The sequence below is a fragment of the Lissotriton helveticus genome, chromosome 1_2 (genome assembly GCF_964261635.1).
Source record: "Lissotriton helveticus chromosome 1_2, aLisHel1.1, whole genome shotgun sequence".
In the NCBI taxonomy this organism is placed as follows: Eukaryota; Metazoa; Chordata; class Amphibia; order Caudata; family Salamandridae; genus Lissotriton; species Lissotriton helveticus.
In genome coordinates, this window is record NC_136058.1 from 389,777,615 (window position 1) to 390,065,972 (window position 288,358).

The 288,358-nt window shown below is 46.0% G+C and overlaps 2 protein-coding genes across 2 annotated transcripts; one reads left to right on the forward strand and one right to left on the reverse strand.

Annotated features, from left to right (window-relative positions):
* Positions 1-33,320: 33,320 nt before the first annotated feature.
* On the reverse strand, positions 33,321-133,128 carry LOC144806190 (uncharacterized). The gene is made up of 2 exons (XM_078672608.1): positions 133,004-133,128; positions 33,321-36,913 (listed from the first exon to the last, which is right to left on the reverse strand). The coding sequence occupies exon 2, from the start codon at positions 36,107-36,109 to the stop codon at positions 33,974-33,976; it is 2,136 nt and encodes a 711-aa protein (XP_078528734.1). The 5' UTR covers positions 36,110-36,913; positions 133,004-133,128; the 3' UTR covers positions 33,321-33,973.
* LOC144806201 (uncharacterized) lies at positions 132,754-157,589 on the forward strand. The gene is made up of 2 exons (XM_078672616.1): positions 132,754-132,948; positions 151,264-157,589. The coding sequence occupies exon 2, from the start codon at positions 152,379-152,381 to the stop codon at positions 153,324-153,326; it is 948 nt and encodes a 315-aa protein (XP_078528742.1). The 5' UTR covers positions 132,754-132,948; positions 151,264-152,378; the 3' UTR covers positions 153,327-157,589.
* The last annotated feature ends 130,769 nt before the right edge of the window (positions 157,590-288,358 follow it).

Sequence of the window (288,358 nt, forward strand, 5' to 3'; positions counted from 1 at the left end):
AAGGCACACCATCAATCACGAACACTAGCCTCCTCCAAAAGCTGCCTGCTAATCCAAAACATTGCAAAAGTTTTTTGGTGTGCACTACCATGTGAAACAACTATAATGCAGACACATAAGTGTTACATACACATATGAACACATTCAAAACATGAACAACTCTTAACAAGTATTGGGAGTGCCAAGATACAAACCTCAGTGTGCGACAACTGCTAATGTGTCAGTCCACACAGGGGCATCTATCACCATATCATACAGTTGCTAGCACATAAGACCCACTGGATGTCATGTGAAGTGGCCCACATGTCCCAAATCAGGTCAATAAGTAAGCTAATGTGCCTGCAATTGTGTAGTCCAAAACCATTGCTGCATCGTGTACACACCCTTATCCACATGCTAAATGTCAACACCTTAGTGTGCACACCAAGAGAAAACAGCGTTGCACCAGAAAAACATACATGTGGCTAAAAATATTGAGGCACAATCATCTCTGGAAGCAAATGACATAGCCTGTAAAGCCCCTAATGAGAGCCCTGTCCACCATCACAGGGGAAGTGCCTAGTCAAAAATTCAAACCCACAATTTACATCCACAGGTCAAAACTGCCAAGGGCCAAACAGGCAGGCCCATTACACCACTCCTGCACAACACCCACATCACTCAGTCAATGTGATTGATACAGCCCAATAAGTGAGAACTCAGAATCAGGGTAACATAAACAGTGCAGCAACTTCACAAAAAGTACACCAAGGTCACCTCGTGGGGCTGGCAAAACATATTAGTCACAACCAACCAACAACAGATTGTTCCGAATAGGAACACAGGCACTGGCCAGTGTGAGCATGCACAAGCCAAATCTTATATCCATGGCCAGTGTGCACATGTAGCAGACACATGATAAATACAAACTATGCAAGGCACCAATCCCACAGACGCTGACCCATCCTAAAGACACATAGAATGGGCACAGTGTTGCATGGCACACATGATTTGGATACCATGGTGTCTCAGGGGACTGTTGTGGGCACACAGATCCATGGGTCTAGAAAATGCAGACTGTCTCTGGATTACCCGTCATGACAATATGCATATCTCACAAATTATGTCTGAGAATGCAACATGGGTCATGCATGCTGCAAGTGTGTGCATTTTAAACTGCACACTCCTATGTTGAGACTCATCATCAGTGCAAACACATTTGAAGGCCAAACACAGTGCACAGGTCAGGGCACAGGCAAGGTACCAACACATGCCACAAACGTCCCTCACACATGATGCGCTAATCAATGTGCAGTCTAATTACCTTGCACCCTAGAGGAACATGTGCAAATGGGAAAACACACAGACCAGGGGACACATGTGGAGGAGGGAAAGGGGTGAAAAAGAGCACCAGCTGAATATGTGGAATTGAAAATACAATACACAATTGCCTGTCTGACCAGACAGCCCAACTGTGGGAGTGTTTCCAGGATTTAGAGCACCTCAAGTAGCAGCTGACACACAACACTACAAACAGCCATTTACCTACCCCCTCCTTGCTGCTGTCCCTCCTGTAACTGCCTATGGAGGTCTGGAAAGACCACTGCCAGGACCCGGAGCATCTGGGGGGTGAGGTGGCGGCATCCACCATGCCGGCGTGGGGCCTTCATTTTCAGCTGGACCCGGGCCATACGCCTGGTCCAGCACCGGATGTCTTGCCACCTCTTCCTGATGTTCCTCAGCCGCCGGTGATAGACCCCCACACTCCTGACAGCCCTGACAAAGTCCATCCATATCTCTCCCTTCTCATAGGCAGATACCTGTCAGGAAGAACAAGTGAATCAACATGAGTACACCTTCTCCATGTCCCAGAGATACACACTTGCACACCATTGATAATGTGAATAGGGCATAGGATGCTGACAGGACTTGCATTATTGTCCATGTGAATTAGGCATATGGGCAAACCCCAACACACCACATGCCTTTGAAAGTCAACATATGGCATAAGGGGTGCAACACCCTCACTGATCATGGCACACACTGTACAACACATGCAAAAGCAGGTTGTGGGACAGCACGTGACAACCTGTCACATATCCTACTCCACTTAAGAACCCTCAGCAGACCAGACAGACACACCCTGGCACAGATCACTCGCCTGTCAGTGTCAACAGTGGATAAAACCTTCATTTTGCACATGTCCCACTTGACAAAGAGGTGGCACATGTGTTGTGCCAACTGTGCAAGTCAGGCACACAACATAGCATACTAGTCCCATCAGATGGCTACAGCTGCTGCATACGCCATGCAGATGTGGTGCAAAACATCACATACACACTCAGCCAGGTGACAAGGAACATTCACACTCTTCAATGTCCATGAGTTCAAACACAGCATTTGTACAACATCACCACAGGTCCACAAAAGTCATAAACATCAGTGAGTACATTCAGCTGTCACTCTGGGGTGAACACTAATACAGCTCAGTAAATTATGGGGGAAAAACCTGCAAGGTGTGGCACAGCAGAATGTGTAAATCAGTATGCATTGAATGTCACAGTTAGCATAATGAAAGTAAGGAGGAAACACACTTTAACTACAACATGCTCTGCATGGGAGACAGCTCAATGTACACACCCGGCACTCACTGCCAAACCACATTGCATGTCTGTTCCACAAATACACAATGGCCATAGTGCCACTCACACAACAGGTGCACAGACAAAGCAAGTGCAGTCATCACTCACCTGCTCCCCTGGTCTCCCATACAGCTTGCTGTAGTTTGGTAGGAGGGCATCCAGCAGGGCCTGGTTCTCCTCCTCACTGAATGCAGGTACCCTCTCCATGGCCAGCAAATTCAGAGTCCAGGGAATGCAGAGACAGCAGCAGTGTGGTCCACTCCAATGTTGTGCAGGCAAGTGCTCACTCACAGACACATGCAGCCTTAAATCCGTGCTGCTGAGGGGCTTTCTGTTTCTGGAGTACAGTGTGATAGGCCAGAATACTTTGCATCCTATGTTTCATCCAATCCCTTCAAACATAAGGCCCTGACTCGCATGTGCATGCTTTGAAATTTGTGCTTCAGCTCCAAATACTAATTGCAATTTTGTATATTTCTGCCCAACAGACTTTTGCAGGACACCTGTAGAACACACTCAAATCTCAGTATCCATGACAACCAGACTGCATTCAGGGCCCATTATTCACCCCATAGGTGTACCCTAGCTAGTTTCTGAGATCAACACACGTCTACGGTACTTTCCACGTCGCATATGGCACCATTGTAGTAGTGAAGCGAGGCCCACACACGCACGTCAGGTCGGGGTACGGTTCGCTCGCGTATGGATGACAATAGTGAAACGAGGCGCACACAGGCACGTCAGGTCGGGGTACGGTTCGCTCGCGTATGTCACCATTATAGTAGTGAAACGAGGCGCACACACACACGTCAGGTCGGGGTACGGTTCACTCGCGTATGGCACGATGACAATAGTGAAACGAGGCACACACACTCACGTCAGGTCGGGGTACGGTTCGTTCGCGTATGACACCATTGTAGTAGTGAAACGAGGCGCACACACGCACGTCAGGTCGGGGTATGGTTCACTCGCGTATGGCACCATTGTAGTAGTGAAACGAGGCGCACACATGCACGTCAGGTCGGGGTACGGTTCACTCGCGTATGGCATGATGACAATAGTGAAATGAGGCGCACACACGCATGTCAGGTCGGGGTATGGTTTGCTCACGTATGGCACCATTGTAGTAGTGAAACGAGGCGTACACACTCATGTCAGGTCGGGGTACGGTTCGCTCTCGTATGGCACCATTGTAGTAGTGAAACGAGGCACACACATGCACGTCAGGTCGGGGTACGGTTTGCTCACATATGTCACCATTGTAGTAGTGAAACAAGGCACACACATGCATGTCAGTTCGGGGTACGGTTCGCTCGCATATGGCACGATGACAATAGTGAAATGAGGTGCACACATGCACGTCAGGTCCGGGTATGGTTCACTCGCGTATGGCACCTTTGTAGTAGTGAAACAAGGCGCACACACGCACGTCAGGTCGGGGTATGGTGCGTTACACCCGCTGTGGTGAAGGCAGGGGTACGGTGCGTTGCACACTTTCACGTACTGCAACATTACAATAGTGTAACAATGCGCACACATGGCACCAATGTTTGGGTACAGTTCAAACCAGGATGTATATCAGGTTTTTGTCATTGCATACTTACATGAGCAGTGCCTAGGTGTAGCAGGCTGTGACATAGCACAGGGCTTCTGACACTTTCCTCAATCATTGTGACGACCTGTTGACACCTGTCATGTGTGATGGGGCAGTAAGTGTAACACATCACCTTAACACTTGTCCCCTATGTATCATCATGCTCATTTACTCATGCACATCAACACTGGGATGGCACAGTCATCACTATGTACAGCTGTCTCATTATGCAAGTGACCGGGGCCCCTTCTCACTTGACATTTTGACGCTCAGCCTGAGACTATCTGACAATGTCATGTGTGTGTCATGGTAAGAGTTGCAATAGCTGTTTGGGTTGCATTAACTGCATATGCTGTTGGTGCATCTCTCATGCGTCTGTGTTGGGATTGTCATGGTTGTCCATGTACGCACGCCATGCCACATGTGCTTTTCAAAGGATTTTCTGTCTGAAGGCATCATACATCATTTATCCCCAGGCATACATGTCTGAATCGTGACAATGGCTGTGGTGTTGCTTTCACACCTGTACACCTCATTTGAAATTTGTCCAATATGAAATGTTGGAGTGCCAGCAAGATGCCATATGTGTCCTGGATGTCTTGCACACGCCAGACCCCATAGTGACTTGATGTGCAGTTGCAGTGTTGCATGTGCTGTGTACATTGGTATCGTTGTTGGCTGACAGTTGTGCTCAATTCTTACCAAATATGTCCTGCAGGGCTCCGCATCTACCAAGGCCTTTTCCTGACTTGGAGACCATGAGGGAATGTGATTGCATCCGACGTTACCGATTCACTCAAGAGTTCATTCAGAACATGACGATCAGGCTGAAACCACATCTCCAACCGTGACACAGGTATCCGACTGCGCTGACACCCAAGCTAAAGGTGATGGCAGCACTACATTTCTTTGCTACAGGTACGTTTCAATTTACCATAGCTGATGTTGGAGGGATGTCACAAACCAAGTTCAGCCATGTTCTACGTGATGTGTTAGCTGATATGTTGCAGCACATTGATGAGTTCATTAAATTTCCAACTGCACAAGAGTTGACTGATGTCAAGGGTGTCTTCTGGGAGGGATGCCACATGTCATTGGGTCCATTCATGGAACACATGCGGCTTTGGTGCCACCACAGGCTCAGGAGCAGGCCTTTCCGCAACAGGAAACATTACCACTCAATAAATGCCCTGGTTGTGCGTCTTGCTAACATGCTGATTTGCCATATTTGTGCACGTTTTCCAGGATCGTGCCATGATGCATTCATCATGAGGCGTAGAAGAGTACCACTGACGATGATGCAGCTGCACAACGAGCGGGCATGTCTTGTTGGTGGGTAAACTATGTTTGTCCTGTATGTCTCATTTATGTTTTATGCATTTTGCCATTGTTCAGGGGCTATAACTTTGACCAAGTTAGGCCGGCTTTGGCCTACTTGCAATCGCTTGGGTCCTCAGTGGTGTGTTTTGGGGTAGCTAGTTATATCTCAGGGGCCATCAGGTGAAGGAACAAAGAAAAGCTATAGCGACGACTGTCCTCTACCCTAATTATGGTGTGAAATAATGATTTTTTAAATAGAAAATTTGTGGTGTGGCAATTCAGTTTATGAATTATTGATTTTTTAAATGGAAAACTCATTGTGTGTCAAACTTTTCAATTTATTTATTTGAACGCCAAGTGTTCTCTTTTGATGGTGCTATGTGATATATTTGGCTCATGTATTATTTATAGTGTTTGTTCATCTGTAATGTGTTATTGAACCCATGAAATGTTGTCCTGTGCTTTGATTGTTTTACATTTTAACCGAATAAAGCAAATCTTTGACTTGTTTTATGTATGATGGCATCTCATTACACACTTGTTTGCATGATGTTTACTTGTAGGAGACGCGGGATATCCCAACATGGCGTGGCTCATAACACCGCTCCGCAATCCCAGAACAGCTGCAGACCAGCGGTACAACAATGTACACGGGCAGACCAGGCGAGTGATAGAGCGGACTTTTGGACTCCTGGAGAGTTGATTCCGGTGCCTTGATAAGACCGGTGAATCCCTCCCATACGCCCACAAAAGGTGTGTAACATCTTTATCGTGTGCTGCATGCTACACAACACGGCAGTTGAGGAGGCTGTGCCACTCATTCTGGATCCTGACGAGATGGAACATCCACCCGTTGAGGATGCCGTGCTTGGCCATGATGAAAGTGATGAGGAAGAGGAGGATGATATCCGGAGTCAGCTCATTCGCAATTTCTTCTCTTAATGGTGAGTCACTGTGAATTATTGTTTAAGCTAGCAGCATAGAGTGGCATGTGTTGCAAACTGTGTGTCCAGCCGACTCTATGGAAAGTCACTTTGATGTATGTTGTGATGTGTCACACAAGTGCTGATGTTCTGCCACACACATATGCACAATGAGTGATTGTGAAATCTACATGTGTACTACATTTTTGGTGTATTTTACATGACCATGCCTGTAGGATATTGATTCTCAATGTAAAGCCTTAGGTGCCTGTTATTTGCATGTTGCTCTGCCTGTTGTCTGTTCATGTCATCTTAGTCCTCCTGCTATTCCCCATGATGATTGCAACATGTGCCGAATCAGCGTGCCATGCACAGACATGTGGAAATGTCAGTTCTGGTAAGAAATACAAACAGGCTGTATTGTGTTGGTATGGTTTTCGAATGTGTGTGAAGTATTTCTGTGCATGTTGTTGAACCATACCTACATGTCCCATTCCCAGGGATCAAATTTCATGTTGCACCACTCTAATGACAGAACAGTCACCCTTCTTGACAGTCATCTGTTGTGGACTTTTGACTCTGGTGAATGTATCAATGTGTGTATAACTTGCCCCAGATACATTGCAGCTAACACCGGTTGACATAGCGTAGGACATCTCAACAACAGGCTGTGTGTGGAATTGCAGCCTCACTGTGTGCAGCAGGATGTGTCTGGCTCATCCCCTTTATCCTGTGTGCTAGTACAGTTTGATCTGCAAACAAACATGTTGTGAAGTTGTGGGACAGTGTATGTCCCACATGGTCTGTCAACTGTCCTGTGAGTCTGTTCGTAGGGATGCATTTCCCCTTGTGCCCGTATGTCATGTCACAGTCATGTCGCTACCCCTGTGCCGGTGGAGAACACTGCTTTGCAAGCGTTCTCTGTAAGTTGATGTTAACTTTCTATTCCCATGATGGCAGGTATGTAGCACTGATGATGTCACAACGTTGTGCTGTGGCTAATGTTTACACTTCCGTGGCATCAGTCGGGTGACATCAATCCCAGGATTCTTTTGTGCTGTGCTGCATATCCTGGTCACGGTAGGGGTGGTTTATTGGATTTCTTAATCATTTCTCTCTTTGTAGTTTGTTGCGACCTGCTTGTCATGTGAGGCATCGTAAGGCACAGTTGGACGAGCCAATGACAGGCTCTTGCGGGGCTACCTTGTGTTTACATAATTCCCTTCCTCGTTGGTTGAGCTTCTTAGGGCTCTTGCGGATGATGTGTCATTTGCCTTCATGACCGTCACTGATTCCCCGTAATGACTACAGATTGTGGGCTTTGTGTGAGTAGCACTGCCACACATTATATTTACTGTAAGTTTGAGCCTCATTCATACACTGTGAATCAATAGATGAGCGCATGGATCTCATTGCATTGATGCTGTCCTGGTGAGCGTTACACCCCCTTCATTTAGGTCACAAACTCTGCTACCTTTTATGTGTCCGTGTTTAATGTTCTGATCTTGTATCATTTCCAAGTAAGTGATCCCAATTAGGATACAGTGGCTGTGATCATACTTCACATGTGTAAATGTTACAGTATAGGTCCTGAGGTATTCTGTAAATCTGTGACAAGAAGTGTGGAATGCTTATGGTTCTTTACCTTTGTTTCAGATCTCACTCCCTGCTGTTACCATCCTCCCCTTCCCTCGCCTGATCACCCTTTTGTGTCTGTCATTTATGCTCAGACCAAGGGGCTATTGGGAGATGGACCCCTTTCAGCATCACACAACTCTGAGGCCCAAAGGTACCGTCAGTCCCTGGCAGTCGTGTGGCTATTGGTTTAACAGTATTACAGGTAAAATCATTGCATGTCTGTTAACTTCATCAGAGCAATACCACTGACCATGTACATTGTGCAAAGCAGCATGGCCTCATAGCAAACGTGATAATTTTGTGTAGTGAATGTTTTACCCACAGTACGTTGTGCATCATTACTGTCACCGCAGCTCTTCAGCCAGTTTTCATGCGTCATCTATGTTTTTCTTTACAATGTTTGTATGTATGTGGTTATGTGTAACATGCATGCTGTTTTTAAATCGCTAATGGTCCATATAGTGCAGGACGTACACGGTTGGGTAGGTCTTGTTTGCCTGGCTACCCACAACGGGAAGGCAACACCAGATGACGCTGTGTGTCCTTTGACCCCCTTGTCCTTTTGGTGCCTGATCCTGTGTCCATCATATTTTGTGAGTGTTCAACAAGTTTCGTGCAGTGACCCATGAGTAACCACACACTCCTTCCTTTGCATACACATGTTACAGGGTGCCTTTCAATAATCCTTCTCTTTGTGTACTAGTTTTTCATGGTATGTCAACCCTTTTGCCGTCATGTGTTTACTCATTCATGCTGCTGCCTCACCACCAACACCACAACACGGAGTGCCCTGATTCGGCAACACACATGCCTCCAAGATGTCCCTCCAGCCATCCATTCTTGAGGCATTCCACAACGTGTCTATGCCACTGTTGCACCAACTACGTGCAAAAGGCAGGACCTTCAGCGCATGCAACGTGCACAATGCAGGACCCTCTAGGCCTTCCATGACGCAGGTAACACAACAGACTCATGCTCCAGCCACCCTCCACACAGTGTAGGCCACACATTCATCCACCTGTGATCAGGCAACCCCTAGGTGCACATATGACACCTTTGCAGGCTGTGCGTGCGACTCATACTGCCAACACCACGCTGCACCACATAACAGTGCATGTCCGTACAATGAGGTCCTGTGCCCATACTGCACACACGCTAATTCCACCACCAGCACATTGTTATCTATCAACTCCCCAACACAACAGCCCCACACATCGCCTTCATTCGTGTGACCTGTTTGTACACAACCTCAGCACACTACTTTAACATTGCCATCATAGCCAGATAGTGGAACCCCCGCAGGGAACAGAACAAGATTCCAGGAGTATGCTTTGTCAGACTCTACGAGGTACACCCTCTGAGTCACATACAAAACCAAGGACACACTCCGCATTGTCAAACTTCTGCAATTCACCTTTAATAACCAACACCCGGCCCACCCTCAGTGTAACTATCATCAACAGCTCTCCAAGCCTACACCCACATATCTGCTAAGCCATCTAGTATCATATTAATAGTCATTAATTGGGCGCACATGTAACCCGACGGGCTGTTCTAGCCTTTACTCAAGACTTGCAGGAGTAACGGGTGTCTGCAGGCATCTGGATTAGTGCCCAATCTGAGGTACAGATTACAAATGGTGTACAAATGGTGTTTGGGAATCTTAGCAAGGATGTTGTATTGCTTTGCGGGCATGGGGTCCATAGGGGAACTGGATTGACACATCTGCTAATCGAGCAGAGAGGTTTCACCATTAATTGTGTCAAAATCTGAGACTACTGAGCTTGGAATCGGACATTGGAGTACTATATCAGCACACAGGTCCGCACCTCCACAGACTACATGGGTCAGAGGTAGAACAAGTCCTGGCTGGATGAGATGCACACCAACATCCAGCATTGGTACGTCAATGTTTGCATTCAATTCCCCAAGGCAACACCATCACTACCTCATGCTGCAATTCCCTCCACATGCAGGATATGATCTTCAGATAGATCCACTCCTAGTCAAGACAAGTTCAAGTTCAAGTTCAAGTTCAAGAATTTGTATAGCGCACTACTCACCCAGAGGGTCTCAAGGCGCTTTAGGGCGGGAGGTGATTTACTTATCGAGTATCCAGGTTTTTAGTTGTTTTCTGAAGGAGAGGTGGTTCTGGGTGAGGCGGAGGTGGGTGGGGAGAGAATTCCAGGTCTTTGCCGCTAAGTAGGAGAAGGATCTTCCACCTATGGTGGATCTGTGGATGCGCGGAATTGCGGTGAGGGCTTGATTGGACGATCGTAGTTGGCGGGAGGGGGTGTAGAAGGATAGACGCGTGTTGAGGCATTCGGGTCCTAGGTCGTAGAGGGCTTTGTGTGCGTGGGTGAGAAGACGGAACGTTATTCTCTTGTTGACAGGGAGCCAGTGAAGGTCTTTCAGGTGGTTGGAAATGTGAGCTTGCCGAGGGATGTCTAAAATGAGTCTGGCTGAGGCGTTTTGTATGCGTTGGAGTTTTTTCTGAAGTTGCTGTAATCCAGTCGGCTTGTGACCAGTGCGTGGGTGACTGTCTTTCTTGTATCGGTGGGGATCCAACTGAAGATTTTTTTGAGCATTCGTAAGATGTTGAAGCAGGATGATGATACGGCGTTGACTTGTCTGGTCATCGAGAGGGAGGAGTCAAGGATGAAGCCAAGGTTACGTGCATGGTCCGTAGGTGTGGGTGCGGTTCCGAGGGCCGGTGGCCACCAGGAGTCGTCCCAGGCAGAGGGGGAAGATCCTAAGATGAGGACTTCTGTTTTGTCCGAGTTTAGTTTTAGACAACTGTTCTTCATCCATTCGGCTACTTCTTTCATTCCTTCGTGTAAGTTGGTTTTGGCGGTGTTTGGGTCTTTGGTGAGGGAGAGGATCAGCTGGGTGTCGTCCGCGTAGGAGATGATGTTGAGGTTATGCTGGCGCACGATGGATGCGAGGGGGCTCATGTATACGTTGAAGAGGGTGGGGCTGAGAGATGATCCTTGTGGTACGCCGCAGATGACTTTGGTGGCCTCTGATTTGAAAGGGGGGAGGCGGACTCTCTGGGTTCTTCCGGAGAGGAACGATATGATCCAGTCCAATGCCTTTCCTTGTACTCCGATGTTGCTGAGGCGTTGTATGAGGGTGCTATGACAGACTGTGTCGAAGGCTGCGGAGAGGTCAAGTAAGATGAGAGCAACTGTTTCTCCGTTGTCCAATAGTGTTCGGATGTCATCTGTTGCTGCGATGAGGGCGGTTTCCGTGCTGTGTTTGGCTCGGAATCCTGATTGAGAGGAGTCGAGGGATTTGTTGTATTCGAGGAAGGTGGCGAGCTGACTGTTGACGGCTTTTTCGATGACTTTGGCGGGGAATGGGAGGAGCGAGATGGGGCGGTAGTTCTTAAGTTCATTTGGGTCAGCCGTGGGTTTCTTCAGAAGGGCGCTAAATTCGGCGTGTTTCCAGATTTCCGGGAAGGTGGCGGAATTGAGGGAGCAGTTGATGACATCTCGGAGATGGGGTGCGATGATGGAATCTGCTTTGTTGAAGATGTGGTGGGGACAAGGGTCGGTTGGCGATCCTGAGTGGACGGAGTTCATCAGGCGGATGGTGTCTTCGGTGGTGATTGGGTTCCAGGCGTAAAGGTTATTGGAGGGTGTTGTTGGTTCGGAGGTGGGTGGAGTGGGCTGGCCTTTGGATTGGTTTTGAAAGCTGTTGTGTATTTCGGAGATTTTGTTGTGGAAAAATGAAGATAAAGAGTCGCAGAGATCTTGGGAGGGGGTGATGTCGTTATTGCCTGCGGATGGGTTAGTGAATTCTTTGACGATGTTGAATAGTTCCTTGCTGTTTTGGGTATTGTTGTCAAGTCGATCCTTGAATGCTGATTTCTTGGTGGATCGGATGAGTTGGTCGTGCTTGCGGGTGGCGTTCTTGAAGGAGGCCAGGTTGTCAGAGGTAGGGTTTTTTCTACAGGTTTTCTCGAGGGTACGACAGAGCTTCTTGGATTTCTTAAGGTCATCGTTGAACCAGGGGGCTTTTTTGCTACCTTGCTTGATTTGATGATTTTTCCAGGGTGCCAGTTCGTTGGCGCTGTGGGTGATCCATTGAGTGAGGTCAGGGCAGCTTGGTTTGGGTCCGATGAATTGGTAGGGGGGTTTTGTTGAAGCGACGAGAAAAGCTGGTCGGAGGTGATTTTGTTCCAGTTTCTTCGGGGAATTGGTTGTGGGGTGTTGTGGGTCTTGGTCTTTTTGTAGGTGAAGTGGACGCAGCTGTGGTCAGTCCAATGGAGGGCTGTGGTGTGATCGAAGGAGATGTGTTTGCTGGAGGTGAAGATAGCGTCAAGCGTGTGTCCGGCAGAGTGGGTGGGGGTGTTAACGAGTTGTTTGAGTCCGAGATTGGCCAGGTTGTCCAGGAGGGTGGTGGTCTTGTTGTCGTTTTTCTTGTCCAGGTGGAAGTTGAGGTCTCCTAGTGGAATGTAGTCCTCGGAGGTAGGGCATGTGGGCTGATGAAGTCAGCGATGTCTTCACTGAATTGTGAGCGGGGTCCTGGGGGTCTGTAGATGAGGGTGCCTCTGAGTGTCGTTTTGGGGTCGGTGTGAATTTGGAAGAGAAGGTGCTCGGCGGTAGCGAGGTTATCGTCCGGACTGGTCGTGATGCGAATGGTGTTCTTATGGACGATGGCGATACCTCCTCCTGTTTGGTTGATGCGATCCTTTCGGATGATTTTGTAGGTCTCCGGGATGGCTATGGAGATGTCGGGGGCTGATGAGGCGTTCATCCAGGTTTCTGTGAGGAAGGCGACGTCCGGTGAAGTAGAGTCGAGTAGGTTCCAGAGTTCGATGGAGTGTCTGTGGACTGAGCGGGTGTTGATCAGGATGCAATTTAGGTGGTTATTGTTCGTGCTTTGTTTGGGGTTAGTGGTTGTGATCTGGTTCCTGATGCAGTCGAACTTGCAGGAGTGGCAGGTGAAGGATCCATGGGTCTTTCCTGGGGCGGCTTGGAAGTAGTTTGGGAGTCGGCCGGGGTTAAGTGCTGAGAGGGTAGCTGCGTCGTATGTTATGCGGGTGGAGTGGGTCTTGCGGGGGCCAGGGGGTCTGGCACTGGGCGCGGTCCAGGCGCGGACGGGCGTAGATGGGCTTACCTTTGGCGCACCTTCGGCGCGCATGGGGCGCTCTCGCTGCGCGTGAACGCTGCGCGAAAATGCATCTGTCATATGCGGATAGTGGAGGGGGAGGGGCGAGGGAGGGTCAGCTGGGAGGCGGGTGCGAGGTGAAGGGGAGGGTCTGCAAGGCAAAACAACAACAAAATGGCCGTAGCAGCCATAGAAACGAAACTACAGAGAGGCTGGGCTACAATCAAGCAGCTTCTGCGATAATTCAATAAAGCGCTGCAAATCTCCAAAGCACAATTCTGTAAAGCGCTACAAATATTAAAATCACACACTTATAGCTACGAGCAACACAGCGAGCGCAGATAATATGAATAACAATGCAAATTGGCAGGGCTAGTCGCACAATAGCGCGATTGTACACGGCAGTCAGCCAAGCTATACTTATCAAATGAGGGCAATGTGCGCAGCTTAGCGATCTCAGGAGTGAATCAGGGAGCCAAAAAGATGCCAGGATCAGAGCAGGGAGCCTGGGGAGCGACCGCTGCTGAGAGCGTCAGGACGGTCACAGCGATGCCGAGGTCGGGAGCAGGGCTGTGTGCTCAGTGGGAGGGAGGGTCAGCTGGGAGGCGGGTGCGAGGTGAAGGGGAGGGTCTGCAAGGCAAAACAACAACAAAATGGCTGTAGCAGCCACAGAAACGAAACTACAGAGAGGCTGGGTTACAATCAAGCAGCTTCTGCGATAATTCAATAAAGCGCTGCAAATCTCCAAAGCACAATTCTGTAAAGCGCTACAAATATTAAAATCACACACTTATAGCTACGAGCAACACAGCGAGCGCAGATAATATGAATAACAATGCAAATTGGCAGGGCTAGTCGCACAATAGCGCGATTGTACACGGCAGTCAGCCAAGCTATACTTATCAAATGAGGGCAATGTGCACAGCTTAGCGATCTCAGGAGTGAATCAGGGAGCCAAAAATATGCCAGGATCGGAGCAGGGAGCCTGGGGAGCGACCGCTGCTGAGAGCGTCAGGACGGTCATCCAGGTCCACGACACCAGACAGCTGTACTACGGCAACAACATCTATGCAGGAAAAAGAGCCATACTCCAGCAGTACTTGTGCACATACAGGGTGCATGCGCGAACATCATGCTCAACTTCCCCTGCCACAGCCAAATGACCGTCCACCTTAGATATGTACAATATTCCCACAGTCAACTGAAGTAACACCTTCATACTCCTCTGCCACACTCAGTAGGCACTCCACAACCCAAAACAATAGTAGCTGAAATATGTGCGTCTGCCAACCTACACCCCGTTGCCCAAAGTCCGTCCAGCCACCGTTGCCCTGGGGACCATTCATCACATCCACAATACAACTGCATGTGAGTGATAGTTCTCCCACCTAAACAAACAGACCTGGTACTCCCTCCCTGGACACCTACACATTACTTATGACCTCTACACATTCATGGGACTGTTCCGTAACTGTCTATCTTAGCAGTATGGCAAGCCACCCCCCCTCAGCAGATATTAACCATCACAGGTGAGTATTGCCCTCCATGTATGTAGCTGATAATACATTTTGACCTATGTGTGTCCTCAACCAGACTCAGACTCCACTGTATGGATGGCTTTAGTTTATTCTACACTCTGACATACTTTGACATATCCCCACACGTGGGTTGTTGAGTCTGGGGAAAATAATTAGTACAGCAATACGTGTAGTGGTTGTCAAATTTATTTGACCATCTTGTGCGTGAAATGTGAGTAGGTGGTAGGTGCTGTACAAAAATGTTGGGAATCCAAAGTTCACAAAGGGAGATGTGATGCCTTGCAATTTGAGTCAACAGAGTCCAGCACACGGTGCTTGGCATCAATGGTCACAGTGCGACCAGCAAAGCCATGTGGGAGAGTTGGAAGGTCAATAAGGTGATGCTGTTGCACAGAACGGCAAGATGCCAGACCAGGTAACCTGGGAGATGCGCATGGCCCACTGCCTCTTAACTTCTTCTCCGTGGATGACTCACCTTCCTTGGGGGACCCTCATATGCAGGCCTTGACGATGCCTGGGACGCTCCATCGGAGAATTTCACCTCCTCCTCCCTCCCTGTACCTGTTGTCAGTCTTTGCCTTGATGTTTCTGGCCTGGTGACACAGGGAGGCTGCTGCATGTTGTCAGCAATCCGACGGAGTGAGTGGCTTATGTCGCTCTGCACCGCCAAGAGCTCAGCCAGTTTTGCCTCCATCCGTCCTTGGTGTCGTCGTTGACTGGCATATTGCTCGGCCTGCAGGTTTTTTAATTCGATGAGGGCCCCCACTCCCTGGCTGAACTCCCTGGTGTCCCGCCGGTATACCTCCATGATGTTTCTCAGTTCAGATATACCGGAACCTTGCCGGTCAGGTTCTCGCCTCCGCCTTGTGCCACTCCCACCACCCCTGCCCACACGAGCCTGGCCTGCTGTAGTGGGTACATCGGGTTGCCGGGACCCCTGAGGGTTGACGATGGTGGTGTTGTCTGCCACCTCCTGGGTGTCCGGCGAACCTTGGCCCTCATTGTCAGACTGGCTCAGTTGTGGATCGTGGGCAGGGCTCCGAGCTGTCTGCTGGGATGTGGCAGGAATGGGTGTGGTGGTTGGCACAGATGGCCTTGATTCAGCTGCTGCACAGGTATGGGGACCAGAGGTGTCAGGTTGGTCTGTGTCATCCGTCGAGTGGTGAGAGGCGTCGCTGTTGGTGGGATCAGGATCCTGCGGAGCCTGGGACTGTGATCCATCTCCCCCCTGGTTGGAGGTAGATACCGCACGTTGCCCTGTGGGTGTGAGAGACAGCAGATGTTAATGCCATGTAATGCAACATCAAATTTACATATACATTGTCGTTGTCACTGTTTCACCTGCTTTGTTTTTTTCTTATTGATCACTTGTGGATGTTTATTTTGTGGGGTCAGATTGATCTGTGCTCAGGAATCATTGACATGTGAGGGTCTATTTACAATGACTGGCAGAGCCAGGCATATCAGCTGTGATTTGGCATTCATCATGCACCACAGCTATGCCAGCATGGATGCAATACATTAACACTGCGGATCACCATGTTGGAAAAACAGAACAGCTGCATCACGCATCTGTGCCATGGAAGTGGCACATTGCTGTAGTTGTGTGGCTGGCACAAGGCAGATCCTGTAATGCTCTGTGTGGACCTATCTGCACAATGCTGTGTCAATCCTTATGTCTGCTTCAAGCATGCACAGGATTTTGAGGCATCATGTGCATAGAATCTTTAAGATTACAGTCTGCCACTTTTAGGAGGTGTTGCTGTGCCATGACAGGCAAACACCGCACACCACAACACAACCAGTACACCGACTTCTGGCACTGGGCTTTAGTACGTGGCACATCTCCAAGATGCATCACCTTGACATTACCCAGCAACATGGCACAATTTTTTGCATCCACTGCCTCACTGAGGTGAATCTACGGTGTTGTGGTATCGGCGCAAGGGACTTGTGCATCAGCACCGTGCATGTTTAGCTTGGATGCTTCATCAGATCTGTATTTGTTCTGTTACATGATGATTGTGACAGTGGGGCACTCCATTGCCTGTCCTTGGTGGCTATGTATATGTAAGGGGTGTGAGTGACAGGCTGTGCTGGTAGTTTGAGTCAGGTTTGCAACTGGGCATCTGTTCCCCCATAGGGCATGCTGCCGTGACAGTGGTTGAGAGTTCCTGTTCAAGATATCTGTCCTTGTTCTACATTTGTCTTGGGAGTGCCCTACTGTTAGGGATTATTGGACGCAAGTACAGGGTGCCCTGGAGGCCATGGTGGGAGAGCTTTTGGATGCCAGTCCCCTGTTCATGTTGGTGAGATATACATTGCCGGTGCCTAAGTCTTACAGAAAATTCCTTTATATTACTCTTTTACTAGCTTAGAGGAGAGTGGCCTGTCGCTGGGGACGGGGACGGGCTCCGAAATTCAAGGAATGGCTCAATGACGTAATTTATTGTCAGGAACAAACTGACATTTTTGCTGAAACATTGCCTGTATCGAGTAGGCCTAAAGACATATGGGGGCCGTTGACCACCTATCTTATTTCGCAAGGTGCGACAGATTGGGTTTCAATGTGCGTTGTGCTACCTGGCACTAGCGGTGAGGTTTTAGACAATCGAATACTCTGCTAAAATGTTATATCTGCTATTTGACACCCTGTTACAGTTCGATTTTTGACTAGCATGCTCCAATGTTTCCTTCCCTGAAGCATATCTATCTATGATACTTGACCATTTCAAATTTTCTCTGGATGTAACTGTATGTTTTTCTGCACTGACCTACGTTTTTTGTAATCAGGACTGCCTTGATGTGACTTACTGCTATTATACACTTTTTCTCTCTGCTGTATGTTACCCGATGTGCCTCTAGCTATTGAACTGCATTATGTTATGCTTACTCATGCTCTTGATGAAACATAGGCCGCAATGTCCCTGTATGATTGTTTTTCTTACTGAAATACTGAACAAATAAAGTTAAAAAAAAAATATCTGTCCTTGTTGTCCAGGTGTTGGTATTTGCAGTGGTCACAGGAGGGTCCTGTGCTGCCTACACCAGGGCTCAGTGTCAGCTATGTAAATGTAAATGTAAATGTAAATGTGTGTGTCTTGTAAAGCGCACTGCTACCCGGAGGCATCCTGGTGCTATAGACCGCTGGGGAACCTGTCCTGGCTTTCCCTGTGAGATGTTCCCCTTCTGTGTATCTCCAAGGTGAAACCAGGCATCCCCGGCGTTTGTGGGGGGCCGTTGTGGAGATGAGGCAAGCTAATGCCCAGAGTTGCCGAGTGTGATCCCTGGTTAGAGTAGGCACCGAGGCGAGAATTATCGAGTCCGTTGACCCTGGTTTACGACCCTGCCGCGTCGGGTATTGAACCCTGGTCCCGGGCTATCTTCTGCTTACGGGTCTGCCGCCTCTAACCAGTGAGCCACACCACTCCCCTATGTTGTCAGTACTTTCACTCACCCTGTACATTGAACATGAGGCATTGGTGTGTACCTGGGCCATATGGGATAAATGCAATTGTGCATGAATGTACACAGTATTGTTGATAGGGCTGAGCAACTTTTTAGATTATTCACAATCCCGCTTGCACACTCCTACAATCCTACTTGCACCCTTATCAGTCTCCCCCTTGCAGCCTTCAGGCCCTGCCCCTTGCACCCACCCCTATACTGTTGGCCACTGCTGGGTGTCATATCCACCCACCCCTCCTATGTGTGGGCACTACTGGCAGTCATATCAACCCCGCCCCAAACTGTTGGCCACTGCTGGGAGACATATCCAGCCACCCCTCCTATGTCTGGGCACTTCTGGAAGTCATATCCACATACCCCTCCTATGTCTGGGCACTGCTGAGAGTCATATCCACCCACCCCCATACTGTTAGGTACTGCTGGGTATCATATCCACCCACTCCCATACTGTTGGCCACTGCTGGGAGTCATATCCACCCACCCCATACTGTTAGGCACTGCTGGGTGTCATATCCACCCACCCCCATACTGTTGGCCACTGCTGGGTGTCATATCCACCCACCCCTCCTATGTCTGGGCACTGCTGGGAGTCATATCCAGCCACCCCTCCTATGTCTGGGCACTGTTGGGAGTCATATCCAGCCACCCCTCCTATGTCTGGGCACTGCTGGGAGTCATATCCACCCACCCCCATACTGCTGTTAGGCACTGCTGGGTATCACATCCACCCACCCCCATACTGTTGGCCACTGCTGGGTGTCATATCCACCCACCCCTCCAATGTCTGGGCCTTGCTGGGAGTCATATCCACCCACCCCTCTCATGTCTGGGCACTGCTGGGAGTCATATCCACCCACCCCCATACGGTTAGGCACTGCTGGTTGTCATATCCACCCACCCCTCCTATGTCTGGGCACTGCTGGGTGTCATATCCATCCACCCCATACTGTTTGCCACTGCTGGGTGTCATATCCACCCACCCCTCCTATGTCTGGGCACTGCTGGGAGTCATATTCAGCCACCCCTCCTATGTCTGTGCACTGCTTGGAGTCATATGCACCCACCCCTCCTATGTCTGGGCACTGCTGGGTGTCATATCCACCCACCCCCATACTGTTGGCCACTGCTGGGTGTCATATCCACCCACCCCTCCTATGTCTGGGCACTGCTGGGAGTCATATCCACCCACCCCTCCTATGTCTGGGCACTGCTGGGAATCATATCCACCTACCGCTCTCATGTCTGGGCACTGCTGGGAGTCATATCCACCCACCGCCATACTGTTAGGCACTGCTGGGTGTCATATCCACCCACCCTCCTGTCTGGGCACTGCTGGGTATCATATCCACCTACCCCCATAATGTTAGGCACTGCTGGGTGTCATATCCACCCCCCTCCTGTCTGGGCACTGCTGGGTGTCATATCCACCCACACCCATGCTGTTGGGCACTGCTGGGAATCATATCCACCCACCCCCATACTGTTGGCCACAGCTGGGTGTCATATCCACCCACCCCTCCAATGTCTGGGCCTTGCTGGGAGTCATATCCACCCACCCCTCTCATGTCTGGGCACTGCTGGGAGTCATATCCACCCACCCCCATACGGTTAGGCACTGCTGGTTGTCATATCCACCCACCCCTCCTATGTCTGGGCACTGCTGGGAGTCATATCCACACACCCCTCCTATGTCTGGGCACTGTTGGGAGTCATATCCAGCCACCCCTCCTATGTCTGGGTACTGTTGGCCACTGCTGTAAGTCATATCCACCCAACTCCATACTGTTAGGCACAGCTGGGTATCATATACACCCACCCCCATACTGTTGGCCACTGCTGGGTATCATATCCACCCACCCCCATACTGTTGGCCACTGCTGGGTGCCATATCCACCCACCCCTCCAATGTCTGGGCCTTGCTGGGAGTCATATCCACCCACCCCTCTCATGTCTGGGCACTGCTGGGAGTCATATCCACCCACCTCCATATGGTTAGGCACTGCTGGTTGTCATATCCACCCACCCCTCCTATGTCTGGGCACTGCTGGGTGTCATATCCACCCACCCCCATACTGTTAGGCACAGCTGGGTATCATATACACCCACACCCATACTGTTGGCCACTGCTGAGTGTCATATCAACCCACCCCTCCTATGTCTGGGCACTGCTGGGAGTCACACCCAGCCACCCCTCCTAGGTCTGGGCACTGCTGGGAGTCATATCCACCCACCCCTCCTATGTCTGGGCACTGCTGGGAGTCATATCCACACACCCCCTCCTATGTCTGGGCACTGCTGGATGTCATATGCACCCATCCCTCCTATGTCTGGGCACTGCTGGGAGTCATATGCACCCATCCCTCCAGTGTCTGGGCACTGCTGGGAGTCATATCCACACACCCCTCATATGTGTAGCTACTGCGGGAGTCCCCCATGTTACATGAGTAGTTGGTATACTCACCAGGCTCCACGACTCCTTCAATTCCTTGTACTCCCACCGGTGGTAGCAGGGCCATGACCTTTTCCTCCCAGGGAAGGTACTGTAGTGGTCTGCGGGGACCACCACCTCCAGTGTACTGGCTCTGGGCGTAGTCCTCGTCCATCTTGCGCTTCACCATCCTCCGCATATCGTACCACCTGGCCTGGCAAACCGACCTGGTGCGCCTGATTGATGCAACAGCAATGACCCTATTGACGATCCTCTCCCACAGCCGTGTTTTATCAGCTATGCTGGTCTGTCTGCCCAATGCGCCAAACAGCTGTGGCTCGACTCTGATGACCTAATCTACAAGGATCTCCATCTCCTGGTTTGTGAACTTTGGATTCTTTGGTGCAGACATGTTGTGGGGTGATTGTGATTTGGGGGTGATGCTGTGTATGGATGGGGGTGTGTGGGTCTGAGTGTGAAGGGGGTGTGTGGGTCTCAATATGATTGGTGGTATGTGTGAAGGTGGATATGTGCAGTTGTTGGCTTGTTGTCAGTCTGTTGTAAAATGGGTATGTTGCACAGGATGCTGGTTTGTGTGTGTGTGTGGGCTCTTTTTATTGGTCCATTTGTGGGTGTGGCTTATTTTTACTTTTTAGTGGGTGTCTGAGTTGGGCTCTCTGTTTGGAAGTTTTGATCTGAACAGGACATTGTTTTGCAATGGTTAGTACATATGAGACATGTTTTGGAGTGTTGTGTGACTACTTTGCACCTTCCTTGTGCTGTTTTAGGGGTACGCGTGCGCTTTGTTGGGGGGGTCATTTCGTGATTTAGTGTGCAGCTCTCTCGAACGCAACGTTTTTGTGGGGTACGCGTGCGCTTGGTGGGTGGGGTGGTTCGCTTTGTGATTTACTGTGTAGCTCTCTGAAACGCGCCGTTTTTGCGGGGTACGCATGCGCTTGGTTGGGTGGGTTCGTTTCGGGATTTACTGTGTAGCTCTCTCAAACGTGATGTTTTTGCAGGGTACGCGTGCGCTTGGTTGGGGTGGTTTGTTTCGTGATTTACTGTGTAGCTCTCTCTAACGCAACGTTTTTGCGTGGTACGCGTGCGCTTGGTTGGGGGGGGTTCGTTTCATGATTTACTGTATAGCTCTCTCTAACGCAACGTTTTTACTGGGTACGCGTGTGCTTCGTTGTGGGGGGGGTTCGTTTTGTATTTGATAGTGTGGTTCGCTCATACGCGATGTTTTCCGTACAAATCACAGTTCTTACGCGACGTTGTTTTACCGTACGTATGGCGTTCTGGGTCCCCGGTCCGGATCGTACTTTGCGGGTCATACGGCATGTTTACAAATCGTACGGTTCAATTCCCGAGTCAGTATCGTACGGAGCTTTGCTCATTTTTCGTACGGTTCGGAGACATTTGGACGTATATTTTCGAAACGGATCGTACTACGCGATTCGGACAGATTTGTACGATTCGTACGGAAACGGCTACGAATACGATTCGTCGGATTTTTTTTCCCGAATCGGAATCGAGCCCTTAGTGTGACAGGAGTAGTCTTAGATAGGAATTAATTGACCTTGAATCTATGAGATATATATTTGAAGAAACTAGGTGAACCAGTTTAGGGCAGAACCTGATAAGCCCATTCTATGCTTCAAGAGTTCTAATAAATCATCGTGTTTTACCATCGAATGCTGATGACCAATCACTGAGGATTAGCAGGCAAGATTAATTTATAAACTTTTTAGTGCACCGTCCACAATGTGAGTCAGAACTGATTTGGTGCTGTGCCCCGTGCCGAAGCCAGATTTGAAATGGTCTAAAAGGCAGGATTGTTCAATTATCAGGTCAATCGTCATGTTTCGGTCTTCTCAAGGAAGGAGGCACATTCCTCACAACTAGGTAACTAACTAGATCCAAATAGGAGGGGGGGAGAGTTGGGTAGGTCAATTGATTGTAATTTAATAAGTTCAAATAGTTTTTTAGGTCAGTTTCTAGCATGGTCTAGTTGGTTTCTAAAGAAGTTAGCTTTTGACCTTCTGATACTTTTGCAGTATGAATTTTTCATTGTTCTCAAAAGCTTGAGGTGAACAAGGGATGGAGAAGATTTTCACCACCGTTCAACTAGTCTTAGGTAATGTCTTTCAGTATTGAAATTGCCATTGTACCATGGTTTGAAGTCTTTGGTGGACAGTCTTTTTAGTTGTAGCAGTGAAATGGAGTCTGTACGTCTGATAGGTCTTTTGGAGAAGGCATGATGTTGCCGCTAAGATTTGTCAATTCATCGATGTTAATATTTCTTAAGCTCCTTTTCCAGATTTTAGGTTTCATTGGTTGAGCTATATTTGTTCTCACTATTTCATTGATGAGCAATGTGATGTACTGGTGGTTAGACCAGTCACAAGAGAGGATCAATTCAAGATTAATGGAGTTGGCCTTGGCAATGAAGAGATCCAAGTAAGATCCCTTGTAATGTGTGGGGATATCACAGATTTGGATCAAATCAAGGTCCTAAAAGGAATGTGTTGAGGCTGTTCACAGCAGCGTCATTTAGATCATTCCAGTCAAAAATACGGACACATCCATTTGGTTTGTCATCGTGCCCCCCCGGTGTAGTGGCATTATCCGCTCACAGTTCTTTCACTGTATTTTCTGGACGGCGTTTTTATTTGAAAAGCGTTTGTGCAATATTCAAAGGTAACTGGATATCCAGAATCTACATATGTGGAAAGTGTCATTTTCCATTGATATAAAATCGACATCAGGCATCATTTACATCCATTGTTGCAGAATATAGGGTATCAAGTTTCCAAAGTGGTGACCTTTCCAGACGAAAGCACTTTGTGTGCCAAAACATGCGTAGAAACCATTGAAGTTAACCGAGTTTGTGCCACATCGTGTGTTCTAATGAAAATCTTTGTTACTCTTTAAGTTTGTTTTGAATTTGTATCAAATTATTCAATAATTGTTGGAGTAAAATAGATTGACTCCTGTCACAAAAAATATGAACCATCCGAGTATGGTTTTTGTACATTGTGTTTTTAAATGAAAGGTTGGAAGTGATGAGTGTATGCAGACATGAGTGAGCCAGCACGAGTGAGTTTTCTTAGTAATGTGCATCCATTTGCAATAATAATCATGTTTCTGTATTTTTGAGAAAAAAATAATTCTTTGGTTATTTCAAATTATGTTGCAAATATTGTGCTGATGTATAAATAGTCAGTTGCCTTGTCACAAGGATTCTGCTCCTATACGAAACTGTGCACAGAGACCCAGGACCTCAGTGGATTGTGGTGTACCAAAAAACCTACCTTAGTGCTTAGAAACCCTAACCAGCTAGCATCAGTGTCACATTAGCTCTTCATCCTATAGCAAAGGAACCAATGATTAGACAACCCAGAACATGCGACTTAGATTATACTCAGGAATGGTGGGAAGCGAGAACACTCTTCTGTTATACTCTCATACCAGTCGACAACAGGAGTAAAAAAGAGACACGGAAAGTTTAAAAAGTTTATTTTAATGACGTGCCCTTAGATGTAGTATCTTTGCTAACATAAGCAGCCATATGTTTAGAAATAATATGATCAGCATTGTTACAATTCCATAAAACACAAAAGAAGAAATCATATTACAATGATGGTGAAAATAGGTACTAAAGTGCCTAGTAAATCACCCTCCCTAGCTAGGAATTATGTTTTATAAACTAAAGAAGGTCTCTTAGGCTTGTTTTGGGGACCCCCTTACCTCTAAGATCAGCAAGGATGAATCACATCAGATTCTTCAAAAGCACTTTCTCTCTGGACAGGAAAATCTTCCAAGTGCTCGAAATCATGACTACATTGTGATATTATAGGCACCAGGATAGCGTCGGCTTGCAGCTGCATATATGTTATGGTTAGAACGTTAGTCGATCAGCGCAGACAACAGCTACCTTGTTATGATAACCTTGGAGGCTTTAGTACTCAGTGTGCAGACTAGAGTCACGATGTAAGTCTAGGGATGCTAAAAACAAGCCAGTCTCATGTGAAGCATTTCAAGCAGCCTAACTTACAACAAGTTATATGCAGTGTCGTGTGCAAAAGCAGCAAAAAGGAAAAATGGCATTTAAACTTCTAATAGGCCTATTAACAGTGTGAATAACAAGGTCCAGCCCACACTACAGCCTTAAGTCTTCGCACTTTTTTATTGATGCCTGTCTTAAGGAACGTGCATTCTATTGCAGGGGGCCTGTCTCTTCACACTGGGTGGTAGAACGTGTGCAGTTTGTAAACTGGTCTGTTATTGCACGTGATATCAATACATTGGTATTCGCATGAGGATAACATGGGGGAATGAGATTGTTTCATAGAAAGGCTATTGTGGTAAATGCAGGCAATGCCTCTCCCAGGTCTGTCAGATCTGGCTATGGTAAGAAGGGAGCAGTATGCCAAGGATGGGTGTAGGTGATTCATTTAACCAAGTTTCAGTCAAGATTAGGCGGTCAAGATCATGTGAGAGGATTAGGTCAGCACTATCCACCACATGTTTTCTGACCAATCTACAGTTCAGTAGAATGCATTTGAGATGGGATTTGGAAGTAACGTGGGTGGTCTGTGTGAGGGTAACTCGCTTAAGATTGTGCTAATTTAACTACTCTGTGGTTGGGTCTTGTTACCTTAAGTGGATTCGGAGGGATGGATTGGAGTATGGGCACGATTGGACATGTTATTAGGGAGTGATGAATCGTTATTGGGTTGTGATAGGTCATATGAGCAGAGGAGCAAGTGGATATCTTTGTCCGATAGGGGGGTCTGTCCATCTGTATGTCTGCATTGGGTAAGGTAAAGTTGTCCTTCTCTGGTGTGTGAGCTTCGGAGAAGGGGAGATCCCATTGGTTGGGAGGTGTGTGGAATTTAAGGTGAGGGAGCTGGAAGAATGGTCACAAATAAGACTGTTCATATTCAGATCTATGGTGACTGTAAGATAAAGCAAATAAGGCTTTTTAGGTCAGCTTTGAGTTATTGTAGAGAAAGTGTGATCTCTTCAAGTCTGGAGTCTACTGAGGAGTGTGTACAGGTTATCGGGGATGGGGCAGGGGGGCAAGTGGGAGGGTGGTGATGGGGTTTAAGGAGCTTGAATACCCTAGACCTAGGGGATCCAGCAGAGGGGAACAATGGTTTGAGGGGAGGCAAGATCAGAGATAGAGGGAGAAGGCGAGGTGCTTAAAATATGAGGGGGGAGCTGGAGATGGGTCGCTAGGTGTAGTTAGAGGTTCAAACTTCAGGTACGGCATAAGTTGCAGGAGTGTTGGGGGGTGACGGCAGTGTAGTGCGGGTGGGGTAATGAATTTTAAGGCCAGGAGATTTTGAAGGAGCTGAATTGGGTGTGAGGTGCGGTTGTGGACTAGTATATAGATGAATGACAGGGGGCTCAGGTGATGTTAAAACATTAGAGTTGCATACAGAGATTGGAGGGCTAAGGGCAGGGATTCAGTCCTCGTTGCCGCTTTCTTGATCAGAGGAAAGATGTCCTCAAATAATTCAAGGTTGTGGTCCAATTTTACGTGAGGATGATCCCATTCCCAGAATGCTGGCCCGGCATATCTGAGAGACTTGGTCACCAGGTATGTTCCAAGAAGGTCTCTTAGATCCAGCAGGACTGGTCAGTTGGTAATCCCTAAGGTAAAGAAGGCTAAAATGGGAGGTCGTTCTTTTCGGGTCCTGGCTGCTCAGAACTGGAATAAACTCCCTCTAACACTAAGGCTAGAAAGCTCGGAAGCTGAATTCTAAAAGCTGCTCAAAACATACCTGTTTACTGCTTAGCAACGTGTGGCGCACTGCTGTGGTAATTGCCAACCCCCTCTCACTTAGCGCGAGGACACGCCGAGATTGCATGGTTACGCTTTTTATAAATTTCTTTATTATTAATATTATGTACATGGTGATTATTGTTTCTGCTCTGTAACCAATCTCTTAGACCATGCAGAGTTTTCCTGCAAGTGGAGATCGAGAGAAATGAGAACAGGGTTTTCCTCCGTTGAGCTATTCTCTTTGTGCAAAGGATAAGGTCACTTGTTATGGTTCCTTTGTTCATGGAGAAGTAAGGGTCAGAGAACAGGGTCTCTGGGTGAGATTTTAGAAGCCTATGTTTAAAACTCATGGCTGCTTTGTTTGTTAGATTTTGGGGGGGTACCAAATTGTATAGGCATATCGGCTTGATGGCTCCAGTTTGGTGTCAGTACTTGTTGGATGATCAATATCAGGGACATGCTGCAAGAGGCTAAAGGGAGAGTGGGGGGTGAAGAGAGGAGGGGAAAAGATTCAGTGTTAGATCGAGAGGCAGCGAGTCAGGACTCTGCCAGATGCACCTAATGCGGGTTGAATCAAGATACAGACAGGTCGCTGTAAAAGTTAGCAAATGATTAAATAGAGGTCAATGGGGCGAAGGTCGGGGGTCTGGAGAGTGTGAGGGAGATAGGATTCACCAGAGCAAGCCAAGGTGGAATGCAGCTTAATAGAAGCTCAGTGTGGAAGGGGTATAAGAACTTATCATAAGTCATCTAGATGAACAACATAGTTAAAAATGTCTAAGTGTGAATATATCCGGGAACAGATAAGTGCTGAATAGACAGTAAGATGAATTAAGGCAGACGTGCCATCGGGGAGGAGTGAGGGTGGGAGTCAGATGAGACTAAGATTGTAATGCATGGATGTACAAAGAAAAGGGTCAGACTTATTAGGGATGGGGGATGTTTCTGTGAGGTACTGTGGGAGAAATAGTACTCTTCCAAGATGGTTTCCCCATTTACTTCATAGTGCATCTGAGTCATTCTTCAATTTCAGTAGGCTTGCTATCCTAAAGTTATGCTACTGAATCTTTCATTTGTGTTCATGATGCTATAGGGGTCCTATATTGGTTTCTACAGTGTTGATGTGTCCATCATTTGAGTTAGGTAAGAGGTCCTTGCATGGGAAAAGAGAGGAAGGGGATCTACAAATTGGTGGACTGGTCTAAACCAGCAGGAATCCTAATACGAGGAAGCCAAGAGATATTTGATATTAATTTGTTTATAAAGCATCCAAATCAACCCCTCACGGGGTATCTCTGCGCTATAGACATTCTGCAGCCGGCCAGGTTACAGGTTAAAACAGTACAGTATTGAGGAGCCTTCTGAACTGTAGGTGATCTGGGCATTGCCGTAGATGGCTAGGGAGTTGGTTCCAGTAGAGGGGGGCTAGGTGGAAAAAGCTTTTCCACCTAAACGCAATTTTTTACAGCATGGAACAAGGAGTAGAGACTTACTCCGTGAACGTAGAGGCCTGGATGGCAGATATTTAGTGAATTTTTCTGCCAGGTAACTTAGCCCTTTGCACAAAGCAGCAAATCTTGAATCTGATCCACTTACGCACTGGAAGCCAGTGCAGTTGGTGGAGGAGAGGAAGGGAGGCAGTTCGGGGAGGAGTATTAGAGACCGGGCGAGCCACGGTATTTTGGACTACTTGTAATCTGTTCAGTGAAGATTTGTTAGCTGAAATCTCACACACACCAGCATATGCAGGAAAAAGCGTTTTGCATCATCATCTTTGCACAACTAGTGGGCCAACACGAAGAAATCAGAAGATCAGAAGTCATGCCACTCAACATCCCAAATCCTTCATCAATCACAGTGGATGTGCAGCTGTCCATGAAGAGATCACCTACTTAGGCAGGTGTTTACCACAGATTTGGCATTTTTCAAAGAGGTAGCCCACTTTCCCTAATTTTTGTTCTTTAACCATGCTTCCAGTTTGTGGCAGAAACCGGTGTGAAATCCATGGGTGATCCTAGAAGCTATACATTTTTTAAAGGAGCCCAGAGCAAACAACTGAATTGTACCTCATAATTGTGTTTCTGAAAAGTACACCAGATACTGAATTCAGAAGTAGTGCTTATTTGCACATCTCTGAATTTGTGGGTACCATTACTAGCATGTGATTCAGAGGGCATTTATAATAAAAAATACTACCATACAGTGGCCTATCTGCCCATGGGGGGCAGCAAGACTGGCTTGTCCCTTCCGGGGAGGAGGTTTGGCAATGCCAGAGTGCAACACCTCCACCCCTTTCTATTGACCCCAATGCAAAATCCTTGGCATCTAATGGGTTTCTACCCCCAGCAACACCCCCTTTGGGCCTGATTTGTGGCAACCTTCCCAACTGGGACAAACATCTTATCTGCCCCCCTCGCATTCCCACCCAGGGCAGCAGAAAGACACTATTGTTCCTTCTTGAGCAGGGGTATGGCTTTGTGCCGGGTAGACAACACCCTCCTTTTGTTTGTTTTGGTAGCATTTTGAATTCCCTGGTGTCTGGTGGGCTTTCTGCCCACCACAGGGAAAAACTGTGGGCAAACTCCCTGGCTGCTGCTGGGGAGCCAGAAAGACTTGTTTGTCCCTTTTGGGGTGGGTGTGTGGCCAATGCCAGAGTGCAAAGCCTGCATCAAGTTCTTTTGCCCCAAATGCAAAATCCCCGGTGTCTTGTGGGTTTTCTAACCTCCCACTCTCCTGGAGGCCTGTTTTGGGTCTCGAGAAGCCTGTCCTATACATACCTCGGCAGCTGGCTACAGGATCTCTTGTCATATCGATTACATTTTAACTGCCAAGCCAAACATTTCCTCCCTGATCCAATCATTACATTGCAAATTGCAAAGCCAGACTTTCCTGCCGCTTCTAATAAAAATAAAAGTCAAGTTCATCCCAACAATTAATTTTGATACAGAAGCCTTCCCAGGACAGTTCTGGACATGTCTTCATTCTTCACAAAGCAAGGTATTCTGCCTCTTTTTCCACCATCCAAGATGTGGCTAAAATTTGGCCTGAGCAGGCAAGAATTAGCACTAAAAGACTCCATACTCAAGTACATGTTGCTGTTAAGACTCTTAGATCAAGTCACATTAAAGTGCCTGATATGGGAAGACATTTAAGCTGGCTCAAGGACAAACACAAACAGCTCAGGTCACACGGAACAATTGGAATGCAAAAGAGCTACGGGTCCTGTCACTACCCCACAACTGTTTTAAAGCCACCCTAAACAAGCAAATAAAGAGGCTATCATAGAACAGGGACAAAAAGTGTTCAGCAAAAGAAGACATGCACGGTCAATCATTGGCTCCTACAAGCATCCCCGCCAACAGCTAGATCTAACAATGTAATTGATATCTTTTTACAAAAACAAGCAACTCCATTTGTGCCTTGACCTGTGCCAAACAACTGATTATATCCCTATATGGCTTCCGAAATCTCTCAACACCAAGTGCAGACTTTGCAACCTACATGAAGAAAGCTAGACTCCTAATCTATCCATTGCTCCATGCTGTTAACCGAATGCAAGGTTATGCTGCAAATAGTCTTTAACCAGCATGGTATCAGATCATGTCGACATGCGCTACTTTTTTGCATGACGAGTGAATCGCCCCATATTAATAGCAGCCTTCATAAAATTCATCATAAAAGCTGAGAAGTTACAGGCAGCAAAAGGCCCGATTACTTTTTTGCAGATAAACAACTTGAACTGCTGTTAATGTGGCTGTAACACGGTCCCCGCTACTATGAATGCATGGATGTGGCGAACTCTGTATAAGCTTACAATCCCACTGACTGCCCTTCATGCATCATCATTCACTGACCAAGGAATTCAGAATGTATGGACGTGGAGATACTATTTGTACCATGTTCAATTCTACTGCATTGCACTTTTAGCGAGATTTGCATTAACACTTTTCCACTTTTAGCAAGCTTTGCACTCACACCTTTGGATTTTGACTTGGAACCATGGCTGAATAACACAAGACACTGTGAGAGAGAGATGACACTACCTCAATCAGCCAACAAATTTACCATTTCTGCCCTTCCTCGTGGTATTTGCACTCATATTTTTATTGTTGCCAAGTAAACAAAACATACGGATGTGCAGGGACTATTTGCACTAGCTTGCAACTTTTGTATTTGTAATTTCAGTTGGAAACACGGCTGGAATAAATTAATATACTGTGCGAGACAATGATATTACCTCCACTAGCCGAGCATTTCAATGTTTCTGTACTTTCTTACGAAATTTGCAATATTTCTATTTTATCTGCTACTGACTAAGGCAATAAGAAAATCTGAATGCGGTAGCGCTCTTTTGCATCATTTTAAAATTGTACTGCTAAGGAAATTAAATTTGGATGTGGTGATACTGTAGACTTGTTTATAATTTTGCTGCATTGCACTTTCAGCAAAATTTACATTAATAGCTCACACTTTAATCTGGAAATATGGCTATATTATGAGACACTGCGAGAAATTATGATCTTTTTTATTATCATCTGTATTAATGATTTCATCGGAGTACGGAAACTCATACACGGCTACACAGATATCCCCAACGCTTCCCCTAGGTGTCCTTACCTCTTGTTTGTTTGTGGACCACACTATTGTGGTTCTGCTGCCACCCCAGGACCCCCAGATTTTTTATGTATGTTCTAAGTTGTTAATTGTTTATATTGTTTTATCTATTTCTTTACCTATAGCATCACCCTGGGGACTGTATTGACTTCGCCTACCTCACTTGTTATGGGGCTGTAATAATTGGTCTGCATACATGCCACGTTTTTCTCCATATTGATTTATGATCTTTTGTTACATTATTGTACTCGCTGTTATCCTGTGTCAATATAAGTACTGTTGCATACTAGTGCATTGACTTCTAACTACATGAAAATACTAAGAAAGAAATAATGATTTTAGCATATTATTCCCTTCCGTGCTAACCGCCGCGGTAAACGGGTTAATTGTGCTTCCTTGTAGAAAATGTTATCGTTTTTATTAACTGAAATGAACATACTTTGACACCCTCATTTTGTTTGTTTTGGTAGCATTTTGATTTCCCTGGTGTAGTGGGCTTTCTGCCCATTACAGAGGCAAACTCCCGGTCTGTCGCTGGGGGAACGAGGAGCAGAAAGACTTCTTTGTCCCTTTTGGAGGGGAGCAATCAATGCCAGAGTGCAAAGCCTGCATCCATTTCTTTTGCCTCAATTGAAAAATCACTGGTGTCTAGTTGGCTTTCTAACCCCAACCTACAAAATCCCGGTGGGCCTGATTTGCGGCAACCGCCGCAATTGGGACAACCTTCTTATCTGCTCCCCGAAGACAGAAATACACTATTGCTCCTTATGCGGCAGGGGTATGGCTTGGTGCCAGGGTAGACTACAGGATCCTTTTGTTTTGGCAGCAATTTAAATTCCTTGGTGTATTGTGGGATTTCAGCCCAACACAGGGGCAAATTAGGGGCAAACTCCATGTCTGCCACTGTGGGGTGGGGGCCAGAATGACTTATTTGTCCCTTTTGGCCTGGGGTTGTGGCCAAAGCGAGAGTGCAAAGCCTGTATCCCTTTCTTTTGTCCCAAATGCAAAATCCCTAGTGTCTAGTGGCCTTCTATACCCCAGGTGCAGATTTGGGGCAACTTCTCCAATAGGGACAACCTTTCTAGCTGCCCTCAAAGGAACAGGAAGACACTATTGTCCCTTCTGGGGTGGGGGTATGGCTCGATGACACGGTAGGCTGCTCACTCCTTGTTTGTTTGGGGCTACCTTGAATTAAAGGTTGTTTAGTGGGCAAGCCTCCAATCTGTCCGGAAAGACTGTTTGCCCCATTCTGCCCCTGGGGGATAGATTGGGGGTATTCACCCCCAAGGGGTTGAATGTTGTGACTTTTTGGAGTGGGTGCATGACCAAGCCCATGGTGGGTACCCCTTTGTTTTTTTTTCACTGGTGTCTAGTGGGATTTTTCAATGCCCCCACCCGCCAACCGGAGGTAGAGTGAGACAAAACTCCAATCTGCCACCCCTGTGAGGGATTGTTTGCACCTTTTTGGGATGGGGCGTAGCCAAACTCCACCCATACCTTTTTTTACATTATTTGTGTTTCCCTGATGTCTAGTGGACATTCTGCCACCCCAGAGAGGGGCAGATCGGGTCTCACCCCAATCTACTCCTCAGGGGAGCAGGAAGCCTGCATTCTGTTGGAGTTTCAAAGGGAGCATAAGCCTTGCCTAAGGGGCTTTTACTCCATAGTCCTGGTATTTATTGTGTGGATTACTACTTGGTGATCGCTCTCATGTGGTGATTCCCAAGCAGGGATCCACTGGACAGAGATACAATTCAACAGGGGATATTCATCCCTTTCGAATGGTACCTCTCCCAAGACAGTCAGTGTTTGGGGGCTAAGATATGTCCCCAGAGCATGGATGCTGAAATGAGCCCATCGCCTTATATTACTTTCACTTTACATAATATGTCATAATCGCCCTGTACATCGATTGTCATTACAAAGAGATCAAAAAAGATCAGGCTTCTCTAGATGCTCTTCCCAAGCCGCCCAAACTAAAAATGAAATAAAGGAATATCTCAGGTGCGAAGCACAAGACGGTCCTTTATACCCCTGCCCAGTGTCGGCCAATGGCTGTCAGACACACTGAGGAGGGAGTCATATATTCAGCTTCTGTACTTAAAAGAGCAACAGAGTTGGGACACAGTGAGCAACATCTCAATCAGGCCACAAATCTTATTGAATCTGCCCCAGCGGTACTGTTTCACAAGATTAAAATTAGGTATAGAAACATGACATTATAAAAAAAAAACACAAAACTGTTAACCATGGCAATTGCAAATGACTTTAATTGCTAACTTAGCAGAAATTTGATGTATTGTCAAACTGACATTTCTGTAGAGCTTTTATGTTAGCAACAATCTTTGCAGCGTTTCTGGAATATGTTACAAGCTTTTCTTAATTAATCCTGCTGCACAAACTACAATACATTTTGTCTTGTGAAAAGCAAGTTTGAGTGAGCGTTAGAAACTTTTCTGCCACTCATGAAACTTAAACATTTTGCCAGGTGTGTGTTCCTTCCTCAAGGTGGTTGGGAAGATACTTCTGACCAAAGCTTTTCTGACTTTCAGAACAGTGATAAGGCTTTTCGCCTGTGTGCATTTGCTCATGTTTAGTGAGACTGGATTTGTAAGTTGAAGCTTTTCTTGCATTCAGGGCATAGATACATTTTTTCCAGTATGTATTCTCTCATGGTGAATAGGACGGGATTTGTCACTGAAGCTTTTTTGGACATTCCGAGCATGGATAAAGCTTTTTTCCGGTGTGCGTTCTTTGATGTTGAATGAGATGGAACTTGATATTGAAGCTTTTTTGGCACTCGGAGCTCGGATAAGGTTTTTGGCCAGTGTGTGTTTTCTCATGTTTAGTGAGACTGAATTTATAATTGAAGCTTTTCTGGCATTTAGAGCACTGATAAGGATTTTTGTCCAGTGTGGGTTCACACATGAGAAGTAAGATTGGCTTTGAGATTGAAGCTTTTCTGGCATTCAGAGCACTGATAAGGTTTTTCTCCGGTGTAGGTTCGCACATTGGAAGTAAGATTGCATTTGAGATTGAAGCTTTTCTGGCATTCAGAGCACCGATAAGGCTTTTCTCCAGTGTGTGTTCTGTCATGTTGAAGGAGAGTGTATTTGGAACTGAACCTTTTCTGGCTTTGGAAGCACCGAAAAGGCTTTCCCCCAGTGTGCATTCTCTCGTGTTTAGTGAGGCTGGATTTGTAACTAAAGTTTTTCTTCCATTCTGAGCACTGATAAGGTTTTTGCCCAGTGTGTGTTTTCTCATGTTCAGTGAGACTGAATTTACGATTGAAACTTTTCTGGCATTTAAAGCACTGATAAGGCTTTTCTCCAGTGTGTGTTCTGTCACGTTGAAGGAGAGCGCATTTGGAACTAAACCTTTTCTGGCATTGGAAGCACTGAAAAGGCTTTTCCCCAGTGTGCATTCTCTCGTGCTTAGTGAGGCTGGATTTGTAACTAAAGCGTTTCTGGCATTCAGAGCACTGATAAGGTTTTTCTCCAGAGTGGGTTCGCACATGGGAAGTAAGAATGGCTTTGAGATTGAAGCTTTTCTGGCATTCAGAGCACTGATATGGTTTTTCTCCAGTGTGTGTTCTGTCATGTTGAAGGAGAGTGCATTTGGAACTAAACCTTTTCTGGCATTGGAAGCACTGAAAAGGCTTTTCCCCAGTGTGCATTTTCTCGTGTTTAGTGAAGCTGGATTTGTAACTAAAGCGTTTCTGGCATTCAGAGCACTGATAAGGTTTTTGTCCAGTGTGTGTTTTCTCATGTTCAGTGAGACAGAATTTACGATTGAAACTTTTATGGCATTCAGAGCACTGATACATCTTTTGTCCAGTGTACATTATTTCAGGTAAAGTCAGGAGGGTGTTCTTACTGAAGCTTTGCTGGCATTTAGAGAACTGATAAAGTGTTTCTCCAAAGTGCGTCCTCTCATGTTGAATGAGACTGGAATTGTAAACAAAGGTTTTCTGGCATTTAGAACACTGATAAAGTTTTTCTCCAGAGTGTATTCTCTCATGTTGAGTGAGACTGAATTTATAACTAAAGCTTTTCTGGCATTTAGAGCACTGATAAGGTTTTTCTCCTGTGTGGGTTCGCATATGGGAATTGAGATTGGCTTTGTGATTGAAGCTCTTCTGGCATTCAGAGCACTGATAAGGTTTTTCTCCGGTGTGGGTTCGCACATGGGAAGTAAGATTGGCTTTGTGATTGAAGCTCTTCTGGCATTCAGAGCACTGATAAGGTTTTTCTCCAGTGTGTGTTCTGTCATGTTGAAGGAGAGTGTATTTGGAACTAAACCTTTTCTGGCATTGGAAGCACTGAAAAGGCTTTTCCCCAGTGTGTATTCTCTCATGTTTAGTGAGGCAGGATTTGTAACTAAAGTTTTTCTGGCATTTAGAGCACTGATACGGTTTTTGCCCAGTGTGTGTTTTTTCATGGTCAGTGAGACAAAATTTATAATTGAAGCTTTTCTGGCATTTGGAGCACTGATAAGGCTTTTCTCCAGTGTGCGTTCTTTCATGTTGAACAAGAGTGGATTTATAACTGAACCTTTTCTGGCATTCGGAGCACTGATAAGGCTTTTCTACAGTGTGCGTTCTTTCATGTTGAACAAGAGAGGATTTATAACTGAACCTTTTCTGGCATTTGGAGCACTGATAAGGCTTTTCTCCAGTGTGTGCTCTCTCATGTTGAACAAGAGTGGATTTGTAACTGAAAGTTTTCTGGCACTCAGAGCACTGATAAGGTTTTTGCGTAGTGTGCGTATTCTCATTGTGAGTGAAATTGATTCCATAGTTGACACTTTTCTGGCCTTCAGAAAACTGATTAAGTTCATGTCCAGTGTGGGTGCCCTCATGGTAAATAAGATTTATGCTATTACTGGCACTTTTCTGGTATGCAGAGCACTGATCAGAATTTTCCACAGTGTGGGTTCTTCCATGTTGAGGGATACTGGCTTCACAACTAAAGATTTTCCCACAATCAGTGTACATATAATATTTCTTTCTTGAGTTAATGTCCCCAAGTTGGGTTTTGTCTTGCATGCATGCCATTGTAAGACTGATGCTGATTCCAGTGTCATGGGATGTTTAGATAATGTACAGCATTAACCTCTCAAATAGACTGTTCATAATTGTCTTAAAACATTAATATAGTATGTTGCGTTCTGATATCCAGAATCAAAGAAGAACAGGCGGATGTTGTAGCACTAAAAGAGGATGCTTTAAATCTCAGTGCCTATGGTTTGCTGAAATACACAAAATACCTTTTTACAATAACTTCTTTAATAAGAGTGTGTATTTTTTGTTATTGTATTAATCATAAGAGTCTTCAGCCAGATGCGTATTCTCTCACATGGAGGTTACTGTGTTTTCTGACAATATTTCTGACGCTCTTTTGCATGGATTTGTTTTTGCTCAGTTAGGTCCTACAAGACAGGTCATCAGACTGAATTTGCAATAGATATTAATTTATTTTTAAAATTATTTTGCATGGATATTACTTTTCTCTGATTTACATCGTCATCTTGTAAAAAACAACACATCCAACGGAGTGAAAATATTATTGCAATTAGTGTTCGTGTTAATTGGAATCTGATTTGCATTTAAGAAGCTTTTCAGTTAAATGTTCCATATCTTTGTACTTTACAGCTCTGTGTAGCAAAATAAAATGTGTAGAATTAGAGAAATAAGTTGCACTCCTAGTAGTTTTTTTTCAGTTCCCAGTTCCCACACCTGCTTTTACAAATTGCTGCAAACTCAGAGCTCAGGGCCGTCCTTACTTTCTCAAAATTCGCATCCTTATGCTTTGAGGTTTTGCTGCACTGTCTTGCTTTGTCTGTCCATACTTCAAGTCACCTGCAGGATTAAAATTAAATAGTTATTAAGCACAAATATTAAAAAACAAATATTAAAAAGCTGAATCAAGAATGAAGTCATCATTTTCAGAAGTGTAAAGTAGTAGAAGTAAGGGAATGCTAATTCGATTTGCTTTTCTAATGGATTGTAATAACGGCATCTAGGTGTGTAACCTCTAGGACTAAGGCCACTAAGGACCCAGGCAGAAGAGTAACACCACAATGACCAGGATATTACTCCTCCAGAAGGTGGAGGAAAAGCCACGGACAAGTGGCACCCAGTTGGTGTCTCCTATGCTGATAGAGCACGGACTGACAGTATAGAGAGAGGTAAGATTCATGAGGCCAATGGAAGGGTTGGAAGGGAGAGCACAGAGGTGGAGACTGGTGGAGTGCGATGATGGGGAGATAAGTCAAGTTTGAGCAGAGGGCCAAAAGGGGGGAGGAAGAGAATGGAATTCATGAAGGGATGAGGTAGCTGGAGGAAGAAAGGAGCACCAGAAGAACTAGGAGCAGGGGAGCAGGTAAAGGAGTAGAAGGGAGGAGAGTGAAAGGAGTGAATGAAGAGACAAAAGGAATGGGATAGAGGAGAGAGCATAAAAGAGAGTGATAAATAAGAAGTGTGCTAGGAGAGAAAGAGTGGAGCGTTTTATGGGAAGCCTTGAGAAATGTGAAAGAGGGTAAAGAAAGAAGAAAGCATGTAGGGTGTAGGACAGAAGGAAACAAGATGGGGTAGAAGAAATCTAGGGGAGAGATAGGTAGGGGTAAGGTCAGGAAAGGGAGGGTGAAAGAAGAAGTGTGCTAGGAGAGAAGAGAGGAGGGTTTTGCGAGAAGCCTTGAGAAGGGGTAAGGTCAGGAAAGGGAGGGTTAGGGAAGAGGGACACTACAGAAATAACAGGGTGGCAGAGAACAGGGCAGAAGGAAAGGGAGTTGGGGAAGGATATGTTTGAGGGGAAGAAGTGGGAACAGATAGGCAGTATCAAGAAAAAAAAGTGTGAAAGTATAAAAGGGTTAGAGGGGAAGGGAAAGAAGGAGACTGCAGAGGGTGGAGGAAAGAAAAGTGGGGCAGAAGTAGGATTGTGGATGGTGGGAGTAAGTTAGAACAAAGAACTGATGGGAGTCTTGCTGGAGGGAACTGGTTTCCTGGGTGGGGTTGTAGCAATTTGAACTGGTAGAGAGGGCTGTGTGCTTTCTAAGGAGCTAATCGTGGTGCCATCATTGGCAGTGCTGGAAATTCAGCATGGAGCCTACCCTGTAGCTGTGTTAGTGCACCATAAAACATGTCCTGCAGCACACCCTCCTACTCGGGGATAGAGAATCAGAGCTGGGCCTGTGCACCCTAATCCTGCTCCGCAGCACCTCCTGCTGCTCCTTGAGTGAATCTCACCCACAGATTTGCCATGCACAGAAACGTATAGCTGTGCCAGTGCACCTCAATCCTACCCTGCAGCTCTTCCTGCTAATCATGCCCAAACAGCTGCGCCAATGAACCTCAATCCCGCCCTGCAGTCCTTCCTGCTAATCATGCAGAGAGATTTATACACAGCTGGCCGGTGCATGTGAATCTTGCTCGGCAGCACTTCATGCACTACAACCAGCACATAGCTCTGTCAACATCATTCTCTGCTATTCCTGCACTGATACACAAATACCGATGCCAATGCAACTCAGTCATTGCGTGATGTAATCCCTGCTCTCCAAAATACACACCTCTGCCAATGCACCCCAATCATGCCCTGCAGCACAACCTTTTTTCACACACACACACACACACACACACACACACACACACACACACACACACACACACACACACACACACACACACACATTCAGACCTCGGGTATCCAACACTATTTCAGCACTGAGGCTAACACAGCTCTGCCAGGTCACCTCAACCCAATCCTGATGTACCACCTGCCATGCCAGCACGCCAACACGCACAGCAGTCAGTACATCCCAGCTTTGCACTATATCACCCCATGCTATTCATGCACTAATAATGAAAGCTCCAACATAGCAGCACAATTCTGGAGAACCCCTTCCTATTCCTACACCGAGACTCACACACAGCTCAATCCCTTCCAATAGCTCACCTTGGAGATTAATCACTCTGATGTATGCCATGAGCTTCTCACTATGCAGTCCTAGAGAACAGCCTGATGTTCACAAACTGATAAAGACACACAGCCCCGGCAGTGTATCCCACTAATGACTTGCAATACAACAATCCCTCCAGTATTAAAACCGCTTGACAGCTCAGCAAGTCCGCCTCAAACCCGGCACTCCCATATCTCCCAACACACTCTAATCCTGACCACCATGAATTCAATATGTCAGCGCTGAGCCACAGCTCTTCAAGTGCTCTCAACTCCAACCTACAGCTCACCACGAGCGCAATCATTGAGTATCTAAGACTCAAGCACAGCTCTGCTAAAGACCTTCAGCTTCACACATTCAGCCACTGTTGTTACTTCAGCAGCATCATTCACACAACGCATGGCCAGTGTGCCTCATCTGTGGGCCTTTTACTATTCCACCAATGATGCCCAGACTTAACCAATGCAGCCCACTCTATGTGTCTGTCTTCTGCTGTTACACCAATGACATTCACAAGCAACCAAGGCAGTGTAGTATGACTCAATTCATATTCAGCTGCAAGTGAATCCACATATCCAGATCTTCTGTCAGAACGTCTTTCAAAGTCTAACTTAAGAGATGCTAAGGCCATTATCTGAATCTGTATTTTGTGGGAATCTGGTGATGACCCTCTGAGACTGACAACCCCAAAAAATCTCTAACTAGCCAGTCCCACACACCCACCCCAGGACAGAGGACTATACTGAAAGAGCTACTCATATGATGGGATTATGTTCTCACAGCAGGCTGTGCCTGGCATATGAGAGCTGCACATTAGTCATCTGTGCTTGCCCCTAGACAAATGTGCACCTCCCTCCACCTCCCTCCACCACCCTCCACCACCCTCCACCACCCTCACCCCCAGCTGAGCCCCAACTCTAATTTCAACACAAGGAGTCCAACACAGCATAGTTGATGGAGTACTTTCTCCTTGTGATGTAGAAAAAGCTACAAAGGTCTAGGGCTGGTGAGTCGTTTTAGTGATGGCGGGATTGCCCTGAAAAAAGAAAAGGTGCAAAACGTAATTAGGAGCACTGCCAGAAAGTTGAGGCAGAGAAACAGGGCACTGAGATAAAAAAAAGGGCAGTGAGAGAAAGATGCAACAAATAGAGAAAGAACGGGCACTGAGTGAAATAAGGGGCACAAACAATTTTAATGGGTACAACGAGAAAGAAGAGGCACAGAGCAAAAGAAGGGACAGAGAAAAAGGGCTCTAAGAGAAAGAAGAGACGCAGAAAGTAATAACATACTGAGAGAAAGATGAGACATATGTTGAAGGAAAGGAAACCAAGAAACTTGAAAAATTCAGAGAAAACGGGGCTCTGTGAGAAATCAGGGTTTTGTTTGGGCTGGGTGACTGCCTACTTCAAGAAATAATAACAGTCCCCATCAGGGTAAACCTTTCAAGTCATTAAATTAACCTGAACTCAACCCCTTATTAGCTATGGCAGAGCTATAGTATCTATGGTACTTAGGACAATGTGAAAAGTATTTATGCAGTAGCAACAAAGTAATATAGCCAAATTGTAAAAATATTTGCCTATCAAACTGTTAGAAACGGAGGTCACAAGTTGGCAGAGGAAGGTACCTTTGTCCAAATAGGGACCCTTCTTCCTAGTCACGGTAAGGGAGTTACACTCCTAAAATCTCTTTTTATTAGATGTTTAATGCACTTTGGGTTGATAGAGAGCAGTGCTCGACGTGCATGAAAAAAGTGTGGAGCTGTGATCCTGAGTCCAATGGGGGCGGTATCAGGGATTTTCGGGAGGAGATGGGGGCACATTTCGGTCAGGTAGCCGACTTCTTGGAGGCGGCGCTTGTGGGAAGCCAACACTTCACCTTGTGGTGAAAGCTTTTAAATAACTTTTATTTAACGAGACAGCCACATTTGACCAACAAACATTTTATCAAAAATTGAAGTAGAAATCCCAGTAAACTTTAACCATTTTCAAGAGGAAAGTCTCATCAGTTTCAACGAATACTTTTATTTGAGGCTGTTTCACAGCAACCTTTACACTGACGGCGCCTAAAATACTGTGAGAGCAGTTGTCTCAGTGGGATTGATTTGTAAGAATAAGCATCAAAGTTAAAAGAAACGTGCGGGCGCAAAAGTGAACACAACCGCCATCTGTTTCCAATTAACGCGACTGCGAGACAAGCAAATGTAAACAAGCGCGGGTACGATAATTGGAAACACATGGCGCCACTGCCACGCTCCCGCAAGGTGGATGCCGTACATGCACGAGTGCTCATTGGAAACAGTGCAGTACATGCACGAGTTTTCGAAAAAGTACAGCCCGATTCCAAGAGGTCATCTCCTAGCAGCACTTGTGCGCTGCTCTAGGCTAGACCTAAAAATGGCAATATGTCTGCCCACCTTGATTGGGAGGGCAGATATACAGCCATTTCTCTGATGATCCTTACTCTGTCAGGCCTTTGAAGAGGTTTGGCTATGGTGTGACAGGGTATTCATGGCCGTAGCTAAACCTATGGTCAGGCGGGGGGACATTATGTTGGCAGTAAGGATATTCCGTGGCTGTTGCAACAGGGTATTCTTACTGACAACATATAAATCAGGCCCTTTGTTTTTTTTCAATCCCAATCAACCACAGGAGTACACTTCTAAAGCCCGTAGCACCTCACAGGAGGCACTTAGAGACAAACAGTTTGTCAGGAAGAGGCACAGAGCAGGATTAAGTTTGAGTCCAGATGCCACTGTTCAGTTGGGAACTTCCAGGAAAAATTCTTTGGCAGCTTGATGTCTTTCTGTAGCCATACAGGAGTTCAGCCAATTGACCCTGGGAATCCACTTCTTTGTCCTGGGTACAGAAGGGAGTAGGTGCTGGTCTCGGGTTCCAGACAGCAGGTCCAGTCCTCTTCTGATCTTCAGCAGGTCCCAAAAGTGTTTTGAAGTGTGAGCCTTGACATGCCACATTTAAGCCAGGCATGAGCCTGTCCTGGGGGGTGACTCCTGGCCCCTCTCTAATCAATTGGGTAAATGTTCCCAGGCTACTTTAGATCTGCAAACGCGGCCAAAAAAATACAGAATACACACATGATTAAATATTTTATTTACTTCACTAACAAATAAAAAGGAAAACTCAAACTGTGGGAGGAATGGAGCTTTTCTTTATTCAATTTAGACCACTCATCATCCATACTATAATCTGTTTGATGTAAATGCTTTGATTGATTGATGCATTTGCACTGTTCCCATGATTCAATCGTAGGATACCAACTTAATTTTTAAATTCCAATTTCAAATTCCTTCACATTTACAGAACGATTTTAAATGTTCAATATTACATTTTGATTCTTAATCTATACACTATTGATCTGTTAATATTATTTCATATTCTGAGCAGTCACAGACCCCCTGATTAGGCTCCGCAGACCACCATGGGTTGCCGGACTACAGGAAAAGGACCACTTTCCTACGGGAAATATTTCAAACCTTTATCAAACTTTAAAAAAAAAATAGTACAAATATTTTAATGTTAAATGTAAAATTGTATTTTAAATGTAGGCCATTTTTTCAAATACATTTATTAATTGGTTTCATGTTTCAAGAACAGTACAACAATACTGAGGCAAAGCACACAAATATCGGCACCTTATTGGGCTGTATCAACAGAGTCCAACCCTCCACTCCATGTAGCGGTGAGCAGTAAAATTATCACAACTCAGGTATTTCCGTGTGAAATGTAGACCCAATGTTGAAAATGCTACATAATTAACTTAAGTTTTAATTAAATTTGGATTATTTATATATGTTAAATGACATTAAAACTATTTTTGTTAAAGGCTTAAAGAAAATCCCTTCTAAAGTTAAAAATGTCTATTATGTAGTAAAAATGATTTAAATTTACGTATGAAATGAATTTAAATTGAGGGCATTATTTTTGTATAAATTAAAGTCATAATGTACAAAAAAATGTAAACGTTAACATTTTATAATAAACTAATAATTATGTTTTAATCATATGTATAATTGCATAATTGTAACGTTAAAGTCATTTATATTTTTAAAAAGATAAAATATGTTAATTCAATTCAGCATTAGTACTGACAGACTTTTATTTTTAGCCCCTATATCCCTGGTACTCATAGTACGGCGTGCGGACTACCAGCGGCCCTGCAGGCCTTCAATGGCGGCCCACGGACCTTGTCTTGCAGTCTCCACATCCAGCATTAAACAAAGAAGATTACCGCAGGAGCATACATAGTGAATACGTATTCACTACCTCTGCTCCTGCGGCCATCTTCTGTGTTTACTGCTGGCCTCCGTGACCTCAGGGCACCTTCGGAAAGGTTTTCAAAAGGCCCTTTAAAAGTAAACTGTAGGGGCAGGCCGGGCAAGATGGCCGACCAGACAGAATTTGTCTCGGCTCCTGGTCCACGCTCGGATCCTGAACAACTACTTGCAGTTCTTTGGCGTCTTTTTGGTTGAAATTCAGGCAGCCGGCATGCTGATCATACGGGGCACACATTGAGCGTAGCAGATTACCAAAACCATGGTCTGGTACCCGGCGCGCAGCTCGCTTCCTGTGTCCAGCATTCACCACAAAATGGCATTCACCACCCCACGATAGAGGGGAGTGCCGGACATCCATTGAGAGCCGAGTGGCACTGCTACAGCAACCGGAAGAGACGATTGAGACAGAGGGACCGGATTCTCGCCCCTGTTCCCACCTAGATGCCGCACTAGTGGACTAAGCTGCACAAGTACTGGCGGGAGCGAAGATCCCCTAGTGGTGCGGGTGACTCCACGGCACCTGTCCGGTGCGTGGGGCAAGGCAGGGCAGCCAGGGATATACTGGTGACGTGGTTCAAGGTGTCCGCCAGAGAGTCGAGAGTGGCCGGCTCTTCCACCCACAGCCGCTAAGATCTCGTAGGGAGGCAGATCGCCGCGCTGCTCTCCATGCCAGCCACTGGGCTCACATCGGCTGAGAGGCCGCACTGACGCGGGAGTGATCAGGAGGGTATTGCCGTTCCTTTGGCAGCTCCAGCACCCGATACAAGTCCGGGTCAGCATATCATCGCGGATGGCAGATACCGGCCACATGCCGGACCTTAACATGGTGACCTCCCTCTGAGCAGGACCACAGATGCAGACCTCCTTGGCAGAGAGTGGCGTACAGACTCCTACTGGTGACCCCACAATGGCAACTACTGGATCCCAAGTGGCAACGCTGCCATAGGATTCCCCCTGTGGGCAGAGGGGCTGAGATCTGCATCTCTGCGAGACCCACGGTGAGGCAGCCTTTTTGGGAGTTCACAGGACTTTCCTCACCAGGGGCAAACCCTTCCTGTGGATACCACCCTGGTCCCTCCACAGCTTGTGCCACACTCGATAAGGTACGACCGGGGGGAAAATACACACGGTTCTATGCTGGATGCCTGGGCAAGCTAACATCTGAGTAGCTACGCCGGAGCATTGGGGGTGACTGCTCCTGGTCTCACTTTACGTACTCTGACCCTCAGCTGTCTCCCTACTTGTGAACAGAGTCTCTTCATCATCCGGCCCCTTCCCCCATGGTCACTGCTCACTGCCAGCTCCTACTTGCCCTTATGCCGTCAAAGAAGGGGACAACTAAAGCAACGCCTACAGTGTCTAATAACTTCACCCTGCCTGACAAGCGCCTGCCACCAGAATGAGAAGCGAACGTAGGCGCCATGGTTCTCAAAGACGATCTTCTAGCCACGCCACGTGACATTAAGGCAGAACTGTGTGATGAACTAAGTCAAGACCTCAGGGCCTCGCTTGATCAACTACGATCGGATCTCACTGGGCGACTCACTTCCCTACAACAGGATGTTCACTCCGTGGGCATGAGAGTAATGGACCTTGAAGCTCACATCCAAGACCTGGATAAACACTCTGAGGCTATGCGTGACGACATATGCTCTCTCCGAGACCAACTACACCAGACGCAACTCAAAGCTGAGGATCTTGAAAATAGGGCACGGAGGGAGAATCTGCACATCCGGGACCTGGAGGAGGGAGCGGAGGGACCGGACCTTGAAGCATTTTTGGAGGGTCTTTTCGCCGAGGTCCTTAGCCCAGAGACCACAAAAATAAAGCTAGACAGAGTGCATAGAGTCGCTGGCTTGGCGACCGGAGAGAAGATGCGACCACGAGACGTTCTTGCCAAATTCCACTCCTACTTTGCTAAGGAAGCCATGCTACTTGCCGCCAGGTAAAAGGGAGCGATCTCCTTCCAAGGCCACTCTTGTACCATCTTTCAGGACTTGGCTCCGGCTACACTCGCTAGGCGGCAGCTCTTTTGTCCCAGAACATCCACTATCATTGGACATACCCGTTTGGTCTCTTTCGAATTCAAGGATAAACAATGACACGTCTCAGATCTGCAAGAAGGGCTTGATCTCCTAGGCCTGCCCTCCGACTCTCTTGAACCCAGCCAGAATAAATCGCAAGCTCCATCGAAATCCAGGCCTCTGGCATATCAATGGTCCGTCGGCTCCCGGAGAGGCTGCAGATGAAGGCCTCGTACTCCCAGCAGCGATGATATCCAACTTCTGGTATACAACCTGGCGGCAGTGGCCGACTCTCTTGAGCCACTTCAGGACTGTGGCCCAGTGTAAAGTGCGTGCGTGGTGACTGGTGGAGAACGGCCACTTTTAGAAATTAGCATTTCTATGTACTGTGTGTCTGCCTGCCTGATGTGAGCTGCATGTCTGGCTTGTGATTGACAGGAGCTGAGGGGTGTGGGTGGTTCCAGGAGTCAAGGGGAGCAGGGGAATCAGTGAATAGAGAGATCTGCCAATTGGATTGGAGGGAAAAGTTGCACCTGGGGCCGGAATAGGAGCGAGCCTTCCCTCCACAATGCTGGCGCCGCCCCTGTGGTGTATCTGATCACTGAGCCCCCACCTGACAAAGGAGTGAGGAGCTGAGCAAAACAAAGTGCTCCAAAGCTCCCGCGAGCCAGTTCTGATTGGTATCGCCAAGCCCTGTGCTGTGACACAAAGGAAAAGGGCATATAAATACAGGGGCTGTGACCCCATAAAGTTGTTCAGTGTTCCTGTTCTGTTCCTGATCCTGAAGGAGGGGTGCTTACTGCTGCTGGGGCCCATGAGGAACCGCCATGGGGGCTGCCTCCCTGCTGGAGGGCCCTGTGTGCTGGTCCCTGGGCCATGCATTGCCCCCTGGACCTGGAAGACCAGTTTTGCTTGGATCCTTGGGCGGCCCTCTGAGCTCTTTTGCTTTTATTATAAAGACGGCTTTATATTTTGACTTGAGAGGGAGCCTAACCCTCATTTGCCGCGTTTCACCGCCACAGCTCCGAGCTGCATATGGTCTCCGAGTGAATCCCCAGCGTAGGGATTCCCCCACCATAGCTAGGATTGGGTGGGTGCCCACCACGCTTTTATTCCGCAAATTATATTGATAGCAATTGCAGGTGCCCTCCCCGCATCTTGGAGGAAATCGCCGCCACTGGCCCGAGTCACTGAGGACGCCGAAAACGGGATGTTAGGCACCGTGTTGTCTGATGTGGGGTGGGACTTTCACTTTCACGAGAGAAGCCAGGGCCCACAGAATTGCGGAGTCCAGGGTCCCAGGTGGGGGCCCGGGTGAAGAAACCAAAGACGCAGCAGGGAGGAGTCATGTCCGGTGAGTGGAGCTGGTGGGAAGGTGGTTCCTATCGAGGCACGCTATCGGTGCCTGCCCCATGGTGTGCACCCAAGGCACCGGGTTGGTACCTGAGCGGCCCCGACAGAGAACAGGCCACTCCCATGTTGCTGGGCATGTCTTGTTTCCAGAGCCTGTGTGCCTCCAACGTGGGGCAAGATATTTTAAAGGTCCCGTTGGGGCCAGAGGGCCCCGTAGTGCCAGGCCCTAATGTTGATTTCCAGCAGCCCCGCTTGCTAGAGGGCAGCTGCTACGTTCGTGGAGCATGGTTGGTTGGAGAGCCCCAAAAGAGGCCCCGAGGGCACCGTTGTGCCAGGGCCTAATTGAGTATTCCCAGCTGCCCTGCGAGCTCGCAGGTAGCTGCAATGTTTTTGCGCAGTTTTATTTTAGAGAGATCCTGAAGGGAAACAGAAGAGTTGCAATGGTGCCAAGTCTACAGTTATTTACAGATGCGCAGAACTTAGTGCCAGCTGCTACGTTTAGGTTTGCGCAGTGGCACACCCTTGACTTCCGCTGCATAGGCAGCCACCTTGACTTTTGGACATATGGCATTTGAGCCCCTTAGAGATGGACAGGGGGACTATTAGGTTTGTAGGGCGCCAGGCCATAATGTGATTTGTGTGGTGCTAGGAAATGTAATATATGTACTATGTTTTATGCACCATGTTTTATGCACCATGTTTTATACCTCTAAATGTGTTTTTATGATTATGAGGTTTTACATACTGTGTTATGTTTTAGTTTATTTCCTACTGTGGTTTAGGTATGAGTTATTCCCTACTGCGGTATGTTAGTACGTTTATTTCCTAATGCGAGTTATGCTTAGGAGATTACGGTTTACTATGTTTAGGCTTATGAGGTTGGCGCTAAGATATTTCTCACCTGATATTTTTATTTGAAGAGTTGTATATAGCGCTGGCTCGACCCGAAGGTATCAGAGCACTTTACATGAGGAATCGAAGTATTACAAGTTACAAATTACATCTGTTACCAGAGCATAGTAAAACATAGGCAAAACAACAGTGTTACAGTAATTCGTCGAAGGGAGGGGAAGAAAGGAGACAGGGCAGGGAGACGGGTAGAATAGTGTCCAATGTCCGGCTGGGTAGGTGACGGCTGGGGTGGTAAGCCAGGGCAGATCTCCTCTATAGCTGTCTAGCAGCTCCACCAGGCATCGGCCATGTTGCTCAGGTCTCAGCGGTCAGGGAAAACAAGGTTACATTAGTTACGGCGGCATCAACGAGACGGGGAGAACAGTGCCCAATGTCAGTCTGGGTAGGTGACAGCCGAGGTGGTAAGCCAGGGCAGATCTCCTCCATAGCTGTCTAGAAGCTCCACCAGGCACCAGCCATGTTGCTCCGGTCTCAGCGGTCAGGGAAAAATAAGGTTACCATAGTTACAGTTGCATAGTCAAACACAGAAGAAACAAGTCCCCAATAGATGAATAGAGGGAATGGAGGGGTGAGGGGAGGGGCGGCAGTGACAGGGGACTAAGAAGCAGTACAGTTCTGGCAGATCGGCAGTGGTAGAGAAATACCTTGTGGGGGCCCAGGAAGTAAGAGTAAATGGGTCCATAGCTCAGATGGGGCCACACTGTCATTTAGTCCAGTGCCAAGATTAAGCCTTAGGTCATCTCGGTCCAGGTTTCTGCACTATCGGGTCAGAAGTGCGTGGATACTGAGTGGAATATCAGGTTTCCACTAGGCGGGCGCAATCTTATATGCAGGGAGATCAGAGTCAATGAAGATGCTCGTTATTGTACCCAGATAACATATGAGCAGCTGGCAAGTGAAGAGTTAAGGATGTGGGATAATGGGATGGTGGCGGCTTTTTAATGTTTTATCATGGTGAGTCATTGGGCCCTGGTTCTATCTTAGACTGTACACACACATGGGCTCTACTCCATCTGCACAGGTCCAGACTACGATCCGCGATGTAAAGTATAGCTATGTTAGGAGGGGCGGGGTGGTCACTTCACTTAGATGGCAGTCCTATCGGATCGTGGAATGTGAAGGGCCTTAACTTCCCCCAGATGCGCCAAAAGGTCTGTAACTATCTCATTGATCATCACATAGACATAGTGGCTCTTCAGGAGACTCATCTCGCTACGGCCGAGGACACCCACTTCCAAGACATACAATACCCTTAAATATACAGAGCCTCCGCTCTTACTAAACACAGAGGAGTGGAGCTCCTCTTTCATACCTCCACCAAGTTCCAGCTCCTTGACGTCCAGACTGACAGTTAGAGACGCTTAGTCATGGTTAAAGGCTCTCTAAAAGGCACATTATGCACTTTTGTGGCAATATATGTCCCAAATACAGGTCAGACAGCTTTCTTACACACATTAGTTGAGAAGGTACAGGACTTTGCAGAGGGACCAATGTTCCTAATGAGTGATTTTAATCTCACTTGGCAACCACACTTTGATAGCACTCATCCAACCAGGGCGGACACAGGCTCCTTCTCCACAGACTCTCAGCAGAAGCTGCAAGATTTAGGCCTCGTGGACGCCTGGTGTGCTCTCCACACTCAGACACGTGACTTTACATTCTACTCACACATACACCACACATATTCTAGACTGGACTACATCTTTATCAGTCAGAACCTTCTGGGAGCACTCTAGACAGCCAAGATATTCCCCATCTCCGTCTTGGACAACAGCCTCGTGGCGATCCACTTTCTATGGAGCAATATTGCCTCCACTAGTCCCAAGTGGTATTTTCCTGCTTCCTTTACCAGAGATAGGGTGGACTGCACATAACTGAGAGAATCAATTACACATTTTTTAAGTTGAATCACCCCTACGATACATCTACATACAATAATTGGGACATGTTTAAAGCAGTGTTCCGGGGGAAATGCATTGTCCTTAATTCTACCCTGAACAAACAACGGATCAAGGAGAGGGAGGCCCAGGAAACAGAACTAGCCACTGCTGAGTCCTCTCATAAAGCTAACCCTACTAGAGGTACACTTTGAACTCTCACTGCACTAAGGGCAAACTCCGAGCCATCTATAACAATAGGGCTGAATTCACTCTCCTTAAACTACGACAATTTTGGTACTCACAGGGGAATAAGATTGGTAAACATCTCGCTCTGCAGCTCAAGGAAAAGGGGGAAAGGGAATACATAGGAGGTATACGAAGGGCCGATGAGGTCGTGACATACAAAGATGAGGACAAAGCCGCCCTCTTTAGTTCCTTCTATGAGACCTTATACACTAAGGACCAGCTAGATCCATGCACACAACTCGACTATCTCCAGACATTACAGTTCCCGCAAGTATCGCCAGAGTGGAATGACAAGCTTACTGCCACTATCATGCCCGGGCAAATAGCCGCCGCCATAAAGGCTCTCAAACCACATAAGGCCCGGGCCCAGGTGGATATACAGCCCGCTTTTATAAAACGTTTGCCCTAGACCTCATTCCCCGCCTCACTCAGCTCTTTAATAAGATGGCAGAGGGGGGGGCGTCCCCTAGCTCAATGGCTGAGGAGGTGATCACAATCATACCTCAGCAAGGAAAGGACCCGCAACTGTGCCCATCCTACCGCCCTATTGCCCTTTTAAACTTGAATGCGAAGCTCTACTCCTCTATTCTGGTGACCTGACTGAACAACCTCATGCCCCAGCTTATCCACCCCAACCAATCGGGATTCATTAAAGGTCGAAAGACACATGACAACACTCGGCGCATAGTGCATCTTATTGAGAAAGCTAACAGAAAACACATCACTGCAGTACTAGTTGGGTTAGACGCCGAGAAGGCTTTTGATCGAGTGGACTGGAGGTTCTTTTTTACCACACTAACAAGATTTGGGTTTGATGCTAAATTCCTTACTATGCTTCGGACCAACTACATTCAACCTTCTTCTAGGGTACAGGTGAACGGAATTCACTCAGAACTCTTTTCCCACACCGAGGCACCCGCCAGGGCTGCCCTCTCTTGCCCCTATTATTTGGCATCAGCATATAGCCCCTAGCGATGTTCATTAGGGCAAACCCAGAGATTAATGGAATCCCCTTTAGCGGCATCCAACATAAAATATCACTCTTTGCAGTTGACGTGCTACTTTCCATCACTGAACCGCCCTGGTCCCTGCCCCCACTGCGTCTGGAATTGGCCCACTTCGAGGTGGTTGCGGGGTTCGAAATCAACATGGGCAAGTCCTATATACTCAATCTTACCCTACCGGAATCTGAGGCCCTAGAATCACAACCCCCCCCCCCCTCCAGTAGACTTCCACTTCACTCCTACACTTGGGGGTCCAGTTGACGCCTCACGTGGAAGGGCACTTTCGGGCTAACTTCTCACCCGTACACAATCAGACTTAGCAAATAGGAAGCCCCTCTTCAAATCTTGGCTGGGATGCATCCACGCTGTTAAAAGGACACTCCTCCCCAAACTTTTATACTTATTCCAGGCCCTACCAATAGAACTGGAAAGAGACTTCCTCCAGTGAAGAGTCAGGCACAGAGGAGAAAGACAGACAGTGAAGAGTCAGGCACAGAGATGAGGCAGGCAGTGAAGAGTCAGGCACCGAGAGGAGGCAGGCAGTGTAGAGTCGGGCACAGAGAGGACAAGACAGTGAAGAGTAAGGCACAGAGAGGAGGCAGACGGTGAAGAGTCAGGAAGAGAGGAGACAGACAGCGAAGAGTCAGGCACAGAGAGGAGACAGGCAGTGAAAAGTTAGGTACAGAGATGAGGCAGACAGTGAAGAGTAAGGCACAGAGAGGGGGCAGACAGTGAAGAGTCAGGTAGAGTTGAGGCAGACAGTGAAGACTGAGGCATAGAGGAGGCAGACAGACAGTAAAGAGTCTGGCACAGAGGAGGCAGACAGATAGTGAAGAGTCTGGCACAGAGAGGAGGCAGACAGACAGTGAAGGGTCAGGCACAGAGAGGAGACAGACAGCAAAGAGTCAGGCACAGAGAGGAGACAGACAGTGAAGAGTCAGACACAGATGAGGCAGGCAGTGAAGAGTCAGGCACGGAGATGAGGCAGACAGTGTAGAGTCAGGCACAGAGAGGAGGCAGGCAGTGAAGAGTCAGGCACAGAGAGGAGACAGACAGTGAAGAGGCAGGCACAGAGAGGAGGCAGACGGTGAAGAGTCAGGAAGAGAGGAGACAGACAGCGAAGAGTCAGGCACAGAGAGGAGACAGGCAGTGAAAAGTTAGGTACAGAGATGAGGCAGACAGTGAAGAGGCAGGCACAGAGAGGAGACAGAGAGTGAAGAGGCAGGCACAGAGAGGAGGCAGGCAGTGGAGAGTCAGGCAGAGATGACGCAGGCAGTGAAGAGTCAGGCACAGAGAGGAGACAGACAGCGAAGAGTCAGGCACAGAGGAGGCAGACAGAGAGCGAAGAGTCAGGCACAGAGAGGAGACAGGCAGTGAAGAGTCAGGCACAGAGAGGGGGCAGACAGACAGTGAAGAGTCAGGCACAGAGAGGAGACAGACAGTGAAGAGTCAGGCACAGAGAGGAGACAGACAGTGAAGAGTCAGGCACGGAGATGGGGCAGACAGTGAAGAGTCAGGCACAGAGAGGAGACAGAGAGTGAATAGGCAGGCACAGAGAGGAGACACAGAGTGAAGAGGCAGGCACAAAGAGGAGACAGACAGTGAAGAGTCAGGCACAGAGAGGAGACAGACAGTGAAGAGTCAGGCACAGAGATGACGCACGCAGTAAGGAGTCCGGCACAAAGAGGAGACAGACAGTGAAGAGTCAGGAAGAGAGGAGACAGACAGCGAAGAGTCAGGCACAGAGAGGAGACAGACAGCAAAGATTCAGGCACAGAGGAGGCAGACAGACAGTGAAGAGTCTGGCACAGAGGAGGCAGACAGACAGTGAAGAGTCTGGCACAGAGAGGGGGCAGACAGACAGTGAAGAGTCAGGCACAGAGAGGAGACAGACAGTGAAGAGTCAGGCACAGAGATGAGGCAGACAGTGAAGAGTCAGGGAGAGAGAGGAGAAAGACAGTGAAGAGTCAGGCACAGGGAGGAGACAAGACAGTGAAGAGTGAGACACAGAGTTGAGACAGACAGTGAAGAGTCAGGCACAGAGAGGAGACAGTGAAGAGTCAGGCACAGAGAGGAGGCAGACAGTGAAGAGTCAGGCACAGAGATGAGGCAGACAGTGAAGAGTCAGGCACAGAGATGAGGCAGACAGTGAAGAGGCAGGGAGAGAGAGGAGAAAGACAGTGAAGAGTCAGGCACAGAGAGGAGACAGTGAAGAGTCAGGCACAGAGAGGAGGCAGACAGTGAAGAGTCAGGGAGAGAGAGGAGACAGACAGTGAAGAGTCAGGGAGAGAGAGGAGACAGACAGTGAAGAGTCAGGCACAGAGATGAGGCAGACAGTGAAGAGGCAGGGAGAGAGAGGAGAAAGACAGTGAAGAGTCAGGAAGAGAGGAGACAAACAGTGAAGAGTCAGGCACAGAGAGGAGACAGACAGTGAAGAGTCAGGAACAGAGAGGAGACAGACAGTGAAGAGTCAGGAACAGAGAGGAGACAGACAGTGAAGAGTCAGGCACAGATAGGAAACAGGCAGTGAAGGGCCGCTCCCCATAGTGGTGACATTTATTTCTTGGGCTCACGAGGCCCCAAGGGGGGGCATTTTGTCTACAGAGCCTGCCAGGCTCCCTGCTACAGCTGCCCAGCACTTAGTGGGCAGCTGCTCTGTTTAGGCCCCCCCTGACATTGGGACACAGGGCGTTTCAACCCCAGAGAGGCCAGTTGGCCTGGGGACAGTCACAGGTTGTGGCCTATGTGATTTCTGCGCAATTGCTCTTTGCTGCACCTCTGAATGTGTTGTTAATGCATCATGTGCTTTTCCCTACACCGCTGAATGTATGTTTATGCATCATGTGTTTTTCCTACACCTCTGAATATTGTGATGCATCATGTGTAAAGTTCTTATGCCCATACCCCTAAACGTATGGTTGTTCTTCCTAGTACAGGTGTTGCTAGTGAGGTTCTGGTTCCCTGCGTGACATTCTCCTAAGGTGGTTAGGGTTGTGTAGGTGGTACTTACCTGTTACCAGTAATTACTGGTTGTGTGCTCTATTTTTTTTTTTTTCCTACAGTGATTATTATTCTATGTTCTACAAAGTGCTATTTCTAACAAGTATTCTAAGACTAAAAGTGCATATTCCTGACAGTGGTCCATGTGGCCCTGTCCTGTACATACATCCCCTGTAAATTCTGCCCGTGCCTGTTGGCACATTGTAAAGTGTGTGTTTTTATCTAATGTGTTCATTGTAATACAAAGGCTTTTTTTATACATAACCTTGTGTGGAGTTTCCTTTGTGGTGGGCCTTGGGTGTTGTTGCTGGGTGCGTGCGCAACAACTTTACTTACATAGCCTCCGGAATAAGCCTTACTGCTCGCGCCACGTTGCCTAGAGGGTAAGCAGGGGTTATCTTTGGCGTGTAACTCCCTTGCCCTGACGTAGGAATGGTGGTTTCTGCCTGACTTTGGCGCAAGCCTTAGCCAACCGGAAATCCCATTTCTAACATTGGTAGGCAGCGGAAGGGATCCGGATTTGTGTTTGCGTTGTCCCGCAGTGGCAGCTGGCTGCACCACAAAACTCTGCATTTTAGATAAATCACATTTTGGGGATTATTGTTTCTGAATTGTTCTGAATGTCATTTCTTGAGAAATGTGTTTCTTGTGCACTGTGAGTTAGGTGTCACTAGCTCAGGGTGGTTTCTATCTCCTAGTGCAGTTTAAATTTTCTGGAGTCACCAGAGGGTGGGATCCAGTGGTAGCAGCGTATTGTGTCCAGTACATTTGTTCACCGCCCTGCTCCCAGAGTTTGGTACCTGTGTCACTTGTGGTCAGGTTGAGAAATCAGGGGTGGTAGAAACTGCCTTACCAGTCCGAGGGGGGGTTGTGTGTGGATGAATGGTGTGTGGCACTAGGCAAGTGAATGTGAGTTCTCTGGGATAGGGAGCTTGCTGAATATTTTTGTGAATTGTGTACTCCTGTTTTAGCGCACACACGTAGGTTCCTTGTGTTAAACTTTTCTCAAGAACGTCCGCCAAAATGGAGCCTGCTTTTGATGTCTGTGTTCTTTTTAGATACAGTATGTTGGAGTTGGTAAGGTTCTGTGAGGAGAGAGGCATAGAGGTGGGTGAGTCAGACACCCCGCCCGAACTGAGGAACAGCCGGATCCTATGGCAAAAGGGTCAATGGGATCTTGAGCGCAGTGAGGAGGGAGAAGATGACACTGCATGGGCACCAGCAGATAGTGAAGACCCCATAGAAAGGGAGTCCCTTGCTGGGTCCAGTGTAGGAGGCAGCACCTCATCCCTTTCCCTGTCCCCAGAGGAGACTAGGAAGTTAGCCTTAGAGGAGAAAATGGCATTCTGGGCTCATAAGTTGAGTCTTAAGACGTTGGCCCTTGAGCAACAAAAGCTAGAGACTGAGAGGGTCTTAGCGCAGGAGAGGATAGAGGAGGCTAAGAGGGCCTTCACCAGAGAGAAATTAGCCCTGGAACTCAGATTATTCCCTGCGCGCAGTTTGAATTTTCTAGACTCCCCAGGGAGGGTTGAGTCCAGTGGTGGCAGCTATGTAGACTTCAGTGCAGGAAGTCCCATTCCCAGTTCCCCAAGTATGGTACCTGTTTCCCCAGAAGAGGAGTCTAGGTTGAAATTCAGGGGCAGTAGGAAACTGTCTCACCAGTCTTGGGGGGAGTTTGTGGATGAATGTCAAGGTGCACTGTCTGATTGGTTCGAGGTTCACACGGAACCTGATTTTGCCAAACTGTTTGATCTGGTTCTCAGAGAGCAGGTTCTCAGTAGTTGTTTGCCAGGGTTGCGCCAACACCTGTTGACTGATCCTGACACCCTTGCAGAAGAAGCAGAGCGCTGGGAGAGTGCCAGAGGTTCTTTAGAGTCGTTAGTGAGTGATTCCAAAAGTAGTGGTTCAGGTATCTTCCAGCCCAGTGTGGTGGAAGAGGCTCAGAGTAGCCCAGCTAGGTCCCAGTATTGTGAGGGGGGTGTAGAGGCTTACTACCCATCTCTGTGGAGCGGGAGTGAGTGGGTGGCTGAGAGTCCCCAGATGCCCGAAGCCCTGACTCAGAACCTTGGTGGTTTCTTTAGGGAACAGCAGGTTGGGGACCTAGGCTGTCCTGTTAGACCATTTGAGGAGAATCTCCTAGTGTCTAGAGAACCTGGAGCGTCTGTAAATAGAGCTCCAGTGGTTCTAGTGTCCGGCAGTGCTACTCCAGTTGGGAGGGCACAGGAGTTTGAAGTAAGGAGTGATTGGGAGATGAGTTCCCCAGTGGAAGAACCAGTGGGTCAGGGACTACCCAGTTGGGCTAAGTTCCCGTGTAGTGACCAGGGTGACACCACTTCTGGTCTGGGGGATCTTCGTGCATTGTCAGGTGGACAGGGGACAGGAGATCTGCGCCAGACAGACAGTCACACAACATATGAGTCATGTGTCAGGGGGATGGTGTGTCAGTCCCCAGAAGTCCTGGAGTGCCAGGCAGTTATTCCTCCAAAGGTTCTAGACCAGAGGTTGGAAGGCCAGGTTCAGGATCCGCCTGACCTGAAGGGTAGGACGTCTGTAACCAGCGTCCTGACCGGTTCATCTTCTAGGGGTACCACTCCAGTTTGGGGGGTGCAGAACTCTGGAAAGGGGTGCAGAGGGTGGGAGAGCCCGCCTCCGACCCCGGTGCAACCTGAGGGGTTAAACCCTAGGTTGGGAGAATGGCGTTCTTAGGGTACCATTTGCAGGAGGAGGAGGAACCTTAGACGGAGAGGTAGGGGGAGGAGAGCCTCCCCTGAGACTCCTGGTCCACCTGAGGGTGTAAACCCTAGGCTGGAGAACCAGTGGCAGTCTAGCCCAGTCCAACAGACAGGAAGAGTGGAGAAGGGCTACTATGTACCAGGGGTTACTACCCCCCACTCTGTGAATAGGCAAGGACCAGTGGCACCTGGGTGGCCTAGGGCCTGGTCCTGGCAGCGGACAGCTTGGGAGTACCAGTGGAGTAGCCCAGTTGGTCCAGACACTGGTTTTAGAAGGAACCCGATGGGTTCACCGTGGCGTAGAACAGTAGGGTGCCCCTGCAGTTGCGGGCCCGCGTCCGTGTTCTATCGCCCCAAGCAGGGAAGCCCATCACGGTAGTGATTGGTCTGCCCTGCATTTTGGCTGGAAGGGGGTTGTGTTGGACTTGGCCCTTCTGGCAGGTTCACCCCTGAACTTTTTGCTTTTTAATGGTGACCTGGTGATAGTGGTAAAGTGCGCAGAAACCAAAAATCACTGTGTCCCAGGGTAAAGTGCTTGCGTGTGGTGAGGTTGGCCTGCCCTCCCATAGGAATGCATGGGGAATGTATGTGTCCCTGGTAGTTCCTGATGTGTGGGGAGTACAGGGGTGAGTTTGGTATGTGCGGACTCGTGTGAGTGAATGCTGCGCGATGATGTGTGCGGCATGATTGTGTCTAGTGTGGAAGTGCCACTTCTAGAAGTTGGTATGTCTGTGTAATTTATGTCTGGCGTGTGATTGGCTGGAGCTGGCTGGTGAGCCAGGCTCCAGGAGTCAGGATAGGTTTGCCCCGGTGGTTAATGGGAGATCTGCATGTGTGATAGCTGGGGAGGAGTGCACCTGGGACCTGAATAGGGCTGTGCTTTCTCCACACAATGCTGGCTCCGCCCCCTGTGGTGCGTCTAATGTCCCTAGCCTGGCCAGTGAATAGGAAGGGTGGCTGAGCACATCACAGTGCTCCAAAACCAGCTGCAACTGGTTTTTCCCCCACCCTGCCCACAGACAAAGAGGTTTTACTGTATAAAAAGGGGCTGTGTCCCCTTACAAAACGTTCTTCCTGATCCAAGCTGAGGGGGGCCTGCTGCTGCTGCTGGGCGCCAGGAGGACTGCCACTGGGGACTGCCTCCCTGCCTAGTAGGACCCTGTGAGCTGGATCCTGGGCCCAGCCTTGCCACCCACCCCCTGAAGGACTTGGTGCTGGACTTTGGGGGCATTAGCACATGAGAAGCGCTTTACTTTTACTTTCTTGAGCCCTACAGCTCCTGGGAGCGCTGGATTTGCCCCTGGCGCTCAGAGCACTTTATTTTCCCTGTGGCGGCTGCCCGCGCCGCATATTGCCGTGTTTATAGGCCCCTGGCAGGTGCCCACCACGCCAGGAACCTTGTGCTAATTACAGAGGGAGCCTACCCCTCAAAATCAACGCCGCCGGACCGGGATCCTATTTGAGGCGCTATTCCCGCCACCAAACCCCAGGCCCATTGGCTGCAGCCGCGACCCGGAAGTACTTTGCCCCGACCGGAAGCCGACGGGAGCCCACCCCGTGCTCCAGGGTGAAGAAGAGAAGTGGCCGGTGAGAGGGAGCACAGGAGCCTACCCCGCCTCCCAGGACGCCCGCGGCATCAGTGAAGCTGCCCAAAGCTCCGGCAGCCGGAAGAGGCTACCCGCGTCCCCCACCGCCTCCCGCGAACAGACCAGTGAGTGCAGGGGCCCGAGGAGAAGCAGAGTACAGCCGCGGCACCGAGGAGTCAGCAGGACTCCTCAGATCCGATGAGTGGGGCCCGGTGCTGTGTAGATGAGAGGGGGCGTCGGGGCACATTGCCGGTACCGGCCCCTCCCCTCCAGCGAGAGGGCTTGGCGTTTGGAGCCCAAGAGTCCCGAGGGGCCTTCCTTGGCATTCGAGTCCCCCAGCGAGGGACTCCAACGACAGGCATTGTTGTTTTAGAGCCCTGAGAGGGCTCCGGGGGTCATTGTCTTTCGAGTCCCACATGAGAGACTCCAACGTTAGTGCCGCCATTTGTTTCAGAGCCCCGAGGCTTCCAGCCCACATTGTTGTTTGAGACCACGAGGCTCCATCAGGGGCATCCTTTCTTCAGAGCCCACGAGGCTCCTACGTCCCAGGGGCATTTAGGGTGGTAGAGCGGCCCCGGTTGGCAGCGGGCCGCTCCCCCCCCAGTGGTGACATTTATTTCTTGGGCCCACGAGGCCCCAAGTGGGGCATTTTGTCTACAGAGCCTGCCAGGCTCTCTGCTGAACCTGCCTAGCACTTAGTGGGCAGCTGCTCCGTTTAGGCCCCCCCTGACATTGGGACACAGGGCGTTTCAGCCCCAGAGAGGCCAGTTAGCCTAGGGACAGTCACAGGTTGTGGCCTATGTGATTTCTGCGCATTTGTTCTTTGCTGCACCCCTGAATGTGTTGTTAATGCCTCATGTGCTTTTCCCTACACCGCTGAATGTATGTTTATGCATCATGTGTTTTTCCCTACACCTCTGAATGTTGTGATGCATCATGTGTAATGTTCTTCTGCCTATACCCCTAAACGTATAGTGATACTAAAGTGGTTGTTCTTCCTAGTACAGGTGTTGCTAGTGAGGTCCTGGTTCCCTGAGTGACATTCTCCTAAGGTGGTTAGGGTTGCGTAGGTGGTACTTACCTGTTACCAGTAGTTACTGGTTGTGTGCTCTATTTTCTATTTTTGTCCTACAGTGATTATTATTCTATGTTCTACAAAGTGCTATTTCTAACAAGTATTCTAAGACTAAAAGTGCATATTCCTGACAGTGGTCTATGTGGCCCTGTCCTGTACATACATCCCCTGTAAATTCTGCCCGTGCCTGTTGGCACATTGTAAAGTGTGTGTTTTTATCTAATGTGTTGGTTGTAATACAAAGGCTATTCTTATACATAACCTTGTGTGGAGTTTCCTTTGTGGTGGGCCTTGGGTGTTGTTCCAGGGTGCGTGCGCGAATACTTAACTTACATAGCCTCCGGAATAAGCCTTACTGCTCGTGCCACGTTGCCTCGAGAGTGAGCAGGGGTCATCTTTGGCCTGTAATTCCCTTGCCCTGACGTAGGATTGTGGTTTCTGACCGACTTTGGCGCAAGCCTTAGCCAACCGGAAATCCCATTACTAACAATCACAAAGAGAGGAGACATACAGTGAAGAGTCAGGCACAGACAGGAGACAGACAGTGAAGAGTCAGGCACAGAGAGGAGACAAACAGTGAAGAGTCAGGCACATAGAGGAGACAGACAGTGAAGAGTCAGGCACAGAGATGAGGCAGATAGTGAAGAGTCAGGCAGAGAGAGGAGAAAGACAGTGAAGAGTGAGGCACAGAGAGGAGACACGACAGTGAAGAGTCAGGCACAGAGATGAGGCAGGCAGTGAGGAGTCAGGCACAGAGAGGAGACAGACAGTGAAGAGTCAGGCACAGAGAGGAGGCAGGCAGTGAAGAGTCAGGCACATAGAGGAGACAGACAGTGAAGAGTCAGGCACAGAGATGAGGCAGATAGTGAAGAGTCAGGCAGAGAGAGGAGAAAGACAGTGAAGAGTGAGGCACAGAGAGGAGACACGACAGTGAAGAGTCAGGCACAGAGATGAGGCAGGCAGTGAGGAGTCAGGCACAGAGAGGAGACAGACAGTGAAGAGTCAGGCACAGAGAGGAGGCAGGCAGTGTAGAGTCAGGCACGGAGAGGAGGCAGACAGTGAAGAGTCAGGCACAGAGATGAGGCAGACAGTGAAGAGTCAGGCACAGAGAGGAGACACGACAGTGAAGAGTCAGGCACAGAGAGGAGACACAACAGTGAAGAGTCAGGCACAGAGATGAGGCAGGCAGTGAGGAGTCAGGCACAGAGAGGAGGCAGGCAGTGAAGAGTCAGGCACAGAGATGAGGCAGGCAGTGTAGAGTCAGGCACTGAGATGAGGCAGGCAGTGTAGAGTCAGGCACTGAGATGAGGCAGGCAGTGAGGAGTCAGGCACAGAGAGGAGACACGACAGTGAAGAGTCAGGCACAGAGATGAGGCAGGCAGTGAGGAGTCAGGCACAGAGAGGAGACAGACAGTGAAGAGTCAGGCACAGAGATGAGGCAGGCAGTGTAGAGTCAGGCACAGAGATGAGGCAGGCAGTGTAGAGTCAGGCACAGAGATGAGGCAGGCAGTGAGGAGTCAGGCACAGAGAGGAGACAGACACTGAAGAGTCAGGCACAGAGATGAGGCAGGCAGTGTAGAGTCAGGCACGGAGATGAGGCAGACAGTGAAGAGTCAGGCACAGAGAGGAGACACGACAGTGAAGAGTCAGGCACAGAGAGGAGACACGACAGTGAAGAGTCAGGCACAGAGAGGAGACACGACAGTGAAGAGTCAGGCACAGAGAGGAGACAGACAGTGAAGAGTCAGGCACAGAGATGAGGCAGGCAGTGTAGAGTCAGGCACAGAGATGAGGCAGGCAGTGTAGAGTCAGGCACTGAGATGAGGCAGACAGTGAAGAGGCAGGCACAGAGAGGAGACAGACAGTGAAGAGTCAGGCACAGAGAGGGGACAGACAGTGAAGAGTCAGGCACAGAGAGAGGACAGAGAGTGAAGAGGCAGGCACAGAGAGGAGACAGAGAGTGAAGAGACAGGCACAGAGAGGAGACAGAGAGTGAAGAGGCAGGCACAGAGAGGGGACAGGCAGTGTAGAGTCAGGCACAGAGATGAGGCAGGCAGTGTAGAGTCAGGCACTGAGATGAGGCAGGCAGTGAGGAGTCAGGCACAGAGAGGAGACAGACACTGAAGAGTCAGGCACAGAGATGAGGCAGACAGTGAAGAGTCAGGCACAGAGAGGAGACACGACAGTGAAGAGTCAGGCACAGAGAGGAGACACGACAGTGAAGAGTCAGGCACAGAGAGGAGACACGACAGTGAAGAGTCAGGCACAGAGAGGAGACACGACAGTGAAGAGTCAGGCACAGAGAGGAGACACGACAGTGAAGAGTCAGGCACAGAGAGGAGACACGACAGTGAAGAGTCAGGCACAGAGAGGAGACACGACAGTGAAGAGTCAGGCACAGAGAGGAGACAGACAGTGAAGAGTCAGGCACAGAGATGACGCAGGCAGTGAAGAGTCAGGCACAGAGAAGAGACAGACAGTGAAGAGTCAGGAAGAGAAGAGACAGACAGCGAAGAGTGAGGCACAGAGAGGAGACAGACAGCAAAGATTCAGGCACAGAGAGGAGACAGACAGTGAGGAGTCAGGCACAGAGATGAGGCAGAGATTGAAATGTCAGGCACATAGAGTAGACAGACAGTGAAAAGTCAGGCACAGACACACCATGGCATACATTATGTTAGATCTCAGTGCAGCGTTTGACACTGTAGCACCCTACACCTTGCTACAGTGTCTGAACAAAGGTGGTGTCTCGGGTGTGGCCATGAAGTGGCTAAAATCCTTTTTAATCGGGCGCAGTTTCCAGGTCAGGCAGGGTGCACACTACACCGAAGATATTAAATTTTAACAGGGAGTTCCTCAGGGCTCTGCCCTTAGTCCTTCCCTGTTCAATTTATACATTTCTCCTTTGGCGGAGATTGTGCAGGGCTTTAGACTATATGTAGTTTCTTATGCTGATGACACCCAGCTATTGATCTACCTATTCCAGGCGCCTCAGGTTGCGTCTTACAATTTCAGAGCCTGTATGCAGGAGCTTGCCTCCTGATTGGATAAGGACTGCCTGAAATTGAACTGCAGCAAGACGGAGGTGCTGGTGGTTGGAGGTAACTACTCCAGCTGGACCTCGGAGTGGTGGCATCCGAGCCTGGGTCCTATCCCTACCCCATGTACCGAGGCGCAAAATCTGGAGATTTGGGTTGATCCCACTCTCTCCTAGGATGGTCACATCCGACGAGTAATGGGGAAATGTTTTGGAGTATTAAAAACACTACGGAAAACGCTGGATCTTCTCCCATTAGGGGCCAGGAAGACGATGATACATGCATTGATTACATCTCATCTTGACTATGGGAACATACTCTATCTGGGAGCCACTACTAAGGGCCTCGGGAGACTACAGGTTCTACAGAATGCCGCCGCTCGTTTGGCGCTTATGCAGCCTAGGAGAGCGGCATCAAAAAAGTCACTTGACTCATTGCATTGGCTCCCAGTCAAGAAAAGAGTGTTGTTCAAAACGCTTCTCATATGTCACCGTATTGCCCATAATGTGGGTCCGGCCTATCTAAGAGACTTAGTTACCAAGTATGTTCCTAGCAGGTCTCTTAGATCCAGCGGGACAGGGCAGCTGGTAATTCCCAAGGTGAAGAAGGCCAAAATGGGAGGGCGTTCCTTCCAGGTTTTGGCTGCTCAAAATTGAACAGACTGCCTATCCAACTGAGGCTTGAATGCTCTGAAACTAAATTCAGAAAGCTGCTGAAAACCCACCTGTTTTCTGCTTAGTGTAAGGCTGCACTCTGCTGTGGTAATCTGTCTCCTCCCTCTCACCCAGCGCGGGGACACGCCGAGATGGCGTAACCATGCACTTTATAATTTTGTTTTATTATTATTATAGAGATGAAGCAGACAGTGAAGAGTCAGGCACAGAGAGGAGGCAGACAGTGAAGAGTCAGGCACAGAGAGGAGGCAGACAGTGAAGAGTCAGGCACAGAGATGATGCAGAGAGTGAAACGTCAGGCACATAGAGTAGACAGACTGAAAAGTCAGGCAACGAGGAGGCAGACAGTGAAGAGTCAGGCACAGAGATGATGCAGAGAGTGAAACGACAGGCACATAGAGTAGACAGACTGAAAAGTCAGGCACAGAGATGAGGGTGACAGTGAAGAGTCAGGCACAGATTTGAGGCAGACAGTGAAGAGTCAGGCATAGATGAGGGAGACAAACAGTGAAGAGTCAGGCACAGTGATGAGGCAGACAGTGAAGAGTCAGGCACCGAGAGGAGGCAGACAGTGAAGAGTCAGGCACAGAGAGGAGGCAGACAGTGAAGAGTCAGGCACAGAGAGGAGGCACACAGTGAAGAGTCAGGCACAGAGATGAGGCAGGCAGTGAAGCGGCAGGCACAGAGAGGAGACAGATAGTGAAGCGGCAGGCACAGAGAGGAGACAGAGTGAAGAGGCAGGCACAAAGAGGAGACAGACAGTGATGAGTCAGGAAGAGAGGAGACAGACAGCGAAGAGTCAGGAAGAGAGGAGACAGACAGCAAAGATTCAGGCACAGAGAGGAGACAGAGAGCAAAGATTCAGGCACAGAGAGGAGACAGACAGCAAAGATTCAGGCACAGAGAGGAGGCAGACAGTGAAGAGTCAGGCACAGAGATGAGGCAGAGAGTAAAATAAGGCACAGAGATGAGGCAGACAGTGAAGAGTCAGGCACGGAGATGAGGCAGACAGTGAAGAGTCAGGCACAGAGAGGAGACAGACAGTGAAGAGTCAGGCACAGAGAGGGGACAGACAGTGAAGAGTCAGGCACAGAGAGGGGACAGAGAGTGAAGAGTCAGGCACAGAGAGGGGACAGAGAGTGAAGAGTCAGGCACAGAGAGGAGACAGAGAGTGAAGAGGCAGGCACAGAGAGGATCAGAGAGTGAAGAGGCAGACACAGAGAGGAGACAGAGAGTGAAGAGGCAGGCAGAGAGGAGACAGGCAGTGAAGAGTCAGGCACAGAGATGACGCAGGCAGTGAAGAGTCAGGCACAGAGAGGAGACAGACAGTGAAGAGTCAGGAAGAGAGGAGACAGACAGCGAAGAGTCAGGCACAGAGAGGAGACAGACAGTAAATATTCAGGCGCAGAGATGAGGCAGGGAGTAAAATGTCAGGCACAGAGATGAGGCAGGCAGTGAAGAGTCAGGCACAGAGAGGAGGCAGACAGTGAAGAGTCAGGCACAGAGAGGAGGCAGACAGTGAAGAGACAGGCACATAGAGGAGACAGACAGTGAAGAGTCAGGCACAGAGATGAGGCAGGCAGTGAGGAGTCAGGCACAGAGAGGAGACAGACAGTGAAGAGTCAGGCACAGAGAGGAGACAGGCAGCAAAGATTCAGGCACAGAGAGGAGGCAGACAGTGAGGAGTAAGGCACAGAGAGGAGACAGACAGTGAAGAGCCTGGCACAGAGAAGAGACAGACAGTGAAGAGCCTGGCACAGAGAGGAGACAGACAGTGACGAGTCAGGCACAGAGATGAGGCAGAGAGTAAAATAAGGCACAGAGATGAGGCAGACAGTGAAGAGTCAGGCACGGAGATGAAGCAGACAGTGAAGAGTCAGGCACAGAGAGGAGACAGACAGTGAAGAGTCAGGCACAGAGAGGGGACAGACAGTGAAGAGTCAGGCACAGAGAGGGGACAGACAGTGAAGAGTCAGGCACAGAGAGGGGACAGAGAGTGAAGAGTCAGGCACAGAGAGGGGACAGAGAGTGAAGAGTCAGGCACAGAGAGGGGACAGAGAGTGAAGAGTCAGGCACAGAGAGGGGACAGAGAGTGAAGAGTCAGGCACAGAGAGGATCAGAGAGTGAAGAGGCAGGCACAGAGAGGAGACAGAGAGTGAAGAGGCAGGCAGAGAGGAGACAAACAGTGAAGAGTCAGGCACAGAGATGATGCAGGCAGTGAAGAGTCAGGCACAGAGAGGAGACAGACAGTGAAGAGTCAGGAAGAGAGGAGACAGACAGCGAAGAGTCAGGCACAGAGAGGAGACAGACAGCAAATATTCAGGCGCAGAGATGAGGCAGGGAGTAAAATGTCAGGCACAGAGATGAGGCAGGCAGTGAAGAGTCAGGCACAGAGAGGAGGCAGACAGTGAAGAGTCAGGCACAGAGAGGAGGCAGACAGTGAGGAGTAAGGCACAGAGAGGAGACAGACAGTGAAGAGCCTGGCACAGAGAAGAGACAGACAGTGAAGAGCCTGGCACAGAGAGGAGACAGACAGTGACGAGTCAGGCACAGAGATGAGGCAGAGAGTAAAATAAGGCACAGAGATGAGGCAGACAGTGAAGAGTCAGGCACGGAGATGAGGCAGACAGTGAAGAGTCAGGCACAGAGAGGAGACAGACAGTGAAGAGTCAGGCACAGAGAGGAGACAGACAGTGAAGAGTCAGGCACAGAGAGGGGACAGACAGTGAAGAGTCAGGCACAGAGAGGGGACAGAGAGTGAAGAGTCAGGCACAGAGAGGAGACAGAGAGTGAAGAGGCAGGCACAGAGAGGATCAGAGAGTGAAGAGGCAGGCACAGAGAGGAGACAGAGAGTGAAGAGGCAGGCAGAGAGGAGACAGGCAGTGAAGAGTCAGGCACATAGAGGAGACAGACATTGAAGTGCCAGGCACAGAGATGAGGCAGATACTGAAGAGCCAGGCACAGAGATGAGGCAGACACTGAAGAATCAGGCATAGATGAGGGAGACAAACAGTGAAGACTCAGGCACATAGAGGAGACAGACAGTTAAGAGTCATGCACAGATATTACGCAGACAGTGAAGAGTCAGGAAAAGAGGAGACAGACAGTGAAGAGTCAGGCACATAGAGTAGACAGACAGCGAAGAGTCAGGCACATAGAGGAGACAGACAGCAAAGATTCAGGCACAGAGAGGGGGCAGACAGTGAAGAGCCAGGCACAGAGATGAGGCAGACAGTGAAGAGCCAGGCACAGAGATGAGGCAGAGAGTGAAGAGCAAGGCACAGAGATGAGGCAGAGAGGGAAATGTCAGGCACATAGAGTAGACAGACAGTGAAAAGTCAGGCACAGAGATGAGGCAGACAGTGAAGAGTCAGGCAAAGAGATGAGGCAGACAGTGAAGAGTCAGGCACATAGAGGAGGCAGACAGTGAAGAGTCAGGCACAGAAATGAGACAGACAGACAGTGAAGAGTCAGGAAGAGAGGAGACCGACAGTGAAGAGTCAGGCACAGAGAGGGCACAGAGAGGAGACAGACAGTGAAGAGGCAGGCACAGTGAGGAAACAAGACAGTGAAGAGTCAAGCACAGAGATGAGACAGACAGTGAAGAGTCAGGCCATAGAGGAGACAGACACTGAAGAGTCAGGAAGAGAGGAGACAGGCACTGAAGAGTCAGGAAGAGAGGAGACAGGCACTGAAGAGTCAGGAAGAGAGGAGACAGGCACTGAAGAGTCAGGAAGAGAGGAGACAGGCACTGAAGAGTCAGGCACATAGAGGAGACAGACACTGAAGAGTCAGGCACAGAGAGGAAGCAGACAGTGAAGAGTCAGGCAGAGAGAGGAGACAGACAGTGAAGAGTCAGGCACAGAGAGTAGACAGACAGCGAAGAGTCAGGCACATAGAGGAGACAGACAGCAAAGATTCAGGCACAGAGAGGGGGCAGACAGTGAAGAGCCAGGCACAGAGATGAGGCAGACAGTGAAGAGCCAGGCACAGAGATGAGGCAGAGAGTGAAGGGCCACTCCCCCCAGTGGTGACATTCATTTCTTGGGCCCACGAGGCCCCAAGGGGGGCATTTTGTCTACAGAGCCTGCCCGGCTCCCTGCTACAGCTGCCCAGCACTTAGTGGGCAGCAGCTCCGTTTAGGCACCCCCTGACATTGGGACACAGGGCGTTTCAGCCCCGGAGAGGCCAGTTGGCCTGGGGACAGTCACAGGTTGTGGCCTATGTGATTTCTGCGCAATTGTTCTTTGCTGCACCTCTGAATGTGTTGTTAATGCGTCATGTGCTTTTCCCTACACCTCTGAATGTTGTGATGCATCATGTGTAATGTTCTTATGCCTATACCCCTAAACATATGGTTGTTCTTCCTAGTACAGGTGTTGCTAGTGAGGTCCTCATTCCCTGCGTGACATTCTCCTAAGGTGGTTAGGGTTGCGTAGGTGGTACTTACCTGTTACCAGTAGTTACTGGTTATGTGCTCTATTTTCTATTTTTGTCCTACAGTGATTATTATTCTATGTTCTACAAAGTGCTATTTCTAACAAGTATTCTAAGACTAAAAGTGCATATTCCTGACAGTGGTCCATGTGGCCCTGTCCTGTACATACATCCCCTGTAAATTCTGCCCGTGCCTGTTGGCACATTGTAAAGTGTGTGTTTTTATCTAATGTGTTGGTTGCAATACAAAGGCTATTTTTATACATAACCTTGTGTGGAGTTTCCTTTGTGGTAGGCCTTGGGTGTTGTTGCTGGGTGCGTGCGCAAAAACTTTACTTACATAGCCTCCGGAATAAGCCTTACTGCTTGCGCCACGTTGCCTAGAGAGTGAGCAGGGGTTATCTTTGGAGTGTAACTCCCTTGCCCTGACGTAGGAATGGTGATTTCTGCCTGACTTTGGCGCAAGCCTTAGCCAACCGGAAATCCCATTTCTAACATTGGTAGGCAGCGGAAGGGATCCGGATTTGTGTTTGCGTTGTACCGCAGTGGCAGCTGGCTGCACCACAAAACTCTGCATTTTAGATAAAGCACATTTTGTTTCTGAATTGTTCTGAATGTCATTTCTTGAGAAATGTGTTTCTTGTGCACTGTGAGTTAGGTGTCACTAGCTCAGGGTGGTTTCTATCCCCTAGTGCAGTTTAAATTTTCTGGAGTCACCAGAGGGTGGGATCCAGTGGTAGCAGCGTAATTGTGTCCAGTACATTTGTTCACCGCCCTGCTCCCAGAGTTTGGTACCTGTGTCACGTGTGGTCAGGTTGAGAAATCAGGGGTGGTAGAAACTGCCTTACCAGTCCGAGGGGGGGGTTGTGTGTGGATGAATGGTGTGTGGCACTAGGCAAGTGAGTGCGAGTTCTCTGGGATAGGGAGCTTGCTGAATATTTTTGTGAATTGTGTACTCCTGTTTTAGCTCAGACACCTAGGTTCCTTGTGTTAAACTTTTCTCAAGAACGTCCGCTAAAATGGAGCCTGCTTTTGATGTCTGTGTTCTTTTTAGATACAGTATGTTGGAGTTGGTACGGTTCTGTGAGGAGAGAGGCATAGAGGTGGGTGAGTCAGACACCCCGCCCGAACTGAGGAACAGCCTGATCCTATGGCAAAAGGGTCAATGGGAACTTGAGCGTAGTGAGGAGGGAGAAGATGACACTGCATGGGCGCCAGCAGATAGTGAAGACCCCATAGATAGGGAGTCCCTTGCTGGGTCCAGTGTAGGAGGCAGCACCTCATCCCTTTCCCTGTCCCCAGAGGAGACTAGGAAGTTAGCCTTGGAGGAGAAAATGGCATTCTGGGCTCATGAGTTGAGTCTTAAGACGTTGGCCCTTGAGCAACAAAAGCTAGAGACTGAGAGGGTCTTAGCGCAGGAGAGGATAGAGGAGGCTGAGAGGGCCTTCACCAGAGAGAAATTTGCCCTGGAAGGTAGATTATCCCCTGCGCGCAGTTTGAATTTAGACTCACCAGGGAGAGTTGAGTCCAGTGGTGGCAGCCATGTAGACTTCAGTGCAAGAAGTCCCATTCTCAGTTCCCCAAGTATGGTACCTGTTTCCCCAGAAGAGGAGTCTAGGTTGAAATTCAGGGGCAGTAGGAAACTGTCTCACCAGTCTTGGGGTCAGTTTGTGGATGAATGTCAAGGTGCACTGTTTGATTGGTTCGAGGTTCACACGGAACCTGATTTTGCCAAACTGTTTGATCTGGTTCTCAGAGAGCAGGTTCTCAGTAGTTGTTTGCCAGGGTTCCGCCAACACCTGTTGGAGTATGGGTTGACTAATCCTGACACCCTTGCAGAAGAAGCAGAGCGCTGGGAGAGTGCCAGAGGTTTTTTAGAGTCATTAGTGAGTGATTCCAAAAGTAGTGGTTCAGGTATCTTCCAGCCCAGTGTGGTGGAAGAGGCTCAGAGTAGCCCAGCTAGGTCCCAGTATAGTGAGGGGGTGTAGAGGCTTACTACCTGTCTCTGTGGAGCGGGAGTGAGTGGGTGGCTGAGAGTCCCCAGATGCCCGAAGCCCTGACTCAGAACCTGGGTGGTTTCTTTAGGGAACACCAGGTTGGGGACCTAGGCTGTCCTGTTAGACCATTTGAGGAGAATCTCCTAGTGTCTAGAGAACCTGGAGCGTCTGTAAATAGAGCTCCAGTGGTTCTAGTGTCCGGCAGTACTACTCCAGTTGGGAGGGCACAGGAGTCCGAAGTGAGGAGTGATTGGGAGAGGAGTTCCCCAGTGGAAGAACCAGTGGGTAAGGGACTACCCAGTTGGGCTAATTTCCCGTGTAGTGACCAGGGTGACACCACTTCTGGTCTGGGGGATCTTCGCGCACTGTCAGGTGGACAGGGGACGGGAGATCTGCGCCAGACAGACAGTCACACAACATATGAGTCATGTGTCAGCCTCAGGGGGATGGTGTGTCAGTCCCCAGAAGTCCTGGAGGGCCAGGCAGTTATTCCTCCAAAGGTTCTAGACCAGAGGTTGGAAGGCCAGGTTCAGGATCCGCCTGACCTGAAGGGTAGGACGTCTGTAACCAGCATCCTGACCGGTTCATCTTCTAGGGGTACCACTCCAGTTTGGAGGGTGCAGAACTCTGGAAGGGGTGCAGAGGGTGGGAGAGCCCACCGCCGACCCCGGTGCAACCTGAGGGGTTAAACCCTAGGTTGGGAGAATGGCGTTCTTAGGGTACCACACGCAGGAGGAGGAGGAACCTTAGACGGAGAGGTAGGGGGAGGAGAGCCTCCACTGAGACTCCTGGTCCACCTGAGGGTCTAGACCCTAGGCTGGAGAACCAGTGGCAGTCTAGCCCAGTCCAACAGACAGGAAGAGTGGAAAGGGCTACTATGTACCAGGGGTTACTACCCCCCCCCCCCACTCTGTGAATAGGCAAGGACCAGTGGCACCTGGGTGGCCTAGGGCCTGGTCCTGGCGGCGGACAGCTTGGGAGTACCAGTGGAGTAGCCCAGTTGGTCCAGACACTGGTTTTAGTAGGAACCCGATGGGTTCACCGTGGCGTAGAACAGGAGGGTGACCCTGCATTTGCGGGCCCGCATCTGTGTTCTATCTCCCCAAGCAGGGAAGCCCATCACGGTGGTGATTGGTCTGCCCTGCATTTTGGCTGGAAGGGGGTTGTGTTGGACTTGGCCCTTCTGGAAGGTTCACCCCTGAACTTTTTGCTTTTTAATGGTGACCTGGTGGTAGTGATTTTTGGTTTCTGCGCACTTCACCACTGTGTCTCAGGGTAAAGTGCTTGCGTGTGGTGAGGTTGGCCTGCCCTCCCATAGGAATGCATGGGGAATGTACGTGTCCCTGGTAGTTCCTGATGCGTGGGGAGTACAGGGGCGAGTTGGGTATGTGCGGACTCGTGTGAGTGAATGCTGCGCGATGATGTGTGCGGCATGATTGTGTCTAGTGTGGAAGTGCCACTTCTAGAAGTTGGCATGTCTGTGTAATTTATGTCTGGCGTGTGATTGGCTGGAACTGGCTGGGGTGCCAGGCTCCTGGAGTCAGGATGGGTTTGCCCAGTGGTGAATGGGAAATCTGCATGTGTAATGGCTAGGGAGGAGTGCACCTGGGACCTGAATAGGGCTGGGCTTTCTCCACACATTGCTGGCTCCGCCCCCTGTGGTGCGTCTAATGTCCCTAACCTGGCCAGTGAATAGGAGAGGTGGCTGAGCTCATCACAGTGCTCCAAACCCAGCTGCAACTGGTTTTTCCCCCACCCTGCCCACAGGCAAAGAGGTTTTACTGTATAAAAAGGGACTGTGTCCCCTTACAAAACGTTCTTCCTGATTCAAGTTGAGGGGGGCCTGCTGCTGCTGCTGGGCGCAAGGAGGACCGCCACTGGGGACTGCCTCCCTTCCTAAGAGGACCCTGTGAGCTGGATCCTGGGCCCAGCCTTGCCCCCCACCCCCTGAAGGACTTGGTGCTGGACTTTGGGGGCATTAGCGCATGAGAAGCACTTTACTTTTACTTTCTTGAGCCCTACAGCGCCTGGGAGCGCTGGATTTGCCCCTAGCGCTCAGAGCACTTTATTTTCCCTGTGGCGGCTGCCCGCGCCGCATATTGCCGTGTTTATAGGCCCCTGGCAGGTGCCCACCCCGCCAGGAACCTTGTGCTAATTACCGAGGGAGCCTACCCCTCAAAATCAATGCCGCCGGCCCGGGGATCCTCTTTGAGGCGCTGTTCCCGCCTCCACACCCCAGGGCTGCGCTGCCATTGGCTGCAGCCGTGACCCGGAAGTACTTTGACCCGACCCAGAAGCCGACGGGAGCCCACCCCGCGCTCCAGGGTGAAGAAGAGAAGTGGCCGGTGAGAGGGAGCACAGGAGCCTACCCCGCCTCCCAGGACGCCCGCAGCACCAGTGAAGCTGCCCAGAGCTCCGGCAGCTGGAAGAGGCTGCACGTGTCCCCCGCCGCCTCCCGCAAACAGACCAGTGAGTGCAGGGGCCCGAGGAGAAGCAGAGTCCAGCCGCGGCACCGAGGAGTCAGCAGGACTCGTCAGATCCGGTGAGTGGGGCCCGGTGCTGTGTAGAGGAGAGGGGGGGGCATCGGGGCACAATGCCGGTACCCGCCCCTCCCCTCCAGCGAGAGGGCCTTGGCGTTTGGAGCCCAAGAGGCCCCGAGGGGCCTTCCTTGGCATTCGAGTCCCCCAGGGAGGGACTCCAACGACAGGCATTGTTGTTTTAGAACCCTGAGAGGGCTCCGGGGGCCATTGTCTTTCGAGTCCCACATGAGGGACTCAAACGTTAGTACCGCCATTTGTTTCAGAGCCCTGAGGCTTCCAGCCCACATTGTTGTTTGAGCCCACAAGGCTCCGTCGGGGGCATCCTTTCTTCAGAGCCCACGAGGCTCCTACGTCCCGGGGGCATTTAGGGTGGTAGAGCGGCCCCGGTTGGCAGTGGGCCGCTCCCCATAGTGGTGACATTTATTTCTTGGGCCCACGAGGCCCCAAGGGGGGCATTTTGTCTACAGAGCCTGCCAGGCTCCCTGCTAAAGCTGCCCTGCACTTAGTGAGCAGCTCCTCTGTTTAGGCCCTCCCTGACATTGGGACACAGGGCGTTTCAGCCCCAGAGAGGACAGTTAGCCTAGGGACAGTCACAGGTTGTGGCCTATGTTATTTCTGCGCATTGTGATTTCTGCGCTATTGTTCTTTACTTCACCTCTGAATGTGTTGTTAATGCCTCATGTGCTTTTCCCTACACCGCTGAATGTATGTTTATGCATCATGTGTTTTTCCCTACACCTCTGAATGTTGTGATGCATCATGTGTAATGTTCTTATGCCTATACCCCTAAACGTATAGTGATACTAAGGTGGTTGTTTTCCTAGTACAGGTGTTGCTAGTGAGGTCCTGGTTCCCTGAGTGACATTCTCCTAAGGTGGTTAGGGTTGCATAGGTGGTACTTACCTGTTACCAGTAGTTACTGGTTGTGTGCTCTATTTTCTATTTTTGTCCTACAGTGATTATTATTCTATGTTCTACAAAGTGCTATTTCTAACTAGTATTCTAAGACTAAAAGTTCATATTCCTGACAGTGGTCTATGTGGCCCTGTCCTGTACATACATCCCCTGTAAATTCTGCCCGTGCCTGTTGGCACATTGTAAAGTGTGTGTTTTTATCTAATGTGTTGGTTGTAATACAAAGGCTATTTTTATACATAACCTTGTGTGGAGTTTCCTTTGTGGTGGGCCTTGGGTGTTGTTCCAGGGTGCGTGCGCGAATACTTAACTTACATAGCCTCCGGAATAAGCCTTACTGCTCGTGCCACGTTGCCTCGATAGTGAGCAGGGGCTATCTTTGGCCTGTAACTCCCTTGCCCTGACGTAGGATTGGTGGTTTCTGACCGACTTTGGCGCAAGCCTTAGCCAACCGGAAATTCCATTACTAACAGTCACAAAGAGAGGAGACATACAGTGAAGAGTCAGGCACAGACAGGAGACAGACAGTGAAGAGTCAGGCACAGAGAGGAGACAGACAGTGAAGAGTCAGGCACAGAGAGGGGACAGAGAGTGAAGAGGCAGGCACAGAGAGGAGACAGAGAGTGAAGAGGCAGGCACATAGAGGAGACAGACAGTGAAGAGTCAGGCACAGAGAGGGGACAGAGAGTGAAGAGGCAGGCACAGAGAGGAGACAGAGAGTGAAGAGGCAGGCACAGAGAGGAGACAGACAGTGAAGAGTCAGGCACAGAGAGGGGACAGAGAGTGAAGAGGCAGGCACAGAGAGGAGACAGAGAGTGAAGAGGCAGGCACAGAGAGGAGACAGAGAGTGAAGAGTCAGGCACAGAGAGGAGACAGAGTGAAGAGTCAGGCACAGAGATGAGGCAGGCAGTGTAGAGTCAGGCATGGAGATGAGGCAGACAGTGAAGAGTCAGGCACGGAGAGGAGACAGACAGTGAAGAGTCAGGCACAGAGAGGAGACAGACAGTGAAGAGTCAGGCACAGAGAGGGGACAGAGAGTGAAGAGGCAGGCACAGAGAGGAGAAAGGCAGTGAAGAGTCAGGCACAGAGATGACGCAGGCAGTGAAGAGTCAGGCACAGAGAGGAGACAGACAGTGAAGAGTCAGGAAGAGAGGAGACAGACAGCGAAGAGTCGGGAAGAGAGAGGAGACAGACAGCAAAGATTCAGGCACAGAGAGGAGACAGACAGTGAGGAGTCAGGCACAGAGATGAGGCAGAGATTGAAATGTCAGGCACATAGAGTAGACAGACAGTGAAAAGTCAGGCACAGACACACCATGGCACTCATTATGTTAGATCTCAGTGCAGCGTTTGACACTGTGGCACACAGCACCTTTGTTCAGACACTGTAGCAAGGTGTAGTCTCGGGTGTGGCCCTGAAGTGGCTAAAATCCTTTTTAAATCGGGCGCAGTTTCCAGGTCAGGCAGGGTGCACACTAGACTGAAGATATTAAATTGGAACAGGGAGTTCCTCAGGGCTCTGCCCTTAGTCCTTCCATGTTCAATTTATACATGTCTCCTTTGGCGGAGATTGGGCAGGGCTTTAGACTAGATGTAGTTTCTTACGCTGATGATACCCAGCTATTGATCTCCCTATTCCAGGCGCCTCAGGTTGCGTCTTCCAATTTCAGAGCCTGTATGCATGAGCTTGCCTCCTGGATGGATAAGAACTGCCTGAAATAGAACGGCAGCAAGACGGAGGTGCTGGTGGTTGGAGGTAACTACTCCAGCTGGACCTCGGAGTGGTGGCCTCCGAGCCTGGGTCCTATCCCTACCCCATGTACCGAGGCGAAAAATCTGGGGATTTGGGTTGATCCCACTCTCTCCTAGGATGGTCACATCCGACGAGTAATGGGGAAATGTTTTGGAGTATTAAAAAAAACTACGGAAATCGCTGGATCTTCTCCCATTAGGGGCCAGGAAGACGATGATACATGCATTGATTACATCTCATCTTGACTATGGGAACATACTCTATCTGGGAGCCACTACTAAGGGCCTCGGGAGACTACAGGTTCTACAGAATGCCGCCGCTCGTTTGGCGCTTATGCAGCCTAGGAGAGCGGCATCAAAAAAGTCACTTGACTCATTGCATTGGCTCCCAGTCAAGAAAAGAGTGTTGTTCAAAACGCTTCTCATATGTCACAGTATTGCCCATAATGTGGGTCCGGCCTATCTAAGAGACTTAGTTACCAAGTATGTTCCTAGCAGGTCTCTTAGATCCAGCGGGACAGGGCAGCTGGTAATTCCCAAGGTGAAGAAGGCCAAAATGGGAGGGCGTTCCTTCCAGGTTTTGGCTGCTCAAAATTTAACAGACTGCCTATCCAACTGAGGCTTGAATGCTCTGAAACTAAATTCAGAAAGCTGCTGAAAACCCACCTGTTTTCTGCTTAGTGTAAGGCTGCACTCTGCTGTGGTAATCTGTCTCCTCCCTCTCACCCAGCGCGGGGACACGCCGAGATGGCGTAACCATGCACTTTATAATTTTGTTTTATTATTATTATAGAGATGAAGCAGACAGTGAAGAGTCAGGCACAGAGATGAGGCAGACAGTGAAGAGTCAGGCACAGAGAGGAGGCAGACAGTGAAGAGTCAGGCACCAAGAGGAGGCAGACATTGAAGAGTCAGGCATAGATGAGGCAGACAGACAGTGAAGAGTCAGGCACAGAGGAGGCACACAGACAGTGAAGAGTCAGGCACAGAGATGAGGCCGACAGTAAATAGTCAGGCACAGAGAGGAGACAGACAGTGTAGAGTGTGGCACAAAGAGGACGCAGACAGTGAAGAGTCAGGAAGAGAGGAGACAGACAGTGAAGAGTCAGGCACAGAGAGGAGGCAGACAGTGAAGAGTCAGGCACATAGAGTAGACAGACAGTGAAGAGTTAGGCACAGAGAGGAGACATACATTGAAGAGTTAGGAAGAGAGGAGACAGACAGAGAAGAGTCAGGCGCAGAGAGGAGATAAGCAGTGAAGAGTCAGGCACAAAGAGGAGACAGACAGTGAAGAGTCAGGAAGAGAGGAGATAAGCTGTGAAGAGTCAGGCACAAAGAGGAGACAGACAGTAAAGAACAGGTCAGCATGCCCAGAGACTGTACTCTACTATCGAGTCAATACACTGAGCATACACAGTAGTACGTCGAAAACTAGTAGACAAAAAAGATGCATGAGCAGAGACAAGACACCACTCCTACACCTGATCATAATTAGAGGAAAGGTGTTTTCTTAAAGCAACACATGAGCAGTAAAAAAACAGAGTTCTTCCTACAGGAGTATGAACAAAGACTCTGCTTCCAGCAATTTAGCGCAACCAGTGTAGAAGTATGTTTTCACTGGTGAGCATGCGCCCAAGGCTCTGGTCACACTTCCTAAAGCTGCACACTCACTAGCCAGACACTGCTTTGTACAACTAAGTATCCACAAAAAAAAGTGGTTTCCTAAAATTACATGGGCATAGTAACACTTCATATTTAGGATGGGTAACTAGTGGGACAGTGTTGCAGGGAGAAACCTCATTCGGGATGATTTTCACATGAAGTTTTATTTAGCATGAGGTTGAGCATGGATTCCACTCCGCTCCAGCTCAAATCAACCGCTGCAGTCCGTACGTCAGGCTCATACCGTTACCAGGGAGACACCAGAAACAATCAGGATCAGTAATAAAATGTGTCAAACACATGCTGTCATATAACTTGTGTGATATGCCCACACAGATCCAAAACTGTCTTTTCTACACTCAAGCCATTAGCCAACACTAACTTATTGGTCCCTTTGACCATTCTGTTTGCCCTCTCGACTATACCATTGGCCTAGTGAAATGTACAGAGCAGTGCGAGAATGTTGCACTTCGCATGCTCACAGGACTCTCATTTCCCAAGAGACTAACTGCGTCCCATTCTCAGTGATAAGGCACATCGGATACCCTTCTTCCTTACAAATTTTTGAAAGCACAGAAATGCTTGAGAATGTGTGTGTAAAAGTTTATTTGTTGATTAATTAAAATCATTACAAACAACAAAAGTACATATCCAGAGCAACATCAGACTAAACATATACATACACAGATACAGTGTGATTTTAAAACCAAGGTGAGATCCACCGACCATGAATTGAACAAAAGAAATATTGGCAATTTGGCAATAACCTTTAGCAGCAAAAGAAAAAGTGTGTTGTACTGTAGCACCAAAACTAAAGTGCCTTATGCTAGCAGCAAATATTAACAATTTTAGCAATTTGCCAATAACAGTTAGCAGCAGAAGATAAAGTGCATTGTGCTTTCAGTACCAAAACTAAAGTGCCTTATGCTAGCAGCAAAAATTACAAATAGACTCTTTGCGTTAGTAATGCTACATGATATATATATACGACGCAACTACAGTAATTAAAGTGCCATGTGCTAATTACAGGGGGTAAACTCTAATATTCAATACAAAATGATTATAAACCACTTTAAAAATAGCCCACATACTCCCTAAAAACATTTAAGATCATTATATCATTACCATTTTTTAATTAATTTTCATAACAAATATTTCATTTGCTTAAAATGTCTACTTTACGGAATTTCTTTTCTTTTTTTTTGTCCTCATTGTGCAATAGTATTAGTATGGAGTTGTCGGGGCCCCTTCTCTCTTTGTTCTATTTCTTTACTGCCTCCAATTCGCACCTAGGCAGTTCCCCTGCGAGGTTTGAGAGTCTGGGATCCCTTTATTTCCATTACTTTTACGATAGATTTTTCCAAGGGGGTTGAGCTAGCCATCCTGGCTACTCTGGCAGGCTTTCACCTGATCTGGAATTGCCATCGCATAATCATTGGACATTAAATATTGAGCTAATCATGACCTTTGGAGTTACAAATATCTAAAGTGCATTTGCTAGCTTGGTATTCTTCCCATATCTCCCAAAAGTTGTACTTTTTACTAGGTGGTCTTTTTTTTATCTAGTTTATATATTTTTAATATCGAGGCCAGCCATTCTCCATGAAGAGGTGGAACTGGACTTACTCACTTCACACAAATCTCTCTTCTGGCCAATAGGAATAACAAAATCTCTTGCTTTCTTGATAACCTTTCTGCGATATTGGAACCCAGGACCCCAAAAATAACTAAATCCATACTTACAGTCAGGTGTCTTCCTAGCACCTCATTTAGAGTCTTACCCACTTCATTCCAGAAACCATTGAGCTGGGGGCACTGCCGAAACATGTGTAGATCATCGGCTTTTTCCCGTCCACACTTTGGGCAGTTCTTCACTGTGGCCCCGTTGAATTTGGAAAGCCTCTTCGGGGTCCAATAGGTCTATGAGTTATTTATATCCAGTGTCGGAAGTTCTTTCCCCCAGGTTCTCTCTGGAATCTGGAATTTCTCCTCCCCCGCTGAAATGAGGGCCCAATACCAGTGGGAAATTTCTTTATGGAAGGGTTCCTTTTTCCTCATCTCGGTCTCTAGGGTTAGATTACCCCTTCTGGTTTCTTTCAATGATTTTGCCCAGCTAGAAAGCTGGTAAAATGTAAACTTGCTAAAGAAGCATGTGTTGTTACTGATAACATCTCACAGTCAATTATTTTGTTTTGCAACATTAGTTGGCCCCACTCTTCTATCCCAGCTACTTTCAAGGGGAGCGCGAGTCTGTCTTTAAGGCAATCTGGTGTGCCTGGTGACTCCCATATTGGGGCAAGGTCGCTAAAATACGGTATGTCCTCAGTGCACCGTATGTGATACCATAATTTTGCTGCAGTAATATTTCGGGTGACCGAATTTATAAAGAAAATGACTGGTTCCTTTAGTCATTGCTTGAAGATATGGTGGGTAGTTATTGGACGCGTTTCAAGGTGGCCTAGTGAATTTAAATTGAAAGGCTCTACAATACTCCAGGAGATCAGGACTAGCAATTCCCCCCTGCTCTTTTCTCCTTCTTAGTTTGCTCCATGCAATTCTGGAACCTTTCGAAGACCATATAAAACTTGTAAGTTCCCCCTGAATTTTCTTTATTGTGTCTCTCTTAAATTCTAGTGAGAAGGCACTGAAGGCAAAGGTAAATGTTGGTATAATTGACATTTTAACTATATTATAGACTTTCCCAGCAGTGTCAGTGGTAAGCCCCCCCATACTTTTAGCAACTTTCTTTCCTCCCCTTCAATCCTGTGGATGTTGATTTGCGCCCTTTATCTAGATCTTTTACAAGATCAATGCCCAGATATCTGATTTTTTCCTTATTGTAAGGGCTCATTGTGTGCTCATTCCAGCTCATGGTTTCTGTTTTGGATTGCTTGATTTGGTAGCCGGAGATTTTTCCGAAGTTGTGTAGAGTGTCTTCCATTGCACTGAGGGACCCATTCAGGTCTCTAGTGAAGATCATTAGGTCGTCTGTGTATCCACACATGGCTGGGATAACAATTTGTACCTGGAACGTTAGAGGCATGCACACACCATCCCGTAGATATCAAATATATTCCTATCTAAAACGTCATCGGCTACAGATTGCACTCTTACAAGAGACGCACCTAAATAAAGCCGAAGTACGTACATTACACCGCAGGTAGCGCGGGCAACTGTACGCCACAGAGTACTCCTCATTTGCGCACTCCTGTGGGTTCGACCTGGGACTCCTCTGACGGTGACACAAACACAGATTGACCCTGATAGCAGGTTTGTGGTGATCCAGGGCAGACTGGATGGCCAACCAGTGGTGCTGGGCTCCTTGTATTCTCCGAATACTGAGCAAGGCGATTTCCTGACGCGGCTCTCATTAACACTAGCGCCCTGGCATGGTATCCCATGGATTTTGGGGGGGTGATTACAACTGCGTCCTAGATGCACACCTGGACCGATCCTCCCCACCCCCACATGGCACGCCTACGCACGGGGCCATGAAAGCGCTGACTGCCTGGGCCACGCAATGGGACCTACATGAGGCATGGCGCACACGCAACCCCACTGCTAAGGTGTACTCATACTACTCGGGGGCGCATAACCTACATGTGCGGCTAGACAGGTACATGGTATCCACAGAACTGCTGCCCTTAGTTGTCGAAGCGAGATATATGGGACGCTCTCACTCTGACCACAACCCACACATTTTAGATATAACATGGGAGCGTCCACATCCCCCCATCCCCACATGGAGGCTCCAACCAACCCTACTGCACAATGCCACATTCCGAGACTCTCTCCTTACACAAACAGCGCAATATTTTGAGGACAACGCGGGCACAGCGTCCTCCCCCCCAGATAGAGTGGGACGCCTTCAAAGTCGTGATTAGAGTGCATTGTTTGGGCACACAAGGACACATGCAGAAAAAGATAGAAAGTGACTTGACGCAAGTGGAATCCGCGCTGCTTCAGCGAGAGCAGGATGCAATTGGTGGCGCAGATGACACATTGCAACAGACGCGCGAGGAACATGCGCGACTCCTGGAGCGGCTTCGTGCCCTTAACTATGCAGCTCACTCAGCACGCACGCACCACCTCGGCGATAAACCAGGCAAACTACTCGCACGGTTAATCAAGCGGGAGGATAGGGTGCGGCTGGTGTCAGCGATCAACACTAACGAGGGTGGGATGGTATACACGCAAAAGAAAATACACAAAGCCTTCACACGACACTACGAATTACTATACAAATCCCGTCTGCGGGTCTCCCGGGAAAGTATAGTGAACTACCTCTCGGACGTACAGCTACCACAACTGACTACTACCCAACAGGACGACCTTGGTGCTCCGTTAACGGGTGAGGAGCTTCGCACGGCCATTTTCAATTTGTCTAATGGCAAATCCCCCGGCCCAGACGGGCTACCCGCCGAATATTATAAGGCCTGCGCAGAAGTTGTTATACCTGCGCTGCTGAAAGTATACGCAGCAGCCACGGAAGACTCCTCCCTCCCCCGCACACAAAACAAAGCTAACCTTATCTCTATCCTCAAGCCTGGCAAAGACGCCACACAAATGGGCTCCTATCGCCCGTTGGCGCTCCTAAACACGGACTACAAAATACTCGCCTCCACCTTAGCCCAGAGGCTGGCCCCCTTGGTACCAACATTAGTGCAGCAAGACCAAAACGTCTTTGTCCCCACGCGCAGCACCTCGCAAAACATTCGCAGACTGTTTCGCGTGCAGAAATACGCTATCAGTCAGTGGCCGCGGTCGGGGTGCCTAGTACTGGACCTCGAGAAGGCCTTTGACTCGGTAGAGTGGCCCTACCTAGCAGCCGTCATGGAAAGGTACGACCTGGGAGTTGAATACACAGATATGGTTAAATTGTTGTACCAAAAAACCGACTGTCCGCGTACGCACGGGCAGACTCCTCTCAGATGCCATACGGGTGCGAAGGGGCACCAGGCAGGATTGCCCCCTGTCCCCATTGTTATTCTCCATGGCTATGGAGCCTCTGGCTAAGATCTTGAGAACGAGCGGGGAGGAGTGGGGGATCCCAATGGCAGACGGCATACATGCAGTCTCGCTTTATGCAGACGACCTGCTTCTATACATTAAGGATCTGACCGACATCCCGAGATCACTGGCCACAATCTTCCAGACCTTTGAGGACATGTCGGGCTTACGAGTCAATTGGACTAAGACGGGCGCATATTCATTCAGCCCGGAGACACCCGAATGCCTCCTGGGTATCGTAGCGCTATATCACTGCTGTTTGTGCTTTAAAATTGCTCAGAACGCTCTAACGCTCTATCACTCGCATTGCACTGCTCGACTGCTGGGTTTTGTTATTTAAAATTATTCATAGCGTTGTATCATTGCTCGACTGCTGCTGGGTATCGTAGCGCTATATCACTGCTGTTTGTGCTTTAAATTTACTCATTGCGCTCTATTGCTCGCACTGCTGTTACACATTGGGCCCCAATCTCACCCTGCTTCGCTTTGTTATTATTGCTGCCATTTTGTTGTTGTGCCGTCACAGCCCGTCCCTCCACCCCGCTCCCACCTGACCCTCCCTCGCTCCGCCCCCCCACTATCCATTTATGTCAGTACAACCTACGCGCAGCGTTCTCGCGCAGCGGGCGCGCCCTATGCGCGCCGAAGGTGCGCCAAAGGTAAGTCCGTCTACGCCCGTCCGCGCCTGCACCGCGCCCAGCCCCAGACCCCCTGGTTCCCGCAATATACTCCCTGCCCGCATAACGTACGACGCCGCAACCCTCTCAGCCCTTAACCCTGGTCGCCCACCTATCTGCTACCAAGCAGCCCCAGGACACACCCATGGACCCTTCGGCTGCCATTCCTGCAAGTTCGACAGCACCAGGACCCACACCAAATCCACAATCTCCAAACAGAGCTCCGACACTAACCACCTGAAGTGCATCCTACTCTACACCCGCTCCGTCCACAGACACTCCTTGGAACCCTGGAACCTACTCGACACTACATCGCCGGACGTCGCCTTCCTTACAGAAACCTGGATGAACGCCTCATCAGCTCCCGACATCGCCATAGCCATCCCGGACGGCTACAAAATCATCCGAAAGGACCGCACCAACCAAACAGGAGGAGGAATCGCCATTGTCCATAAGAACACCATCCGCGTCACGACCAGTTCCGACGATAACCTCACTACCGCCGAACACCTTCACTTCCAGATCCACACCGACCCCAAGACCACACTCAGAGGCACCCTCATCTACAGACCACCAGGACCCCGCACACAATTCAGCGAAGACATCGCAGACTTCATCAGCCCACATGCCCTCCCCTCAGAGAACTACATTCTACTGGGAGACCTCAACTTCCACCTGGAAAAGAAAAACGACAGCAACACCACCACCCTTCTGGACAACCTGGCCAACCTCGGACTCGAACAACTTGTCAATACCCCCACCCATTATGCCGAACACACGCTCGACCCAATCTTCACCTCCAGCAAGCACATCTCCTTCGATCAATACCACAGCTCTCCATTGGACAGACCACAGCTGCATTCACTTCAACTACAAAAAAAACACGACCCACAACCGATTCCCCGAAGAAACTGGAACAAAATTACCACCGACCACCTCTTCACATCGCTTCACCAAAACCCTCCTGCCAAATCATCGGACCCAAACCAAGCAGCCACCAACCTCACACAATGGATCACCCACAGCGCCGACGAACTAGCACCCTTGAAAAACCATCAAATCAAGCAAGGTAGCAAAACAGCCCCCTGGTTCAACGATGACCTTAAGAAATCCAAGAAGTTCTGTCGTACCCTCGAGAAAGCCTGGAGAAAAAACCCAACCACGGACAACCTGGTCACTTTCAAGAACGCCACCCGCAAACATCACCAACTGATCCGATCCACCAAGAAATTAGCATTCAAGGATCGACTTGATAACAACGCCCAAAACAGCAAGGAACTATTCAACATCGTCAAAGAATTTACCAACCCCACCGCCGGCACCAACGACATCACTCCCTCCCAACACCTCTGTGACTCTCTGTCCTCATTCTTCCACAACAAAATCGTCGACATACATAACAGCTTTGAAAACCAGTCCGAAGACCAGCCCACTCCACCCACCTCCGAACCAAAACCGCACTCTAACAACCTTAGCGCCTGGAACCCAATCACCACTGAAGACACCATCCGCCTGATGAACTCCATCCATTCAGGATCGCCAACCGACCCATGTCCCCACCACATTTTCAACAAAGCAGATTCCATTATCGCACCCCATCTCCGCGACGTCATCAACTGCACCACCTTCCCAGAAAGCTGGAAACATGCCGAACTCAGCGCCCTTCTGAAGAAACCCACAGCAGACCCCACTGAACTTAAGAACTACCGCCCCATCTCGCTCCTCCCATTTCCTGCCAAAGTCATTGAGAAAGCCGTCAACAATCAGCTCGCCGCCTTCATTGAATCCAACAAATCCCTCGACCCCTCACAGTCCGGCTTCCGAGCCAAACACAGCACTGAGACCGCCCTCATCGCAGCAACAGACGACATTCGAACTCTACTGGACAACGGAGAAACTGCCGCCCTCATCCTACTTGACCTCTCCGCAGCCTTTGACACAGTCTGTCATAGCACCCTCATACAACGCCTCAACAGTGTCGGAATACAAGGAAAAGCATTAAACTGGATCATCTCGTTCCTCGCCGGAAGAACACAAAGAGTCCGCCTCCCCCCTTTCAAATCAGAGGCCACCGAAGTCATCTGCGGCGTACCACAAAGATCATCACTCAGTCCCACCCTCTTCAACGTATACATGAGTCCCCTCGCATCCATCGCGCGCCAACACAACCTCAACATCATCTCCTACGCAGACGACACCCAGCTGATCCTCTCACTCACCAAAGACCCAAACACCGCCAAAACCAACTTACACAAAGGAATGAAAGAAGTAGCCGAGTGGATGAAAAACAGCCGTTTAAAACTAAACTCGGACAAAACGGAAGTCCTCATCCTAGGTTCATCCCCCACTGCCTGGGACGACTCATGATGGCCACCGGCCCTGGGAACCGCACCCATACCTACGGATCACGCACGCAACCTGGGCTTCATCCTGGACTCCTCCCTCTCGATGACCAGACAAGTCAATGCCGTTTCATCATCATGTTTCAACATCCTACGCATGCTCAAAAAAATCTTCCGCTGGATCCCCACTGAAACAAGAAAGACGGTCACCCACGCACTAGTCACAAGCCACCTGGATTACGGAAATACCCTTTACGCCGGAACCACAGCCAAACTACAGAAAAAACTCCAACGCATCCAAAACGCCTCAGCCAGACTCATACTGGACATACCCCATCAGGCTCACATTTCCGGTCACCTGAAAGACCTCCACTGGCTCCCCGTCAACAAGAGAATAACGTTCCCTCTCCTTACCCACGCACACAAAGCCCTCTACGACCTAGGACCCGAATGCCTCAACACGCGACTATCCTTTTACACACCCACCCGCCATCTACGATCGTTCAATCAAGCCCTCGCCGATATTCCGCGCATCCATAAATCAACCATGGGGGGTAGATCCTTCTCCTACTTAGCGGCCAAAACATGGAATTCTCTCCCCACCCACCTCCGCCTTACACAAAACCACCTCTCCTTCAGAAAGCAACTAAAAACTTGGATATTCGATAAGTAAATCACCCACCCTCCCTCAAGCGCCTTGAGACCCTCTGGGTGAGTAGTGCGCTATACAAATTTCAGAACTTGAACTTGAATGCAACATCAGACTAGGGGGCGAGAGACTCAATTGGTATCTCACAATGTTCCGGTATCTAGGAATCCACATATATAGGAATCCAACGGATATACTGGATGGGAATTTGATTAGGGAGATATCCTCATTACGCGCGCAGGTAACCTTCTGGAAGACCCTTCCCCTGAATGTGCCAAGCAGAGTGGCACTAACGAAAATGATAGTCCTACCACGACTATTATATTACTACGCTAATATCCCAAACTACGTCCCCACCAAGGTGTTCCGAGACTTAGAAACCCTGCTTCGCGACTTCATCTGGAATACGGGCAGGCCCCGCGTGGCGTTGACGAAGCTGTACATGACAACTGAGGCAGGGGGACTGGCGGTCCCCAACCTGGAATTGTACTATCTGGCAGCACAGCTACAATGGGTAACGGGATGGCTCAGTGGCAGGAACCTGGACGATACAGCCACAGACTCCACTCGCTGGACCCACACACAGATATGTACGTTGTTCCACCCACTGGCGAAAGTCCCACGCCCCATGCAGCTACACATCATGGTAGCGCACAAATGCTTCCTACGCTGCTTGAAACTGACCCGAGCAGTGAAACCCTATGCCCCAGCGCTCCCCTTACTGGGCACCCCCAGAGGAGATGGGGTAATGACGGAGGCTTTGCTGGAGAGATGGACACAGGCAGATGTGGAGACCTTGGGGGACCTCTATGCCGATGGCAATTTGCTAACCTTTGCCACGCTCACAACAGACACCGGCTTACCAGCTGGTCAATTTCTGACCCACGCCTCCATGGTACGGACGCTAACGAACGCCTGGGTCGATATTACCGAGGAGCTGCCAATGCATCAATTCATGCAATACCTGCATGTCATGGGCAATGGCACTCACGTGGTACACTGGCTGGCACGCGCCCTACAGGAACACGCACAACACTCCATCCGACAACTAGGAGACAAATGGGAGACGGACAGGGGGCGGGCCTGGACGGATAAAGAATGGGCAATGGTACTGCTAAGCCCAGTCAATGTCCCGCGCAACTCCTGTTTCAAAATTATACAGTTCTAGATCTTGCACCGCGCGTACCTGACACCTGACAGGATCAACAGATACTTCTCAGTCAGTGACGCTGCGTGCCAGCGTTGTTCCCTAATTGGAGCAGCCCTGTTACATATGCTCTGTCTTTGTCCCAACATCCAGGCATACTGGGACATGATCACATCACTTCTGACACAGTGCACAGAGGTTGACATACCACACACCAGGGAGGCTTGTATTTTGGGACTTTACAAAAGGACCAAACTGAACAAGGTGTCGGCACGATTCTGGGACCTGGGCCTTGTCACAGCCAAACGTCTACTCACGAAGCGCTGGAAACACAGCGAACTCCCGCATGTCCGACACTGGTACACCTCATTCACTAACTGGGCGGTGGCGGAGGGAACGGTGTTGCGCCGAGAGGAAACAATGGGACTGAGAAAATTCACAATTGCGCACCTCTGGGAGGCCGCGCTGAAATCCTTCCAACAGGCTAGTCAAGCACAAGGGATCACTTAAATTAGACACATTGCTGGAATAGTCCGCAGCCATGGGAATAAACAGACACCCTGCGCGCTCGGCGCCTCCCTCTCACCTTGTGCCTATTGGCGCGGAGAGACATGCACACCTAACTGACGACAGTGACGGAAGGGAATGCAGCGACTCCTGATGAAGGACCCAACACGCACAGACGTGGATGCTTCCCAGGGGCGCGAGGCTGGCTGCGCTGTCTATCTCTCCCCTCCCTCCTTCCCCCGACCTCTTGCCCCCTCCTCCCCCCTCCGGGTGGCCGCCCTGTCCCACGGGCTGGACGTGGGCGGCGTCTCTGCCGCTGACTGCTGGCCCCCTCTGCGCCCACATACGAGCACCCCCTACGCACACCTACAACCGGCACTAGCAAACGCATCTCACTTTAACTGTTTTTTGGACCCCCTCTTTAGTTCACGTTTCCCTTTTCCCCGCCTCCTCTGCCCATAGAACGATATATCTCAACCTTCCCCCCCACCTTCTCCACGGAATCATCTCACCCTAATGTTTGCATGATGGTACCGTAGTTGCAACCAGAGCGCTATCACTGTTGATAGAGCTCCTTTTCTTACATATGAGATATTGGTCACTGCGCATCTACGGACGCTCAGTACCCTCACAACTGCTATAGGACAGGTATAACACGGTGTATGGGCAGCAGTACATACCCGGGAGGCACAACACACTGAAGCACAAAAACAGACCCACTCTTCAGTTCTTTATCATGCCCTTCGGAATGCTACTATCGACCACGGATATCGTCACATACATACAAGGGTGGGAGACAGGCCATACACGGCCTCATCCGTCAATCTGTGGCACCCATGTGACATGCATTCCCTCTCCGGAAAGTTATGGGCAATTCATTGCTAGATGACATACTCATAAAGCCAGTGCGAAGTGATCAGAACTATAGACTAATATCTACTTGACGGTTTTCAACTGCTTTATATCACTTTGTATACTGTATACAATTGCCATTGCTTAAGAAATGTTAATAAAAAATATTCAAACAAAAAAAAAAAATTAGGTCGTCTGTGTATAAAGCAACCTTTTTGTGTCAACCTAGGTATGTAAAAGGGGATATAGAGGAGTGGTTTCTAAGTCTGTCTGTGACCGGTTCAATATATAAATTAAAAAGTAGGGGGGAAAGGGGGCACCCCTGCCTTGTTCCTCTTTATCTGTATATTTTGCTTAAGGTTACCATTGATTAAAATTTTGGCCCAGGGAGAGTTATAAATCCTTTTAACACCTTGCGTGCGGCGCCAATTTCCCCCTGGTGCTGGACATTCCAGAACAGGGTGTGGCCGTGACGGACCTCATTCCGTCATCAGCACAGCTCAACCGTGACTGATGACAGAATGGTTCCGTCACAAGCATCGAAGGGGTTAACCATACCCTGGAAATTTGCTCCCAGATTGAATTTTTACAACACTTCGTTTAAATATGCCCAATTGACCCTATCGAAAGCTTTAGCTGCGTTTATAGTGATTATGAATAGGGGAAGATTTTCATTTGTAGCCAGGTCTATTGCCCCGATAAGTTCATGCGTTAGATCTTGTAAGTGTCTTCCTGCCACGAAACACTTTTGATCGATGTTAATCAATGAACCCGCTATTTTCCCCAATCTTTTTGCCATAATTTACGTGTAGATCTTATAATCGCAATTCAATATAGAGATTGGGCGGTAGGATTCACATTATCTAGGATTTTTGCCTGGTTTTAGGAGGATAGAGATTGTGGCATCGTTCCACGAATCTGAAAGTTGACATTTTTCTAAGAATATTTATTAAAAAGATCTGGTAATGATGGAACCAGCGATTCTCTCAGTTTTCTAAAGAATTCATTCGGGAGAGAGTCTGGGCCTGCTGCTTTGCCTCTCTTGAGATTTCTTATGGCTTCTTCAACTTCTTTATTTGTTATTTCTGTATTAAATTCTTCTCTCCCCTCAATGGGTAGGGTTGGGAGGTTCTGAGCATCTAGGAACAGCCTTATTTCTTCATTTGTAGGATTACAATCTTCCATATAGAGATCTGTGAAAAAAGCTGGAAACTCTTGTCTTATTACAGCCTCCTCTGAGCTGGGACTTAAGGCGTTACGTGCGTCGATGCTAGCTATTTTGTTTCTAGACTGATCAGTCTTGGTTTTCCATGCTAGCATCTTTCCACATCCTTCCCCATATTCATAATGGGCCAGCTTGCTAGCTTCCCAATTTTCTCTTACTCTATCTTCCAGCATTTCTGTTAGAGATTCTTTTTGTTTTAGTCTGTCTGCCTCCAAAAGCCCTTTACTAGAAGGTGTTGTTTCTGCTGATATCTGTAAATCGAGAGCTTTGATGTTACTTTCTAATTTGTAGAGCTTCTGTTTAATCCTCTTATACGCTGCCAGGCTTAGGATTTTTCCCCTAATCACAGCTTTATACGCATACCATGCGATTTGCACTGATACGCCCTCTTTATTGCTTTCGAAGTAGAAATCCGTCTCTTGCTTGAGCTGTTTGATAATCTGACGGTCTGAGAGGATGGTGAGATCCATTGTCCACCTTGAGCCGGAGGTGTTATCCTTAAATTGTACTGTAATCTGGACAGCAGAATGATCTGAGAGGTGTGCTGGAATATGCTCTACCTTCAGTGTTCTTTCTACTAGACATTGGTCTACCAGGAAATAGTCAATTCTTGATTGTACACCAAGTTTTTTATTCTGAAATGTGAAATTATATTGTTTGTCACCTTTCTCCTTCCAGATATCCGCTAGACTTAGATCTCTTATACATAGCCCCAACCAATCTCTCATTTTTGGCAAGCTTGTTTGTCTCCTTCGAGGGAGCCGATCCACCTTTGGGTCGAGGATAATATTAAAATCCCCTCCTACAATTGTTGGGGAAGAAACCGAGAGCAATTGTGTATATAAGGTTTGTAGGGGAGATGGGTCGTCCATTTTTGGACCATAGTAGCCTGCTACCGTGAAAACATCACTATGTATCCTTACTTTGGCCATTACCCATCTGCCTTTTGGGTCCATTTCCGCTGATTCCACACTTGCTTCAGAGATTTTTTAAATAGGATGGCAACCCCCTTAATAACACAGTCTTGGTCTGTAAATATATATGTGTCAACCCAATGTATTTTTTTTATGATTTCCTCCCATTCTTTTTTTAAAAGGTGAGTTTCTTGGAGAATTATAATTTCGCTGTCTATTGTTTTCAGATACTTTAGTATTCTCTTTCTTCTACTCTTAGTTCGTAGGCCATTGACATTCCATGAAGTTATTTTCACGTGCTTCGGATCTTTCTTCATTTCCTTTTACCTTTTGTCTGACCTTCCCAACTCCATCTGCCAGCCATCGATTCCCCTCTCTTTCTTGTATCATGTTGAGGACATATTTTTTGGTTTTTCCCCCTAATTTGCTCCCATCTCCCGTGCATATTTTTATTATACTTTTTCTTTTTTATTTTGTGCAAGTTTTAGAAATGTCCCTCCCTGCAGAAGCCTCCCTTTTTATCTTCTTTGGGCTTTGTTGATAGCCCACTTTGAGCTCCCTGTTTGCAATAATTGAACATACAATCTACCTATTTCATTCCAGTATAGATTATTCCTGCGTTTGGTCTCGCGTTTGATCACACATTTGTTCCTGGAACAGTTCGGCTTCCTTCGGGTCCCTGATGTTGTGCATCTTATTCTGTCGCAGGGATTCCGTTCTCATACTGAACTGTGCATAGAGACTTGGAACCTCAGTGAATTAGGGTGTACCAAAACTCACCTTAGTACACAAAATCCCTTACCAGACTAGCTACAGTGTCTCATTGGTTATTACAAACTCCAAATGTTTAGACAAACCAGAACATGGACTTAGTACACCTCAGGTAACGTGGAACAATTGAACACTCTTTCGTTATACAATCATTTCAATCCAGAACAAGGAGTAAATGAGGACGCGTGCACATTTGAAATGTTTATTTTCTAATGCAGTGTTCTCAAGCGCAGTATCTTAGCTAATACAAGCAAACATATTATAAGAAACAAAGTAATCAGCATAGTTAATAGTCCATAGAATACAAAAGGTGAAGGCATGTTAAAATGCTAGAGCGAAGAAGGCTAAACAACACCAAATTCTCACCCTCCCTTGCTAGTATATTATATTATATTATATCTAAGAAGGTCTCTTTGGGTTTCAGCAGGGCGGCCCCATAACGCAAGATCCTAGTGGTAAGGGATCACATCATCTTCCACCAGCTCTCTGCATGCGAAGCACCATCAAGTGTGTGTGTATGCTCTGTGCAAAGCAATTTAAAACGCGCCTAAAGCCAGAATTTGGCCGCAGCTGCATATATGTTATGTCTATGAACGTGCGAAGATCAGACCTCACAACAACCACTGTGTCGAGATATCCTTGAAGGCTTCAGCACTCAAAGTACAGACACAGCTCACTAAGCAAAGCTGATATCAGAGTAACAACATATTATTCTCGTGTGAATCAAAACACTCTACTAGGCTCAAAGCTAATGTAACAGTTTTGCGTCGTGTGCAGAAGCAGCAGAAAGGTAAAATGGCGTTTAAACTCCTAATAAGCTCATGCTAACTTAACACAGCATGTAGGCAAAGCATATCTATATGACACCCTCCCATGAGCCGAGCACGGATAGGATAAGATAAGATAAGGGGCCCATTTTTGAAATGCAGAGTTCAAGAACGATAGTCAGTTCAAATTTGAGTAAGTGAAGAAAAAAAAAAATTGTCACCCAAAAAACCAAAATCTCACCATCATGACAATTTAGTGTTCGCCTTAATCCAAGTCAATAGGTCTGGGGCTTAAAAAGATTTCCATAGCTCCAAAAAAAAAAAAAAAATGTTCAATGTCAATAAAGGCATCGATAGATCTCAGCCTAGCACTGAATATGCTAAATAAACAGCAACAGCTTCCAAAAGACAGTCACTGTTATCATCTGAAAATAATTCAGCCATCCAATTTAATAGCGAGAAAGAACATACATGCTCTTCAATTACCTGAGCCTCTAGCATCATCAGAGCACAACTCGGTGGGTTCTCGATGAAGCTGTGTGTGAAGAAATCTTGCGCCGCTGCGAATATATTCCAACGACCCAGTATTCCATGCATCGCTGCAAAGGCAATAATCCCTCCGTCAGAACAAAGCAACTAAGGGGCTCATGAGTCGATTAAAATCCACTTCAGGAGACACCACATTGCAGAGACACAAATCCAGGGCCCAGTCGAAATCGCAACTCAGGCAATGAAAGACAGGCTGGACACATGTAAAATAGGAAAATCGAAATGATAATCCATAAGCTGCACTTAAGGTAGCGTGCAGCAGCGTTCCAAAGTATTCAAGCATCCTGTTGCGAAACAGTGCCAGCCGCGACAGCTCGTCTTGGAACATAGGATGTGCATCCATTTTGAATGAAACAAAACAGCAAAAGTACACCTGCAGCCAGAGCCAATAAAACGGGAAATCCACCAAACAGGCTGGAAAAGATTGAATGGAAGAAAGCAGGAATGACCCCAAACATCTTCTGAAATGAAGTCACAAGCCCACTGCTAACTACTTGCTAAAAGTGCGCCAGCCCCGTTGTGGAGGATGCGTTAAAGATTGTATGAATCAGCTCACCGAAATGCAATGGTAGGTCAGTATTTAATAAAGCATGCACCTCTGTGCGGGTGTTAGCTACGTGAAGGACAAATGTTTCACGAGCAGATGTCAGGGCAACTTCTTTTTGTGACAATAGAGCTCTTATGTGACTCATCTTATTGAACTCTGCTTTCAAGGTCGGAATCCTCGGCCAGATGGAAACATCCAAGTTCCCATGCGTGGGTGGATACAACACATTTTTACAGCAAACCACACGTTCACTGACTGTAACGACATAAGCAATGCCTTTTATTAACCCACAGCAATCCTCATTATTTAAAAATAAATAACTCCTGTTTGCCAGTAATGTGAATGTGGGGACGATGGCGGGCACAGGGGTACCTTTCAAAACACAGGCTAAATTAAAAAGAGAAGAGGTATTCATGTAATTCCAAGGCACTTTCCCGGTCTTAAGCGTCTGCAGGGTCCATGCAAACTGCATAACAGAACGCAGTTGATTTTGACCATGGTATAATACAGACACTTCATCTTGCACAATATCTACAACAGATGACACAATATTATCCAACGTGTAAATGCGGGAAGAAAGCGTCTTAATGCTATTATCCACAACTGCAAGCACTTTTTCTAAATTAGCCTGATCAATAGCCCTAAGGCGGGTAGCCGCCTCAATCTGAGATGTTTTCCAGATTTCATTATAAACTGCATATATCCATCTTTTAGATCTACCTCTAGCCGGGCCTTTTATGAAATCATTCAGATCAACATCGTCAGTCAGTTTAGATAAATGCAGTTTAACTGACGCCAAGGTAGAATGTTTGAGCCAATTCTGGCATAATTTGCCTACTGAATAGGTAGTTACAGAATGGTCACTCTCAAAACGGGGATCAAGCCTGACCTGTGTGAAGCCTTCAGCTAAACCAAGAAAACAAAGCTGGCACGAGTCAGCACTTCTGTGCCAAAGCAACCAACCATTGGGATCCAAACTGGATATGTCAAAGGACGAATTTAGCAACAGAGTTTGCAAGTCTCTGATCGAAAATTTTGTAGTATTACCCCAACCTGAATATTCCTCCAAATCAGGGAAGGAAGGAGCATTTAATATTTTAAAAGTAGCAAATCCAAAGCATGTTGTCTGTGAAATGGTAGAATTAAAAAACAACATATGATTCGGGATGAGACATGCACGGTGCAAAGCCTCAGGGCCCTGTACCTGCCAACTTTTAGAACCCCAAACAGATTTAAGGTTAATTGTTTCCTTATTTATTTTATTTATTTATTTCTTTCGATTTATATAGCGCTATATAACCCCGGGGTCTCTAAGCGCTTGTCCAGTAAAACACCACAGGAACCAAAAGAAACACTGCAGGAAATTTATATCCCTCCCCAGGCTTTCTGGAAAAGAACAGTCTTCAGCCTCTTCCGAAAGGTCAACAGATTGGGTTCTTTGCGCAAGTCCACCGATAGACTGTTCCAGGCCCCTGGGAGGGTGTTAGAAATGGCACGACCGCCCACTGTCCTTCCACAACTCGTAGCCACCAACAGCTAGCTGGTCTAGAAAGGACTTCGAATACAATAATTTAGTATCGGTAAGTCTAACCTTGGACATGGACTTTTCTGTCATCTTAAAATAAAATGATGTGGGATTGGACTGATTAAAATCAGTAAAATAAGTGTACTTTTTCAAAAAGGTACTCAAACTGCCTTGCATAGGAGCTGGACAATGTTCCCATTGTGTATAATTTACTGTGCCCCTCCTGGCATTAGATTTATGTAGGTAGTGGTTACCAAATTGTTGGTAACAGAATAAATCACCATAATTAGCAGATTCTAAATACAAATCTTCAGCATCAAAGGCAGCATAATATTTCAAATCTGAAAACAACGCTTCAACGGCCTGAACATCCCAATCATCAGAACGTATGTTTTGTTTAACTACATCCCCCATGTTAACTCTAAGCACATTAGGGACATTGATAACCTCAGTGGGGCCATGGATTTGAAATTTAACAGCATCCCATACAATCCCATCTAGGACAGGCCAAGCAGTGATGTTAACAAACGCCAAGTCTCTCTTCAATCTGTGTGCAGTATGCGAGGAGAAATGGGGTGCCAATGTTCCATTGAGATGTCGAATGCATGTTCCCTCTTCGACATAGTGTCCATTGACGATTCGGAAAAAATAAAACACAAAACCAATTGACATAAAAAGGTACATCGAAAAAAGCACCAGCCAAATATATGTCCAAGGGGAAATCAAAAAATGTTTTTTAAATAATCTTGCATAGACTTTAATCCGTGAAGGCTTTCCTGATGTGTGTGAAACAGTGTCAAATGAAAATCTGGATTCTGTGGCCAAACGAGTTTGTAAATCAGGCATCGATAAGTCAGTTGGGTTTGTGTAGTCAGTTTCATCAAGTTGAGTACCAGGCAATGTACTCAATAAAGGACTAGAAATTGCAGGCATCTCGAGGGCCACCTCAGGCTCAGGATTCGAAGAAGTGGCCAATACAGAATTTCTCACAATCGAAGGACATGAGACAGCCGGTGTCATACTAAGAAGAATCGGCCACTCTGTGTAACTTGACATTTTCAATTGAGATATACCTGTTTTCTTTACGACCTGGAAGTGGTGGTAATATGACTGTTCTTGTGCCCTTCACACCATGCACTGGAACTGGAGCTCGATAAGATGGACCAAATTCTTTCTCGTTTTCGATCTTCTCCCGAACCAGTTCTCCAACTTGGGGTAGCCAGCCAACTACCGGGATCTGCAACGCATCATCCAAAGTGGAGGGCAAATGTTCCTTTGCAAGACTGTCTCTTGTCTCTTGTAGAGTCTGTAAAACATTGCAATGTTCATCTACGTCAAAGGAGGCAGCAACAGCCACCGAGTCTAGACCGCCAAGGTCCGGTACATAAATCTTGATACCAAAGAGCATTTCGTATGTGGTCCGCCCACCCAGAGATCTTCTAGGGAGATTATTAAGAGCACGCTGCACGCCATTGAGATGGGCCAGCCAGTTCCTGCCAGTGCCTATAACTCGAGCTGTCAAAGATTGCTTTAAGTCACGGTTCATTCGTTCCGCAACACTATTACCCTCAGGTCTGTATGGAGACGAAAACTTGACGTGGACCCCCAACGAAGCCATGGCATTCTTATACGCCTTAGAGGCGAAAGCAGGACCCTGATCCGAATGGAAGGTACCACAGGCAAAAATCCCTACAAAGACACGCAAATCCCTTATGACAGTCCGTGAATCAGCGCTGCAGTGAGGCGAGACCAATACAAAGCGTGTGCATAAATCAACTGCTACTAAGATGTACTTATATGCAGTATCAGAAGAAAAAGGACCGCAGTGATCTAAATAAACACAACCAAGTGGTTTATTAGAAATGAACAACCGTGTTTGGGGCGGACGCGCAGCAGTTGAAGGCTTATTCTGCTGGCAAATGTCACATTGAAGGGCATAATCACGCATCTGTTTGTACAGTCCCCGCCACCAAAAACGCTGTTGCAATGGAGCCACAGTGGCTGAAACGCCTGCATGCGCAGACGCAACTCCTTCATGGGCCGCTGTGATCAATGTATTTCTGCGATCCGAATTGGGAATCAATCTCTCCCCAACTTCAGGTATTTTCACATAAGGAACCTTATCGGGACTTAAGTGGTATGAGCACTTCGAAGGGAACCCCTTAGGATATTTACCTCCCTTCTCAGTGGCAGCAACTGCCACCAAGATATCATCATCAATCCTACTTCTGGACCTTGTAATGGCTGCAACTAAATATGTTGATACTGCTGATTTTGCTGCCTCATCGGCAAGCGAATTGCCAAGAGCGTGGACTCCAACGCGCTGATGACCAAGAGTATGAACTCGGACCCAGATCATTTTATGTTTTATTGTGCTACCCTTGGAATCACGAAAATCATTCTGAATCCAAAAGAACAAGTTCTCATTGTAAGACTGTACACAGTAGTAAGAATCACTTACAATAAGAGTCGTCACACTAGGATCAGCTTACTCCAATGCAAGCATCAGAGCACAAAGCTCTGCCATTTGAGCGGTGCAGTCCTCTAGAGTCTGCGTGTGCACGACCCTGCACTTGAACTCATCATTCACCCTGGCACCTACCACAATGGCGCAAGCGGAAACGTATGCATGTTTAGACCCATGTGCAACCTGCGCCGAACCATCAGTGTATATGATGCAATGGAAATCCTCCAAAGGCCGCATAGCCAAAGGTGCAGGATGAACGAATTCATATTGCAAAAACTCCTGCGACTGTAAGGAGGCATCAAAAGTAAACGTGACATCCGGGGATGTCAACGAAACAGCCCATTGTTATCCGCCGAGGGTGCAAAGCTTTAGAATTAGGTACACTGGCTTTCGTAACTGCCTCCAAAGCAGGACACGGGGTAACAACCAACATGTGTTTTCCCTGTGACAGAGCACGTTCCTTAACCCCTTCTATGCCTATGACAAGGTCAGCTCGTCATGCAGTACACTGGACATGTGCTTATGACGAGCTGACCTTGTCATAAACAATGGGAAAAAAAAAAAGATTCAGTGTGGGAGAAAAATCTCCATGGCATTGAAGGTGTTAAGAATCGCCATCTGTACAGCCGTCAAAACTTTCTCCATAGTGGAAAATCGCATTTCAGCCGAAGTGTACAAGTGTGACTTGTAGGCAATAGGTACTGTGTCTCCTTCGTTAAAAGTAAGGTAAGTGAAACCCACCGCCCCAGGGACGATTCTTATCACCAGGTTGGTGTGGTTATCACGAGTCAGTAAGTATTTAGATTCGAGCAGATCAGCTTGCAAAGATTGCAGAATAGCTGAGTGCTCTGGCAGCCAGCAGGATTTGCTAAAAGTAGGTTTTATCAAAGCATACAAAGGCTTGATACGCTGAGCATATTCCGGAATGTATGTCCTTCCGAAATTCAAAAATCCCAGCAAAGACGGTAATTTTTTCAGAGTTGTCGGAGCGCCCAGTTTTGCAAATTTCTCCAAATAGTGAGGAGCCAATCCCCGTCCTTCATTGTTGAGCTCGTAGCCCAGGAACAACACTGTGTACTCAGCAATGTGCGATTTTGCAAAGTTGAATTTGTAACCGAAGTCTGCAAAGCTACAAATTATGCGGTAAACTCGACACAGATGCTCCCAAAGTTCGTCGTCTGTGAGATAAATGTCATCCACATAATAATTTTTGTCTTTAATGTTTATATAGAGTCTATTTAGCCTTGTACATATTTCAATTTATTGTGTTCTTTTTTGTTATGAGTTTTTGCAAATATGAAAAAGAAATAAAATAATGGACACAAAGTATTGTTGTCTAGGGAAGCGACAATAAATTGGTTTCTTACCCTTTGAAAACACGTATTGAGTAACTGTGGTGTGGGCACTGTGTGTTGATTGTGATCCACATACGAACAAGCATCTGGGTCGACTCTCTCCAAGAGAGAGACTATGCAGGCAGCAAATACCCCAGGACTATTCTTATAGCCCATTGGTAAACGTCAAAATTGTTTTTGGACTCCGCCGCATGTAAAGCTGGTCCATTGGGAACTTAGTGTATGTAAAGTAACATACCCAGGCAAGTAAACATATAAACTGGCACAAATCAATTAATAGACAAAGTCAGAATTAAATAGTAACAGACTAGATTAGCATGAAAAAGTACATTTTAATAAATTTTGATAAAAAGTGTCATGAATTAAACCATTGACATATTGATAAAAGATGATAAAACAAATGACATTAATACATTGTTATATACAGTAAAATAAATGGGGAGATGGTTTCCTGTCTACGCGTTTCGACACGTTGAAGGTGTCTTCTTCAGGACACTACCATCATGATACTGGAAATAAAACGAACAATGTTTTAATAATTTGTCTTTATGCTAAATAGTCTAGATACAGTTTGTTGACTTTAAATCGGCCAATTATTTGATAAAGTTTTAATGATATACCGCATCGTTTAAATTCATCTCTTTAACATACAACACAAAGCAAAAAGAATCATAAATTCAGTTCCAATGATATAATTCTAATGGAGCAAAATCGAACATTCTATGTTGACTCAAAGTGAGGATTTTTATACCAATGTGGCTATAAAGAAAGAGGTACATAGCTCCTAATAGATGAGTATAGGTGATGAAGACAGAAAAAAATAGAAGAGGGGAGAAATGAAGTTGAGGGTAAATAATTTGAGAGAACTGGTGTTTACTTGTGATCTAAATAAGTTAGGGTGGATAAAAAATGAAATTATAAACTTGGTGGCTGTGGCGTTATTCTGTTACCTGTATAGAGATCTTCCTGATGAATTGAAGCCGCGTGGTTTTTAATGTCTGTATGCACGTAAGTAATTTAAGTTCACTGTATGAAAAGAGAGCAATGATAAACTGTATGATAGCTGTTGTTAATGATGAAATCTAGTTAGAGATAAGGTCACGGGTGGATACAGTATCTTTCAGTTTTTACCTGATGGTCTGAAATAATGACAGGAGTCTAAAGAAGTGGGCCTCCGTGCATCTGTGTATCATGGAAATTCGATCAAGTTCGATGAGCTGACTAAATGAAATATGAAGAATGCCTTATTTAACTATCTGCCATAATACTAGCTTTCACTGATTGATAAGCAGAAAGATATACAGCCAGATTCATCATTGTCCCGTTTTGCGAGTCCTTAATAGCGATTATTAAGGAATCGCTATTAAGGACTTGCAAAACGGGATTCATGTAGGAATTGCTAAATAAATTGCGATTCCTACACATTCCTTATTTGCGAGTAGCAAATTGCTAATCGCAAATAAGGAATAACTCCCCATTCATTCCTATGGGCCTAAAGGCCCATAGGAATGAATGGGGAGTTATTCCTTATTTGCGATTAGCAATTTGCTACTCGCAAATAAGGATGCCATTTCAAGGGTGCCAGGGGTGTCCAAAGGACACCCTGTAGCACCCTTGAAATGTAAACTACATTGGTGTTGCGCACACACATGTCCAAAGGACATGTGTGTGTGTGTAACATGCAACTTAAATGCATTTGTCTAAGTTTTAGTTATTTACCACGAGGTTTGACCTCGCGGTAAATAGCGGTCCTAAATTGCAAATTCGCAATTTTTTAATGTGTCATGAAATAGCATTTAAGGAATTTCTAATAGAGATTCCTTAAATGCTAATCCTCGCATATTTGCGAATTCTTTATTAGCGATTTTTGCATTTGGGATGATGAATCCCAAATGCAAAAATTGCACTCGCAAAGGGCCAGATTCTCAGAATCTGGCCCTTTTGCGAGCGCATTTAGCTTCATGAATCAGGCTGATAATACCTAAAGATTCCTACCTCCATGGATTATGTTGGTTTTATGCCGAAAGTACGAAATTAAAAAGCTGAGTAGGATTTTATCCAGAGCAGGCCGTCGGCAAACTATAATAGAGTGTGGTGTGACAAAAAGAGGGATCTTATGAAGCGTGCAATTGGAGGCATTATTTCAAGTTAACTCCCTAGGCTGGGTTGTCTCTTACCTGTATCTGGTTTAAACCAGTTGATGTAATTTTACGTGGAGCCGCTAGGGGTTTGCTGGGTTACAGTATACTGGATATCTGCAAATAGAAATCATTATATCTGAATGAGAGTGTTACGGACAACATGATGAATCAATTAGCATGGCGCCGGGGTTAAACTGCCTCCTTACCTACTTAAATCGTTTGAAAATGCGCCGGTATCACGGGATGCCCTACCCGCGAAGTTCATTCTGGAGTAGATTGTTGGCTATCTAGAATTAAACACAATGATATCAGAAAGGGAGCTATGATATGTTAAATGTCAGATGAATTATTATCTGGAGCGAAATGCTTTTCTTGATTGTTTACCTGTATTAGGTAGATTACAGGCACGGACGGTGTCACGTAGTACATCGACAATACGAAGAAATGCTGCTGCAGATCACCGTCTATCTATAGGCAAAGTAATCCTGCAAACGCATTAATGGTTTAAGTGGTATAGCAAACTCCTAAATTGGTTAGCGTGGCGCGAGTGTTAAACTGCCTTCTTACCTGTTTGAATAGTTTAAAGACGGGCCGGTGTCACGTGATGCATCACCAGTGTGGTTTACTCAGTTGAGGATTGCTGGCTATCTAAAATTAGACACAGTGATATCCGGTGAGCTATAGTATGTTGCGTGATAACTAATGTATTGTCTATGGTGGAAAGCTATGTTTAAATTCTTACCTATTTTAACAAAGGTTACGGGCGGGCCGGTGTTCTGTGGTACCGCGGCAATGGAGATAAATATGGCTACAGATCTCCAGCTGTTTAGAGATAAAATAATCATGCAAGGGTATTAATATTGTGCTGGAGTTACACGTCCACTTAATATATTTGGTTCTATGCACCTGTAACCTAGGCTACGTGGGAGAGACCTCCCGCACAATAAAAACATGCCTCACTGAACATAGGTCCGCTATCAAGACATGTAAATCAACAGCTCCACTGGTCAGTCATTTTACTGAGTTTAAACATTCTCCTACAGATATCAGATGGCGGATCCTGGAAAAGATCCACACGCCTAACAACAATGGCGGTGCTAAAATCAGAAAGAAAAAAGAGGTATTCTGGATTTTTTCGTTGGGAACTTTTACACACGGCCTAAACAGTGAGTTACCTTGGGAGAATGCCATCCTGTAAAATCAAAATACAACTTTCAATGCCCTATCAACTATCTATTAAAACTGAGTCCCCCATACTAAATTTATGTAGAGTCATCGTCTACCATGCAAATAAAATGATTCTGTAAACACGGTTTCCCCGTTGGATGTACTTCCACCGTTGACAGGAGTAATTAACAATCTTTATTCCTTTCACATACATCTATCCTAAAGTCTTAGAGTGTACATCTTTAAGAGAAGAACAAACTAATACCTTTGAGTGTATACCTTTAAAAGGAGGCTACGCCGATGGCTCTAGCCATTGGTGTGGCTTAGTATATAAACCAATCTGCATCAGCAACTCAAACCCTTCCACCCGAAGCAGGGACGATAGACCGCGCAATATTGCACGCCACTACTTCAATACATACAGGTAAGAACTACTGCAGAAATCCGTGAGAGTAACTAGGAGTCCGCCCCACCGCGCACAATATTAATACCCTTGCATGATTATTTTATCTCTAGACAGCCGATCTGTAGCCGTATTTATCTCCATTGCCGCCGTACCACAGAACACCGGCCCGCCCGTAACCTTTGTTAAAATAGGTAAGAATTTAAACATAGCTTTCCACCATAGACAATACATTAGTTATCACGCAACATACTATAGCTCACCGGATATCACGGTGTCTAATTTTAGATAGCCAGCAATCCTCAACTGAGTAAACCACACTGGCGATGCATCACGTGACACCGGCCCGTCTTTAAACTATTCAAACAGGTAAGAAGGCAGTTTAACACTCGCGCCACGCTAACCAATTTAGGAGTTCGCTATACCACTTAAACCATTAATGCGTTTACAGGATTACTTTGCCTATAGATAGACGGAGATCTGCAGCAGCATTTCTTCGTATTGTCGATGTACTACGTGATACCGTCCGTGCCTGTAATCTACCTAATACAGGTAAATAATCAAGAAAGCATTTCGCTCCAGATAATAATTCATCTGACATTTAACATATCATAGCTCCCTTTCTGATATCATTGTGTTTAATTCTAGATAGCCAACAATCTACTCCAGAGTGAACTTCGCGGGTAGGGCATCACGTGATACCGGCACATTTTCAAACGATTTAAGTAGGTAAGGAGGCAGTTTAACCCCGGCGCCATGCTAATTGATTCATCATGTTGTCCGTAACACTCTCATTCAGATACAATGATTTCTATTTGCAGATATCCAGTATACTGTAACCTAGCAAACCCCTAACGGCTCCACGTAAAATTACATCAACTGGATTAAACCAGATACAGGTAAGAGACAACCCAGCCTAGGTAGTTAACTTGAAAAAATGCCTCCAATTGCACGCTTCATAAGATCCCTCTTTTTGTCACACCATACTCTATTATAGTTTGCCGACGGCCTGCTCAGGATAAAATCCTACTCAGCTTTTTATTTTCGTACGTTCGGCATAAAACCAACATAATCCATGGAGGTAGGAATCTTTAGGTATTATATCTTTCTGCTTATCAATCAGTGAAAGCTAGTATTATGATTGTTAAATAAGGCATTCTTCATATTTCATTTAGTCAGCTCATCGAACTTGATCGAATTTCCATGATACACAGATGCACGGAGGCCCACTTCTTTAGACTCCTGTCATTATTTCAGACCATCAGGTAAAAACTGAAAGATACTGTATCCACCCGTGACCTTATCTCTAACCAGATTTCATCATTAACAACAGCTATCATACAGTTTATCATTGCTCTCTTTTCATACAGTGAACTTAAATTACTTACGTGCATACAGACATTAAAAACCACGCGGCTTCAATTCATCAGGAAGATCTCTATACAGGTAACAGAATAACGCCACAGCCACCAAGTTTATAATTTCATTTTTTATCCACCCTAACTTATTTAGATCACAAGTAAACACCAGTTCTCTCAAATTATTTACCCTCAACTTCATTTCTCCCCTCTTCTATTTTTTCTGTCTTCATCACCTATACTCATCTATTAGGAGCTATGTACCCCTTTCTTTATAGCCACATTGGTAAAAAAATCCTCACTTTGAGTCAACAGAGAATGTTCGATTTTGCTCCATTAGAATTATATCATTGGAACTGAATTTATGCATCTTTTTGCTTTGTGTTGTATGTTAAAGAGATGAATTTAAACGATGCGGTATATCATGAAAACTTTATCAAATAACTGGCCGATATAAAGTCAACAAACTGTATCTAGACTATTTAGCATAAAGACAAATTATTAAAACATTGTTCATTTTATTTCCAGTATCATGATGGTAGTGTCCTGAAGAAGACACCTTCAACGTGTCGAGACGCGTAGACAGGAAACCATCTCCCCATTTATTTTACTGTATATAACAATGTATTAATGTCATTTGTTTTATCATCTTTTATCAATATGTCAATGGTTTAATTCATGACACTTTTTATCAAAATTTATTAAAATGTACTTTTTCATGCTAATCTAGTCTGTTACTATTTAATTCTGACTTTGTCTATTAATTGATTTATGCCAGTTTATATGTTTACTTGCCTGGGTATGCTACTTTACATAAATTATTTGCCCTGACCCAGGAACGTTATCCATATCAGGGGGTCCTTGTTATTTCTCCCATTGGGAACTTAGACCATCCAAATGGTGAGCATAAAAACCTTTGTAAAATGTCAAGCTTGGTTTTAAACTGCTTACGCACAAGACTATCCACTAAGGCAGAGCCATGAGTATTCTGTACTGCACAGGTACGGCAATGCGAGTTTAAATGCCAGTAATCCAATACCAAACGATATGAACCGTCAGGCTTGGTCACAGTAAAAAGAGGGTTATTCATCGGTGACACACTTGTTTCAATCACTCCTTGATATTTCAATTGTTCAAGGATTTCCGCAACGGAAGCCTTAGTTTCGCGTCTAATGGGATATTGAGGCTGAAGCTGTGGCATAGACCGTAAAGGAATCTTGTGGTGTGGGGAAAATGTATCCCAACCACAGTGTGTACGTTACAAAGCCGGCGCAAGGGCTTTAGCCCACTCTTCTGCAAAATTCAGCGCATGCTCCTTGGAGACAGTGTGCGCGAAACTAGGGAGGATTACCTCCCCCATCTTGGAGCTGCGAGAACAAAAGGCAGGGGCCTGTCAGCCTCCGCTAACAAAATACCATAGGTAGTTGTAAGATTCTCCCAAAATACCTCTTTTATGGTACGTTGTATGTCACCTTCAATGAACAGGACTATTTCATGAAGTCTATCAGGGGGAGCTACTCTAGTGTCAGCTGTCTCCACAACAACATAAAGGTCAGTCGATGTCACCTTCAGTAGTGGACGCAGGGTCTCTCGCACTATGGTAATCTCCGCCGCGCTGTCCAGCAAGGTGAGAGCCCATGTCTGATTCCGAAGCTGCGTTCTCACTATCTGTGGCATATCTCGCTGTTAAAGCGGCGACTTTCTTTTTCTGAAACTGGGGTCTCTTCGGTGTAGAATCGTACTGCTTGCCTTTACCGTCTTTTGGGCGGGGCTGGTCACGTCCTTGCTGGCAACCCCGACCCCTGCCGCCTCCTCCACCACCGGTCGATGAGGCCGATGAGTACTGAAAAGAAGGAGGAGAGCGTTGATCAGAAACCTGAAAATGATCAGGTGATTTTATCGTCGTGCGATCGCGCAAGTCATAAACACGTTCTGGGGGCGCAGGCAATGGAGACGCAGGACGAGACTCCTGTCTCTGTTGTTGTTGTTTTCCCTGTTTTTGTTTATTCTGCCAATTTTGTTTTTTGGTCTTGGGCTGCTTGTCAATTTCTGACTTCTGCCCTTGGGGTTGTTTTTTCTCTTTAGTAGAAAACGGCTTGAGACCCACACAATTGCAGCCCACGGTTTTATAGGCCGCCACAATAATTCTTGCTAACTGTCGGGGTTCTCTCGACATCAGGAATCGCCTGTAATGCATTCGACACCCGAAAGTTTACCGCATCCCCCTTGACATTCGCAATTAAGAGATCGGAAACTACATCAAAGGAGCCACATAGGCGGATACCCAATTCAACACCAGCCTCAGGTCCGTGCTCATCCTGAACACGCTTAAGGACAGTTGGCAGGACAGTCATAGACTGAGTGCCATAACACCTCGCATAGACCGCCGCAAATGTTTTACCCCCTAGCCAACGTGGCACGCCAAGTTAAGTCGGGCTCTCCATGTGATCCTGCTCCTCCAGAAGTCCTGATGCAGGCAAGCAAAGCCACCCTGCCTGTAATGCTGGAACTTCTAAACTCGTCCATTTCCGCATGCTCAGTCCCCATGGCTTGGAAGCAAGCCATGGTGCGGGCGCTGTTGAAGAAACCCAGCCTAAACCCCGATGATCACTCCAGCTACCGCCCCATCTCACTTCTCCCTTGGGCTAGCAAGGTCCTAGAGAAGTATATAAATGCCCAGCTGGTTCAGTTCCTAGAGAACCACTCTCTGCTACACACATCCCAGACAGGCTTCAGACCGAAGCATGGCACTGAAACCGCCTTGTTAGCGGTCACCGAAGAGTCTCGAAGGGTACTGGATCGGGGAGGATCAGTGGCAGTGATCCTCCTTGATCTAAGTGCCGCCTTCGATACGGTCAAAAGGGACTGGGAAGGCTTGGGTCCTGTCACCATCCGGCCTGGACCACTCTCAATTAAGTAAACAAACAAAATGGCCGGACAGCTTGTGTTGGGATATTAATACAATGCCTAGTACCATGAATTACCAGGTTGGACAGACGTGTGTCTGAAATTACTTTTTTTATTTTATAAAAAGTTTTTTAGAAAAAAGTTTTTTGAAGCGTCAAAAGACACAACAAGACATTCAACAAATTAAACCAACAATACATTCCATAAATGAACACAATAATACAAATAAATGGAATTTTCAATCAATGAAATCCAAAACAAAAAACATTTCCTGGACAACTGTGATATGCCTACAATTAAGTAGTCTATGAGGCACCAATCCTAGATATAAAACAAACAAGTGGTCTAACAGTATGAAACACTGGCCTACTTGTTTAGCGTCTGCAAGAAAATACCAAGTGCATTTCTACATCTAGTGCTACAACAATAGGAATTACATGGAGGCCAATTTGCGATTTACACATGCATAAATTACATTCCTATTGCGCCTTCAGACATTGGTATCTTGCAGGGAAGAACGTCAGCCATACCACCTTGCTGGACCGTCTCTATGACATCGGAGTTTCAGGCGACGCATTAAGGTGGTGTGAGAAGTTGGCCTGATGTGCAGTGTTCACTATTCTAGTGATCACTATATATCAGTCCAAACAACCCTTATTGATGATTGGTTGTAAGTCAACCTTATAGACCAGCTATCCTAGTAGCATGGATACGAGCAGTCTAAGGCTAAGACTCTAGAGGGCGTGTTAAGCCAGCTGTTTTACCATCACATTACCCCTTGAACACCCAGTGAAAGGACACCACACAAGTGTTATGAAAATAAACAGTGTATTTATTAGAATCACAACAACCCTGTACTCTTTATGAGGACAGGGTGCTAGGCACACAACAAAACTCTTACGAAAATACTTTTAAGTTAGCACGTTACACAAATGCCCGAGGGGCACGAAAAACCATATACACTAAAAGTGGAATGCGAATTACTAGCAGGTAAGTAACAGTTCTAATAGGCTTTGGAATCGCTAGGACTGGACTAGGGAATCGTTAGATTACTACTAGGAGGCCCAGGGGACTCGGGTGCAGAGTGTGCACTCTCACGCGGGATGCGGGACAAAGTCTATGGAGGCTAGTAAAGGCAAAGTTAGTGTTCACGGGCGAACCCGACCTGGTAGGAAGAAAACGACAGTGGATCCTGACCCTAGGATAGTGAGGCTATGCTGGGACACCGAAGTGCCGAAGTTACCTAGCCCAGGGGCTGCAGCTGCATAGGTCTGTAAAGACGTCGGGAATCTCGTTGCCGGACCAGGAGCCTGGAAGGAAGAAGTTGCTGGCAGGCGACCAGTGAAGGAAAGTTCGATGGATCCAAGCCTGGATCAAGGAAGAAGAAAACCTGAAAGCAGAGGGGACCAAGTTCTTGAATCACTAGCCAGTGATTAAGTGGGCACCAGGATGGCACCGGGCGAAGTCACCGCAGTCAGGTGAGTGGGCGCTGCTGGGCTCTGCAGTCTCTCGGACCTGGAGGCGTTGTCGGCGACCAGGATGGAGGTGCGAGCTGTCCCACGAAGGATGAAGTCGTTGGCGTCGAAGTTACCCCGGATTGGGCAACAAGCCTTGGCTAATTCAAGCCCACGCGGTGGACTCAAAATGGCGTCTTGAGTGGACCAGGAGGGTCCAGGGTGCTCCTCTTCTGGGAGGGAGCAAGGGCCAGTCTGGAGCAACCAGACCAGCAGCAGAAATGTCGTCGGGCGTCGTCAGGAAGGCCACAAGCCAACGGGCTAGTAGCCAAACAACGCGGTGAGCAGCAGAAGGCAGAAGGGCCCCACGCCGATCGTGGAGATGCTGGGGGGCTGCTCTTCGGTGCTGGAGCTGCTCAGGGTGGGGGCTTCTCGGACCCCAAAGCACTCACCAGGAAATTACTTGGTGGGCTCGCTGTGCAGAAGTCGTGCAGTCTTGGCGATGGCCGGTCCCTCGAGGTCTCGTCGCACCCACGGTTCTCAGCTGTGCTGTAGAGGTGGGTAGAGGTCAGAGGTGCCAGGGAAGCCGGGTCTCGTCGAGCTGGGCAGTCGGATTCCGGAGGAAGGACGTGCAGCAGACCGCAGTGTTCTTAGATGGTGCCTGCGGATGCAGGGTGACTACTCCTTAGCCACAAGGGAGAATCTTGAGGAAGAAATCATGAAGTCCTTTCGTGGAAAGCGGTATCTTGATTCCAAAGATGATCTGATTTGGAAGGGGGCCAGTCTCTCTCTTTATCCTGTAAAAAGGGGCTGGCACGCGACTAAGTCCTGCCCTATGGGTGGGACTAGGAGGGGGGTGGTTACACCCACTTCCTTGGCGGGCTTTTCCCCAGCACAGGGTCTGGAGTGACCCTGGAACTGGTTTCAGCCAGCCTATGCACAGTGAGCACCGGGGTGCCACGTGCAGTCACCTTCCTCTAAAGCCCTGCCTACCTACAATACACAAAACCCTGTCTGGGACGGTGCTGGCACCGCCCCTGGCAGGAAACCCTTTGTCCTTATCTCCTGCTCTGGGAGGACTCCCAGCAGCAGGAGGGCAGACTTGTGTCTCGGTGGCAGCATCCATTTTGTGGATGCTAAGGCTCTGTCTGACTTTTAACCGGGTTATAGGTTACAGGCATGTCGTGTCCCTCTAGAAGGGTGGAATGCTAACCCCGTCGCCAGAATTGGCGAGGGGTTAGTATTCCAATTCGTATGACACCTTACTCGACATGTTTTGATAAAGCGATACCAGAGTTGGCACATAACCGCGAGGATTATAATGCACTTAAGAGTATATGGTATGCGATATCATGGAAACGGCTAAGGGATGGATCCCGAAAGCCGCAGACAGGCTCAGCTCATGCTAGAGCACCATCTCACACGATTCCAAGCACTCTGCCTTCAGGATTGTTAAGGCCTGCTATAGGAGTGACTGATAGGAGATCTGTGTGTCCATTTTAGGGTTAGATATAGGTATACTATATCTAAAGCAAAGGGTGAGTACACCACCTTGCCCCAGCTGTCGTGCAGCCAGTTGTGTCAGTTTTAGTTAGTCAATCCAGGGGTGGCACAATACATGCTTCAGCCCCTGGGAGACTTCTGGGTGCACCTCAGCCCTGGTTACAGGGACTTGGAGAGGGCCCAGTGCCAATTCAGTACCTGGGTACAATTTGGATAGAGAGAACAGCTAGGCTGTGGGTCTGATTAGCAGGCCCACAGCCAGGGAAAGTCGTAAACCAGTGCAGCAAAAAGCAAAAATCTGGGTGATCATAGGATTGCAGACCCTACTCTCCTACATGACCCCCCCCCAAACTTTGGGACAATAAGCTAACCTTGACCAGGTGAGTCTTCTTGCTCTAAGTGGAAATACCTGGAGAGCCCATCAGCATTGCTGTGATCAGTCCCAGGTCTATGCTCCACTGTAAAATCCATCCCCTGTAGGGAAATGGACCACCTAAGCAGTTTGGGGTTTTCACCCTTCATCTGATTTAGCCACAAGAGGGGCTTATGGTCTGTCTGAATGGTGAAGTGAGTGCCAAACAAGTAGGCCCTCAGCTTCTTCAGGGCCCAGACCACAGCAAAGGCCTCCCTCTCAATAGCTGACCAATTTTTCTCTCTGGGTGTCAACCTCCTACTAATGAAAGCAATAGGCTGATCATTACCATCAAAATTCAGTTGAGACAGAACAGCTCCCACACCCAACTCAGAAGCATCTGTTTGGACAATGAATGGCTTGGAGTAATCTGGACTCTTGAGGATAGGTGCTGTGCACATGGCCTGCTTTAGGTCATTGAATGCTTTCTGACAGCTTGCTGTCCACTGAACTTTCTTTGGCATCTTTTTGCTTGTCAGGTCATTAAGGGGGGTCACTATGGACCCATAATTTCTGACAAACTTCCTATAGTACCCAGTCAGGCCCAAGAAAGCTCGAACCTGAGTCTGGGTGATTGGAGGAGTCCAGTCCTTGATGGCCTGTATCTTACTCTCCAGTGGCTGAACCTGGCCTCCACCTACAAGGTGGCCCAGGTATACAACCTGTGACTGCCCTATCTGGCACTTGGTGGCCTTGATAGTGAGGCCTGCCTTTTGCAGGGCCTCTAACACTTTCCTCAGGTGGACCAGGTGATCCTCCCAGGTGGAGCTAAAGACAGCAATATCGTCAAGATAAGCTGCACAGAAGTCATCCAGCCCAGTGAGGACTTGATTCACCAACCTTTGGAAGGTGGCAGGTGCATTTTTCAGTCCAAAGGGCATTACCACAAATTGATAATGCCCTCCAGGGGTAGAAAATGCTGTCTTAGGTTTGGCTTCCTCAGCTAACCTGATTTGCCAATACCCAGCTGTCAAATCAAATGTGCTTAAGAAGTTGGCAGAAGCCAATCTATCTATAAGCTCATCTGCTCTTGGTATTGGGTGGGCATCAGTCTTAGTGACTGCATTGAGGCCTCTGTAGTCTACGCAAAACCTCATCTCTCTCTTACCACCCTGGGTGTGAGGCTTTGGCACTAGAACTACTGGGCTAGCCCAAGGGCTATCTGAGGGCTCAATGACTCCCAACTCCAACATTTTCTGCACTTCAGTTTTGATGCAGTCTCTAACATGATCAGGCTGCCTGTAGATTTTACTCTTGACAGGCAGACTGTCTCCAGTGTCAACATCATGGGTACACCAATCAGTTTGGCTGGGTGTCAGAGAGAACATATGTCGAAAGGATTGCAGAACTTGCCTGCAATCCTGTTGCTGATGTTCAGTGAGGCTGCCACAAAAGACAACACCATCAACTGACCCATCATCAGGATTCTGAGTGAGCAGGTCTGGGAGAGGGTCACTCTCTTCCTCCTGTCCCTCATCTGTGGCCATGAGCAAGCTCATGTCCTTCCTGTCAACATATGCCTTGAGCCTGTTAACATGGAGCACTCTGAGAGGGCTCCTGGGAGTTCCAAGGTCCACCAAGTAGGTAACCTCTCCCTTTTGCTCAATGATGGTGTGGGGCCCAGACCATTTGTCTTTCAGAGCTGCTGGGGCCACTGGCTCCAGCACCCACACCTTCTGTCCTGGCTGGTACACAGTCAGTACAGCCTTTTGGTCATGCCAAGCTTTTTGAAGTTCCTGGCTGGCCTCAAGGTTTTTAGATGCCTTTTCCATATACTCAGCCATCCTGGAGCGGAGACCAAGTACATAGTCCACTATGTTGGTTGCAGGCTTTTTGAGAGGTCTCTCCCATCCTTCCTTCACCAAACACAGGGGTCCTCTTACAGGATGCCCATACAGAAGCTCAAAAGGGCTGTAGCCAACCCCCTTCTGTGGGACCTCTCTGTAAGCAAACAAGAGGCAGGGGATCAGGACATCCCATCTTCTCCTAAGAGTTTCAGGTAGTCCATGAATCATCCCTTTCAGGGTCCTGTTGAATCTCTCAACAAGCCCATTGCATTGTGGATGATAGGGTGTGGTGAACTTGTAGTTCACACCACACTCTTTCCACATGGCAGTCAGATATCCTGACATGAAGTTTGTACCTCTGTCAGAAACGACCTCCTTAGGGAAACCCACTCTGGAGAATACTCCAACTAGGGCTCTTGCCACTACAGGGGCTGTAGTGGTCCTAAGGGGAATAGCCTCAGGATACCTGGTGGCATGGTCCACCACCACCAGTATAAACTTGTGTCCTGATGCTGTCTGGGGTTCCATTGGTCCAACAATGTCAATCCCCACTCTTTCAAAGGGGACCCCCACCACAGGTAGTGGTATGAGGGGGGCCTTTGTTGTGCCACCTGACTTACCACTGGCTTGGCAAGTGACACATGAGCGACAAAACTCCTTGGTATTCTCATTCATATGGGGCCAGTGAAAGTGTGAGACAAGCCTGTCCCAAGTCTTTGTCTGACCTAAATGACCTGCAAGGGGAATCTCATGGGCCAAGGTGAGAAGGAAACCTCTCAGAGACAAGGGGATGACCAGCCTCCTGGTTGCACCAGGCTTGGGGTCTCTTGACTCAGAGTACAGGAGTCCATCTTCCCAGTATACCCTGTGGGCACCTGTGGCATTCCCTGCAGCCTCAGCAGCAGCCTGCTGTCTGAGGGGTTCAAGGGAAGGGCAGCTCAACTGTTCCTTCCCCAGGTCTGCTCTGGAGGGTCCCCCTGAGCCCAGAAACTCAACTTGATCAAGTTCAAGCTCTTTAGGCTCAGTTTCCCTCAGCTCTTCTAGATCAGCCTCCTCAGAGACTTGATCCTCAACCTGGGGCAAGGGGGAAGGCAAAGCCTTACCCTTACTGCTCTTCTTCTTGGGAGGTGTCTGGTCCATAATTTCAGGATCCAGCACCTGTTCAGTGGGGCATCTTCTGGCCTGTGACCTAGTCACAGCAAGCACATGTGCTGGCAAGCCTAACATCTCCATGTGAGTTCTCTGCTCCACTTCTGACCATTGTGATGACTCCAAATCATTGCCCAACAAACAATCAACTGGGAGGTCTGAACTGACTACAACTTTCTTTTGTCCCTTCACTCCCCCCCAGGAGAAAGCCACAATTGCCACACTATGACTAGTAGTGACATTGCTGGCATTGGTCACCAGGAAATCAGTACCTGGCATGATCTGTCCAGGGTCCACAAAGTTAGGTGTCACCATGGTGACACTGGCACAAGTGTCCCTATAGGCCTGAGCCATTTTGCCATTAATCAAAGGTGTCTGCCTGTATTTGCCCAAGGTATTGGGACTTATTTCAGGGGACATATCCATATCCCCTGTACAGACAAGGACAGCCTGAGTGAGTGTGCCAACTAAGTTGTCAGACCCCTCAGTACCCAAGGTTAACCCAACTAATGCCTTGGGAGTGACACTACCACTACTGACTGTACTAGGGGGTGCAGTTGCTTTAGGAGCTGTAGTGGCAGGAGTTTGTCCTCCTCCTCTTTTGGTGCACTCACTAAACCAGTGAGATTTACTTTTGCAGTACTGGCACCACCTTTTTGACTGGCCTTCTTGAGTCTTCTTCTTCTGGGAAGCCTGACCCCCACCCTCTTTGGTTTGTTGGGGACCTGGTGAAGACTTCTGGTCATTTTGCTCATTCTTAACATTACCCTTCTGGTCTGCTTTCTTCTGACCACCCTGGTTCTGGTTCTGGTTCTGCTTGATCCTTGTCCTGACCCATTTGTCTGCCTTCTTTCCCAATTCTTGGGGAGAGGTCAGATCTGAATCAACAAGGTGCTGGTGCAGCAACTGGTTCTGACAATTGTTCAAAATTTGTTCTCTCATCATTAGATTATACAATCCTGTGTAATCTGTAACCTTGCTACCCAGCAACCAGCCCTCCAAAGCCTTAGTGGCACAATCCACAAAATCAGACCAGTCCTGAGACTGAGTTTTCTGGGTGTCTCTGAACAGCAACCTGTACTGCTCAGTGGTTAAACCAAACCCATCAACCAGTGTATTCTTCAGGACCTGGTAATTGTTAGCATCCTCCACTCTTGTAGTGAGGAGCTTATCTCTACCTTTACCATCAAAGGAGAGCCACAGTATAGCTGCCCACTGACTCTGGGGAATGCCCTGCACAGTGCAGGCCCTCTCCAGAGCAGCCATCCATTTCTGGATGTCATCCCCTTGCTTAAAGGGGGGCACTATTTTAGTCAGGTGTTTAGTATCTAAACCCTTCTCTCTATCTTTTGGGAGATGGCTGCCACCAGTGGGAGTTAGCCCACTCATCTGCTGCTCTCTTGCCAGGGCAAGCTTCTCTTTGGCCAGGGCAATTTCTTCCCTTTCAATCCTCAGTTCAGCTTGTCTCATCCTAGCCTCATGCTCCCTTCTCTGAGGGGAAGTAAATCTCCTCTGTGGAGGATTCCTTCTCCCCTGAGAAGAGGCATTAGAGTGCAGAGATCTATTGGAGTCCCTAGAAAGAGATCTATCTCTCCTAACTCCAAGGTTAGGCCCACTTCGGGTCAGTACTGGGGGTCCCCCAGATCTTAGCCCAAGTAAGTCTAAGTTGGTCTTAGTTAGCCTTCTGACTACCTCAAGACCTTTGTCTACCTCATCCCCAGAGAGTTCCTCCTGATCCTCCTCCTCCTCAACTGCAGTAGCAGTGTTGGGGAGGTCTGGATCCCCAGAGGTTCCCTCTAAGGCTGGCATGCTCTCATGTAACTGAGAGAGCTTTCTGGCATCATATGTCTCTAAGAGACCTATCAGAAAGGGAATGGTGGGGTTAGACCCCTGCTTCAGTTTCCTGGAGACACAGAGTTGCCTCATCTCCTGAAAATTGAGAGCTGCATATCTTGAAGTGACCTGTGGAGGGTCAACACTGACCAGGGGAGTCTCAGTAGAGTCCCCCTGAGTCGACATGCTTTTCTAGTGAGGTGTAAGTGGTGCACTTACCTACACTATATGTTTGCCTACTGATCCCTTGCTAGAGTTGTAGTTTAGGGTGTGCTAGGCCCTAGGAGCTACAACAGCTGGTTCAGTAGAACTCAGAGTATTCTAAGCTAAGTTATATGTACCTTTAGTACTTATGTGGTCTTTCACAAGATATTCTTAGGGCATGTGTGGTAAAACAACAGCAAGCTCAAATCCCAACCGCTGCTCACCAATGTGAGAAGTTGGCCTGATGTGCAGTGTTCACTATTCTAGTGATCACTATATATCAGTCCAAACAACCCTTATTGATGATTGGTTGTAAGTCAACCTTATAGACCAGCTATCCTAGTAGCATGGATACGAGCAGTCTAAGGCTAAGACTCTAGAGGGCGTGTTAAGCCAGCTGTTTTACCATCACATTACCCCTTGAACACCCAGTGAAAGGACACCACACAAGTGTTATGAAAATAAACAGTGTATTTATTAGAATCACAACAACCCTGTACTCTTTATGAGGACAGGGTGCTAGGCACACAACAAAACTCTTACGAAAATACTTTTAAGTTAGCACGTTACACAAATGCCCGAGGGGCACGAAAAACCATATACACTAAAAGTGGAATGCGAATTACTAGCAGGTAAGTAACAGTTCTAATAGGCTTTGGAATCGCTAGGACTGGACTAGGGAATCGTTAGATTACTACTAGGAGGCCCAGGGGACTCGGGTGCAGAGTGTGCACTCTCACGCGGGATGCGGGACAAAGTCTATGGAGGCTAGTAAAGGCAAAGTTAGTGTTCACGGGCGAACCCGACCTGGTAGGAAGAAAACGACAGTGGATCCTGACCCTAGGATAGTGAGGCTATGCTGGGACACCGAAGTGCCGAAGTTACCTAGCCCAGGGGCTGCAGCTGCATAGGTCTGTAAAGACGTCGGGAATCTCGTTGCCGGACCAGGAGCCTGGAAGGAAGAAGTTGCTGGCAGGCGACCAGTGAAGGAAAGTTCGATGGATCCAAGCCTGGATCAAGGAAGAAGAAAACCTGAAAGCAGAGGGGACCAAGTTCTTGAATCACTAGCCAGTGATTAAGTGGGCACCAGGATGGCACCGGGCGAAGTCACCGCAGTCAGGTGAGTGGGCGCTGCTGGGCTCTGCAGTCTCTCGGACCTGGAGGCGTTGTCGGCGACCAGGATGGAGGTGCGAGCTGTCCCACGAAGGATGAAGTCGTTGGCGTCGAAGTTACCCCGGATTGGGCAACAAGCCTTGGCTAATTCAAGCCCACGCGGTGGACTCAAAATGGCGTCTTGAGTGGACCAGGAGGGTCCAGGGTGCTCCTCTTCTGGGAGGGAGCAAGGGCCAGTCTGGAGCAACCAGACCAGCAGCAGAAATGTCGTCGGGCGTCGTCAGGAAGGCCACAAGCCAACGGGCTAGTAGCCAAACAACGCGGTGAGCAGCAGAAGGCAGAAGGGCCCCACGCCGATCGTGGAGATGCTTGGGGGCTGCTCTTCGGTGCTGGAGCTGCTCAGGGTGGGGGCTTCTCGGACCCCAAAGCACTCACCAGGAAATTACTCGGTGGGCTCGCTGTGCAGAAGTCGTGCAGTCTTGGCGATGGCCGGTCCCTCGAGGTCTCGTCGCACCCACGGTTCTCAGCTGTGCTGTAGAGGTGGGTAGAGGTCAGAGGTGCCAGGGAAGCCGGGTCTCGTCGAGCTGGGCAGTCGGATTCCGGAGGAAGGACGTGCAGCAGACCGCAGTGTTCTTAGATGGTGCCTGCGGATGCAGGGTGACTACTCCTTAGCCACAAGGGAGAATCTTGAGGAAGAAATCGTGAAGTCCTTTCGTGGAAAGTGGTATCTTGATTCCAAAGATGATCTGATTTGGAAGGGGGCCAGTCTCTCTCTTTATCCTGTAAAAAGGGGCTGGCACGCGACTAAGTCCTGCCCTATGGGTGGGACTAGGAGGGGGGTGGTTACACCCACTTCCTTGGCGGGCTTTTCCCCAGCACAGGGTCTGGAGTGACCCTGGAACTGGTTTCAGCCAGCCTATGCACAGTGAGCACCGGGGTGCCACGTGCAGTCACCTTCCTCTAAAGCCCTGCCTACCTACAATACACAAAACCCTGTCTGGGACGGTGCTGGCACCGCCCCTGGCAGGAAACCCTTTGTCCTTATCTCCTGCTCTGGGAGGACTCCCAGCAGCAGGAGGGCAGACTTGTGTCTCGGTGGCAGCATCCATTTTGTGGATGCTAAGGCTCTGTCTGACTTTTAACCGGGTTATAGGTTACAGGCATGTCGTGTCCCTCTAGAAGGGTGGAATGCTAACCCCGTCGCCAGAATTGGCGAGGGGTTAGTATTCCAATTCGTATGACACCTTACTCGACATGTTTTGATAAAGCGATACCAGAGTTGGCACATAACCGCGAGGATTATAATGCACTTAAGAGTATATGGTATGCGATATCATGGAAACGGCTAAGGGATGGATCCCGAAAGCCGCAGACAGGCTCAGCTCATGCTAGAGCACCATCTCACACGATTCCAAGCACTCTGCCTTCAGGATTGTTAAGGCCTGCTATAGGAGTGACTGATAGGAGATCTGTGTGTCCATTTTAGGGTTAGATATAGGTATACTATATCTAAAGCAAAGGGTGAGTACACCACCTTGCCCCAGCTGTCGTGCAGCCAGTTGTGTCAGTTTTAGTTAGTCAATCCAGGGGTGGCACAATACATGCTTCAGCCCCTGGGAGACTTCTGGGTGCACCTCAGCCCTGGGTACAGGGACTTGGAGAGGGCCCAGTGCCAATTCAGTACCTGGGTACAATTTGGATAGAGAGAACAGCTAGGCTGTGGGTCTGATTAGCAGGCCCACAGCCAGGGAAAGTCGTAAACCAGTGCAGCAAAAAGCAAAAATCTGGGTGATCATAGGATTGCAGACCCTACTCTCCTACAGGTGGTTTGATTCCTTTCTGTCTGAGAGATCCTTTCAGATCTTCGACGGCGAGACAGTGTCCTCTAGGAAACCTCTTAGCTGCGGAGTACCGCAGGGCTCTTCCCTGAGCCCTGTGTTGTTTAACGTGTACATGAGGCCGCTGGCGGGTGTCGTCGAACCGTACGGCATTAAAATCGTGTCGTACGCCGACGAGACTCAGCTAGTGGTTTCGCTGGCCACTGGGAACAACAGGCAATCCCCGGTGGATCTACTAAAATGCTTAGAGGACGTCAAGGGGTGGATGACCAACTCTTCCCTAAAGCTGAACGGAGAAAAAACTGAGCTCATGCTCCTAGGCCCAGCCTCACCAGTGCCTTTCACCTCCTTGTGGCCTCGCACACTGGGCCCCCCCGACCCCCAAGGAGAGTGTTAAAAGCCTAGGAGTGTGGCTGGACAACAAACTGTCCTTCTCCACCCAGGCCACTAAGTTGTCCGCCACATGCTTTGGCCTTCTCAGAATCCTGAGGAAGATCCTCCCGCTTCTGCCTTTAGAGGCCAAAAAGGTGGCGGTACAAGGCCTCATCCAGTCCCGTTTGGACTCAAACAATGCCCTATATGTTGGGGCACCCGAGATGACCCTCCGGAAACTGCAGGTTGTACAAAACTGCGCAGCACGTACCCTGCTGCAGATCCCGTGAACCCAGTCAGCCAGACCTGCTCTGAAGTGTCTCCACTGGCTGCCAGTGAGACAGAGGGTGGCATTTAAGGCGCTATGCATGGCGCATCACGCCTTCTGGAAAACGGGCCCAGCCATTAACAACGGCCTTGTTATCCCTTACCACCCAAACCGGAACCTTCGGTTGACGGAAGCTTTCCTTGCTGTTGTTCCCAGAGTGAAGAGAGCCAGGTCTGGCGGAAGGTTGTTCTCTTTGAATACCGCCAAGCTCTGGAATGCCCTCCCCCTCTCACTCCGGTCCAACCCAAACCTGCTTTTATTCCGGAAAAACTTGAAGACACTACTGTTTGCTAAATCCTTTGTGCTCTAAATTCCTCCTCCCCGTCATTTCCGCCTCAACTCAGCGCTTGGACGCCCACGGGCAGCAATCGCGCTCAATAAATATATTTTTATTTTCATTTCATTTCATTTCATGTCTCACAGTCACCAATTTATGGGGTCAAGTATTTTGGCATGCTAATTGTCAGAATCCTGTGTTTTTTACCAGGAGTCGTGTTAGGAAATACTGCTTCCAGCTGGTCAAACTTTTCGGCAAGCCAGAAAGGAAAATCATCCTTATCCTGGGGGCGCTTGCCCATCACAGAGTTGACCATTACAGGACTAAGCTTCATTCCACCCTGCCCGACAGGAAGCGCCGCACCACCTGGGGCCCCGCCCGGGAGATTACGGGTTATGTACTGCACTAACGACCTAATCACGCTAATTGTGACTATATGTAGTCGTCTCAACTCAACAACGGTACACCCCCCGTGTTGAGGATGAGGAGTAAATCCAGCCAAAACAGGCCAAGTCGTGCCTGGAATGGACAAAGGACCTAACCTCGGAGCTGTCAAAGAGTGTGCTCCAACAAGCGGCCAGGAGAGAAGAGCTGCTGATAGTCTGCCAACAGTGAGTGTGGTTGAAGCTGAGAAGAACACTACTGGAGCAGGGCAGGAGAACATACCAGCCCGGCCCAAGCTCTGCGCTGGCCTTCAACTGATGCGCAAGCACTGCTCCTGGAAGTGGCTATGTTGGCCTCCAATGCCTGGGTACAGGAGCGAGGCAGAGAGCGAATGTGAGTTCCGTCACTGGAAGCCGCTATCCTCGCTAGTAACGCTTCGTTTATGGCCTTCTCTCAAAACTTGGCTTGGCACGGGTAGTGAGACCCGAGGCCACTCTGCCGGTTCTGGCCTGCTTGGACCCGCTCCGGTGAATAGTCCAACAGGTTGTTGTACACAGTAGGAAGTCGCCTGTGTGCTTCCATTAGGAGGACTCGCATCACCGTTAGCCCGGGTACAGTCTCTTACTTTCCACTCGCTGAAACAGCAGCTGCTCCTTCTCTTTATGTCTGGGGTCCAAAGGTGACTGGCAGCCGTTCACTCGGGACACCGAAGGGCATGCCACAACCTCTCTTTTGAGCCGGCAACTTCATCGTCGCAAAAAGGATGTTGTAGGGAGGCACAGCATCCGGCAGGATTTTCACATGAAGGTTGCGCGTGACTTCCGCTTCTGCCAGTTCAAAGCAACAGCCGCCGTCCCAATGTCATGCTCATGCCGCTACCAGGGAGACACCAACACAATCAGCCTCAGTCACAGCATGATCCGGCAACACATACCTTAATATAACCAACATTTGGATTACAAAAGACAGCAGCCACGACTGCAGAGTGGATGCCCACCCACGCTGTGAAAACTATTTCCTGGATATGCTGAATTATACTGGATCGGGTACTTGTGAACTTACGCAGACCCTCCAGGATTTTGCGATATCGTGATTTGCAAAAACATTGCAAAATCTGCAGTTTTATAAATAGGTTGCTCTTTTTTACAAAAGTGCCGCCAAATCTGGAGAAATGCGATCTGATAGTTTTTGGGGGCCAGAGAAAACAATTTACAGATATTTTCAGAAAGGACGACGTCTTGTGACCTTCTTGTTACAGTGATCCCTGCCCATTTAATTGAGGTTTTTCTGGGAGTGGGCCATTACAGGCTTGATCGACCCTTATTCCTATCAGAGGAGATGTCAGGCTTCCCTATACTTTGGCCATTCTATGCCGTAAAATGCCAATGTTAAATTCAAAGGAACTCCAACTGGGACTAGGCTCTTTCCTTTTTTATATGAGGATGGTGTCTCTCTCGGCTACGTCAGTACGTGGAACGTAAAGTCGCAATAACATGTTCTACCTTGTCATAAGGAGGTGCTCATGTGTCTCCTTACATGGCTCCTTTGCCAGTGCAGAAGGAATTAAGGGAAAACGGTGTGAGGGTACCCTTTTCTGAGTTTCATTCTCACAATACCTTGAGGACCGACGTTCTTCTTGCGTAAGGGTGGGAAGGACACGTTACTGTAGCGATAATAGTAACAGGACTGGGGGCTTGGGTACCTTAATTGTACAGTTCCTCACCTATTTCCAGCATCACCTTTCCAAATAAAAACAATGTCCAGGTTCGCTGCACATGTACATCCGTGAAGAAAGGCCATTTCTCAACCTTCATAAGCATGTGCAATTTCTTTTTGTTTCTTTGAACGTTGAAACGCAGTAGACTATGATGCTGACATGGTCATAAGAGATAGAGGAGGGGTTAAAAGGATCTCTTCAGAGTGCACTCTCAAGGATCGCAATGTATATCTGTCAATGCAGGAAGCTTTGTTAATGAATTAAATTAATTCAGGACATCTTACAAGAGAGGCAGCCAGTAACAAAAACAAAATGTCATACTTTGGAAATCTAAACATAGTTAGGTGTGGCGTTTAGATAGTAAACAGCAGGGTGACAACTGAGTGAGGAACTGTTAGAGTGAACGGTTACCCCAATACAATATTCACAGAAAAGGCTCAAGAGTTTTTTACTTCGTGTGGACTTGAAGAGACTTACCAAGGGTTGCATGAAATAATATCAATTGATGACAGTATCTTGCCATACCTAACAGGGTAGGTATTTTAGATGCTGTGACATAATTTGGCAACTTACAAGTAGTTTAGATGTTTGGGGATGGGTGGGCAGTGGCACGCTGAGTGCAGGCACTCAAAGAGTATTTTTTAAACTGCAGACGCCTGCCAGGATATTTTCAAAACTCTCCCTCTGGACGTCGTTGTACCCTGGTGTTGTGTCGTAGTTAAGGAGTTCCAGTAGGCTTGGTTAGGTTACAGATGATAAGTTAATTGTTCTTAGATGGTTAGATAGGTTTTCCAGTAAAGATGTAATCAGGCCCCACCAGGAGCAGCCTCTCTGCTGCTCAGCCTAGGATCCAATTGACACTCTGGCTCACAGCAATCCACACATTCCAATGACATCATCATTCACACTAACATTCTACTCTCACAGGCTGAACAGCAAAGGCAGAGAAACAGGGAAGATGTAAGGTGGAAACTTATAACACACCTTCCCACTTTATAAAATAAACAAAGAGAAAGCAAATCTTATCTTATCTTATACGGAATTTGTTGAGCGCACGGTCACCCAGGGGTTTCATGGTGCTGAAGGAACCAGATGGTAGATGGTAAGTAAAGGGCAGATGGAATAGTGCTCTAACCGTACGCTTGTATGAATAGCCAGGTCTTCAATGCTCTTCTAAACTCTGTCAGCTTGGTGCAGTTACGGATAGGTAAGGGCAGTGAGTTCCAGGTTTTTGGGGCGAGGTATGCGAAACAGGATCCGCCAAGTCGTTTTTTTTTTAAATGACGGCCCCGTGAGGAGGGATAAGTGGGCAGAGCGAAGATCGCGGGTCGGTTCATGTTTGTTTATAAGTTGGTTGATGAACCTAGGGCTTTTTCCATGGAGAGCCTTGAAAATTATGCAGCCTGTCTTAAAGGTGATCCGATGAGTGATGGGGAGCCAATGCAGGGAGGTCAGCAAAGGTTTGGCTGACTTCCTGCGATTGCTCTTGAATATTAGTCTGGCCGCTTGATTTTGCACAATCTGCAGGCGTTTAGCGATGGTGAGGGGGAGGCCCAGGTAGATAGAGTTGGAAAAATCTAATCGCGAGAGAACCAGTGCGAGTACTACCTGGATAAGAGCAGAATGGGTCAGCAGGTGGGCGATTTTTTTTATCTTTCTTAACTGAAAAAAGCAGGAAGAGATCACTGTACCAGCCTGAGTTTTCAGTGAGAGGTCGGCGCTGAGAGTGACCCCAAGGCTTTTAGCTGACTGGGAGGGAGATGGGGGAGTGCCCATTGAGGATGGCCAGAAGTGGGGGCCCCAAATGAGTGCGCTGTTGCTAGGGAGTACCAACTCAGTTTTTCCTGGATTCAGCTTAAGATGATTCTGATCCATCCAGCTCTGGATGTGCAGCATGGTCTTTTGAAATTCCTCGACAGAGTCCGGGGAGTTGAGGGGGAATACCAGCTGCAGATCGTCTGCATAGTTGTAAATAATGACTTTTCTGTTTTTCAGAGAGTGCAGTAGGGGTTTAAGGTATAAGTTAAAAAGGAGGGGAGACAGTGAGGAGCCCTGTGGGACACCGCAAGTGGTTGGGAGTGTGGGGGCTGTGAAGTTTTCCAATTTGACAGCCTGGAATCTGTCCGTCAAGAAGGACTTAATCCAAGCGAGAGTCGTGCCGCTAAGGCCGGCTTGTTCGACACGGTGTAATAGAATAGTATGGTCCACCGTGTCAAACGCGGCCGATAGGTCAAGAAGTACGAGGGCTTGATGAATTCCCTTGTCGGCGTTGGTCCTTAGAGTGTTCTGCACGGCGAGGATCACCGCTTCGGTGGAGTGTGCCTGGCGGAATCCCGCTTGGTTGGGTTCCAGATAATCTGATGTTTCAATAAAATTAGATAAGCGACTGGTTACATAGGCTTCCAGCAGCTTTGCGTCGTAGGGGAGAAGGGAAATGGGGCGGTAGTTAGACAGGTTAGATGGATCGGCACCTGGTTTCTTGATTAGAGGGACCAGAGTGGCATTTTTAAAGGAGTTGGGTACTATTCCTTGTGATAGAGAGGTGTTCAAAATGGGGAGTATGCCCAGGGGGAGTGCGGCATAGACTTCCTTCAGTATATGCGGGGGGCAAGGATCATTAGGTGAACCCGATTTTACTCGGTTCATTAATTCCAGTAATTTAGGTGGGTCAATGGGAGGGATATCCTGAAGGGTGTTAGAATTCCTACTGATATCCGAGTAGTCTGCTACAGCATGGTTGGTTTGGATGCTGTTTTTTATGGTGTCAATCTTCTCCTTGAAGAAGTCGTTGAGTCGATTGCACATCATTTGTGATGCTGGTTGAGAGGGAGAGGTTCTGGAGTCATTGCAAAGGTCATTTACGACTCTGAAAAATTCCCTTGATTTGTTTTTGGCGTTCGAGATTTTGTCTGAGAAAAAAGTTGCTTTGACTTGGGCTGTCTTGTATGATGCTCTATCTATGGCATGGTAGCCATGTCTCCACCTCCTCTCTAGCTGGCGGAGTTCTAGTTTCTGCTTTTTTAAGTCAGCGGAAAACCATCTGTGGGCGTCCATACGACGGGCGCGGGAGAACGTGGTGAGGGGAGCGTGTTCGTTGCTAGCGGAGCGGAGCCACTCGGCGTGTGCTTTGTCCATCAAATTGATGTCTATTCCCTGGGTAGGGATGGAGATGGTCAGGGTGGAGAGAAAGTCTTGGAGGTTTAGGGATCTCCATTTCCTGGCTGACCCCCCCAAGGGCGCTTGGCTTTTAGGGTGACCCTGGGTGGTGATAGAGAATTGCAATAGGTGGTGGTCTGACCATATACATGGTGAGGCCGTGGGACAAGAGGTAGAGATGTTGTGAGACCAGATGTGGTCTAAGATATGTCCCTTTTCATGGGTGGGGGTCAAAACGTGTTGGTGGAAATTTAAGTTAGAGAGGAGTTCAAAAAGTTCTGTGGCGTGGGGTCCAGCTTCCAGGTTATTGTACCAGTAATTGAAATCCCCTATAACCATGACCTTGTCGTAGTCGACGACTAGACCTGCTATTTGCTCAGTCAGAGAGGCTGGGAAGGAAGGCATAGATGTAGGTGGTCGATAGATCAATGCCTGCGCCATGGTGCCAGTATCGGTGTCAGATTTGATGACTAAGTTTTCCGTATCAGGTAAGTCTAGAGGAGGTAAGGTGGTGAACGTATGGTCTTTATGAATGATAGCGGCAACACCTCCCCCAGCTTTTCCTGATTTTCTATTAGCTGACAGGATATAATAATCTGATGGTAGGGCCGTGAGTAAATCTGGCAGGGAGTCTGTAGTGAGCCAAGTCTCAGTGACGAATAATATGTCAGGGCTATCCGATTTCAAGAGCAGGAATATATCTAGTTGGTGTTTGACCAGGGATCTGGTATTAAGAAAGCAACATCGGAGGGTCCGGAGATTGGGTTTGGGGTGGGGCTTATTAGTTTTGCATCTTTGAGATAAGATGGAGGTTGGTTCTTGTATATGATGGTGAGAAAGGATATTGCTTGCCTTTAGGCGAGCATGTGTGGTCGGGTCGAGGGGTTGAAGAGCGGGATTATGAAGAGAATGCAGATCAAGGGAGGAATACCTGATGAGTTCTTCATTCTGCCTGGTCCCTTGGCCCGTGCAGGCGCGGACGGGCGCAGACGGGCTTGCCTTAGGCGCTCCCGCTGCGCTCGTCCGCTGCGCTTCCTGCCAAGGCACATGATGAAGGGAATGGAGGGGGCGTGGCTAGCGAGCACGCCTGCGATGGCGGCCGCTGAATGACAGCAACAAACAATTACCGCAGCAGCGCTCAATCGGCTGCGTGGTAGGAGGGCGGTAAAAGTGGTCAGGTAAGCTTTTAGGAGTTTTCAGATCAACAAATAAAAAGCAGTTTACACAATTTTACATTTAAAAATAGCGTACCTCCAGAACCCGGCTTTCCGCCTCAGGTCTGGGAATCTGGTAACATAGCAGGAACATCACAGTAATACCAAAAAAACTTGCCAGAAGAATGATTGCAATTGCACATAAGTTATGAAAAACATGCTAGAATAAGAAAGGTGAAAAGTGAAGTTAAAAGGAAGCAATAAAGGGGGCGTGGCTTGGCCGAGCAGCGGAATGGCCGCACCTTAGAGCGGCTCCACCGGCCCGGAAATTAATCCGGTATTAATCCATAACACAAAGCACTGGACCCCGATCCTAGACAAAGAAAACGTGTCACATGGTGCCAGTAGCAAGGCGATTGCCCTGCAGCGCTGGAAAAGTGCAAGAAGGGGCCGGCAGATCCCCAGCGGAGGGCGGCCAGATCTGTGCCCAGCGGGGGCGCGATCGGAGTTCCCGGGAACTAGTGAGTAGAAGAGAGCATGACCGCTATTAGACGACGAAGAGACTGTGGAGCGGTGTGAAACCCGCTGGGAGAGTGAGCGGACACGGGGGCTCACCACCACATTGAGCAGACATCCGGGGTGAGTGTGAAGATATCGGAGGAGTCGGGCAAGCGTGGGGCCTGCCAGCATTTTCGTCACTCGAAGCCGGAACCTCAATTTTGACACCGCCCCGAGCACATGGCGATATACGCTGGGGGCCCGTGGGTCTTGTCGCTGGGGAGTGAGCGTGGTGCGGCCGTTAACCGTGACTGCGCGATTCCTGGTGGCGGATGGCCAGATCCAGGACAGGCAGGGGGGGTGCCGGATACCCCCCTGGCACCATCGGGCTATGGAAGACACGGCTGACATGTGAAGGCAGAGGGGACGAAAACAGGAAAGTACCCTGTTGATTAGACATGTGAAAATGGTGCCCACCATACTATATAAAAAAATTTAAATCAAGCGACTTTAGACCCCTCAGGCCGAGGTTAGCGATCTTGGCTCAGAGAGACGGGCCGGCCGACTCGGGGACGAGGTAACTGCGGAGCCGCCATCTTTGCAGACTGTGCGCGTTGAGAGTCCGGAGGTGGTCATTGGCGTTATAGGAGCGGGCGCTGCATGCCCAGCGCCTTGGAAGAAAAGCGGGCAGAGACACAGGAGGTGAATGAGGATGGTGATGGGAAACGCAGGCCGCGGGAGCATGTTGGCACAGTGAAGGTTGGTGTGCAGTGGCTGGCTGCCTGATAAGGAGGACATAGCTTGCCTGACTGGAGGGTATCGGGGGCCTGCAAGGGGGATGGAAGGTGGCGCCGCGTCGGGCCCCTGAGGTGAGGAGACAGCATACCACCAGGCACAATCACATAAAGAGGGCTCCAGTGAAGAAGGTGTTAATGCTGGGAATGTACCCCACAGAGTGGCGCTTATAGAGCCCTTGGTGGTGGACTCTCGGGTGCGGACCGCAACTCGAGGGGGAAGAAACCAAGGTCGAAATCCGGTGTGTGGACGACTAGCCCAGAAATGGTCGCAATTTAAATCGGCGGTATGCGCCAGTCTGCAAGGCCTCTACAACAGACGGGTACACTGGGATGGCGGAATTCACGACGCCAGCGCTGGGGATACCAAAGGAACAGTGATCCATAGAGCTAGATAGAGAGAAGATACTGCTCCTCACATCGCAAGCCGCCCAAAGGCTTTTTTTTTGTCCGCGAGAGGTCACTGCATTGGTATCGATCTATTGCAGCTCATATACACGAAAGTGCGTGTAACCTATGATGGGGAAGCCGGACACCAGGCAACCGAGACTGAACTTCGACAAGAAAGCTGCCAAGAGCGCTGATGTGGACTCAGGCCACCAAGAACAATCGGAGGAACCTGCGGCATCGCAGCTGCCAGCCGATGATGTACGGGAAATGTTCAAGGACTTAAAAACCAGCCTCCAGGGCATTGACACCAAGATGGACTCTCTAGAGTCACAGAAACAGAAGAGGGCCACACAGAGCTGGACAAGAAAATACGGAAAATGGATAACATCCTCTATGCAATACAGCACAAGAATAAGGATTTGGAAGCTCGGTCAAGACGCAATAACGTTCGTATCACAGGAGTCGCGGAGCCCTCAGACATTACAAACCATATGTTTACAGTTAGGGGGATTGGGGTGGGTGGTTCACAACCTGTTTGGGGGGTTGGTGTGGGTGGAGTGGAGGGTGGGGAAGTGTTATTTGTTGGTCTTGCCTTAATATATGCCATTGCTTGTTGTGAAAACAGAATTGGTGCACACAGGCTCTCTCCTAGAATGTGGACCACAACGCAGAATGGATACGCTGATTGCTCTTCCATGTTGTATATATTGGTAAATGATATGACATATGACCTGCATAGGGCTGTCTACCCATTGGCACACCACATACACTCTACATGACAACGCTCAAATGTGTATCTTGGATTGTTAGAGGCCTGAACGACAGTCGTAAGGCCCGGCTAGTTCACTCTTATTTGCTGCGACATGCTGTAGACATTTGTTTGCTGCAAGAAACCCATTTAACGGCCGCTACTGCCGCCATATTAAAACATACAAGGTGGGGGGTGGTTTTGGATGCCGGATATTCAAACTATTCTAGAGGAGTGGCTGTCGTCATTCGTAAGGGGCTTCAGTGAAAAACACATCAGCAATTTATTGATAAAGAGGGGAGGTTTATACTGGTGCATGGCTCGCTTTATGACACCCCTATGGTGATAGTCCACGCGTATGGCCCGAATGTGGATGATCCCGTCTTCTTTCAGAATATAGGGCAGAAAAATCCAGGCCTTGGGGGATGTGGCGATCATGTGGGGAGGTGATTTTAATGTTGTTCTATTGCCCACATTGGACAGGCAAGGGGTGTCACGGGAACATCATCCACATGCGGATGAAGAACTGTCGGGAGTTATGGAAGATCTCAACCTCAGACTCGTGGAGGGCCATACACCCCACAATGAGGGAAGACACATGAATGACCCACCACCGGAATGCATGGTCCAGATTGGACTATTGGCTGGTCACCAAAGATATACATGCCTGGATGAAAGATGCCACGCACTACCCTCGTACGCTACCTGATCACATGCTTGCCCTGTTGACACTGCATGTTCCGCCCCCATATCGCCAACCCTTTAGTTGGCGTTTCCAATCAGGGGTGTTAAGGGATCAGGTCTTCTGAGAGGAATTAAGAGTAAAAATAACAGATTACTTTGCACTCAATGAGGGGACAGTGGACTCGCCCGGAATACTGTGGGAGGCGTCTAAAGTGGTTACTAGAGGAAATTGCACGGCACTTGAAATGGGGGTACTTCGAGATATACGCACTACGTTTACTAGGCTAAAGCATGAAATAGGTTAGCTGGAGCGCTCGTTTCAACACTCTCCGCAGCCTGCTACTCTGGCCCAGCTATGTTAAAAAATGACAGACTACCAGTCTGAGGCGGAACGGGAAACGGCTTACTTGAATAAATAGGCACAAGCCAGGAAATACGGTGATGGAAAACTTTAGTAGGAATGCTTAGAGCCCCGAAGGGAGCCAATTACATCACGGAACTGCAGGGAGACAGCGGGGAAACGGTCATGACACCGAGTGTCATTCTTCACACAATGACCTCTTTCTATAAACACCTGTACACATCCCAAAGACACCCCGCCCAGATAGTTATAGAAGACTACCTGGATACTGTTGCGCTGGCGTGGTTTAATCGGGGGTGCGCGGGAATATATGGACTTACCAATAACGATGGAGGATGTGCGCCAGGTAATAAGTGGTATGCCAGCAGATAAATCTCCGGGTTCTGACGGGCCGACAGCAGCTTTTTATAAAGAATATGCTGACGTACTTGCGCCGCATCTACTGCAGGTCTTTCTGGAGGCGATGGAGACGGGTATTTTACCTCCAACCCTCAGAGAAGCCACAATAATCACTTTACTTAAACCTGATAAGGACCCGGCTAAGCCAGACTCATATAGGCCGCTGTCATTAATAAACCTGGACGCCAAGATCTATGCAAAGTTACTCGCAAATAGACTACAACCGATCGCGTTGCCAGATCAGTCTGGATTCATTCCGGGCCGCTCAACGGCGCACAATTTACGTACTATGTTTGGAGTGTTGCACTACTTGACCCCCCACGTCCAGACAGCGGCTGCTTTACAAGACGCCACAAAAGCAAGTTGCATATATAACCAGTGTTACCTGAAGTTCAGCATTTAAGGAGAGCTGCAAAGCGTCTCTGATCTGAAAGGTAAGGTTGAAGATCGTAAAATAATGTCCCCAAAATACCCCACTCAAAAGTGGCTCCACAGACGTCAAATAGAAATCAGCAAAAAGAATCCGGAGTGAAGCAGGAAAATATAGTAAAAAGCCTGACAGAGTCATAGTATGCAGCAATACAGGCAATAAAGGCTGTCAAGGCATACATAGAAGAAATAAGTGCACACAAAACACTTAACCGATCATCCAGCTCCACGAAGATATACACCAACTGGGTCAGGGAATCTCCAATCAAGATGGCGGCACGCCAAGAAGGCGCGTGCCGGATGGCTCCAGGCGCATCAGTGTGAAGAACATAAACAAGCAGCTGGGAATCCGCCGTTACCTAGATTGCAGAGACGTCAGGAAGATGAGGCAAGTCTCTCACGAGATCGAGAGCGTGCATGCCAGGCGGAGAATCCTCGCGGATGGCGCACGTTAATAACGTTAAGTGTGCACACGCTGATGCAATAACTTCAATTGCTGCATGTTGACGAAAATTCATTAATAAAGAAGTAAAATAAATCCGCCCTGACGAGAAGATAATGGGAGCACCCTTTTCTCGCTCCCTAAGTAGTGACAGAGTATGAATCCACATCCATGGGAAAAGTGCAGGAGAGAAAAGTTAAAGCTAAAATTAACGTGCTGCACAAAGTTCAAATCAGAGTTCATGTGAGGAACAAGGCGCACAGCACTAAAAAAATTCTCTCATCCCATATATTCGCTGCTGTAGATGCTGAAAACGCGGCTGCACTTACAGTAAAGATTTGCTCCTTGAGCCATAGTTGATGTGGAAGTAGCATGGAAGCATACACCTGACAAGTGGCAGCATGGTGTCAATGGCAGCAGGATTCAGGCAGCAGGAAACATGGAGCAGGAAACATACGCCCAGTCAGAAGCAGGCAGAAAGAAACAGGTAGTATCAATGATACGTATCAGGCAGGAAGAAGCAGGTATCAGGAAACGTGTGCCCAGTCAGAAGCAGGTAGTAGCAATCAGGCAGGAAGTAGCAGGTAGCAGGAAACTTACGCCCTTGTCAATGGCAGCAGGAATCAGGCAGGAAGAAGCAGGTAGCAGGAAACTTACTCCCTGTCAATGGACTGTCCGGAGAATTTGGATACTGCTGGGGCAGCATAGCGCAAAATCCTTCAGACGGTTCTATATAAGTATAATCTTGAGTAAAAGTACCTTTTTGAAACTTGAAGATCCTCACGCGTAGTTTTAATCTTAGATGGTTAGATAGGTTTTCCAGTAAAGATGTAATCAGGCCCCACCAGGCGCAGCCTCTCTGTTGCTCAGCCCAGGATCCAACTGACAGTCCTGCCAAGTATCACGCATCAGACGTGACTCTAACGCATTTCAGTGTGGTGATCCGCATCACCGCACTGAAATGCATTGTCACACATTTGCATAGTGTCTTAAGCTCACCAAAGCGCTGCCTAAAACAGTAATATTATGGAGTGTGGCAGCTAGCACTGCAGCACGGGTTGCTCCTGCCGGCTTGGTGCTATAGCTGAGCTAGGCTGAGTGCTGGTAGGTAGATCACTAACTGCTACAATGTATCAAAACGATGTCCCCTACGCGACTCACCTCTCGCACAGTAGTGCTCACAGGCTACTTTAACATCACAGACAGGGGGGGGTCGTCCCAATGAGATAAAGCCATACCTGGCGCCGCCTGGTGACATCACATCCTGCAGCGCCTGCCAAAGGCAGGGAGTATATTTTGGAACTTGAAGGAACAGCAGCGAGGGGATGGTACTGGTCAGGGCTCCGCAATCATGGCGCTCGCAGAACTGCCTTAAGTTCCGGTTGTCCGGGGCGGTCAAAAATCGCCCACATGGCATTTAATCATTGCCAGGTATAACGTCACAGAGCCAGGGACCGTGTTTGCAGCGGTCCCTCAACAGAGGACAGGCTATGGATCCTGGCATCCGGAGCCTTCTTGACATGTTTTCAGTTCCAGCGATCACGAAGAAGGCCACTCGGAGGCAGGCTGGCAACTCGCTTAGGCCTCCCACTCTCAGCTTCAAATGAACATGTCTCCTAAGGCTAGAGAATGTTTCGGCTGCCCACAATCAACCTCTTGTTTCGGTTTCACCTTCCCATAATGACGAGAGTGGGATTAACCCAGGCTCTTCAGAAGGGGAGTCGCAAAATGTTACGACATGCCTGGAAGAAACCGGAAACATCGGGCCTCACTCATAGAGAGAGACGCCAGTAAGTTTACAGGTCGGGTGAGTTCTCACTCGCAGAAGAAAAAAAGATTACACCTGCTGATAGGGTCGCTACCTTGCTTAGAAAAAAATACCTGACATTTGTGTATGTTTTGTGACTTCCGGGTCAGGAATCCGTGATCCTTGCACGTTTTGTCTCAGTGAAGCTCAGTAGTTGCAGAGATACCCAGCACCTGCTCCAGCTTCAGAAAGGCAAAGATGAGCTCGGAGAAGATGAGCCGCGGGACGCACTGAAAAAAGGAGGCGGTCGCCGTGGTGGCTCGTGGCCTGAGCCTTCCTCATTGTACATTTTCTAGAAATCTCCCAGAGTCCACTGCAGGCTCATGGTCGCGCCATGTCTCCAATATTCTAATCCTCTGCACCTCACAGTGTCATTAACTATCTTTAGCCTCTTGCCATTGCAGAAACTGCTAGCACCGGATTTCTGCACTCTGCATTTCTGGGGCACCTCTGCAGGCACAGTGTCTAGGGTCACGTCTTTTTTTTATTTTTATTGTTTCTCAGGAAAGTTACACTGGTTTGGAAAAATAATCAAGCAACATAAACCAGCAAAAAAAAGAAACAATAGAAACAGAAAATCGTAGTTAAAGCAGAATCAGAAATAGCAAGAAATACATATACCTTCTTTTAACCTTAGAGGCATACATTTTCCTTTTATCCTTGCTACTCCACCAAGGGGCCCCAGATTTGAAACCCTTTTTTCCTGGCTCTACTTCCCTTACATTTATATAATGCCTTATAACTTCACCATGACGTGGCCCTAGAGATCTAGGGCCACCCGATGGTGAAGTTATAAGGCTACGGGAAGACACATCAGAAGCAGATGAGGGAGAGCTTCAACGTCCAGCATAGAGGTATGTTTGCATGGCCCAAACCAAGTTGGCATCTTTTTCATTTAACACTCAAAAGGCTTGGCAGTTCTGAGCAGCTGCAGTGCCTGCATGCCCTCTGTTACTAAGGGCTGCAGTCACGGTTAATGCCTTTCCATTTCTGGTGCTTTGCAGCAGTTTTACGCTATTTGAGTTTCTCGTTGCTCATATGAATGATATAACTTATGATATTTAGAAGTTTCCCGTGTCTTCATTGCTTGATTTTGCTTGCGAGAAAGTGTCACTCGTAGTCGTTGAAATGGCACTCATAATTTCACTGAAATTATGAAAATGTCACTCCTAGCAATCTGAAACCTTGGCAGCTATGAACTGACAGTCCCACTGACAGCACACCACACATTCCAATGACATCACTATTCACACTTACATTCTACTCTCACTGGCTGAACGGCAGAGAAACAGGGAAGATGTAAGGTGGAATCCTTAGATATAACACCTGGATATTGGGTATGCTTCATTTTAAATTGTAAATTTTCTAGAAATCTGCTAGATGCTTGTTTAGGTTTGTAATGTAAGGGATTATGTTATTATATGCGTTAAGTGTTACGTAAATTGCATAGGTTATTTATTTTATGAACAGGTGCACACATTTTATTATCATACGTAAGAACACTTCTGTAGCGTATTAGCAGCATCTGATCTCTAGGCACATGTCATATGATATTGCTGAGGTTTTTAAAAGAAATCCTGTGGGCATGGAGAGGGACCCGCTGGGGTACTGAAATACGTAGATGATGTAGCCGAGGATAGTAGTTAAATAAGTTTAGTGATGAAGTATAAGTCCTCAGTACAGGACTACATAAAGCCCCACCAGGAGCAGCTCCCTTGCTGCTCAGCCCATTCACAGATAATCAGGGAAAATGCATTGCACTTAAACCAAGATACAACAGGTACGTTTCTGTTATTTTTAATTAAAAAAAACCTGCAAAAATGCTGTTAAATTTCAATACTAATGCCGCTAAATTTCAGTTTTTCTGCCCATAAATGTACCAATTTATGCCGCAATTTCCTGAGATGGGGGGGGGGGGGTCTGATTTACAGGTTTAATGGCGTGGGGGGAAATGGTTGTATCTGCGCATGCTCACTGGTAGAAAGGCTGGTTGAGCTAGCGAGCATGCGCAACATCAGGAAGCGCGTGCGCAGCATCAGGAAGCGCTTCCTTTAGCCTCACGCGCAGCAGTAAAATGCCTTATCTGTGCATGTGCTGAGCAGTTGAAAGCTCTGCGCGCGCAGTTCTAGGAAGTGTCTTTACTCTACGCACGCCCATTCGTAGGAAAACATGGTACCTCTGCGCATGCGCAACCGTTATCTCGAGCCCCTACTCAATCTGCAGGCTGCGGACGACCAATCTACCCTCAATACCCCGTTCTGTTTACCACCACTCACTCCGAGCCCGACATTAATGAGAGCAGGTAAGTGATGCCACGGGGTGAGCCACCCGACTGACTGCTTTACCCGCACTCTCACCTCCTGCTGCCTCGCCGTGCTGTCCGACCCCCTGGTTGCGGTGGCTCCTGCGGGCGGTGTTCCGCGCTTAGCGGCAACCGAACTGGGATATTTCGAACCGGGATATTTGAGTCGCGTCGCGCGCTCCTGTAGCCAATCAGCTGCTGGATCCTCGGGTACGCCTCTGCAAATTATTGCGCACGAGGGCGTAGGTGGGAGCCAATCATCTACTGGTGTAATACGCGGCGTCATCGAATCAGAGACCTTGAAGGCGGGACTCGCGCTGGTGGGAGGGTTCCCTCCTCTTCTCAGGCCCCAGGGGTTCCAAGACCCTTCACCTCCCTGTCCCTGGCTGGTCTGTGGCTGGGCTAAGTGTGGGGGTCTTTGGTGGAATAGCAAGAGGCCTAAGGATGAGGTGCACTGGCCACTCCTCTGGGAATGTTGCTGCTGGAGCAGCCATAGTGGCTGATGCCTACCAAGTATCACGCATCAGACTTTAACGCATTTCAGTGTGGTGTTCTGCATCACCGCATTGAAATGCATTGTCACGCATTTTAATGGCACTGACTTGTGTACTAGCGCTGAAGTAATTGGCGGCGCCAGGCTGCTAGCGCGTGCCTATGACCTGCACCGGCTCAGCTGCTCCCACAATACTTGCCGGCCTGGTCGCTGACACCGGCACAGGCTCAGTCAGTAACAGTTAAGTTTATCTTGTGCACTTCTGCTACAACTTTATCTTAATAGCCGCATTGAAATTCCTGCCCCGGGCTGAGACACTCAGACTACAGCCCAGGCTGCCTGACGTCACCGGGCCAAGAGGCCTACTGGGGGCCGGCAGGCAGTCCCTGTGTCCTGTCTGCGTCCCGGCCGGCATCCTCATAATAAGTCAGTCAGCGCACTGTAATACCGTCATCGGCAGCATCAGCATGGTGCCTGAGAGGCCGCGGCGATCCGGAGTGCGACGGTGGTGCGGTTCACCGACAGACAGAACTCACTCAGACACCAGTGGAGGAGTCACTGACACCTGTCCGCCGAGTGCATGCTGCCGAACTAGTGCACAACCGGGACAGTAGGTTACTTGGCCAGGCAACCTGCCTGCCACTTTAGTAGCACTCTGTAATAGCACTGTGTTGTCAAACTCACACTGTACACTACATGATGAAGTCCGTTACGGCGTATTTATTGTTCATGGTGCAGCCGCTCTTTAATTGGAGCACGAGCCAGTAAGTAATATGTTTGCTGGCATCAGTGGAGCCTGTGTGTGCTCTGCTGCACAGCAATGCAAGAAGACCTACTTTATTTGTGGCATAACATCGCTTAACAGAAGTAGAAGTGGGCATTGCTTTAATTTTGGTTAAGGTTGATCGAGCGTTTGGATCTTATTTTAGCTTTGCGTGTTTTGAGTAAATGCATTTAAACTGGGCTTTTATGTAGTTGACTACGGACTGTGCTTTTGCTCAGCGGAACATTATAGGCAGAGAGAGCAACTCTAGGCCAATAAGCAGCAATGGAGGGCCACATTATGAAGTAAAGTTTACTAGATTATGCAGCATGAAACGCAAATTACGTGGCATAATGCTGCACATTTTGGAGCAGTATTATTTTGGTATTTTGACTCGAATTAATACTGCCTGGGTAAAAGATTTACATTGGTAGGACTAATTTAACAAGTACTCTGCGGCAGGAAGAGAAGCTCCGCTGAAGGGTGAACCAGTAAAGCATATGCTGTAAGTGAGTCTGTGTTTTTATAATGACATTTACAGTTTGTTTGATACCGAGTACACGCTGTGCGCGGTTAGTTTAGTAACTTGTGCAAGTAAGTGTTAACTAAACTCGCAGTAGTAGTAGGCAGCGCACCTGACCCCAGGGCCACTCACTTAATTATACTGCTGTGACATTTTAAAAATAATTTTTGAAATAATAGTCAGCCTGCCTGACTGTGACCGCAATGTGTCTCACAGGTTCTCCTGAGGCTTCAACAGCATGGTATCGCAGAAGTGCAGACTGGCGGCCAGAGTCATCTGACTAATTAATTTATGTCAACGGACCTGAGACAGCTTTATGGTCTACTCCCAAATCGCGTGTGGGACAGAGAGAGCGGCATGGAGTTTAGGGAAGCTCCTCGCCTGGTTTATTTATTATTTGGGCTCTCTCTAAACAGCCGCAGTCCATCAGTTCACAGACTCGTATCAGCGTGCATACTGACTGTCACTCGAGACAGACTACATTTGCACTTACTTGTGTGTGCCTGAATCTGAAGGCGAGGTGTTGGATTCAGGGATCTTTTGACACTTGCTGTTCTCCAGGCTTCAAACAGCAATACAGGGCATCACTTGCAGGATCACGCAGACACACTGTGTGACACTAGTGAGATTTATGCCAGAACATCAGGGCAGGCACTGGTGATGCTCAGGTCCACCACACCTCTGAATGCCTCATGTGCACCCATCAATACCCCTTCTACATTGGTGGGGCATGTTCCAGTAAAGAGCTGTGTACTCTACTAAACTGTTGTCTTGTATTGCCAGTGGGACTTATTGCAAAGCTTCGCTCCAGTGGCTCTAAAGCCTAAACGCATGTCCTTGCTCTTTTTGGTGTTCATTCTCAGTGGAGCCATGTGACCTGCTTTCTAGATGTCCATAGCTGCCAAGGTGTTAGATTGCTATGTGTAACATTTTAATTTTAATTATGAGTCAGCTGCCGGAGGCGTTTGCAGTAAGTAGTTCTAAGACCTTAGAGTTTCCCCTTGCTCAATTGGGTCTAATTTCTAATATTTGTATGATTCCCTCGTCTAAATTGCTGAAAGTTTGCACGCAAGACAGTGTCACTTATAGTCATTGAAATGTCACTCATAATTACACAAAAATTCTGAAAATGTAACACATAGTTATCTGGAACCTTGGCAGCTATGGTTGAGATGTGTGGGTCAGGGCTAAGGTGCTTGATCTGGGCAGGGGTCTTGGACACTCAATACTAGAGCTCATGGGGAGCTGTAGGCTGGAGGTGAGAGCACAAGAAGAGCTGTTGCTCAGCCCTGACATAACCAGAGTTTTTCCAGGTCAGACTTGTAGTGTGCGGGCAGATACATGAGGGTCAGGACTGAGGTGCACTCGCAGACCTGTCACAGTTTTAATCCTGGATACATGGATGGATTGCAACACCAATCAGAGCTGTGTGTCAGTAGGAGTGCACAAATAGCAGGTCGTGATCCAGGACAGGATTTGGGTGCACTGGCAGAGCTGTGTGTCAGCATGAGTGCAAGAATAGCCGGTCGTTCTCTAGGGCAGGATTGGGTGCACTGGCAGAGCTGTGTGACAGTAAGTGTGCATGAATAGCCGGTCGTTCTCTAGGGCAGGATTGGGGTGCACTGGCAGAGCTGTGTGTCAGTAGGAGTGCATGAATAGGCTATTGTTCCCTAGGACAGGATTGGGGTGCACTAGCAGAGCTGTGTGTCAGTAGGACAGTATGAATAGCCGGTCATGCTCTAAGACAGGATTGGGGTGCACGGGCAGAGCTGTGTGTCAGCATGAGTGCAAGAATAGTCGTTCTGTAGGACAGGATTGGGGTGCACTGGCAGAGCTGTGTGTCAGTAAGAGTGCATGAATAGGCTATTGTTCCCTAGGACAGGATTGGGGTGCACTAGCAGAGCTGTGTGTCAGTAGGACGGTATGAATAGCCGGTCGTGCTCTAAGACTGGATTGGGGTGCACTGGCAGAGCTGTGTGTCAGCATGAGTGCAAGAATAGCTGGTCATTCTCTAGGGCAGGATTGGGGTGCACTGGCAGAGCTGTGTGACAGTAAGTGTGCATGAATAGCCGGTCGTTCTCTAGGGCAGGATTGGGGTGCACTGGCATAGCTGTGTGTCAGTAGGAGTGCATGAATAGGCTATTGTTCCCTAGGACAGGATTGGGGTGCACTAGCAGAGCTGTATGTCAGTAGGACGATATGAATAGCCGGTCGTGCTCTAAGACAGGATTGGGGTGCACGGGCAGAGCTGTGTGTTAGTATGAGTGGAAGAATAGTCGTTCTGTAGGACAGGATTGGGGTGCACTGGCAGAGCTGTGTGTCAGCATGAGTGCAAGAATAGCCGGTCGTTCTCTAGGGCAGGATTGGGGTGCACTGGCAGAGCTGTGTGACAGTAGTGGGACTTATTGCAAAGCTTTGCTTCAGTGGCTCTAAAGCCTAAACGCATGTCCTTGCTCTTTTTGGTGTTCATTCTTAGTGGAGCCATGTGACCTGCTTTCTAGATGTCCATAGCTGCCAAGGTGTTAGATTGCTATGTGTAACATTTTAATTTTAATTATGAGTCAGCTGCCGGAGGCGTTTGCAGTAAGTAGTTCTAAGACCTTAGAGTTTCCCCTTGCTCAATTGGGTCTAATTTCTAATATTTGTATGATTCCCTCGTCTAAATTGCTGAAAGTTTGCTCGCAAGACAGTGTCACTTATAGTCATTGAAATGTCACTCATAATTACACAAAAATTCTGAAAATGTAACACATAGTTATCTGGAACCTTGGCAGCTATGGTTGAGATGTGTGGGTCAGGGCTAAGGTGCTTGAGCTGGGCAGGGGTCTTGGACACTCAATACTAGAGCTCATGGGGAGCTGTAGGCTGGAGGTGAGAGCACAAGAAGAGCTGTTGCTCAGCCCTGACATAACAAGAGTTTTTCCAAGTCATACTTGTAGTGTGCGGGCAGATACATGAGGGTCAGGACTGAGGTGCACTCGCAGACCTGTCACAGTTTTAATCCTGGATACATGGATGGATTGCAACACCAATCAGAGCTGTGTGTCAGTAGGAGTGCACGAATAGCAGGTCGTGATCCAGGACAGGATTTGGGTGCACTGGCAGAGGTGTGTGTCAGCATGAGTGCAAGAATAGCCGGTCGTTCTCTAGGGCAGGATTGGGGTGCACTGGCAGAGCTGTGTGACAGTAAGTGTGCATGAATAGCCGGTCGTTCTCTAGGGCAGGATTGGGGTGCACTGGCAGAGCTGTGTGTCAGTAGGAGTGCATGAATAGGCTATTGTTCCCTAGGACAGGATTGGGGTGCACTAGCAGAGCTGTGTGTCAGTAGGACGGTATGAATAGCCGGTCGTGCTCTAAGACAGGATTGGGGTGCACTGGCAGAGCTGTGTGTCAGCATGAGTGCAAGAATAGCCGGTCGTTCTCTAGGGCAGGATTGGGGTGCACTGGCAGAGCTGTGTGACAGTAAGTGTGCATGAATAGCCGGTCGTTCTCTAGGGCAGGATTGGGGTGCACTGGCAGAGCTGTGTGTCAGTAGGAGTGCATGAATAGGCTATTGTTCCCTAGGACAGGATTGGGGTGCACTAGCAGAGCTGTGTGTCATTAGGACGGTATGAATAGCCGGTCGTGCTCTAAGACAGGATTGGGGTGCACGGGCAGAGCTGTGTGTCAGTATGAGTGGAAGAATAGTCGTTCTGAAGGACAGGATTGGGGTGTACTGGCAGAGCTGTGTGTCAGTAGGAGTGCATGAATAGCCAGTCGTGCTCTAGGACAGGATTGGGGTGCACTGGCACAGCTGTGTGTATGTAGGAGTGTATGAATAGCCAGTCGTGCTCTAGGACAGGATTGGGGTGCGCTGGCAGAGATGTGTGTCAGTAGGAGTGCAAGAATAGCCGGACGTTTTCTGGGACAGGATTGGGGTGCACTGGCGGAGCTGAGGGCGACTCTTCATGCAGCTTTAGAAGGATGTGTTCCATTGACAGAGCTATGCGTTATTCTCAGTGCAGGAATGGCAGGAGGTTCTTTAGGTTAGGATTGAGGTGGACTAGCAACGCTGCAATTCTCAGTGCAAAATAGCAAGGGGTGCTATGGTGCAGGAATAAGGATCACTGACGGAGCAGTGTGTGTGTTTGCGTAGCAGGTGGTACATCAGTTTGAGGTTAACGTTATCTGGAAGATCGGCTCAAGACTCCGTGCAGAAATAGTGTGGGTTACCCCAGGTGGGGACGGGTGTGGATCGGCAGGGCTGTGTTTGGGGGCCTGCTATGAATAGCATGTTCTGCTGAAGGTCATAATTGGGGTGTGTTGACAGAAGTCTGTGTTGCCACAATAGTGTATGCGTTTCTGTGTCATGTAGGTGTCACCCTACAGTAGGAACAGCACATTTGTGGATAGCATAACTATTTGAATGGTGCCAGACTGATTCCATGCACCCCCTCCGGATATGTCATCTTATAGGCCAACTAGCTCATAGTCCCATCATAAGCCCCACTAACCCTAGGTGGTAGCAAATGGTTCTGGCAACCAATGAACATGACTACCCTGATCTCCCATGAATGATGGTAACATATCCAGGACCCTCTCGCTCAGTCACTCAGGCTCTCTTTCTCTCAGAGGAATATAGAAGGAATATTCAGTGGGGCATTTTCAATTTTTATTGAACCAACGTGAATCTTGAATAAAATATATGTGCTGAAGTGATCAATAGACAGAAGCAAATGATAGTTATGAGAAGTATTAGGACAGCGAACAAAATGAAAAGTTCCACCATCGTACTAAAACAATGTATATATGCAAGCATAGAAAACAATATTGAAATCAGGCGTACTCCTACTATGCGCCCTCTGACCTAAGTGTCTAGAGTGTGTGTATGTTTTCTGACTCGAATCCCCATACTGGATGATCCAACCCGTTACCTGAAGGGAAAGAATGTAGGCCCCCTTCGTGCTCACGAGTAGGACTCCCCTTGTAGCAATAGCAGCAGGCTCCTGGGCCAAAGCATCAGCATGTAGCGACCTCGCAGATAGCAGCAAAGCACTCCTCTGCCAACACTCGGAATCCGAAGCTTATTTATAACAAATGGCATCCGTGCTTTGGGCCTTGGTCAGGCCGCCATTTTTTTTATGTGTTATAGATAGTTCTGTTGCCATATGTACTAATAATCACATTTGCACAATGCAAGTATTAACCATGTACATGATGTGTAAAGGTATCATGATAGTATTCTTGCGAAGTTGGTTTGTAAGCAAGTATAGTTTCCTAGAAACTAATCTGTATTGTCACGGTTGCAAATGTCTGGCAAAAGTCATTGTGTGAGAGTGAAGGCAACTTTACGAAGAAACCTATGTACATGTTAAAAATGGCAGTGTTTCCCTCCTGGCCTAACTGGAACACATGACACCCACTCCAAGGACATAAGTCGACTAAAAAACTATCTTAAAAAGCAAATCCTATTGCAAAACAATGCAGCAGCATATGCAAAAGGATTTATAAAATGTACTCTTAAAAAATAAAGCTTAAACTTGTTTAAAAGCAATCGTGATTTGGAAGCCCAAAGCAGCCGTAAACATTTAAAAGCTTAATAGGTCAATTTAGGATGTTAAAAACATTCCCAATAAAAATCTCCCACCAAACGGAATGGCCGAATGTTTATGTGTTCCGAGTAGTAGACAAAATATTTCTGTTCCCAGTGTCCACAGACGATGATCCCAGGGGCACACTTCTGAACAGGTTTATAGAGCAAATTTGTTCACATTCAAACACCCTCCGCAGCCATTGAGGGAGTGAAAATAGGCGGTCGGGGTTCCGCCGAACCAGAGTCAAGATCCAATCCATCCAGGGCAGAAGCATCCCAGAGAGTCTCAGAGAATGCGGACTGGAGCAATGGAATGCACAGTGGAGAGCTATACATTGTATTGTATTGTAATTGCATTTATATAGCGCTTACTACCCCTGACGGCGGGTAGCACGCTACTCCGGGACCCACAGAGGATTAGTGTTGAATTAGTATAGTGAAACATGCAAGTACATTTTAAGTGGTGGATAGGTTAGTCAGTTATTTGGATTTGGAATGATAGCAGAAGGATAGAGTAGGACAAAGGTTTGTATTTATTTATTTATCGCTCGCTTGTTGACGCATGCTATTCAGGGAGCCTATAAAGGAGTAATGGTGAATTAATATGGTGAAATATGAGGTAATTTCAGTGGTGGATATTAGTCTGTTACTTGGAGTGAGAAGGATAGCGGAGGGATAAAAGGGGAAGAAAGATTTGCATTCATATAGCACTTGTTACCCCTGATGGGTGTTGAAGCGCTTTTCTGGCGAGTAGCACGCCACTCCGGAACCCATAAAGGATTAGTGTTGAAAGTTAGTATAGTATAAATATGAAGTAATTTGAGTAGTAGGTATGTTATTCAGTTATTTGGGCAGTATATTGGTATAGTTGAATATGGAATATGGAATTTGAGAAGTGAAACATGTTAGTCTGTTAATTTTGATTGAAAAAAGATAGTGGAGGGATAAAAGAGTGAAGGATTTTTTTTTAAGTCTTAGCAATAGGAAGAGGCTTTTGGATGAGTAAAAAGGAGTTTTGGAGGGAAGGAGTCAGAGGGGAAAATTTAGAAATGTTTGTTTTAGGGGATCGGTGTAGTAAAAGAGGTGTCAGATGATGCAAGGAGGGGTAGAGCAGGAGAGAGTCTAGAAAAGGTTATTTTGGTGATCATAGTAGTGGTATGGGGTTTGGGATAAATGAGAGAGTGGATGTAGAGGATATATTGATAGATCTATAGGATGAGAGATAAGGTAGTGCATTAGAAGGAGTAGTAGAAAGAAGTTTGAGATGAGTCAGAAGGTTGGGCTTGAAGATATATTGAGCGAAGTATAGGCTGAGAAATAGGCTAGTGCATTGGAAATGCTAAATTAGAAGAAAGTGATACATTTATAGATCCATAAGTACATTGAAAGTATATAGATACATAAAAGAAGTAAGCATATTTAGATTAAATATATTGATAGAGGCACAGGATGAGAAATAGGGTAGTGCATTGGATATGCTTTTTCAGGAGAAAAGTAACAGAGACACAGATCCAAGTACATGGAAGGTACATAGATGTACAATGGAAGTATGTACATGTAGACCAAAAATGATTTTTATTTATTGATGAATATTATTATTAATATTGGTTTTTTTTAAATGTTTTTTTTTCTTCTCTTAACAACATATTTGTTTTACATGTTTTATAAAGTAATACACAAAGATAGGTACATATCTATAGTGAAAACAAATCCTTATATACAGAGGGATATGCTGTAAATTTCTATTTCCGTATGGTGCTTATGTGGGGAAGAGCCAGATCTTGAGTAGTTTTCTGAAGATAAGATGGTTGTCGGTGGATAGTGTTATTATGGTAGAAGGGAGAGGAGGGTGTTTGTTGGACAACTGATGGAAGGATCGTTATATATTTGTTAGTGATAAAAGGTGGACTGTTAGGTGTAATTACAGCAGGGAGAGTGTGTCTGAGTGGGATGTAGTTATTTATGGTGTTGATTGGCCTTGTGTTAGTAATGAGTTTATTGGTTAGTGGTATAGGATAGAGTTGTGTACTGTTTGTGGGTGATGGTGGATATGTGTGGTAGTTGGGATAGTAGGGTGTGTAGATGTGGTTTGGTTGGGTTTGTAGTGCAGGCTGGTACATTAATCTGTGCATAGTGTTGTGCGTGGTGTATATTTGGTGTGGGTGTGTTGCTCTGTTTGTGGTTGTGGATGGTGTGGGCTGGGTATTGTTAAATGAGAAAAAGGGCAGCATTTCTGGCCCTAGTACCGACCAGTCTCGAACAGGCCCAAACAGGCAACTTCCCTTGTCCTCTCCGCCGTTAACAGGCCCAAACAGGCAACTACCCTTGTCCTCTCTGCCGTTAACAGGCCCAAACAGGCAACTACCCTTGTCTTCTCCACCCTTAGCTGAGACACCCGGGCTGAGATGCCATAAGCCTGGCCTTTTTTGTAGCCCTAGTAATCAGATGACCCCTTCAGCCAATGGGAAATCTAGCCCTAACACTATCCAATCACAACACTAGCCCTAACATCTAGACCCAATAGGAGACCAGGACCTTACTGCCAATCTTAGCCCTAGTCCAAGAACCCAATCAGTTCAAAAACCCTGATCTCTACGTCCAATAAAGGCCTTAGCCCTACCACTAGTCCCAACCCAAGTCCAAGCAGCCAATGGTACAGGTAGCCCTAGTCCCTACTTCCAATAGAAAGCCTAACCCTACTCTTAGTCCCACAACTGGTCCAACAACCAATCACACCAGAAGCCCTAAATAGCTACTTCCAATTAAAGGTCTAACCCTAGCCCTAGTCCCACCCTACTCCCAACAACCAATAACATAGGAAGCCCTAGTCCCTACTTCCAATAGAAATTCTAATCCTAGCCCTGGCCCAACCCTGCAATGATTGAATCGCAGACCGAGAAACCAATCAGAACCCTCAAATACCCAACCAATGAGGACATTAACCCTAACCCAATAGAAACACCAGATACAACCACCAATCAGTGTACACATGTGCCAACCACTAGCACACCATATAAGGTCCCAGCAACCTCAGACAAGGTTTGCTGGCCAGGGAGTTGGAAGCTGCTTGCTCCTGTTCAGAATCTCCTAGGACAGTGGTTCCCAATCTGTGCGCCGCGGCACCCCTGTGCGCCGTTAAGAGTAGCCAGGGGCGCCGCGCACGTTGTGGGAATGATATGTGAATGTGCGCAATTAACAAATGATGTGTCTTTCCTGTCAGCGGTCAGCTTGAAGGCAGCAATCCTATTTAAATTACCCAGACGCATGGCAACACACGGGGGTGTTACAAATGCCACCTGTGTAATCCTGAATCTTGGTTTGGCCCAAGAGCGCAGGGCCGCCATGCGAGTTTACAACGTGCATTCACGTCGCCTCTACTTACATACACACAGCAGTCTGTGGAGCCTCGAGCTTTATTGCTGCCTGTGTTGTGCTTCGCCTCTTAGGACCCTCTTCTTCACGATTTACACAGGTTGGTTGAAATACTCCTTGCTTCCTTACTGCAAAGAAAGGGGACATGACAAACTTGTGACCCCCAAGCAGCCCCTGTATTTATGCTGGCTGCTGTTCGTGACATACTCATATTCTACTCCTGTGAAGAAACACCACGCTGGAATTTACAAGCCCTGGCCTAGTGAATGGAAACAGGTTTTGAATAATGTATATTTCCACACTACTAGACCAGGGCTTGTACATTCCGGCGCTGTGTTTCTTCACAGGAGTAGAGTACGAGTACGTCACAAACAAAGTGCAGGAACAGCAGCCAACATAAATACAGGGGCTGCTTGGGGGGGGGTCACTAGTTTGTCATGTCCAAGCACAAACGTACGCAGTTTGACTTGCCTTTGCCACGCCTTCATGCTTCACATGCCAGTTGAACATCCGCGAATTGGCATGCTTTTTTTGATCGATAGGATGCTTAGGAGACAGCACATGGTGGCAACTACTAACTATCCCTGTATAACGGACTAACTTGCACTAGCAAACTAGTTCTGTGCAATTCTTTCTAGTTTAAGTCAGAGATAGCTAGTGAAGCTGTTGTCATAACCAGGAGTCATGGCCACATCTCAGTGCACTTCCAATCTGCAGTTTGTTGCCATATTCCTGCAGTATGCCACAACAATGAAAATACAGCACTTAACTAACCAAGTCTTATTTTCGATTTATTTGAATAGAGCAGCTAGCTAGTAGCCAGAATGGCCGACAGGGAACAGTAACTAGATTAGGAAGCGCTCGTCGAATTGACTTGCCCAGCTCCACCTTCTGGTTTGTAATGGTTTTATATCCCCCTGAGAGAAAACACTCTTACATTCTTCTTTGTCATCTATATGAGTTGATTTGTATATAATTTGTCGTAACAGTGTTTATTTGTATTCTTACACGTTCTGGCTTTGATTCTGCTGTATTTATTATTACTTCTTGCTCAGTCTTGTATGTGAAGTGCTCTGATGCGCCTGGGCTTTGTAAAAGGTACATAGAAATAAATGTAATATCACGTCTCCATGTATTTTGTTTTAAACTTGTTTGCAATTTTAATTTGCATCATTATTTTTCTTTCATGGTTTTCATTCCCCCACTTTCTTATGGGCATGTCTGTGTGGAACAGAGAACCACAGCTAGAAGAAGGGAAAGGGTTGTTGTAGGTGAGAAAAAGACCACTTTTTTAATTTAATCTACTTCATCAGCTTCATCCCAATTAATTCCAGGGAGAAAACAAAGTACTTCAGAGGTCGTGCTTACATTCTCCCACCAGTAAAAAAAAATTGACATGATGGGGAGCCACGGCCAACTGCCAATTAGGTCAGGGGAGCCACAGGTCAAAAAAGTTTGGGAACCACTGACCTAGGAGACAGACAGGCTCAATCCACAACTTTAGACTTCAGCAGGTATCACAGGCCAAAACGATAAGAATCAATGCTCATTCAGTTGACAAAGCAAGGGTGCTCCATACCAATGCACTATATGCTCACGGCACAGTAGCAGACAAGGTAGTGCCAGCTCTATTTGATCTTGAAATGGGACATCCATTGCAGAGCAAAAATATTAAAACACCGTCCCAGCTATCAGGAAGAGGACTAGCGGAATACCTCCACAGATACTGCAGAGGACTGAGTGAATAAAAAATGGAATCACTCAGAAAACTGTCTGAAAGGTTATACCAACCCAGAGCCGATACTTTTTGAAAAAAAAGTGATATTCCCTTTGTACTAGACATGTTAAAAATAAAATACACCAGATCTCCAAAATGTTGGGGTAAGTTAGTTCGGTGTAGTGCCTGTATCTCTGAGGAGGACCATGCCAACTTAAGATCACACGTCTCTTTCGCTGAAGTTAAGGCCACATCTTTTTCAAACAGTAAGGCTGTCAGTTTGCTCAGGGCGCCAAAATGCACTGTGCTCAGAACAATTGAAGGCCAAAGCATCGGCTCCCTCACTGTATGGGTAGGTGGAAACGGTACTTGTGTACAAGTAACAACGGAAGAAACAGTCCCCAAATAGGCAACCCCGGGCTTCATAACGCAGCAATTTTGACCGTTTAGCATCAGGTAACTCCGTTAGACGGCAATCTGAAAGTCAAACGTAACAGCCGCCGGGGGAACCTTTCAGGTAGCAGGACAGGTTCGCACAGAAGAATTACAAGCCCTGTGCAAAGAAATGTCCTTGCAAACCAAGGATCCACTTAAAGTACTCTTGCAGTCTGAAAATGCTGAAAAATACTTCAGTTCCCTTATTTGGACATTGAAATATAAAAGGAAGTTCCCAAGACCCGTGTACAAACCCTTCTCCTAACGCTTCATATCTGCACACTTGGTTATGTTGTGGACAGTACTGATAATGACAAGTCAAGATTGGCAGTGTAATATACCCATGTATTATCCAAGCTGCGGATTCAATTTCAGCAGCTGTGAAATGTAACTTCTCTAGCTTTTCTATGTGTAAAATAGTGTACTTAGCATCATTGTGGGCCAGAAATATCTGTTGTTCTGTAAGATGGGATGGGAAAACAGATTCGGGACATTGATATGTTGCCATGGTACGTGGCTAAAATATAATGTTTGTGATTTCCAGCTCCATAGCATAATATACCTAAATTGTGACCCTCCATATTCTAACACGTAATGTCTTGTTGAACAATGTCTATCGCGGAGGATACTATGTTTTCCAAAGAGTATATGCTAACTGATAAGGTGGTCTTACCGTTTTCAAGAGTCTGTTCTGAATTAGTCAAATCAATTTTGTGCAATCTTTCAGCAGCCTTCATATTTCATTGTATATGGCATACAACAAGTGCTTTTGACTTGATTTTCGAAGTCAGGTGCCTACAGACTTGTATCCGAATGAGACAGTCATCTCGTACAAATAGTCCTGTGAGGGTTTTGGACTGGGTCAGGGCCAATATCTTCAGCATGCTGGTCTCACGGACTTGGCCAGAGCGACATGGCTCACCTATCCTACTGTTCTTCAGACGACTCAAACACTTGACATAATGCTCACCTGCGGGTACAGTCGTCTGTTAATTTCACGATTGTATAGAGATATGAGGGCTGCCTCAACAAAACCATCCCCTAGGGCACGGGTTGCTTGGGATGGGGACCTGATGGCACCCTTGTGCAACAAGACTTGGAAAGCAGCATGTGCACTAACACACACCGTATCCTCCAATGCACATTTTAAGTTAATACATTTTAACTACCTGCACCGTATATACATGACCCCGACAAGACTGTGCCATATTGACCTGGACCGATCTGATGTTTGCCCTAGATGTGGCACTTAAGGGGCTGATTTTATGCTTCTAGCAAGGGGGTGTCCCAAGGTGCACCAATTTTGGACCCAGGTGGTGGAGCGGGTGAAGGGTGGAACGGTCTACGGGTGGAGCTATCCCCACTGCACTGCCTTCTGGGGCAAGTCACGAAACCTAGAAAATGCAAGGTGGCATGCAGACTATTTTCAATTACTCCTAGTCTTAGCGAGACGCGGGATCGCCATAATAGGGATGCGAAAGCGTCATCATTCGATGAATGGTTAAGGGATGTGGGTGAGTGAACGCTTGCATAGGAGGCCAGTAAGAGAGATGAGAAATTAGAGCATGATTTCGGGACATGGAGGGAATTCTGTAGAGATTTCCTAACTCTTGAGGCAACTGTGAGTGATCAACATGCATTGGATGCAAGTGACAGTGCGACTGTTAATGAGTTGATGCCCTTGATGTGACTATTCCTAAGCTCCAAGATATACAGCAAATGGTACTTGAATATGTAAAAATATATTTCTTTACTTGTATCTTGTATTCGGATCCCATCAGACCACATGCTCGTAACTGTACACCTACTGTAACTTTATTGAGAAATAAAAAATAAAGGTTAAAAAAAACAACAGGATGCTTGCAACCCTCTCTGTCCTTCTTGATTACCCACAACCACTTCCAGATCCCTCATCCAGACTCCCAGCGTGCCACTGTTCTGCTTTACTCCTCTCATCCACACTCAACTTCTGCCCCATTGTTCTTCCCTCCTCCCTCTCCATGGCCTCTTCTTTCCCTTCTTCAGTCACCTTGTTAGCCTTTGACTCCTCCCTTCTTTTCAGACCTTGCTCTTCTGAGCCCATTTCTTCCCTCAAACTTAACATTGCTCTACGCCCTTTCCTTCGGCCCTGTCATCTCCCACTCTGTTGCCTCTATATTCCCTTTCTTCCCTCATCCCTCCCATTCCCCTACATCCCTTCTTCCCCATCTTAATTCTTTCTGTACTACTCTCCCTATATTTTACACTTCCTTCTTTCTTTACCCTGTTACATATCTTGCAAGAACTCTCCCATCGGCACCCATTCATCCAATTCTGGCATATGTTCTCTTCCTCACTCCCTTTTCTGCTTTCCGATCTGAAGAGCAGTGCTGGAGGTGAGATGAGGGGACCCTTTCCCCACTCACTTGCTCCTCAGCCTTCTGCCTCAACTTTTTTCACCCGCTCCCCTTCTAGCAATCCATTCTCATAGTTCTTTTTGTCCTCCTGCTCGCAACTTAATTATCTTCTCATAAGCACCCATTTCTTCTCTCACTTCACCAGACTACTTCTTCACTTGGCCTCCTGAACCTTTCCACTTTATACACTGTATCAATCAGTACACTGTCAGCACAGGAGACACACACAGGTAGCCACTCATTCATGGCCTGTCCTTCACTTGGAGGAGTAGCTTGTGACCTGGCTCAAAACAGCCAGCTCTGGGCGGCTGTAGCTGCCCTATACCTGCAGTCTTGGTCCTATTGGTCTCAAGATCCTGATGCACACTTAGCTCCAGGGTCCTTGCAATCTATCAGAAAAGCAGCTTAAACTTCCAGTGCTTTGTAGTGTGAATATGTTGCAGGAGTTCTGCTCGCACTATGAGCATCTCTAAACAAGTAGACTGGAGTCTGACGCAAATATCTGGAGGAAATAGCCATGCCCTGGATTGCGTTGGTGGGGACAAAACTTTTTGCAAGAACTGATAGGTGTGCAAGAATTGCTCCTCACCATTGCAAGTCTGGGGGAGGTAGTATAGGTAAATCCCAGTGTCTACAGCGGCTTATAGATGAAATTTAAAATGCCTTTAAGACTATCTTGGCACCGAGGCTAGTTGAACTATATCAAGACTTTGTTGATAGCGGACATGACCACCCCACAGAAGCACTGGTAACATTTATCTTAAAACCTGGTAAGGCTCCTCTGGACTGCAGATCATACTGTACATTGATCCTTATGTATGTTGACAATAAGTTTCCTAGCTCATGTTATTGCCAATAGACGTAACCCACTGGTACTGTTGGAGCAGTCTGGCTTTGTACTACGCAAAAAGTACCCTAAACAAGTTGCCATTACTGTCTGCAACGGTGCATCAGATACACCCATAGGTCAATGCCGTGGCTGTGTTCTTGGGAAAGGTGTTCAACTCACTGGCGTGGCCCTTCCTATTTGATGTACTGTGAAAACTGGGGATAAGTGCTAATATTCTAGGTCTAATTAGGCTCCTTTACACTGAACCCATGGCTAAAATAATTCTCGATAGCTGTTTGTCACCAGCGTTTCGCATATACCGAGGTACGCCACACGGCTATTCACTATCGCCGCTCCCATTTGCGCTGGCCTTGGAGTTTGTGGCAACCTTGCTGTGTAAACACCACTTGCAAAGGGGAATCACATTCCCATATAAACGGGTATTATTGTCTTTATATGCTGACGTTGTCCCTTTGTTTGTTAAAAATCCTGATGTGAACTTAATGCCATTAATTGGACAAATAATCTGGTTTGGTGCCATGTTTGGTATACATATTAGGCGAAATGGATCGGAGATGTTTCCTCTCAGAGAAGCATCAAAAGAACCCCAGCTGAGTTGCCTACTGCAGTGGTGTGCAGGATCAATGTGATATCTTTGCTTACAGATGGATAAAGACAAACACCTGGTCTTACATGACAAAACTAAAGGATGGGGTGGACAGATAAATAGATCACGTTACTCTTATCCATTGCAGGTATGGCTGCCATTATTAGGGTAATGGTTCTCCCACAATATTTCTATGTGTTTAACAATATTCCCTTCCCACAGAGAAAATCTTCATTTGCAAGCCTACAATCACTACAAATTCAACTGGTGTGGTGGAAGGGCCTCACGCTTCCTTATGTCAGATTGTTTTAATGTTCTAGACATGGAATGCTACTGTCATGCCACGGTATTGCATTACCCAGTTTACTGGTATCATCTCCAATGTAGAACTCAACACATACCATTGAATGGGATCCAATAGCTGCAGGGATATAAAAAACATATGTGGCAGTCCCTCTAGCTTATCCCACACAGCTGATACAGACTATGCGCTGCTCTAACTGGTCACTGTGAACTATGACAAAGTGCTGCAGCCACACTCATATATTCTCCTGAGTTGTAGTTCATTGATAACCCTGCACTCCCCCCAATTTTGGGCAAAGGGCTGACTTGAGATGGCTGGTCTTTTGAGGGTGAGTCATCTATATGACGGCAAAAAGTTCATAACGATGGACCAGTTTCTCGATGAGAGACCACTGACGCCCATTGACATGTTTGGCTGCCTTAGAGTACAGCACGCTGTGCACCCAAGATGGCCTTCCTTTTCACATCTATGCATGGATTTCACTCCACTTACACAGATGCTCCAACACCCACAAAATAGAGGCTGGCTCTCATGACTGTGTAAACTGTTTACTGAATCTATAGTTATAACTGTGACTAATACACTGTCTAGATGGGAAGCAGATTTTCAAGAACAAATTGACAAAGTGGTGTTGAAATAATGTTGTGCATGAGCTAAGAGTATGTCAATCAACCACAGACAGAAATAGATTCTTTTTAAATTCATCAGTTGGATATATTGCTCTCACAGTTTCCTACACATGATTAACCCAGAACAACTGGTGCAGGAGTTTCTCTGGGGTCTTCAACCATGTGCCTTCCCATTGGTGATGGCATACCGGGGGGAGTTGCGAGAATTATTAGAGAAGTGGTGGTAGCGGATGTACTCTTCACCAAAACTACTGCTGTCAGGATAAGTAAACACGTTCCCCAGTCGACCAGTTAGTTATGGGCTCCTTGGTGATCGTGGACATCATGATCGCAGAGATGTTTCTGAGAGTTATGTGGTGGTCCGTTAACCTAGCCTGCGTCTGCTATCCCGGCAGTCTCTCTAATATAAAACCTTGAACATAGATGTTGGAATGGTATACCCTACTGTTATTGTTGCACTTATGAAAACTAACACACTGCTTCCTGACATGAAAATTGGAATGGTACCTGTGTATTGTTTGTTTATAGGTAAGCACTGACTTATCTCCTTTTATTTGAAAATGTTAATAAAGTCTTAAAAAGCCTTCAGTGCTTCACTTCTGATATCTTTATGCAAGTCAACTCCATAAATATTTGTTTTGCAAATGTATTAACTATTTAATTTTGATTCTGCAGGTGTCTTGAGGTATGACTAGAATTAGGAAGCTATTGATTTGGTCCCACGCAACAGAACGCCAGAGCACAAGGATGATTATTTGAGAAGGTGAAGATGACCCAGAACTCTAAACATTTACAGCAATTTCCAAAAGCAGGTGTGGTGACAAACTCTGAAAAGAGGAAACTATTAAGCATGGAAGTGACTTTTCTACCTCACATATTTTATTTTGCTTGAACACCAAAGTAAAGGAACATTCAATTAGTGTGAGTTATCAAAATTAAATAATTTTTTAAAGGCAAATCGTACCCAAATGTAAACTCCTGCAAGTGCTAAGGGAAGAATATTTTCTTGCCGTGGGATGTTTAATTATTTGCAAAGTTTTGCAACATTTAAAAAACCAATGTGCATGCAATTCTGATTGCAATTAGTTAATCTCTGTTGTGAATCCAAGCTCATGAACTGTTCTAGAGAAGCAACCTCCAATTCAAAAACAAATCAATCACCAGAGCAACAAAAATATTGTCAGAAAAGACCAATCACCGAACAAACTTCAGTCTGAAGAATCCTCTGAGTCAAAAAGAGAGGGCACACACTGTATGAAATCGATATTGTAAGAGGACGTGCCTAGTTTTCAGCAAAGCAAAGGCACAGAGAGGTACCAAGATTTTAAACCAACCTAGCCTAAAACATTATTTTATGTTCTATACCTTTTATTGAGGCAAAAAAATCTACCTGACACTCATTGCTCCTGGATTTCAAAACTCCATCTGCTCACCTCACTTTTAACTCGCAGCTTTTATCAATGATTGACATTACGCTAATACCAAACACACTGTTTTCATCCACTCTAATATTTTAAGCACCATAACAAGACTGAGAGTCTGAAATAAAACTGTTAAAGGCTAAATATATAACTTCGTTACCATTTTTTATTTGAAGAGATGTCCATCCCTCTGATTCATCGGAATGTGAAGACATTAACTCCGGAAATAAACTTTTAAGTGCACTGATTTTTGGACAACTTTGGTTATCAATCCAGTATCACTCAACAAGAGAAATCAAACTGAGCAAAAACGTTATCGGTGTTCTGAAAGCCAGAAGAGCTTCAATCCAAAATTCAGTATCATTCAACATGGGAGAATCTACACTGGAGAAGAACCATTCCTGTGGTCTAAATCTCATAAATGCTTCAGCTATCGATTCATTCTCACTCAAATTGAGAGACCAGTCGCTGGAAAAAAAACCTTATCAATGTTCTGATGGCCAGAAAAGCTTCAGTTACAAATCTGATCTTGTTTGCAATGAGGGAACGCCCATTGGGGAAAAGCTTTGTCAGTGCTCTAAATGCCAGAAAGGCTGCAGTCATACATTCAGTCTCACTCAACATGAGAGAACACACACTGGTGAAAAACCTTATCAGTGCTTCGAATGCCAGAAAAGCTTCAGTTACAAATCCATTCTCATTGAGCATGAGAGAACACATACCGGGGAAAAGCCTTATCAGTGCTTAAAATGTCATAAAAGCTTCAGTTACAAATCTAGTCTCATTCAACATGCGAGAACCCATACTGGGGAAAAGCCTTACCAGTGCCCTGAATGCCAGAAAAGCTTTGGTTACAGATCCATTCTCATTCAGCATGAAAGAACACACACGGGAGAAAAGCCTTATCAGTGCTTGAAATGTCTGAAAAGCTTCAGTCATAAATTCAATCTAACTCAACATGAGAGAACACACACTGGGGAAAAACCCTATCAGTGCTCTGAATGCCAGAAAAGCTTTACTCTTAAAGTCAGTCTCATTCAACATGAAAGAAAACACACTGGTGAAAAGCTGTTTCATTGCTCTGAATGCCAGAAAGGCTTCAGTTACAAATCCAGTCTCATTCAACATGAGAGAAGACATACTGGTGAAAAGCCTTATCAGTGCTCTAAATGCCAGAAACGTTTCATTTGCAAATCCATTCTTGTGCAACATGAGAAAACACACACCGGAGAAAAGCCTTATCAGTGCTCTACTTGCCAGAAAAGCTTCCGTCAGAAAAATCATCTTACCAAACATGAGGAAAGAACGCACACTTGACAAAAATGTTCAGGTCTCTAAATGCCAGAAAAGCTTCAAACACAAACTCAGTTTGATTCTACATAAGTGAACATTTATTTTTGTGGTTATAACAGGATTCCTCAAGCAAAAGTTACAAAATAACCCAGAAATGACAGTGTAAACAAACTGCCCACTAGGTTCACGGTTAAAGTAACTTGAAGTTACTAGACCCACATCGCCTACAGTTTTTTTAAATATTAGAATATTGCATTCTTAATTTTCATTGTGCTTTGGAGCAGGGTCAAAGTCAGTGAGATGTATTACAGTGTTTCATATGTTACTCAAGTCTGAATGATTCTGGCTAGCGGCCTTTGAGTGGTAATCCTGACGTGTCTTTATATCACAAACCATGTTTATTGTTCCATTACACATATATTATGTGACTGAATTGATCCTGCCATACTTAGAGTGGCATGTCTGTCATGTACTTGACACTGAGCAATTTTTACAGGTATTCTGGCATTTTACAGATTATATCACAATCCTACCTGCCTGCCGCTGATAATTCTGACATGTGATAAACTCTCCTCCAAGTCGGCTCACATTTCAGCGATGGTCCTGACAGGTGACTGCTCTGCTACTCAGTTGTCCCATGTCAAGTGTTAAATCTTCAGTCATGCTGGGCTTTTTAGCCAGAAGCTCTCCCTGTTCTGGGACTTCTAGTTTTGCTTTTCTTCCATTGTGAATGTGGGGCCTTAAATCTAATCATGCACAGGGTTCATTATTAATAATCTAAAAATGACTGCAGGTAGAGCACTTGACATGGATCCATTTAGGTTTGTAGTAACTGGATGCTCCCAAGCTCTAGCAACCTTACAGAGGCAGGTTGTCCAATGCACGCATGGTTGCTACTCTTCATAGTAGCATCCTAAGTTCTAAAGCATTAGTTTGTGCAGGAAGAAGTTTCAAATCTATTCTTCAGCAGGGGGTCAGAATTGTGAACAAAAAACTCCTGCACTTCTTGGAGGTTAGAAAGGCTTCTTTGAATATACTTGCTATTTACTTTTTTATGCATTGTAAAGTTAAAAAAATCATTCGATCTTGGATACAGCTTTCCAGAGCAGGGCTCCTATCTTGTGAATTGGTATTTTTTACACTGTGTACATTTCGGTATTTGTGGCTTGAACAAACAGAATTATACTAACAGCGACGGTAGGGATATAGTTCAGGAATAGCAACTGACAATTTTCTGATCCAGGGGCAGCTCTCCTTTTGAAAATGGTGAAGAGGATTTAGAATTGTATTCTCTATGCCACTGGAGGCAAAAGTAGATATTTAAGGGGCAGTATGACAATGCAGTGGTTTCTTTAAATTGAAACAGCTGATTTGTTTAATTTTTCAGCTTGTGGGGTGTAACTAGGCTTTCCTGTTTTCAGTTTCTATTTTTGGAAAAATTCTGGTGGGGTTTTTTCAGTGTTTTCAATATTATAAAAAACAGTTGTTATCAGTGGTTACACATTTTCGCGCCACTAAAACAACTGAAAAAGTGTTTTTCCGGTGTTTATGGAACGTTTTGCTTTTATTATTGCTTGCTTTCTGCACTGAAAGAACATGGTATATAGACAGTGTACTTATAGTGAATATGAGGTCCAAATAGATTTTTGCAAATTAATCTTATTGTAATACACCATACAATACTTCTTCAGTGAGTCTTTGGGTCATGTGCGCTCGCTCTTTCCTTCCCATGTAAACTTCTGTGAAAAGGCCGTCTCAGCATTCTTAGCCCTTTGGGCTGAGAACCATCAGCTAAGGGACACAGTTGGGATGACTCTTTCTTTGATGCCACATAAAGCACGAAATGATAAATATTAGCGTTTTAGTTCCTGTGCATTAGAAACCAGTGCACCAGAATGGAAAGTTATTAGCATCCCTCATTACCTCTGAAGATTGTAAAGATGCTTTCAGCATACCATCTAACAAGTGGCAAGGATCTACTACAGGGAATCACTTCAGCTCGGGTATCAATTTTGACAGGTCATCACACAACTTTTTTATTTACATAGCTGAATCACTGCAAATACAAACAATATCACTACAATCTTTGTTGAACTTGGAAAGAACCTTTTTTGCAGCGCATTACAAGTGACACTGCGTTCCATGTTTTCCAAAAGGCTGGTGTCATGTTTTCACCGCTAACCCAGATGCTTGGTGAGGATGTACGTTGTTACAACGCATGCTTTTACCACGCATGCTTTTACAACGCAGGTTTTTCAACGCAAGTCGTTACAACGACTTGCGTTGGGGGGTGCTGGATAGTGAATAGTTTAATTTACTATTCCAACTCCAGTCCCCGTGGATAGTAGGGAAGGTGTTGGATAGTAAATTAAACTATTACCTATCCTAGAGCGCCCCCAGCGCAATTCGTTGTAATGACTTGCGTTGAAAAACCTGCGTTGTAAAGGCACTGCGTGGTAAAAGTTGTGTCGTAAAGGATGTTTCCCGCTTGGTGATATATATACTTGTCACTATACCTTGCATTGAATGTTTAAAGCCTGAGGTGTTGGCAATTCACCTACTATCAATACTGACCCACTAGAAACTATGGTCTGATGTATTAAGGGTTTTTACCCATTCTCTGAGGATAAATGTGATGACACATATTAGGAAAGATTTGTTTGAAAGCAGCCACTTTACCTATCGGTGAAAGAATCAAATGCAGCCAAAATATCAAATATGAGTTTGATATTTCCTGATTCTCTATAGTTTATAAAATAATTAAATTAGACCTAAAACATGAAACTAAACCATGCATCTTTAGACCAAAGGCCACAAAACTGAAAAAGTAAAAGGAAGAAGAAACAATATTTTACTGGCATCCCTAAAGAACAAAACTCAAGCAGAATAATGTTAGCCAGTCTTTCTTACTGCTACTTGTATAACAAAGTTACATTGTATTGACCCCTTCAGGAAGAAAAAAATGACTCTGTCACTCTCTTTTTTTCTTTCTTTGAATGGCATTTAGTTTGTGGTTGTCTAGGTGTTTTTTCAGTGTTTATATGTTTTCACCGGTGAGGGCTATTTTTCTTTCAGTGGGGTTTAAACCTAAAACCCCACAGACTAGGTGTAACTATCTCTGCCAGTCTCTATAGTATCAAAAGTCTAGTCAGTTAAATTTGGTGAGAAATCTGTACCATCATTAGAGTTTTTAACATTATCTAAACATTAAAGCATTGTACAAAACATACTGGGAACATGTTCCTCTTCCTGGGGAGACTCTGTCGACCCAGCAGGGTGTAATGATCCTGAAGGCGAAGAAATAACCAATTTTAAATCAAATAAAATGCGGAACAACCCAACAGAAGTAGTGTGTATGAGAACCTGGACAAGCTGCCCATTTAGGTGTAAATGTACACATTCTGAAGATAAGATGTCAGTGGAACATGGAAAGGCTTAAGAAGAGCACTCTCAGCTAACTTTAGAGCTTTAAATATGTATGCAAGGAAGAACAAACTTTGAAATGCTAACTTTGAGAAAACGGTAAGTGTGTTGTGAATGCTAGAAACTATCGAGACAAAAAAATCTACCTCAATGTGAGACAACCTATGATGAAGTAAAACCATATCAGGGTTTTCAATGCCGGAAAAGTGTTTATTGTAAAAGATCTGACTCTGCATGAAGGAACCCTCCTGAGAACAAACTGTGCCTATCACCAGCTCGGGCACTGTGGTTGGTTAAGGTTTGGTCAACAGTTAAGCAAAGCAGTTCAAAATACTAGAAATGAGTGTCAGAGGAAAGGCCCTTATCATGACCAATCCAGGTTATAAAAAAGATGAATGAGTAGTTCTGTCCTAGGTTAAACTGTGTGATTTCTTCAGTAGGTAGGTTGGAGATCAAGGTGCTTCAATCCAAGCCTTGATATGGCTTGGGCAGACAGAGTATTTGTCCTAATATTAGAATAGCACCCACTAGAAGTATCTTACATGATGGTGAGTAAAGGAAGGTTAAGGTCTCTTGGTGTATTTCATGAAAGCCAGACACTCCAGGTTGAGATACGTTTATTGAACTATATGTATGTAAAATGCAAAGCTGATGTATATGCACAACCAGACTCGTGTGAACTTTGTTGTGTGACAGTTTGCACATTGGGCTGCTATATCAGAAGCAAAAGTGGGTAGCTGAACATATATTGTCATATGGTTGAGGATGTGAGGTATTATCAAACCAATGTAAATCAAAATATAATAAGGAAAAGAGAAATGTATCTTTTTTTATTAAAAATGCAGTATTAAAAACTAGACTGTTGCCAATGGGGATTAGTGTACTGTATTCTGCACACACTTCAATACCATGGACTAGATGTAGATAAATGGCATTTACCGATTAGTAAATACCGAATTTTACCGATTCGGTATTTACAAATCGGTAAATGCCATGTAGGTAAATATTCGGTAACGATTGAGTAATTACCGAATCGGTATTTATGTGTGTCACATGGCACAGGTGTACATGCACAGATTTGCATGTACACAGGTATTCGTTATTTACCACCAACTAATAGTTGGTGGTAAATAACGAATCCTTAAGGCCCTGTGGCACTGTTTTCAGTGCCACCTACATCCCATATTACCGATTCGGTAAATTTACCAAATCGGTAATTTACAGAATTGGTAATGTACCAATTCGGTAAATTTTCAGAATCTGTAATTTTTAGGCCCCCTACATCTAAAACTACAAATACCGGTCGGTAACGGCCGAAATCGGCTGTTACCGACCGGTATCTGGCCACCTACATCTGGCCCCATATGTTTTAATCCTCAACAAGCAATAGGTATTGATGAGGAAGAAAATGTTAGATGGAAAAATGGGCAGAGTGGTGAAAAACTTGGGGAGTAGTCCTTGAAAGTTAAATTAATGAATACCTGAAGTGGATTTGATAATATTCATTTGCACTCATTATTGAGCCAATAGGGATCAAGTCCTCTGAGAAAAACTGTGTGTAGTGGGTTTAAGGAATTAAATGGATAAGGAATGGGTGGAGTGTATCTATTTTTATATATAGTTCTGAGAATCTGAGGTGAAGCCTTGAAGGCTTAGGATCCAGGCTTGATCTATCAATTTTAAAATTACATTCAAGAACATGAAGGTGGAAAGTGAAGTCGGTCAAAGAGGAATACTTAAGTATCCTAAATGCCATGATATAATGTTAATGAAAGAAGCCTAGTCAGGTGTAGAAATCAGGATCGAGGGACAGCAAGGATCTGATAGACTCAGAATACCTTCATATAGAGATGGAGCGAAGCGGTTCAAGGAGAGATGGATCGAAGAAGTTCAAGAAGAGATGGAGCGAAGAGGTTCAAGTAGAGATGGAGCGATGAGGTTCAAGAAGAGATAGAGTGAAGAGGTTCAAGGAGAGATGGATTGAAGAGGTTCAAGAAGCGATGGAGCGAAGAGGTTCAAGGAGAGATGGATCGAAGAGGTTCAAGGAGACATGCAGTGAAGAGGTTTAATGAGATGGAGCGAAGAGGTTCAAGGAGACATGGAGCGAAGAGGTTCAAGGAGCCATGGAGTGAAGAGCTTCAAGGAGAGATGGAGCAAGAGGTTCAAGGAGAGATGAAGAGGTTCAAGGAGATATGGAGCGAAGAGTTTCAAGGAGACATGGAGCAAAGAGGTTCGAGGAGCGATGGAGCCAAGGGGCTTCAAGGAGAGTTGGAGTTGAGGGGTTTGTTTGATGTTGTTTCTAGATATGGGAATGGATTTCTAGGCCAAGAGCGGGTTTGGACTCTAGGTATTATCTGGATATACACTTTGGGTTGAGGTTGAAGCCAAGATTTGATTAGAATTAATTACATGAATGAAGGAGGAAAGCAGGTGATTGTAGATCAGCTGTTGTTGGTAAAGGGTTATTTTCCAGGTTAAGAACTAGCAAATGGTACTGGGTGGGGCATTCTGCCAGTCTAACTGATTACACCTTTGTTGAAGGTGACCTTTGATACCACTGTGTGGGGTTTCAGGTTCAAGAACGGACTAGTAGCAATTACTGCTCCCAAATACTATAATTCAGGAATTGATTAGTGGGGTTGATGCTGACTTGTTCCTGAGGTTTAACAGGTGATTTAGCTGAGAAGCTTCTTGGGGAGAAGAACTCCGACTTCACGAGGAATAAACCCAATGCATGAAAAAGGGGCCCCATGAAGGTTTTGCTAGGTTTAGATCATAAACCTATTGTTCAATCTGGGTATAAATCTATCAAGATTTTCTTTACAGCGTATCAGAAAAAGTAAATGATGCCCGGTTCAACGCCTGGTACTGATGGGATTCTCCATGACAAAATAAAAACTGATGAATATCTAAAAAAATGTTTGGCCTAGTGAAAAAATATGCTCACGAGAGGATGTCTCCTATTTGCTTCTTCCAGTGTTTTGAGGCTGCATTTGATACAAGTCAGCGGGGTAGCTTTATTGAGTAAAAGTACTACACTATGCAATTGACAAGGTCATCTTAGAATGAATTCCGAAAGCTTAACAAAAAACAAATAAAACACCCTGCCAGCAAAGAAATGCTTAAAAGCAACCCCCAGAAAACAAAATACTAGTTGTTAGGATAAAAGCATGCTACATTGAATTGGAAATGCAAAAAGAACAATTGATGGACAGAATGCAGAACAATGTCATACATTCACCTCAAAGATACAGTCCTAAATACATTGTTTTTGTGCTCGCCATTCCAGTTTGAACCCAGCCATGTGCAATCAGTCTTGACCCTGTGCCTATTGGGAACAGCCTAGCCCGAACTGCCAAGCCAGGTCCTCCCTGGACTGGATACTGTGGTTCCTTGAATTCTGAACCTGTGTTTTAAATATCATGATTCTGTTATGAATTTGGTAACAGCAGACCGTAAACAGTGAGTTCAGCAAGTGCAAGTGTTTTCGTCATGTTACACCAATGGATTCACTGTGTATTTGAAGGTTTTGTTCTGAACCCTCGGGTTCCATCTTGTGCATAGCAGCCATTTTGTGGATTGCCCTTACAGTAGGCCCTCACTGTGGCAGAACAAGTATTTAAGGACATAACCTTAGCATGGGTTTGTGCTGACTCCTGCATGACCTGGCGAAAGCTGACCCTGTTGCTTGAGGCTAACTTTCCCAAGCCAGTTCCTGCCCTTTAGCTGATCAAGATTATAGATCATAGCACAGGACATTATAAAGATTTACTACACACAAACGTGCCTATCTTACTTCCATCTGTTCCTGCCTCCACGAGCTATTTATGACATGGCCTGTGATCTTACTGTTTTGGGTTTATCCGGCCTTGTCAGCTAGAGAATGTATGCATTATGTGGACATTGTTTATGGCCTGGACTTATCTTGAAAGTGGGTTTGTCGTCATACAGTGCTTTGTGTGCACGTCCTGGGAGTGACCAACAATAATGTACTTCAAAGAGAAAATGTGTGCCTAGGGCAAAATAAATGGTATAAAAGGTCTGTGCCGAGACCATTCAGGAGGCTGCCTCATTCAGTTGCTTTAGGTGTTACTGGGCGACGTAGCCTCACAATTAATTGTAATAAAGATGTCTTTTCATATTTCAGATTCTCTGTTGATTTCTTTGCTGCTTTTGAATGGACTACTTATTGGTAAGACCCCTGAGAAGGAGTTTGAGAGATTTTTGGTACATCAGATGGCGCGACCAACGATGGGCCCCATCAAGAAGTGACTATCTGGAGGAGTAATCTTGTCAGAGGACAGAAATCTACTGGGGCAGGCAAGACAGACATCTACTAAAAGAGGTACTCTGTGCACAGAGGTTCTGGGGGATTCTTTGTCTCTGCGGCCCAGTATATTTTTGATTTTTCTGACTTAAACTCTCCAAAAGATGTCACTCCTGACTGAGGAACCTTTTTGGCGTAAGTGGTTTTTAAAAAAAAAAGAGACTGTTAGTGCAGTTAGAACTTGGCAGTTAGAATTTGGACAACTATTTGTTTGGTATAGCTTTGATAGGTTTGTATAGGTTTGTATATGCGAATTGCAATTTGTGTAGGCAGGTTATGAAGAGACTTTTTCTCCATCTGCTTTAGTTGAAGTATAAGTGGGTCGCTCCCAGTCCTTAGTTCTTTGGTATTTGGTCCTTAGTTTATTTGAACATTGCAATTTTCAATAACCAAGGGTCTTGTATATTTACGAGTGTATCGATAGAGATAGCCCCTTGAAGTTTGAAGCTAGATTAGTGAGCTATAAGATGCCTGATCTTAGCAAATTTGGAGCTTTGTGTTGGCCAACTTTGTATACGTTTGGATTAGCCGGTTTTCCCCTAAAGGGGATATCTAAATAGGTTTAGATTTAAAAACATATTTCTTCCTTGGTGATTTTGTATCCCCAGGGAATTAAAATATGACATAATACAAAACGAGGATCCTTTGTTCTGAGCAGTTTTATGAATAGAGATATGCAGACCGATTTTTTGTGTTCTGCCAGATTTGTGAGTTCAATGTGTGTTTAAATATCTATGTGGCTTTTCTCATTAGTGTAACTTCGGTATGTGAATAGCGTTCGCGCAATTTATGAAACAAATACGTATAGCGCTGTATTGTGTGTCCTGAATGTTTGAACACTTTCTGTTTTTGTCTGAAATGAGCTCAAGATGTGGTTGTGGGTTTCTTGATGTTTTCAGTCTGTTAAGTAAAATATTAGATTAATTAATATTAGGTGGAAATTAAATGAGATGCAGCGATTTGCCATGCGACATGCTAAAATCGCTATATGTTGCTATTTAATTTATAGACTAAGCAAAACGCATATGTGCAAAATGTTAAATGCTTAAAATAGATAAAGTTAAAATTCGCATTCACTAGGAATATAAAAGGCCTCAAAAATAAATTATGTGTTTTTTTTTAGAAAAACGAATTTATAGCATTTTTGTACCTACATGCATTTTAGTACATGTAAAAAGCAAACGCTTCAGCTAAAGGGAATTTTTGCTAGATTTAAATACATCTTATTGCACACGCATTTTAAAACTTGAAATGTCTGTTTTCAGCACTGTGCAGGGCCTTTCTTGCCGTTAAGGCAGCATATGTGTTTTTCAAAGGCCATAAATAGTATTGAAATGTTTATTTAGCCCAGGACTTAGCCGTTAGTTAATCACAGTTGGACTTTTTCATTTCAGAATAGTGTTTTAGAGGGTTACAAAAATAAGGGTCATCATTTTGTATCACTGGAAGACATTTCAATTGCGGGCAAGGGATGCAGCTTACCTTTATATGTGGAATTATCATAAAAACAGATAATTGGTTTAATTGAACGAAAAATTATTAATTATGAAAAAATTATTTGAGAAAAAAATAAGTGCTTTTTGAAAATCGTTTTTTGATATTTATAAAGCTTAATACTCATACTATGACCTCCTAGCATTAGAATTTGATTTAAGTTATGTGTTACTGTATAATTAGGTAATTTGCATGTTGGTTTTCACTTGGCGCAGGCGCAAAGACTCATTTTTCAAGGGAATTAGATGTGATATGCTTAATGTCCAATCTTTGCAGTCTGTAAAGCACATTCTGAGGATGATTAATAAATAATATAATTGTAGGATTTTTATTTTTAAGTGCCCCAAAGATAAAAATCGAAATTGAGTTAAATAGATTTTTAACACAGCATTCTTGTCATTTACCATGTCTTAAAAGTGTCTCTGGCTTCAGAAAATGCATACATTTGTGTGTAATACAAATTTGCAGGTTGCCCCATTTGGGTTTACTTTTAAATGGCCCAGTGAGATCCAATTAAAGTTGCTGAAATGAGTACCATTCCAACAAACATTTGTTCTAAAAACTGGTCTGACTTTGTCACCCTCAGAGAGCAGAAACTGTGGGCTAGGAAAACAGGCTGTTCCAGTTGCGCTAAGATGTTATCTTTTAGTTTCCCTGTAAACAATGGAGAAGGCTGTCATGTTGACATTTGTGACCTTTTAATTAGGACTTTTGCATCCGAGGAATGCAGAATGACCTTGCTGAACGAGCCTCTAAAGGTGGGGTTTTCTCCGTGAGAACATCAATAAAATGAAAGAACTTAATTTAATAGGGAAAATAAAAAGGGGTTTCTTTGAAAGTCCCAAACATTGTGTTAAATGCTCTGCAGAACTGATACATTTGTGTCTCCACGCTAAGAAAAATAATGTTTGCTAGTTGTGTTTATTTGACAGAAAACGAAGTGTTGCATTAAGTCTTAGATAGAAAATAAGATGCAGCCCTTTTCCAAAATTTTGAAGGCTACATGCTACAGGCCTAAGTGAAAATGATTTGCTAATTAGGAATTATTTTTCACAGTGGAAATTATAGGTGCCAAATTAAAATGGAGTGTCAGTGTAACCATTTCTTTTAGAACGGTAAAAAAAAGGTGGCTTGATGTTGCGAGCTGAACTGACAAGAGAGTAACAGTTAAGTAATGAAAATGTATTTTTGTATATGTTAAAATGTGGGGTTTTTTTGTGTTGTGTATTTTTCTGATTCTGCCTACAGATCATTCATGGATTGTTCTAAGGCTGACAAGACACAAGACACGTGAGTTTGGTTAGTTGAAAGGAGATGCGTTTTTGCGTAATTTCTTTAAAAAAAAATGTTCATGTTTTCGTTTGTGTATTTGGCCCTATCGTGAAATATTTTAGTTGGTCCTGTATGTTAGAAGAGAGACAGCAAAGTTATATTTGACAGCAGACTCCCACTGCCTGGTGCTCTAATGTCAAAAGGAGGGTAAGGATGTTAGACCTGACAAATTTAGACAGGCCCAAATATTGGGTTTTGGGCTGCAGGTTTACAGTGCATAAAGTACATGTGCCATGGTGCTGTGTGTCATCGCCTATTCACATATGCTATTGTTTTGTCTGTGCTGTTTTTTTTTTGTTTTTTTTTGTGCTTGATATACAGCAAGTATATCTGATGGCTTGACATGTGCATTTTTTTTGTGTGTATGTTTTGTTTTATGTTGTTACTATTACAAGTTCCCTTGTGTTGTGAAGGGACCCGTATGACGATGCGTATCGTTGCACAACAGTTGGATGGATTTGGTATAATGATAAATTTCACAGATATGGTTTTCATACTGTGAGGAAGACAGGCAGCACTTTTACCAGTGCATGCCAAATTTGGCTATAATGATATTGGAGAAAACTAAAAAGATATACAGAATCAAAGTGTGTCACCTGCTGTTAGTCACTTACTGCCCCTTCCCTTAAAGGAACAGGCAGCCCTACATTTATGTATCCTTGATTGGACCTAAGGATGGAATTATAGATCTGTGACTCAAGGTGGCCTAATTTCTATATTGCATTACTTAATCATGTTCTGTTTCCCAAATAGCATATGGCTTTGTCCCTTGAAAGGAAACCAGGTTTCATTTTTTCTCACTGAAGAGAGAACAGGAACATTAGTTAGGATTACCGTATATGGTGTAGTTGCCAGCGGTAGAGTTAAAATTTGTGTAACTTTGGTCTTTTGTGTATCCCCCGTACTCTTGGTGCTGTGTCACATGCCTGATGCACCCAAGCAAACTCTTGTCCTTCCTATAGATTTTTCTTTTGTTGCTTCTCCCCTGACCGATGTCGCATCATGCTTAGTTATTGGGGATTTTAGTTGTGTCCTAGTTCCATTTCCCTTTTCCCTATTCCTTTCACCAGTCAGCCCATTTATTATTATGGGCGTATTGTTTATGTTCACACTTCTAAACTGCAGTGATGTATCAGGGACCCCCCTCCATGTTATGTATAATTCCCTTTTGTATGACCAGACTGGTTTTCAAGAATTTTCCTTAGGCCTACTTCAATGTTTTTTCAGACTGACTGTCGGGGTAGTGATAGACTGGTTAACTGACCCAATATTATAGTAAGACAAGTTTTCCATCTCGATAGGAGATATCTTAAGTTTACCTTTTGAACATGACAAATTTTCAATGTCTATTTTAATTTTTCAGTTCTCTTCTGTTCCTGCTGCTTTAATTTTTGGTGGGATCAGATGTGTTCTAATCATGCAAATACCAGGACTCTCTAGTTCTTGTCTTTTTGTCTGCACATTTGATCATTAGCCTATGTATTGCATAGTGCACTTGATGCACATTTTTTAAAGGGACTTTTCTCCATGTCCTTGATAATCTGTATTATGTCATCTCTCTATTTGAGATGTTCTAGATAAGGAATTTAGGAACACCTAGGCTTAATCATTGAGGAAAATATGTATTTACCCCATTAGACAATGCCACTGTGTGAGGACATCCATTTAGATTCCCATGGCGTATTGCCACTCCCTTGCAGATTGCAGGCCACCTGCTTGCTGTCCCCTTGTTAAAACCCATGAACTGTTTTTTGTGCTTGATTTGAAGGAAACTAACAATTGTGTTACATTTCCTATATCACTAGGTTCTGCGGGATCTTCCAGAGTCAAAGGAAGAGTGATACCCTGCAGACCTGTGATCGAGACTAAGCCCACTCCCCATCAGTGACCGCTACAGATGAATGACCGACTTCTTGGCTCTACAATTCCTGCAACCAAAAAGTCGCGAGGCTGGACAGCGATCATCAGTGTGCCGTCAATGGTACCTCCCAAGCAAGGCCTTTGCTTCATCGGAAGGCATTGCAGAAAAAAAAGGAGCTGGTTCCTTGTTTGCCACAGAATGAGAGCTTCTGTTTGTTTGAGCTTTCTACCTGTTATGTGCTGGAAACCTCTGACAGTGTACAGTCCCTTGAGCCCTTGGCCCGAGTTTTGGCCACACACACACCTCTTTTCCCTTTGCTCCGACGGAAAGGCACTATATTCTGGTGCCCATGAGAGAGCAGCTTGAGCGTCCTCTGACACTAAATAATGAGTGTTGGAGTCTGAAAGTGCTGCTGATCTTGAGAGGTTGTTTCTCAGTAGTGCTTGGATCTGCACGAGATGTTTTGTGCCCATGATCAATGAAGAGCACATCATTTGTAGTGTCTGCCACAAAGAAGAGACACTGGTGCATTGTTTTGAGACATTGAGACTTTCAAGTGAGCTGTGGGTGTTTGCCAGGAGGGCACTCCAACTAAGCAGTACTTTTTCTCATGAAAAGGCCTGAATCGAGAGGCCCAACGCGGAAGAAGACAATGGAAGCGGATTTGATGGACAATAGAAGCCTTCCAAAGAGGCTTATAACGGACTTTGGGCACAGTTGCAGATATAGACTGAGTGATTGCCTATGTAAGGGCAAAAGGATGGTCTGTGGTTCCTTGAATTCTGAACCTGTGTTTTAAATATCATGATTCTGTTATGAATTTGGTAACAGCAGACCGTAAACAGTGAGTTCAGCAAGTGCAAGTGTTTTCGTCATGTTACACCAATGGATTCACTGTGTATTTGAAGGTTTTGTTCTGAACCCTCGGGTTCCATCTTGTGCATAGCAGCCATTTTGTGGATTGCCCTTGCAGTAGGCCCTCACTGTGGCAGAACAAGTATTTAAGGACATAACCTTAGCATGGGTTTGTGCTGACTCCTGCATGACCTGGCGAAAGCTGACCCTGTTGCTTGAGGCTAACCTTGCCAAGCCAGTTCCTGCCCTTTAGCTGATCAAGATTATAGATCAGAGCACAGGACATTGTAAAGATTTACTACACACAAACGTGCCTATCTTACTTCCATCTGTTCCTGTTCCTGCCTCCACGAGCTATTTATGACATGGGCTGTGATCTTACTGTTTTGGGTTTATCCGGCCTTGTCAGCTAGAGAATATATGCATTATGTGGACATTGTTTATGGCCTGGACTTATCTTAAAAGTGGGTTTGTCATCATACAGTGCTTTGTGTGCACGTCCTAGGAGTGACCAACAATAATGTACTTGAAAGAGAAAATGTGTGCCTAGGGCATAATAAATGGTATAAAAGGTCTGTGCTGAGACCATTCAGGAGGCGGCCTCATTCAGTTGCTTTAGGTGTGACTGGGCGACGTAGCCTCACAATTAATTGTAATAAAGATGTCTTTTCATATTTCAGATTCTCTGTTGATTTCTTTGCTGCTTTTGAATGGACTACTTATTGGTAAGACCCCTGAGAAGGAGTTAGAGAGATTTTTGGTACATCAATACACGCATCCTAGGACTGGTTTCGGGGTTTCACCCCTAATCAGCCAAGATAGCTTGAGTCCAGTGGCACGAAGAGCACAGGACCCACCTCTGGCCATACCGGTCCCCCTCGGGGTGATAAATGCAAAATGAACAATTGATGGACAGTATCCAGAACAATGGCATACATTTTACCCCAGTACAGAGATCTGGGCCAAAAATCCATCGTTTTTTTACTCACCATGCCATTCCAGATTAAACCCAGCCATGTATAAATCAGTCTTGACCCTGTGCCCCATGGGAACAGTCCAGCCGAACTGCCAAGCAAGGTCCTCCCTGGACTGGAAACGAGCAACCTTGGACTGGTTTCGGGGTTTCACCCCACATCAGCCAGGATAGCTTGATGTCTGGGCATATCAGTCCCACTCTGGGTGAGAAATGCAAAAAGAACAATTGATGGACAGAATGCAGAACAATATCATCCATTCACCCCAGTACAGAGATCTGGGCCTAAATCCATCGTCGTTTTTGCTCACCATGCCATTCCAGTTTGAACTCAGCCATGTGCAAAGCAGTCTTTACCCTGTAACCTGTACCCCATGGAAACAGTCCAGCCCGAGCTGCCAAGTTAGGTTCTCCCTGGACTCGAAAATAGCCTTCTAGGACCAGTTTCTGGGTTTCACCCCTCATCAGCCAGGATTGCTTGACTCCAGTGGCATGGAGAGCACGGGACCCATGTCAGGGCATACCCGTCCCACTCAGTGTGACAAATGTTAAAAGAACAATTGATGGAAGAATGCAGAACAATGTCATCCATTCACCAAGACTGATTTGCATATAGCTGTGTCTGAACTGTGGTGGTGAAGTGAGCTTACGAACGAAGATGGATTCAACCCAGATCTGTGACTGGGGGTGAGTGTCTGAAAAGTTTCAGCACTCCGTTCATCATCTCCTAGTGTTTGCTTAGTTCGCCCTAAGTTGACAGGGTATGCCCAGACGTGGGTCCCATGCTCACTTAGCCAGTGGATTCAAGCTAGCCTGGCTGATGGGGGCGGTTAGCACGAAACCGGTCCCAGGATGCTTTTTTCCAATCCAGGGAAGACATGGCTTGGCAGTTCGGGCTGGACAAACATCTGACCAGCTTCCTTGGAGAGAACAACATCCTAGACCCATCCCAGTCCGGGTTTTGCAGCAACCACAGCACTGAACCTGCCCTCATCGCTGCCACCGACGACATCAGGATCATGCTCGACAATCGAGAAACCGCTGCCCTCATCCTCCTGGACCTGTCAGCCGCTTTTGACACAGTCTGCCACCGCACACTAAGAGCACGCCTCCACGATGCCGGAATCTGAGAAAAGGCCCTGGACAGGACCACCTCCTTTCTCTCCGGGAGAACCCAGAGCGTCCGCCTCCGAAGCCACCGAGATCATCTGTGGCGTACCCCAAGGCTCCCGGGATGCTTGTTTCTGGTCCAGGGAAGACATCGCAAGGTAGTTCGCGCTGGACTGTTCCCATGAATCACAGGATCAAGAATGATTTGCATATAGCTGTGTCTGAACTTGGGTGGCGAAGTGAGCTAAAGAACGCTGGTGGATTCAACCCATATCTGTGACAGGGGTGAGTGTTTCCTTGTGTTTGCTATGTTGTACCCTATCCCAGCACACAAATTGTTATTGGAGTGATAAAAGGCAGCTATAACAGCGTGTGCCACACTTTTAAACCTGAAACCGCTAAATGGTCTTGTTGACAAAAAACACTCTGCTTTTTAGGTCTCGGCTTAGCGAAAGGCTGCGCTTGCGCAGTCTCGCTCCGAGACTTTATTTATTAGAGAGTGGAGCTTGAACCCGCCCCTCTTCTCCTTTGGCTGGCTTCCTAAACCGAGGCCAGCCATTGGACGAGAGGGGCGTCTGTCCGTTTAAGCCCCGTCTTTTTGGGATTGAGGGGTGTGTTTTTTCGTTTCTTTCTGTTTTCTTTCTCTCCTCTTTCCAGCCAATGGGAAGAGGAGAGAAAGAAAACACGCCCCCCAATCCAAAAATGACGCTGCGTTACTCCGAGGCATTCCTGCCTCGCCTCGGAGAAACATGGTGGCGCTTGTTAAGCCTTTCGTGGCTTCTTTATTTAATTATTTAGCCGCGCATTGGCTCTACTGCCTATTTCACTCCCCTGCCCACCTCCATGATTTGTTAAGCCTTCCGTGGCTTCTTTATTTAAATATTTAGCCGCGCATTGGCTCTGCTGCCTATTTCACTCCCATACCCACCTCCATGATTTGTTAAGCCTTCCGTGGCTTCTTTATTTAATTATTTAGCCGCGCATTGGCTCTACTGCCTATTTCACTACCCTGCCCACCTCCATGATCTGGCTGCCGAAGGCGACCCCGTTTTGGCTCTTGCCTACTCTGCTTGGCTCTTAGCTCCCTTGTCAAGATCAGGCCGTTGATGGCGATCTTTTAGCCGGGCTGGCACTTGAACACGCATCCATGTTTTTTTTGTTTACATTTTGACAATGAGGACATCGCGCATGCCCCCTCCCCTGCTGCCGGGCTGTTTTTTTTCTGTACATTCAGCAGGCAGAGCTTCGACGAATAGGCAGAAGACTTGCTGCAAATGGGTAGAAGTAGTCTTTTTTTCATTCGTATCACCCGTTAGTGACTCTGGAATAAAAGTTTATCATCTACACTGGAGTTGGTAATAGCAAAAAGATGCTTCCCTAATATTGTAAATTATGTTATATATTTAAAACATATTTTAATCAATGTTTTCATATTTGATCTCAGATCATTTTTTTTCCGAATGTGGCTCCATTCTAAAGATAAAATATTCAGTCCTGTTTTTTTTTTTTTGTTTCTTTCCCGACATTGACCGCAGTAATTCTGAATTATCTGCCATTCCAAGATGTCTGTCCAGTTAGCTATCGGCAGTAGTCATGCTGTATTATTGTCCTGTTTCCCTTTCCATGCTCGATTGTGGGTACTCGGTGTGGCCTGGGAGAGAAGGGTGGAACATCAGATTTATCCACCCGTAGCCTCTCTACCTTAGCAGCATGTATTACTGCAATGGGGACAACTGTAACCAAACTGACAACGCCAAGGTACGAGACCCTGGATGCAAAATGATTCACTGGCATTTTCTGAACCATGCATGTTTGCTCTACACGATGCACTGGTGGGTCAGTAGGAAGTTGGTGTGGAGAGCTTGGACTGGGTGTCGTATTCTCAGGGTGATGATATGCTGAGCCTTAAAGTCCTTTTCATGTTAATGCCACACGTATCCACTGCTTCAATGGAGAGGTGATACGGGGCACACGTTTTCCATTGGCCCTGATTTTGCAGTGAAACTCTTGCCTCTGTTCCCTGCCTGCGCTCGCCCGGGTGCATGAGCACCTCCGTGGCGTACGTGGTGAAAGAGGCCAGCCCCGGGGCGCAGGCCTACGAGGGCGCCGTGCTGGAGAGCCTGCGGGAGGTGTGCGAGGGGGCTGGCGTCTGCCTGGCGATGCTGGACTTCGGGGAGACCGGCGTGCTGGACCGCTTCTACAATGCAGGTGATAGGCCCTTTTCTGCCCCCCCGTTCCCTCGTGCTTGCTTTTCTGCCCCCCGTTCCCTCGTTGTGCTTGCTTTTCTGCCCCCCTGTTCCCTCGTTGTGCTTGCTTTTTCTGCCCCCCGTTCCCTCCTTGTGCTTGCTTTTCTGCCCCCCTGTTCCCTCATTGTGCTTGCTTTTCTGCCCCCCGTTCCCTCGTTGTGCTTGCTTTTCTGCCCCCCGTTCCCTCGTTGTGCTTGCTTTTCTGCCTGCTTTTCTGCCCCCCCTTTTCCCTCATTGTGCTTGCTTTTCTGCCCCGCTCCCTCGTTGTGCTTGCTTTTCTGTCCCCCTGTTCCCTCGTTGTGCTTGCTTTTTTTAACGTTTCTGTGTTTACCTGATGCTTTGTTATTCCCCATTTCCTTTTCCTCCTATTGTTTGGCAGTCTTTAATCAGCCTCATTGATTGCTCTTCTGGTGAACCCTGACTATCACATCCCCCATAATGGAAGTCCCCAGTGTTGGAGACCCCGCACAGCGATCAATAGCATGTTGCGCATAATGCAGGACAAGAACGGAGGTCTCCCTTGGGCTGATTCCAACTTTTCCATTATTTAGCGGTATCTCTTATCCTTTGATGTGTTGTGGAAACAGTCATATCTGGATTGGTATGTTTACTTTTCACAATTAGGCCTGTTACAAATTGCCTTCAGTGTGGCATTTGATTGGTGTCAGGAGACCAAGAAAGTTGTACAAGTCCGGATAAAGCTACTCTTAGACTTGTATCACTCTATAGCAGGCATTTGAAAAACTAGTAGGTCCGGCGCTGGCTAGTTGCCTTTTGCCTTTGTTGAATTTTGTTTTTTCTTGGTTTTTGTAAAACTTATTTTTGGGGGAGTTGCTTTTCTTTTTCTTGCCTCTCTTACCTGGGGCATTACTGGGCAGACATGGGCGTGTGCCTGACCTAGACTGAGGGATGTCTGTGTGTGTGTGTTGGGCTCTGTGTGTGCGTGGGCTCTGTGTGTGTGTGTGTTGGGCTCTGTGTGTGGGGCTCTGTGTGTGGGGGGGGCTCTGTGTGTGTGTGTGTGGGGGGGCTCTGTGTGTGGGGGGCTCTGTGTGTGTGGGGGGCTCTGTGTGTGTGGGGGGCTCTGTGTGTGTGTGTGTGTTGGGCTCTGTGTGTGTGTGGGCTCTGTGTCTGTGTGTGGGGCTCTGTGTGTGGGTGTGTGTGGGGCTCTGTGTGTGTGTGGGGCTCTGTGTGTGTGGCTCTGTGTGTGTGAAGGGGGCTCTGTGTGTGTATATGGGGCTCTGTGTGTGTGCATGTGGGGCTCTGTGTGTGTGTGGGGGGGGCTCTGTGTGTGGGGCTCTGTGGCCTCTGTTCCCTGCTTTTGCTCGATTGTCTTGCCTCTGTTCGATGCTTGTGCTCGATTTTCTTGCCTCTGTTCCCTGGGGCGTTACTGGGCAGAGATGGGCGTGTGGCTGACCTAGACTGAGGGATGTCTGTGTGTGTATGTTGGGCTCTGTGTGTGTGTGTGTTTTGGGCTCTGTGTGTGTGTAGGTGGCTCTGTGTGGGTGGCTCTGTGTGTGTGGGGGTGGCTCTATGTGAATGACTCTGTGTGGGTGGCTCTCTGTGTGGGTGGCTTTGTATGTGTGTTTGGGTGGCTGGCTCTGTGTGTGGGTGCAAATGCAATAGGTTTCGCATTTGCGAGAGATTAAGCTATTGGCATTGTAAATGACAATGCCATTTATTTATATGTTTTAAAAACAAAACATAAATAAAAATAATGTCATGAGCAATGCCAAGAGCTCTAACTTTAACAATGCCAAGACCATTGCATTGTAAATGCTTGTTAAAAACTGCAGCCGCAAGTTACAGAAGACAATACTGAACTTCTCTAACTTCAGAGCAATATATATTAGGCTGGTTAAAAGTGGAAATACACTCCTTGCAGATGCGCCCGACCCCCCAATGCTGCTCTTTGCCCGTACCCCCCATGGTGCTCTTCTGTCTGATCTCCTGGCTCAGTGCTATGAGACTGGGGCTAGGCTCGCTGGCTCTGGGAAGGAGGAAAGTAGAGTAAGGAACATTGAACCACTGCTCACGTGCTGCAGTTGGACCATGATGCACACACTGCCGGGATAGCTAAACTAAGCGCTGGAATGCTCCTCTCAGGCCAGCACAGCTCATGTAGGGCCACTTGCTGCTGCAGCCTCTTTCCTGCAGTGTCATGTTAGAGGGGCTGTAGTCAGAGCCCTTCACACGTATGACCTATACTGTCATACCCGCCACAAGCAGCTTATTGTGATCTTTGAAGCTCCCCATGTGGGAATGCTAATCTTTAGGTCATACTGTGGGAGGGTATTGAAGCAGACTTTTGTTTCTGACCTCACAAGAGCAGAGGCACTCACCTTAAACTCATCTCTGGTGGCAAGATTGCAAAAAACAGTCAGTCAGCAAACCCATGGCTGGTTGGTTCTCAGGGGGCACCTCCAAGGAGCCCTCTGGGTGTACGTATTAGTAAATCCAACACTGGAATCAGTGTGGGCTTATTAATACGAGATGTTTGATACAAAACATCTCTGGTTTCAGTGGAATCATCGTGTAGCTGGGGAACTCGTTTTCACTAGTGTTCAGCACATGTTTTAAAATGGCTTCTCTGATCACTTGTACTGGCAGTAATGGAACTGACCAGCACAGGGGCATATCTGCTCATGCAGATATGTCCTCACAAGTACTATAATGCACCCTGCTTTAGGACTGTAAGGCCTGCTCTAGGGGTGACTTACAAATAGTACCTACAGTGTTAGGGACAACAAACAGGGAGGTTTCATGTCGTCTTTTCACTTTTGTCTGCACCAAGACATGGAGCCTGCAGTGACCGATTTCATGAGCTTGGTGAGGGGTCCCTTAGGGTGGCACGATTTATGCTGCAGCCCTTAGGAACCCTCTTTAGTACCTCAGGCCCTAGCTACCAAGGTTACAATTTACTAGGGACTTACAGAGGGGCCTTAAGGGGTTGCCAATTGGGGGAACAATTGCACAGTTTTTGAGAAAGAGATCTGGCACTGGTGGACCCGGTTATCAAGAACCCATTGCTCCTCCAGTCGAAATCACATTTAATACCTGGCAAAAAGTGGGTGTGACCATGCCAAAAAGGGGCACTTTCCTACAACAGCCTATTGTGGTCCTACCCTTGAATGGTTGTCTCCTAAATTTCATTGCCGACAGTGGTGCCTCCATCAATGTCATAAGTACCTTCTGCGAACAGCTGGTCGACACCTACATAAGGATGTGTGTATGGTGCCTCGGGAAGTTCACAGCCAACCTCACACACAGTGAGAAAAATAGCAATGCCACTTTATACGCCTCAGACTGCCGAGTACCCGTCCCCAGGGTCCTATGTCTAAATACTGCTGCTAGCCTGGGACTCATACAAGTACACAAAGGCAATGAAGTAATTCATCAGGTTCACCTCAATCACCTGCCTGGTCTTTCACCTACTTTTGAACAAAAAGTCCATAGCTTTTCATCATTGACAGTGGGGTGTCGATCAATGTTAAGTCTCTAGATCATTTCAACACACTTGACCAAGCACCACATATTGAGCACTCACCCATAAAAGACTGCACATGTACTGCATCCAAACCACTATATAGCCAAGATTCCTTCACCGCAACCCTGTCACATGGCACAATATCCATCGCTCCTCCCATCCATGTACTACAGGGCAATGCCTCAGGGCATGCCTTCTCAGTTTTGCCACTGCGGTGACAATGTGACTCGTATCCATCAATTTTTACCCTGAGGCAGTCCCCGACCTCATTCACCGCTTCCCAACCCTCTTTTTTTGTTTGATCTGTTTATTAGATTTTAGCATATGTGATACATTCAGCTGATATATTCATTGTCAATAGAACCAATATGCAATCTCCTAAACAAATTATTCAAAATATTATAGCGATAATTTGAACGTATAAAAATATTGATCTATATTCCTGACGTAAATTTCCTTAAGATTGGTTCCCAACTCTCTTTACTGGTCTTGGCAAACTGAAAGGAACATGTGTCTGCCTTCATGTAGATGAGAGTGTCCGCCCGGTGGCACAGTGGCACAGGAGAGTTGCATTTCATCTCCCAGAAGCGGTAGAAAATGAAATCGACAACCTCTTCATTCTTGATATCGAGCCATCTCAAGGCCTCATGCTGTGTGTGTCTCCAATTGTGGTTACCCCGAACTAGGACAATAAAGGCACTGTCTACATATGTGTAGACATGCAACAGCCAAACAAGGCAATGCAACAAGAGCACCAGCCTGGTCTGCACATCACAGACATGATTATCGAAATTAATGGTTTCAAACTCTTCTCCAAACTGGATCTCAATAATGGCTACCACCAGGTTGAGCTGAAGGAATGGTGCCGCTGTATAATAACATTCACCACTGTCTTGCTCCACCTTGTGGATAATACAGAATCTCTCACACGGTAGCTCAAACACGGTGGAGCAGGAGACATAAAACACAATACCTAGAAAATGGTTTTACTTTACAAAATGCAAAGACTCTCTTTTTAGAATATGGCTTGGGGTTTTATTTATGCAATGCTCTCTAACAGAAAGGCTTTCCTAGATGTGAAATGAACCACATTCAAATGTTTATAGAGATGTATATTTATATGCAAGCAATAATAACACACTTGATAAATGCAACAGTTAAGCACATGAATAATACTAATGAATTAACAGGCAGCAAATAGTACTGGACGTCTTGCAAGAGATCAGAAAGATATATATATATATATACACTAAATACATCAAATGATTACTTTGGATGTGCCCTCTGACTCATTCACACATCACAAAGAAAACACCTCAAATGATCAAAGCCACTGGCCACACATCACAATGGCAATAGTCAGAAACAAATCACCTCACCCGATCGATCACTTGTCATCCTTGCCAACTCAAGCTGGGGGGCCCCTTCACAGGTGGGCTTGGGCTTTCGACCCGGACTCGGGTTCCGTTCGTCTTACGGCAATACGTCTACTCCGTATGTGAGCTCCCACCCTGGCTCTTACCAACTCTCTGCTTTATAGTCTCAAAAACACACCAGAAGGTTTGAGAGTCTTCCCCGCTGCGCCAAGAAAACTTACTGGATCTGGCCAGCTTCCAGACCAGCATTCCACAGCAAGAGGAGTTCCCACGTTCTCCCTACATTCTCACATTTTCCAGCCTTTATCTTGATGAAGCTTATGAAAGCCTTCCAGGGTACATTAACCAATATCTCACAAAACAATCCTTGAACGTGATTATCCCAAGCAACTTGCAAACACTCTGGGGGCCTGTCTGTGCACGCAGAAAAGCTCAAGCAAGGCAGTCAGAATTCAGGATGACAGGAGGCCATGTCAAAGCCACTAGTAAGAACTTCATAATACTTGATCTCTCAATTTACAACACAGTGCACATTTGTGCACCACTGCTTATAGCATCACATACTTCCTCTCACACTGTACAACACAGAGCACATTTGTGTACCACTGCTCATAACACTGCACTTTGAGACCAAACAGTACATTCCACACCTCTCTCTATCTCATGCTTTCAAATGCACATCCCGCACGTTCTGTTCTTGGCAGGGCTGTTCTATTCTGTGACAGCTCCTACTTAAAAACTAAGAGAAGAGAAACAAGGCATAAGCACGACGTCAGACATTCAGGCGTAAAATAACATACCATGTCAATTAAAGTGATGGTAGTCAGAGGTCATCGCGTGGTGTCAGACCACAAGAGTGCCTCTAGCACTACAACCACGTATATGGGTTTGTTCCACTATAAGAGATTGAATTTCAGCATTTCGTCCACAGCTGAAAATTTCCAAGACGTAATCCTCATGATTATTCATCCAGTACCCTATGCGCTTAACTACAGCGATAACATACTCATCTTTGGAGCCACCAGTGAGGCACAAGATGGTTCGCTAGACAAAGTCTGTCATCTTCAATGTGAAACCAGTCTCACACTCAACTCCACCAAATATGAATTTCATAAGACCAAGTTAAAATTCTTTGGTCACCTCTTCTCAGAAGAGGATATGATGCCAAACTCAGAAGAGGCCATTGTGTTGTAATCTTACCCCTCTCTTGGTACCTTCCTTCACCCCTCCTCTCCTCCCCTCTAATGGTACGCCCAGGAGCTCAGAATAGAATGATGACGTTCCCTGTATTCTGAGAGCGGACAACCAGAGAATAAACAGCACTTACCTTAACTCGAGCATCCTTGTCGTATTTTCTTCATCTTCAATTGGATTATTACACTGGCGATGGAACTACGCAGGGGGCAGTTGGTCATCTCCCCTTTCTATACACTCTCAGTGAAGGAAATTCATTTTTTGACAAATTGAACGATCCTCGTGCCGGAATTCACCTTTGATGTTGGACAGTGCCAGTTCTTTACTACGCCCTGGGTAATATTTCTAATCTATCGGCTGAGAAGATTGAAACCTAGCGCAGGGGTGATTGAAGACGTTTCTGTTAGCCTCTTGCGCAGACGGTTCTTAGAAGCTGGTATCCAGGCCCGTATGCTCTAGCTGCACTGGGGTACAACCTGTGTGGTGCCGATTCAAGCTGAATCCTTATGAACTGGCCGATCACCAGGTGAACTGTGGGGATTTTGGGCTCTCCCCACGCTGACTCCTGCTTGGCGGACTCCGGCTTCTGGCTCTCTGCCCCCTGCTGCCATCTTCCTGGGGTGTGCCTTGTCCCTGTCTTATGTGGGGATTTCACGCTCACTGCCTCTGTTTCTGCTTGCCGGTGATTCCTGCCGCCTCCCACGCTACGGGTCTTGGGGATTGCGCTGCTTCACCCGGCACCTGGCTCGCCCTGGAGTGTCCCTGAAAGAGAAGCTTCTGTCATCAAGCACCTTCGCAGTTCCAATTTCGACTGCTTCTTCCGGCGCCTGGCCCCTTCTCCTGACGTTGATCCTGGGCGTCTCCTACACGCCACACTGCAAGAACCTCCCTCAGCGGTGCCCCGGCTGTCGGCTGTCAAGTACGGTGAGATACAGCTCGCTTCCAGACTACGGTAGGACTTGTTCTTCAGGATTTCCCGTTTGGCACCGATTGACTTTCTCTGCCTTCTTCTCCGTTTTTGAGGAGAACGACGCGAGGGCTGTACTCCCAACCTCTTTTTTAGGTTTCTGTAGCAGCCTAGATACTTTTCAAGTATATCATACTCATTTTGTATTTGCTTCAGTATTTGCTCGACTTAGCCTCTAGTCTTCTGGTAATACCCTCATTTAAGTTACTGTTAAATTCATTTTCAAGCCTTGCTGCTGTGTTTGTTCATCCTCATCATTATTTTCTGGTTGGAACTTCATTTCAGTATATTATTATGTTAACACTCCAGTATAGCCTATTCTCCTGCGAGTGTTCCCAGTGTACCTTCCCTACACTTCTGTAAATCATCGTGAGGCATGGGAGCGGGTAAGGAGTCTAACTTCCTGTTCATTCTGTAATTTTTCTATCTAGTTCCAGCCCCCCCCCCTCCTTTAGGTATACTGCATTTGTTGCATTGCTTGCAAAGTCTCCCTTGTATAGCTAGGTCCAGCATGGGTACACCGGGGATATGCCAACCGCCCTCTTTTCTAAATGACTGTGGGGAACCTGAAATACACTGGAAAGAATGGACCAAACTTTTTGAATCATACTTAATTGCTATGGGGGGTGATAGGTTTTCCGCTCTGCGTAAACAGCACATTCTTCTACATAATTTAGGTGTGTATGGCCGTAAAGTGTATGAAACCCTGCCTGAACCAGAGTTAGAAGAGGATGAAGAACTTGATGCTTATGAAATTACTTAAACCTAGGCACCCATTTTGGCGATAAAATAAATGTATTACCGGAAGGACATAAATTCTTTAAACGTGTAAAAGGGAAGAACGAATCTGTAAAGAGTTACATTGCAGTCTTAAGAGGTCTCACCCAGTTTTGCGACTTTGGTGAACTTAACGACTCCCTAATTCGTGATCAGTTGGTTCGATGCACAAATAACTACAGAATACAAGAAAAGCTATTGGCAAAGAACCCTACATTGGAAGAAGTGATCTCCATTGCACAGTCTATCGAACACACTGCTAGATGCATGAAAGAGATCAAGGTCACGGAGGAGGTGGTGGCCTCAGTACAGGTTGATGAAACCAGCAGCAATGTGTTGAACGTTAAAAATAAAGGAGATCCGCCCAACAAACCCATGAAGGAACATGTCAACCTCAAATGCTTTAGATGTGGTAGCAGTAATCACCTAGCTAATAATCCCTTGTGCACCGCACGCAATGCTTATTGCAAGAAATGCAATAGAAGAGGACATTTGGATAGGGTTTGTAGGGACAAAGACAGCGGCCAAGTGAAAGCAGTTATAGACGAGAACAAGGACCAACTACAATTCACCTTCCAAGTGAAAGATACTAGTGACCTTTCAGTTCCTGGTTACCCGAAATGTAAGATATTAATTAATGATATATCCATAGAAATGTTTGCGGACTCCTGCTCCCCCTTCACTCTATTGAATATTGAAGACTTGAAAGAAATTCTAGGAGAGCGGAAGATCACAATTGATAAACCTGATATTTTGCCCCAAGGTTACACAAAAGATCCCATCCATCTGGTAGGCATGTTTGAAGCACAAATAAACTGTAAGGGAAGGTCTACCATTGGAAAAGTATATTTAGTGAGTGCTGGATCCAACCTTTTGGGGTGGAAGCATCAGAAAGAGTTGGGTATCATACCCAACCCCAACAACAAGGAACAAGTCATTCTTGTGGAAAAATCCGACCCAGGAAAGATGATCTGTGACAAATACCCTCACCTTTTTTCAGACAAATTGGGTCTTTTGAGGAAATTTCAACATAAAATAAGAGTGAGGCAAGGCGCCAATCCCATAGTTCATAAGACCCAACAGGTTCCACTTCTTTTAAGACAACCTCTAAAAGATGAACTTGAGAAACTGTGGCAATTAGAAGTCATAGAACCCATCAATTCCTCAGAGTTGCTAGCCCCCATCGTCATCGCCTCAAAGGCTAGCGGGAATGGCATTCGTCTTTGCATAGACTTACGCAGCCTGAACGAGAATATTTGGATTGAGCGATTTCCATTCCCCAACATAAACGAAATATTAAGTACAATGGGGAAAGCGATATTCTTCTCAGTTATAGACCTAACCATGGCATACTATCAAGTAGAACTCCACCCAGAGTATCGTCCTTTAACTGCATTTTCAACCCCGTTTGGCACATACATGTTTAAAAGGATGCCTTACGGCCTCGCCTCAGCTGCCGCAGTCTTCCAAAAGATGATCCAGCAGGTACTTGAAGGAATTATCAACAGTATCTGTTTCCAGGATGATGTCTTAGTTTATGGAGCTAACGAGGAAGAGCATGACATGGTGTTCAGGAGAGCATGTCAGAATCAGAATCAATACCACTTTATTCGATTAATAAAAATCATAAAAGTAACAATACAGAGAAGGAGGGATTACATTAATACGCATAAAACAGTTAAAAAATATATATATACATGTGCAATTTTTGTTTTTTAAAAAACATATTTCATTTGACGTAATAAATATACAGGAACAATATCAGTTAATCTATCACATTCCGATTCTTACAACGAATGGAAGCCACTAAAAAATTTGCCACTCCATACATGATTACTGGGGATTCCATTAATTGCAAATAAAGTAGCGCTGGTTTAACTTGCAGGAATCCCTTTTCCTTTAACAATGGAACAATAAACTTTCTTCTGGCTAGTCTGTACAGAGGACAGAAAAACGTAAAATGTCTAGTATCCTGAAGTGAATAGCCATCACACCTACAGGGGGAGCATCCTCTGGCTTCAATGTGAGGTTAGAGTTCAGCCAGATTTTTATCCATAATGGGATGGGTGCCATATTAATCATATCAACAATGTAGCCCATACCTAACTCCTGGTGGATTGAAAAAGTGGCTGAAGATTGGGGTAAGCCATCACATGTGATTTTCCCACATTGATCACTAGATCCAAAGACCTCATAAACTCACCAAAGGAGTTTAATAGCCTTTGTAGGCCCAGTGGTGTCCGAGCTAAAAGAACGGTATCATCCGCGTACAGGGGTACGGGTGTCGGTGTCCCTCCCATACGTGGTATATCAAGCGTGGCCTTCCCCAGTGCGTCTTCCAGAGAGTTTATATATAAGGTGAATAAAATTGGGGCTAGTATACACCCTTGGCGTACCCCTCTCCCTGACTTAAATCTTGCAGAGCATTTACCCTCCTGGGACATTCTAATTGAGGCATATAGATCTTTATGTAAGTCTGCCAGAAAATACACAAGCGCCTTGTCGAGGCCCAGGTCCAATAGTATTGTCCACAGGCTTCACCTATTAACTAGGTCAAAGGCTGTGGACAAATCCATGAACCCCAAATAGACCGAGCCTCTAGAGGCAACCGTGTATTTATTTATTATTAAGTGCAAGTTAAGGCACTGGTCTTCGGTCCCTCTACCCGCCCTGAACCCATATTGAGCATTAGAAAGAAGGTCTTTCTTTGAAACCCAGTCATCTAGTTTTGCCAGAATGACTTTCCCTAAAATTTTGAAGGACGAATCTAAAAGAGATATGGGCCTGTAGCATCTCGGGTCCCCTCTTTGCCCCTTTTTAAATACAGGAATAATTGTTTAACATGACCATGTCGCAGGTAACCCAGAGCTTACTGCGGAATTAAATACATTTGTTAAAAGTTTGGCCCAATAACTAGGATTGTCTTTATACATATCCGCAGGGACACCATCAGGCCCGGGGCCTTACCTCCAGATGTGGTCATGATGGCCTTCGCGACCTCCTCAACCAAAAAAAAAATTTGCGGTCTCGATGGTATAATTGGAACAGCCTCAAAAGGTTCTAGAACCAGGTCACTACCATATATAGATTTAAAATGGCCTAACCAATCCTCCTCTGCGATATTAACTTCTAACATACAATTGTCTACGCCTGAGAACAGAGGGGTATTAACAATGGCCCAGAACCTAGAGCTATCCCTCATTGTCGCCTTGTCCATTAGGGCTTCCCAGGCCTCCATTTTTAGTTCATTTTTGCGCGCTTGCACTATAGCTTTATATTCTTTCCTTAACCGTGCAACCTGCAAATTATCCCTGGGTGTTTTTTTAAGGGCCTCCAGAAGCATTCTATGTGCTCTTGAGCAGTTAGTGTCAAACCACCCCTTATCAAGGGTTTTATTTTGCCGGGTTTTTACCGTAAGTTCTTTGTCCACTAGGAGACAGATGGACTCAAATGAAGAAATTACTTCCCCCCCTGGTTGGATGGGTCCAGGCAGATATTTAATTAATTACCAGCCTTTTGATTGATAGTATTAGCAAAATCTTCAGGAATGACTTTACTCCACTTTAGTCTCCTCCCTTGATCTTTGGTTTTTAGGGCGGTTACTGCTCCTATGTTAGTTGGTTTATTAAGGAAATTATTGCTATTGTCCAGTTCCAGAACTACCGGGTTGTGATCGCTGAAAACTGATACAACAGCGTTATAGAAGATCACGTGACTTAATAATCCCGGGGAGATAAATATATAATCTATAATTGATTCGGACTCCCTCGCAGAGTACGTTACAACACGATCTTTATTATCGTGAAATCCTGGTTCATACAGGTCAACCTTTGAAATAAGTTCCTCCAGCGCCTCCCCTTTAGAACTATGTTCAAAGTGTTGGACTACTGAATGTGCAGGGCCCTCCAGATCTTGGTACAGACATTTCGAATTACACAAATGAATATTAAAATCCCCCATTAAAATGTAATGGACGAAAGTGGTTTGATTCTCTTTGTATCCTTTTAAAAAGGTACCTAGTGAGCAGAGATGCTCATTTGGTTGCTCATCTTGGATAGAATTATAAAAATTAACTAACAGAAGTTTAGAATTATCTTTCCTAGTTAATTCCATTATTAAGTAGTTATCAGAAGCGGTATCTAGCTTTTTGACGGTCCCAGCTATGTTAACTGATAACAGGAATATAAGACCCCCTTTATCTCTCCCTGCTGTCGAACTGCATGCAGGGACAAAATATGAGGAATATCCAGTCACCCAGAAATGACACCCCCTATCCCAGGTCTCCTGTAAAGCTATGATATCATATTGCTTTAAAAAGTTGAGCCAAATATCATCTCTTTTTGAACGTAGCCCTGCAATATTCCAGCTCAGTAGTTTTACCTTCATCTCCGCCCCCCCCAACAGGTGTTTCTTTATGATGAGTTATTTGGGGCCTACTCTGAGGGCCAACCAGTCAGTCTATTTCTCCCACCTGGGACAGAGGGGAGAAACGGTTCTGTAGGACCAGGGCCTCTGAGTTCTTACGACTAGAATCGCTAGGTGTCTTTGGACGTAGTCCCATTTTTATGGTAGCCCAGCTATATGTTTGCGTTCTATCAGGATAAGGTGGTGAAATGTACACAGGGTGCTTCAGGTTAGCTCTATTCCTAGCCTGGAAAGGCCTCCCTCCCATAGTACCTAATCTAGTATCTGGGTAGAAAAAGCCCAATGGTAGTGCTTGAATCCCTTGGTCCAGAGTGTCTAATTGTGAGGCATCCCAAAAGAGGCGAAGTGCCTCGTTGGGGTTAGCAAAATTAACAATGAGACAATCTCCTTTTGTAGTTTTTTTCGTTCGGCCTAGCCATCCGACCCGTCTCCCAGTTAGTATACTACGAGATATATTCTTTTCCCCTGAGCAGTTTTCATCACACCAAGTCTTAATGTTTTTCAACAGGGCCTCAGGTGATTCCCTCTCACCATCAGCAAGGGGAGGAATGTTAACAATAATAGCAACCTACGGGGTAACCTCCGGGGGCAAATTAATGGTCGGTTGGGTGATCAGGGGTTTACTTATTATGGGGCCTTTCCTCGTATCTGTTTCCCCAGACAATAGAGATCGACCCCGTGGCTCAGGTCCCTTGATAACTTGACTTAGATGGGGGGATGGTATATTACCGGGGGGCTCAGCAAGAGCCATTTCCACGGTGGTCGAAGGAACTAGGCTCTCAACGCGTTCGCTAAACTCATTGGAGGATTGAACCCCCAAGGGAATCAGGGTGACACCCGAGGCTACAGGGGGTAATGAGTCTTTAGCTAACACTTTTTCAGTGAGTATAGTTTCCACCATGTCCTTGATGGAAGATTCGAGGGGGCTCAGGGTAACAGATTCTTTAGCCATCAAATCCTTTTTTAGGGTCTTCCCCTTATTCTGTTGACTATTGCACTGTTTCCTTACTGGATTTGAAACCACTTCTGCTGGGCTATTTCTGGGTACAGTGACGCAATTTTCAGGGGGCGGATCTGGTAAAGAAATTACATCTGCGGTAACAATGGAGCTCGGGCGGTCAATTATGATCCTTGGCTCCAATGGTACCTGGTGATTTGCTGAGTTACCCCCCTCCTCTATGTTAGTATTGTTGATTTCCAGTCCCAGTTTGCATTCAGTGTTCGCTATTTCGGTGTTCAAAGCCCCTACAGCCGTGGTCAAATAGGAAATGATACTAGATGCGTTTCGGGGTACTTTGGCCTTTATTCCCCCTCCATTGGTAGGTGAAGGCAATTTTCACTTACCCATGTTGCCGTTCTGAAGATGTTAAGGGAATGGCCCGTCCCGTCCCTCGCCGTCCCCGGGCGGCCACTGACGGCCCGCCCTCTTGTGGAAAAGTAAATTTTGCCATGTTCTGTGTCCCTACGCCTCATCCATCATATGTTATGTGTGCATGATCAATATGCATATGTTATTCCCCATTTCTGATTAAAGACGCAATTACAGTTGTGTCCACCTCTAATATGTTAGTTTCCAGTCCTCGTGAATACTACGAATATCAGGCCTATGTAAGTAATGTTGCCACGTTTCTCAGTGTGCACGTTATTCAATTATAAAGTCTCCGTTTCCAGGCCTCAAAAGGGCCCGGACCACAGATTCAGCTCCTGTCTCCTGAAAGCCTCGCTGAGGAGCGATACAGCCCCCACCTGTATCCTCGACCCTTCACTTACTTCCTGCCTTGCAGTGCCCGGTGCACCCCGGCTCTGCCTCTGAGTCTGCCAAAAGTATGTTATAGTTCCAGTTATCAGTTCAGTCCTCCTCCTCTGCATTCCTAAGCTACTGAACTGCATCAATAGTTTCCGTCATTGTCTAGCCTTCTCGTCTCCACGTTAGAGAAATACTGTATTTAATGGTCATTTAGTATTCTTCATCACGCACTACATGTAGAATAATGCATGGTCCAGTCTTAGAATCAAGTTAGCTTTTCCCCTCATGACTTCTAGTTTATATCAACATGTTCCCTAAACATTAGATACCAGATAGGGTTTAGGTACATGTCGCTCCGACCCTCCAGACTCTAGTCTCTGCTCCTAGCACAGAGTTCGTAGCCCCCAGCTTCTCCTAGTAACACGTCATTGCTAGTTTTCACGCACCATTAGGTTAGAGGTCCCGGCTCCTTAGGTAGCCCCCTCCAAAGTTTCCGCCCATTCATGACATATTCTGTTACGTTTTCCATCACATGTCTAAGTAAACTCCCAGTTACTCCCAGTTACACCTCTTATTACTGTTATCTCTCGCGACTGCTACGCGTCACGCCTCCTACTCCACCTACTGTTACGCCCACTGCAATGTAATGCTATGTGTTTGCGCTATGTATATAAGTCAATGTTTTGTTATTAAATGTTAGCGCGCTCATCCCAGACCTAGCCCCAGCAGCTGCTGGGCCTCTTTTCCCCTGCTGGGCCCCAGTTGTCCTGCTGGGCCCTGTCATTCTGTTCCTATGCAGGTTGTCCTGATCCTGTCCTTATGCTGTAATAAACCTGCAGAAACTCCTACTACCTCGAATCTTGACTCTTATTTATTGAGCTATCTGTTATGCTATAAGTCTAGTCAAAAATAGGGTATTATTTATTTATTTACCACATAATGGCGCCCGAATAGGGACTTGCCCTTTCCCCACGCGTCGGTGAAGCCACGCCGACCCCCTGACCCTCTGCAGTCGTGACGGAACCATACTGGCCAAGTGCAGATATTTCTGCTTCAAGTATCCCTCAGGCCCACGGAGGAGACGGAGGAGGCGGTCCAGCATCCGAACGAGACGGTGGAGGAACGCGGCGAGTCCCGACCAGAGCCCAAGCCGAGAGTCCAAGGTCCGAGGTATCCGGAGGCCCACCCGTAACTGAAGTCCGAAGTCCGAAGTCCGTCGTAGTCCAGTCCCGTCCGAGGCCTTCCGTTCCGTGCTGCCCGGTGAGTACCATTGCTGGGGTAGTGTCTAGACAGGGTCAGTCTAAATTGACTCCTGGTCCGTGGGTTGGTGGTACCCAAGCCCACAAACGAAGTGTTCACCTAGGTGGATACGGGTCTTGATGCGTTCCTTTATGGGACCGGTATGTTCCGTACTGTTACAGCAGTGCATCCAGTAACTCTAGTCTGTTCCGTTCTCGAGAATTCTGTTCTGTTTCTGTTTTCAGTATTTTCAGGTAGTATTCTGTTCGAACTGTTATGTTATGATATTGTTTAATGTATTTCCAATGTCGTGGTATGCCTGAATTGTTTTCCCAATTGTTATTGTTTTTCGTGTATTGTATTGTGTTCCGATTCAAGTTTAGAATGCCGCTCTTTTCCAAGTTACGTCAGTTAAAAACTAGAAAGGGTCTGCTGGAAGCAGCAGTTCCTGTTCCGCCTAGGGACAGTCCAGGTCACTTTATGTATCAGAAACATGGCATAAGCGCCATATTGTATCTAGATTTATGGGTAGAGTATACCAAACAGTTAGAAGAAAAGTATAGATGGCCCGTATCGGGTACATGGGATGCCGAATGTATCATGCGAGTAGAAGAAGCATTATGGAAAAAGAAAGCCAGACAGTCACAGAAAGATGCCATCGAGTTATGGCGTAAGGAAGCGCATAGAAGAACGGAAAAGGAAGTCAGAAAGTCAGAGTTAAGTAGAGAATCCCAAGAACGAGCCCAAGAAAGAGAATTAATCGAGATAGGTGAACAAGTCAAAGTCGAACAGTCAGACAGACAGAGGCATGCCCTTATTAAGGGTATGTATCCTCTCCTTGCCGAAGGCTTGCCAAAAGCGACCCCAGAGGCACCCAGTAATTTCCCGCCACCATTAGTTCCGACCAAGCTACGTCACCAACCAACCGCAGCTGATATTTTTATTTCGTCCTATTTGGACGACACAGTTCCAGAATATGCAAATCCAGTTCGCGCTCCGCCTGTCCCTGTAAATCAGGCACTTCCCGTTCCTCCAGACACCGGAGTACCTGTTACGGTACCCCCCGGTCAGCCAGCCATACAAGTTCAGCCCACGTTACAATTACCGACCCTGCAAGCACGAAGAATGTCAGTCGACGATTCCAGTCTAGGGGCCGCAGGAGGAGGTCCTCCTCAAACCCCACCGCCACACAAGCGTTTATCAGCACTCGAATTACATGCTCAAGCATCACAGCGTACTCCTAAAAGTAATAAGTCTGTTACAGAAATCAGACAAGCCCTTGCCGAATGTGTCTATGACACAGTCCCAGGCGAGTATAATATGGTTTTATATTCCGTACGCGTAAGAAGGGTGACCGAGTATCTAGTCACCTTACCAAATATGAAAGAAGATCTAGACAGAATATATCGTTTCATCCGTACAGGGGATGATCCAGAAAGTATTGGCGAGATTATGTCTCAAAGGAAAGCCGAGATTCAGCTCATGATATTAAAGTTCCTGATCAATTGTCTAATAAGAGAACAAGATTACCCGTCTAAAGATCCCGCCGAAATGAGAATCCTGACAAGGTGGAGTGATAATATAGCCGAGGGTAAGCACAAGACCATTAGTGCCATGGAAAGTATGTACAAGAAAATTCGTAAAGAAATAATAAGGTTACACGAACAGCGTAAAGCAGCACAAGTAAGCGAGAAAGAAAGTACCTCTGATCCTGAAGAGGAAGACGAGAATCCCGCCAGAATAGCGTATGTAGGAAAATCCAGATTTCCAGATCGCCATTTACGTCTAGAACCTAAGTCTATTTTTCATCATCCAGCACCAGAACAAGGTTCCCTAGAACAAGTATTTCAAGCTACCGATCACATTCTGAAATCACGAGTCGGTTACAGTGAATTAAGTACCATGCACGAACAAGAACTAGCCCGATCAGCAGTCCGATGGATTACTGATTCTACCACTTTTCCAGACGAAATAGTGGCACAAATGTTTCTGAAACTGCCCCCAGCCGAGCAACGACTGGTGGGTATGTATATGATCCAGCACCTCATTACCCTGTATGAGGGTCAACATTCTGATCCAGGCCCGTTGCACGATATCCTGAACGAGTTACTCCAGTACAGATGGAGAGGTCTAGGTACCGATTTAATTAGTGTCATTCTAGAACAGCGCCACAAGTATAGAACGTTCCTGAACCCGCATTTTGTTCATGTCTCACCCCCAGAAAGTAAACCATTCTACATAGACAGACAGAATCCGCTACGAGAAGTCCACCCAGTCCAAGGGGCGGGTGGCGTAATGCAACGAGTGTTTGTATACACTCCGATATCAAAGATGGAACTTCTTGAAATGAAGAAATTAATCCCCTGTCACGACAAAGATCCAGCAGGGTTCCATAGAGAATTAAAAGACATGCTCCGTATGGGAGAATACACTTACCCAGATATCATTAAAATGTTAAAGGTCCTGTTACCCGCAGGGGTGTATGAAAAGTTAAAGGAAAAAGAATGGGAGGTGGGAGAGAAAAAGATCGATTGGACAGCTCTAGAAGCTGAAGACAAGGCACGAGTACCAGGTACCGGTCTTGGAGATAAATGTAAAGAATTACCAGAATTATTGATTCAAGTTTTACCCAGATTATTGACAACTAGGAAAGAAGACTGGGATGCAATCTCAGCCTGTAAACAGAAACAAGATGAGGATATTAGTGATTTTTATTCTAGATTTGAGAAATGTTTCAGTATTAACAGTGGTCTCAAGACAAGTAGTGAGTCATACCCTCATCTTTTCGTCACCAAATTAGTCGAGAATTCAAGTCCACAAATTAAAAACCGAGTTTTGAAAGTCGAAAGCACCTGGCAAGCAAATACTCCGTCCCAGATGCTCCAGATGCTTCAGTATCACCAGAATAGAATTAGAGAAGAGCAAGAACACGAAAGAAAACGTATGAAAGACACGAAAATGAAAGTGCTAGTTGCACAGTCTATTCCTCAAGACAGTCAGAAGAGAGGTCCGAATCAAGCCAGTCACCCTGCGGCTCCCGTTAAAGGGAACTGCAATTATTGTAAACAGCCAGGTCATTTTATAAACGAGTGTGCAGTTCTGAAACACAACATAGCTACTGGTAAGACAAAAGAAAGACCACGTCCGCCTAGACAAGAACAAGTTTCACAGACTCCTCAGTCACAGAATGCACTACAGACAGTTACAGTACCGCAGCCTATTGCTGCAACACAGCACGTTACATCGCAGATGTACCAGTATGCACAGTCCGAGTATCCAGAGTACCAGTCATATTCATGAAACAGCCTATAGAGGGAGGTAGGCTTGCCTCTCATCGAGATACCTGTAGACCAAGAAGGTCCCTATGTTCATAGTCAAGTATTAGGGAAAGACAGAAAGTTTTTGATCGATACAGGGGCAAGTAGGACCACAATTAGTCACGCCGAAGTTCCAGGGGCTCCGCTCTCAGGCTCAAGAAATGTTTCCCTTGGATTTTCAGGAAAACCCGTAGTTAATGAGATATCAAAGCCAGTTACTCTAGAAGTAGGTCCATTGTCCCGTACTACTGATCTGTTACTTACTAAGTCATGTCCAGAAAATCTATTAGGCATTAAGACATTGAAAGAATTAGGTGCAGTTATTTGCTGTTCCCCAGAGGGAATACGTCTGTTCCTACGTGACTTTAAGGGTCACTATGTATTACGAGATTTTGATTCAAGATTGTCTAATGTTCCGCAGCATTTATGGGCGCAAGGTCCAACTGATGTAGGTTACATGCAAATCACACCCTATCGTGTGACTCTCAAACCAGGTGTAGTGTTACCACGAATCAGGCAGTACAGATTGCCACCTGAGGCTGTAGCAGCCTTATCCAAAATTATTGACGAGCTCATGGCTCAAGGAGTAGTTGTAGAAACTGACTCCAATGTGTGTAATTCTCCGATCATTCCAGTCATGAAACGTACTGATCCAAATGCACCCCCAGTATATCGATTAGTGATTGATTTACGAGAGCTTAACAAATGTATTATTCCTCAGTACCCAGTTGTTCCAGACATTTCTTCCCTGTTAACAGCCATTGATTCCGAAGCCATGTTTTTCACTGTTATTGACCTCAAGAATGCATTTTTTAGTGTTCCAATTCATCCAGACAGCCAGTTTCTTTTCGGATTTTGTTTAAATGGAAGGAGCTATATGTTTACACGCGCTCCTCAAGGTTTCACAGAAAGCCCTAGTATTTACAGTCAAGCACTCAAGAGACAACTAGACAACATTCACATGCCAACTGACACTGCCCTGCTCCAGTATGTCGATGATCTACTGATCACAGCCCGTTCTGAACGTGACTGCGAGCGTGCATCACTTACAGTTCTGTATTTTCTAGCCGAGATGGGGCACAAGGTGTCACCTTCGAAGCTTCAATTCTGTGTCCAGCAAGTGGTATACTTAGGACACTTGCTGTCCAAGAGGGGTAGGCAGTTGACACCCGACCGTATCCAGTTAATAGCGAGTCTTCCCCAGCCAAGGACCCAGAAGGAGGTACGTGCCTTTATCGGCCTTACTTCTTATTGTAGACAATGGATTCCCCAGTATGCATTCCTAGCCAAGCCACTGATACAGTTAACGACACAGGAGGCAGCCGTATCGACTGTCCTCCCTTGGACATCTGACCATACACTTAGTTTCAACGAGTTAAAGAAAGCCCTATGTCAAGCTCCAGTTCTAGCTACACCGAACTACAGTAAGTCTTTTACACTTTTCGTTACAGAACGCGAAGGTACAGCATTATCTGTCCTCACACAAGATCAAGCAGGTCAATACAAGCCCTGTGCTTATTTTTCGAGCACATTAGATCCAGTCGCCCAGGCGTTGCCTGCGTGCCTCAAGTCAGTTGCAGCCACAGCACTAGCTATCAGACAAAGTGATTCCATAGTTTTAGGACATTCCTTGACAGTACAAGTTCCACATTCAGTAGAAGTTCTTTTAAACCGAACACAAACTCAGCACTTGACAATTGCACGTTTAACAGGTTATGAATTGACACTGTTCCAGCCACACATAGAAATTAGACGCTGCAACGTCCTGAATCCTGCTACACTGTTACCATCAGTTAGTTCAAATCCAGACACACATGATTGTGTGGAAGTAGTTAACATTACGACAAAGCCAAGACAAGACCTGACAGATATTCCGTTACCAGATCCTGACCTGACACTTTATGTGGATGGTTCATGTATGAGAACTAGTACAGGAGAACTAGTCGCCGCGTATGCAGTGACTACCGACACTGAAGTTATTGAAACACACCGTATTGATACCCTGTCCGCTCAAGCAGCAGAGCTAGTCGCTCTGACACAAGCCTGTATACATGCCAAGAACCTGAAGGTTAATGTTTACACAGATTCACGTTACGCATTCGGAGTTGTACACGACTTCGGAGTGCTCTGGCAGGAGAGAGGTTTCATGACTTCTCATGGAACCAAGATTCAGCATGGTCTCCTTATTCAAGCCCTGTTAGATGCCATACATTTACCGACATCTATTGCTATCATGAAGTGCAAAGCACATACGAAAGTCACTGACATTATTTCCCAAGGTAATGATTTAGCAGACCGCACAGCCAAGCTTACAGCACAGACTCCAGACATTCCAGTTAATCAGACACAGACACATACTCCAGATCCGATTACATGCATGACAGTTAAGGACCCTACTCAAGATGTCATAGATATCCAGTCACATGCTACTCCCGATGAAATCAAGAAATGGTCTGTACAAGGAGGGGTCCAGACAGATCAAGGATGGTTAACGAAGGGTAGAGCCACATGGTTTCTCCCCGATTCTATGGTTCAAGTTATTATCAATACCGCACATAGTCCAGCACATTTAGGAGAAAAAGCTATGTTAGACAGTATCCAGAACATTTGGTTCAACAAGCATTTACGAGCTGCAGCCAAGCAGAAAGTCCGTACCTGTATGATATGTTGTCAGTTTAATCCAGGTAAAAGTGTACCGGTGGAACAAGGTGGTTTCCAGCCCCCTGACCACCCTTTTGAGGTCCTCCAGATGGATTATATTCAAATGGAGCGATGTCGAGGTTTCAAGTATGTCCTTGTAGTTGTATGCGCCTTGTCCAGATGGACAGAAGCATATCCAGTCCCAGATTACACAGCCGCGACCACTGCCAAGCAGTTGGTTCGTGAATTCTTCCCTAGATATGGACTCCCTAGAGTCGTATATTCTGATAACGGCCAGCCATTCTCATCTGAACTCATGAAACACGTTTCCCTTTTGTTAGGGTACCAGTGGAAGTTCCATTGTGTACGCCATCCAGAAGCAGCTGGACTAGTCGAAAGGCATAATCAGACTCTGAAAATCCGTATAGCAAAAGTATGTAAAGACAAGGGTGTGGATTGGTTAGTAGCTTTGCCAGTCGCTCTGTTTTACATGCGTATGGTCGCACATTCCAGATCAGGTCTGTCCCCGTATGAGGTCGTTTTCGGCCGCCCCCCTAACATGTGGGGTACTCCTAGACCCCGAAGTATTACCGATGTTTCATGTAATATGCTGACAGATTACCTAGCTTCCTTGATGTCTGCCCTCAACTCATGTCGTTCACAGGTTGCCGCCGCATTTCCAGACAATACCGAGGTGGCACCGCACGAGATCGTTCCAGGCTCCCTAGTGATGATCAGAAATTTCAACAGATCAAGTCCGCTGGAACCACGTTGGAAGGAGCCACGTCAGGTCCTCTTGACCACCCGAACTGCCGTCAAGTTGGAAGGCAGGAAGGGGTGGGTCCACCTTTCTCATGTAAAACTTTTCAAAGGATCGAAACCAGTCTTCAAAAACATTTCCAAGAACATTTCCCAGGATTCGAAGGATTGCCAGAACATTGTTTTAAAGGACTGTCCCGCACAAGACATTATTACAACCCCTCCCTTGTTAGAGAAAACTCCGCAACAGGAGTATAAGTTAAAGCTCAGGTCTAATAAGTCAGCCAGTTTGATTGTATAAGTCCTCCCCTAGGTGAAACGGTTAGACTGTTTCTGACATGTATAAAATAGACCCCCATAGTGAGAGAGTCAGTCAAAGCTCAATCAAATGTATCGTTTTTCTGAGTTTCGTATTATTCATCAGCATAATGATTTCCTGCACCAGCTATGCTTTCTATCTGTGTTTTTCAGTTCCTCATGTAAATATGTCTGCTCATGCTACAGTAGAGCACACGTTTAGTGATCTGCCTCCTCACGAATATGCATACCGCCTCGCTATGCGTAATAACACATTTATCCGTATGTTACATTATTCACACCAGACCAGCAATGCCACTAATTGTCGGGTGTGTGGTCGACTCCCCCCTTTCCAGACACCGAAGGGAGTTCTGCCACTCTTTCCTTATCCATTCTCACACAATGGTTCGTGTGGAGCATGGTCCACGTTAACGTCATCCTCAACAGATATGTCTTTTCTTAACAGTACATGTTTCCCAGACAAGCAAGGTTTCCCCCACAGAACAGGTTTAGATTTAGAAAATGAAGTATATAATTTAGGAAATTATTCGTCGAATTTCATGGTTCTGAATGTTCAGTCTGATACTACTCCAGACTCACCCGCTATTTCAGTACTACCAGTCAAAGGCGAATTATGTGTCCGTAGTTATGGTTCTGTACATATAGGTCATAGTGAATGTACTATTGTTATCAAGTATAGTGACAGTGGGAAATCTATTTTCAAAGCTTCACGTCATTCTTATTTTATTTGTGGTTAAACTGCATATGTCCGTCTGCCCCTCGATTGGGAGGGAACCTGTTACATTGCTTTCCTACTGCCACCTGTTTTTCTAGCCCCACCTGACTATCATAGGAATTCTTTCTTAGTACACACTAGACACAAGAGAAATCTCCCGATTATCGATTATACTGAAACCGCCGCAGAGCAATTCATTGATATTGATAAAGGTGTTTTCCCTTATTTAGGTACAGTTGTAAATAGTAAGCTTATTCGTAGGTTAACAAGAACCCTTGAAGCAGTAGTAGATGAGACTGCCTCTGCTCTAGGTAACTTAACTGAAGAACAATCCTTTATGAGAATTGTCGTTTTACAGAATCGTCTCGTCCTTGACGTCATACTGGCCGATAGGGGCGGGGCCTGTAGAGTTCTCGGATCCAGTTGTTGTATTTTCATTCCAAATAACGCGCCGTCTGTTTATTCAGCTATAACCAGACTCCATAAGATTGCCCATCTGTTACACCAAGATCCAGGCACCTGGACATGGTCCGGTTGGTTCTGGAATATAATTTCCGCATGGGGTTGGAAAGTCCTGTCCTTTTTAGGTATTGCAGTAGCGATCATATTTAGCTGCTGCCTCTGTATACAATGTGGCCCTGCGATTTGCAGCATGTGTGCTACCTCTTGTATTCCCAGTCCCAAGCCCTGTTCTAAATCCCGTTCCAAGACAATTCGAGACGAGCAAATGGTACTGTATGAAATGATAGACGGTATCATGAATATTGATGTTTCCTGATGAAAACGTAGTGACAAGGAGGGAATGTGGAAAAGTAAATTTTGCCATGTTCTGTGTCCCTACGCCTCATCCATCATATGTTATGTGTGCATGATCAATATGCATATGTTATTCCCCATTTCTGATTAAAGACGCAATTACAGTTGTGTCCACCTCTAATATGTTAGTTTCCAGTCCTCGTGAATACTACGAATATCAGGCCTATGTAAGTAATGTTGCCACGTTTCTCAGTGTGCACGTTATTCAATTATAAAGTCTCCGTTTCCAGGCCTCAAAAGGGCCCGGACCACAGATTCAGCTCCTGTCTCCTGAAAGCCTCGCTGAGGAGCGATACAGCCCCCACCTGCATCCTCGACCCTTCACTTACTTCCTGCCTTGCAGTGCCCGGTGCACCCCGGCTCTGCCTCTGAGTCTGCCAAAAGTATGTTATAGTTCCAGTTATCAGTTCAGTCCTCCTCCTCTGCATTCCTAAGCTACTGAACTGCATCAATAGTTTCCGTCATTGTCTAGCCTTCTCGTCTCCACGTTAGAGAAATACTGTATTTAATGGTCATTTAGTATTCTTCATCACGCACTACATGTAGAATAATGCATGGTCCAGTCTTAGAATCAAGTTAGCTTTTCCCCTCATGACTTCTAGTTTATATCAACATGTTCCCTAAACATTAGATACCAGATAGGGTTTAGGTACATGTCGCTCCGACCCTCCAGACTCTAGTCTCTGCTCCTAGCACAGAGTTCGTAGCCCCCAGCTTCTCCTAGTAACACGTCATTGCTAGTTTTCGCGCACCATTAGGTTAGAGGTCCCGGCTCCTTAGGTAGCCCCCTCCAAAGTTTCCGCCCATTCATGACATATTCTGTTACGTTTTCCATCACATGTCTAAGTAAACTCCCAGTTACTCCCAGTTACACCTCTTATTACTGTTATCTCTCGCGACTGCTACGCGTCACGCCTCCTACTCCACCTACTGTTACGCCCACTGCAATGTAATGCTATGTGTTTGCGCTATGTATATAAGTCAATGTTTTGTTATTAAATGTTAGCGCGCTCATCCCAGACCTAGCCCCAGCAGCTGCTGGGCCTCTTTTCCCCTGCTGGGCCCCAGTTGTCCTGCTGGGCCCTGTCATTCTGTTCCTATGCAGGTTGTCCTGATCCTGTCCTTATGCTGTAATAAACCTGCAGAAACTCCTACTACCTCGAATCTTGACTCTTATTTATTGAGCTATCTGTTATGCTATAAGTCTAGTCAAAAATAGGGTATTATTTATTTATTTACCACACTCTGCCCGGACACCGCCCGGCGATGCCCGCGCGCGTCCCATGACGCGGGAGGAAGTGCAGAGTTAAGTACGCCTCCGGGCGGAAACCTCAGCGGTCAGGCGGCGTCCCCGTGAAGCAGGGGACGCTGGGGAATGTAGTCTTTAGGTGCCCGACCCCTCTCGGCGGCCGCGGGTGATCTGCGGCAGCGGGGGCAAGCAGTGCTGGCTGGAGACCTTGAAGTGTGGCAAACAGAGACAGTGACCCCCAAAGCTGGTAAGTTTGGGGGTCACTGTCGCTGTACCAGACTATCTGAAGCTGGGTTGACAGTAAAAATGCGAAAAATGTAAAATAAAAGTAACAGAGGTGGATTAGCTAGGACACAAAATCACACAAGAAGGGATTCGGCCTAAACATAGCTTAATCCAAGCGATGAAAGATGCTCCTTTTCCTACATATAAGGAAGAACTCAAATCGCTTTTAGGCCTAATGGAATATATGGCTGAGTTCATCCCATTCTTCTCCGACAAATGTGAGTGCCTACGGGAACTCCTTAAGGTCAAGCAAGAAGTTAAGTGGGAAGAACGGCACAGTGATGCAGTTAATAGACTTAAACAGGAAATCATAGAGTCTCCTGCATTAGGCCAATTCGACTGCAAAAAGACCATCTTAAGCACCGACGCATCTAACAAACGATTGGGAGCAACCTTATCTCATAAAGGGGATGACGGAGAAACCATCATTGCATTTACCTCCCGCACCCTCAGTCAATCCGAACGGAATTACTCTGTAATTGAAAGAGAAGCCCAAGAATGCTACTGGCCAAAAAATCACGTTAAATTTTTCCTTTGGGGAATACAATGTACAGTCCGTATGGACCACAAACCCCTTACATACATCTTTCAGCCAAACAATCTCACCGCGAATCTCCCAGAATTGCTAAATGGGTCCTGGGTTTAGAGAAATATTGTTTCAAGATCAAGTACTTGCCAGGACATGAAAATGTGGTGGCAGATTACTTATCTAGATCTCCCATCATGATTGACCACCAAGAAGATACGTTGGACACCCCTACTTTGTCCATCCAACTTCCCTCGATCACGAAGGAAGAATGGGAAGAAGGAATGAAGAATGATACTAAGATGAACTCACTAAAAAACCTAATTATCAATGGATGGCCAGAAAAATGCAGCGCGATGCAGGACAAGCTAAATGAATTTTGGGAAGTAAGGCATGAACTTACCATCATTGATGAAAAAGTTTACCGCAATAAGAAAGCAGTTCCACCTACCTCAATCAGAAAAATAAAATTAGACTTGGTCCACGAAGGACACTTGGGTAGGAGTATCACTAAGGCTAAAGTTAGGAATAGTTTTTGGTTCTCTAAACTAGACTCAATGGTAGAAACAATAGTCAAAGACTGTGTCAGTTGCGCTAGAAGTGACAAATCTAAAGTATTGCGCAAAGTTCCCTTATCTCCAATTGAAGTACCAGAAGTGCCATGGACGAAACTCACCATGGACATAATTGGCCCCATGGAAATGCCTGGACCCCAAAAAAGATTTATGTTTGTCTTGGTGGATTATACCTCACATTGGGTAAATGTGAGATTCACACCTTCTACCACCACCAACAACCTTATCATGTTCCTAAAATCTGTATTCTCCTTTGAAGAAATTCCAGCGGTCCTTGTAACCGATAAAGGGGTGCAGTTCACCTCTGAAGAAATGATGGCATTCCTCAAAGACTTTAACATTAAACATGAGAGAACTGCTCTCTACTGCCCAAAAACGAACGGCTTGGCTGAAAGAACAAACCGCAAGTTAAAGGATCATATCCAACTGGCGCTCACCAATGGCTTTAACATTGATAATTCCCTCAGAGATTGCCTTTGGTCCTACCACTCTACACCCAATCTTATCAGTGGCATATCACCTTTTGTGGCCCTAAGAGGGAGAGAACCAGGCACCACATTGAATCCCCTCTGGTTAAGAGGGGGAAAGGCTGTGGTGATAGACAGGAATGAGAGTCACCAGAAGGTTCTGAGACATCAAGCCAGCTACAAAAGATGGTATGGTCAGAAACACGGAGTGAAAGATCTCAACATCAAAGTCAACGATTCAGCCGCAGTGAAGAAACCCACCCATGTACCAGCTGGGCAAAGTAAATGTTTCACTCCCCAAACTGCAAAAAGAACTGGGAAAAATGTAGTGCAACTGGAAAATGGTCAAACTTGGAGCGGGGGTAGAATAGCTGGAAATTTCTAACTGCTTCTTTTTTTTCCTTCCCTTTCATGGTTATTCATCTGCTACCTTTATTGTAAGTATTTATCTCTTGTTGTATCCTACCATATGTTGGCTCCCTTTTCTCCTTTCCTGGGAAAAGGAGATGTGTTGTAATCTTATCCCTCTCTTGGTACCTTCCTTCACCCCCTCCACTCCTCCCCTCCGATAAAACGCCCGGGAGCTCAGATTAGAATGTTGACGTTCCCTGTATTCTGAGAGCGGGTGACCAGAGAATAAACAGCACTTACCTTAACTCGAGCATCCTTGTCGTATTTTTTTCATCTTCAATTGGATTATTACACACTGCTCTTATATCTACCAGCCCACCAGGTGACAACCTCATGTTCTGCTCTTTCTTAGGTATAGCCAGCTACTGCGCTCGATACATCCAGTATTATGTCACCATCGCCGCCTCTCTTCAACAGCTAACAAGACAAGGAGTGGTTTTTCAGTGGTCTCAGGACTGTGAAAGAAGTTTCCAACAAATAAAGGCTGCCAAAGCCACCGTCCAAAGTGACAGGTAATGCAAGCAGGCTTCCCTGGGTGAGATAACACGAGTACTCCGGTGCTGCTGTGGGTCTTGACTCTCGAAGTGTCCTAGTTTAAAAGGGTTCCATCGTAGTCCATCCAGATGTTCTAAATTTGCAACTTGTTCGTTTCCCATAGAAAGTCAATGTTGAATTGTTATAAGGACAGCAGGGAAGCCGGGTGCATAGGTGTCTTTTCGTGTCGGGTTTCATCGTCGTTTTCAATGGAGAGCTGCAAAGAAGTGCTGCCAGCGACCAGAGGAAAAGTGTCCGGGTGGATCGAAGATCTGAAGAACCTGAAAGCAGAAGGGACAGAGTATCAATCACAGGCCAGTGACCAAGGCGGCGATAGAAAGATGCCACTAGATGTCTGGTGATTTCAGGTGAGAAGGTGAAGTTTGTCTCTTCAGCCACGAGGACCAGGAGGTGTCGACGACAACCATGAGCTGGATTCGAGCTGTCCCACAAAGAATCTAGTTTACTTCAGTATCGGTATCCGGACTGGACCCAACAAGCCTTGGCAAACGCAACCCGTGCAGGATGCCGAGAATGGCTTCAGTGCAGACCAGCAAGACCTGTGGTGCTTCTCCTTTGTAGGGAAGCTGGAGCAAGCCTGGAGCAACCAGGGAAGTGAGTTATCTTCAAAATGGAGTCTTCAGGGGGCTCACTAGCCAATGAACTAGGAACCGGGAAGACGCATAGAGCTGAAATGCAGGAGCGGGCTCCAAGGGACACTCATGGAGTATGGTGGCCTGAACTTCGGTGCAAATGGTGCTCGGGTCTGGGGCTTCTCATAACCCAATACACAACTTACTGAGGCTTCAGGAAAGGAGGTCAGGTAGCAAAATGCAGGATGTCTAGGAGTTCCGGTCCCACGTCTCTCGTGTCCGCCACATGTCTCAGCTTTGCTGTGGATGTGGGTCGGGGTCAGAGATGTCTGGAAGTCTATGTTCTGTGTCGCAGATTCTTTGGGATCCGACGGGAGCCTTGAAAATGCACACTGGCAATGTTGCTGTTGGTGCCTGTTTGCCCAGGGTGGTCACTCATTGACCACAAGGGAGATATTTTATGTCTTCCAGTCAGATTGGAACATTGAAGGTCCAGGATATGTCTTTTAAAGATTCCTCCAGGGTAATCTAAAGTCCTAGGGACACAGCTCCTATACTTATACTAAGGATGGGGGATGGACTACCTGGCTAGGTCCCTCCTATGGGTGGACCTGGGAAGGAGGTGGTTACACCCCTTTGCCTTTGTCCAGTTTCTCGCCAGAGCTGGGGCTGTGTGGCCCAGTAACTGGTTTGAACTGGACTATCCATGGAGGACCTTGTGTGCCCCTCGCAGTGTCTGGAAAGCTTCAGAGAAGGACGAGTGACAGGGTGAAAACACCTCCCAGGGAGCTGGGATAAAGGACCCTCCAGGACAGCACCCACCGGCAAAGCAGAAGAGGAACTGCAGGGAAACACGCAGCACTCACTGATCAACAGATGTGGGTGCAGGTTGAGTTGGAATAGTCAGGAAGAGTGGGGGCCACCAGGTCAGAAGGCAGACCAGAAGGAGCAGGGCCAAGGTAGAGAAATTCTCACACAGGATGCAGTCAGAACTGAGCAGAAGGTGAAAATCCGCTTGCGGCTGGCAGGACAAACTGGGGAAAAGATCCAAAGTCATCCCCAGCACGGCCGCATCATCGGCAAAAATTTTAAGTAGACGCTCACACAATAAAGGTGAGAGCAGATGTTTATTAGACTAGATCCTTCAGTGCCAGCTCGTAGACTGAGCTCGCCAACATTCTGAGGCGAGCTTCACTCCAAGGTTCTACAGGTGGAATGTACCATTGTTATAGAGAAGGCGGGAGGGGAGGAATAGGATAGGGAGGAGAGGATGCAGGAGAGGATGGCAAGGGAGCAAGGAGAAGATTAAGCATTAGTTATAACAATTAGCTCTCTCAACCTGATCATTACACGAATTAATAAGTGCAGTCCTGATGTGTTTTTGTCACCCAAATCCGTCCAAGAATTCTCTCATTTCATGAGACAATTGTGAGCACTTTAGTCTGAAAGTATGTATGAAGGAACTCCCTCCCATAAGCATTTTAATGATGCATGAGGTAGGTTAGGCAATATTAGAAAACTACTTTTAACTATTTGGAATAAGCACCCACGCTCCAGCAGCATTCCAATGATGTTCCGGTGAACCTTTGAAAGACCCTATAAGATTCAAATACATTTTCATCCATTCTGCTTCCTGATCCTGCACATATCGACAACTCTCATGTCCATCAACATTTAGGGTTGGATTACAAATTCAGCTGTCAGACATCCGCTGTCGCATCAGATTCACCGCCACCAACTTGGCAGTCCGCCCGCCATATTAGGATGTGGTCAGTTTGCTGTACAAAAGACTGCCAAAACACTGCCACCACAACAGCCATTCACAGGCCACCTCGACTGTGGTCGGGGAAAGGTAGCTGTCATTGGGCGGTGCAAAGAAGTTTCACCGCCATCCAAATTACCGGTTGGATTTCCGATGAGACAACGGTGGCGGGAACACGGTGTGCTTCGAGCCATCGGAATCAAAGGATTTGGGGTGCATACTCATCCATTTCCTTTTCTTCACTTCAGTCTCCCAATTGGATCCCTTTCTCCATGTCGCCCCTTCACAGCAGCATCTTGACTCCGGAAGAAAAAACCCTGTTGATGCCAAAATCTAGGTAAATCCGTTTTGTGCTATTTATCTATTGACTGGACTGGGCACATGTGGGCCAGACTCCAGCAATGGAAAGGTAGGCATTTTTCACATGTGTGATGCATATGTGTACATTCGACATGTGTGCAGTCAAAATATGCACACCAGCATTGACATATATGGAAAAGTATGCACCGCCATCAGAAACAGTGCCGCTGGGCCACCAGTCACATCGTAAAATGGTTGCCTGTGAGCAGCACGGGTGGTTTCAGTGCCTACACTTGCCGGAATAAACAAATGTTCTTTAATCGTCTTGATTCCTGTACTACTTACTATGCATTTCCTCTCTCAAACATATTTATTCACCTTGTAGAAAAAGTGTAAGACATTTATTCACTGTGGGTTTTGTCAGGCAAAATCCCGTTAGGGTCAGAAGCAGGACATTGTATCAGGAATTTGTTCTTGTAAGAGCAGGAATTTGTTCCTGATCCAGCGCCCCTAAAGAAAATATGTCATAACCAACACTACCCAACTCCACAATACTCACCATTAATCATAAATCTCTAACAAGGCCCATAAACTAACATGACATATTTTGAGCAACTGAATCATGTGGCCTAATTAAGAACCTATTCACAAATTATATACACATTTATATACAACTGCAGTATATTAATTTTAACATGGTTATATAAACTTCTGTAAATTAATTAAGCCACTTAGGCTAATGGATCTGCTGATGATAACATGACTCTAAAATAACAAGTCCAGCTTGTCTTTTCAAAATCTTGTTTATTAGCTATTTATTCAAAGAAAGTGCATTAAAATCTTTTTATTCAAGCATTATTATTTGAGGATTTAGTAAGAGGTTTTGACAGTTTAAACAGAAATCACTTAGCATCCTTCAAAGGTTTCAAAGGAATAAACAGTTTCCCATCACCTAAGCCCTAACGTCCCTATCTAAAATTCACTTCACCTAAAGAATAAAGAAAAAAGTCATTTTGCCCTAATGATCCTTACGTGCTCCAAGAAAGTCCTTCAGCACGTCACGCCCAACTGGTGTCAGGAGAAGATGAGCAGCAAGAGCGCCCACCGTCCCAGGGGATCAGTTTTTATACCTTTCTAACTAACTAAAGTATCAGTAACGAATATTTTTTCCTGTCAACCCAGATAGCTCATTGGTTAAGCCACAACAGTCCACTGTGAGGTCACACGCTCATGACCAAGTCCGGGGCTTCATCTTTGCCCTTATTGTTCTTAGTCTCACCCTCCTCTTTGCTTCCTCAAAACGATACTTTTGACGGAGGAAACATTTGCTTCCTAATCTTGGCAGGCCTAACAGCATCCGTCCTGTCCTTGGAAATGTCACCAAGAACACATTCAAAACGACCAGGATTTCTTCGCATAGACATTATCAGCTCGGCAAAATGTCCTGCGCATGGGTAAAAAGTCTGCTCTGGTCAAGTCTCGAAGGCTGCAGTACTGGCAGCCATCTTCATTAGGCCCACTCTCAAAACTAATATATAAACAAACACAAAACATCGATTAATGTGAGAAATAAAGTTCGTTCTCTTACCCACCCACCTTTGCTAATAATTACCCATTAATCTATGTTAACTAGCAGAAGCAAATGAAGCAACAAAACAGATTCGTGCAACATTTAAGACAGAAAAAAAAAACATAAGCACACAGAAATAAGCACATGCCATTATAAACAGCCACATTTAATTCTGACAAAGACAATAGACAAGATTAATTTATTATTTTTACACACACATGCATTTGCAACATAATTGCACATATAAAAGCACATATATTAGTAACCCACGTGTAGTGAATTGCAATTTTACTCTAAGGTGATTAGTACATTACACTGCACACCTTGTTAATTTTATTATTCATTATGGAAGTGTAACTTTGCTCCATCAACTCCCTCATCTGGTGATTTCAAAATCACCAAACCACACCCATAAAGTTAGCAAATTTTATCTTATAGATGAACATGATTCGATTTCACTGTGTTAGTATTTCTAAAGACTTGTCTCATCAGTTTGTCTGCAAATTTCATATTGAGTTTTACGAAACTCCTCCAGTTCTATCTCTCTCTCTTGTTCCTTTCTGATCTTGTAAATTCTCTTCTTTTCCCTCAGATATTTCTTTCCCTTGTGTAACATGCAACTAATCTTCAACAATAGTATCACAAAAACTATAACTAATAAAGGTGTCAGTATCTTGCCAAGAACTGAACCACCAATCTCTTGAAACCAGGTTTTGATTGCCTGGAATCTTTTGGACAGACGTTCTGAAAAATCATCCTCGTCTAAGGGAACAATTCCTGATTGCAGCTCAGTGATATTTTTAATATACATCTCAATGTTTCTACTCTCATCAGGAATATATGTGCAACAGTGTTGGACATGTAAAATCCACAAACTCCTCCCTCTTTTGCTAGGAGAATATCAAGGGCTAGACGGTTCTGCATTACCATTGATCGTATTGCAATAACCTCTGTATCCACTAATTGAAAACCACTAGCCGTGTCAGTTGACATTCTGTCAACAATTGTAGACAATTTTCTGATTCTACCTGCATTCAGGGTTATACCCACTAAAGGTATTACTGCCTCACAGATGTCTCCCAAAATTTCTGAGAAGCTTTCTCTTTTGAACCTATTTACATGATTACTGATTTCAAATGAACCTTCTGCATTTCTGTCAACATGAAATATTTTCGGGAAAACAAGACCAACGAAACACGTCCCATACCAGTGATCTGGGAGGTTATAGTAGGCTTTGTCTCCCTTGAATCCCCAACCCCCCATGATTTGATAAGCATCCTCACAATTGCTCGCTCCAACAAAATAATTATCAACTAACGTATTGTCTCTCCTAATACAGAATTTACCACTAATTGGTTTGTCTATGTGAATTGCAACATTCTCAAAAGATTTGCCATTAAGCTTTTCGTCTTCCTTCTGCCAGAAGTTGGATTTGGTCTGCTTGACCCTCTCATTTCTCTTATAGATTGCTCTTCTCTCCTCAACTAGATTCAGGAAAGACTTTTCCTCAGTTCTTAATTTCCATGTCAAATTATTTCTAAAAGCATACTCATAGGTGAGTTCATTTATCACAATAAAGAATTCCCTCATCTGTTTGGCTTGTTTATGTTTATTTAAGCTTTTCTCAATTTTCAAATTTGCAAAAATTTCGTCATAATTAGAGTAGTAATACTCTAAACGACCAGTCTGATAGAATAGGCTAGCTATTACACTACAGGTTATGCCATAAGTAAGAGGAAGCATATTGTACGTCACTCCCTCTGAAACAGAAGCAGGCAATTTCACACAGATATAACAATCTTTTACCTCCATGACCTTTACATATTCAGCCAGGAGTCTTGAAAATGTATTGCTAGAAAAATCACCAACAGATCTATCTTGGTGAATATCTGGTCTGTGTTCAATAACCTTGTTAGTTTTGCTTGCTACACCATGTTTGTCTTGACTAGCTGAAGCTTTGCTTGTCATATTGACCTTAAACGTTTCCTTGTCAATTCTAAAAGGGAAAATGACAGCTAAAACTAACCAAAGCAGAATTATTAGGAGCACATAAATCAGAGACATCTTACAACATCTCTTTAAGATAGAGCATCTTGAACTGTTATTTACAAAAACGTAAGGCATTTTCACTAAGTTTGCAAAGAAAAACGAACAAAAATTTAAAAATGTCTAAATAAAAATGTCTAAAATTTCAATTTTTTTTTTAGACCCTCAAAACCCTCTAACAGCTTTTCTTCGACCTTGCGTCACAAATTGTTTTCCAGCTAACACAATTTCTTCGACCTTATGCCAAAACGAAAACCCTAAATTTTAACAGAAAAGTACTTCAATCATTGTCACTATTGTCTTCAATCTCTTCCTGACTACTGCTATTTACCTCCACTATAGGTGGTATAATAATATAAGTCCATTCAGGGGACTTATATTTCTGATTGGGCTTTAGAACTCTTTTTATTTTTCTATTAATAACTTCTATTTTCTTTCCTGCTTCACTTTTCTTTTCAGGATCTTTTTGACTTGAAATCTCGTTGACTTGTTCCTTTGATTTCTTTATCAATTTAAACTTCAGACCTTCACTTTCACCTGGCCAGTTATCACCTTTTCTTAGTAATTTCTTCATAGGCTCGGTCACATTACATTCCGTTCTCCAAGCTCTTTTTCTGAATTTTCTTATTTGAGACTCTTCATCACTCTCTTCAGTTTCACTGTCAGAAATCTCAATTCTGGACTCAGGTACTTCTTTACTCAGCAGCCTCACTCCGTTAGGAACATCATCTTTGTAACTCGTACTTGGCAATTCGTCTTCTTCTTCTTCTTCAATTACCTCCGACTTCCCAGTTTCAGATTTCTTGTTCCTTCATTCAGAGCTTCTTTTCTGCTTTTCAATACTCTCCTGGTCTAGAATCTCAACTTGATCAGACACTTCTTCTGCTTCTTTTTCTAGCAGATCTTCATCATTTTCAGAGTCTACAACTACGATTTCCAAATCTTTTTTACTCAATTTTTCCTTCACAGTTGAATTTTCCAGATGTTGACCTGCCTGTCGATCTTCAGGATCTGGATTTATTTCAGGTTCTTCTTCTGAATCTGAATCAGCTGTGGTGTCACTTTCTTCATCAGAGTTTTCAGGTGTAGGCACACGAATGGTGTGGCTAGCGTGAATCCACCTCTTCAGGCCTTTGTACTTCACTGCATTTGTTGTGACAAGAATAACTTGTCTTGCTTTCTGCCACCTCGGTACCAGACAATTTCTTCTTCGGTGAATTTTTGTCCTCACCCAGTCACCAGGTAACAGATCATGTGCTTGCTCTTTTTCTCTTGTCTGTACTTCAGTTCCCACCTGATTGGACACAGAAGTCACGACATCAGACAGATTCCTGCAGTACTCCAAAATGACGCTATCATTAATAGTCATCAACTTCCCTACTGGTATGAATGCCTGTCTTTTTATCAGGTGTACTTCTTAGAGACATCAAAACAAGTGGAAGAGTATCTGTCCACTTTATACCTGTAGCTAGACACATTTTTGCAATCCTGTTCTTAATTGTTCCATTTATTTGCTCAACAACTCCAGATGCCTCTGGTCTGTATGCACAATGCAACTTCTGCTCTATGTGTAAAGCTTCACAAATCAATTGTAACAGTCTGTTTTCAAAATGTCTTCCACAATCACTCTCCACAGTCACCGGAAAACCGTACCTTGGTATAATCTCCCTTAAAAGCAGCTTTGCAACAGTAATTGCATCGTTGTGACGTGTGGGAAACGCTTCAACCCATCTTGAAAACAAACAGACAATCACTAGAATATAGCGCAATTTGTTATGTTGCGGCATTTCAATGAAATTCATTTGTAATCTGGTGAATGTGTGGTATATAAATAAATAATACCGGATCTATTTTTGAATGAATAAATGAATAACAGATAGCTCAATAAATAAGAGTCAAGATTCGAGGTAGTAGGAGTTTTGCAGGTTTATTACAGCATAAAGGACAGGAACAGGACAACCTGCATAGGAATAGGATGGCAGGGCCCAGCAGCTGCTGGGGCTGGATCTGGGATGAGCGCGCTAGGAAGGAATAACTTTTTAATAATAATACATGAGCATATATACATAACGCAAACACATAGCATTACATCGCAATAGGCGTAGCAGTGGGAGGAGCAATAGGCGTGACGCGTAGCAGTCGCGAAAGATAAGGGTGAAAAGAGGTGTAACAGAGGCGTATACATAGACATGTGATGCAAACGTAACAGAATATGTCATGAATGGGGCGGAAACATGGAGGGGGCTACCTAAGGAGCCGGGACCTCTAACCTGATGGTGCGCGCAAACTAGCAATGACGTGTTACTAGGAGAAGCTGGGGGCTTCGAACTCTGTGCTAGGAGCAGAGACTGAAGTCTGGAGAGTCAGGGCGACATGTACCTAAGCAGTATCTAGTATCTGGTGTTTAGAGAACATGTTGATATAAACTAGAAGTCAGGAGGGGAAAGGCTAACTTGATTCTAAGACTAGAGCATGCATTATTCTACATGTAGTGCGTGATGAAGAATATTAAATGACCATTAATACAGTATTTCTCTAACATGGAGACGTGAAGGCTAGACAATGACGGAAACTATTGATGCGATTCAGTAGCTTTAGGAATGCAGAGAAGGAGGGCTGGACTGATAACTGGAATCATAACATACTCTTGGCAGACTCAGAGGCAGAGCCAGGCTGAGCCGGGCACTGCGAGGCAGGAAGTAAGTGAAGGGTCGAGGATACAGGTGGGGGCTGTATCGCTCCTCAGCGAGGCTTCAGGAGACAGGAGACAGGAGCTGAATCTGGTGTCCGGGCCCTTTTGAGGCCTAGAAACGGGGACTTTACAATGGAATAACGTGCACACTGAGAAACGTGGCAACGTGGCTTTACATAGGCCTGATATTCGTAGTATTCACGAGAACTGGAAACTGACATACTAAAGGTGGACACAACTATAATTGCGTCTTTAATCGAACATAGGGAATACATATGCATATTTAATCATGCACACATAACATATGATGGATGACTCGTAGGGACACAGAACATGGCAAAATTTACTTTTCCACATTCCCTCCTTGTCACTACGTTTCCATCAGGAAACATCAATATTCATGATACCATCTATCATTTCATACAGTATCATTTGCTCGTCACGAATTTTCTGGGAACGTGTTTTAGAACGGGGCTTGGGACTAGGAATACAAGAGGTAGCACAAATGCCGCAAATCGCAGGGCCACATTGTATACAGAGGCAGCAGCTAAATATGATCGCTACTGCAATACCTAGAAAGGACAAGACTTTCCATCCCCAGGCGGAAATTATATTCCAGAACCAACCGGACCATGTCCAGGTGCCTGGATTTTGGTGTAACAGATGGGCAATTTTATGGAGTCTGGTTATAGCTGAATAAACAGACGGCGCGTTATTTGGAATGAAAATACAGCAACTAGATCCGATGACTCTACAGGCCCCGCCCCTATCGGCCAATATGACGTCAAGGACGAGACGATTCTGTAAAACGACAAATCTCATAGCAGATTGCTCTTCGGTTAAGTTACCTAGAGCAGAGGCAGTTTTATTGACTACTACTTCAAGGGTTCTTGTTAACCTACGGATTAGCTTACTATTCTGGATAGGTCCTATAAAGAAGAAGAAACCTCTATTGAAATCTGTGTACTGTTCTAGAGCAGTTTCAGTATAATCGACAATTGGGGACTCGATCTCCCTTCTATGTCTAATGTGTACTAGATGTGTGTTTCTATGATAGTCAGGTGGGGCTAGAAAAACTGGTGGCAGTAGGAAGGCAATGTAACAGGTTCCCTCCCAATCGAGGGGCAGACGAACATATGCAGTTTGACCACAAATAAAATAAGAATGACGTGAAGCTTTGAAAATAGATTTCCCACTGTCACTATACTTGACAATAGTAGTACAATCACTATGTCCTACATGTACGGAACCATTATTTCGGACACATAATTCGCCTTTAACTGGTAGTACTGAAATAGCAGGTAAGTCTGGAGTGGTATCAGACTGAACATTCAGGACCATGAAATTCGAAGAATAGTTACCTAAATTATACACTTCATTTTCTAGATCTAACCCGGTTCTGTGGGGGAGACCTTGCTTGTCTGGAAAACATGTACTGTTAAGAAAAGACATATCTGTTGAGGATGACGTTAACGTGGACCATGCTCCACACGAACCATTATGTGAAAAAGGATAAGGAAAAAGTGGCAGAACTCCCTTCGGCATCTGGAAAGGGGGGAGTCGACCACACACCCAACAATTAGTGGCATTGCTGGTCTGATGTGAGTAATGTAACATGCGGATGAAAGAATTATTTCGCATAGCGAGGCGGTAAGAGAGTTCATGAGGAGGTAGATCACTAAACGTGTGCTCTACTGTAGCATTAGCAGACTTATTTACATGAGAAACTGGAAAGTACAGGTAAAACGCATAACTGGTGCAGGAAATCATAATACTGAGAAATAATATGAAACATAGAAAAACGATACATCGGATTGAGTTTTGACTAACTCTCTCACTATGGGGGTCTATTTTATACATGTCAGAAACAGTCTAACCGTTTCACCTAGGGGAGGACTTAGACAATCAAACTGGCTGACTTATTTTACTAGACCGGAGTTTCAACTTATACTCCTGCTGCGGAGTTTTCTCTAACTGGGAAGGGTTCGTAGCAATGTCTTTTGCGGGACAGTCCTTAAAAATAATACTTTGGCAGTCCTTTGAATCCTGGGAAATGTTCTTTGAGACTGGTTTCAGTCCATAAAACTTCTTTATGTGCGAAAGGTGCACCCAGCCTTTGCGACCCTCCAACTTCACGGCTGTACGGGTGGCGAGGAGGACCTGTCGGGGCTCCTTCCAGCGAGGCTCCAGCGGACTTGAGCGGTCAAAATTCCGGACAAGGACCATGGATCCTGGAACGATTTCATGCGGTGCCACCTCGGTGTTGTCTGGAAATGCGGCGGCAACCTGTGAACGACAAGAGTTGAGGGCAGACATCAAGGAAGCTAGGTAATCTGTCAGCATATTACTTGAAACATCGGTAATACTTCGGGGTCTAGGAGTACCCCACATGTTAGGGGGGCGGCCGAAAACGACCTCATACGGGGACAGACCTGATCTGGAATGTGCGACCATGCGCATATAGAACAAGGCAACTGGCAGAGCTACCAGCCAGTCCACACCTTTCTCTTTACATACTTTGGCGATGCGGATTTTCAGAGTCTGGTTATGTCTCTCTACGAGACCGGCTGCTTCAGGATGGCGTACACAATGGAACTTCCACTGGTACCCTAACAAAAGGGAAACATGCTTCATGAGTTCAGATGAGAATGGCTGGCCGTTATCAGAATATACGACTCTAGGGAGTCCATAACGGGGGAAGAACTCACGAACCAACTGCTTGGCAGTGGTCGCGGCTGTGTAATCTGGGACTGGATATGCTTCTGTCCACCTGGACAAAGCGCATACAACTACAAGAACATACTTGAAACCTCGACATCGCTCCATCTGAATATAATCCATCTGGAGGACTTCAAAAGGGTGGTCAGGGGGCTGGAATCCACCTTGTTCCACCGGGATACTTTTACCTGGATTGAACTGACAACATATCATACAGGTACGGACTTTCTGTTTGGCTGCAGTTCGTAAATGCTTGTTGAACCAAATATTCTGGATACTGTCTAACATAGCTTTTTCTCCTAAATGTGCTGGACTATGTGCGGTATTAATAATGACTTGAACCATAGAGTCTGGGAGAAACCAAGTGGCTTTTCCTTTTGTTAACCATCCTTGATCTGTCTGGACCCCTCCTTGTTCGGACCATTTCTTGATTTCTTCAGGAGTAGCATGTAACTGGATATCTATGACATCTTGTGTAGGGTCCTTAACTGTCATACATGTAGTCGGATCTGGAGTAAGTGTCTGTGTCGGATTAACTGGAATGTCTGGAGTCTGTGCTGTGAGCTTGGCTGTGCGATCTGCTAGATCGTTACCTTGAGAAATGGTGTCAGTAACTTTCGTATGTGCTTTGCACTTCATGATAGCGATAGATGTCGGTAAATGTATGGCATATAACAGAGCTTGAATAAGGAGACCATGCTGAATCTTGGTTCCATGAGAAGTCATGAAACCTCTCTCCTGCCAGAGCACTCCGAAGTCGTGTACAACTCCAAATGCGTAGCGTGAATCTGTGTAAATATTAACTTTCAAGTTCTTGGCGTGTATACAGGCTTGTGTCAGAGCAACTAGCTCTGCTGCTTGAGCGGACAGGGTGTCAATACGGTGTGTCTCAATAACTTCGGTGTCGGTAGTCACTGCATACGCGGCGACTAGTTCTCCTGTACTTGTTCTCATGCATGAACCATCCACATAAAGTGTCAGGTCGGGGTCTGGTAACGGAATATCTGTCAGATCTTGTCTTGGCTTTGTCGTAATGTTAACTACTTCCACACAGTCGTGTGTGGCAGAATTCGAAGTAACTGATGGTAACAGTGTAGCAGGGTTCAGGATGTTGCAGCGTCTGATTTCTATGTCTGGCTGAAACAGTGTCAATTCATAACCTGTTAAACGTGCAATTGTCAAGTGCTGAGTTTGTGTTCGGTTTAAAAGAACTTCCACGGAATGTGGAACTTGTACTGTCAGGGAGTGTCCTAAGACTATGGAATCACTTTGTCTGATAGCTAGGGCTGTGGCTGCTACTGACTTAAGGCACACAGGCAAAGCCTGGGCTACAGGATCTAATGTGCTCGAAAAATAAGCACATGGCTTGTATTGTCCTGCTTGATCTTGTGTGAGAACAGATAATGCTGTACCTTCGCGTTCAGTGACGAAAAGTGTAAAAGGCTTACTGTAGTTCGGTGTCGCTAGAACTGGAGCTTGGCATAGGGCTTTCTTTAACTCATTGAAACTGAGTGTATGTTCAGATGTCCAAGGGAGTACAGTCGATACGGCTGCCTCCTGTGTCGTTAACTGTATCAGTGGCTTGGCTAGAAATGCATACTGAGGAATCCATTGTCGGCAGTAAGAAGTGAGGCCGATAAAGGCACGTACCTCCTTCTGGGTCTTGGGCTGGGGAAGACTCGCTATTAACTGGATACGGTCAGGTGTCAACTGCCTACCCCTCTTGGACAGTAAGTGTCCTAAGTAGACCACTTGCTGGACACAGAATTGAAGCTTAGAAGGGGACACCTTGTGCCCCATCTCGGCAAGGAAATACAGAACTGTAAGGGATGCTCGCTCGCAAGCACGTTCAGAACGGGCCGTGACCAGTAGATCATCGACATACTGGAGCAGGGCAGTGTCAGTTGGCATGTGAATGTTGTCTAGTTGTCTCTTAAGTGCTTGACTATAAATACTAGGACTTTCTGTGAAACCTTGAGGAGCTCGTGTGAACATATAGCTCCTTCCATTTAAACAAAATCCGAAAAGGAACTGGCTGTCTGGATGAATAGGGACACTGAAAAACGCGTTCTTGAGGTCGATTACAGTAAAGAACGTGGCTTCGGAATCAATGGCTGTCAATAGGGAAGAGATATCTGGAACGACTGGGTACTGAGGAATAATACATTTATTAAGTTCTCGTAGATCAATCACTAATCGATATACTGGGGGTGCATTTGGATCAGTACGTTTCATGACTGGAATGATCGGAGAATTGCATACATTGGAGTCAGTTTCTACAACCACTCCTTGAGCCATGAGCTCGTCAATAATTTTGGATAAGGCTGCTACAGCCTCAGGTGGCAATCTGTACTGTCTGATTCGTGGTAACACTACACCTGGCTTGAGAGTCACACGATGGGGTGTGATTTGCATATAACCAACATCAGTTGGACCTTGCGCCCATAGATGCTGCGGAACATTGGACAATCTGGGATCAAAATCTCGTAATACATAGTGACCCTTGAAGTCACGTAGGAACAATCGTATTCCCTCTGGGGAACAGCATATAACTGCACCTAACTCTTTCAGTGTTTTAATACCTAATAGATTTTCTGGACATGACTTAGTAAGTAACAGGTCAGTAGTACGGGACAATGGACCTACTTCTAGAGTAACTGGCTTTGATATTTCATTTACAATGGGTTTTCCTGAAAATCCAAGGGAAACATTTCTTGAGCCTGAGAGCGGAGCCCCTGGAACTTCGGCGTGACTGATGGTGGTCCTACTTGCCCCTGTATCAATCAAAAACTTTCTGTCTTTCCCTAATACCTGACTGTGAACATAGGGACCTTCTTGATCTACAGGTATCTCGATGAGAGGCAAGCCTACCTCCCTCTCTAGGCTGTTTCATGAATATGGCTGGTACTCTGGATACTCAGACTGTGCATACTGGTACATCTGCTGTGTAACGTGCTGTGTTGCAGCGATGGGCTGCGGTGCTGTAACTGTCTGTGGTGCATTCTGTGGCTGAGGAATCTGTGAAACTTGTTCTTGTCTAGGCGGACGTGGTCTTTCTTTAGTCTTACCAGTAGCTATGTTGTGTTTCAGAACTGCACACTCATTTATAAAATGACCTGGCTGTTTACAATAATTGCAGTTCCCTTTAACGGGAGCTGCAGAATGACTGGCTTGATTTGGACCCCTCTTCTGACTGTCTTGAGGAACAGATTGTGCAACTAGTACTTTCATTTTCGTGTCTTTCATACGTTTTCTCTCGTGTTCTTGCTCTTCTCTAATTCTATTCTGGTGGTATTGGAGCATCTGTAACATCTGGGACGGGGTATTAGCTTGCCAGGTACTTTCGACTTTCAAAACTCGATTTTTAATTTGTGGACTTGAATTCTCGACTAATTTAGTAACAAAAAGGTGAGGGTATGACTCACTACTTGTCTTGAGGCCACTGTTGATGCTAAAACATTTCTCAAATCTGGAATAAAAATCACTAATGTCTTCGTCTTGTTTCTGTTTACAGGCTGAGATTGCATCCCAGTCTTCTTTTCTAGTTGTCAATAACCTAGGCAAAACTTGTATTAATAATTCCGGTAATTCTTTACATTTCGCTCCAAGACCGGTACCTGGTACTCGTGCCTTGTCTTCAGCTTCTAGAACTGCCCAATCGATCTTTTTCTCTCCCACCTCCCATTCTTTTTCCTTGAGCTTTTCATACACCCCTGCGGGCAGCAGAACCTTTAACATTTTGATTATATCTGGGTACGTGTATTCTCCCATACGGAGCATGTCTTTTAATTCTCTATGGAACCCTGCTGGATCTTTATCATGACAGGGAATTAATTTCTTCATCTCTAAGAGTTCCATCTTTGTGATCGGGGTGTAAACAAACACTCGTTCTAGTTCGCCACCCGTTCCTCTAACTGGGTGGACTTCTCGTAACGGATTCTGTCTGTCCATGTAAAATGGTTTACTTTCTGGGGGTGAGACATGAACAAAATGCGGGTTCAAAAACGTTCTATATTTGTGACGCTGTTCTAGAATGACACTAATTAAATCGGTACCTAAACCTTTCCATCTATACTGGAGTAACTCGTTCAGGATATCGTGTAACGGGCCTGGATCAGAGTGTTGACCCTCATACAATGTAATGAGGTGCTGGATCATATACATACCCGCCAGTCGTTGCTCGGCTGGGGGCATTTTCAGAAACATTTGTGCCACTATTTCGTCTGGGAAAGTGGTAGAATCAGTAGTCCATCGGACTGCTGATCGGGCTAGTTCTTGTTCATGCATGGTACTTAACTCACTGTAACCGATTCGTGATTTCAGAATGTGATCGGTAGCTTGAAACACTTGTTCTAGAGAACCTTGTTCTGGTGCTGGATGATGGAAAGTTGACTTGTGTTCTAGGCGTAAATGGCGATCTGGAAATCTAGATTTTCCTACATACGCTATTCTGTCGGGATTCTCGTCGTCTACCTCTTCAGTATCAGAGTTACTTTCTTTCTCGTTTACTTGTGCTGCTTTACGCTGTTCGTGTAACTTTATTATTTCTTTACGGATTTTCTTGTACATACTCTCCATAGCACCGACGGTCTTGTGCTTACCCTCGGCTATATTATCACTCCACCTTGTCAGGGTTTTCATTTCAGCCGGATCTTTAGACGGGTAATCTTGTTCTCTTATTAGACAATTGATCAGAAACTTTAATATCATGAGCTGGGTCTCAGCTTTCCTTTGAGACATGGCCTCGCCAATGCTTTCTGGATCATCCCCTGTACGGATGAAACGATATATTCTGTCTAGGTCTTCTTTCATATTCGGTAGGGTGACTAGATACTCGGCCCCCTTTCTTACGCGGAATGAATATAAAACCATATTATCCTCGCCTGGGACTGGATCATAGCCGCATTCATTAAGGGCTTTTCTTATTTCTGCTACAGACTGATGTCTGGGCGTACGTTGTGACGCTTGTGTATGTAATTCGGCTGTCGTTAAACGCTTGTGTGGCGGCGGGGTTTGAGGAGTACCTCCTCCTGCGGCCCCTAAACTAGAATCAGCGACTGATGCTCTTCGTCCTGGCAGAGTGGGAAATGGAAATGCAGGCTGGACTTGTATGGCGGGCTGGACCGGGGGTACCGTAACAGGTACTCCGGTGTCTGGAGGAGCGGGGAGTGCCTGATTTACAGGGACTGGCGGGGCGCGAACAGGATTTGCATATTCTGGGACTGTGTCGTCCAAATAGGACGAAATGAAAATATCAGCTGCGGTCTGTTTGTGACGTAGCTTGGTCGGAACTAATGGTGGCGGGAAATTACTGGATGCCTCTGGGGTCGCTTTTGGCAAGCCCTCGGCAAGAAGAGGATACATACCCTTAATAAGGGCATGCCTCTGTCTGTCTGACTGTTCGGTTTTAACTTGTTCACCAATCTCGATTAATTCCCTTTCTTGGGCTCGTTCCAAGGATTCTCTACTTAATTCTGACTTTCTGATTTCTTTTTCGGTTCTTTTATGAGATTCTTTGCGCCATAACTCGATGGCATCTTTCTGTGACTGTCTGGCTTTCTTTTTCCATAATGCTTCTTCTACTCGCATGATGCACTCGGCATCCCATGTGCCTGATACAGGCCATCTATACTTTTCCTGTAACTGTTAGGTATACTCGACCCATAAGTCTAGATACAAAATGGCGCTTATGCCATGCTTCTGATACATAAAATGACCTGGACTGTCCCTAGGCGGGACAGGAACTGCTGCTTCCAGCAGACCCTTTCTAGTTTTTAACTGACGTAACTTAGAAAACAAGGGCATGACTGGACTGTAATCTAGACACAATACAATACACAATGAACACGATACTTATTCCCCATTCATACCACGACATTAAAATACATGAAGAACATTTAAAATAACAGTTCGAACAGAATACTACCTGGAATACGGAAAACAGAATACATGAATTTTCTCGAGAACAGAACTGACTGGAACAGAAACTAGATGCACTGCTGAAACAGTACGAAAACTTACCGGTCTCATACAGAGACACGTCAGGACCCGTATCCACCGGAGTGAACACTTCGTTTGTGGGACTGTGTACCACCAACCCACGGACCAGAGTCAATTAGATTGACCCTGTCTAGATACTACCCCAGTAACGGTACTCACCGGGCAGCAAGAACGGAAGGCCTCGGACTGGACTGGACTGCTACGACGACGGATGACGAACTTCGGACTTCAGTTACGGGTGGACCTCCGGATACCTCGGACCTTGGACTCTCGGCTTGGGCTCTGGTCGGGACTCGCCGCGTTCCTCCACCGTCTCGTCTGGATGCTGGACCGCCTCCTCCGTCTCCTCCGTGGGCCTGAGGGATACTTGAAGCAGAAATATCTGCACGTGCACGGTATGGTTCCGTCACGGCTGCAGAGGGTCAGGGGGTCGGCGTGGCTTCACCGACGCGTGGGGAAAGGGCAGGTCCCTATTCGGGCGCCATTATGTGGTATATAAATAAATAATACCGGATCTATTTTTGAATGAATAAATGAATAACAGATAGCTCAATAAATAAGAGTCAAGATTCGAGGTAGTAGGAGTTTTGCAGGTTTATTACAGCATAAAGGACAGGAACAGGACAACCTGCATAGGAATAGGATGGCAGGGCCCAGCAGCTGCTGGGGCTGGATCTGGGATGAGCGCGCTAGGAAGGAATAACTTTTTAATAATAATACATGAGCATATATACATAACGCAAACACATAGCATTACATCGCAATAGGCGTAGCAGTGGGAGGAGCAATAGGCGTGACGCGTAGCAGTCGCGAAAGATAAGGGTGAAAAGAGGTGTAACAGAGGCGTATACATAGACATGTGATGCAAACGTAACAGAATATGTCATGAATGGGGCGGAAACATGGAGGGGGCTACCTAAGGAGCCGGGACCTCTAACCTGATGGTGCGCGCAAACTAGCAATGACGTGTTACTAGGAGAAGCTGGGGGCTTCGAACTCTGTGCTAGGAGCAGAGACTGAAGTCTGGAGAGTCAGGGCGACATGTACCTAAGCAGTATCTAGTATCTGGTGTTTAGAGAACATGTTGATATAAACTAGAAGTCAGGAGGGGAAAGGCTAACTTGATTCTAAGACTAGAGCATGCATTATTCTACATGTAGTGCGTGATGAAGAATATTAAATGACCATTAATACAGTATTTCTCTAACATGGAGACGTGAAGGCTAGACAATGACGGAAACTATTGATGCGATTCAGTAGCTTTAGGAATGCAGAGAAGGAGGGCTGGACTGATAACTGGAATCATAACATACTCTTGGCAGACTCAGAGGCAGAGCCAGGCTGAGCCGGGCACTGCGAGGCAGGAAGTAAGTGAAGGGTCGAGGATACAGGTGGGGGCTGTATCGCTCCTCAGCGAGGCTTCAGGAGACAGGAGACAGGAGCTGAATCTGGTGTCCGGGCCCTTTTGAGGCCTAGAAACGGGGACTTTACAATGGAATAACGTGCACACTGAGAAACGTGGCAACGTGGCTTTACATAGGCCTGATATTCGTAGTATTCACGAGAACTGGAAACTGACATACTAAAGGTGGACACAACTATAATTGCGTCTTTAATCGAACATAGGGAATACATATGCATATTTAATCATGCACACATAACATATGATGGATGACTCGTAGGGACACAGAACATGGCAAAATTTACTTTTCCACAAATGGACCACCCTCCCGTCCTATGGTTCCCATTCCCACAACTGTTTTCCTGATTGGGTTCATTTGTTGGCAAGTTAGACACCTCTGACAAAGAGATTCTGCAATGGTTCTGAACTTTGTATTGAACCAAGTCTCTCTGAAAAGCCTAACCATCGAATCTCTTCCAATATGTCCCAAACCATGATACATCCTAGCCATGTCCGCAATCATGCAGTTTGGTAAAACTACTCTACCATCTTTGTATGTCCAAATTCCATCCTCATCTCGTTGTCTACATTCTGCTTTCAACCATGTATTTTTCTCCTCATCATCGGCTTCATCTTGTAAATCTTTGACTCCCTGCCATGTTTCAACTACAGATGTTAGCATAAGTGAACTCAAGGCATGTTCATCATTCTTTTCCCGATTAATTGCAAAATTATTTCTCGCACAATATTTTGCTGTCTCATCTGCGTAAGCATTTCCTTTTGTTATAAAATCATCTCCCTTTTTGTGTGCTGCACATTTCACGACAGCAATCTTTTCTGGCAATTGAATACCATCAATCAATCTTTTAATTAATTTTGCATTTCTGATTGGTGAACCTGCAGATGTTAAATAGCCTCTTTGAGACCAAAGCTGTCCATAATCATGCACAACTCCGTACCCATACTGGCTGTCAGTAATTATAGTGATTTTCAAATGTATTGCTCTTTCACATGCACGAATTAAAGCAATCAATTCTGCTACTTGAGCTGAACGAATTCCTTCAAGACATGATGCTTCAACAACATCTGCAACTGTGCAGACAGAATATGCTGCTCTCAAAAAGCCCTCCTCTGTTCTCAGGCAAGAACCATCAACAAAGTAAACATAATCTGACTCTGGCAAAGGAGCATCTTTAATGTCGTGCCTTGGCTTGGTGCAATATTCCAAAACATCCAAGCACTCATGGTCAACATCATCTTCATTTCTGATTTCTGTAACAGTACCATCAGGCAATAATGTGGAAGGATTTAAATTCACACATCTTGCTATTGAGACGTTATCTGATCCCAGAATAACCTTTTCGTACTTAGTAAGTCTGTTACTTGTTAGATGCTGTGTTTTACTTCTAGTGAGAAGAATTTCAACTGAATGGGGTACATAGACTTTCACAGGAAATCCCATGATTATTCCCTCACTTTGCTCAAGGCTCACACTTGTTGCAGCTACTGCCTTTAAGCAAACTGGTAATTCCTTTGCAACTGGATCAAGCACTGCTGAGAAATATGCAATTGGCTTTCCCAGTTTTCCGTGTCTCTGAATTAAAACTGACAATGCACATCCTTCCCTTTCACTGCAGTATAGCTCAAAATCTATTTCATAGTCTGGCATGCCTAAAGCTGGTGCTTCACACAGACTTCTTTTTAGTTTTTCAAAAGCTTCCATTTCAATTTCTGTGAGTACAATTGGGTCTTTTATATCTGATTTTGTTAGTCTCTGCAGTGATTTCGCAATTACCGACAATCCACGAATCCATTGACGACAATAGCCAACCATTCCTAAAAACATTCTGACCTGTCTCTGTGTTTTTGGAGGTTGCATTCCCTGAATCATTTTGATTCCCTCAATTGTCACTTGTCTGATTCCTTTTGCAATTCTGTGACCAAGGTATTTTACTTCTTGCTTACAAAACTGTAATTTTGCAGGTGACACTTTATGTCCCTCATCTGCCAGATGATTCAAAAGAGTAATCGTATCTGTAACACAGTTATCTCGTGTTTTTGCTGCAACAAGCAAGTCATCAATATACTGGACTAATGTTGACCTTCCAGGTAAATTTAGATTCTCCAATGATTTCTTTAACAACTCATTAAAGATAGATGGACTCTCTGTATACCCTTGAGGAATACGACACCATGCTAATGTGCGACCTTGGAATCTGAACGCAAAGATTTCCTGGCTTTCTGGATGCAATGGAACAGTAAAGAACGCATTGCAAAGGTCAATGACAGTATACCATTCTGCATCATGCGGAATTTGGTAAAGAATTACTGCTGGGTTTGGAACAACTGGACAACATGGAACAACTATCTGGTTAACCTTTCTCAGATCTTGAACTATTCTGTACGTTCCGTTTGGCTTTTTGATCCCCATAATCGGTGAATTACAAGGACTGCTTTAAATTTCTTTTAAAACACCCTGTTTTATGAATTTTTCAATTACAGGAATGACACCCTCAATTGTTTCTGCCTTCATCTTGTACTGTGGAATTTTGGAAATTCTATTCCCTGTTTCACTGTGATTTTGACTGGATCAACATGTTTCATCAAACCCATTTCACTTCCAGTTAAATCACAAATTTCAGCTTTGACTGTCTTTTTTAATTCTTTAGGTAAATTTTCTTTGTCAAATACAGGAAATAATGTATTTTCCTCTGCCTCAACCATTAACATTGTTAATTTGTAAAGCCCGACTTCCTCTAGTGTTTGAAGCTCAATACCCTCCGGTGAGCAATATATTTTGCAATTCATTTTACAGAGAATGTCCCTCCCTAACAAGTGTACAGGACTGCTGTTACAAACTACAAATCTGTGTTTATCTTTGAACTTGCCAATTTCAATTTTTACAGGCTCTGTTAAACTTGTTTTGATCTGCTGATTTGCTACACCTACTACTTGGATCGATTCACCAGAGAGAGGGAGGTTTTCAATTTCCACTGATCTAACAGTAGAACGAGTAGCACCAGTGTCCACAAGAAAAGTGATTTATACATCATTCACTTTACCATTTACATATGGACCAGACTAGTCAACTTCAAGAGTGGCTCCAAGCACACACTCTTCCCCCTCTCTCAGGCACCGTCATAAGTAATCCTCTGAATCACTTCCTCCATTTTCTGTCAACAAAAATTGTCCAGAAACATTTGGCACATTTGTTCTTTGAGTTCTTATTACCTGGTCACCACCGCTGAATCCTGTTTCCGAATTATACCTCTGACCACCTCCACAGTTTGGGAGAGGAGGCTGTGGATTTTGGCTCTGCTGATTCGCTAACTGTCGCTGTAGCTGTTGCTGAAGATTCAGCTCGTTTAACTGTCGCTGTAGCTGTTGCTGCAGATTTACATCATTCTGCATCTGTGGATTCAATGATGCATTTTTAACATTTCTGGGACGGATTTTTACACTCTCGCTTCCAGTGTCCAATTTCTCTGCAATCAAAACAAGGCAATTTTTGTTTTAGCTCTTCAATATTAACATTAAATTTTGGTTTGTTAAAATTTCCCTTAAATTTTCCTTGACCCTGATTCTGATTGTAATTTATGTTCTTATTCTCCAAATTTGCAATCTGCTGTTCAGCTACTTTCACCTGTGCCCACATTGCTTTTTCCTTTAATTTCTTTCGTCTGGCATCTATTTCATCACTGCAGTATTTTGCCTTTCTCAATATGTCGTCAACTGAGAGTGACTGCCAGCCAACAATACCATTCCTGATCATTTCACCAATTTCAGGTCTGAGACCATAAACAAATCTGTAAATGAAGTGGCTCATGTCCTTTTCACTTAATTTTTCATAGCCACTGTACTGTTTGAAAACCAACAGTAACCTTTCATAGAATGAATGTACTGACTCTTTTGGCTCCTGGTTTGTTCTATCTATTTTAACCCAATCTACTTCTTTCGGGGGAATTTTTTCTTTCAACCAGTAAATCACTTTGTCATATAGTCCCATGACTTCTGACGAGGGAGCACCTGTCACTGAATCTCGAGCTGGTTCTACTTTTGGCCAACTTACAGCAATTTTACATTCTGTCCATAGATCTGATGGGACAACAATGTCAAAGAATCCATCAAGATCAATCCACAAAACTTTTGACACTTTAATGAATCTATCCACCTGTCGATACCATTCTACAGGCTTCTCTCTCAGCCGAGGAAAATCATTTGTGAACAACAGAATGTCTTGTCTAGACCAGGGAACATGAACATAACCACCACCTGCTATTTCTCTCATTGGAAACTGATTAGCCAACCTTTCTCTCCTTTCTTCCTCCTTTCTCTTGGTCCACTTCACTTCACTCTCCATTTGCTCAAGTCACCCAATTTTTTAATGTACACAATCAAATCTTTTACATGCATAATTCTTCCCATTGTATTAAAATTCCCAATGTATTTTTCAGTAAAATCTAATCTGTAATGTTTTCCCAAATTTTTCTGTTTACTCAAATCGATTTCTAATTCTGCAGCCAATTCTTCCAATTGATCATATTTATTCTTTGTTTTCCATTGTATGCTTTTGCAAATGAATAAAAGTTCATCATCTTGATAATGCTTTAAGCTGTCAGGACCAATTGTACCAATGATTAGTTCCTCCAAATCTGCTTTAAGTTTTGCAACATCAAGCTTTGTGGATGAATCTGATTTTTCAACACTCTTTTCTGGAGATTCAGTATCTGACTCTGCACCCATTGGTGTTCTGCATAATGAACCTGGATTAAAAGTTAAATCAGGCATCATTGTTTTTTCTCGATGTATCTCAGTTAATTCTGAATAAAAATTTTCAGCTACTTTTTGAATTTCTGCATTTAATGGAATTGTTAAACCTGGTTGCTTAATTTCCCCCTGATCAAATACTGGTTGAACAGGACCAATCGTTACTGGAACTGTCACTGCTTCCATGCCTATAGTTAATTGTCGAATTAATTCTTCTTTTGATCGTAAATATTCTGAAGTACTTGGAATTTCCTCATTTCTATCAGCTCCCATCGAATTTTTAGGAACTTCTCTTCCCATAGGAGTTTCAGGAAAATTTCTACTCTCACCGTAAACACTAGAATTAGTTCTTGTCTCCAACCTTTCAGGAGTTTCAAAAGTTTCAGAATTATTCGGGTAAAATCTAGGTGACCCCTCATTTAATGGAGGTGCACTTGGTGTGGTTCCTGCAGAAACCATCGGAGTAGACCATGAACAAGCTGGTTTTAAAGGAGTCTGTTTTTTATTAGTCAAATAAATTTCTTCTAAAACTGGGTCTTCTGATTCACTGTCTATAACAGCATTATTTTTCTTTTGGATATTCTTTTGACCTGGTATTTCAATAATCATTTCTCTCACTGTATAGAGACCATCACACATATCTGCCTGTCTCCACCGACGCATTCTATCCTCATGCGTTTCTCGTTTAAAATTTGATGATTTTGGAGGTCTCATCATACCATTTGCTTCCCGCTGAAGTTGAAACATCTCATCCTCCCATTCAATTAAAGCCTCAGATTGTGTTGGTCTAGGCTTCGGCACAAGAGCTGTCATTTTTTCTCTTAAATTTTTCAAAATCCTCATATTAAATGAGCCATCCTCCGGCCAGGCCAAAACACCCACCATCATCCTTAGTATAATGCATCCAAACATCAAACCAAAGAAAAGTATGGTAACCATATTCACCTTCCATATACGCTGCAGGTGTTTTATATTTATGAAGTAATTTTCCACCTCGTGTTTCAATTTTCTTATCAGGTGAAATAAAATTCTTTAATTTCTGAAGACATGTAAGCTTTTTCTCTTCTTTCTTGTAATAATAACTCATGTTTGTAATCAAATCCACTTAATTTAAAATGATCGTAAATATTTCCTGGTTGTTCCGCTAGACCAGCCAATCCGTGCGCGAAACACACCAACAAGCCAATCAAGTTAAGCTATGTCACCACCTTGCTCAACCAATAGAATCGCTGCTTTCCCAAAGAACCAGTCAGCTAACAGCTCATCAGAGTCACGTGAGCCAATCAGTGTGCTAGCTGTGACGTATGTTAGCCAATCACAGCTCGGACCCCGTGACGTACACAGCCGCTGCAGCATCTCGTGACTCACTCTTAGCGCTCACCCCTCCTTCACAAAAACTTTTCACAGCGCCATTTTAAGAACACTTTTTCAATGAATTTCAATTAATAACGACAAAAGAACAAACCATTTGTCTGTTTCGCTAAAATAAAGTGACAGTTTTTACAATCATTCAAGTATTCTTTGCGTGGAATAGACGACGCTACTCTCACAGAATATACAATCGTTGATAAAGTAAACTTTTACTCTACCCTTCTATCAGGTAAAAACGAACTTGTTTCGCTCTGAATGCACATGAAGTAGCAATTCAAAGTTTGACTCGAACGGAATTACAAAATCATTTACGCACTCTCAAATGGAAAGTTTCCCTAATCACTCATACATAAGATCTTGGTAGGACTGTAACCAACCATAGAAATCCACATTCACCAGTAAAATAAACGATGTTACCTTACCCTTCACTCAAGTTTGGATAATTCTACTACTCCTTTCACAGTGAGTCTTAAAACAGGCTCTAAGTCCCTATACTCGAAAGTTACAATTTCATAGATAATCCTCACTATGCATTCAACCTAGCAAACCTAAATCTCTAATTCGTGTTGTACGACCACAACACTAGTGATAACAATATCACTAATTTGAAACAGAACAAATGCACTGTGCAACTTCACTTTGTCACACCACTCATATGCCGGCAAGCTAGGATTTTTCACACTGCAGGAAAAAACCTTTCGACTACATGTAACAAGTGAACAAACTCAACATATGTTAAACATCGATCCTATGTAATTACCATGTAGCATGTCAGTTACCATAGCAACCGTAACTCTGCTACCAGAAAATTGATCAGACACCCCTAAAGAAAATATGTCATAAGCAACACTACCCAACTCCCCAATACTCACCATTAATCATAAATCTCTAACAAGGCCCATAAACTAACATGACATATTTTGAGCAACTGAATCATGTGGCCTAATTAAGAACCTATTCACAAATTATATACACATTTATATACAACTGCAGTATATTAATTTTACCATGGTTATATAAACTTTTGTAAATTAATTAAGCCACTTAGGCTAATGGATCTGCTGATGATAACATGACTCTAAAATAACAAGTCCAGCTTGTCTTTTCAAAATCTTGTTTATTAGCTATTTATTCAAAGAAAGTGCATTAAAATCTTTTTATTCAAGCATTATTATTTGAGGATTTAGTAAGAGGTTTTGACAGTTTAAGCAGAAATCACTTAGCATCCTTCAAAGGTTTCAAAGGAATAAACAGTTTCTCATCACCTAAGCCCTAACGTCCCTTTCTAAAATTCACTTCACCTAAAGAATAAAGAAAAAAGTAATTTAGCCCTAATGATCCTTACGTGCTCCAAGAAAGTCCGTCAGCACGTCATGCCCAACTGGTGTCAGGAGAAGATGAGCAGCAAGCGCGCCCACCCTCCCAGGGGATCAGTTTTTATACCTTTCTAACTAACTAAAGTATCAGTAACGAATATTTTTTCCTGTCAATCCAGATAGCTCATTGGTTAAGCCACAACAGTCCACTGTGAGGTCACACGCTCATGACCAAGTCCGGGGCTTCATCTTTGCCCTTATTGTTCTTAGTCTCACCCTCCTCTTTGCTTCCTCAAAACGATTCTTTTGACGGAGGAAACATTTGCTTCCTAATCTTGGCAGGCCTAACAGCATCCGTCCTGTCCTTGGAAATGTCACCAAGAACACATTCAAAACGACCAGGATTTCTTCGCATAGACATTGTCAGCTCGGCAAAATGTTCTGCGCATGGGTAAAAAGTCTGCTCTGGTCAAGTCTCGAAGGCTGCAGTACTGGCAGCCATCTTCATTAGGCCCACTCTCAAAACTAATATATAAACAAACACAAAACATCGATTAATGTGAGAAATAAAGTTTGTTCTGTTACCCACCCACCTTTGCTAATAATTACCCATTAATCTATGTTACCTAGCAGAAGCAAATGAAGCAACAAGACAGATTTGTGCAACATTTAAGACAGAAAAACAAAACATAAGCACACAGAAATAAGCACATGCCATTATAAACAGCCGCATTTAATTCTGACAAAGACAAAAGACAAGATTAATTTATTATTTTTACACACACATGCATTTGCATCATAATTGCGCATATAAAAGCACATATATTAGTAACCCACGTGTAGTGAATTGCAATTTTACTCTAAGTTGATTAGTACATTACAATGCACACCTTGTTAATTTTATTATTCATTATGGAAGTGTAACTTTGCGAGTTGAAACAAATTTATTTCTAAATCTCGCTCCATCATTCCTATCAGGCACAAACATAAATTTCACTAGAATGGCAACCAAATTGTCAAACATGTTGATCAATCTAAAATTAGCAGAATCTTCTTGGGCCTCTTTCTGTTGACCAAGATCCTAGCTCCTAACCAGGACATCACTTAAGATTGGAGTCTGAGTTCTTCTCCCCAATCACCTCGGCAGGGAAGTTTCCGGTCATGCCTTTGGAACAAATCAGCTTTCTTCCAACAACTGAACTGAACCCTAATATTTGGTTGGAAAGATGACTATGAGCCTTTCCTCACACAGTGGGGCCCAGCTCACCTCTCACAATGGTACTGCCACTCAGACTTGAGGTTTAAAGTTTCGAGTTTATTTTATTTGCATAGGTCGTTAAAACCATTGCAATACAAGAATATTTCATTTCAAGACAATTTTTACATATAAAAACTCCATACTTCTAAAAACAATAACATTATTTTAAAAGACTGTACTATGATTGTGCAAATGTTGCAAATCTAGTGTCTAGTTTTTAGGCACATTATGTGCAGCAGTGCACATCTTGTTTGTTGTCCTGGATATTTGGTTTAAGTCCATATATTCCTTAGTGTGTTAATCATTAATACATACAAAATAATACATACAAAATGAGGAGTTTGTAGCTCAGGAATAAAGTTCATTGGAGCTAGACACCGAGCTCCTCCTGTTCCTGCTTTTTTTCCATATCACCGGGTTGGTTTTCTGCCAATAACTCTGTTTCCGACATTTTCTTTTCTATCATGAATTTTACCAAGGAACAGTTAAATTGAGGGTCACTCGGTGCAAAACAAGCCAGGACAGCCTGCCTCCTAGTTCGTACCCCTCGGTGGTTGAATTTAACTTTCAGCAGTTCTTTCCTTTCTTGTGAAAGTTGTTTGCAAGAGCATAGTAGGTGCAGCAGATTTTCCGGTGCTGACCCGCACCTAGGGTCCACCTTCTCCTTTAGCCAGGGTGGAAGATGCTGGATGCAGGGTAGCAGGCCAAGTATAAACTTCGTAAAACTAATTTTTGTATGCTTGGCATCACCCAAATTGAAGTACTTCTGAGCAGCTGGCTCACAGTAGGTATTCAAAGTCATCCATCCGTGAGAGCTTTCTGAGAGTGAGGCTTTGTCCTCCAGCCACGAAAGGTTTTCCAGACTAGTTTCTTAAGCACGCCGGTGCTAGTGGGTGTTTCCCAGAGTTGGTTCAATCCCAATTTGTGTAAGACGTTTTTAAGATATCTCGCTGCGGATGAGGTGGTGTAACCTTCTATCTCTTTCCATAGCCCTGCATTTAATGTGCCAGGAGCAGCTTTCCGTACTTTGTCCCACGTTATGATGTATGCCCCATGTCTCGCAATAGATTGCTTCTGTATGCCAAACTCAAGCATGATTTGCGGGGGTGAAGTATGTTAAGGCAGCCCAAATATGATCCTATACGTAGTTGTTACTGTGGAGTCAAATAGTTTGGCATCTCTTCCTTTCTGCGCCTCACTACTGTAAGTAATTGTTGGCAGTAGCTTTGCATGAATCACCTGCGCTATAGGCAGAATCGATGGACCGCTTAGTTTAGAATTCAGAGTTTTTAAGGAGATTGCCAGGGCAATGCCTTTATGCTTGATGCTGTTTCTCTGCACCAGGAATTGACCGCCTTTGTCTATCTTTACATCCAGGTACTTATATTCCAAGGTGTTCTCTATTCGAGTCTTTCCCCAGAACCATGCTGAAGGTTTTTACCTTTTGTTACTGACTGTCATGGGTCTTGTTTTCTCCAGATTTATCGTTACACCATTTTATTTTGAATAGTCCTGTGTAGCGTTTATAAGATGTTGAAGGCCTACTCTCGTTTGGCTAATCAGGACTATGTCGTCCCCGTATAGGAGACATGGCAATAAAATGTCTCCCAGTTTTGGAGAATGTGGGTTACAGGCATTTAATATCGGTACAAGATCAGCTAAGAACAGGTTAAAAAGTGTAGGGGCTAAAACGCAACCTTGTTTGAGCCCTTTGTCCGTTTGTATGCGTCTCAACAGGAATTATCCGTCACCCAACTTAATCTGGAGCCAGGTGTTGGTATGCAGGTTTATCAGCAGATTTAGAAGGGATTGGGGGAGCCCCCAGCTATGCAGTTTGGACCATAGTCTGTTTCGATTGAAGTGGTCAAAGGCTGCTTTGTAGTCGATAAAACATAAATGCAGGAAATTCCTTGTTGTTTCGGCCTGGTCAAAAAGCATTGCCATCGTTATTATATTTGTGGTTGTCCCAATTTTTTTTGCAAATCCAGTCTGGTTTATTGGGGTAGCGGATGTTTCTTCTGCCCATGCCTGGGGCTCTTCTAGTAACATTCCAGCAACATTTTTGGCCTCATTGTCCATTAATACCACTAGCCGATAGTTCTGTGGGTTTGACCTATCCCCGGACTTTTGGATTGGTGCAATGATAGATCCTCTCCAGGACTCTGGCAGGATGTTTGTCGTCCTTATTTCCCTGAACAGTGGTTCTAGTGCTTTAGCCCAAAAAGTTGACTCTTGCTTGTAGAGCACCGGTGGTATTCCATTTGGGCCAGGTTACCCCTTCCCTCCTGCCCTTGCCAATTTCCCTATTAATTATCTTGATTCGATTTGTTGGCAAGTCATCAATTAAGATGTCTTCATCTGCTTCCCGTAGTGCGATCTGGTTGCTACTTGCATACGCTGTGCTGGTGTTAAAATCTTCTGATGTGACCGAAGAATATCCCCCCTTTGTACTAAATTCTGTGTCTTGATGGAAGTGAGACCAAAGATATTTTGTCCATACTTCCTCCGAAATGTTTGAGGAAATCCCATCGTGGTTAGGATGAACAAATTGATTTATGGTTCTCCAAAAACTTGAGCTGTTATTTTGTTTGATGTCAGCGTGTAGTTTTGCCCATAGATCATTCTATATTTCTCTATTAGCATCCCTTTTCTGTTTTTTCAGCAGAGCCTTTTTCTTTCAAAGTAATCTTAATTGTGTTATGCCATGAGGATTACACCGTAGTTGTCTCAATGAGTGATAGATATAATTCTTGGTGTGCTTAATTTCTTTCATAGCAGATTGCGATATAAACTTCAGTCCTCCGAATCTCTGTTGGGTTTTGGGTTTGATGTTAGTTGCATAGACTGCCATGGTGTCCGTGAAGTTTTCCCACTTCCTGACCTCATCTTGTCCGGCCCTCAAGTCAAAGTGTTCTTTTGCAGTTCCCAGCATTCTGCAATCTGTGGCAGTTTCAAATTTTATTCTCTTGAGGTTAATAGTGAAGTCTGTTCCATGAGGGGCCCGGCACTGCTCGAACCTATAGACGATTGTTCTGAGTTTGATTTCTTGTGGCCGTAGATCGCTATCTCCTTCATCGCCTAATTGAAATAGGGTAATTTGGTGGAACAACTCAAGGGAGACAAAAGTGTAGTCCAGTATGGTGTTCGTTCTAAACGAGCTGTGTGTTGCTAAATTGATGTGACCGAGGTATTTGTAATGATTGGATCGGTTATGACCGTTGCCCACCACCATCTCAGTATATTTTGCTGTTACTTGGACATGTGTGATGCTCTTTCTGTTTCCGACTTTACCTCACCTAATGGCAGGGCTTGCCTACTTGCTTTGGCATGATATTCTGCCTTTGCTCTTTTTCGGGCCTAGAGGCCTATGCTCGAGTGACGCCATGTTCTTTTCTGACACCATCTTCCTGACCCTCTTTAGGCGAGAGGCTATGTTTTAATTCCTATGTGTTGTTCACCGACTATGAACTAGAGCGGACCGGTTCTTATTGGAGGAATGTGCTCACTCGGCGCCGGAGTGATAGCAAAAGCTTGACCAGCTGCTGTTGTGTCCTCAGGACGAGGTGGTACAGGAATCCCGTGCGAAGAGTAGGCGGAGTTTGCTAGAAACTTCGATGGAGAGCTGCGTTCTATATTAGAGAAAGGGGGTCCAAGAGAGGGTGAGATTTGGTCTGGTGGTTTTGGCGGTCTGGTGATACATCACAGTGCAGACGTGCAGTCATGACTGTGGAACAGAGAGTCCTGACCGAACCAGAGAGGGAGAGAGAGACGGACCCTTCTTCGAATGCAAAGATGCCTAATATTATGGTGAGGTGTTTCATGTATACCTATTGTATCTTATTATTACTTTTATTTTCAGGTTCTACATATATGTAGGTGTTGGTGATTGCTACAAATGTCTACTGTGATGTTTAGTTATTTCTTTCTCTTGTCATTCTATCATTATGTAATAAAGAAACCCCAGAGCATATAATTTGTCTGTATTCCTTGTGAGGGAAGGTCGGGCCCCTTTATTACCAAGTGCCTACAGAGGGATGGGTGAGTTTCCCCTCTAATGGGTAGTTGTTGATACGGGAGGGAAATCGGCTCCCAGCAGGAATGTCCAAATTCTAAGTATGTTATCCTAACATAGTGGAGGAGGTATGTACTTATTTCACCGGAAGGTGTTGTTATCGTACTGACTCACAGGATCGAAGGGTGGAAATTGTGTAAGGTAAATCAATTACCTTTTGGCGTTGTGACATTTATAGAGTTGAAGTTAGGTGAATTATAAAGAAAAGATATATCATGTTTACTAGGAAAACAAAGACCGAATTTCAATTTCCTTTGGAGATTCCCGGGTGGGAATCGACTCCGTATGGAGTACTGGCTCATGAGTGGGCTAATTCTACTGGTTTGAGTGAAAGCTGGAATTGGTGTTTGCTCGAAGCTGAACCGGCTCACGTGGTGTCATGTTTGCAGAAAGTGTCGGTAATGAAAGGAGAAGAGCTTCCTATATTAGGACGAAGGGGGTGGATTTTGCTAAATGCTTACAGATTAGTGCATGAAAAATGTGTGAAATTACAGCGTGAATGCAAAGAATTTGAAGAGCAGTATGTGGAGGTAAAGAACGCTAACACGCTGTTGAGATGTCAAAATAAATTATTGGCAGACAAGTTGGAAACTTATCAGACTGTAGCAGAGAGGGCTGTGGTGCGCATTGCTAAGTACAAATACAGAAATAGACGAGGCAGAGTCAATAGAATAAAAGTACCCTTAGTCATTGCCAAAGCAGGGTTTGACTGGGACCCCGAAAAGTGGGATGGAAATATCTGGGACTCTTCAGAGTTTTCAGGTTCGGGTGAGGAGGAGGATAAAAAAACGGAGCCTGTTAAGAATAAGAGTGAGAATAGATCAGAAGAGCACAGAGAGGTGCATGCGCAGCCGATACATCGAAGAAGATTGCAGGGTGGTCCTCAGAATCCCCAAGGGACAGATTTAGATAGCTTAGAGGACTTTATGCAACAAGAAATTAATGACATTTTGGACAGATTTCGGCAGAGATCTGGCGAGAATTTACCTACATGGATGGTTCGTATTTTCTACTTGGGTGCTGCAGGCATAATGTTAGATCATGGAGATGCAGTGAAATTTTGCGGGGAACAGCGTTTACAACGCAACTTTTACAACGACTTGCGCTGGGGGGCGCTCTAGGATAGGGAATAGTTTTAATTTACTATCCAACACCTTCCCTACTATCCACGGGGACTGGAGTTGGAATAGTAAATTAAACTATTCACTATCCAGCGCCCCCAACGCAAGTCGTTGTAATGACTTGCGTTGTAAAACTTGCGTCTTAAAGGCATGCGTTGTAATAGCATGCGTTGTAACGACATACATCCAAATTTTGCACGTTAAGTACAGATCCGACCATTCAGGAACACTTTAGAAGTTACGAAGATGATGATCAGATTAGTCTGCTGCAATTGGCTGGCTGGTTGTAGTCATAAATATCCGACCGAATCAGACTGAGAGAGATGCGACACAAAGATTAAAGGAAGAGGTATTGAAAACCTTTATTTTTCTAGGTGCTGCACACAAATTAATCATTCGTACTGCTCCTCCTGCTTCTAAGCAGGTGATGATGACATTGCTAATAAATCAGACAGGGAACACATTGGCTGAAGTGATTGAAGCGGCTGGGCGAACTAGGAGAATGGATGAAGGTAGAAAGACTTTCTAGACCTGAGGTCCGTACAGACAACAACAGATTAACCAGACGAGACATGTTTTTTGCCCTAATTAAAGATGGGGTAAGCAGAGAAGAGATCGATGGGGAACCTACTTCTAAGTTATGGTACCTGTTTCGAAAACGGGGTCCAGATAGGAAGGAAGGGAGCAGAAAGGTTAATAAACAAGATCACGAGCGGAGATATTCAGACAGAAGCGGTGACGAAGTTTACCAGAGAGAGAGAAGAGATGAGTCTTCAAATTATAGAAGGGTATCAGGGTCTTTATCCTGATCTGTCTTGGGCGCTGGACAAGGACAAAAATGACTAGGAAATAGGTCCAGCTCCAGTACAGAATTGGGCTCATAGAGATTATAGACCATATGTAGATATAGAGATTTTTTGGAGACATCGTAATGTACAATGGGCCCGTGCATTAGTAGATACAAGAGCGGAGGCCACTTTAATATATGAAAATCCCAAGAAATTTAAAGGACAGTATTTTACGATTACAGGGCTAGGCGGTAAAGAGACCCCAGCAGTGCAAACGAACTTTCAGTTAAAATAGGGAAGATACCAAAAAGAGAATATAGCGTGCTAGTGATGCCCCTTTCTGAATTCATAATTGGAATTGACATTTTAAAAGGAATGATGTTACATTTGGATGATGGATATTATCAATTTGGAACAAAGAATTATATTTCAGTTAATTCTTTGAGAGTAGGGTGTTTGAAAATTCCCCCTATAAAAGTACCTCAAGCAACTAAAGTGATCTCAATGAAACAGTATAGAATTCCTGGTGGGCATGATGAAATCAGTGCTACTATTCAAGATTTGATGGACGCAGGAGTTGTAATTCTGATTACTTCTGCTTGGAATAATCCTGTGTGGCCAGTGCGCAAGAGTGATAATTATGGCGTATGACAGTTGATTACCGCGAATTGAACAAGCATACACCTCCTTTGACTGTTGCTGTACCAGACACTGTTACCTTAATAGAGAGAATCCAGAAACATCCAGGGACGTGGTACGCGACTATTGATATTGCTAATGCTTCCTTTTCCATTCCCATTGCTCCCGAATGTCAGGAACAATTCAGTTTTTAATGGAATGGTAGACAAATAACATTTTGAAGTTTGCCACAGGGCTACTTGCATAGTCCGACAATTTGTCACCGGCTGGTGGCAGAGCACTTGGATGAAGTGCCATTAAGTTCAGGAGTGCAGATTTGTCATTACATCGATAATATAATGATTCAAGGTGAGACACAAGAGCAGGTCCAAACTCAGTTAGACCAGATTGTAACTCATTTGCAGAGCAGAGGATGGGAGATTAATCCTGAGAAATATCAAGGTCCAGCACAGAGCATGAAATTCCTAGGTATTCAATGGCATGAGGGAAATCGAGAAGTGATTCCACAAGTGAGACAGAAAATTAAAGAATGTGCAGTACCACTGACTAGAAAAGAGGCTCAGAGATTCATTGGTTTGTTTGGATTTTGGAGACAACATATTCCCCATTTAAGTCAGATTTTGGCTCCTTTGTACAAGGTTACACGTAAAAAGAATGTGTTTGAGTGGGGTGAGCCGCAGCAAACCGCGTTTGAATTGGCTAAAGAGGCGATTCAACATGCTTTGGATTTGTGGCCAGTGTGCGACGGTGATGTCGATTTAAACGTGACTGTACAGGGTCCATATGCAAATTGGATTCTATGGCAAATTCAAATGCTGTCCAATTCAAATGCTATAGAATGCATGCCCCCTATCCAGGTGGAATGGACAGACCACTGTATTATTGAATTTTACACCCGCATAAACCACAAACCTCAAGCCACACAGAGGCTGATGGCAGACACCAGGAGACCTTGGCATAAATTAACATCAGACGCTTTTAGAGGGAAATATATTGAACCCAGTTGTGATGAATGTATGGGCAATGTCACCACTGCACTATGTAAGCTTGAGGAAGCAGTGACAGTGGCCATAAAGGAGGTTATACCTTTGAGAACTTTCAAACTTCGAGCTGCTTCTAAACAAGAAGTATGGTTCACAGAGAACTTGAGATTGCTAAAACTAACCACACGAAAGTTAGAAAAACTCTGGAGGGCAACTCACAAGGCAGAGGATGGGGAGAAGTATAAGATCTCTCAAAACACCTATCACAAAGCCATCCGGGCTGCACGTAAACAACATATAGCAGCCCAACTATCAGCAGCAGGAAATAATGCAAGGGTCTTATATCAAGTTCCTCAAACCTGCTGCCTGTGAGACCGTGGAGATAGCATCCCAGGAACTCTGTGATAACATCTCTCAGTTTTTCACCAGAAAGATCGAGGGTATATATGATAAAATACTAGCCTCCAAGGATAACAGCAACAATATGACTACAATGGACAATATGGCTCACTTATCTACTGGAGCACAAACGAACTGCCCGAAAAAGTTGGTAGAATTCCCTCCCATAACAACGGAGGAGGTAATCACTTTAATTAGTCAGACAAAGAGCCGGTGCCCCTCAGACATCATCCCGGCACGCATTATGCCATTATTGGCTAATGATCTGGGTCCAGGAATTCAACATGTAATCAATATGTCCCTGAGCACAGGGGAAGTTCCCTCAGACTGGAAGCGTGCACTGGTGAGACCACTGAGGAAAAATAACACCATGCCATGGACTGAATTGACAAACCTTAGACCAATCTCACTTCTCCCATTCTTGGGGAAGTTGACGGAGAAGTTTGTCAATCGGCACTTGTCAGGTTTTATCGAAAGTGCAGGAGGGCTGGATCCCTCCCAGTCCGGGTTTAGGCCAAGGCACAGCACCGAGACCGCCTTGTTGTCCGTCGCTGACGATCTGCATATGCTACAGGATAAGTGTTTTTCCGTTATCCTGGTGCTTTTAGATTTGTCAGCGGCGTTCGACACGGTGTCACATGACACCATGACCTCCAGATTATTAGACATCGGGCTGGAGGGTAAGGTGCTGGCCTGGCTAAGGAGTTTTCTCATAAAACGTACCCAAAGTGTCATCTTGGGTACGTTTCGGTCGGAGGAGGTGGAGATCTCTAAGGGGGTGCCACAGGGCTCTTGTCTGAGCCCTACGTTATTTAACATCTATGTGGCCCCCCTGGCTAACATCATGAGATCCCACGGTTTCATCCCAGTATCGTACGCGGACGATACCCAACTCCTCTTTCCGTTCAAAACTTTGACATCTGAAGTGCGAAACTCCTTTGCCCGGGGCATGAAAGAAGTGGAACAGTGGATGGCCTCAAACTTCTTACAGTGCAACGTCTCCAAAACGGAGGTGATGCTCTTCGGGGAAGCTAAACGCCTGTGGACTCCCGACTGGTGGCCGCAAGATCTGGGCCCAGTCCCTGAGCCCAAACAGTGCGTGAAAAATCTCGGAGTAAAACTGGACCAGGAGCTTTCCTTGAAACAACATGGAAACCAAGTGGTTGGCTCCTGTTTCCATGTTATTGGGCTTCTCCGAAGAGTGTTCCCCCTGCTCCCTGATACCACCAGAAGAACTTTGGTACAGGCGCTCGTATTGAGCAGACTAGACTACTGCAACGGATTGTTGCTAGCTGCCAACGAGGGGGTCATTTCCAGGTTGCAGGTTGTGCAAAACACCGCGGCACGCCTTGTCCTTAATGCCCCTGCACACACTCCATCTAAACCCCTGTTGGTCAAACTTCACTGGCTTCCAGTGAAACAGAGGGTAATGTTCAAGACGTGCTGTATTATCCTTAAGTGCCTTATAGGGAAAGGCCCTGACTACCTGTCTAAAATATTTGGTGTATATGTTCCCTCTCGATCGCTTAGATCAGGAGATCAAGAACTCCTATGTGTCCCAAGGATTAAGAAGACAAGGCAAGGGGGCAGGGCCCTCTCTGTTGCCGGCTCTAAGCTATGGAATAATCTCCCCAGAGAAATCAGACAATGCAGGGAACACCTTCCGTTTAGGAAGAAACTAAAAACTTTTCTCTTCCAATATTAGGTTATCTATATTAGGAAATAGGACACATGAAAGAACCTGCTTTGCTTAAAATGATGCCACGGGCGCGGAGATACTCCTTCGGGAGTCGATTCCCAGCGCGGTATAAGATTGCAAATAAATAAATAAATAAAAACAGGGCAAGGCAAAATTGCCTTTAGGATTTTGGACTAAGAAGATGCCTGATGCTGGTGAGCGTTATACACCCTTTGAGAAACAGTTACTTGCATGTTATTGGGCTCTGAGAGACACTGAGCAATTGACGTTAGGGCACAATGTCATTTTCAGACCTGAAATTCCTATTATGCAGTGGGTCATTAGCTCCCCTAAAACTCATAGAATTGGATACGCACAAGAACCTAGTATCATCAAGTGGAAGTGGTACATACAGGACAGGGCTCGTGTGGGTCCTAAGGGTACTGCGATGTTGCATGAGCGGGTGGCGCAGGTGCCAATTGAAGAGGCAGACAAAAATTGCCCCGTACCTATAGTGCAGGAATCTCCTGTTCAGTGGGGTAAGCCGTTCAGTGATCTCTCCGTGGAGGATAGAATGCATGTTTGGTTTACGGATTGTTCAGCGAGGTACATAGGAGCAAAGAGGCATTGGAAAGCAGTTTCGTACTACCCTGTCAAGCAAAAATTGTTGAGTACTACTGGTGAAGGAAAGAGTAGCCAATTTGCAGAACTGTATGCTGTCTATCAGGCTTTCAAACAGGAATTGCCAGGGACATGTCACATTTAAACTGATTCTTGGTCGACTGCTAACGGTTTGGCAGTATGGCTTTCTACGTGTTATAAACATGATTGGAAAATAAACTCCAAGGAATTGTGGGGTAAAGAATTTTGGAAGGAAATTTGGGATTTATTGCCTCAAAGTACTGTCACAGTCTTTCATGTTGATGCTCATTCCCCTCTTTAATCCATTGATAGATTATTTAACGTTATTGCAGATGAAAATTCAAACATTTCTGAGGCAGTGGTGGACATGCAGGACTCTGACTTGGTTGGATTGGCGAGGTGAGCGCACCAAAAAGCGGGTCACTTGGAGCAAGGATTACTAGCAGGTGGGCTGCAGATAGAGGAATATGTCTTCCTTTAGATTTAATAAAAACTGTCATTTTACAATGTCCTATTTGTCAGCATTCCCAACAACGATAAGTACCCTAGATAGTGAAATGTAAGTTACATCGAGGTAAGTCACCTGCACAGATTTGGCAGATAGATTACATAGGTGGCTTGCCAATGAGTAAGAATTGCTAGTACGTATGTACTGTAGTTGATACCTTCTCAGGTTATTTAATTGCTTCCCCTTATAAACGTGCTACACAAATGAATACACTCAAAACTCTAGATTTACTTACACTGTACTACGGCAGTCCATTGCAAATTCAATCTGACAATGCCTCCTACTTTAAAGGTAGATTGGCTCAAGAATATTGTGCTCAACATAACATTGAATGGATTTTTCATATTCCTACCTACCCACAGGCTGCAGGTTTGATTGAGCGAATGAATGGCCTTTTAAAAGATCAATTAAGGAAACTGTCTCATGGTTCATTGCGTTATTGAAGAGACCATTTAACTGATGCTTTACAGATTTTGAATAATCGTCCTTTATTGAATTCTGATACACCTTTGATGCGAATGTTGTACCCTTCCGTAAATGTTCAACCCCATACAGCTGTGGCTACCATTATGTACTGGGAAATTATTCCTGGAGCCTTGACTCCGCTTAGGGCAACTCCAGGAGCTGCCGGACTTGACTTGCACGCTTTAAAACACTTTACAATAAAACAGCGGGACATTGTGCTGATTGAAACTGGAATTGGTGTCCAAATACCTGCAGGACACTTTGGTTTGATTGCCCCACGATCTGGTTTAGCACTAAAAGGCATTCAAGTGCTTGGGGGCGTCATAGATTGCGATTTTCAAGGAGAAATTAAAGTCATCCTTTTGAACAGCGGTGACTCTGATTTAATAATTCGACTTGCGGATCGAATTGCCCAATTGGTTATTATGTCTGTTTTCAGCGGTGTGGTAAAGAAAGGGACTGCCCCAACCTTGCTAACTGTCCGTGGAGAAGGAGTTTTTGGCTCAACTGATAAAAATCCAGGAGCCAGAGTGTGGGTTCAGTCACCTAATGAACCCCCTGAGCAGGCCGAAATTATAGCAACCGGCATCGATAATACTATCTTGATAATGAAGCCTGAACAGGAAAAATGGTACACAGTCCCAGCTGATAAATGATATCTTCGAGAATGGATAATGCCTGTTTTTTTATATTTCTTTTTATTATTTAACACAGGGCATCAAAAATACAGGTGCACAAAATTCAAGGGGACCAGTCCCATATCACGATACTTTGCACATATAGTCATAACATGCGGGGGAAGGGGGGAGAATCGAGCAGTAAAACATGATAATCATATACGGGAGGATCATGAGGACACTGGGACATCAAATATCAAATCAGCAAGTGGTGTGCATATATCCCCTCTATACCGATTCCATGAGCCCCAAACACTACTCCATTTTTGAGGGCGACCTCTCGCCAGGTACACAGTCTTTTCACGGAACATGCACCAATCCATATCCTCTGTCCACCCCTCTAACGTAGGTGGTCTCTCCGATCCCCAGAGCTGAGCAATGTTACGTTTAGCTATCATATTACCTAGAGGGACCCACCGAGTCTGTGCAATATTCAGGTCTGTAGGTTCCCATATGTTCAGGAGACATCTTCTAGCCTCTGGTAGCACAACCACTCCAAGTACTTCCTGTATAACTTCATATACCGCACCCCAGTAATCCATTACATAGCGACATTCCCAAAGGATATGAAGAAATGTACCCAACTGACCGCAACCTCTTCGACAATGACCATCCGCAGCTAAACCCATCCGGACCAGACCAGACGCGGGCCTGTAACATACACTCTATGCAAGATCTTCAGCTGGACAAGTCTCAGTCTGGCCGGAATAGCAACTTCTTTGGGGAGGAAACAGCCAACTGCCAATCCTCACCATATAATTCAATGCCATCACGCGTCCATTTATCCCTCAGATCAACCAGAAGGTCTACTCCTCCCTTCATCTATATCATTGATTACAGACAATATATGAACTCCATATACTGAGTTACGTGATGCCTTATATTCTCAATGATAATAAATAGGTAAGAGTTGGATGTTTGAGGGAATATTATTTGTGATTCCCTATTAACTTATACTAAACCTCATGATTGATTACTCTAATCTCCTATTGTAGATACTTATATATCTTCATTCGGTTGGGAACTTTCCATAAATGTATATATTTGACGACCCTTTTGGGATTTGATGGTGACGATTATAAATGGTGAGTCCAGAGAGATATGAATATCGTGCTATTCTTTATATCCGATGACCCTACCCCATGTAATAAGGGTTATAGAATTGGGCATAATGTGGTGCCGATACTAGGATTGGACATTGTGACTATACTATTAACCAATAAATGTCTATGTTAACTTGCCCATATAGATAACGGATATACCGTTCAACGTCAGGATGATGAGATAATCCTCTATGATAAGATTCAGTTTCCATTAAGGTGAATTTTGTGATATTGAAACTGTACTTTGGATATAATGGGTATGCACTATGGTGACTATATAACCCTGGTGGCGTAGGAACTTTCTTTTCCATTCCTCAGTATCACTGGAGTCTACTCTCTTTACTTTACTCATTCTAGTTGTTTGAGAAATCTTTGTAGCAAAGATTATTGATTGCTGAAATATACCTATTTGATGTTTTAACACAGCCCTGATGAAGTCATTGGCTGATTTGATAAGCCAGACGAAACATGTGTTGGCTGTGAATTGGATTTATTGACATCGTTTGAACAAAATTCAAGAATAAAAGAAGCACTCTACGTTTCAATACTACTTTGTGGACATTATTTTGTGGACATTATTTTGGTGTCTTTTGATGTACTACTGGAAATCTCACACCAGGAGCAGAGGAATGTATACTGTACCTAGTGACCAGTGACTATTTGATCACGACACAAATAATATGAGTGTTTAATACAGCATAATTGTTTTTCTATATTATGATTACTTTGATCAGTATATACTTGGTGAATTAGGTTTGTTGATACTAAGGAGCGCAGGTGGGATCCCCCATTTCTAAACTACTCTATTGTTTATCAATTTTTTATAGATTAGAGAGATAGTGCTGTCGGGCAAATGCCCATCTAAGATTCTATCCTCTAATGGTGAGGCCTCCGGTATCTCCACTACCCCCGGAAATGCCGATTTGAATGTGTGACTCACTTGTAAATATCGGAAATACTCCGTGTTACTCAATTTGTATTCAGTTTGCAGTTCGCCAAAAGATTTGACCTTTATCTTAACCCAGATATCTCCGACGGTAGAGATTCCTATCAGGTCCCATTTGTCGGAACCCTTAGTGTTCCAGAGTTTGCCCAATTTCTCTGATCCAAACAACGGGGTTGCCAGGGTAGGGTGGCCTTTCCAGCCCAATGAACTAGTCGCATCATGCCATATTCGTGTCGCCACCCTAGTTGGCCCTGTCAAATTCCCCCCCGATCTGCTATACAAAGCCCTGGTATAGTTACCCCCAGGGAGTAACCATTTATCCATTGCAAAACTCGGATCAGTCGCAGGCCCGTAACTACCGTGGTCAATGGCTCCCAATTGCAAGGCCCAATAATATCTCTTAATATCAGGGGGACCACTTTCCAAGACCCTACCTGTGTGGAACTTCGTTGTGGAGGAGAACCTGCCCTTGGACCGACGGACTCGGACCTCGCCGCACCCGCTTCGCGGGTGCCGCATCGCCTGGAGGTGTGGGAGGGGCTGCTTGTGTGTTGCCGAGAGGGGCCTGTGGTCTGTTTGAGGTGAGCTGCGGTAGTCGACGGGGCTGCGAGCGTTGCAGGGACTCCATTTCCCAGGAGTCCCTGCTTGACCGATACCAGCTTCCGGTCCGCTCTCCCTGTTGCTCCGCCCGCTGCCCACCTGCTGCCACTTAAACCCCCACTGCCCTCTTCCTTGTGGGACCACTTTCCAAGACCCTACCTGTGTGGAACTTCGTTGTGGAGGAGAACCTGCCCTTGGACCGACGGACTCGGACCTCGCCGCACCCCCTTCGCGGGTGCCGCATCGCCTGAAGGCGTGGGAGGGGCTGCTTGTGTGTTGCCGAGAGGGGCCTGTGGTCTGTTTGAGGTGAGCTGCGGTAGTCGACGGGGCTGCGAGCGTTGCAGGGACTCCATTTCCCAGGACTCCCTGCTTGACCGATACCAGCTTCCGGTCCGCTCTCCATGTTGCTCCGCCCACAGTCCGTAACCTCGACTATAAACTGTTCTAGTCTCCCGCAGCGCGGGACGCAGCATGGGCGAAGACCGGGCAAAGAGCGGGCCGTTTGAGGCCGTTCGAGGACGGAGAGAACTGGACTGGGCCACCCCTCTTGTTGCTTCTATAGTTTGTATTATTTATTTCTGCCTACGGGATATTATGTGCACACGGAGTAGTCGTAGTAAAACTGCTAAGGGAGGGCATAAGCCCAATGGGACCCTCGATGATTTTATTATTAAGACTAACACGGCTATTGACTTAGAAATCAGTAAAATGCAACATAGAGTTTCCATCGAGTTAGAAGCAGCACGAAGATTATCCCAGGACTTAACCCTTTCTAGTAATTTCATCCGTAGGTACCATCGCCACCGCAAAAACGCCTGAGCGTTTGTCTGGTCCCCGGCCACTAATAATTAATGCAGATATTCATCACCCCCCCCCCAATTCCACCCTTAGTGCAGCCTATTATTCCAGTATTGGCATCTCCAAAGTCCACCCAGACTCTGTTGTCAAATATACCTGGAGTGGCCGTAGGTATCCCCAAAAAATTTGAGATGTCTAAATCATCTGTAAGTATCAATAAAAGTGATGTTATACACAAAAGGAAACGACTTGCATGATTAGCCTATGCCCGTAAGAAGACCAAAATTGCTAGGGCACATTTCTTTAATAACCGTCGACACCCTGCGTTAAATAGGGTGGGCAATGACGTTCCCATTGTAAACATCTCATTGAAGGGCGAGGATACTGGGACCAGTACAGTTAGTGAAGATTTAGATTCAACTGTGGGGGACACCATCCCAGAATTAGTAGAGGGGGCTTTAGTGGGTTTGCTGGATGAGCCTGGTGAGCAACAGGGGGGTGATGAAAGCTTCCTTAAAATTGTATGGGAGACATTGAAAAAGCTTTTATCCCCCTTGGAACTTAGACTCTCACGAATAGAAAATAACCTATTAGAAATGGACAAGACTATTGTCACTTTAGCTAGTCTTAGTCTAAAGCAAATGGAATCAAACATTTCACAGGATGTTGACTGCATTTCACAGGCCCAAGTAACAGTAACACCAGTTCAGCCCCCTCCCAATCCAAAACCTATACCCAAACCTAGGACTACGATTTGTAACCCTACAGTCTCTACCTTAAAAACCAATGCCCCAATCCATCGCCCCGCACAAGGCACACAACCCACAAAACCTGGGTCTCGGGTTGTGGGCCAACAACCTAATAAGACAGTGAACCCTCGCACATATTTCCAGGGACCTAGAAATGGAAATATACATAATTTTATAGATCTACCTCCTGATGCTAGGCCATATGTTGTAGTGCTAGCTGGTGTACCAGTTTTAGAGTCACTATCTCAAGAGAACCATTGGTCATTGAAAAACAAGGTGGTCCATTGGCTTAACACTAATAGACAGCTACCCAGTCATCTACGAAGTAACATCCTAATGGTACTTAGGGTTCCCTGGGTTGGTCCTACTCCTAAATCTATCCAAGGTGATTGTATTGTCGTCTCCTTTGCAAATGCATGTACAGCACAACATCTCTGCTCATGGGACGCACGAGGCGACAATTCTACTATTGTTGTCAGGCCACTTACCTTTTTCTATCCCCCACGGCAGAATGTAAATACAGAGGGGAACTGGTCAACTGCCCAAAACAATACTCGAGGCGGGCGAAGGGCAGATTGGCAAGGTCTGAATGTGAATACAGAGGGGAACTGGTCAACTGCCCAAAACTCTACACGAGGTGGGCTCAGGGCAGATTGGCAAGGCCACAATGGTTGGTGGGAAGGGGCTCCAACCTCTAATATGTTTGGATGTTTAGATGAGGTCGATTGACTCCGGGGGGTAATTACTCCAACATATGATCCCGAACCTACACCTATTCCTATTGGCTCTCTCTTGCCCCCGCTAGTAGTAGGCTCAGACAGAACTACTCCCATAGAAAGATCATGTACGGACTCAACCCCTGTAATTGGGCTTGACGAGTCTAGGGTGGAAGATGTAGGTTCATCAGGGGATATTCCTACCCGTAGTCAAGTGGGACTACTCAAAGTGATCTCATGGAATATAGCAGGGTTAAGGGGCCGCTTGGATAATGATGATTGGGCAGATTTCATCGACACCCATGACATTGTTGTATTGCAGGAAAGTTGGGCAACTGCCCCCTTATTCAGAGCGGGGTACTTGAATCATTATAAGCCTGCTATTCAGGGCCCTAAGGGAAGAGCCTCTGGAGGTTTGGTAGTGTGGATCAGAGATTCCTTGGGGTATCAATCCTCGGAAATCATGATAGATAACACCGATCTCCTATGTATTAACCTTAGGAAGGGATCTAAAAAGAACATAGTATTAATCAATATTTAGGCACGAGGTAGTCAAGGTGGCCGCAAGCAATTGGTTTTGAATGATTTAGACTTCCTATTGAGGAACTTAAGACGAGACAGCTTTCTCCTAGTGACAGGGGACTTGAACTGCTCATTCGAACCCATCCTTAGCCTAGCTGAGGATGTGGGAGCAGAGGAGGATACCGTTTGGAATATCCCTCCACTGACCATAGATAGGGGTGTTAGGGGAACCGAGGCGGCCCTCCATTGGTTAGGCTTTTGTATGGAGTGGGGTTTGCGGGCAGTCAATGGCCGTACTCCCTCTGATAAGTATGGCCAACCAACCTTCGACAACGGAATCAGTAGAAGTCGAATTGACTATATTTTAGTTAAAGCTGATTCTTGGTCATTTGTAATAGATATGGAGGTAGTGGTTAGGCCAGAGAGCGATCACAACCCCCTCTCCATGGGCCTCAGGGTACCGGGTTTGAGTAAAAGACTCTCTGCCACATCTTGCCCGACCTCTGAAATTATATTGTGTAGTGACAGAAGACGGGTAAAATGGCCTAGGGTCATATCTGAGCCCCTACTTATCAAAGAAATAGAGGAAGTGGTCTTGAGCACAACGGTTAAAATGGCGGACCTACCTCCCCTTAGTGGAGTTGATTCTCCTATTATTAATCTACATGAGAAGTGCTTCATGGAACTAAAAAATTTGCTCACAAAGCCAACGAGGCCCAAGAGAGATAATGTACGTAAAAGGTGGTACAACAAGAGTTGCAGGGAAGCACATAGTAAATTAATAGCTGCAGTTAAATCGAGGATCAGTAATAATATCAAGAATGCCAGGCTAATCTATAAACAGGTCTTATGGGCAGCCAAGAGGGAATGGAACGACCATTATTGGTCCGAACTATTCCTGGCGTGTAATTCATCTAATCAAATGAAGTTTTGGGAGACAGTTAAGTGGGGGAGGGACCAGGATTCCCAAACACCTGTTAACTATGTCTCTGCATCGGATTGGGTGGGTTTCTTCACCGCTCAATTTGAAGATTTGAGTGTAGTACCTGTTATACGAAACAAGCCTGCACTGGATATTATTCCCAATAACGTTGAGGCTGTACCCACCTTCTCCTTCCTTGATACTGAGCACGCCCTTGGTTCTGTTCGGCCAGGGAAAGCACCAGGACTAGATGCTATCCCTGCAGACCTCTTTAAATCAAACCTCGAAGTATGGGTCCCATATATTACCATGTTGGCAAATGCAGTTGCAGCGGGGGCCAGGATCCCCGAATCATGGAAAGGGGCAGAGATTCTGCCTATCTTCAAAAAAGGTGATCGATCATCGCCAAGTAATTATCGCCCCATAAGTCTGATAGACTCACTCCAAAAAATAGTCTCCAGAATGGTTCTTATAAGAATACAGGGATGGATAGATCAGGAAAACATATTATCCCCCATGCAAGCTGGGTTCAGACTGGGCACAAGCACTATAGACCAGGTGTTCAGACTCACAATGCTATATTGGAAGGTGGTTTTTTTAGGCGGAGGGGTTATTTTTGCCGCCTTTGTCGACCTTAAGTCGGCCTTTGACTTGGTCCCTAGAGCAAAACTTTGGGATTCCCTGCGACTTATGGGCTTACCTGTCGATCTTTTGGAATTAGTGATGAGACTACATGAGGACAATTTTGCTCGAGTGAGGTGGGTTAAGCAGGGTCAGGTGACCGACAGCTTCCCGGTAAAACGTGGTGTACGCCAGGGATGCGTGCTGGCCCCCACCCTGTTCCTCCTCTTTATCAACCAGGTTATCAAATTCTTCACTAATTCCCAGACCGATGCACCATCCTTGGGTGGGTCTAAGTACCCGATGTTAATCTTTGCTGACGATACCCTGCTTCTCTCTAAAACCCGTAGCGGGCTGCAAACAGCCCTAAACAGGTTTGCAGAGTTTTGCAGGGCAAACGATCTACAGATCAATGTAGACAAAACCAAATTTATGGTTTTCAGCAACAAAAAAAACGATAGTAAGTTCTGTTAGGTTGAATGGTGCTCTTATCGAACAGGTGAAGGCAATGTCCTATCTGGGTGTTACCCTGGATCACCAACTTAGTTGGAAACCCCAGATTGAGGCATTAAACCTTAAATTTGCTCGTCTTACTCGTCTATTGCAGGAACAGAAGAGATCCCTGACCAAACGTATTGCTCCAGTTTTAAAGATATACGAGGCCAAGATTAACACAGCTACCTTGTATGGTGCAGACATTTGGGGTTACAAAGATCTGTCCACCTTGGTTACAGCCCAGAATAAGTTCTTGAGAAATCTGGTAGGGCTCCCCCAGTCTACACCCACCAAACCATTGCTGCTAGATTTAGGTTGTAAACCACTAAATGAATTGGCCCGGTTTCGCCTTGTGGCATTATGGGGACGGCTCTGGACGACACCTGAGCTTAGCCTCTTTGCCAAAGAATTGGAGGAGGTAAAATCGTTGTGGGGTGCTAATAGAATTCCCTGGCTCAGTGAAATTAAACACATCTTGTTTACTATGGGTTTCCCCAAGCTGTGGTCGAACCCGGGGGGTTCCATCTTCCCATCCAAACAAGATTTCAAAGATCAATACTGGGCTTCTGTTAAATCAAATCTAGTCATCCAATCTTCAGATGCCAATAGAACTGGGCTTTTTTAACCCACAAATTGACACCTTTTTTAGAGCCCTATTGGGATTTGATATGTAAAACTCTCGACCGGAAATTGTATCACCAATTCCGAGTCGGGACTCTTCCCATTAATTCTTTTACTGTAAAGTGGGTGGGGAATGCAAACAACAAATGCCACTGTTGCCCGGATCACGTGGAAAGCATTGGCCATGTGTTTTTCGGATGTCCAGCCTATCGAGCACCGCGCCAAAAATGGCTGAAACCTTTATGTAGCAGATTGGATTGTAGGGGGAGCCACCTCGAAGCACTACGGAAGCTTCAAAATATTAAATCTGAGTTCGTTGTGGTTTGTGTGGCCAAGTTTTTAGGAGGAGCTTGGTTGATACGTATTAGGAACTTGAATACTTCTTAAAATGATAATGTATGAAGGTCTTCTTTTTTTTGTAAAGTCTTTTTGTAATGTCATTTCGAATGTTTAATAACTTTTTAACAATATTTATATGAATTTTGTTTGTTTAATATTTAATGTATTGTATGCTGTCTTTTATGAATTTTACTTCGAAATAAAGACATATTGACCTTGACCTTGATATTCAAACTGTACTTTGGATATAATGGGTATGCACTATGGTGACTATATAACCCTGGTGGCGTAGGAACTTTCTTTTCCATTCCTCAGTATCACTGGAGTCTACTCTCTTTACTTTACTCATTCTAGTTGTTTGAGAAATCTTTGTAGCAAAGATTATTGATTGCTGAAATATACCTATTTGATGTTTTAACACAGCCCTGATGAAGTCATTGGCTGATTTGATAAGCCAGATGAAACACGTGTTGGCTGTGAATTGGATTTATTGACATCGTTTGAACAAAATTCAAGAATAAAAGAAGCACTCTACGTTTCAATACTACTTTGTGGACATTATTTTGTGGACATTATTTTGGTGTCTTTTGATGTACTACTGGAAATCTCACACCAGGAGCAGAGGAATGTATACTGTACCTAGTGACCAGTGACTATTTGATCACGACACAAATAATATGAGTGTTTAATACAGCATAATTGTTTTTCTATATTATGATTACTTTGATCAGTATATACTTGGTGAATTAGGTTTGTTGATACTAAGGAGCGCAGGTGGGATCCCCCATTTCTAAACTACTCTATTGTTTATCAATTTTTTATAGATTAGAGAGATAGTGCTGTCGGGCAAATGCCCATCTAAGATTCTATCCTCTAATGGTGAGGCCTCCGGTATCTCCACTACCCCCGGAAATGCCGATTTGAATGTGTGACTCACTTGTAAATATCGGAAATACTCCGTGTTACTCAATTTGTATTCAGTTTGCAGTTCGCCAAAAGATTTGACCTTTATCTTAACCCAGATATCTCCGACGGTAGAGATTCCTATCAGGTCCCATTTGTCGGAACCCCTAGTGTTCCAGAGTTTGCCCAATTTCTCTGATCCAAACAACGGGGTGGCCAGGGTAGGGTGGCCTTTCCAGCCCAATGAACTAGTCGCATCATGCCATATTCGTGTCGCCACCCTAGTTGGCCCTGTCAAATTCCCCCCCCCGATCTGCTATACAAAGCCCTGGTATAGTTACCCCCTGGGAGTAACCATTTATCCATTGCAAAACTCGGATCAGTCGCAGGCCCGTAAGTACCGTGGTCAATGGCTCCCAATTGCAAGGCCCAATAATATCTCTTAATATCAGGGAGGGCTATGCCTCCATCGTACCATGGGAGCGTGAATTTGGATAGTGCTATACGAAGTCTACCGTCTCACAAAAGGCTGCGCTGCACTCCCTCAATTTCTCGAAAATAACCGGCCGGTACTACATCTAGCGTGTTCTGAAGGGCATACTTTGTGGAGAAGTGTGGCTCAATGGTTAGAGCAGGCAGACCTTGATGCAGAGCTCTGGCCAGGGACCAGGGTTCGATTCCCACCTCGGCGGGTCTCCGACTCATTAATTCCCCTGACTGGATATTCTCGCCTCAGTACCTGTTCTGATCATGGGTCCCACGCTGCAACTCTGGGCAATAGCTTGCTTAGTCTCCACAACGGCCCCAAAAGCGCTGGGATGCCTGGCTACACCTGGGGGGTGCCCAGGAGTGGACATTTCCCAGGAAAGCCAGGAAGGGTTCCTATGCGGTATACGGACAGCGCCGGGACACCTCCGGTGGAGGTAGCTGTGCGCTTTACAAATTCCGACATTTACATTTATATAAAAACCGGGGTAAGGACATCATTTTGAAGAGGGCCGCACGCCCCAGTAGCGAGAGCGGGTGCCTCTTCCATCCGGCTACGTCACTCCGCAACCTGATTAGCGGAGGGAGAAGATTTCTATCATATCTAACTTTAGGGGCCATTGAAATATAAATCCCGAGGTACATAAACCCCTCTGTAGAGATCTGTATCAAGCAGTTTTGCGGGGGGATGGGGCCGCACCACACAGAACAAACAAACAGGATTTCGCCCAATTTATCACAAGACCTGAATTTCTACCAAAGGAGGTCAAAACGTCACACACCACAATAAGGGACTTTCTGGGTGAAGTCAAATAAAGTAAAATCAGCATACAACGAGATGCGATCGAATCGAAGGCTCCCAACGGATCCAGGCCGCCAAAGGCTCAAGAGCCAACGAAAACAGAAGGGGAGATAATGGACAACCCTGTCTAGTACCGCGTCCCAAACAAAATGGCGCCGAGACCCGATTATTAACCACGACCTGAGCGAGCGGCTCGGTATACAATAGACGCACCCAATTAATGAACACGGGACAAAAACCAAACTTTGCCAAAACAGCCCATAAATACGACCACTCCACTTTATCAAAGGCCATAGTCGCATCTAACAACGCAACTACGGCTGGCTCCTGTAAGGTTTGTGCCCTGGCCAAAACTCTATGCAACCTGCGTAAATTCAAAGCCGTGTTTCTATGTGGGATGAAGCCCGACTGGTCGGGATGTATGAGGTCACCAATCACTTTTACTATCCTATTCGATAGCAGTTTGGCCAGTATTTTAGGCTCCGCGTTCAAGAGCGAGATTGGCCTATATGAAGTACAGCTGGATCGTGGCTTCCCTTCTTTGTGTATCACTACAATCGTGGCTACCCTTTGATCATACAGCAGTAAACCACATTCCCTAGCCTCCAAAAACATATCCCTCATATAGGGGGCAACCCTGTCTGGTCGGAGTTTATACAATTCAATTGGGAGTCCATTAGGGCCCATGGCTTTACCCGAGTTTAATGAGCGGATTGCCAGGGCAACCTCATTGGCGGTGAGCTCACTATCCATGAATTCACGATCCTCCTCAGAGAGGCATGGGAGTTGTATATCTCTCAATAAAGAGCAAGAATCCTCCTCAGGCCGGCTTGACACAGAAGTATAAACTTTCTGAAAGTAATCTGCAAACCCGTCCACAATGCCCTGAGGATCTGTTATATGCTCTCCCTCTGCAGTCTCAATTTCAGGCACAACACGATCAGCTCTGTCCCTCCTATCCAGCCACGCTATCAATTTCCCTGCCTTATCTCCGACATCATATAGCCGACCCTGGAGTTCCCTACTCAATGCTCTCGCACTCTCCCTGACCAGTGTCCTATATTCAAGCTGCTTCAGTTGTGGAATGGGGAGCCGGGTTTGGGATACCTCCTGTTCCAATTCAGTTTCTATGTGTACAATTTCAGATTCCACTCTCACAACCTCCTCATCTTTATGCTTTTTAACTCCTGCAATAAGCGATAAGGCCTGGCCCCTCACAACCACCTTAAACGCCTCCCAACGCGAGATCGATGATGATACAGAGCCCTCATTTTCTCGAAAATAATTTTCCAACTCCTTCAACAGGTCTCGCCGGACTATAGGATTGCGCAGATACCAGCGGTTAATTGGGGCCACCCTTCCTCCCATCCCGGGGTTAACCTCAAACCTAAGCCAAACCGGTGAATGATCTGATATGCCCCTAGCTAAGTGATTCACTGCAGTAACATACGTCGCATGAGCCGCCGGTACCAAACAATAATCAATTAGAGAAAGGCTGCCATGTGCCCCCGAGTGGAAAGTATACTGCTTCTGAACAGGATGGAACAGCCTCCAGGCATCAATCAGGCAACCATCTTTGCGCTCGCCCAATATCTCGGGCGGATGCCTGTCTACTGAGCCGGATACCACTGCATTAAAGTCTCCTCCCACAATCATCAACCCTCTCGGGAGGTCCAGCAGGACTTTTCCCAAGGCAGCAAAAGTGGTGGCCTGCAAACCAGGGGGGACGTAAATCGAGACCAAAGAAAGTGTGTTTCCCTCCCATCGCCCCGATACCGCTACATAATGCCCTCTATCACCTGCCACAACTGAATCTATTACTATCGGGAGCGACTTCTTAAGCAGGATCCCGACACCTCTAGAGCTAGAAGTGAAGCCCGCATGTGCTATAAGACGATAACCTTTCCTATGCATCGCTCCACATGTATTTCCTACTAGGTGTGTCTCCTGAAGCAGGACTATATCAGGTTTTTGACGTTTGAGGAACTGTAACACCACACTCCTTTTGATTTTGTCCCCCAACCCATTCACATTCCAACTCATTACCTTCAACCCCCTATCCCCCATCATGAAAGACGAGGAAGATCAAACCCTCCCCCAACACCCGCACGACCGACAAGCCACTATGAATAGTTACACCATGATACACAATGCCCTGAATAAACATAAGAAACCCACTCACAAGACAAATCCGTCTCTTCAGCTCCTGACTACCATTCTGAATGAAGCCTTGGAATGTAACAAACAAAACAAAAAAATAACACAGCAACTCAACCCAAAACAAAACTCGTGCACCCCCCCCGCCCTGCACCCCTGCTCACGGTTCCCATCTGCCCCCAACTTGCAGTGTGCCTGTCGCCCCATAATCTAACTACTAGACTATCGAAAAGTAACTTTGAGGAGGAATACCGCCCCATCTTACCCACCTAGCCCCAACATTTCCCTCAGGCTCATGTGTGCAGTTCAGCCATTCAATCAGTTATTACGTTTACCCCTGTGTGCCTCCCACTCCAACCCCCCCAACAACACCCGCAGCTCCAACAGTCCTTATTCTTTGTCTTGAGGGCCACTTTCGTCGTCTCCGCTCCCACGCCGCTCCCCGTCTCTTGGATGAATCGTGTCCAGCCAGTCCGCAGCGACCTCAAGGATATCAAAGAAAAGGACTCGTCCCTCATGTTCAACTCGCAACGTAGCAGGATACAACATAGCATACTTCAGTCCTTAGTCTCGGAGTCTCTTCTTAATACTCATAAAAGTCTGTCTTTGTTTTTGTACTGCTTGCGTGAAGTCAGGGAAAAAACTGATCGCGGAGTTTTCGTATTGAAGGGCGACTCCATTTCAGGAAGCCTGCAGGATAGCGTACCTGTCTCTGAAGTTAAGTACCCTCGCGATTATCGGTCGGGGTGGTGCCCCAGGGCACGGTCTCCCACCTGGAACTCTATGTGCTCTCTCCACTGTGAAAAAATTCCCCAGGCCTCTGGGTTTCAAATGATTGAGGATGAGGTCTTCGACGAAGAGATCAGCGGACTGATCCTCGGCCTTTTCAGGCACCCCAATAATACGTACATTATTTCTCCGAGCTCTCCCTTCATACTCGTCCAACCTGCGACCTGCAATAGTACCTGCGGTCTTGAGGTCACCGACCTCCCGTTGCAACAATGCCACATCGTCAGTGAGACTGGCTGCTTTAATGTCAAGAGATTTCACCTTTTCGCTGGTCTTAGTGAGGTCTGCGCGGATTAAATTGACTTCTATTTTTACCGTGTCCAGTTTATGATCCAGCGACTCCATCTTGGTTCCTAGGGATGTACGCACCCCCTCGATTGCCGCCATCACATCCTGCAATGTAGGCTCCGCCCCGGTGGGCGATGTTTCCGCACCAGCATCCTGAGACTTCCCGGATCCAGCAGGCGACCCCCTAGGTTGCGTGTAGCGGTCCAGTTTGTTAGTTTGAGTAAATCTAGATCCCCTAGGCGCCCTTGACTGCTGTTTGTCCGCTTCAGGCTTTGACGCCATGTTAGATAAAGTGAAAAGAAGACCATGCACATGGAACCACCATGTACTGGGGCTTACACGTCCAACACCAAGTACAGTTCAATGCGCTATCTCTTCAAGGGCCATCAGGCACACCATTGTGAGCACCGAGAGGTCAGAGCAAAAGTGCACAGGTCCTCCAGCATTCCCACAGGATTTGTCACCTGCGTGACCTCTACGTTGCATTCGGGATTTCTGAGGTAGACAAAACGGGCACCACGGTTCTCCAGGTGTCCGGCGATAAAATCGCCGCGCTAAGCCGCCGTGGGAAAAAAAAAGGGGGGTCACAGTCCGCCGAACAGGGGGGGCTGAGAACTCCCACTCCCACTAACAATGCAGGTGCAGGCATAGGGCAGCCGAGAACAGGTCCAGTCTTTCCAGACTCCAGCGCCACCTCCGCTGACATGAAGCAGCCTACCTCTATCCAGGTATCAATCACATATTGAGGGGGGGGTTTCCCTCACCACCGGGGTGCAGCAGGCACCGGAGCCCCCAGAGCTCCACAGGCGCTTCCCGTTTCTCCAATGGCGATGTATCTCTAGCTGCAGGTCGATGGCAGTGGGGGGGGCTCCAGCTGCCTCAATCAAGTCCACTGCCCACAGGGACAAAGCGCTTCGTCACCACCTGTCTTCCAGGCCACGTACCCACTCCCCGCTAGCTCCAGGGGGGGGCGCAATGCGTCACAGCAGGTGGGGGGCCCTCGCGAAAAGAAATCCCCGCTTTCTCGGGACCGAGCCGGAGGCTTCCGGTATTGATCTCGCTGTTATTCAATTACGGCCGGGGCTCCTCTTCCACTCGAGGTCCCGGCTTACAGCAAGTTAGGCCGCGGCTCTGCCAGGTCATCTCACACTGTCATTTCCGAGCCGATCGGAACGCCGAATGCAGTGCTCGGCACCGCAACTTGCCCCCTCTCGGCGCTCAGGGCCTGAGTACAGGATTATGAACAGGATATGTCTCGGGCGGCAGGGGTCTCGGGAGCCCAAGACCTACGCGACCATCTTGGGCGCGATCCTGGCTCCTCCCCAATAATAATAATGCCTGTTTTTAACTCCTTTTCTTTAGGTCATTGTGTGGACTGCTGCTGCAGGATGTGTCGTCGCTGGACTCCGTTCGGCATGGTACGCTTGGGGCCGAGAAGGGCCGAGGAGATTCCGGAGTGAACTGATCATCCGAGGGCATAGGACGGACTCAATTTTAGATGACAATGCCAACATTTGGAAGACACTGGCACAACGAATCACAAATTCCTCTCATTTTTGTATCAAGAACATGAAGTCTGTTTCCGACGTGTTGTCGACATGTCTTGTGTCAGTCCCTACCCTGACTGCTATCCTACTGCGTTTTTTCAACATTTCCGAAGTTAATCCTGAATTAATCAAAAGCGACTTTTCTGAATACGATTATTGTGCTTTGTGCACAGTCTTAACGGAACTGAACTCTCCACTGACTTTCACTATTGCTACCTATAATATCACAGAAGGTGATATTTGTTACAACTTCACATGTGATCATCGTCTAATTGGTAAATGTGTGCAGGTTAAGTTGGAGAATGCCTCCACACTTTCCCAACATGTGAGAATATTGTCTCAGTCGTACACCCGACATGTGCTCCTCAGTCCGCAATTCTATGACATGTAAACGCATTGTTCTTTCTGCTAGTCACTACTATAATGTGTTGCTACCTTCTAGGACCAGAGCTAGTGGTGGGAACTATTTTTTCTCCCAAGTGGGTTCACTGATATAGTGTCAAGATCTTTTTCACAATTGACGCTGCTCTGGAATTTGGAGCACTGATAAGGTTTTTCTGGAATGGGAGTTCTCTTACTTTGAAATAGGTAGATTTTTTTTATCTCCATTGTTTCTGTAATTCCCAGTACTTTTAAGGAATTTTTGATACTAGCGTTTTAAAGTTTGTGTTTCTTTACTGTACATGCCAAGACAGGATACAGTTCCTTCGAGTCACTGCATCTCTGAATAAAGCTCACATTTTTCTCTAAAGGTCTGCTGCAAATTCTATTCTCAATATTTGCCTTGATGAAAATAGAGCTTCTTAAGTTTCGACCTTTACACCTCAATGGGCAGCTCGTCCATGTTTTCATATGAACTGTGTCTGTTTTGGTTCATATTTTATATTCAGTGGCATCTGTGGGCATTTTTACATCTTCGGGGTCATATCGACCCTGGAGGGAAGCCCACCGGACCAGCAGGGGCTATGGACTTTACCCCTGGCTCAGGACTGTTCATCACACTTTGGGAGCTCTACCACGTCCAGCAGCGATCTCAGTATCTTCAGTGGAGCTGCTGTTACGGCCGCTGCGCTGAAGACAGTACACCTTCACCCAGTGGGCATCATATTTTAAGAGCCCGCTCTGCAATGTTTTTTTGTTGGCAAGAAACAAAATTTCCAAAGCAGTAGTTTACTCAAAACAAAAAAAACTTATACAAAAAGAAACTTACAAAAATGCCTCCTCAGAAAATTCAAACTGAATTACAAATGTAGAACAAAAAACACTCATTTGTTAAGGAATTAATATATTATCCATTTATTTATACACACACATACATAAATACATATATATATATTTGTAATTACATTTCATTTTATAAAGGCATATGTTGGTAGGAATGACATCAATTCTACACAAACAGGTACATATTGTTAAAAAAAATTACCGGAGTGATGAAAAATGTCAGCAATATGTGTCTAAAAAGTTATTTTGTGGAACTCCACTGCATAGAACTTCTAAAGGAATTGCAAAGTAGTTTTTGTAATCGGTGATTTGCCTATAGGTTAGAGGTATGGAAAGGAAAGGGGACTGATGGTCCAAACAGGACAATATGAGGATGTAGCAAAATCCTTTTTAATGCCTTCCACTGGTTGCGTCTTGGGTGGCTTCTTCCTTCACATATATTATTGATGAATTTCGACCCCACTGGTTTATTGGTAGTAGAAGCTCGGCCTATGTAACCCCACTGTTTCCTCCGACCCTAAACAGACTGAGCGAACCACAAGTTTGGTGAGGTGAGAGCACTGCCAAAACACATCGGTGCTCCAAACGCAAAATGGCGTCACTTGCGTCTGTGGTTGCATGTTATAGGGTAATCCTTCAGGACTGAAACCTCTAGAATTATATCTATGTTTCTGGGTTTCTCCTATATGGCCATGTCTAGTTTTCTGGAAAAGCCTATAAGTTGGAACTAATGTTCAATTGTATTGTTCCTCTTATCTTTCCACTGAATCATGATCCCAGTGTGTGTCTTAAACTGCAACGCACTGATGCATATATTTTGATGACAAAAATACTTCTGATTGTACAGATTACTCACTAAATTGAGCAGACCATAATCTTGATACTAAATAACTGCATTTGTGCTCCAATGGTATACAGAATAAAATTCTAAATCCTCTGCACCGTCTTTAAAGCAAAGGATGGACATGGACTGAAATGTCACCAGTCACTGAACCTGAACTATACGCCAAAGCACAACCAGAGATCTAATGATATAAATCTGCAAGTTCATGCTACGGTTAGCTGTAAAACCTACAGTGAAAAAAAAATCTGTTTTCATGAAAGCCCTGTTCTGGAAATCTATGTGTCCAAACAGAAGAATATACCTCATTTTACAAAGCATAATAAAGTGAAAATAAGCCTATTCAAAAAAGCCTTCCCAACCACTCAGGAAACGTTTGAGATGACCTCATCACAAGGTCCCTTTGTGAACACTTTTGACACCCGCAGAAGACTGGATTTAAACACTTGCGTGCATGAACTTACCTTAAGACTTTTGGATTCTACTCTGCGTAATGCAAGTTTATTGAATGGGTGGCTGACTTTCTTTGCCCTGCCTCTGAAAGGCTGCCAGGGCAGGGAGAATACTCTGTTACTACATATCTGAATGGCCCCATGTCAAGTGCTAAATCCGCAGGCAGATTTTCGCTTATTAAGAAGCAAGACTGCATGCTAAGATTTGGGGGGACCATTTCCAATGTAATAAAAGCAAAACTATAAGTCTCAGAAAGGACAGTGCTGTTGGATAAAAGAAAGTGGCTGAAAGTGTAACGCCTGACATGGGGCAACTTGGCAGCAGTGGAACCATTTGTCAGATCACCTCAAAAAGATGGGAAGACTTGTGCAAGAGTACATCACATGCCAGTATCACCATGGACAGGGTGCTAGGTCTGAGATATAATTTATCACCTGTCAAAATCACCTGTTTAGGGCCTTCAGAGCTGTGTGCGAATAAGTCACATGACGGATTTGCCTTTGAAAGGAAGGTGTCTGATTCAGCCACTTTAAACCAGTGTCACAAAGATAGACACTAGTGGGCATATTTAATCACATGTAGATAGTAGCAATAAGAACAAGCATTTGCAATGCAATAGGTCTCGCATTATTAAAGTTTGAGCTATTGGCATTGCTAAATAATGCAACACCAATAGCTCAAACTTTAATAGGCTCCTAACACCAACAGACTCAGTACCAACCAAGGCACTACATGTCTCTAGTTTCACAGCTCCAACCACTTGTTTATAGCATGATGGCGATCCCAAAAGTACTGCTACATTAAAAAATGTCAAGAAATCAAAAGGGGGGAGTGAAGAGGTGGTGCTATGAGGCACCAAGGTGGGCACGTCCTCCTCTTAACAAAGTACTATTAATCAACAAGGTCCACCTCACGTAGGGTCAGTGTGTATCCTGTTGTTAATGGAATACACACACAAAATGTGTTAAAATACCCCTCACACACCAAAAGGGCCCTTGGTGTCATGCTTCATCATCGGGGTCTTCCCGCCCGGCTGCCGGACGGGGCAGTGCTGCGACGAGCGACTACGCTGGAGCACCTTTTTAAATGAAAGTGCTATGTGAGTGAAATGGAGTGAGTGTCAGTGGGGTCAGGGGTGAGATAAATACGTGGTGTTAAAAAATACCTGGCCTGGTGATAGAAAAAACTATTTAATAAACACTGGCTGGTATTGTTAAAAAAAGGGTGATTCGGAAAGAACAAGCGGGTTAATGTGCTTCCTTTCCTGTGTGGGTCAACATGTTTCGGGGCACCATGCCCCTTCGTCAGGACCAGGTTCAGATCCCCCTGTCACTCACTGATGTCTTTCCACAATAAAAAGAAAAAGAATGTATAAAAGTGTATGTACAGACTAGTGTAATGGTACTATTTCTATCAATGTGTATATGTTTATACTTTATAAATATACACAGCCCTAACTAAAACAGAAATACTGATGTAGTATGCCTGCAAGACAAGAGCAGGAGGTTATTACTGCGCGGATCCCAATGCGCTTAGATCTAAGTTACCTGTAAGGAGAAAATTAAAAAGAAAAGGAACAAATACACAAGGACTGCCGTACTTTGAAACCTGTGAGTTTGGAAAGGTATTCCGTTATGAAACAGTAAAGTGATCAAATACACTCAGTCAGACACACACATTACAGGGACACAGTTCAGTAGGTTAGCCTGAGAAGGTATGCAATCAATTGTAAATACATACTTAGGGAGGTAGGGAGCAATGCCCCATGAGCCAGCTCTGGACAAAAGGGTATTTGAGGGTCCAACTGCAGAGATGGAGCAAGGGAAAAAGGGGGAGAAAAAGGAAAAAGGAAAAGGTTCTTATCCCTGTATGCTATTTAGGGCTGTCTTAGCGTTTTTTTCGGGGTTTGCTTAGTTAGAAACCAAGTCATCAGCTGTTTGTCCCAGTCGGCTATGCCTTACTTACTCAACCCCCAGCACGATTGTGCTTCCTCCTTCGTCCGTGGCTTCCGTTCTTCACAGTTACTCCACGCACATAGTCACTACACACTCAGTTACTTAGCCTTTCATCATGGAGGATGCAGGCGGCCTCACTTTCGATGATGAGGAAGTCGACAGGAACCTAGCAACCCTCCGCCCCTTCGAAGGGCTGAGCAATTCTGAATCAGGCACAAACGATGGCGATTGGGATGAACTAGCAGGCCTCAGAAGAACACAGATAAAGACAGCTCTGCATGGCCTACTCATGTCTGAGTACCCTAAAACAAAAACAGCTCCTCCCGGCCTAATAGTAAAGAATGAACCCTTCATTTTCACCCATGACTTGGGATTTAAACGAGACTGGTCTTTGATAAGTTGGAGGTGCACCAGGAACTGCCACCAAACTTACACAAGAACTCAAAATCGAGATAACGAAACTCGAGGTAAAAATCAAGAGTTATATATCCCCAGCCGCCCTAAAAAAGAGACTAGAGGAACTCAACCAAGAGATGACAGACTTCGAACTCACCCTGAAGAAAAGTAAATACAAAAAACATAAAAAAGACACAGAGGGGTTCACACAAGAACGCATATACCCATATACTAAAAAAGACTATGTGTCCAAGAATCACAATAGCGATCAGGACACGGACTATTCTGATACTAGCTCAAATAGTTCAGGTTCCAGTAGGAACAGCAATCAGGGTGCTAGAGGTGGAGCACCATCCCACAGAAGACCATATCCGCAAAGCGTCGGAGGCTGGGCACCCTATCAAGGGCCGCCAGGCTACATGCAATATCCACCAGCACCACCCTATATGGGCAATCAGTTCCAACCTTGGAACCAGCAGGCACCTTCATATAATTACTATGGTCCCCCGCCTTTTTTAGGCCAGCGCCAAGGCCCCCGAAGGGGAAGAAATCGAAGAGGCACACAGGTGCACTGGAACCAACAACCAGCAGGGCCCCCAGGTGTGTCAACCCGGAGCCAAACAGCGTCAACCAGTCGGGGAACCTAGTGGTGAATCTGTCCGAACTACAATTAACAGAAGCCCAAGTGCAAGTTCTGTCAAAGGGGCTAGGTTTTGTCCCTACCAATAAGATGGATAGATTCAAAATCTGCCAAGAAATGAAAGAGTTCATACGGAAATTGAAGCTGAGAGCCTTTTTTCAGAACTCTGATCATGAGATCATTGACCAAACAGACACGGGTTTAAAGAAAAAAATCTACTTTTACCCCACTAGATTCTACCATACCAGTAGAACTACTGGCGCTTGAGAAAGCGGTCATGGAGGACCTACAAAAATTGCCCACTGATGCAAGTACCACTTATCAGAACATGTCTAAAATGGAGAGAGTTGCTCTACAACAACTTGCCAACAATCAGGACATCGTGATTAAGCCGGCCGATAAGGGCGGGGCTACGGTCATACAGACCTATGCAAATTACGATAGGGAATGCAAAAAATTGTTGGAGGATAGACGCAACTACCAAGTCCTCAGAGAAGATCCAACAGAGGAGGTCAGGATATGTATTCTGATAATGATTGAAGAAGCCACAGTACATGATTGGCTATCCAAAAAAGAAAGTGAATTCCTTATTCAGGACAACCCCATAACACCCTATTTTTACACGATACCAAAGATTCATAAGGATGCCCCCTATCCACCGGGACGCCCTATTGTATCCGGTATCAGAAGCTTCAGCCGGTATCAGAAGCCCTTCAGAAGCTCTCCCCGGTGAGGGGAACTGGGGCTGCGGGCTGCGTGCATTATAGAAGGCGGTGATTTTATTTAAAAACTTGATCTATCCTTCACCAGCACTTGGAGCGTTTTTTAAATCTGAATTGTATTTTACCTTATTGGTGCACTTTTATCTGGGGGGCTTCAAAGAATTAAGGGGAATGAATCTGTGAGGCACACTGACACCCTTAACATCTTTTACTGATTCTACTCGGCCCAGCCGTTTTTGCCGACACTCGGCGACGGTGGGCGCCATATTGAGTGAGTGAGGCGGGGAGAGCGCTCTAGTCGCGCCGTCCTCCCGCCCTCTTCTCTCCCTATAATATGTGTAGGCCGGCCAGACGGCGCAGCGGGCTGGCGCAGCGGGCGCGCCGGACGCGCGCCGAAGCCGCGCCTAAGCCAAGCCCGTCTGCGCCCGTCCGCGACCGGCCTGCGCCGGGCGCTGGGCATGCTGTTTGTACATCACGCATTATCAGGTATGACAACACTGATTTACTCGCCTTACGTTCGAAAATTTATACTAATTGCTCGTACTGCCCCCCTATCGATCCCCTCATTAGTCCCCTCTTATGTCCCCATTGCAAATGGACACCCCCCACGATATTTTTAGATGCTCCTCACCTGACTTGCCCTTCAAAGAGTAATCTCACTCACTTTAAGGGAGGTCTTATTAATGCCAGGTCAGTAGCTTGTCATGGCCAAGACATACATGACCTTATATTAGATCATGAGCTAGAAGCTCTTTTTATTACTGAAACTTGGCTAAATGACTCATCCAATCCCGACCTGGCCACTGTTCTCCCTCCAGATTTCACTATCTTTAGGCGAGACAGACCCACTGGACGTGGTGGTGGAATAGCACTTATCATTAAGAAGGTCTTCCCTTGCCACATTTTTGATCTAGGCCACCTTAAAGACAGTGAGGGCATGGGTTTTTCGATTAAACTTAATGCCTCCACCTCTTTTTCGGGGGGACTTTTATATCGTCCTCCTGGAAATGCCACTTCTTTTTTAGACTCTCTAGATGAGGCTCTTGGAGCACTTATGCTACAGTACCCCTATTTTACACTTTTAGGGGACATGAACCTACATTTGGAATCTCCTGTTGACCCTCACACCATCTCCTTTCAACATTCTTTAAACATGTTTGGACTTTCCCAACGTGTTACTGCTGCGACCCACCGTGCTGGACATACTCTTGATGGCATTTGTACTAATTTTACACCCTTGATCACGTCCCTCCCGCTATCTCAAATTTGGACTGACCATTGTTTTATTCCATTTGATATTGCATTACCTGCCCCTGTCTCATCCAGTATAAAGCGACCCCACGTCATCTTCACAGTTAACTGGAAGAAAGTGGTGGAACGCATCAAGCAGGACCTTCAACCTCCCCCAGATCCTCCAAAAATAACTGGAGATGTGGTAGTTGATTCTTGCAATTTCCGCATTTGGCTAGACCAAATTGTTTCGGACAATACCAAACCTGGAAGCCATCATGCAAAATGCTATAAGAGGAAACCTAATGCTCCCTGGTTCACCCTAACTTTATCTGATAGTCATCTCCTCTGTCGGAGATTAGAAAGGCAATGGCGAAAAACCTACGACGAGGCTGCAAGAGCACAGTACGTCCAACAGAGGAAACTATATCTTGCCAACATTAAAACGGCTAAAAAGGACTATTTCACTAGGGTTATAAATGAAGCTCAACATAACCAAAAAACTGTCTTTGAAATTGTCAAATCTTTTACTCATCCTAAAGCCTCCATGCCCGAAATTCCTCCTTCAGAGAGCCTGTGCAACCAAATCGCAGACTTCTTTGAAGAAAAAATCGTCAATATCCAGATGCATTTTCCCCCTCCTCTGACCAACCTCCTTGAGGTAATTGATAACCACCCTCCGCTCTCCGCTTTTAAACCGGTTTCCCTCCAACAAACAAGCAAGGCAATTCTGGCTTGTAAATCTGGAGCTCCCACTGATCCTTGTCCCCCTATCATTTTACATCATTTGATAGAGACAGTAAACCCATACATCAATAGTCTTATCAATGCATCCTTTGAATCTGGGCTAGTGCCGAATGATTGGAAGAAGGCCATTGTAAAGCCTCTGATGAAGAAGCAGAATAAATCGCCCACGGATCTCAGCAACATGCGCCCCATTTCCCTGCTTCCTGTTCTTAGTAAAATCATGGAACGGCTAGTACATGATGAGCTCAAAACATTTGTAGAGGCCCATAATATCCTGCATCCTCAGCAGTCGGGATTCCGTTCCGGCCATTCTACTGAAACAGCCTTGATCGAACTAGCTGATTCTGTCAAGTTCCTGCAGGATGAGGGAAAGCAGGCAGTCCTCGTCCTGCTTGACTTGACAGCAGCATTCAACACCATCTCGCATGCCATCCTGATTAATAGAATGCGAGAGATCGGCGTGACAGACACAGCCTTGGCATGGGTTACTTCTTTTCTATCCAATAGGTCCCAGACTGTGTCCTTGGGTCCCTATCTATCCAGCGAAAAATCCATTACATCAGGAGTGCCTCAGGGGTCCATATTAAGCCCTCTTTTTTTCAACATCTATATGGCCCCCCTTCTCGCTGTGATAGAATCTCATGGGATCCTTGTCACGTCTTATGCCGACGACACACAACTTGTCGTTACCATCGACAAAAAGTGGCCGGATGCAGATCTTCATTTTAAAAACTGCCTCTCGGATGTTTTCCAATGGTTGAATAAAAACCATTTAAAATGCAACAGTGCTAAGACAGAAATTATACCGCTGGGTAAAGATCTATCTTTCTGTCCGAAAGACTGGTGGCCCTTGGGATCAGAGGCCCCCCCAGTGCAGTATCATCAGCACGGAATTTAGGAGTGCAATTCGATTCACTCCTTTCTTTCGATGACCACATCAGGATTACGGCTGGACGCTGTTTTGGTCTCATTAAATCACTGAAAAAATTATTTGATTTCCTCCCCATTGCAGCTAGAAAATCAGTCGCGGTAGCTTTAATACTTTCCCGACTTGATTACTGCAATGGATTAATGGCTGGAGTGAAAAAGTCCACCCTTAAGAAGCTGCAGAGTATACAACATGCAGCTGCGAGACTGGTCCTACAACTCCCCAGAAGGTCATCAGCTTCAGCAGCATTAGGAGCTCTGCATTGGCTACCACTGCATAAAAGAATTCTTTTTAAATTGCTTCTCACCGTTTTCAAATCTACGCAAAACACAGGTCCCCACTATCTTGCAAATCGCTTTATGCGTTATAATCCTCCGCGATGTCTGAGATCCTCTGGGACAAATCTCATCATGATTCCCAAATTTGAATACAAAACCAAAGGTGGGAAAACTTTCACTGTCTTGGCAGCCAAGGCATGGAACAACCTACCAGCCAACCTCAGACAAATTGAAAAGGAGGGCCTTTTCAGAAAACTCCTTAAGACTTGGGTGTACCAACAATCAGATACCTCCGTACTGGCAGCCATTTAGTTCCATTGTTTCACCTACTCCATTTGTCATCTACTTACTGCTCGCAAGCTCAGCGCCAAGATGCTCCCATGGGAGCGAATGTTCGCGCTTTACAAATTCCCATAAATATCAAAATATCAAATCGAGTCAATTCTAGAACCCTTGTCAAAATTTGCTGACGCATTCCTGAGACCCATAGTGCAAGCGATCAACACCTATTTGAAAGACACCAAGGCTGTCCTACAACTGGTCAATGAGGTATTTTTCGATCCAGAACAGGACCTGCTCATAGGTTTGGATGTGGAGAGCCTCTACACGAGCCTCCCCCACCAGGAAACTCTGGAAATAATAGAAGAAGTCCTCTTCTCCACACCTTGGAGATACCACACACCGAGACAGGTGGTAATTGAATGTATCTCTCTATCCCTAAAGAAAAACTACTTTCAATACGAGGACACGTACTATCTACAAAAGCACGGCACCAGCATGGGGAGCACTTGCGCCCCTAGTCTGGCCGGTTTGTACGTGCATTACCTGGAGACAACAAAGATCCTCAGCGATCACAATCCCTACCAAAACCACGTGGTAACGTGGAAAAGGTACATAGACGATGTGCTAGTAATTTGGAGAGGTGATCTAGAGTCAGTCAACAATTTCATGATATGGCTAAACCAACAAGACAGGTTTCTTAAATTCACGCACACAGTCTCCAAAGAGAACCTGGTGTTTTTGGATTTGAATATTTATCCCATCAATGGGAAACTAGAAACATGCACCCACTTTAAACCCACAGCTAAGAATAGCCTATTACTTTACGACAGCTTTCACCCACGACTTCTACGTGAAAACCTACCCTATGGGCAATTCCTTCGTTTGCGGCGTAATTGCAGCAACATTAAGGACTTCAAGACCCAGGCAGCAGATTTGGAGTGCAAACTACTGAATAGAAACTATCCGAGAACCATTGTTAAGAAAGGCCTGAAAAGAGCCCGCAATAACAACAGAGAGGCCTTATTGGAAGAAACAAGCAACAAAGAACCTGATCCGAGACCCATCTGTGTAACAACGTACAATACTAACTTCAACCGTATCACCAAAATTGTGAACAAGCATTGGAGAATGCTTAACTGTGGCAAACTTGATTTCCCAAAATCCATGTTTTCACATAGGAGAGGCAAAAACCTCAAGGACATGTTGGTCCACACAAGACCTAGGAACATGGGGTCCAATGCGCCTTCAAGACTCACAACAGTTGGGGGACATCATCCATGCGGCTCATGCGCATCCTGCCAATATACGCAGAAAAGCCGCTTGGTCAATTTCTCTAATCAAACCACGTGGGAGCAACGCTCTTTCACCAATTGCAACAGCCGCAACGTGGTTTACTTAATCACCTGCCCGTGTAAAAAAGAATATGTAGGCATGACCAGCAGGCCAGTGAAAATACGTATGGGTGAACATCGCAGCAATGTACGCTGCAAAAAAACCACAACCAGAATGGCGACACACTATGCAACAATGGGTCACAGTATCCATGATCTGAAATGGACTGTCATTGAAGGTTTCAAAAGTGACAAAGGCCTCCTATCTAAGGAACAACGCTGGGTGTACCGGTTGGGTACACATCAGACTGGCTTCAATGATGAGATACCCTGGTCACAACTAAACTCTTAATTAGCCCTATTCCATCTCCTCCCCCCTTTTTTTGGGACTTCAGATTACCAACGACAGCCCAGCTATGTATGTTTACATCATCCAAGTCACTCTAACCTCAAAACACTTAAAAGCAGAGTAAGCATTATGCACCACATGCATATGCATTTTCTCTCTCACTCGCCATGCACGTGTAAACTGTCCCTTGAAAATAACCCTCAATTCACTCTTCCTCATAGGCTAGGTGTGACTAAAAAATCTGCGAATCCTAAACAAACTTTCCCCATTAATGGCTTGCAATAATGCACATGCTCTCCTGTTGCCATGCACGTGTAAACTGTCCCTTGAAAATAACCCTCAGTTTACTCTTCCTCATAGGCTAGTTTTGACTAAATATCTGTGAATCTTTAACAAACTTTCCCCATTAAGGGCTTCCAATAATGCACATGCTCGTCTGCTGCCGACGGTGTTGTCGTTACACCACGCGTGCGCGGTGAACTAGCTCTTCACCGCGCATGCGCGAAGGCTTCACACTACCTTGCGCATGCGCGGGATGATTAGTACGGCGGTTGCGCAAGGGACGAATGGTTCTGTTGTCTGGGCTTAGAAAACGATACTTGAGCCAATTCCGCCAGGTAGCGGCCGGGAACGGGGGACATGAAAACTTCTAACCAATACGATCGTAACGATTTTAAGGCATTTATGCACATTTAACAATGGCCACCGCAGTAACTACTTGTTTAGACTCATTTTCCCGGGCACACCTGTCCCGAGTCCTCGACCATCAATCAATTAACGAGGCATTTTCCAATTAACCAAACGACAAAATACCCGCCCTTTTCCTCCCTCCTCACAAACACGGAAGCCACAGACGAAGGAGGAAGCACAATCGTGCTGGGGGTTGAGTAAGTACGGCATAGCCGACTGGGACAAACAGCTGATGACTTGGTTTCTAACTAAGCAAACCCCGAAAAAAACGCTAAGACAGCCCTAAATAGCATACAGGGATAAGAACCTTTTCCTTTTTCCTTTTTCTCCCCCTTTTTTTAACAATACCAGCCAGTGTTTATTAAATAGTTTTTTCTATCACCAGGCCAGGTATTTTTTAACACCACGTATTTATCTCACCCCTGACCCCACTGACACTCACTCCATTTCACTCACATAGCACTTTCATCTAAAAAGGTGCTCCAGCGTAGTCGCTCGTCGCAGCACTGCCCCGTCCGGCAGCCGGGCGGGAAGACCCCGATGATAAAGCATGACACCAAGGGCCCTTTTGGTGTGTGAGGGGTATTTTAACACATTTTGTGTATTCCATTAACAACAGGATACACACTGACCCTACGTGAGGTGGACCTTGTTGATTAATAGTACATTAAAAAATGTACCTATCTGATTGCACAGCAAGTGTTATTATTCCCCAACGCAGTTGTACTCCTTGTATAGACCCACGTAGGATTACGGTACAAGTCATCCAGTCTGGTGTGAAACCGGTCAATGCAAGTATATCCCAGTAGCGATAGCCTAACTCACTGTCCTATGTTATATAAGCTAAAGAGAGGTGTGTGGGGTTGGTGGGTAATTTTCCTATGTGATAAGTGAATAATCACAGCCCTATCTTGAAATTTTTACTGTTGCCTGGAAATCGCTGGCGGTAAAGAATCTGCAGCAGGTGCTTTTACATCCACAATATATTATGGAGACACGGTGCCGCCCCGAAGTCAGCGCCTGTTGCCATGGCACAGTTCGCACTGCCCTAGTGCCGGCCCTTGATTCAGACGTCTATGTGGATACACACAGCTTAAGTGAAACACACAATTGGGGGAGGGGCACGACAGAAGCAGTTAACAGCGTACATACAGGCATGAACCCCCTCCCACCCCCAACACACAAAAAGCCCCTGTGGGAGGCGCTAGCTCATTCCCTGTGGCCCTCTGGAGCAGCCCTCACCTCACTCGGGTCCTTGATCCCCCCCCCCAACGACCCTGGTCGCCTATTCAAACAAACTGGGGATCCGCATGGCAGGCACCTGACTTCCAGCAGCCCCTCTAACAACCCAAATTTTTTTTTTAACATACACGGTCTGTGGTTGGTCTGTAAAAATACCAGACCGCCGTAGGCTCTCAGCTCAACCAGCCAGTGCCCCCATGAGTCAATGAGAGGCCCGCTTGTGCCAGTTACGGTAAGCGGCACCACTGCCCCCCTGCACGACACAGTGTCCAGCACTGGTGTCACCCGGGTACCCAGGCCGCCGACAGCCCGGGTCCACCAGCGCCATCCGCTGCCAGGAACCGGAGGCCACTTGCACAGCGCCAAGTGCGAGAGGAACCAGCTAGCGCTGCCAGTGCTATTAACCAGCTAACTGGTACTTTAGTTACTAACCAACCTTGGAAGTATAAAAGCTGAATTGGCCCCGCCGAAATCCTCCCTTCTAAATCAGTAAGAGACACCACCATATTAGTAAAACAAGCAACTACAGCCGAATTTAGAGGGGGAGATGGCATTCCTTTACTGTTGCATAAAGCACGCCGTTCAGAAAAAAAAAGCCCGTAATCGGTAAACACACCCCGCGCGCACCACAGCAAGGCGTGTCATTTCCATTAGCATGCCCGTCACTGTGTTGCTCTTCCCACGGCCTATTGGTGTCTGTTACGAGCTTCATGCGCGTAATAGACACCAATAGGCCATGGGAGGAGCAATGCTCGCACCAAAAGCCAATAGTCTGCAGTCTTTTATTATCGAAAGAACGCAAAGGCCAATGAAGTAACACTAAATAAAAAAGCACACGCACGAGCATCTTAGAGTCAAAAGTGACTGCTGAAACCCCGTTTATCGATTACAAAATGCCTCCCACTGCGCGAGGCACTGCTACACAGTGCAACGCTAGGCGCGAGACCTAAAAGCAGTAATATCTGTCTTGCATCTGAAACTTCAATATGTGACAGAGTCAGTAACATCCCACATCCCCTCATAAATATCACTGACTGAGCCTCAGTAGTGCTACATCACATCATGCCATTAAAATATGCAATAATTTAGATTTTTTGTTTAATCTGTAAACGTTGTGGGTCTCATAATGTGTTTTCCACACAGAAGCTGATGACATGGATCCAAAAACCAATGGGCAGGACTGCGATTCAGAGTACCTGCCTGTTGGGAGACTGTTTGCTTACATTGCTCCCATCGCCTTCTCTGTGTTATGTCTTTATTATCCAAGCCTATGGACCTGTTTGGCCCTTCAACTATTGTGGAGTCGAGTGTTGTCGGAACTCAATGCCATACAGGGGGTGTAGTTGCCTGAAGACTCGAAGTACGTCCTTCGAGGAATACCCAATGACATGGATGTACCACGGGCGAAACTGCTGCTGATTAATCTGGGTTTGGTGTTGGCCAAACAGGAGCTGGCCAGGCACTGGGGAGCCCCTAAGGTGCCCAACATAGCTGAATGGAAGAAGGACATAGATTTTGTTCATGGCAGAAGAATGAGTAAAACATAAAAGCTGTGGGTGCCCGCATACATTTCGTAAAATATGGGGGGTGATGGACTGCATACAATGGACTTGCTGAGGATGATGACAAGGTTTCTGCACCTCTTTTGTAATTACACTGTAAAATCTGTAAAATCTATAATTCAATATGACAAAAATTATCAGGATTGTGTTGATGACAGCCCTCTCTCTCTTATTGTTTGATAATGTAGGAGCTTTAATGTACTTTTGCCCTACCACCATGTTCTCATGTTTAATAGTAGTACTTGCTTGTACCCCTCGTTTTCTTTATGAAAAATCCAATAAAAATATATATAAATTTTTTTTTACCTAAGCTGTGATTCTAGTTTCACTTTATTCGTTTTTCAGACTCTGGCATTTCTTAGGATATTTTATGTTGGCCACTATGTAGGCAGTCTGTCTAAGGTATCCGTAAGATTCTTAATTAATCCTGTTGCAACTACATGTTTTCTCGTGAAGTAAAGTCGAGTTTGTGTTTTAAGCTTTTCTGGAATCCAGAGGCCTGAAACATATTTATATGTGTTCTCTTTCCTAATGTCTAGTAAAATGATTTTTCTGACGGAACCTTTTCTTGCATTTAGAACACTGATAAGGCTTTTCTCCCATATGTGTTCTCTCATGTAGAACAAGTGTGGATTTGTAACTGATTTTTTTCTGGCACTCAGAGCACTGATAAGGTTTTTTGTCTAATGTAGATTCGCTCATTGTGAGTGAGATGAGCTCTCTGGCTAAAGTTTTACAGGGATTCTGAGCACTGATAAGGTTTTTGTCCAGTGTGGCTTTGCATATGGTAAGTAAGACTGGCTTTGCGACCTGAACGTATCTGGCACCAAGAGCACTGATAAGGTTTTTCTCCAGTGTGGGTTCGCAAATGGGAAGTAAGATTGGCTTTGAGATTGAAGCTTTTCTGGAATTCAGAGCACTGATATGGTTTTTCTCCGGTGTGGGTTCGCACATGGGAAGTAAGACTGGATTTGAGTTGGAAGCTTTTCTGGCATTCAGAGCACTGATAAGGTTTTTCTCCAGTGTGTGTTCTCTCATGTTGAGTGAGATTGACTTTTTGACTGAAATGTTTCTGGCACTCCCAGCACTGATAAGGCTTTTGTCCAGTGTGAATTCCCTCATGGCGAGTAAGAGTAGCTTTCTGGCTAAAGTTTCTCTGGCATTCTGAGCAGTGATAACGTTGTCCATTGTGGGTTCGCACATGGCAAGTAAGACTGGCTTTGTGACTGAAGTTTTTCTGGCATTCAGAGCAACAATAAGGTTTTTCTCCAGTGTGGGTTCGCACATGGCAAGTAAAATTGGCTTTGTGATTGAAGCTTTTCTGGCATTCAGAGCACTGGCAAGGTTTTTCTCCGGTATGGGTTCGCACATGGGAAGTAAGATTGGCTTTGAGATTGAAGCTTTTCTGGCATTCAGGGCACTGATAAGGTTTTTCTCCAGTGCGGGTTCTCTCATGTTGAGTGAGAATGAATTTATAACTGAAATGTTTCTGTCATTCAGAGCACTGATGAGGTTTTTCTCCGGTGTGGGTTCGCACATGAGAAGTAAGACTGGCTTTTTGACTGAAGCTTTTCTGGCATTCTGAGCACTGATAAGGTTTTTCTCCAGTGTGGGTTCGCATATGGGAAGTAAGACTGGCTTTATGACTGAAGTTTTTTTGGCATTCAGTGCACTGATAAGGATTTTCACCAGTGTGGGTTTGCACATACGAAGTAAGATTGGCTTTGAGATTGAAGATTTTCTTCAATTCCGAGCACTGATAAGGCTTTGGTCCAGTGTGGATTCGCTCACGGCGAGTGAGATTAGCTCTCTGGCTAAAGTATTTCTCGCATTCTGAGCAATAAGGTTTTTGTCCAGTGTGGGTTCGCACATGGGAAGCAAGATTAGTTTTGAGAGTAAAGCTTTTCTGGCATTCAGAGCAATGATAAGGTTTTTCTCTAGCGTGGATCCTTTCATGTACAGTGAGAAGGGTTTTCTTTCGAAAGCTTTGTTCATATTCAGAGCACTGATAAGGCTTTTTCAGTGCTCTCATGATCAGTCAAATTGGTTCTATTACTGAAGCTTTTCGGGCATGTTGGTCATTGAAAAGGTGTTTTCACAGTGTGGATGCCCTTCCCGAAAGTGAGACAAACTTTTGGACTGAAATTTGCCTGGCATTCAGAGCACTGATAAGGATTTTCCCCAGTGTTGACACACTAATGTTGAGTGAGACTGGATTGATGGCTAAAGTTGTTCTCATATTCAATGTACTTACAAGGTTTTGCTATGAGATTAATGTTTTCACATTGGTTTTTATCTTGCATACTCATGTTAAATCAGAAACTGAATCCAGTGTCAGGCGAGGTTTAGTTAATGTTCACAATTAACCTCTCAAATAGACTGTACATTCTGCTCTTTACAATTCTGTCTGGAGCGCATATGTTGTCATATAAAAAGGCAGCTTAGCTAAGTCGTCCTACAAATCTTTATTGAGTACTCCTATTGCACCTTGGACGGCACATCTCACAGGTTACAGTCTCATACAGTCTCTGTGTTATGTCCAAGTGGGCTCTTATTGGTAGAGTTATTCATTTTTTGCGCCAAGCATTCCCCACATTTCTGTAGGAGTTTTATAAAGCAGCAATAAGATGTTAGCCCGGCATTCAGTGCTTGCAACAATTAATGGCACGACAAGATAACGTTAAGCATTATCAGTATCACAAAAAACAGTTCATTTAGCCTTTCTTGTCAAGTTTCTTTCTTGAGAAAATCAACATTTATGATTCATTTATAGCACAGAACTGTTCTGTATTTCAAACGTTTCTCAACGTTTTAAATTAGTTTGAAATGCTGAGATGATGGTATAAACTTCTTTACACTTCTATATGGCACTGTTGGTTTATTTTATAGTTTTAATTGTCACTCTCAATGTTATTGGAGCCCTTATAATATTTTGAGTGACAGGATTAGAATAGACATTCGGGTATTACCATCATGACAATTCAAGAAAACCTGATCAAAGTGGGTGTTAAAGGCTTCCTAAAAGTGAGCAGAGTAGGTTGAGTTCAGATAAACCGGTGCAGAGTAAGACAGGCGGATGTTGCAAGAAAGAAAGTTTTAGGCTAGGGTGGTTTTAAATTTGAGTTCTTCTAGCAGAGAGTATCTTTGGCTTCTGAGTCCTGTTTCAGGGTCTTTACTTTGTAAAAATCTAGAGAAAACCTTTTCCAATTACTTTTGTTTACACAGTGTTTGCACCCTCTTCTTGAAAGAGGCGACTAAAGTTTTGTTCACTCACTTTTAAGTTGTTCTGACAATACTTCTGATGCTCTGAACATGGATATGTTTCAGCTCATGGTCAGCTTCTCTAGGATGTTTCATTAGATTGAATTTACATCAAAGGTGAACTCATTTTAATGAGCATTGCATGGACATTGGCTTCTTCTGATTTGCATATCCTTGTAAGTAATTAAATATCCCCTGGAAGTGAAATTATTTTTACAATTAGTGCTTTCACTGGATCTTCATTCGGATTTGATTTACATTTAAGAAGCCATTTAATTCTCATCACACACTTGTTGAATCTTCCTGATCTCTTTGAGGCTGTGTGAAGCATAATAAAATATATGAATTAGAAAAATAAGCTTCAGGCTTAGTCGTTTTCTCTGTTCCCTGTTGGCTGCCACGTCTGATTTTTGAAGTTGCTGCAAATGTAAGATTTCCGGGTCATCTTTACTTTCTCAAAATAGTCATCCTTATGCGTGGAGGCTTTGTTGTTTGTTACTAAGTCACTATTTTGATTTCATACTCCATACTTTGCCACCCTGTAGAATTAAACTGAACTGGTTAATAAAAGTAAATTGCCAAAAAGAAATATTTAAAAGCTGATTCAACGCATAAAGTTGTCATTTTTAAAATGCAAGCAGAGAAACGTTGAGCAGCTTTCCATGCAATTTGTAGTGATACAGTGTACAAGAGGAGTAGGAGACCACTAAGACTAAGGCAGTAGGCTCAGGGCAGTAACCAATGCTCAGCTCCTACTATTGTTTAAGCCAGGTTAGATCATGCATTGGCATTCCTGGGTACAGGGGTCTTAAAATGCCCAGGGCACTCCTTCCTACATCTTTACGGAAAATAAAACATTTAGAGAAAACAGAGGTGGAAGCCAGGCCTATGATGAGAGGCTACATCTGTGTGTATGAACTTTGCAGAGAGGTCACTGATTAACAATGTGCAGAGAAAGATAACATTTTAGTAGAAAGGCAGGGGGAAAGTCAGGAGGGAGTGCAGGAAAGGGGAGAGTGGAGGGGTTAGGGAAGGGAGAAATGTGGTGAAGAAAAGAATTGCAGCAGATGTCGAGAGATCTAAGCTGTGTACAGGAGGGAATGAGAAATGAAAGTTGCAGAAGTAGAGCAAGCAGTGAGAGTGGAGGACAGAAGAAAGGGGCAGATGGCTACAAATGTAATGTATTTGAATATAATTAGGGAAGAAACAGCGGAGAAAGAGGGTTGGGGGAGCAGAGGAGTGAGGGAGAGAGGTGCGGAATGCATGCAGAAGAAGAGGCTGGTGGGTTCAGGATCACACATGAAGGGGTAGAAACCAGAGCAGGCAGTGGAAGAGCTGAAGGATGAGGAGACAGGTAAGGTGCGAAAGTCAAGAAAGCAAAAGAATAGATTTCCTCTTTCTTCTACTACATTCTTTGAGCATGACCACAAGCTAAACAAGCATTAGAAATGCAATAGGTCTCAGATTTATTTGAGTTAGAGGAAATGGCATTGTAAATGGCAATGTCTTTTCGCCATGTGTTATGGAGTGTATGTATGTAGTGTGTAATGGAATTATGTGGTTTTGATTGGAATTGTAGCAATGGTAGCATGCTGAGCTTTAGATGATTATGTTTAAAAGTAAAGTTTGCAATACTGCTATTGGTACAATAGTTAATTGTGGATTCGTTAACAATTGATGTGTGTAGTGATGGCTGTTGGTGTGCACTGACAAGTGGCGGTGTGTGCCTGGTGAAAGCGTGCACTGATGGCTGGTGGTGTGTGTATGCCTGGTGTACTGTGCGTTCCGTGCTCCTGTACTGCTGGGACCAGTGTTCCTGTACTGTGTGTTCAGTGCTCCTGTACTGCTGTCACTCGCTCTGCTGGCACTCTCACTCTGCACTCACTCTCACTCTGCACTCACTCTGCACTCTGCACTCACTCTGCACTCACACTGCACTCACACTCACTCTGCACTCACTCTACACTCACTCTGCACTCACTCTACACTCTGCATTCACTCTGCACTCTGCACTCACTCTCACTCTGCACTCACCCTCTCTGCACTCACTCTGCACACACTCTGCATTCACACTCTGCACTCATACTCTGCACTCACACACTGCACTCACTCTCACTCACTCTCACTCTGCACTCACTCACACTCTGGACTCACTCTCACTCAGTCTCCCTCTGCACTCACTCTCTCTGCAGTCACTCTGCACTCACACTCACTCTGCACTCACACTCACTCTGCACTCACTCTCACTCTGCACTCACTCTGCACTCACTCTCACTGCACTCACTCTGCACTCACACTCACTCTGCACTCTGCACTCACACTCACTCACTCTGGACTCACTCTCACTCCGCAATCACTCTCCCTCTGCACTCACTCTACACTCTTTCTACACTCACTCTGCACTTACTCTCACTCTGCACTCACTCTCACTCTGCACTCACACTCACTCTGTACTCACTCTCACTCTGCAATCACTCTCCCTCTGCACTCACTCTACACTCTTTCTACACTCACTCTGCACTTACTCTCACTCTGCACTCACTCTCACTCTGCACTCACACTCACTCTGTACTCACTCTCACTCTGCACTCACACTCACTCTGTACTCACTCTGCGCTCACTCTCACTCTGCATTCACTCTGCAGTCACTCTGCACTCACACTCACTCTGCACTCACACTCACTCTGCACTCACTCTGCACACACTCTGCACACACTCTGCACTCACACCCTGCACTCACTCACACTCTGCACTCTCTCACATTCTGCACTCACTCTGTACTCACACTCACTCTGCACTCACTCACACTCTGCACGCACACTCTGCACTCACACTCTGCACTCTCACTCTGCACTCACTCTCACACTGCACTCACTCTCACTCTGCACTCACTCTGCACTCACTCACACTCTGCACTCACACTCACTCTGCACTCACACTCACTCTGCACTCACTCTCACTCTGCACTCACTCTCCCTCTGCACTCACTCCACACTCTTTCTACACTCACTCTGCACTCACTCTCACTCTGCACTCACTCTGCACTCACTCTCACTCTGCACTCACTCTGCACTCACACTCACTCTGCACTCACTCTCACTCTGCACTCACACTCACTCTGCACTCACTCTCACTCTGCAATCACTCTGCAGTCACTCTCTCTGCATTCACTCTGCAGTCACTCTGCACTCACACTCACTCTGCACTCACACTCGCTCTGCACTCACTCTGCACTCTGCACTCACTCTGCACACACTCTGCACTCACACTCTGCACTCACACCCTGCACTCACACTCTGCACTCACTCACACTCTGCACTCACTCACACTCTGCACTCTGCATTCACACTCACTCTGCACTCACTCACACTCTGCACTCACACTGCACTCACACTCTGCACTCTCACTCTGCACTCACTTTCACTCTGCACTCACTCTCACTCTGCACTCACTCTGCACTCACTCACACTCTGCACTCACACTCTGACCCCTGAACTCACTCTGCACGCACTCTGTACGCACTCTGCACTCACTCTCACTTTGCACTCACTCTCACTTTGCACTCACTCTCTGCACTCACACTCTGCACTCTCACTCTCTTAAGGATTCAGACTGTGCCACACTAACCCAGACAAAGACTGTGCCACACTTACCATGAAATGGACGCCGTGGGTCCCAGACTAACCTTGAGATACACCGCTCACACCCTGATGCAAGATACACCTCATGCCCATGTGATAAGGAACAACTCATGCCTTTGTATTACCATGTAGGAAGCCTGTGTCCAGCCCCACCTGCTGCACCTAAGCCACCCTCTCCCTGCTCCCAGTCCCTTATCCACCCAAGGTACCTTGACAGGTTCAGTGTGTGGATGAGGCGGGAAGAGCACAAAACAGGAAATATAATAAACAGCAGAATTCTGGGATGATTATATGGCTGCAGACACTAATAGCCAGGCGGCAGCATAGAAACCTGGAGAGAGGTCTTTATCGCTATCAATATCTATGTATAATGTATTCATGTCTGCAATAAGTATCTGTACCTTTCTGACACCAAGGGGCCTTCATCTGTCACAGATTCCATGCCACTAAACAAAGGTGGCCTCATATGAGATGCTGTTGGGAACAATTATTTTAATAAACGCACATTCACTGATATATGGCTACAGTACAATATTCAAATGACACAGTAGGCAACAGATAGTCTAACAACCTTGAGAAATCCCTGGCTTTTTAATTCTAGACCACATTGTATAATTACTTTACAAAGGAAAACAACTTTTCTAATACTCACCACGCCTGTGTAAAGCCTCTGACTGCATACATTAACCCCTTGCACACCAGTTACACACTTTCGAATTGCACACATTAAAGCTCCCCTGGCATAAGCCATACATGCCGATTCCCTAAGAGTTAGTTATCACCTCTGCAGATGGACGGATGGGGGCACCCAACAGACTAAGGGCTCTGCCCCGAGGGAATCATGGCCTCCTCCCCACCCAATGAGCATGTCACTAATGCAGTGAGACAGATGAGCTGCAGGGAGTGGGTGGTTTCACTTTCTCTGAGAGCACAAACTGAATTAGAGGCATAAGGGAAATACAGACTCCATCCCAGAGAGGGCGCTGTTTGTCAGAATTCAAAGTTAGGCTTAGGCTTACCGGTTCTTGCAAAGGAACAGAGATGCTTGTACCCAAATCCCTCTCAGCAATTCCAGTAGGTCTTTAATAAGAACCTCCTTGCATTACCTCAGGGGAAGGGGGAAATTGGATAAAATAACAAAAGAGAAGAGACTGTTCCTGTATGGGTCCTTCGCTCAGCTACCTTCTGTCGCTGTCTTTCTCTAAGGAACCTAAAAACAATAACACATTATCACAATTCTAACCTCTTTAAAACTATTTAGGTTCTACTCTGTAATCTTCTCTCACCCACCCTTATGCTTCAGGACATTAGCTCCTCTTCTGTAATATGGGCGGGGTTCAATTCTCCTCTAGTTAGTTGTCCCTAGAATATACATAGAAATAAAAATAAAAATGTTATTACTTTCCAAACATGGCCCTTGACTATGTTAATTTTCCCTCTTAAAGATAAGTGCACTTACTTCACTAATTAGCGGAGTTCTTCTCTAATTGGGGGTCTGTATTTCTTTGTAATTCTGCTCTGCACTTCTTACACTTTTAACCCAGATATTTTTATGTCTTTTGCAGGTTGACTGGGTAACTACAATTCCTCGGCTCCTGGTGAGTATTTACATATTTACATTGCATAGTGTTCTTTCACATGGCTAAGCACACTGTCCATGTTAAATCTTTATATTTTTTCTTATTTTCAGATACGTTTGAACTCAGTGAATATTTCTATCAGGTAAGTGACGAATTTACATTGCAAATCTGTAAAAGTCTGTTTATACTTTCATTTAACTTTCACTTAGCTTGTCTTTCTCCAGCTGGTTTCTGACTCGTAAAACCTCTCTCATTCACGCGTCACTGGGCCTCTTTCTCCAGACGCCTTCTCGAACGGCTTGACTCCTAGCTCCTTCTAACAGCTCGATAAATCTTTTCTCTGGCCTCTTCACAGACGCGTCAGCACCTCTCAGGACGAAATAAATTAACTTGACTCGGCAGCTCGCGCTTGACTGAATGCGCCGAGTGCCTCATAGAACTCGTCCTCTTGTTGATTAATTGCCAACTAAATACCATTCATTACTGGAAACGTATTCTCACTAAACTATAGCGCCCCCTGGAAACAAACTTCTCCGGTCAGATTCTGTGGTGAAGTGCGCATTCCTTAATGCGCTCGCGCTGCTCCTAGAGTTGTGGTTCTGAAAATTCTGGACTCGTGTAATAATTCTGGACTCGAGAATTAAACTTCGTCGTAACATGACGAATTTGGTATCAAAAGACCGAGAATGGCTAGTACACTATGTACAAGCATTTTCGTCATATTCGAGTGACAATTTCACCTCGAAATCGTAATTCTCGTTCTGAACCCTTGGCTTCCATTTTGTGTATGGCAGCCATTTTGTGAGTTGCCCTCACATAGGCAGACGGATTAAGCCAAATTCGATTCCAAAGGACACGTACACCTTAATTGACTTTTCTCTGACCTGGGCAAGTTGGAACCATTGCCCCAGGCCGAACCTGTTTGGTCAGTTCCTCTCCCAGTGGCCGAACGAGATAGCATCAAGGCAGGACAGGCCATAAACCTTTTCATCGCACACACACCCTGCCGAATCTTGCTCACACCTGTCCCTGCTCTTTCCTCTCTCACTTGCTTTATGATGGGGAGGTGCCCGTTTTTATTGGGGGCCCACCGGTATCTGATGGAAATGCTGGGCCTTGCCGGGTAATTTGTTGTGGGTTGGACAAACAGAAATGTGGGCTGTCATCATGACTCTGCTTTTCTTTTGTAGTGAAAATATGTCAATGGTATAGTAAAATGTGAAGAATGTTTGCCTAAAGCACAATATTTCGTATAAAAAGAGAAACCTGACTTTGTAAATTTGAGCAGTCTCCTGAGAATATACATCCCGTGTGTTGTACTTCTAGGACCTGTTACTTGGTTGCAGCCAATAAAATCGATCCTTGACTTCAACTAGAAGACTCTGAGTTTCTGTGGTCTGAATCAGGAAAGTACTCGAGGTCTTTGGGTGTACCCTGACACCGCTGGGTTACCGGTTCGGTACCGGTTCTGAAAAACCCAGTACCTCAGTGTTCACTGCAGCTGTGACCAGAGAGACTAGAGCGTCTACTCGCCTTCTGCCGTGGCCACTGCGGCGGCCATCTTATTTCTCCAAATCTGTACCTTTTTTGTCCAAGTGTATCTGGCAGGAACACCTTGTCCAGCTCGCCTCATTTTAGGGTCACTAAGGCTGGAACCCAGGGTTTGAGTCCTGACACTGTTGCCCGGGTCTGCCCCAGCAGCGTCTTCGTGAACCCTTAGAATAGAAACATAGTGAAGACAGACAAACACACTTGGACGTTAATAGGAGATTGTCTATTCTTTTTATAGTTATAAAACATGACATTTTAATTTGAAATTCGGTGAGACGTCATACTTTTCACAGTAGGCGAAAGCGCTGCAAGAATATCATGCAGTTGATGGCCTCTTTCCTTTGCCTCATAATTGCTGAGTTTTAATACTGCATCAAACAGATGGGCGCAAACAAAGTGTGTATCTTTAACGATCGAGGCAGTAGTTGAAGAATTAATCATTATAACAAATAAACAACCTCAAAGATTCGTATTTTACACAAAAAAAGCCCGCAGTGGTGCGCGTGCGCGCGCCACTGCCAGCATATGTTTTGAATTATCTCGGCTGTCAAGCCACGATAATTCAAAACATATGACAGCCGAGATAATTCAAAACATATGGCCTCTGGTGCGCGTAAGAGACACCAATAGGCCATGGGCGGAGTTCCGCGACCGCCTATGGCCTATTGCGTGTTCTGTTTCAAAATAGCACGCACCTGAAGGCCAATTAAATTGGACATTGCATTCCACAAGGGCACGAACCTTGTGGAATGCAGGTTCCAAATACAAATCGCCTGGAACAGGAATCTTAGGCCACGCCCACTGCTGACGCAGTGGAACGGTAGGCCCGAGCCCTAAAAAGTGGTGCATTGTTGAATTGCCTTCCTGAACCCCCCTCTCCCTCCTCCCACCCCCTTGTTATGGTGGGACAATCTTATGGATTTTGGCCCACTCCTTGAGGCTGCCTAAAATGATCTCTGCAAACAATTTTTTGCCCACATCAAGGAGGTTGATCTAATATTTTTAGGATTTTTTGGGTCATCTTCCTTACGTATCGGTCTTATGATGGAGCCTATCTATTTTTCAGGGAGTAGGCATTTGTTCACATGGAAGATGCATATGTGTACATTCAAATTATACACACCAGCATCGACATATATGGAAAAGTATGCACCGCCATCAGAAACATAGCCTCTGGGCCACCAGTCACATCGTAAAATGGTTGCCTGTGAGCAGCTCGGGTGGTTTCTTTGCCTACACTTGCCGGAATAAACATACGCTCTTTAATAGCCTAGACTCCTGTACTACTTACCATACATTTCCTCTCTTGAACATTTTTATTGACCTAGCAGGAAAAGTGTGAGGCATTAATTCACTGTGGGTTTTGTCAGGCAGAATACCTTTAGGGTCAGAAGCAAGATAGTGTAACAGGAATTTGTTCTTGTAAGATTGGGAATTTGTTTGTGTAAGGCGCAAACATAAATTTCACTAGAATGGCAACCAAATTGTCAAACAGGATGATCAATCTAAAATTGGCAGAATCTTCTCGGGCCTCTTTCTGTGGACCAAGATCCTTGCTCTTATCCAGGGCATCACTTAGGCTTGGAGTCTGAGTTCTTCTCCCCAAACATCTCCTCGGGGAAGTTGCCTGTCTTACCTTTGGAACAAGTCAGCGTTCCTCCAACAATGAGGAACTGAATCCTATTTTCAGTTGCAAAGATGATTATCAACCTTTCCTAACAGAGTCACCTCTCACAACAGTACTGCCACTCAGACTGGGAGGCACACCCAACCAACCAAGTATTATTTGCCAGCTTATCACTTAGGGAATGATCATTTACCAACAAAAGCCGAGGAAGCTACAGCAGGGTGAATATCTCTTCCCTCTTTTATACAGGTAATTAAATCTAAATAAGTCCTGGCTTAAATACCACCCAATTTACATACTTTGAAAATACCTGGAAATCATGTCCCATAGCTAACAAATATCACTAAACAAACCCTTTAACTCCATTTCTCACCCACAAATTTCATATTTCACCCTGCACCGTTCCAGAATATGATTTTTTAAAAACGACATCAGGCCAGGATCCCCAGCATTCAAGGTTTCATCCCTACAGTGTCAGAACTAACGACATTCTATTTAAGAAACCATATACACGTTACATATTCCTTATCCAGTTCATTTCCTAATGCACTACCAAATAGGCCTCGCTCTGTGTTAGTTCATTAATGAGTGCAAACAAAAATTATCAAAATTTACATTAGGTTTCCTTTAATTTATCTTTAAAGACCACTCCCATCAGTCAACACACTTTTTTCCATCCAACAAACAGTTCTTGCCACATAAATATGGAGTAGTTTCTGTCCTGTAACTCCAGTTCTGTAGTAGGGGTATCTCTGTTATAGTCATAATCTAGTGAATAGTCCCGCCCATGTGCGTGGACCCCGGAGCAATCAAAAATAATCTCTTACAGTGTCAAAAAATGCAGAAAATGCATAGACACTTAAGAGAGAATTTAAAGACAGATAATGCAGCCAAAAAGGCTACACTGTCCAGTACTTCAACTAGAAATTCCACCATAAAATCCACAAAACAGCAAAGCCTGTACAGATTTCCCTTGCTTAACAGCAAAATCCCTCAGGAATGATAGAGAGAAGAACCTGGACAGACAAGCCCCATAGGCTGCCATTATGTGGCTTAATTAGGATACTGTGCCTTTAAGGAACCTTCCAGAACCTTCTCTCAGTATCCCAGAATGCATAGCAGGTCCAACTTAGCCTCAGTTCTTTTTGAAGGCGCAGAAAACGCCAGACCTGTAGCATTATGATCATGAACAACACTCCACCGGGGAGGCGGGAGGGCGCTTATGACTATAACAGAGATACCCCTACTACAGAACTGGAGTTACAGGACAGAAACTACTCCTTCTGTAGTAGGGGATCTCTGTGTATAGTCATAATCTAGTGAATAGAATGGCAAGCCCATCCCCACACCAAGCGGCGGTGGAGAATAAAATAACACCACTACTGTGCGAACAGATTCCGCAGCGAAGCCTGCCCAACCTGAGCGTCTGCCCTGGCATCAGTGTCCAGGCAGTAATGCTTAGCAAAGGTATGGACCGACTTCCAAGTGGCCGCCTTGCAGATCTCTGCAATGGGAACATTACGGAGCATAGCTGTCGTAGCAGCCTTGCCCCTGGTGGAATGAGCCTTAGGTTTGCCCCCTAAGGTCTTATTAGCTTTGCAGTAACACAACTGAATGCAGGACACAATCCACCTAGAGATGGACTGTTTAGAGGTAGCAAGACCCGTCCTGACTGAGCCATAATTGATGAACAATTGGTCTGACCTACGAATATCTTTAGTCTTATCAAGATAAAACTTCAGCACCCTCCGCACATCCAGGGAATGTAAAGACCGTTCCGCCGGAGATGAAGGATTCTGAAAGAACGTAGGCAAAGTGATAGTCTGATTGATATGAAAATCAGAAACAACCTTGGGAAGAAACTTAGGGTGAGTACGCATAACAACTTTAGCATTATGAAATACAGTATAAGGTTCTTGGCAACACAATGCCTGAATCTCACTCACCCTGCGGGCCGATGTAATGGCCACGAGGAACGCCGCCTTCCAGGACAGGTGCTGCAACGAAGCCTTATGAATGGGTTCAAAAGGCTCCTTCATCAATCTGGACAGCACCACATTCAAGTCCCACGAAGGCGAAGGAAGCCTGACAGGAGGGAACACTTTCTTCAAGCCTTCCAAAAAATCTTTGATCACAGGGATCTGGAAAAAGGAAGTCTGTGAAGGGCCTTTCCTGTAGGCAGTCAAAGCAGCCAGATGAACCTTAATGGAATGGACATTAAGGCCCGACTGCGCCAGATGAAGCAGATATGGAAGGATGACATCTTCCTTGCATGACGTAGGGTCATAGTTCTTAGACTTGCACCAGATGCAAAACCTCTTCCACTTGTAAGCATAGGAAGTCCTAGTGGAAGGTCGCTTAGCCTCCTTCAGTATGCCCATACAATCCTCTGGGAGATTCAGATGGCCATATTGCACTATTTCAGGAGCCATGCCGCCAAACTCAAAGACGAGGGGTTGGGGTGCACCATCCGCCCCCCGAACTTCGTGAGAAGGTCCGGCCTGCACGGCAGCTTCATGTGAGGAAGGAGAGATCGATGAAGCAGGTCCGTGAACCACCACTGTCTGGGCCATTCCGGGGCAATCAGAATCATTCTCGCCCTGGATTGAGACAGCTTGATGAGAACCGCCGGAATCAGGGGAATTGGTGGAAAAGCGTACAGAAAGCTGTTCGACCAGTTGATCCATAACGCGTTCCCCAGCGTCCCTGGCTGGTAATACCTGGAGGCGAAGCCTCGGCATTTGCTGTTTTCGGCGGTGGCAAACAGATCTACGTCTGGAGTTCCCCACCTTGCGAAGACTTCTCCTAGTACTTCGTCGTTTATGACCCATTCGTGGTTTTCCTGCACGATTCTGCTCAGTTCGTCTGCCTGAACATTCTGCACACCTGGCAGATGGGCGGCCGTTATCGACAGTCCTCGAGCCAGAAGCCAGTGCCAGATCGCCTGCGCCTCCTGCGACAGAGTGCGCGATCTCGAGCCCCCCTGCTTGTTGAGGTAATACATCGTTGTCGTGTTGTCCGTCTGAACAAGCAGAGAGTTGGTCTGAAAGGACGGATGAAAAGCCTTCAGTGCCAAGTGAACCGCTCTCAGTTCCAGGAAATTGATGTGGTACGTGGACTCCGTCGGGGACCACGTCCCTTGAATTTGCAGGTCTCCGGAATGCGCCCCCCAACCTTGGAGAGACGCATCCGTCACGATGGTCTGTGTGGGAATGTCCTTGTGGAAGGGAACGCCTCTGAGGAGATTCTCCTTCGAGCACCACCACTTTAGAGACTGAAGAGCATGTAGAGACAGCCGTATCCTGTCGTCCCAAGAACCTCTCCTCTGGTCCCACTGATCCTCCAAGCACTCCTGCAGAGGTCTCATCTGTAGCCGTGCGTGAGGAGTGAGAAAGATGCAAGAGGCCATCGATCCCAGTAGAGAAGACACCGTCCTCACAGTCGTAGACGGAGTTTTCATGAGAGCCTGAGCCTTCCGAACGAGTGATAAACGTCGCTCTTCCGAAGGAGACACGCTTGCTGACAGCGTATTGATGGAGGCCCCCAAGTACTGGATGCACTGTACCGGAATCGGGACCGACTTGGACATGTTGATGTGCAACCCCAGCTTGTTCAAGAGAACGCACGTCTTCTGGAAGTGTGCTTGAGCTTCCGAGAAGGAGGAGGCTTTGATCAACCAATCGTCCAGGTACGGGTAGACAAACACCTTGTTCTTCCTCAGGTGTGCCGCTACCACTGCCATACATTTTGAGAATGTCCTGGGTGCAGACTTCAGTCCGAAGGGTAGCACCGTGTATTGATAATGATTGGTGCCGACTTGAAAGCGCAGAAATTTCCTGTGTTTGCATGCAATGGGCACGTGGAAGTATGCGTCCTGTAGATCTATGGCACACATCCAGTCTCCTCGTTGCAGCTGAGGGTAGATCTGATGCAACGACAGCATGCGAAACTTTTCTCTGCGAATCCACTTGTTTGCCTGCCGCAAATCCAGAATGGGCCTGAACTCGTTTCTGTCCTTCTTGCGGACAAGAAAGAACCGAGAGTACAGACCTCTTCCTCTTTGAGACAGAGGTACGTCTTCGATCGCCCTTTTCCTTAGCAGAATGTCCGCATCCGCCTGAAGCTCGCGCAGTTGATACTGCGAGCTGACGGGAGGAATCGATGGAGGAGGGCTGGTGAAACGTAGACTGTATCCATTGCAAACAATATTCAGCACCCACTTGTCCTGAGTAATTTTTCTCCACTCTGCCAGAAAAAATTGAACGCTTCCCCCCACCGGAGCGGGTAACGGACGAGGGGGAAGTAACAGCTCAGGGACGGGACCCGGCCGGGCCCTTGGTCGCGGTAGAGGACTGTTGACGACCTCTACCACCCTGTCGCTTCTGGAAGGGCCGCCTGTACTGCTGCTGCTGCTGCTGCTGTTGATGTTGTCCAGCAGACTGACCCCGTCCACGACCCTGCGACCCAAACCGACGTTGGTACTGTCGGAAGGGTTTCTTTTCCTTGGGCTTCTCCAAGCCCACTGCCGTCAGGGTCTCCGCCTCGGCCTTCATCCTGGCCATCTCATCATCCGCGTGTTTCCCGAAGAGGGTATCTCCGGAAAACGGGAGATTCGCCACGCGTTGCTGCGCCTCCGGTTTCAAGGACGTCAACCTGAGCCAAGCGTGGCGCCTCTGGTGAATCCCGTGGCAATATCCGTGCGCGGACAGCAATGATATGTCCGCAGCGGCGCCGATGGCCTGATTAGAGACCAGCATCCCCTCCTTGACGATCTCCACAAAGTCCTCCTTGCGGTCTCGAGGGACAAGGTCTGCGAACTGCTCCATCGAGTCCCACAGGGACCGGTCGTAACGTCCCAGCAAAGCCGAGTCACTGGCAGCCTTCATGGACGAGGCGGATGTCCCACACGCCTTGCGACCAGCAGAATCGATCCAACGGCTCTCCTTTTCCGGAGGAACCGTGGACGCAGGGGAGGTGGCATGAAGCTTCCGTGCAGCAGTCACGATGACCGAATCCGGTACCGGGTCCTTCCTCAAGAAGGCTGGGTCTGAGTCCGGAGCCCTGTACTTTTTTAGGATCCTGGAAGGTACAGACTTCACCGTCGCCGGCGTCAGGAATAGCTGTTCGGCGGGCTCAAGGAGCCCCGGCACCAGAGGTAACAGGGGGCGAGACAAGTGCCTTTTGTGTAATGTCTCAAATATCACCGAGGTAGAAGCCGTAGGTGATTCAACCTCAATGCCCAACTTCGCCGCTCCACGCAGGAGAACCTCCTGGAATGTGCTTATATCGTCTATCGGAGACACCCTAGTCTCCGGCGAATCGGACAGCGTGGGCGAGTAGGAACGGGTCCCAGATGGAGAACGTGACCTGGACCGACGTCTCTTGTGATGACGCCTGGATCGTGAGGAAGATCCACGGCCACTCCTTGATCTGTCCCGTCTCCCCGAGCGAGACCTAGACCTCTTGGGCCTCGGACGCTCCTTCGGCCTCCCAGGGTCAGGAGTCCTAGGCTTCTTAGGAGTCTTCTTCGGAGGCGTCGGAAACTTAGGCATCGACACCGCCCTCGGTTGGACCGGGGGTGGAGGAGCAACCAGACGCGGTTTCTGCGGAGCCGGCTTCGGAGGTGGGGTAGGGGCCTTCGGAGGCGGGCCCTTCGGCACAGCAGGCCGCGAAGGAGGCGTAGAAGGCTTCATCGGAGTATCCACCCCGGAATGCGCCGTTCCCGGCGAGCCACCATCTCTTACGGAGCGTGGGGAGCCCCCCACAGTCCTGGGCCTGTCCTTAGGACCTCCAGACGTTGAAGACCGGTGTCCAGACGACGACCGATGTCCCCTCGACGTCGAACGGTCCTTCGGCGTCGACCGAATCACACTTCTCGACGTCGAACCGTGTCTCCGTCTCGACGTCGACCCCGACCAGATCGACGAGCCACGGAACCTCGACGACGGGCGATGGTGCCTCGACGGCGACCTCGACCTCTTCGCCGGCCTCGACGTCGACTTCTTGGATCGCTTCGACGTCGACACTTTGGATCTTCTCGACGTCGACCTCTCAGACCTTCTCGACGTCGATCTCCTTGACCGTCTCGACGTCGGTCTTTTGGAATGCTTCGACGTCGACCTCTTCGGCGCCGGAGACGCCTTCCGTCTCGACGGCGACCTCGACGACGAGGATCCCCTCGACGACGATGTCCTCGACGGCGAACGGCGGTGTCGCCTCGACGGCGAGCGCCGACGCCGGGCCCTCCGATGTCGACCACTCGACGCCGACAGCGACGACGAGGATATCGACACCGGCTTCGACGGCGGCCGGAACACGTTCCTCGACGTCGACGGGCGACGTTTTCTCGACCCAGAGCCCTGGGGAGACCTGGAACTGGCCGTTGACCGTCCCCTCGACGTCGTGGTCAGCGCAACTGACCCAGACGGAGACCTTGGGCGAGGGCTGGTCTTCCTGCCCCTGGGGAGCCCCCCAGAGGCCTCAGCATGGGTAGAAGGAGCCCCTCCTGACCCACCTCGTGCCTTCAACTTTCTCTCCTCAAGTCCCTGAAGCCTGATCTTCTTCCTCTCCTTCAGGGTCCTTCCAGAGAAGCTTCTGCAGATCACACACTCCTCAGGAATGTGGGAAGAGGGAAGGCAGAGAATACAGACCTCATGGGAGTCTGACCTGGCCTTCTTTCTTGAGCACTCAGGGCATTTGTCGAATAATGCAGGCATTATGGACAAAAAAGAGTGCAGAAACACAGAAAGAAAGTCACCAAAGTACTTTAAAAGTACCAAAAATCGAAATCAGTGTAAAACACTAACAAAAACCCTTGAAAAGGGAGAGCTCAATGCTCCAGGGTCCTGCTTGCAGGAGCCGGAAAAAAGAACTGAGGCTAAGTTGGACCTGCTATGCATTCTGGGATACTGAGAGAAGGTTCTGGAAGGTTCCTTAAAGGCACAGTATCCTAATTAAGCCACATAATGGCAGCCTATGGGGCTTGTCTGTCCAGGTTCTTCTCTCTATCATTCCTGAGGGATTTTGCTGTTAAGCAAGGGAAATCTGTACAGGCTTTGCTGTTTTGTGGATTTTATGGTGGAATTTCTAGTTGAAGTACTGGACAGTGTAGCCTTTTTGGCTGCATTATCTGTCTTTAAATTTTCTCTTAAGTGTCTATGCATTTTCTGCATTTTTTGACACTGTAAGAGATTATTTTTGATTGCTCCGGGGTCCACGCACATGGGCGGGACTATTCACTAGATTATGACTATACACAGAGATCCCCTACTACAGAACCCTTGCTTATTGTGTAATAAGACATATGGTATTAGAATTGTTTGCAGAATATTGTACATTATTGGCCATGTTGCATTTGTAGATACACATCAAACGATATTTTTTTTAATACTGAATTGTTATAAAATTAATAATTTTCCTTCGTGTAACGTATTATGCCTTAGAGCCCGACATAGCGAGCTCTATCTACCATTAAAGGCCGTCTCCAGCATTACAGGCTCCACGGCGAGTGCCTTGAACAAGGGAGCGGCCTTTAATAGCCGGAAGAGCCCACTATGGAGTGCTCTAAGGCTATTAGAACATTTCGCCACTAGAGGGCAGAATGTTCTAGTTTGTAAAACAAAGGCCTCATGGATCCCGAGAGGGTTGGAATCCCTCATGGACTTCGTGAGGTGTTTGTTCATAGCAACAGCTGTGAAAAAATATTGGAATGTTGGAGCTCCAGGCTTCTACTGGTCATTAGAAGCCTGGAGCACTCCATTGTCTTCAATGGAGCGCTCCGCATTCCAATATTCTGATTCGACTTACAGCATTGTGATAAGACCTTGCATGAGCAGCCATATGACATTAAAAGTTCAGTTACTCATATTTGCTTCCAATATATAAGTCCTGTTAGACCTGAGATTACCAGTCTA

Coding starts and splice junctions, on each gene's coding strand:
- LOC144806190 (XM_078672608.1), bottom strand. CDS start 36,109: ATGGCATGCATGCAAGACAAAACCCAACTTGGGGACATTAACTCAAGA.
- LOC144806201 (XM_078672616.1), top strand. CDS start 152,379: ATGGGAGAATCTACACTGGAGAAGAACCATTCCTGTGGTCTAAATCTC.